This window comes from Apostichopus japonicus, chromosome 23 (genome assembly GCF_037975245.1).
Source record: "Apostichopus japonicus isolate 1M-3 chromosome 23, ASM3797524v1, whole genome shotgun sequence".
NCBI classification, from domain to species: domain Eukaryota; kingdom Metazoa; phylum Echinodermata; class Holothuroidea; order Aspidochirotida; family Stichopodidae; genus Apostichopus; species Apostichopus japonicus.
The window spans coordinates 9967239-10213748 of record NC_092583.1 but is presented as its reverse complement, the minus strand read 5'-3'; the positions used below and the strand labels follow the sequence as shown (position 1 = coordinate 10213748).

Sequence of the window (246510 nt, the reverse complement as noted above, 5' to 3'; positions counted from 1 at the left end):
CCCCCCCCCGCTGGATCCGCGCCTGCATATATTCATTTGACTCGAGGCAATATATGAAAACCTGATACCTCGGCTCAGTACAAACGGAGCCAATCTTTTGATAGATTGTTGCGCTAGGTGGAAGCACTGAACATATTTTCAGCAGATATCGATATCGCGCAGCACAACAAGGTTCGTGGTATATGGTCGCAATCGTCGCATCGACCATTGCCATGCCATGCTGTGTGACCATTCTCATGATTACTAAAGATATTGTATTTTCTTATTCTGCCAGATGCAGACGAGATAATTGTGTAACTCTATTTCCCAAATTATTGAACAAAAAATATAAGTGAATCGCACTTATTTTTATTTTTTTTATTTTTTTACAACATTTTATTTTACCCCATTCCCAGTGGGGGGCCAGTGGGGGCCCCCGTAGGCCCCCCGTAGCTACGCCACTGATCACGCATGGGGTCCTTTCCCTCGAACGCGGTACAAAAAAAAAATTAGGATTTTCAAAAAGGGGGGCCCGGGCCCCCCGGCCCCCCCCCCCTGGATCCGCCCCTGAATAAGGCACACTTTTTTCTGAATATTTTTATTTTCCGGCTATGACACGTTCATTTACACATCTCGCCTTATTGTTCTGTATTTGTACCGGTTTTGTCGAAAGAAACACAAGATAAAACTGATAGATAACTCAGATTGCTAACAGTTCTTGTTTCGCGGAACCGCTACTATAGTGTATCTGTATCGGCAGTTCGTGCGTGTCTTCTCTTCAAGCAATATATTGATCGTATAGTGACTGCATTATACAAAGTATTTCATAGCGTGTGTGCATTGGAATACGATCCAATTTAAATGCTTTTAGGAGCACAATATTGTCTTGGTAAAAGAATCAAATCAATTTTTTAGTTTTGTGCCAAGGTAGGCCTAACTGTTATATTAGGTAAACAGTCAGGGTTGAACATGCCAAAGAAGGCCGTTGTTTGTTCCTTCAATAAATGAAAATAAACTCTGTTAAAAAGATCAAATTTGTTTTAAACTTCATAATAAAGAGACCTTAAAATTCGTCAAGGGTTTTTAAAGTTGTGTGGTAATAGATGTTCATCTTTCGCACAATAAATTAACGTCACCATAAGGCGCTCATGACAGTGGAATGAGCGGAGCGGGTTGAAGGGAAATAGTTTGTTTGGGGGGGGGGGGGGAGGAGGGGTGCAGAAATATTGTAAAAACGAACGTATAACTTCATGTTCACTTATACGAAGTGATCTTTTCATGATGACATGTTGCATATTAACTGCTTTTATTAAGAAACTTAGAACAGTTTCTTCATTAATTTTCCTCGTTGTGGGTTAGGAATATTTCAGAACTTGTTGACACGTGGATTTTCATTGTCCACATAACATGGAATGTTGGCTAAACTTGAAATGGAAATTCTCCCCCCCCCCCATTCCGTCCGACAACCGTCCCGCTCTCACCACCATCACCACTGGTAATACCACTGAGCCTATACTTACAATAGTGATACACAACGCACTTCCGTTGAATAAGGAATGAAGCACCTGAACAGCATATTGCTTTTTCGCCTCTGCTTTATTATCATTATGACTGGTAAATGACTTCTCGTAGGGTATATGGACTGGGGTACACTTGTTCCTACACTTGCTCGCGTATAATTTACGTTCACGGATTTACCAAGTTTTCTGTAACATTGGTTTATTAATATTTTCACTGATCTTTTCTACAACCCACATAAATATGTTAATATCGTAAAATAGATCTTTCAAACATTTTCTCGTCGTTCTGTCCCTAATACATTACACTGAAAAAATAAACTAGTCAATATTGCCACGGACTAACGTTAAATTAGTCTGTAACGTTAGTCAATGCACACGAACTAGCAAAAATCTTCGTTTCATCGCTGCTTCTTAGTCAGTTTACACTGACTAAGGAAAATATAATCACAGCTTAGTCGGTGGCGACGGACTAAGGTATTTTAACCCATGGACTAAGAACGATACAGACACCCGATTTACGCCATAATCGTAGCTTAGTCGGTGTCGACGGACTAATGTATTTTAACCCAATTCGATTCACTTCAATTTGGAAACCGAGAGGCAACGGCAGCTTGCTGGACTTGGCATAGTTTCATACGATCACTCTAAGCAACTTTCAACCGTAAATCACCCAAGAAGGTCTTTAGAAGAATGGAGGTATTAACTGCCATCATCGGCCTACCTGTTATTCCATGGACTAAGAACGATACTGACACCCGATTTACGCCATAATCGTAGCTTAGTCGGTGTCGACGGACTAATGTATTTTAACCCAATTCGATTCACTTCAATTTGGAAACCGAGAGGCAACGGCAGCTTGCTGGACTTGGCATAGTTTCATACGATCACTCTAAGCAACTTTCAACCGTAAATCACCCAAGAAGGTCTTTAGAAGAATGGAGGTATTAACTGCCATCATCGGCCTACCTGTTATTCCTTTAACTTGAAGGTAAAATTAAAGTTAATTGTTAGGGCACTAGTACTGTATTATGGTTAGTGTAACGCTACCGTTGTCACGCTGGCGTTTCGCAATACACAAGTGCAATGACAGTGAGTAGCCTATAGGCTTCTACTGGGTACTGCAGTGCATTCTCAACACTAAAGTGTGCATTCTAAACACCAATTAACAATGTGTTATGTGTGTATTGGGCTAGATTGAACAGTGGCACATAATCTTCTAATTTATTCCCAAACAAATGCTGGAACTATAAGTCTCAATAGTTTATTTGAAGTCTACACTCATTTGGTAAAGATTTCCTGTAATTTCCCATTTGAATCTAAATGGGTAGGCTTTGTGATATTGAATAAGTAAGGCTAGACCTTCAAACGTACAGTCACAGTAGGCTGAACAAATTATAACGGTATTATATGTTGCGAGCAGTCAGGATGCACGCTTCAGTTCTATTTAACCTTTTCATTTATCATTTTTTAGTATTTAATTTCCGGTCACGCCCAGGAAACAATTGCGACATTCCTTCACGGTCGACTTGTTTCCTGTAAGAAGTATTAACCGTTTTTTCTCAGGAAAGCTTGATAGTCTGAAGTTATTATAACATGTGCTTTTAGTATACTGCCAAAAGAGTAAGTTGTTGTATTTGTATTGATATTTTATGTAGAAGTAACGGAAAATTTAGTATGTTTAGTTTGGTCTAATTGCACGTTTTTTTCTGTCCAATGTAGTGCAGGGTTCACTTGCGCGAATTCAAATTATTCTGTTTATGTATATGTATATGCATCGATTCGTAGATTATGTTTTTTGACATTTATTTGTAATTCAATCATATCTGTTTAGTAGCAAAGTTTAAAGGTTAAGATTAATTAGTTTTCTCTTTTTGATCCTAGATTGAATGAAACTCATTGACGTAAATAATAGATCAGATGATACAGTTTAACGCAGTTCCTAAAACTCTGGGTATTCTCTAGTCTTCGCTGGTCCATTATATACTTTAGTACTACTAGTAAGACTAAATCAAAACGACCGAAAGACAAACTTAGTGTAACAAAGTACTGATTCTCCTCTAGCCTAGGTCTAAACAGGCTTGTTATGTGAGCAAGCAAAATAACAACTAAAAACGATTATGCCTATAAATAAGTTGGCTCAGTGCATTTCTGTTTCTAAAATTTTATATTTTTAAAGATCATAAAAACAAACAAAGATCTAGCCCATGTTTTATTATCTCTGTATTCTGGGCATTTGATTCTGGTTGCAATGGTGATGATGACACTCTCGTTCAAATTTTCAGCTTTATACAGTCTGCTTCAAACTTTGGGATTGTTTTTTGAGACTATAGTGGAAGCAAATCTCACATAACTTTGTGGTGACAACTTTTTTTTCTTTTTTTTTCAAATGATGAATACTTTGCTGTTTCTTTTTTCCAGCAGGAATTGAAAAGCCAAATATCTAAGTCAAGGGTGAGGTTTCCTGTGATGTACGACACCAGTGTGGAGGCAACAACAGAAGAGGAGAACTGTGTTATATATGGCTTAAAGACATGTTTTAAGATGATATATTGGTACCCTTCGCAGAACAAAAGAGTTTATCCAAGAGTCCAAAAAGCAAAGGAACAAGTACCATAGAGAAAAAAGATGGAAGAGTGAGTTTAACTATTGTACCCAACTGTTTAATGATATTAAAGATACTTTTCATAACCTGTTTTAAAAAAAAAACAGTCTAGTATATCATTTACGTGCAAGCTTCATAAGTTTGGTCAAATTTTCACTGATCTGTAGAGCGGGAGTCCAGAGGGTTTGGTTAGCTGGGAAGGTAACCAATTGCCTGGTATATCACAATGTTCACAATGCATTCCTGTATATGAAACCTGACGACTGGCAAACCGACTGTGGTGGATGTGGCTGGGAGAGCAATTTTAAAGTCACCTAATAGCTAACCTAGATCAGCTTTCATGGTAACCACATCAAAGTAAGAACAATGTGTCAGGTATGGCCCCAAGAGCAACAAATGGCCATCGCCAGTAATTATTGGTGGTGGGGTACCCCTGCCAGTGATCAACAATTGACCCCTCACGGCTGACCTAGGTCAGCTCATGAGGTAACCACTTGAAACCTACTGGAAAATGTTGGTTAGGACTTCAGATAAAAGGGATGGGCATTGCCAGTAATTTTTATTGGTGGGGTACCCCTGCCAGTAGACCCCCAATATGCCCACCCCCTCATTGACCTAGGTGAGCTCATGATTTGACCAGTTGAAACCTACAGGAAAATGATAGGTATCACTTCATATGTAAGGATGGGCATTTCCAGTATTTTATATTGGTGGGCCACCACTGCCAGAGTCCGCCCATCCCTTACATATAGAATCCTGTCAATCATTTTCCAGTAGTTTTCAACTGGTTAAATCATGAGCTGACCTAGATCAATGAGGGGGGGGGGGGGGAGCATTTTGGGGGTCTACTGGCAGGGGTACCCCACTAATATAAATTACTGGAAATGCCCATCCCTTACATATAGAGTCCTGCCAATCATTTTCCAGTAGTTTTCAACTGGTTACATCATGAGCTCATCTAGGTCAATGGGGGATGGGCATTTTGGGGGTCTACTGGCAGGGGTACCCCACCAATAAAAATTACTGGCAATGCCCATCAGTTGTATCTGAAGTCCTAACCAACATTTTCCAGTAGGTTTCAAGTGGTTACCTCATGAGCTGACCTAGGCCAGCCTTGAGGGGTCAATTATAGATCACTGGCAGGGGTACCCCACCACCAATAATTACTGGCAATGGCCATTTGTTGCTCTTGGGGCCATACCTGACACATTGTACTTACTTTGATGTGTTACCATGAAAACTGATCTAGGTTAGCTATCAGGTGACTTTAAAATTGCTCTCCCAGCCACACTCACCACAGTCGGTTTGCCAGTCGTCTGGTTTCATATACAGGAATGCACTGTGAACATTGTGATGTACAAGGCAATTGGTTACCTTCCCAGCTAACCAAACCCGCTGGGCTCCCGGTCTATTGGGATCATTATTAACATGATTAACATAATTATTAATTTTTGAAAAATAACTTGGTGTTATGCTGTTCAAAGCTAATAATTATTTGGTAAAGCTGCTATTCCTGGCTTATAATTTGAGGGACCTAGATTTAAATGTATACCTCCCAATATGTTATAAAATTTTAATGTAAATGTATGTTTATGATAATGTGAGTTATCATGTGCTATATCTGTGCTTACACGTATATCATATTTTCTGTTCACAGGTCAATAATGGTGCAGATTTTGGCTTCCTGAAGACAAGTGGGAGGCCATTTGTAGTTAAGAGAAACACTCTTTGTTCGTGAAGACTTAACTGGTGTCGATTTGGGGTACCACTTTAAAACGAAAGTCATGAGGAACCCTTGCCCAAGATTCAACTTTGCATTATTGTGCAGTGCTATACTTTTGCGATTCATGTTTGATCCATTAACTTGTCTTAACTTTGTTGGAATAAAATCATATTTTTAGATTTTTGTTTACAGTGATTTCTTCTCTATCTGTCGAAAGTCAGCCTTTGTAGACATCAGAAGTTTTATCAGAAATAAATACTGCCAACGTACACATTATTTGTGTTTCTTCTGCTCTCTTTTCTTTCAGTGATGCTAGTCAGTGAAACTAGTTGGGTTTAATTCTTTCAGTGATTCTAGTCAGTGCAACTAGTCAGTCGATACCGACTAAGAAAGATTAGTCGGGAGAGGCACCATCCTGACTAATGTAAAACCTGCTATAAACTAGTCGGTGGCTCATATAAATTAGTCGGTAAGGACCGACTAATGTCACCAACTAATGTAACTGACTAATATACATTTACCGACTAAGAAATTGTTGATCGACTAAGCTGACGGACTAAGCTGACCGACTAAGAAATCCAACTGACTAAGGAATAAATTAGTCGGTATAGCAACTGACTAAGGCTATGTAAGTCGGGAGAGGCACCAGATGGACTAACGTTATGTTAGTCGGTGAACCAATTTAAGTTTTCAGTGTATCAGTACTTCACCCACGCCATGCAATAAAAAAATAATAGACAAAATGATACTCATGAGATTTGCTAATATTTACATTAATTAAACTGTATGCCGTACTTTAGCTGATGCCCGCATGAATGTCATATATTCTTTTTACGATATCGTTCAAATAATGTCAAATGCCCAGATTTTTTTAACGGTTGCAAATGAGGGGCGGGGCTTAGTATCTCTTTTGGCAAAGGGACAAAAAAAAAGTGAAATTCATGAGAAACCTGTACCATTGGTGATGAAAGAGGGAACCGACCCCCCCCCCCCCCCTCCTCCACTGCAAACCACCACCATCACCATTATACGTCATTACATCTAGTATGTGTAATACTGTTTTTACATAAGTCTCATATTATATATAAATGGCTTTAGTAGTTAAGAGGGTACAAACACATAATTAAGCATGGTTGACTGGAGATTTAAAGTTTCGAAATAGCTTCATTTCGAAGGGCTGGTGTATATCAAGAATTTCCCAGATGAGCTAATGACGTACAGTATATAACAATTTAATGCTAACATTTCACGTGTTACGTTTAATGTGTCAACTATAACATTTTATTTTTAAATGACGCCTTTACTGCACCCCTTATCATGTGCCATTGGAATGTTTACACCGGCGCCAATATAACTTTTTTTGGCCGGACAGTTTCCATATACTCATAGTAGTAAATTCATTCACAGGGTTAACGCTCTCAATTAATTTATGGGGAGATATCTTCAGAAGATGAGACAAATGACATAATCCATTTACTATACAGGATTATACTTCTGATATATAATATACATCGTTATTGCCACTATTAACATTAAACATAAACGTTCACTTTGTTATTGTTATATAGATGACCTCGTAACATCAATTCGTTTTGCCTTTTACAAAGCCGCCTGCATCAGTATATATATCTATATGTACACACACTGACTTCTTCAGCGTTAAATGTTGCACAGTGTTACACGGCCACTCGTACTTTGTAATGAAATTATGAGATCGATACAACATATAACGGACGGTTCAGCTGTATAGAGTAGAAGAATCGACAGAGAGATATTGAAGAGGAGGAAAGTGGAGAGAGCGACAGAGAGGTGGAGTTATCCATAGATATTAAGCAGACTTAATAAGCAGACGTTCCTACACACGTATCCTTCTTCAACCACAGTTTAATTTAGATTGCTGATAAAGTCAGAGCTTGAATTATATACAAACGGTTGCTTATCATGACATTGAGAGGATGGTGAATTAAAGGAAACAAATTATTTTACTTTGAGCTACATATATTACGTGAGGAGAAGCTGTTGTTCTGTATTGTTGACACAAGCAAGTTACGAAATTTTCCAGGTCACGGGTAGAAAAAAAGAGGTAAGTTCTTCTTTTTTTGCATTAGTAAATCGTCGGTTACTATTTAGATTGGCCTTATTATGAGAGATAGGCTTCCGTCGGTGTCGGCTGGTAGAGTGAGGTGCGATATGGCCAACACCAAGATGAGTTAATACTAATTTACGGGTCAAATGAAAGAAAAACAGTCTTATTAGCATTAATTGATACATGAGTGTGGGATCAATTGGGAGGTGATTGTGTTTATCTCAACTTTAGATAATTAGTATATATATACCTTTCCACTTTTTAAGCAGTGCCGATTTTAGGTCGGGCCTCCGGAGCATTCAAGAACCCCCCCCCCTCCCCACCTTCCACCACAAAAAACATCGACATTAAAAACTGCTGTCTTATAACAATATGGCGATATGATATCGTACACGATATGTACTGTATATATAGTCTCATCCTAAAGCATTTTACACTGATTGTAAGTTGATCATTTATTTGAAACCTCTAACGATTATTGGTTTGTAAAATTTATATTATTTCTTTATTAACAGGGTATATAATGAAAGCCTCCCCCAGCCCCAGTAATCGCCTGGCCCCGTTCCCCCACAAGCTCAATCCGGTCATGTTTATAAACAACAAAGCAGTAATATTACTGTATATGACAATTGCACTAACACTGCTGCAGGCTACTGTATACGTTACATGTGGGTGTCCCGTATATGTATTTTGGTTTTGTAAGTGATAAAAATAACATCAACAATTGTTGGTAACGGTTACTGTAAATATAAAACAATTGCCTTTATATATTACAAATTTAAAACTAAAATCGATTAAAAGCCAGCACATTATACGTTGTGTTCATCTTCATTAGATGACCATAAGCCGGAGGTTATCCAAATGGGATATTAACTGCATGGACCATCATCAGTAACTTTTGAGATGCTATATTTTATAGAAGAAGATTTCAAAAAGAGTTTGAACCTTTTTTGCTTTCTTTGACATTTGTTCGTTTGTCTCTCTCTCTCTCTTTTTTTCTGTTTGGGATATGTAGCTTTGCATATCAATTCATAAACAAGACTGTAGTCTTTGATATTGTTTTCATCAAATGAAACACTTTGTTATTTTTCTTTCTTTAATAGAAATAGTGTTCGACAAAACGTTGTTGTTAAAGATGTATGAAAATGTTATCTCTGTTCATTACGGCCTTGAGTTGATCAGTATTTATAACTACTAGTATATAGTAGTAGTAATAATAGTTAATAGTTTATAAACCTATATTATAATAGTTTATAAAAATTGTATATTTAAAGTTTATCAGCCTTATATCAGTTTATAAGCCTACATTTATTAGCCTATACATTTTCGTGACGACAGATGTTATAATATATGTAAAACAGAGTCATAACCTTAAATTTAGCAAATATAGCTTCTTTGTTTGCAAACCACCATTGCATGTAAAATAAAAAAAAAAAAGCACCACGGTATTTGGCTAAGGAATCGTGTGGGGAATTTTATGTCATTATGTTACAGTTGACAACTGCAAGAATGTCGTATATTTCGCTTATTTGGTGCAAGTATTATCATCCCTCAACGGTTTATTTTTTATTTTGTTTTTGTGCGGTTGTTTTGGTCCAGTCGTATCACTGTACAGATACTGTTTCAATATCTGTATAGCGTATTACTATGTACAGAATAACACGAATGTCTGACATAATTATCAAGGGAAATATACGTTTATGCAATCATCTATGCGTGTGATATTAAGGAATTGATAGTTGCCCTGAACTACTGAGTAGCCGAGTGTCTCCACATTGTGTATACTATGCAACCTGTAATGTTCTCAGCATATATAGTATATCAAGAACGTTATCTATTGAAACAAAATAACAATAACATTCAAAAGGAAAATGCCTATCACAACAACAAAACTAATTAATTACACATAATTGAGAATTCATTATTTTAATTATTTTTAGACTGCTATACGTACTAAAATTTCCTTTCATATTTCGATTTACAGTCATATATTCCTTTTATTTCCTAGTTTTTCCTCACAATTCTCTGCTGCATATTTCCAACATGTATTTTACTTACTAGTATATATTCTTGTATTAAAATGCCTTGACATTTCTCGTCATGTAGTTTACTATACCACAGACATACACGCTACATATAGCAATAATCGTAATGCAAATATACCTATGAATCGACCGCCCGAGTAGTTTCATACAGTGATTGGAATATTCAAAAAGCATTGAAATTAATAAAGGACATTCGTTAGTACATAATTGCTTAACGTATTTTTAGCAATGGCTACATACCCGGGTGGTCAGAGTAAAGTATTGCCATAATTAAATACTGAACAATTATCAGCATATATATATATATATATATATATATATATATATATATATATATATATATATATATACAAATATACATATATTTATATATATATGTATTTATATATATATATATATATATATTTATATATATATATATATATATATATATATATATATATAGTATGAATATTAGTCTATATATACATCGGTGTTGCTTCCGGATGGATAAAATATATTCAAACGTTTTCCTTGAGGTTTTGGATCAATGAAGACATTTGAAATGTCGCACTTAGGAAAGACTTACATATTGGCGTGCGAAGAAAGGGCGGGGGTGGGGGTCGTTCAGTCATAGGGTTTTGTTTTAGTTAAGTCAGGGGAGAATTAGACTCCCGGTGTACAGCCTCCCGCCCCCTTCTCCCCCCCCCCCCATCCTTACAACATAAAACAGTAATCAAGAATATGATTAATTATGGGTCATTTATTAATTAAAGTATATATATATATATATATATATATATCCTTCAGAATGCATCATTTGACTGTTGGACGTTTAAATTTCTAAAGCTTTCCTGGAGGAGGACGGCAGATCCTGCTATGTGGGAGTCAGCTTAACCGACCTCAGAGCTACACCTCTCCTTTAACAAAATCCTTGATACACATTTGGACCTTTCTTAAAGCTTCATGCCCCGAACTTAATCGGAAACGGGCGTATTAATAACTCCCACCCCCCCCCAAAAAAAAACCCACTTCGTGCACGTCTTCAAAATCAACATTTTAATAAAGGAACGTACATTTTTCTTTGTCATTCTGTCACCACCGAAACATTTCAGCAGAGTAAAATATTGTACAAAAGAATCGTCAGAAAGAGAAACATCTCTCTCACATACACATACGCACACACCCATTCAGACAGATATATTCAATACTATGGCTATGCAGAGTTAGGTTAACTAACACAAAAACACCCCTTACGACGAAATTAGATTATCTTTCCACCTGAAGGTGAAGAAAGAGTAAGAAGCAGGGATGTTTTTCTTAAATAAGGAAAGATTAAGAGAGGATGAATGAAATACGGCTGTGTGTAAATCCTCCATGTTCTGAATTATGAAGCGGCCTATAAATTTACAAACGTTAGTAAAGAGTGCCTTTTGCAGACCTGTCGCTATATCTTATGTTGCTTTTTATACTTTTTTCACGGTTTTTTGTTGTTATTTAAGAGTTCTTTATAAATAGAACAAAAACATTTTAAAGTAGTTGGTTGCATGACAGTATTATTCTCCCTCTAGCTGCATGTCAGACGTTGTATTTATGTCACAAAAGATGTCTATTAAGTCTTGTGGCAACATCTTAAATTTTCAAAACAATCCATGCATAATATAAGCCTATATGCATCAATCCTATACCCCTACTTTGCATATATGAGTTGGGGCTAAATCTGTTATAGTGTTCTTTCAAACAATTATTGCTAATAGAAAATATTGCTAATATAAACACAATCAGCTGCTTTCAAATATATTTACAAATGTATCTTTCCACCGGTCAACATGTTGACACCGCTCAACTATGATATATTAACATCGCGGAGAACATGCATGGCGTGCACTGACTTCTGGTATAGTCGAATCACTTTGAAATCCAAAATGGCGATCTAGAAGTATCCTTCTACACCTTGGAGCGCCCTTGAACTCGGGTGCTCCTAGTAAAGATTGCCGCGTCTGCCCATTGGCTAATACGGTACTGTCAGAACCAATCACATTCTAGAAATACCTTTTTGTGTTTAATACCGATATAACAGTAGTTTCATGCATCCCAATTCAGTAGCCTAACCATAAGGAATAGCATTAATTTTAAGCCTAACCAAAGTTTTACAAACATTTTTCACGACAGTCTAATAAAAAAAAAAAGATTAAAAACCGTAGAAAAAGATGCATCACCCAAAACTCGTACACAAGCTATATCTTCCGTTGATAAAATATAGTTAAACAGTTAATTGCTTCGGAACCATGTAAAGTTCTGCTATCGGAAACAGTCTCTTCCGGTCGTGTCTGGCTGAGACTTTATCTGTTACTTCATGGTTTGCTCTTGACAATAGTCGCTCTACCAAATGACTTCTGTGGTTGGTTTTCTCCTGCTACAGTTTATTTATTGTTTACTATTATTATGATGATTTAATCAATATGATAATGAATTATATATTTCAAATTTAGTTGCTAAATTTTACTGAAGATTTATCGTACAATAATTTGGGATTGTATAACATGCAATAAAAATTGAACAATTTCAGGTACAATTTTTCTATCGCACCCTAAATATTGCTTATTATTGTGAATGATTGTAGATTTCAGACGAGTTTTGAAATATCGCTCCTAAACACTGTTTGCTACATCAGTACTCAGTGCCCATATTAACCCATCCTTGAGTCTTCAGGCAGCATGTGCCACCCCCTTCTCCTCCCTTCCTCCCCAGCTTATTAAGTTTTGCAGTCACAACACGAAAATATGAAAGTCAGTGGTATGTATTGCCTGAAAGTGTTTATAGAGACCTCCCCGACCCCCTAGACCCTGGAGGGCTCCTTGAACTCGGGAGCTCCTTGAAATGTGTGCCTCGTCTGCCCATTGGATAATACGATACGGTACTGTCAGAACCAAACACATTCAAATAGAAAGTTATGACGTAATTGATCATTTGAATAGGAATTACAGCTTTAAAAGCAGCTTTTTCAGTTTTTAACACAATTTTTCAGATCTAGAGAGTATTACTGAATCTAGAGAGTACTACTGAATCTAGAGAGTATAAATAAAACTAAGGCAATGGTCTTGACTTTTTCATCAAACGAAGGGTCGTGAATAAATAACGAACGTATAGTTTAATCCTCCATATTTTTTCGTCCAGACACTTTCATAGTAACTGCATAGGAAGCACAGTTAAAACAAATACATAAACAAGTCAAACTTTAGACTTGTATTCCATTATCTGAAATTAAACTTCGTTTATTCAAGTTACTGACTTTAATTGGTATGGGATTTAAGTATAAAAAAAATCAAAATATTTAATAAAATTAAATTTAAAAAAATTGCTTTAAAGATCGTCAGTATTGCCCCAAAAATTAAGCAAACAAGTCATGCTAAAAAATTGCTAGAAATTTTCAAACTAGACCATTTCCTGGAGGTTCTAACTCTACAAGTCGTTGCCAGACAATGAGGAGTGTTCAATTAGAAAAATCAATTTCTCAGAAACGGAGGAAAAACTCATGTGACATGCAGAAAATGGTCGTTGAAATTTGAGCATGAGTGACCAATATCTGACCATTCTAGCACATTTGGATCAATACCAATGTAAACCCTACATCAGCTTTTGCATGAGTTGTGTCGCTAACTTCACCAAACATATATACATCGGATTGACTACAAAAAAATATGGTAAGTGATGAAATTAAAACCTTCCCTTAACTTCTTTTTTTTTCACGAATGAACGCGAAGTATTGAGTACTTAATATTACTCGCCTTCGATTCTATACAGACACAACCAGAATAATAATATATTTAATATTTTCTAATTCATTCTTTTCCTTTGCAGAATTTGAAATGAAGAGATATCTTTGACGAAGAAAAGAACGCATTATTAAATTAAGAGCAAAATGGATACTATTGCCATATTTGTTCTAACATTGGTTTTTTACCTTTCGCCAACTGGTAGTGATAACATAGGTGTGAAACAGCTGTCAGGTACGGTATAAATATAATACATGGTTCATTCTACTTGCTATGTATTGATTCATATACGTGTGTATTGGTATCTTTCTGGCGGTTATATATGTACACAAAAACACTTTACCTGTAGTAATACAGCGACGTCGAATGCCACGTCGTGCCAAGGGGACAATTCTGTTATCTTGCCCCCATTTTGCCTTTAGTCCCCTACGTGTAATAATAAGGATGAAAATACTTTATTATCCTATATTTTCCCCCGAGGACGTATAGTCACTAACGTATCCAGATAATGCAGGATTACCGTTTCACTGTATATGTATATGTATGTCTGCGAATGTATGTATGTGTATGACTCTATTAGGTACTCTTGAAGAATAGTCACTCAAGATAAAGTACACATGTGCATGAAAATATCATGGAACTGATGTAGTTATTATTATTGTTTCTTTAGTCTCAGACCTCTTTTGCATCGGGACTGTAACCCACGTGGTTGTGACGATGATGTGATGTTAGCTTAGTATTATATGTACACGACTCCTATAAGATAGTCTCAACAGATATTACCTGACATCTTAGCCAAATATTAGATGTAATCTTAACCAAAAGACCTTCTCAACCCTGTAGTCCCCTTAAGTTGAGACTGTAACCATGCGATCGTGGCGGTGTTACGTCAAGTGAAGTAGTCACGTACGGATGGGGATCCTTCGATATAGGCAATAGATATACTATATACAACATAAGCTATATGGGTACTATTTAAGGGAAGTCAGCCAAGATACACTCTTGGCACGAAAACTATTAAACAACTTGAGCCACTCTAAATTTAGTCCAGTCCCCTAACATTGAGACTGTATGATAAGCATATGGTTATGACGGCGTTACGTCAAGTAAAGTATCACCTATACGGGGTCCCTTCGTTAAGGGAATAGATACCATACATTATCTATAGGTTAACACACGCAAGTACTTACTACACATTTCATTTGCGTCAAATGAGACTCGACTACTGCTGTCTGGTCTTATTTACACGGTAAGGTTATCAAGACGGTAAATTAGATACCAATCAAGTTTAGCTGTGTAACTCCGCATGGGTTCCAATGAGATCTAAAAGGGAAGCCATTCTTAAATACTTGCCGTGTTGAGTGTCGACCTATAAGATAGCTATATCTGTTAACTTGAGAAAACATCAACTAAAGTACGTACAGGGAGCATCCGTTGTATAGAATAAATAATATGTGGCAAGGTGATGGTTAACTATATCACGTCACAATATGTGGTGACGTCATCAAAACAAGCTGTAGCGTGATACGTTTTGAGGAGATTGAAAAGAAGTCGCTGACTGTAATCATACAATGGATGACATGTGACTAGTATACATCGCTGAATGTAATCGTACAATGAGTGATATGTGACTAGTATACATCGCTTGCTGTAATCGTACAATGGGTGACATGTGACTAGTATACATCGCTGACTGTATCATACAATGGATGACATGTGACTAGTATACATCGCTGACTGTAATCATACTGTGAATGACATGTGACTGGTATACATCGCTGACTGTAATCATACAATGGATGACATGTGACTAGTATACATCGCTGACTGTAATCATACTGTGAATGACATGTGACTGGTATACATCGCTGACTGTAATCATACAATGGATGACATGTGACTAGTATACATCGCTGACTGTAATCATACTGTGAATGACATGTGACTGGTATACATCGCTGACTGTTATCGTACAATGGATGACATGTGACTAGTATACACCGCTGACTGTAATCATACAATGGATGACATGTGACTAGTATACATCGCTGACTGTAATCGTACAATGGATGACATGTGACTAGTATACATCGCTGACTGTAATCGTACAATGGATGACATGTGACTAGTATACATCGCTGACTGTAATCGTACAATGGATGACATGTGACTAGTATACATCGCTGACTGTAATCGTACAATGGATGACATGTGACTAGTATACATCGCTGACTGTAATCGTACAATGGATGACATGTGACAAGTATACATCGCTGACTGTAATCATACAATGGATGACATGTGACTAGTATACATCGCTGACTGTAATCATACAATGGATGACATGTGACTAGTATACATCGCTGACTGTAATCATACAATGGATGACATGTAACTAGTATACATCGCTGACTGTAATCATACAATGAATGACAAGTGACTAGTATGCACCGCTGACTGTAATCATACAATGGATGACACGTGACTAGTATACATCGCTGACTGTAATCATACAATGGATGACACGTGACTAGTATACATCGCTGACTGTAATCATACAATGGATGACATGTGACTAGTATATATCGCTGACTGTAATCATACAATGGATGACACGTGACTAGTATACATCGCTGACTGTAAGCATACAATGGATGACACGTGACTAGTATACATCGCTGACTGTAATCGTACAATGGATGACATGTGACTAGTATACATCGCTGACTGTAATCATACAATGGATGACATGTGACTAGTATGCACCGCTGACTGTGTACAATGGATGACATGTGACTAGTATACATCGCTGACTGTAATCATACAATGGATGACATGTGACTAGTATACATCGCTGACTGTAATCATACAATGGATGACACGTGATTAGTATACATCGCTGACTGTAATCGTACAATGGATGACATGTGACTAGTATGCATCGCTGACTGTGTACAATGGATGACATGTGACTAGTATACATCGCTGACTGTAATCGTACAATGGATGACATGTGACTAGTATACATCGCTGACTGTAATCGTACAATGGATGACATGTGACTAGTATGCACCGCTGACTGTGTACAATGGATGACACGTGACTAGTATGCACCGCTGACTGTGTACAATGGATGACATGTGACTAGTATACATCGCTGACTGTAATCATACAATGGATGACATGTGACTAGTATACATCGCTGACTGTAATCGTACAATGGATGACACGTGACTAGTATGCACCGCTGACTGTGTACAATGGATGACATGTGACTAGTATACATCGCTGACTGTAATCATACAATGGATGACATGTGACTAGTATACATCGCTGACTGTAATCATACAATGGATGACACGTGATTAGTATACATCGCTGACTGTAATCGTACAATGGATGACATGTGACTAGTATGCATCGCTGACTGTGTACAATGGATGACATGTGACTAGTATACATCGCTGACTGTAATCATACAATGGATGACATGTGACTAGTATACATCGCTGACTGTAATCGTACAATGGATGACACGTGACTAGTATGCACCGCTGACTGTGTACAATGGATGACATGTGACTAGTATACATCGCTGACTGTAATCATACAATGGATGACATGTGACTAGTATACATCGCTGACTGTAATCGTACAATGGATGACACGTGACTAGTATGCACCGCTGACTGTGTACAATGGATGACACGTGACTAGTATGCACCGCTGACTGTGTACAATGGATGACATGTGACTAGTATACATCGCTGACTGTAATCATACAATGGATGACATGTGACTAGTATACATCGCTGACTGTAATCGTACAATGGATGACACGTGACTAGTATGCACCGCTGACTGTGTACAATGGATGACATGTGACTAGTATACATCGCTGACTGTAATCGTACAATGAATGACATGTGACTAGTATACATCGCTGACTGCAATCGTACAATGGATGACATGTGACTAGAATACATCGCTGACTGTAATCGTAAAATGGATGACATGTGACTAGTAAACATCGCTGACTGTAATCGTGCAATGGATGACATGTGACTAGTATACATTGCTGAATGTAATCGTACAATGGATGACATGTGACTAGTATACATCGTTGATTATAATACCATGGATGACACTTGACTTATATTAAAGAATGACTTTATGTAATCAACTTATTTCGATGTGTTGTAGATTGTTGAAAATATCTTATTAATCCAGGTTGTTCTTCAATATACCACTTTAAATGACTATGACAAACATCTCATCAATTAAAGCGGCTGGACTTAGTCTAGCTTACATACCATCCAGTCAGTTTCTCAGATACAACACAACTAGACTAAATAGTTAAAAGACATCGTTTAATAGTAACGTTCTCCATACGACACAGAATATTATGCACCTGTATTAACTGTTCGCATACGGAGGGGAGGGGGAGGGGGCTCTTCATCTTATATTTTGCACACCCCATTACGCTTTGTCCCCTTTCGTTACCTTATCATCCTGTTGAGTTTTGAATTATGTTTTGAAATACAGATGCTTGTGAGTACAATGGCGACATTATACAACATGGTGAAATGGCTATCTCTGACGACAATCCTTGTGAACGTTGTTTCTGCAGGGTAAATATTTCTTTTATTTAATATAACTTATAATAAATTAAAGCTATTCATAAGTTTTCGGCTTCCTCTAAATTAAACAACATCTATACATACATACACGCCGCTACACAGTTCGAGGCATACCTTAATGGAAGCCCGGCGACATTGACACGCAATCGCTGAGTCAGAAATTGATTCACAGGAACAATGAAAAGCAGGTCTTTCATTCGTTGTAATCTAACACCTATACCTGGTTGGTGTATTACGTATATCCAATGGCCCAGTGCTTTTTCTTTTCCTTGGCCCCTGGCCCAGATGGCCCCATCCGTGTTGTTACTCCATTGGTATCACATAAAAAATGAAATTGAATGAGAATTAAAAACTACAAACAAAAAATTTCCTTCTATTTCTGTTTACATAGAGAGGAATCTTAAGATGCAGAGTTCGGCAATGCCCTCAGCTTGATTGCCGAGATCCTTCGCCCAGACCCAAAAAGTGTTGTCCAATTTGTAGAGGTAAGCGGATTTCTTTTTCCCGTTAAAAATCATGTCATGATTTCACACTGTCGTCAACATTCCTAATTAACGGACAGATCAATTAACATGCCCGAGCATTGCGCAATAAATTCATTCTCCGTTCTTGCTCTTGTTTGTTTTTTTGCCAAAATTAGGCGATCACAGAAACAAGAATTTACTAGAAAGCGAGTTACCGGTTGTTACTCCTACGGAAGCCCCGACGTCCATGAACACTCAGACAGTTATAATACGTCTACTGCCACCTCCTATAACACCTCCTCCTCCCCCATCTGAAAGCAATAACTCGTTAATTACGGTGAAAATGACTAAACCATCCCGCACTTCAGCGATGACAACCCCTATAATACCACCTCCTCCTATGCCCCCGACGCCACCAGTTACAACAAGTAGAAACCGGGATACCGTCGGTTCGGTGTCTGACAATAATACCCACACAGGGGAACCGGATGGTGTCTGCAAGATTAAATGTAAAAAGGTAAGTCTCTCCAATCTTAATTAACACTTACGGTTCTTCTTGTTTCTTAGATTGACAGATTGAAAATGTACTCTATCCGTTTTAGAGTTAATAACATCATATCAAATATAACAGGAGTCATAAAATCCGTTGGGGTTACGTTTCGGTTCGTCCTTAGTATATAACCAGTTTTATTGCATCAGATTTATTGAGTCCATCCATCCATCCTTTGTATAACTAACTTTATTTCTCTAAACTGGTTGTTGTTGCTGCTGCTGTTTAATCATTTTTTTGTATTGTTGTTCGTGCTGTCAATTCCATTGCTTTCTTGTTTGTATTGCTATTGTTGTTTTTGGTTTCCTTTGTTGTCGTCATCATTGTCATTCTTGTTGTTGTTTTTGTTGTTGTTTTTTTGTTATCGTTAATTACATATTTTGTCATCTTCTTTGCCGTCGTCATTATATTTCATTCCCGTCCAGTTGGAGTTTTTTCGCACATTTTAACTTACCTTGCATCAACTGTATTGGTCTAATGACGATTTTCGTTACGATATTCTTCGCCATATACATTCGCCACGTATATGTGAAACTCACTAGATACAAAAGTGCGCCCTCGTTTAATGACAGGTATAATGCATTCTAATAAAGCGTATAGTCACGTGAGTTTTGGTTGTTTCGATTAACCCATTTATATCAACACTGGGGAATAGGTATATGGGTTTTTAATCATAGAATGAACTCAAAACTTCATTCCCGAATCCTTTAAACTGTCTTTGCGTACAGATATACAGGCTAGGATATAACATGTAAATAATTCAACGTATAAACAGGTTGTAGGTAATGATAGTATCACTGTATTCCGCTCTGACATAGCTACACTATGCACGATAACGAATGTGCCAATTAACACCACTTTCTTTATAATTAATGTCTGTTTACCGCCGTTTGCGACCTTTTGCGGGTTATTCTCGAGGCTAAGGCCGCATAAGAATGGACTATTTGCCTATATAGTTCGATATGACGAGATAATTCGATAAAGGTGCCATTTAAATCCATTTATTACCGCACTGAACAAATACGGTGTAATATAAGCCATATCGAACAGCGTATATTGAAATCTTATATAGTTTTATTTGGATATATATGTATTGATGTCATCAAGTTATCCTGTTAAAAAATAATGTAAAGATAAGGCTTTATTTATGCAGTATAATCTTGAGTTTAATCCATATATTCATAAAACACGTCCTCACTATCCATTAATGGCCAATGTTTCAATAACAATAACTCACTCGCATGCAATTGTTGGTTTTATTATTTTTGGTTTAAACTTAACAAATTAACTTTTGTTTTTCTAACGCTTTAGTTATTGTGGAATGGTGTTCATAAGTTGGCATGCTCTTTAACCTATTTTAGGGCCCTCGTGGGGAAAGAGGACCCCCTGGAAGGAGGGGCCACCGAGGTAAGAAAGGCAAGAGAGGTCCAAGAGGGTCCCAGGTCAGTTTAACATCGTTTGTTCCTATTTTAACATTTTAACATTGTTTGTCGTTTACAGTGGCGTAGGAAGGTACTTTTGAGTGGGGGGGGGGCTGAAGACTTATGGCCGGCCTGGGGAGGGGTCTAAGGGGAGGGGTGTCCCCCTCCCCTTTGGATTTTTTTGCATTTCCAGGTAGCCTCAGATGCAATTTGGTGCAATATAGCACACTTCAACACCGACTCCATTTGTAAACTTAATTTTGTATTTTCACCTGGCCTTAGATGCAATTTGGTGCTCCAAATGAGATTTTTTTCTCATTTGGAATTGAAAAAGGGGTTTTCTGACTTGCGAAGCGGGGGGGGGCGGAATGATACTTCCGCCCCTCCACATTTTTCACTGGGGGGGATGGCGCCCCCCAGCCCCCAGCCCCCAGCCCCCCAGCCCCCCGGTTCCTACGCCCTTGGTCGTTTAACACTTCATGCAACCATTTCTATCGAGTTAATCATCGTACACCTGATGATGTCACACTGACCTGCTTCGTAATATGTTAATCATGCTTATGCCTCTTTTTATATCGCACATTACAGTGAATAAACTAACTTTCATATACTAGCTTGTCTAACAGTTTCATTTCACCTGGGTAGTGTAAAATAATTTGATCGTGAGTGGGGGGGGGGGTCTTATTTCTGTAAACAGATAGTTACGACAATGTACCTTAGGGGTCGCCACCAACTATGTTGGAAAGCGCAGTTGGTATATAGCATATAAATTATATTTCTGGCGTCACTGCATAGGTCCGAATTACATTGAAGTCGATCATTATTTTTTTTTTTGGGGGGGGGCTGTAAAATGAAGAAAATAAAATTGAAAGACTACTTTGGGGTGAGTTGTTCATCCGTACTTTCAATCAAACCATGTGGTGATTGGTTGGGCGTGTTCCTTTTAATTGATAATACGATAAGATACAGGGCCCACTCATTATGACGTCATCATATCCGTGCATATATAAGTACAAATACAACTACTTAACGTAAAGACTATTTTCTGTATTCGTCACTATAAACTCAAACGAAACTTGAGTTAAACCCTAAATTTTTAAGATACCAGGCGATAAAAATATCGATGATTTTGTTAGCCTTTCAATCCTGCTTATCGAGTAATCTGTTTGTTGTAATCTGTTTTATTTACCTAAGAATAAATCGTGTGCCTTGCCTTTACTGCACCATTCTATCAGTCTACCTAAAAAGTTCCAGTAGTAATTTATTTTTGATGCTCATTAAAATTAACTATACTTTATTACTTGTATCTTGAAAGCGTCATCTCTTGTTAGGCAGAAGGCCCGTGCCAATGATTTGCTATGGGGTGTGGGGTGTGGGGTGTGGGTGTGGGTGTGGGGTGTGGGGGAGGGTTGTGAGGTGCGTTTACTGAAGTTGTGGAACTTTACATTGAAAATCGTACAGGGGTGGGAGGGGTCTATTTTTGTATAGTTAAAGGTGTTTTAATGGAAACTGGTGCAATACCGAATTTGTAACCATATCAATTATAGTTGACGCAGGTAGTGTAATCTGGATCACGCAGTACTTTTCTTTAGTATATCAGATGTACCTAGCCTAGGCTATACTTTGCACGCCAGAATCTGAGCCTAAGCCTTGATGTTGCCCAACTAATTGCACCTTGTCGGACAGGAAGAAAATGTTAATAAAGTTCACATAGAGCGTATTGCTATGTTAACTGGAGTGAAATTGGTGAGATATTTAAAAGAAAATGTTACAAGCACAAGCAGTTATTTTCAGTTATAATAATTTGAATTTTTTTTAGTGCATTTCAAAACAAAACTTAAGTTTTGACATTGGAGTTTATGCTACTATTTACACAGACCCAACCGTTATTTTGAATGAATATGACAGAGATCGTTGTGAGAAACAAGAATTCCTTCAATGATCTTAAAAAAAATATCACTCTGTTTGGGGAATATCCTAGATCAGAGGTCGGCAAGAGGGGCAGTCATTTTGTAATATCATACTGCCACTCGCATCTAAGTTCTATCCATATTTTCAAGGTAATATATATATGCTAAGAGTGTCGAAAATTAAAACCAATACTATCATTACGTCATGTGTCAGAGATTCCATTTTTTTTTTAGATTCAGCTTTGCAAAACCTACCTCCGTTAAAGAAAATAAGCAATGTAATAAATAAAAATAAAAAATAAAAAAATATTAATAATAAAAAATAAAAGCACATGCGACTCGATGACGTCAGCGTTAGACTTGATCAAGTCCTGACTCTTGCTTGTGAAGGAATATAAAAACCGGTGATTTTTTTCAATATGAAACAAGATTTTCCTTTTGCTGATGTTGTTCATGACAGTCGTTATCTCTATCACAAAGACCAATGAAGATGGTTTACAGGTGCGTATCCAGGGGGGCGTTGGGGGCGCGCGCCCCCCGGGTAAGAAAAAGAGAAGAGAAAAAAAGAGAAGAAAAAAGGAAAAAAGAGGGGAAAAAAAGAGGAAAAAAGAGGAGAAGGAGAGGAAGGAAGGGAAAAGAAAAAGAAGAAAGAGAGAAAAGGAGAAAAAGAGGGAGTAAAAGCAAAACGCGAAGACACCGGGAAGAGAAAGAGGAACAGTGACATCATTACAGCACTGAAGGGTAGCCAGTGACGGATCAATGATTTCGTAAAAGTGTGACTCACCTTACCCCTTACACCGACAACTCCATTTTTTGACGTTTCCATTTTCCTCTCTCACTAATGATCTATATATATACTATATATGGTCTATCATAACGCGTGTGTAGAATTGTGCTATGAAACCAACTGTGGCTGGTCTCGAACTCGACCGGGTCGTCGGGGAACATGACGCATTTTGGGATGGGGGCGACCGCCCGCCCCCCCCCCCCATTCAGCATTTTTTAAATGATATCGCTAAGTAATTTCAAAATAGAAAGTGCTTAGAGGCAACTTACAAGGCCTGGGAAGTGTCATTTCCAGCGACCTGGGAGACATTTTCGGCCAAAATTTGCTTGTACGCTTCGCGCTAACAAATGGTCCTGGGTAGTGCCGTTTCCAGCGATCTGGGAGGCATTTTCGGCCAAAATTTTCTTGTACGCTTCGCGCCAACCTATGGTGGCGCTACGCTTAGATAATTTGCCTACAGGCTTCGCCCCTCCCTTGGCAAATTCCTCGCTATGCGCCTGTTCGAATTTGTAACGCAAACAGCAGATATCACATCATATCAGTAAGCATGAAAATGGCGTTCCAGGATGAAAAGCCTCAAAACTGTCCGACTTGCCTGAAAAAATAACCAAAAATTTTCTCGCGCAAAGCGCGCGTTCAACGTTTCATGTCAATATCATATAAGCAAGCATCGGTTATTACATCGCATGCCATCATGTACCGTACGGTCCGTTCAAATTGCGCAGTATACCGCGGGATGCTAATGTAAACAACGACATGTCTCATGTAAAAAGCATGGAGGTCCAATAATGTCAAAACTCTCTTTTACATTAGTAATGGCGAATTAGGGCCTGCACCCCCGCCGCGCAGTGGCGGAGCGTCCATATGGTCAGGGGGCGGATGCCCCCCCCCCCCTGACGGACTCAAATGGACTGCTGGCGCCTTTTCAGCTCTTTACCACTTTTTAATTATTCTAGATTATTGACTTTTTTATTGCGCTCTCATCTACTTATTGACATTTGTCACATTTTGTTCGTGTAATTTGGCGATGACACCTTATTCTTCGTTTATCTGCAAATTAGCCAGGCCCGGAAAGGGTCATTTCCTGCAATCTAGGGAGTATCTTTACTCAAAAATTTTCTTGTACGTTGCGCGCCAACCGATGGTGGCGCTCCGCTTAGATAGTAATTCGCGCCCCCCGGGTTTGAAAATCCTGGATACGCGCCTGGTTTAGGTTTATGTCTCTTGGCTGTTGAGTGTGGAATGCGCGGATTGAGGTGAGGGGAAGGGAGAGGGAGGGGGTTCATGAAAGTTATTTCTATCATATAAACCATACAAGGGTTTGTGAATCCTTTAAATCCACTGCAATGGATTTTAATTGTAGTCTAATGTAATGAATGTAATGTGATGAGGCTTTAGAACGGGGGTTCCCTAACTGGGGTGCATGAACCCCCAGGGGGTGCGTGAGTCCATCCCAAGGGGGTTCGTGAGAGGTTTCTGAAAGTCAAAACTATAGAGTCCTTTTTGTTGAACTAAAATCTGATATACCATTTAATTTAGTAATGTACAAAAGTCTTGCCTATCGACAAACTGTTTTCGCGTTCCATACGCATATGTTGCCATAGTAGTACCGTACTGTCCATTTTTTCATTACATTATAACACTATGAACTTGATCTTTAACAAAGCATGGTTATGCGTATTGAAGTATAATAATGACTCAGATCGTGTCTCGAAAAGTTGGGGGTTCGTGGATAACTCTGACATCCACAGGGGGTTCGTGGGGGCTACAGTTAGGAATAAAAAATGCTTTAGAATATAATAACGCTTATAGTGATTAGTGAAATGATACTAGCGTAGATTCTATTTAACTTCAGTAACAGATTCTTCTTCTTCTTTTTCATTTCTCTTCGATAGGGTGATCGTGGTGACACGGGTCCATCCGGTGTACCTGGGATGAGAGGTCCTCCAGGACCAGTTGGGCCTCAGGTATGTTCCACGTGTTTACTCTTACCAAACTCGTGGCCTTGTAAAATGCTATGTTGACTCGCGCGCAAAATGCCAGAAGTACAAATTTGTTACGCCAGAAAGGTGTTCAATATGCACACCGTAACTGATAACTTTATGAACTTGTATGTCATCATTAATTGGCCAATTTATTTCTTATATCCCTGATATCAATAATAATACTACTATATGTTTAGTTTGTACGTTTTACACAAACAAGACATATCCCATACACCAGCGGATTGCTTTGCTGACGAATAGATAAAAAAGTCTTTGATCAAAAAAAAAAGAAAAAAAAGAACAATACTTGTTGGAGTACTTCGTTGGAACTAATGACAGCTAACATATTTTATGGCTTGCATAATAGTTTGTACGTTTTACACAAACAAGACATATCCAATACACCAGCGGATTGCTTTGATGACGAATAGATAAAAAAGTCTTTGATCAAAAAAAAGAAAAAAAAAGAACAATACTTGTTGGAGTACTTTGTTGGAACTAATGACAGCTAACATATTTTATGGCTTGCATAAACATAATATTGAGATTTACGATGTCCACATTTAGAGATAATTAATCGAGTCGATCATGTGACAAAGTTTTATGGAATCAGTAAATAAAACAAGATAAAATATTTTAAATATATTAGTAAACTCGGCAAGATAGCTTCAATTGATCTACCCGCTACGATATAACACTGACTTGCGGGTGACGTGCACGCCGATATATGCGCACGCTATAGAGGCTATATTCTAAACAGCGTTGCATAATGGATGTTATATCATTGACTTCTATACGTTATATACTAACAAAACTGTTCACGGATAACGGGCGGTAGGCGCGAATCCAGGGGGTTGGGTATACCTACCTACCCCCCACCCACACTTTGTTTTAACATACTATATACCTGATTTATATATATAGCCTATAACTTCATCTTCAATTTCAGGGTCCTTCCGGAATGAGAGGGGACCAGGGCCCAAGTGGGGAAAAGGGGGAACGAGGAATGGTTGGACCTAGAGGGAAAAAGGTAAGCATCGGTATTAGCTTGTCCAGCTGAGCTTGCAAGCGTGTAACCGATTACAATACAAAAAGGAAAGGAAATTTGGAAAGATAAATTAAATTGTTCAATTTGACAACAACAAAAAACATGCATTAATGCGTTGTGGTTAAGGCATTGGACTGGTGATCTAAGGATTACAGGTTCGAGCCCTGGCCAGATCATTGAGTTGTGTCCTTGGGTAAAGCACTTTATCTCGATTGCCTCTCTTCAACCTGTAGGTGTATAAATGGGGACTTGCGAGGTAACTTGTAAATATAGTTGCGTGCGCCGGTTTGTGGCTGCACCCTATGGGAAGTCCCCGGGGACACGTGGTTGTGGTGCACTGTGGTGCCCCAGGAGAGATTGATTGAATTGCGCACACTTTGGTGTGTAGGTGTGACAAGTTACCAATGACCAAGGCTAAGTTGTACACGCTATGGTACATTTAGCTTTTCTGTTGATTTTGGCGATATATAAATGTCTTCTGATTGATTGACTTGTTCATTATGAAGTTCTGTTCGTTCGATGGCCTTGTTCACCAATAGCAGTATATATCGGTATACTCGCTATATGCTGATACATTGGTGTATATGCAATCGGCCTAACTAACGGACGGCATAGCCCTACTTAACTTGTTACGTGTTTCGACTAACTTGTGACCATAGTAGTATCGTTCTGAGAGTATACTGGGTTCGAAGTCTCATTTTAAGTAACAAGTGTCAACAGTATTTTACAAAGTTACCTTCCCACCAAAATCTGACCCCCGATTTTGTTGTTTAAATATTAATTAGCCTTATCTAATGTTAAGTTATTTCTTTAGCACCAGGCTATAGTTCGTGGGGTACTTTTGAGTGGCTTAGTAATCAATCGCCTATAGCCCGCTTAGGTTATATATGATTTTATCATACATAGTACAAGTGACCTGCATTGTTTTGCATTGATGACCAATAATTAAATATGTTAAATACGTATTTTGTTTGGTATATACGTGTTGGCATGAATTGCAAATATAATGAATGCCATATTAGGTAAATATGACTGGGTATACACATTGCACGAATTGCAAATATTTGAATGCCAAAATTAGGTAATATTATACTGGTATACATTCCATAAATTTAATAGAGCTACTCAACGGATAGCTCTTTATTGGGCGTTATAAGTTTGAGAGAAAATTAGCCATGCACAATTTCTTTCTTTTTTTTTGAAATGGGAGATGGGGTGACTCAAGATATATATTTTTTTATGTAGCTTTTATTAAATAAATTAATGAATCGAATTCAATGTATTAACCCTATCTATATAGATACTCAAAGTTGTTACAGTTTTGATATGGAATATATGTGGTGTGTTTACATATTGTCATAATAGGTTTTATGTACCTTACTTAATGGACTATACCAGAAGCATAAAAACTTTTATACCCATAGCATATATACAATCAGCCCATTAGTTATTTATCAGTAATTATAATTAAACTGTCAGACTTTAAACCTTTTTGTTCATTTCTGCTTCGTTAGTCTTGTGATTTTGAGTCAACTATAAAGTCACTGTGGTTTGTAGAGAGAGAGGGGAGTAGCAGTTTCGTCAACAATTGTTACAGATTTACAAGCTTAAAATCTTAAGTAAACATACTGCAACTCGTGTCTACGACCAAAGTACATTACAAAAGACGTGTAAGATTGCTTAACTAAATCGTCAAGCATTTTGCAATTAACAAATGAGATTGAGCAGATTGGAATTTTCGTCAAATTCTTAGCATGTTGTGCATGTAAAAACATCTGTAGTCTCTTTTGTTATTAATACCCTACTCTACATACCGTTGCTATGGCTGCAGCAGGCTCGCAGCCAGGCCGTACCCACCGCCCCTCCCCACCCCCTCTCCGTACAGGCATCTGTGAACCCTCATGTGTACAGAAAATTCACAAGTTACACGACACAAGCACTTTAATTGTTGGTGCCGCTTTTTACATCTTTGGTGTCCTTCCATACTCAGTAGTATTCCTGGCTATCGGGTATGGGTCGTGTATACACCATATTCTGATCATAAAGGGACGGGGTTCCATGAGTGTCTATATATATATATATATATATAGCCTATATATATATATATATATATCAGCTCGATGAAATACCGATTTCGTTTTTGTGTTCATGCTTAGTCTTTGGTGACTTCATTAAAATTGTAAGTACATGGGTTATACGTTCAGACGCGGACACATAATTAACAATAAACAGACAGATAGACATACACATACATGAACGAACATAATCATGATTTAGGAAAGGCACAAGGATGCCATAACCCCCCCCCCCCTCCAACCCCCTCTCTCTCTCCCATGACACGAATGGTGATTGCGCCTCTGGGGTAGGTTATTACACAAGCAAAATAGCCTCAAAAGGTCAGTGTTTAATCCCTGCTCAAATGTTCCTCACGATTTTCCATTATGTGAGTTGATAGGGTCCTTCTAAGATCCGATTTAAATGGGAAATCTGCTATGATTAATGCAGTGCACTTTGCCAACATAAACATTGGAGGATTTTTTTTTTCTTACATAAATGATTAGGTAACTGGTTCATACCAGTTCTGCGAAAAGGTGTTTGTAGGCTAATAGGGCTATACTCATTACTCATTAAGTAAGTTTTGAAAGTCAGCACACATTGTTTGACTAGCCTTGATGGTGTTATTGCTGTTATGTATGTTGTGATGTCGCTTTTGTCGAAGCGTCCTTACCCTTTAATTATTTATTTTCCTTGCAACACAGGGTACAAATGGTTCCATTGGTCCGAAAGGATTACCCGGAATAAATGGTTTACCAGGACCACCTGGTCCTCAGGGACCGACCGGATATGGTACGAACAGGAAGTTTAAACAATGTAAAAATTCCAGGGAGGGGGAGGGGCGGGCATGAGGCTTGCGAGGGCTTGAGGAATATTTCTTGGCTGTTCTTTTAAATGTTTCAGTTATAAATCTTTGGATTGACCAAGTCAATGATGCCCTCTAGTCAGAAATCCAGAGCTTTATATATATATATATTCTGTGGTCAGGAAAATACGTATAGCCGTCAAACAGGTTCAGTAAGAACACAAAATCAACGTTTATGACGCTATGTACAGTACATGTCATTCTTGAACTTTCAGGACAAAGAGGAGAGACAGGTGCAACTGGACCACAAGGCCAAAGCGGTGTATCAGGCAAGATCGGACCTGCTGGTCCACCGGGACCACAAGGGCCCAAAGGCGAACCGGGTGGAACAGCAATTCAAGGGGTAACAAGTTATATCTATACATTTTATTTTTATCTTGACTACTATTCAGTAAAAACGAAAGAAATTTACGAAGAATATGCTAAATTGTTTGCATGCATAATTTATGTATATGGAAATTCTACCTACTGAGTAATATTATGCAATCATATGCATGCATGATACCATACGAAGGAAGAGGGGGGGGGGGGGGAGATAGCAAGGGTATTCTAACCGCAAATATCCAATCGAATCTTACTTTCGGCGAGAGTGAGTTCAAAGGAATGAAACCACTTTTACTGTAAATTCACTGTGAAATCATTTTAATGGCAGACAAATATGGATCAATTTTGCGGACGTTTTCTATTCGCTTTGAAAATGTGCCTAAAAGTACACGCGAGAGGAAAGAATGATAACGGAGTGGGCCGGTTAGGGTTTCTAACCGAACCTCATATCGTTCATATCCATGCATATATGTGTAACTATAGAATGTCAAATATTCAAATCGTTCAAGATTAGCAGTAATACCTTTCTTTCTATGTCTCCTTATTGCTTGTTTTTGCTGAAGTTTTTAACATTTCACAATTTCATTGATATTTTTCAACAGCAAATTATCATAGTTCCGAATGAGTCTGCAATGAACAATATACAAACGGAAGCAGTGATAGCCTATCGTATGGACGACAAGAAATTATATTACCGTGATGATATATCGTGGAACTGCCTCATAGCAGAGGACACATTAGAAGAAGTTAAACAAAATCTCATAGGTCCACCTGGACCCCAAGGAATCCCCGGCCCAAGAGGGCCAAAAGGGGATAAGGGGGATATTGGGATCATGGGTGATGACGGGACGATTATACAGGTTAGTATTCATATTATTTTGCTAAGGAATATTCAAAGAGAATTTATTTATTATTTTGAGAAAATAAGCCTCAACTGATGTAAAAAAAACAAAATCCCCACCAAACGAATTAAAGTGATATTTAGAGAACAAACCAATGTTTTTATATCTTCGTTTGCTGTTTCTTTAATGTTTCGTGACTATTCTGAAGAAAATTTTGAATATATGTTAGGGAAATGCCTTGTTAATGCAGTGTTAACCTTGTTGGAGAACATGTGAGAATATAACCCACTAAACTACATATTGACACAAACACTGTTATGGCAGTGGAATAGCATTGCGAAAGTCCCTCCCCCCGGCCCCCTCCCCAACAAAAAGGAAAATCTTGGACCTATTTATAGTAATGTGTTTATCATTAGACTTGAATTCCTTTTCGTTACAATTTCAAACTATTTATAATTAATTTTGATGTTCTTTTTGTGATATTTTTAAGGAGGCAGATTGCGGTAACGGAATCATTGAACTTCACGAACAGTGTGACGACGGTAACAATGATGTACACGATGATTGCGTAGGTAAAGAAAACACACCTATATATATATATGTATATATATATATATATATATATATATATATATATATATATATATATATTTATATATATATATATATATATACCTATAGTGCGCATGCGTTCTTAAATTACTCTTATATATGTTGCTTCATGTAATATATATCCCTGCATGTTTTCCAAACTTTCTGACTGGCGGTCCAAATCGCGATTTTCTAGGCTAGAAACAAACCCATGCATAAATTCCGGAGGCCCTAGAATCACCCAGTGTTCACTCCCTGTTGATTGATTACACTGCAAATTGACCGAGTTGATTCCATATTGACTGTTAAGTATAGTATACAACAGTGCGCACTCATTTATCAAAATATCGCGTCACAGGGAGGAGTGACTGTCAGTTTTATTGGAAATATTATTTACAGATTTTGTTATGATACCCCGTTTGTGCTAAACTTGTTAAGAACAGTCACCCACGATATAGACCCTGGACACGATAACCAACCAAATTGTCCCACTCTCTACCTAGTTCGCTACCCGGCTTTTGACCAACCCTAAAAGTCTGGCGACCCATATTTGGATGGCGACCCATAGTTTTGGGTCACTTTTTACGTATGGTATCATTTAAGTTTATTGTTAATGACATCTTGAAGTTCGGGTGTAAGTATTAGAACGGCATAAGCTATAGTTAGATCATTCCATGTCTTTGGGGAGTGAACAGAAAATATCGTTAATTCCTTCTGCGGTAAAATTTCTCTTCGCTTTGTTATTGCTTTCTACTGTTGACATATGTAACTTATAGGGTCCCATGGAAATTTAATTTATAATTGGTCAAAACATTCCCCATTGAAATTGGAACGGTCTGCTTTTTACGCCCTATCTATACAGGATGCCGCAGAGCGTACTGTGGAGATGGGTATCATCGACTTGGTGTGGAGGAGTGCGATGGCTCTGACTTCAACGGCCAAACTTGTGCAACTGCGTTCCCAAAGTAAGTGGTTTACGTTTTAAAGCCTGCAGCTGGTCGTGACGTCACGACGGAAGCCTGACGCGTAGAATTGATCAATACTTTTTAAAAAAAAAAAGTCGCCCAGGAAAGAACCTGGGCACGAAAACCAAAATACCAAACGACTGATCCGGCTCTCAGCCCCAGTCCCCTTGCACCGGGACTGTGACTGTATGTGATCATCGTCGGGTGTGCATCACCATTCCCCTCGAAAGGGAACAGATACTACACATGATCTTAGCCAAAAGCGATCAATGTTTAGTCTATGCGTTCGAACATTAGGCTACAGTAGAAAGTTTCAATTCTAGACTTGTAGTGGATATGAGTTAGTTAAACTATTGATTCGTTGTTTATAGAATGATGCATGCGGGCCCAACCATAGTATGCATATAATAATCAAGGCAAAAGTAAAAAGAAAAGACTATAAACATGAATATGAAAAAAAAGACAAGACAAAAAATAAAAATAAACAAGACTATGCACAATGCGAGGCAACACAAAGACAAAACAATCAAAGACAAAATAAGCACAGAGAGGTAAGGTAGGACCAAGACCGATACAGAGACAAGGACAAATATAAGACAAGACAAGAAAACTCAACATGGAGTTATCCTAATTGGGGACGGATCTAAGTAAAGCTGGGCAAAATGCGGCCCAAGGGGCAGGTTATCTTCACCCGGGCAGAATGCTTTCAAAACCATGTTAATGCGTATTTAAAATATGTTTATACATTTATGTGGACGCTTTTATTCGCGTGTGGGGATGTAGTTTATTTATAAAACATTTAAACAATAAAAAACAGACGGGAAAGTATACTTTAGCAACCCCAATTAAGAACTCCCAACCACAAAAAGTGTGGGGTGGAGAACGATCAACATTAATGTCATTATACGAAAGGAAATGGAGTGTGACATGACCCCACCCCCCCCCCCAACAACGACAACAAACCACCCAAATCGACTCACTTGCTTTAAATTCAGTAATAATTATCTCCATGTGTCTTCATCATTCTTTAATTCCAGACTGCAGACGATCGGCTCTTTAAGGTGTAACAACAGATGCAATGTGGATATGAGCGATTGCGTAGTGGTGACATCTAAGAAGATTCCTTCCTAACCGCCAGAATAGTACAGTCCAATCAACCATTTATTATATTTATCAATCAGAAAATTTATACAAATTTTTATACTAAAATTAAATTATTTATACTATGTATAGTGATAAAAATATGAAGTATATATAGTTCATAGAGAGGCTTAATGTTTTTTTCTTTTTATTAAATTCGTGTTTAAAATTAAATTATTTATACTATGTATAGTGATAAAAACATTAAGTATATACGGTAGTTCATAGAGAGGCTTAATGTTCTTTTCTTTATTTTAAGTTCGTGTTTATATAATATTTTAAGTTAATAATTTTTTTTTTCCCAGAATATTTACATAATTTTGTGGGATGACAAGTTGTATATGGAATGTTGTATAGTAGTTAAAATATATCTACGCTTTCCATATTATGGATAATGATTAATATAGATTTAAATACCCTTGTGTTATACTGATAATTTACTGCACTGTTTTCTGCATTAAAATTTCAAGGTGATTTTGTTTCTAATAAATAATTAGATAAAAATAGGAATTAGCAGAAAATCTTGAATATATATTGATGAATTGCAAGAACGAAATTAGAGAGCAAAATTGACATTCATAAAGTAAAAGGTCATAATTCTTGATATCACAAAAAACAATAGGAAACTGTAAGAAGAGAAATAAAATGACATCAGATCCCGAAAGGTCCTTTGATTGTATTTTTGTGACTGACACAAGTCAAACAAAATGCGACAGTTTTAATCGCAATTTGAAAGTTTATGATTTCTACAGTACCACCAAAAGTATCTGCAATGGAACTCACATCCGAACGGAAAACACCAAGTGTGCTCTTTTATTTCAATCTTCTCACTTTGAAGATAATAAAGTGCACAGTCAGAGGCTCCACTCGGGTCCCGGGGACAACCACGTCACTGGGCCCAGCACCTCTTTTTTTCTATTTCACTCATCAAACTTTCCTTAAGTGTATTATGAAAAAGATAATACACTTTTTCTTACATTTTCCTTCCCTTCCCTTCCCTTCCATATTTCCCGGGGCCCGTCTCATCTTCCATACTTTCCCCCGGGCCTTTATTATCTTCCATATTTTCCCTGGGCCCTTTATTATCTTTTCGAGCGCCTCGTGGCTGTATAGCCTCGCCTGACACCTCCTCGTCAGACACACCTGATATCACACAGAGATTACAGTAACTACTGTAAATGTTACTTACCTAATGTGTAATTATAATAAAAAAAAATAAAAAAAATATATATGTATGAAAAAACAACTGTAATTCCAACAACTGCATCAACCATAGCTAAAATGTAAGTTACGACTGTCTGCTGCTCTCACTTTCCATAGACTCGCTCCAGTCGCACGCAAACCTAACCAAACTTGATACATTTGTTAGGATTACACATGCATATCCTCAGTTGTTACTTTAATCTTATAATAGCACAACATGCTACCGATTTATCAACACGATCCAGTTTTTACAGTGGTACAGAACTTTTAAGGATTTACAGTAGTGTATTCTCTGTGTGTAACGAGTGCGTCAGGTTTCTTATATACTAATATATTGTGCATCAGAACATCCTGTAGGGATAATATTGAAAGTAACACCTGTTTCTACCCTTCCACGTATCATTCTAAACAACGTATATAAATTAAAATACTGCAGATGGGATTTTTTTAACTTTCTCACACCCTTAACTCCTTAATTAACTTTTTGAGTTGATCTTGAAAGACTAATTACGATGCTTTTTTGTTGTTGATTCTAACAATACATTGCTTACAATATAGCTCAATAACTTGACTAAATATTTCATTTTCAAATATGAGAGCAAAAGTAGAAATGTTTTGGAAACTTTCAAATGCGTTTTCAATGTTAACATGTGATTAATACTAACAGAAAAAGTGACTGGGGACGAAAATGTTGAGAAATTGCATGGTTTAATTAATTCATTAAATAATTAATTAATTGCTAATTAAGTTACATTTAGTAAAAAGAAAGATGTAGTAGAGATATCGATCAATTGTGATTTTATTTTCAGAGCCTCCCAGGAAAGTACTTTTTGTAGTGTGCTAAAATTTGGGGCTAATACTGGTGACCTTTGAACTTTCCGGGCGGCGACCTAGAGAAGGCTTTGGTTTCGTCACTGAAGTAAATAGTTATATAATATTAATTAATATCAGTAACTGTATGTATATGTTTAATTCAACAATCTTAGAGAAAAAAGTAGGTGTATGAAATATAAAAGATAATCGACGATGCGTTCTGTGTTTATAAATTTTTGTGAGTGTATGACTTTGGCTTTACGTATTATTTAAGAATCTTTGGTATTTTAACATTTGTTCTATAAAAGACATATCTATTTATTCAACCAATTTGATTGTAACATATATATTTGTCAGAGAATCTGATTAATAGAAAACCCCAAATACTATAACATTTGGTTTAAATTATGATATCCTTTCTTGAAGTGAAGAGTATAAAAGGCTTATATGTATTTGAAGTTTTCAGAAACGAAACATGTAAATAAAAGAGAAATGTATAAAGTAAGGCGAGAGAGAAATAAATTACGTCAACATATAATTACTGGAACCTCCCCTCTCTCCCCCCACCCTCCTCCCCCACCCATGCAAAAAGGACTGAAGTTTACATCCTCGGAACAATATTCGTCGTCTTATATTTTTAAAATGATGGCACAAAATATAAAAGAGACCAATTTGTGCTGCTTAACACATATCATGAACGATTCATGGAACATTTAGTTTTCGCGTCCCCTTAAACATTGCAAGAAGACTACAGAGATGTTTTAATTCCTTATTGTACTACTTTGTCACCTACCCCACCCAACCCCTATACGGCCTGAAATGGTACTAATTCTTCACGACATCATTTCCCCCATCCCAACGCCTCCACCTCACCCCGTTTGCTTCGGTCAACAGTTGCTAATTCATAATGATAAAGGAAGTATAGCCGGTCTAAGATATCCCCTCTAATCAGCGTATATGATTTCACAAAATTGTAATGGTCGTACTATGTATATGGAATACATATAGTCTAATAACACGAAATATAAATTACATGCTTGGCCCTCTATATATTTAAATCACTACTTCTATATAGTACTCTATATGAATTACATACATGTAAATACACTTTGCATGAATTGCGTACTTGTACTATAAGTGCACTCTGTATGAATGGTATACTTTCTCTTATAGCCAACTATATGGATTCATTACTTATAAATCTCTGCATAGAGTATATGCTATTATACAACACCTAATTGTATTCTGGTCATTTGATTGGTCAATTGCTCGTCGATTGCATGCAAAATCCGCTCTATTCCACTCTATGAAATAAAACCATGTGTTATAATTTTTTGATAGCACTTTTTTTCAATGGTATAAGAGAGCAGAGAAACCTGTCTGTTCAAAACAATCTGTTGCATGAGTGCATTTTACATCCAATTATATCCAAATTTGAAGGTGTTGTATAAAACAAATAATGAATGGTTTCCATTCGTGCAATAGTGCAAATGTTTCATTCGTTCAACTCGGCTGCGCCTCGTTGAATGGAACATTCCGTCTTTCAACTCATGAAATATTTTCACTATTGCACTCATAACCATTCATTATTTGTATACTAGTACACTGTGTATGCATTGTGCCTCTAGCATGATGCATGGTTTACATATATTTTTCGCACTCTGTAAGTGCACTCTATAGATTACATATTTCTGCATGGAGTGCATACGTTTACGTGCACTTTGCATGGAATACATATACTTCAAGTATAGCTTACATTCTTCTACAGAACACACTATCTGTATACACTATTTTGTTCCAGCACTCTGTATGGATTACATTCATCTCGTACTCTATAAGGAATACATACTTCAAGTATGTGTATAGATTACATACTTCTAGAATACACTGTGTATACATTATTTTGTTCCAGCACTCTGTGGATTACATTCTTCTCGTACTCTGTAAGGGATACATACTTAAAGTATGTGTATAGATTACATACTTCTATAGAACACACTATTATTTTGTTCCAGCACTCTGTGTGGTTTACATTTTTCTCATACTCTGTAAGGAATACATACTTCAAGTATGTGTATAGCTTACATACTTCCATAGCACACACTATGTATACATTATTTTGTTCCAGCACTCTGTATGGATTACATTCTTCTCATACCCTGTAAGGAATACATTCTTCAAGTATGTGTATAGCTTACATACTTCCATAGCACACACTGTGTATACATCATTTTGTTCCAGCACTCTGTATGGATTACATTCTTCTCGTACTCTGTAAGAATACATACTTCAAGTCTGTGTATAGATTACATACTTCTAGCACACACTGTGTATGCATTATTTTGGTTTCAGCACTCTGTATGGATTACATCCTTTTCGAATTATGAATGGATTACATACCCTAAGAGCACTACGTATAAACTACATACCTCTGGCAATCAATATGGATTGCATACATTCTTGCACTAAGTATGGACTATATACATACTTCTAGCATAAGTATGGATTACATACTTCCATCATCTGCAGTGATTACATATATACTTTTAGCGCTCAGTATGGATTACATACGTAACTTCACTAATTACATAATTCATTAACATCTGTCCGTTTTGTCACTATGAACACACAGTACATAATATTTGTTCTTCTTAGCCTTGAAGTGATCTAAAGTTTTACAGAATAGCTGATCTTACTATAGATAAACTGATGGAAAAAAAGAAGAAGTTAGAAGTGACCATACCATCGCCCCATCATTGCAATTTGAAGAACTGTAAGAAGGACCACACCCATATTATATCTCGCGCAATCGATTAAAAAACTGCCAAGAATTATAAGCATCACAGTCCATGTTTATTGATAATGAGTAATTGTTTGAAACACGATTGTTGTGTAAACGTTTATATAAACCAATCGCAAAGAAGCTTGAAAACAGTTCCGTTAATCATCAGGGTGGCTTAATAATCGGTCAATCAAATTGAGGACTTAGAAACACGCTTGGATTAGAAACCTTTGGTAAATATAGCCTGATAGATTAAAAAGAAAAACTAACTGTACCGTGACGTCGAGGTGTGGTTTCTCGCAAGAGTAGCTCTAAACCAGAAGTTATTGCTTTCGGCCTACTTAAAGTAAAATTTGAATTTCAAAATTTGTAACATATACCATAGAAAGTGGTGGAATTTATTCCCGAATATCTGTCATTATGGACTTTCTTTGGAATTCAGATTATACCAACCAACTCGCTAAATGATCACGAGAGAGGATTTGGCAATGGACTTGGTGTATTGGGGTGGGTGGGGCGGGCGGGGTTCATATTTGTTTCCACACTTCTGAACATTAAGATAATTTACTCACATTAAAGATAAAATGTTTTTAATTATAGCTGCAGTGGATTATGAAACAATGTCAAGGAAAAGAAATTGTTATGTTTAAAATGTGACTGTTCTTTAATCGTTTCCATATTAAGAACACTGCAAAGAGAAAAAAAAAACAAATAAAGGAAAATGTAATTGAATTATTTACTATTGACAACAAGTTAATATGTTCATTAGCCCACGATTTTTCGTCTCGTTCAATGTATAACATTGACACACACCATTGTACTTGGGAACTTGAACAGAGGTATTTTCATAAACACCTACTTTTGTATATTCATACCAGGCAGACGCTGGGTTACTGGGTGCACAACCCCCTCCCCCCCCCCCGCGACCCCCTCCCATACACACTTATGTACCCACCGTTTGCCAAAACTTGCTATAGCTATGTGCTTCCCAATAGTTTATTTATCACTATCATACATCCCCCTACACAGCATTTCTTGAACTACGGGGCCTGACACTAGACCGTGTATACGATATAGGTTGCACACATTGCGCCACTAAAATAAGAATCACAGTTAGTTCACACAATACATACGGATAGAAGATAATGGATGCGATTAAGATATTTGTGAAAGCTTAAGTCTAGGAACAAATAGCCGCAAATCGTCTAAAACAAACACTTCTTATCTGTGTTTATTTTCTATTGTTTTTTCGTTAAATAAAATCTTTGGACTCCTGTATCAGTGCGTCCCTAGTGCGGTACAGTTTGGGGTCTAACTCCTTCTCTCTCGCTATCTCTCTACTGACTGCGGAGTGATTAAAGAGGATCAACCGTTGGCACGGATCACCAGATCGTTTGTAGGACCTCAATATTTGATCCACGTATTGCACGATCCTCCTAAACTGTTAGGGAGAAAGTGAAAACATGGCCAACAAAGGCCGTCTGGTGTGTTGGAGTGCTGCTCTTCTCCTCTTACAAGTAACCGTCTGTAGCGGTAAGTATTCAAAAAGTTATTTCAGAAACTATAGTGTGGGAATCATCGATCTATTGTCAGCCTATTGGGAAAAAATCTATAAATCTATATATGCTGCACCCCCCCCCCCCTCCTCCCATCCCACACAGGCTACCCTCTCTGAATGATAAAATATATTAATAGCAGTAAATGTCGTCGAAAGCCCCTTTTCATCCACTCCCTCCCCGCTCCAAAATATAAATAATAACTATACAGAGATATTATGATCGTATTTAAAAACAAAAAGGTTAAAAATATGTTACATTGGATTGCTATTAACACAGACCTAATATAAAGGTAATGGTCCGTGTAATCTCCACTGCGTTGAGAATCTGATTTCAAATGCAAGTTTCGGCAGATTGAATCATCCGAGAAAGAATTTTGTTTTGTCGCGGTGAATTGTGAATTGTCGTTTAAGTCAATCATCTACTTATTGACATTTGTCACATTTTGTTCGTGTAATTTGGCGATGACACCTATTTATTCTTCGTTGATCTGCAAATTAGCCAGGCCCGGAAAGGGTCATTTCCGGCGATCTAGGGAGTATCTTTACTCAAAAATTGTCTGTACGCTACGCGCCAACCAGTGGTGGCGCTCCTCTTAGATAGTGTCGAAAGCGCCCCTACAGACCATTCTCGCCCCTCCTGACCAATACCCCTAGCTCCGCCACTGAATCTAAAGGCACCCCATCCCCACCCCCGACTGATTTAGACAGAAGCATGGACCTTTGCGTCAGTTCCAAAAGGCTAGTGTAGGAAGTCGTTAAGGACTGGGTGTGGCCTCGGGGTCGTCCAAGCCAACATCTATATGTAAGCGGTGTGGTGGTCCTCCCCAGAAATAGAAAAAAAAACATAAAAGTTTAGACGTCAAATGATGCATTTTAAGCAAATTTAGACTATAAAATAAGGTCAGTTATTAGATATATAAACGCAAAGTTGTGGTTAATAAATACTCTTGATTTTTTTTGTGTGATGTTGGACAGGAGAGTGTACACCCGGAGGAGTGGCTCACCCCCCCCCCATCCCCAGACAGGTAATGTAGGTGGGTGCCCTCTGCCCACGCGACTGCTGACAAAAGGGCTCTCAAAATAAGGATATTCCCAAAGGATTAACGAGAGCGAGGAGAGCTCAATCCGTTTAAAGTATGCTTTGGACATTTCAGACGCTAAAGACGTGTCAAGTTTTAGATTTCAAATGCCGTTTAACATTTATAGTACATAAGTTGAGTACAAATTATTAAAAGGAAAGTTCGTTCAATTGATTGAAATGAGGTAAATTATGTTTAAAACGCCATTAGACTGTTGAAGTATATATTAAACTCGTATTTTAGAAGGAGGGTTCGTAGGATCATAAAGCTTAACTATAGGTCTCAGGGAATGAATTTTTGAAAGTTATACTATCCGAGATGAAAGATATATATAGGCCTATGGATGTACGGGCGAGTACAAGAAAGCCAGCTTTTACGTCATATTACCGACATGCACATGCGCCAAACTGTAGCAGACGTAGATGTCTACAAACATAAAGAAACTGTACAGGCATTAGGTTTCATATGTTATAATGTGTGAGACTTCGTCTAATACAGTGGTTCTCAAACTTTTTTAGACAATCGCCCCCTTCGACCATCTTTGAACCGAATGCCCCCCACTACCCCTCCCCTCAACCTACCGTTCATAGTCGGCCGCTCAAGCGAGCAATCAGACTGTCCGAAGATATGCATATATATGAATTAAAAAAATAGCCTATACATTCCCTACAAGATGATGAATTTTTCCTCAACAATAGTTAATTTTTTTGGCTCCCAGACCCCCTGGATGACTTATTGTGCCCTAAATTGTTGCAGTGTTGTGTCGCATCGTCAGGGACGGCCAAATCAGTGGCAACGCCCCTACTCCCCGTGTGCCATGTAGCACCCCCTGAGACGTCCCAACGCCCCCAGGGGGTGGGGGCGACAGGGACCACTTTGAGAACCACTGATCTTATATATAGGATTTGCAGCATGAACGTGTGTAACCGTATAGTCTAACTACTACGGCCACCCCGAGAACAAGACACGTCTTCGATTCTTTGATACTGAGGCGTCATTACGAAATTCAACAACAGTAATACGTGGGATAATGTTACCAATTACCAATTAGGATTAGATAAAGCTTTCATTGGTAGTTCTTACTTTATCTAGTCTAAAGGGATCCAAGGAAGGGGCGGAGGGGGGGTGGGAGTGGTAGTTGGGGCTGTGGAGGTAGTAAGTTTAATCAAGGGCGTAGGAACCGGGGGGCTGGGGGCGCCAGCCCCCCCCCCCCCCCAGTGAAAAATATGGAGGGGCGGAAGTATCATTCCGTCCCCCCGCTTCGCAAGTCAGAAAACCCCTTTTTCATTTCCAAATGAGAAAAAAATCTCATTTGGAGAACCAAATTGCATCTAAGGCCAGGTGAAAATGCAAAATTATTTACAAAATGGAGTAGGTGTTGAAGTGTGCTATATTGCCCCAAATTGCATCTGAGGCCACCTGGAAATACAAAAAAAATCCAAAGGGGAGGGGGACACCGATATATATAATACTCGATCAAAAAGTGACGAAAGCGTACACAGTGGTGTAAATGCATAAGCATAAGTGTCAACAGATAAAGAACTATATTGTAAATAGGTGATGAGCAAAATAAATAATTAAGATAAAGCAACGGGTAGGCATATCAAGTTAATTAAGTATGACACTGCAATTTCGTAATTAGTCTAAAATGCAAAGGTTTGACCGTTCTTGTATATAAGCAAACAGTCGACCTAGATAACCTGTGATAACACGAGATCTAAACGACTGGTACAGCCAACAGAGGAGCAGATTGGATACTGATATCAAGATATACGGCTGCAAGATGTTACATATGAATTACTTAAAATTAGATAGATTTGTTTAATTCATAGCTACTAAAGATATATTTTAACAAACATACCACAAAACGGTCCGAACTTACTTAACGGTAGTTGGTATATACCTGCTCCACCCGCCCCTCCCCTTCCAATTTCTCGATCCCGTGCTATCGATACTCAGGTTGCATATAACGTAATTCAATTATTTTGATATAGTATATCAAAATATACGGTGCTGTGGCCGAGTCATAGGCCGAGTAGATAAAGGCTGTGGCACTTGAAGCAATGAGTCTTAGCAATCGGGAGGTTCGGGGTTCGAAGGTGGGTTTTTCATCCAAGAGCAATCTAAAATGTACCCATCTGAAATGACTTTCTAACTTGAAAAGATTCCTAATTTGACTTAAAATGTTGAATTGGAAGCCACCCGATGTGTAAGTTGTAATCCGTAAGCCCTTGCGGCTTTCTCCCACATTTGTGGTCGCATAAGGGTCGTAAAAATAACTTTTGATTATTATTATTATATATATGGTCAGATGGTATAGCATATAGGACCATCCCTAATACCATTGTTGTGTGTTTTCCCCATCTCACTCAATGGGAGGGGGTGAGCGAGGAACATCCATCCCCTGATCCTCTTCTTCTCGTCCCCTGCTCTAAAATTGCTGTTTACGCCACTATACCTTGTGCGTGTTCACTTTTGTCAAACAGATGGAAAGACTCTCATCTTTTGATAATGGCACCTTAGAAAAAAATTTGCATAATCCGTATGTTTGAGGTAATGCGCGAAACCTATCAATGAGCTCAAGGATAACAAGAAAGAGTACGATTACGAAGCGTAGCTTACATGATGTGCCCTAACTTGGCTAAATAAAATCAGTTTTGTTAATATGCTTTCGAAGTCCACTTCCATTTGTGAATGTTCCGCAGAGAAGTAGTCAGTATAAAGCTAGGCTTGAAGTAATAAACCTTGTCCGCAAAATGATACCTAAGTTAGACCTAACTTTAGTGAGATGCAGTAGTATATTTTACTGTAGGCTAGGCCTAGGCTAACTAAGGGTAGCATACGCATACAGTAATTCCTGAAATAGCAAGTAATACAGGCACCAAAAATATTCGACCAGTTAGGACGCTCTACTTTTGTACAGTAATGATCAATAATTGACATGTTCACACAAGTTAAAACTAGCCTATACGTTTTTAAAGCTAAACTAGTAATTTGGCCTAGTATATAGGCTAGGCCTACTGAAGTTACAGGAATGTAAATTAGCCTCAGCCATGATATACATTTACCACAGTTTCATTACAGTTAGGATAAGCTGATATGATCTTTTCCAGCTTAAAAGATTAATGTATGTGGTCCAGTTACATAGTTGTTGACGATTGACAATTCATAATCATGGACGTTAATTATGAATGTAAGAGACCGACTTCTGTCAGCTTGCAGCTTTGATAAGCCAATGATGTCTTCTTTGCGAGTTCCTGCTTGCAGGAGGATCTAAAATACAATACAAAAAAAAAATACAATATAACTATTTTAACTTTAAAAAAAAACAATGGGTCAGACATTAAAAAGTGGGCAAAATGCTTTTGGCAGGACCTTTCATTTTTCCTCCGGCCAAGGAATATTGAAAAATGCTTAATTTGTCACCAAACTGGTAAACCCTTGCAACTTGCAAGGGAATCTTTTCCTTGTTTTGTGTACTGACAAATATGCATATTTTTTCATTTTGTTATACTAAGTAAACAAATGTTACTGAAATATGTATATGCCCTTAAAATTGTTCTACATCCTCTAAATTTAGAATGGCAATAAAGTATAATTTGTTGTATGTAACTTAAAACTAGGAGACTGCTTAAATAGATGTAATTTGTGATCGAAAATTCAGTTGCAAATCAGTGAAATGATTAGGAGAGTGATGTATTTTTTTTTTTTACATTTCATCAGTATGCGAAACAGGAGACGAAAAATATCCTTCTCACTACTACATCCCTAATATTACACTCAATGGATTAAATACTAGAGTCAGCTATACTTCATGGGATCATACTGCAGCATCTTATCGTATCGCCAGATGAGAAAAATCTTTGATAATAGAAAGCGGCTTACTACATAGCTGTTTTGAATGGAAATTTTCAATGTTATCATGCTTGGCTGTATTTCTTTCTTTTCTTGCAGCACAAACAACCATCACATGTGACACTGAATATACAACAAAGACCCTGAGTCTTAAGAGTCAAAATCCTTACATGAATGGTGAAAACTGTGCATTTTACATAAATTATGCAGGGGGTCTGCGGACTACGTTAGACTTTACCGCCTTTGATCTGGAATACAAAAGTGATTACCTTTACATTGGACAAGGCGGCCCTGACGATGTAAGCGTAGAGAATGCTGATTTTTTGTTTTCTGGAGTATTGGGTAACGATCCCACAGTGCCAGATGATGATGTCGTTATCGAGTCTGGCAAAGTGTGGTTCTTATTCCAAACGGATCAGGATGTTGTTTCATCAGGGTTCACATTTGATTACAGTGTTGCTGGTAAGTAAATTGTTAAAGATATTTTTGCATCAATTTTCAAAATATTTACAACAGTCTGTCACTTTCAAATCCATATGTGAAATTTTTATTTAAATTTTTTTTTAAAAATATATATACATTCTACCAATTCCTTGGTTAGTTTATTTACCTAAGAATATTAACACTGACATACAGTATGATTAGACCTTTCATCCAACCATGTAATTTCCACACATAATCGGATACCCTCTCTGTTCCACTAAGAGATCTACTGTATGTGATTTAATTCATTTGTCTGCTACTCAGAAAGCAGTTTTAAAACAGTTTTAAAAGCCAGAAGCGGGCATTGTGTGTTCCATGGCCAAACGGAAAGTTTGTACTTAATCCGTGTGTCATTACACTGTATCATTACAATGTATAGTTTTGTTTCATCAGCCAAACTTTGACCTAATTTAGTTATCCCAGGTAGGCCTTTAGTGGACTACAAAAGTATTAAACAGGTTACAGTTTTAGGTTATCCAGTGTTTCCTCGAAAGGTCATCTGCAGTACCACGAGATTTGTAGCAAATTTATCGCAAAGTGCATCTTTGCGTAAAAACAAAATATTATCAAATTATTAAGGTCAGCAAGCAGACCAAGCCGTTTTTTTCATGTGCTTGACTAACAATGAATTTGTCAAAGAATGTTTCCAACTTCTCAATCGACAGAATTTTGCGAAAGTCCCGAGGAATACACGGATGAGATGGGAGAGATTACCAGCCCTATGTATCCATCCATGTATAACTCTGGGTACAACTGCCAAAGTGATATCACTGTCAGCTCCGATGCCCAGATTTTGCTCCAGTTTCACGACGTAGACATCGCTGAAGGGGACATGGTGATGGTCTCTGATGCAATGAACAGTTTAATGGTAAGAGAAGCCGTCTATTTTTGGTGATTCTTTTCCATTCTCGTTTCTATATTCATTCCCCTTATCAGAGATTATTTTATATAATTATGTTTAGTCCATTAGTAATGTAGTATAGTATTGTTTGTTTACACAGCATCATTGAATGTTTTGAATTTGTTTAACACATTGTTTTATATGCAAAATAACCAGTACATTACACATTTATTATTATTAGTTTGTATGGAATTTTTGCATTTTCACTCTGATCAAAGTATCACATCACAAAATACCTCATGCATAAAAAAAAAAATCTATGTGCCCATTCCAGAAGAGCTCAGATTGGCTGGAAGTGGATATAAACAACATTTTCATTTACAGTACATGTCTTTTAACATTAATGAGATGATTGGTCACATTGCCTGACCATTCTGAATGTGAAACAGATGGGCACATGTAGGGTGCAATACCTCAAAACTGGTTAGAACCAGTTTGATAGCTGCTTGGCAGTAAAGTGTCCCGAAGTTCAGAGTATGAACAGAAAATATCAAGACCATAGCAGTTGCCATGGAAATATTTTTGACCTGAAACAAGTTTACACTTCAGGTGTGAGATAATACAATATAGAATGGGAATAAAGAATTATTATAGTTACCAAGGTAACAAGGAATCACCTTGCATTTTCTAAGACACTCATATGGATGAGTATGAAACTGACTGACTGACTGCATAGTGCAGCAAAGTGATGCATAGTGCAGCAAAGTGATGCTTAAAGGGAACATTTTGTTGTCAGTGTATGTCAGGGGTCTTTAGACAAAGGCGTTAGTCCTCTACGTAGAAACTTTCCAAAGTATAGGTAAGGCCCTATTTCACAATTTTCATGACCATTCTGTTCACGCGGCTCGAAGAAAATACAAGTCTGAAGACCTGCTTGCAGGGTCGCACAAAATTTGCATCACGACGACCACGAGGGGTATACATCCCTCGCACCGTCATGTTTTTAATATTTCAACATCTCTTTCGTCTCCATCCTCCCCCAGAATATTTCCGGAAATAATTTGCCGAAGGACTACCTGAGTGAGTCGAACCATCTCACTATCACCTTTATGTCCGACAGCACCAACAGCACTGGCCGCGGATTTCGTTTAACTTACAAACAAGTCAGGATAGGTATGTGTATTAACTATGATCTTTTCCTCATAGATTATGTCCAAGAAATGAAATAATTAGATTCAGATCCAAGTTTTATCAGCCTAGAAATTAAAACTGACCATGCAGGACTTTTATTTACATCGGTATCGTACAATATTCAACCTTGTTGGAATGGTTTTTTTTTATTTATTAACCTACTCCCTCCAGCTGTGCATTATAAAACACCGAAACTGGTTAACAGATTTGTTCAAAATTATCTGGATCGTCCATTTGTGTTCCTAGTACAGCATATGGCACTTCCCCCCTCCCCCTCCCTGTCCCCCTCCCCTGACCTCAAAAAGGAGCTTCAGCAAGCTGAACTGATATCAAACAACAGACAATTTATCTTGTTAGACCAAGATTGCCTATTGTATGAAATTGCAAAGCACATTAAAGGAATACATCTTACACAGGCCTGGCTGCAGGAGGCTATAGCTGCAGGAGGCTGCAGCCCCCTCAGCATGCTACATTGATACAGTGCATGTAAATAATTCTGTCCTATATGTGACAGTGTTACCTTGGTACTGAGTTGAAGACTATTTGTTCATGTAAATATCTCATATTTATATATACATGATCAATAATCTCTTATAATAGACAAATATGAATAAAACTACAAATTCCGCTTTTAAAACTACAAATTTAGCTAAAATTCATTTTTATTAATAAAACTACAAATATTAATAAACTACAAATTCAGCCATATTGTGAGAACAAGTGATGTTTTCTCCTTAACTACAATTCCATACCCATATGCCTGTTCTAACCAGAGTTAGTCAAGTTTCTGAAATGTTCATGATACTTGGAAGTAATTCTTTTGGCCAAGCTGCCCAGTACCTGAAAATGTTTCATATAATAATAAATTCTGTCAGAATTATAGTTTTCTTTCTTACAAATGAGGTTTCTGGGGGAGGGTAGGGGACGGCAGGAGGCACAGCACTGGAGTCCAGTATGAAATAGGAGCCTTGGTAAATATTAGATAAAGAATACTGAACTCTCATTTTAATACTAAACATACAGGAATATGAACACCTAAAAAGAGGCCTGGTTACATAATTAGTTTTTGAATTTTTTGTATGTCTTTCTTCTTCTTCTTCCTTAGTTGTTCCACAGGCTAAAGGGCCCGTTGCCGACTACACTTTTGACAAACCCATCGGCTTCAAGCTCTCGTCAATGAACCACCCCCAGAACTATCACGACAATTCCCTGTACATGTTTACCGTCACCTCGGCAACGGCAATGATGAATATTCATGTCTTCGATTTGAACTTGGAGGAAGTTTACGACATGATGATGATCGGCTCTGGGAGCGACTTCGGAGAAAATGTTCTCTTTACGTTCCAAGAAAACCCGACGAAAGATCCGGGCGTGGTGACTGTGGGCGAAAGCACCGCTTGGGTCTGGTTTAAAACTGATTACAATGAGACAGCAAGAGGGTTCAACCTCTGGTTTGACCCAATAGACGCCGAAGGTAAGTTTCACTAGTCAATAAGTGGTTAATTAATTCGCCCTAACGAAAGCTTGACTGATTCCGGCCTACAATATTCGAGCTAGTACTCAAACTGGCAACATGCCAATGGAATTTGTAGTTTGCCAACAGAAAGCATTTATCACAAGAAATATATGCATTTTATTTACCCGGATGGATTGTTTAGTCGTTTTTTTCAAAATATTAAAGATGCTAGAACAAGATTTAGTACTCATCCTTAGGCTTAGATCAGCCTGTACATGTACTACTGGTACTCATGCTGTTGTTCTTAACTTACTCATCACCCAATGCTCATGCTGTTGTACTCAAACTCAAAGATCTTGATTCAAGGAAGTGATATATTTTATTCTTTTTTCTTTGTAATATATGACTTTATTCATGCTTTTAAAGCAGCTTCTTGGGGTGACTTTTCATATACTGTTTGATGCTATTGATTATTGCTTATTGATCATTAATATCCAATAATAATGTAAGTCATAAGCTTCACCAGTCAAGCACGACTAAAAATGATCGAGTCAGACTCGAAAACTCTTCTTCTTTTGTTTTTAAATTCCTCTGCCGTCACAGAGTCTGTCGTTGGCCTTTTGCATTCAACGACAAAGTTTTAGAACTCAAAAATCCCGAAGAAGTGTTGTCAAGTCAAGACAAGAAGTCATTGTTGAGAAACTTTTATAGTTGAACATTTTTTTATTGTTTTTTTGGTTTCTCTGGCAGATAACAAAGCTGCCCCTCCAGACTTTGGTACAGATCCCATTGAACTTTGTGGAACTAATCTTGTAGTGAAGAGTAAGTATTATAAATGTATTACGCAAATAGAGCTGATTCATATCTGTCATATGTATGTGTGTGTGTGTTTATCAAGAGTGCCATTTGTAACAATAGAAAACTGAGAAGGATGGAGGGTCGAGGGGGGGTGCGGGAAATGGGTTATGAGGATCCCATTGAACTTTGTGGAAGGGGGGGGGGTGTGGGAAATGGGTGATGAGGATCCCATTGAACTTTGTGGAACTAATCTTGTAGTGAAGAGTAAGTGTTATAAATGTATGATGCAAATGGAGCTGATTCATGTCTGTCATATGTATGTCTGTGTGTGTGTGTTTATCAAGAGTGCCATTTGTAACAATAGAAAAATGAGAAGGATGGAGGTTCGAGGGGGGGGGTGGGGAAAGGTGGGAAGGAGAAAGGAAATGGGTGATGAGGACCATGTTGAAAAGGAAGGCTGCAGCAGCTGCAACATCCAGATCTGATTTGTTACCAAACAATAGGGATTATCTCTGCAGTGTGGTGGAGCACAAAATGATTTAGTCCCACACAACCTGGCTGCAGTGAGGCTGCAGCCCCCTAGCATCCAAATTTAAGACACGGTACCTAAATGTACATTAGTCACATGTTTTGTTCCTGTGCCTTTGGTGTAAGTTGCATGTATTTGAAATTGCTGGGTTGCTAGAACTGCTAACATTCTAAACCAATGAACCAAATCATCATCGCAATGATATCGCAAATATGTGTGTTCTTTTTTTATTTATCAACCGATTGTTTGATGTAACTGAAAGGATATAGGATACTCACAACTTTTTTTGTTTTGTTTCATATCGAACAATATTGGAACCAGTAATAAACATCTTCTAAAATTGCAAAGTAGAAAAAAAAGAGAGATTCTGGTTAGGCTCACTTTTAATTTGATTTCAAACATCCACAATCAGAGTGCATATTAAAAGCACCATGTCAAAACGTAAAGCTACGATAGCTATTAAATTTCTTGCAGCAAGACTGAATTCAATAGTCAAAGAATAGAGATCATCTCTGCACACACTTGCAGCCTAGCTGCAGGATGCTGCAGTCATCTCAGTGTCCCTGCAGTGTCCCTGCAGCAAGACTGAATTCAATGGTCGAAGAATAGAGATCATCTCTGAGCAGACTTGCAGCCTAGCTGCAGGATGCTGCAGTCATCTCAGTGTCCCTGCAGTGTCCCTGCTGCAAGACTGAATTCAATAGTCAAAGAATAGAGATCATCTCTGAGCAGACTTGCAGCCTAGCTGCAGGATGCTGCAGTCATCTCAGTGTCCCTGCAGTGTCCCTGCAGCAAGACTGAATTCAATGGTCAAAGAATAGAGATTATCTCTGAGCAGACTTGCAGCCTAGCTGCAGGATGCTGCAGTCATCTCAGTGTCCCTGCAGTGTCCCTGCAGCAAGACTGAATTCAATAGTCAAAGAATAAAGATCATCTCTGCACAGACTTGCAGCCTAGCTGCAGGATGCTGCAGTCATCTCAGTGTCCCTGCAGTGTCCCTGCAGCAAGACTAAATTCAATGGTCGAAGAATAGAGATCATCTCTGAGCAGACTTGCAGCCTAGCTGCAGGATGCTGCAGTCATCTCAGTGTCCTTCTGACGAATGACCCATCTAAATCATTCTGTTTGTTTCTTCAGACCCTGTGAACATTTCCGATCCAGAATACCCTGGATACAACAACAATACAATCTGTAACTGGCAGATAACCAACAAGGACAGAGGAGAAAGACTAAAGCTCAGATTCTGGGATTTTGAAACAGAAGATATGTGAGTACCCAAAGCAGACGCTAACCCAACCGTCATCATTGGCAGATAGGACACAGATTTTTATGTCAACAGCTCCCCCACAAACACTTAATCGCATTAAAGACCGCCCTCTGTAGAAAGTTAACTTTCCATTGCTTGCAAGTGAAGTTTTTTTTCTTGTCGCTACAAAATGCAGACAGTAATGATATGTGATACCTTGTTACCTTTTATCTGGACCCTGATATGTCCACCGCTGCTATGTACACTGTGTTGCGGGTATTGACCATAGCTGCATGTAGTGACTGTACACTAGTGTCTAATTACCGACGGTAGCAAGCTGTGTGTGTATTTTCTGGGATCGATGGTGGTGTCTAACACTTCTGTTACACCTCATTAGAAACTAGGTCAGATTACCAGCATCAGACGTTTCTTTGTGCGCAAGTCTTCACTCCCTTTAAGAAACATTTGTGTTCCATTTGGGAGATATCCTAGTCTAAAAATTGTGTCATTGGGAGCTGCCATTTTGTAAATCTGTGATGTCATAGCGCCGTGAGGATAAGAAGCTACTTATGTTGTCTTTGTGTCTCTTTGCATATTTTCAAGATAGAAGGTTTACAGTATTGAGACTGAAATCAATACCATCATTAGGTCATGTCAGTAGGTTCAACACATTTAGATTCAGCATTTGCAAAACCCATCTCCATTACAGAAAATGAGCATATTAATAAATAAAGAAGAACCTCCCTTCCCTCCTCCTCCTCCTCCTCCTCCTCCTCCTCCTCCTCCTCCTCCTCCTCCTCCTCCTCCTCCTCCTCCTCCTCCTCCTCTTCCTCTTCCCTCCCCCTCCCAAAAAAAGAAGAGATTCAATCAATTAGATTCAGCATGTGCCAATTAAAGAAAATAAACAATTTTTATAAATAAAGGAAAACTTAAAGAAGGAAAACTGAAGTACGTCTGCTTCCATGATGTCATATTTGGAAAAAAATCTGCATCAAATAATTTTTGTTATAAATATATATATATATTTTTTTAACTCTGTGTCAGTCTTAATATAATCATTGGAGATAGTGGATGCTAAGGAGATTTATTCACCCTGTGCTTTAGGCATAAACTTATATAACAAAGCCAACAGAAATCGTTTACCGAAAATTTATAACATATCGAGACTCTCAAAATATTGCTTAGCCGTAGCTGTTCAGCATCTCTTCCCGTCATTTCATCTCACAGACACGACACCCTGGAGGTCGGCATCGGGACAGATTCCACCGTGTGGTATTCCCTCTACCAGCTATACTCCGGCTCGGCCTACCCGTCACAACTCATCGTTCCCTCGGACTCCCTCTGGATCAAGTTCCAAACCGATTACAGTATAACCTCTCGTGGGTTCAGCCTTCAGATAGAGCAAGCAGCAGGTACTGCCAAGACAGATATTTACAGTTTTCTTTTTGAGGGTGGGGGGAGGTGGGTGGGGGAAGGGGGGATTTGGTTTGTTAAACACTGATAGGCATACTCATATAGTGTGTCAGTGTAACTTGGTTTTGTCCGTAGCATCGGTTGTTTAAATGTGGAGCTCATGATGATCCACGAATCGACATGTCTCGTGACAGCGAAACATGATATATCAGAAAGCTGAAAGAAATGGTAAAGAATGGAAGAAAAATTGAGGGAAAAGATGTGACAAGAAAAACAGTAGGTCCCATGCAATGGAAAAAGAGGTTCAGATTCATTACAATTGCAGTCACCAATGTTCCATCTGGAGAAATAATAGAGGGCGCTATTAAACTTCTCCCATGAAAGATTGGGAGATGTGTCAATTTCTGCATGTGTCCTGGGACCACAATGATTTGACTCTGCAAAAATTGAAATTTTTCAAAGAAAGTTCTAAGCTAACATCTCAGCAAAAGTACACATTTGATGGAAGTTAAGAATATTTCTAGTGTAAACATTTAAATGCAAATAACAAAAAGAAAATATCTCTCTGTTTATGAAGTTATATCCTGTAAACAAAGTTACCGCTTCTAAGCACAAAATCAAGAAGAACTTACAAATAAGTTTACAAATATGGAAGGTTGTAATTATATGCAGAGTAATAAAATTTCATTGTCCATCTATTACATTAATATTCTCTGGAATCTTTTTGTCTTATTTATAAAGATCCATCATGCCTGCAGACTATCATGCTGGACAGCGAGACACCCAACATCACAATCAGCAGTCCTGGTTACGGTAGTCAAGGTTACTCTGCTGACACATATTGTCAATGGATCATTATGGCTCCAGCTGGTAGCAGACTCGGTGTCCGATTTGGAGAGACCTTTGACACAGGTAAATGTGAATCAGTTAATATTATGATGTATGTATGTATGTATGTATTTTAGATCCTCCTGCAAGCAGGAACTCGCGAAGAAGCCATCATTGGCTTATTAAAGCCGCAAGCTGACCGAAGTCAGTCTCTTACATTCATATTTAATGTCCATGGTTATGAATTGTCAATCGTCAACAACTCTGTAACTGGACGACATACATTAATAATCTTGGAGTGACTCAAACTGGGGACCATATTATTGAAAGGCACCAACGTTTACCACTGAGCTAACACTCCTGATGTATTATCACAGTCAAAAGTATACAGGCAATGACTTGGCTGTTTTTGTGGGGAAGAAAAAGAAGAAGAAGAAGAAGAAGAAGAAGAAGAAAAACAATGATGTTAAAGTCAGTTTCCAGTTGTCCGGAAGACATGGAGCTTAAATGTGTATCCAGTTTGTATTAAAGGTCAACACCGGAAAGAGATCATGGGGAGTGAAGGGGGATGGGAGGGTGGGACAGGAGCGCAGGCGGAGGGGGAGGGTGGGACGGTAGGGAAAGCCTCAGAAGCTTTTTCATTGCGGTCACAAAATGCAACCAGGAGATGCACAACCTAATTTCTGCTACTGACTGGTGCAGATGCAATTTGCTGCTAGGTTGCTAGAATCTAGTGGCAGGAGGCAGGGGGAGGGAGGGGGTGAGGGGGGTGGGGAGAGAGTAAAACTTTCTTGATGTGTGGTGCTTTCCTCCGTAAGATTGATTCTGAAAGATGCTAATTGGCTTGAGGCTGATGTTCATGTTGGAATTAACACAATTAAGTTACAACTGTGAAGAGCCACATAGAGAAGCTGGAAGTGTTTCTGTCTAATGAATAATCTGAAACTGGATATAAATATTCTTTGATGATTTTGATGATTCAATTTTGTGGAGTTTCTCATGGAACTTGAAAAATGTGCCTGCACCAATGACAAGTTGTTGTACTGCTCTTCATGTGACCACCATACGGCGCTCCTGAAAATGTAATGTCATATTACATTATTATATAATATATATTTATACATATTGTATTCATTTCCTAACATGTGGGAGAGGGTCCGTGGGAACGGAGAACACATATAATTTGCAAACCATTTTTTGGATATCATTGGAAGGACAGGTGGCAACCCCAGTTTCCTTTTTTTTGTGCTTATAGAGGACAACTACGATTTTGTTGAGATCGGGTCTGGTGATAAACCAGGCTATTTCCACACCAGAGAGAAAGTTTACTCTGGTTCTATGGCTGAAGATTTCTTGGCTAACTATGATTCCATGTGGGTGACATTTACATCCGATGATGCTAACCACGGCCAGGGTTTCGAAATGACTGTAAACATAGGTATGTAATTTTTTTTTTTTCATTTGCCATCCTTTTTGTGTATCTCCCTATTAAGATAATGATATCCTGTGATAGGGAAATGGCTAGGCTAAATCTGTAAAGACAGGCCTCTTGGTTACTATAGCAATGATCCTACTGTGTATGATACTACTTCCACATGGTACAATATGCACTGACACCTATCCATAGACTTTTGTTAACACAAGAGATGCTGATCTCCTTAGATTAGGGTGCTTTATAATTTATCTGCTGGAGTGACCAAGCTGCTGTCGATGACTTTGCCTGAAGGAAGAAGGTTCTTTCTAAAGTCAGTATTATGGGGAAGAATAAGAAAAATCATTCAAGTGCATTAACTTTCATACATGTCTACTGTATTTTAATGGTACTTTTATTCTATCTTTCTCTGTGCTCCAAAACTGGTAATATAGAAGTATTGATTATAAAATACTAACATAACCATGATATAGTTTCATCCCACAAGAGTCTTTACTACTGACAAAAACAAAAACCCCCCAAAATTGAAAGACAGTCGAGCTCTGTCGAAAGACGTCCTTTAGGCAAAGTGCACAACTTACATTGGTTTTGATGGATGGACATAACTATTTGAATAATGAAAAAAAGTTGAAACTTGCGTAGGAAATAAACAAAATGGTTTCCGAACTTAACTAATATCTTCCTTGTTCTTTTAGTTTTTTTGCTTACATACACTTTTATTTATATCTTCAAGTGAGTATAAAATATTCATATATAACTTTCTTCAATAATATGGTGCATCTAATTTACGTTACAATTCCATCATTTCTTTTTTTCCTCCTCCCCTTTTTTTTTCGTGGCAAAAGAAACTTCTTGCGGAGTCGTAACCCTTCACGATGAGGCAGGGGTCATTACGTCGCCATGGTACCCAGAGATGTATCCCAATGAAGCAGACTGTTTCTGGATCATCCAAACAGAAGGACGGTTCAACATCAGACTGACCTTTGACCAGTTTGACCTCGAAGCCGGCCACGACAAGCTGTACGTCGGCGGCGTGGAGCCGGACACAGACGGCATCTCTGACTTCCTGGTGAGAGTCCATTCACGTATATTATGCGATATTCTGGAAACAGGCATGAGCTTTTTCGCGGAATATCTGTGATTTCTTTTCTACCTCGGGGACAAAAACTATTATCCTAACACACTGAAGCATATGCAAACTGGAGCCTATACCGCAATTTTTGCAAAGTTCTGTGATTTTTTTTTTACCCCAGTCTCATCCCTGTGGAAAGAAAACCTTTTGCAAATTCTTTCTTCATGCTAGTAGCTCTATGACATGACTGGGTGCATATACTTCCGGTATTATGCATCCTGGCGATGTCCATCGATGTTGTACGTTAGCCTGTTTTGTTTTCAGATCAAAAGCACGCAGTAAACAAGCTATTGATAATAAAATGAGACTTATATAGCACCAAATCAGTAGACAAAAGTCACTGCTCAAGGCGCTTTACATAGAAAGCAAATTTATTTACGAAAGAACAAGTGAAAAAATGGGTCTTAAGTAAACTTTTGAAAGTAGAAAGTTTAGAGCATGTTCGAATGTGATCTGGTAACTTTTTCCATAGATAAGAGCCAGAGTATTCAAAGCTTCTGTAACCATAGGTCTTCAGGTGTGGTTTAGGAACAGTCAGATACAGTTTGTTGGAGGAACGAAGTGTGCGAGTTGGAATACAGATTATAAATACTTCATGACTTCATGATTTAGTTGTTAAATGCAAATCCTGCTTTAGGAATAAGTTGAGAGAACCAAACTGCCCAGGAAGCTCTGCAATGTTTCTAGTCAAAAAGAAATGATAGTGGAGATTGTTAAAACGCAACTCGGAGAGTAAATGTCTGGTAGGTAAAGTATCGTAATGTTTCTCCTCCTCTAGCTGTAATGCCACCGATTCTTTACCTTTTGTTCTTGCATGAGCACATAGTTTTAGTGTATTTATATCGGTTACGGTAAAAGTCACATCTGAAGAATTCAGAAGCGTTTTGAATGTTTTGAAAATATCGATTGAAAGTTATAACGGTCAACTTATTTCAAGACATAAACAAGAATTTTCCTGTCACAACTCTGTTTAGTAATTGGCTGGTTGATCTCTTTGACACTTATGGATAAACTAAAGATGCTTAGAATCTACAAACTTTTTTATAATATATACTTTCTTTTCCTTCCTATTTTTCTTAAAGGTTATGACCGGTAACACCAGCCAGGAACTCACGAGTAACTACAACGGACTGAACCTTCGTTTTACATCCGACGGAAGCAACCGTCGTGGCGGATTCCAAATCACTTACGAACAAGTCTGTGAGTATGATACCGTGACACTCTTCTCCTCTGTAGAGAGACCTGTGCTTCCACTGTATGAGCCTAGCTAATATACTGATTTGCTTGGGCCTTGACTTGAAGTCTCAGATTATCTTTGTTGTTATGACATTCTTACCAAAAAAGAAAAAAAAAAAAGAAGAAAACAAAGTATTAGCATCTTGAGTGGAGAACTTGAGTGAAAAATGCACTTTCGCTTTCTCTCTAAGTTTAAGTAGTCAATTACAACCAGACGCTTTGAAACTTGGTTTATTATTATATATTATTACATATTATTATATTTTATGATATATTTATGATATAATTATACATTATTATATATAAATATATATAATTATATATTATTATACATTGTTATACATTATTGTTTATAATTATTTATTATTATATATTGTTATACATTATTGTACATGATTATACATTATTATACATTATTGTACATGATTATACAGTATTATACATTATTGGGTGGAGAACTTTCACTTTCTCTTTAAGTTTTAGTAGTGAATTACAACCGGACTCTTTGAAACTTGGTTTATTATGATATATTATGATATATTATTATATATTATCATATATTTCATACATTATTATATATTATTATATTGTTATATATTATTTTATATTATTGTACATTAATGTTCATTATTATAAGTTATTACACATTATTATATATCATTATATATTATGATATATTATAGCGTGGATTAGAGTTATTGTCTGTTAATATGGTTCGTTTTCCTTTTCACCTTGTCTACTTCCATCGTCGTGACGTGTCAAGAATTAAAGAAAAAAACGTGACGTAATTTATGATTATTTCTTTCAGATGAATGCCCCGATGGCTGGGAATTTGGACTGGACGGAGAGACATGCTATAAATTTGTGACCGAGCCGAAATCCTGGCTGAGCGCTAGATACGAATGCGACAACTACGACGAAGGTGATTTAGTCATCATCACCAGTCAAGCGGAGCTGGACTATGTGTCGCAAAGAATGAATATGACAGGGTCCAATGATATCTTTTGGGTCGGTAAGTTGGCCTCTCATTTATGGACGGTGTTATGTTCCCCTATCGTGTTGAAAACTTACCGTTCCTCGTGTTGAAGGAGTTTTCCAATTTATTCTTAGAGACTTCAAATGGATGATTTTAGGTTTCCATATCCATAAAACAATCTTTATCTTGATATATGACTGTTTCAGTGGAATGACCTTCAATTCAATGGTCCATAACTATAATTTTTTCTTGTATCTTGAAATACCATTTTTACTGATAATTGTAAACACATTAGTTTAAGTCCCAAAGAAATTGTTGGATATGCTTCGATATTAAATTATGACCATCAAAGACATTTTATGATATTAGAGAGTGTTATTGCACAGTAATGGTATGAATCTCCTGGAAATCTATCCCTCCCCAACTCCCCTTCAAGTCCAATGACCCCCCAGTAAGATATGAGGATAGAATCTTTAAAACAAAGCAAGGTACATCCAACCTTTGACCCCTGTTTCACTTGCTTCAATTTATGTTCAATTCTTTCTCCTTTTTTTTTTCTCCATATTTTGTTGCAATTTTTTTTTTTTTTCATGTTTACCTACAATTTTTTTTTAAATGTAGGGTAGCAGTTATGAATTAAATAATATTCAAATGTGAAATCATTTTTGTTGTTGTCACCCTTCACCCTTCAGGCGCCTATGACGCTGCTGTCGAAGGGTCCTTCGAGTGGGGAGATTGTTCCTCGTCTGTGACATTTTTAAGGAACGAATTCAACAGCCCTTTCGGGTTTCCCGCAGACGAAGAAAAGGACTGCGCATACTATGACCCCGTAAACCAATATTTCGATGACTCAGAGTGTAGTATCATGTTTCCCTTTGTTTGCGAGATTACTCAGCTAGGTGAGTTAACTCAGTATGTTCTGAAAATTCTTTCTCATTTTTCAAAAGAAACAAAAACAAAGTTTGAAAGGAAAATACCCCCTCCCCCCACCTATTAATAGTAGTGGCCATTTTGTAACTGTGACTTTCAAACAGATTAAATGTTATTAATTGCAGTTCAACTGAGTGAAAGTAGAAAAATTCTCTATCAACCAGACTGAGAAACATCTCATGAATACTTGAAAAAAAGAAAGAAAAAAAGAAAAAAAAAAGGTTTTTGTATTGATTTTAATAAATGCTTTTATGTTACTTGGATTGCCTTTAAATTAAAAAGCAAAATGTGAAAAAAAAAGTCAAATTTGGCTTCTTGTCCAAAATGGTCATTTGGTGCATAAATCTATACGATTTCTTTTAAAAAAAAAAATAATATCAATCTGCAAGTCTTGTCTTGAGTAACGGACGATGGGTTTTAAAACCCGGCAACATAAATACCACATAGGCATTTGAAAGACCTTTACAATCCTCATTTTCTTGACGCGTTATTTTTCCTTCAATCTCCAGATGACTTGGATATTTATCCACGTAACTTGGAAGGGACCGCGGAGAGTACCAGGTCCGTTTCGCTGACGTGGGACGTGTCTCCCGTCAACTGTGACCTCGAAGGCTACAGGGTGAGAAATGGTCCTCTTTACTTGTATGCATAAGGCACTGTGTAAAACAGAGAAAAGCTTTAGCCAGGCTGCATCAATATCAAATTATAACATTATCTCTCTGAAGACCTTCAGTACCTATTGTTTGGAACTGTGTGAGCAAAAGAGATTATGTCCTACACAGGACAGGACCCATAGGCGTAGGAGCCCAATTTGTCTTGGGGGGCTGTAACGACTTGCCCGAAAAATATAACCCAAATTTTTTGGTGGAATAAACCTTCATGGATTGGCATCGAGGGTTAACAAATGTCCTTGACTAACTTCACTTTCTAAACAGATTCGATACAACACCTCTGAGACAGACTACGAGTATGTCCTGGTTTCCGGAGCCAACAGTGACTCTCTCGAGATTAGTGGCTTATCACCCGAGACCTACTACAACTTTGAAATGACTCTGGTCACATATACTTATGGCAACTACTCTTTCAGGACCGCAAAATCTGTCATTGTGAGGACAAACCTATTACCGGGTAAGTTTACTCAATGCTAGCAAAATACAGACCCCTTGAATTTGTTAGTTTAGTTTGTTGTTATGACAAGCCCAAAGGAATCCACCATACATAATTGGAATAATTCAGTGATATTTTTTTAATCTTTTTCTTAAATGAAAACTTGGTAAGGTCAAGAGCAGAAGATGAATCGTCGAGTAAAGCCCCCAAAAAACGTCGTTCCTGTAAAAGTAAGAACTCGTCTGTCGATGGTTTCTTTATGTTTTCCGTTCAGTTTGTCCCGATGGTTACTTCATCGGCTACGACGATGGGTGCTACAAGCTCGGAATGACACCCATGAGCTGGAAGAACGCCCGTCTGGACTGTGCGTCCGAAATCGACTCGGATTTGGTCAACATTGAAACAGCAGATGAAAATGAGCTCTTGAGAGGTCTACTCGGAGACTCGGATAGCTATTGGATAAGTACGGACACACCTGTCTGTTTTGTTTTAATTAATTAATAATATAATTAACTAATTAATTAATGAATTAATGAATTTTTAATTAATTAATATAAGATGCATGTGATTTACCCGGTCGGTGTGATATTTATCAACGATAAACTGGCGTCAAATTGTATCAGTAGATCCAATTCGTGATTACGTTCTGATCATATCTAGGGTATTATTCTACATCTTAAAAACCAGTGGGTAAATCTATACAATTAAACCTGAAACAGGTTTTTTTGAAGACCTTTTGGGATCTTATCTGGAAAGCAATTCTCTGTTGTCAACTTTATATGGCCAAATGTACAACATTGTTCATCTATAACAATATCTTTGAAATGGAGTTTTTAAAGACCTTCCGGCGTTCGGATCATATTATAAAAGCCTTCCTCTGTTTTTTTCTTGTATCAATGGGAAAATATCTTATCTGGAAAGCAATTCTCTGTTGTCAACTTTATGTGGCCAAATTTACAACATTGTTCATCTATAACAATATGGAGTTTTTAAAGACCTTCCGGCGTTCGGATCATATAATGAAAGCCTTCCTCTGTTTTTTTCTCGAATCATTGGGAAAACCCTTAACACCAGTAATGCATTCTTAATTTGTATCAATATTTGCCGATCCTTGTCATTATTTACAGATCTCCAAGACGAAATGACTCCCGATGAATTCCAGTGGACGACGTTCTGTATAGGGCCCCCTTTCGAAAACTGGGAGCAAGGCTCGCCTGCGACTGGGGAGGTCGGATTGTCCAAGGGATGCGTAGAGTTGGATGGAGCCTCTGGAGAATGGAGGGACGTTGATTGTTCAATGATGAGGATGTACGTCTGTGAAATCAGACCCAGATGTGAGTTTCAACTTGTTTCCTTATCATGTTAAATGACAAAAGCAATCGTGACATCAGTTCAAAGTTTTGTCGTCGTCGTCGTTTTCGAAATATCTGGCAATTTGTTGGAAGTGCTTTCATGTTGTTACTGCAGGTCATATGAGGATTGATAGTCTCTATTCAGCAGTTTTTACATAAATTTTGTAGAATTTATCCCTCTCTTTCTGAACTGCAGCGTGGCATCTGTCATTAACCCAGCTGACAGAGAGAGAGAGAGAGCAAAAAAAACTTTTAACAAATGACTTAGCTACTTGGGTGTGTCACAAAATGTCTGCAGGGAGTATATGCATAAAAGTTTGAGCTAAATGTTGCTAGAATCTGGTCTGGTTCTCTAACTATAACACAAATGATAAAGTTTCTAAACAGTGCTTTGTATGTGCTGTGACTTACCACTGCTTGTTGAGTCATTACCTTGTGCCTTGTGTGTGTGTGTGTGTGGTGGGGAGGGGGGGGGACGAGGGATCAGGGGGAAAACCTGCCAGAGTTCATTGGGTAAATTTTAACACAGTATTTGAAGACTACATGTTGTCAATTTACACTTCTTGAGTATTAAAAAAATTCTTGTCTGTGCATGTACGGATAACATCATTGGCAATCTGCGGTATTGTATCATGAATATTCATATCTTTTGTTGCTTAAAGCAATACACATGCAGTGCTCAGTGTAGCTCTGTAGGTAGACAGTAGCAAAGGTATTACAAAAAAGCAACACTGTGCATTATTTACTTGCGGTGGGTATGCGCTAAAACCTGGAGCAGTCGTGGCATAACTTGTTCCCAAAACCTACAAGTGTTTCTGATATTTTGCAAACGATAAAAGCATCCCGTTGTGATCACACTGCAGCTCTGAGAACTGTTTACTTACGACTCAATTAATCACATTGAGGTTCCTTTTGCCAGATACGGGACATCTTCATATTTCGAAGATGAAGGTGATGATCTCCATTTTTGTAATCAAATGGGGCGTCAATCGTTATAAATATCGAAATGTTGCTTCATGCACTACGCATCTCCTCGGCAGCCGATGACATCCGGGATCTGTCGCCGACGGACATCGCCGCCCAGCCCCGCTCTTACGACACCGCGTTCGCTGGATGGTCCGTCCAGGATAGACTCTGTGACGTGATAGGATACAACATCATCGGGACCTACAACGTCAGCAACGTCATCACGGACCAGACCAACTTCGTCCCTGGCGCGGAATCGACCAACGGGTTCGTCTACGGGCTTCCCGGACAGACGAGAATTACGATCACAGTCGGTGCCGAATCGTACACGTTTGGAGGTCTGCCTGGCGCCGAGGATGAATTTGTTGAGATAACCACTCTGCCAGGTAAATGGAAGATCAATTTTATTTTTTAATAGTTAATCCATGGATTATATAATTTACGTAACGTTGCTGTTCGGTTTTTTAAAGTGGTGTTTCCTAAGGTATGGTCCTCATTGTTATAAAAATGGTGAGCGTATTATGATGTTCGTTGCTCACAGCTGAGTTTTGACAGACTGTCCCGCAGGATACCGGCATGGATCATCTTTTAGCCTTATCGATTGGAAATGTTAGTTTATTGTCCAACAAAGATTATTGCATAACGTAATTTACAATTTTGCCTTTTTGATGAGCCTTAATATACGGGTTGTTCCTAATTAAACAAAGTCAAGGCAAGCAAGGAGTGGATGCCTAATATAACCAAGTAGAACCAAAATTACTTAAGAATAATCGAATGAGGCCTAACGAGGGGGGGGGGCGTGGGTCAGGGGCCTATATCTCTTGGAGGCCTAGGGATGAATGAGATAAAGGAAATTGTTATGAAATTTTCGAGGCAAAATGAAGACTTCAAAAAGTGTGAGATAATTGTCCCTGGGTCTCAACTGGCTCTGACACCTTGGCTGACTAGCAAGATTGACTTTTAGCATTGGTTGCGCCCTCTATGTAACAAATAAAACTAGCAGAGAGACATTGAACTAAGGGACCTTTGTGTATCCGGACTGTTCATGTTTTGATTATGTAACAAACTCCTTTCCATAAAAGTGTGTATCCAGCTGTGCCTCTTATTTGGAAGTCTGCCAAGGAGGGTATTTGCCAGATATAACTTAAATTTGTGGTATAAGAATTTTAAAATGAACAAGATATCTAAACATTCATGAATTTTAAGATTATGCTAATTTCTTTGGGGTGGGGGGTGTGCTTCTTTTGTAGTTCCTCTCTGTCCACCTTTCTACGAAAGAGGCTTCGAGAACGGTTGCTACCGGTTCGTCCGCAACACCACCTCCTGGTTCGACGCAAGGAAAAACTGTAAAGAAATTGAACATGGTGACCTTGCAGTGATAGATAGTCAAGAGGAGTTGGACTTTGTCCTCGACGAAACAAACGGGGGAGACTGGTGGATCGGTAAGCTAACTTAAACCTGGTTGAATATTTAATGTACGCTTTCCCCATCCCATTTAACACTCTTGAAGAGACGCCATCTTGTACATAGCTCCGCTGCAATAATGTCATTACGAACATTTTGAAATCTTAAGCATTTTTCAAACAACACTCTCAACCAATATCCCCGAGCTTTGACACTCTTAGGGTAGGTATATACCTTGCCCCATCGAAGCCTGTTAAGAATTAAGGATGATGTGAGTTATTTATATGACCTTTCACCTATCATGGCAGGTCAGGTGCTAAAATAATGTGACTTTAAACGTCACAGTATTTTCATTATCCCCTTTAATTTTAAATTTTTTTTTTTTTTTTTTTTTTGTGAGAAGTGAGAACTTATCCCTGGATGGCCTTTATTGCTATAATTGTGCACTTGTTCATTGCTTTTTTTCTCTAAAGGTATGAGTGATCTGGCCATCGAGGACTATTTCCGTTGGGTCACCTGCGACGATGTTGACGGTTGGGCTGCCACCAATTGGGGAGATGGGGAACCCAACAACCTGGATGATGTTCAGCACTGCGTCCACATGGTGGCCGGGAAGTGGAACGACTGGAAATGTGAACGTCCAGTCAACTACATCTGCGAGATAAACGAAAAAGGTGACTAATTAATTGAGAACAAAAAATGTAAAAAAAAACACATTGAAAATATGGTCAGGTAGAAGTTTGCTATTATTATTATTATTATTAGTTCCCCATTTTGGTTGCACTATTAGTTAATTATGCATTAGTGATAAATGAAAGAAGAACTCAATTTGGAAATTAGGAGGTCCTGAGAGGGAAATAAAAATTTTATTTTCTCCAATAACATTAAAGAGTTCAACAAAAACAGAAGCAGAACATTTGGTTCATGGAAAGGGAGATTGATGAACAGAGGCAACAAACTTATGGAATTTTTTTTTTTGAGGGGGGGGGTTTCTTTATGGGGATCTCTAGAGGACACCAGAGGTTTTCTGTCATTCTCAAAGTGGTCTATGATTACAAGAATGGTTAAGGACCATGGGTCTAGAAGGAATGCTTCTAATATCTCAGAATTTTTAGAGACCATTATCTCCTGCTTTTTGCTTGCACATGTAATCTGTTGAAATAATGATTTAGTCCGAACTTATTTTGGGGTATTTCGTTTTTGCTTTATTTTGCCTTCTTTCTAGAATGACCTTGTTTGTGTTTGTTGTGTATGCCTGCTTGTCAGTTATAGTACAAGCTACAAGAAGATATTCCTCCACTCTTGATTTTTTATTTTATTTTTAATCTATGCGACAGAGTTTGATTCTAGCGATGCAAATCCGTCCAACATCCAATCGGTCCCTGTGTCACTCACGTCTCTGAATGTCTCCTGGGACATCTCTGAGAACAACTGCGACCTCACGGGATACAGGCTGTGGGTGAACGGTACTACGCTAGCTTCCCCAAGAGTGGAAAGGATCGATGGCGCTCAGACTACGAGCTACGAACTTAAGGACCTGTTACCAGACACAGAATACCAGCTGAGAATGGCCGCTGCGTCCGGCAACATCGTCCAACCTTTCACTCTTCCTGAAGTACACGTCAGGACAGCAAACGAATCCTGTAATTATCTCGTTCAGCTTGATTTTAATAATTTTTGAATATCAAAAACTGGACAAACAATTTCAATTTCCTGAAGATTGTCTACTTACAGAAATGTTTTCCATAGACTAAGGAACAGGGAAAATGCTTCTTCATTATAAGGAATGTAATGGTTCCACATTTTTAGGAATAGGAAGAGTGTTCCCAGATAATTAGGCATGTACAAAATTTTTCCAGGTGATTATGACACATACAAACTGTTTCCAAGTAGATAGGCACATAAGAAATATTTCAAGGTAATTAGGCACAAACAAAATGGCTCTTGTTAATTAGGCTCATACCCTAATGTTTAGGCACATAACAAATTTTTCCAGGTACATAGGTACGCTCTAATTCATCACTGATGTTACTCATCCCTAGAGTAAAAACACAGACTTACGATTTGAGAACGTTCGCATCCAGTGCACCGTGCCTGTGGAACTCACTTCCCAGAACATGTAAAAATTTGCAGTACTGTAAACGGTTTCAAATCAGCTCTCAAAACGTATCTCTTCACCAAAGCATATATGTTATAATCGTTATTAAATGTGTTGAGCTCTACGAGAACTATTTCATAGTTTGTTTGGCGCTATATAAAAATTATGTATTATTATTATTGTTATGATTATTATTATTACAAGCAAAAGTGTGTCTGGGGTGATCAGGCACGTACAAAATGTTTCCAGGTATAGATTTAAAAATGTAGAAAACATTTCCTCATAAGAAGGAACAATCCACATTTTAAAAGGAATTCATTCATGTGAACAAGCTTTAAATATAATTGTATGTTTGTCTGACTCTCTCCTAACAGCTGGTCTCTGTCCTCAAGATTATGCGAGACTTTACATGAACACCTGTTACAAGTTAGGTTTCGATGCAATGTCCTGGGACAATGCACGCGCTGATTGTCAGTCATCTCCCGGAGGAGAATTGATGGTGATCAATGACGACGACGAGTACGACTTCATCGTCGGAGCTGCTGGTGACATCGAATGGTGGATGGGTTAGTCCAAATCTCACTCTTTCCTGGCTCAGAAGAGTTGAAAATGGCCTTTTTGTGTTGAAAATGGCCTTTACCAGTTGAACATGGCCTTTACACCTCCCCCCTCCCTCCTCCCCCACTTCAAAGTTATTTTATATTACGAATGGTCAACGGGTTAATTGAAAAGCGTCTTCATATTTCTCAAGGCATGTTTAAAGTGAGTTACATGGTTCTGTCTGGGACTTGTCCCGGACAAGGAAACTCAAACCCTCGCTGAATTTCATAATGCATTTTAATGGAACTGGGTTCATCCGTTCTGTAAATTTTCATGGTTTTTTTTCCCTATCTCTTTATATAATGTATATTTAGGACTCTATGACAAGGGGCAAGAAGGTGCCTAGAGATGGGTGGATTGCTCGGGACTTGTCCCGAACAAGGAAACTCAAACCCTTGCTGATGTTCATAATGCATTTTAATGGAACTGGGTTCATCCGTTCTGTAAGTTTTCATGGGTTTTTTTCCCTATCTCTTTATATAATGTATATTTAGGACTCTATGACAAGGGGCAAGAAGGTGCCTGGAGATGGGTGGATTGCTCAGATAAAGATAACAGTGACTGGTTCCCCGGGGAACCGGATGACTATGGCAAGCAGGATTGCGGTTACCTGCAAGAGGGATTCTTCTACGATTGGCAATGCGAAGCAGCCTTCCCTTATGTTTGTGAAGTCATGGATAAAGGTAACATGGAATTTGTTATTATTTTATTTTTTTTTTTTACAGAAGTCGCTTTGTGGCTACGGGTTAAAAAAGTAAATGCCGCTCTTTGGTCGCGAACGGTCTGCTTTCATTTCTCTCCATTATGGGCATATTTCTATGAAGATTTCAAGTTTTTGAGCAGTCCAAAAAAAAAAAAAAGGGCATATTATTTGACATTTCAAAACGAATCTTTGATCTGCGATCTTAAAAGCATTTTTCCTTAATAATAATAACTAAGATTTATAATGCACTAATTATGAACAAAATTGTTGTCAAATGCGCCGTACATATATAGTTTGAATAGAAAGAAAAGCAAAAACAATAATGCAACAATGAAAAATAATTACAAATCAAATTGAAAAATTGTTTAGCATAGAGGTAGGCTTTTAGTTTAGATTTGAAAAGTGATTTCATAGGTAAACATTTTAAATGGTTCGGGAGGGAATTCCACAATTTGGGACCAGAAACTGGAAAAGCAGGGTTGGCATAGGTAACCCCATTGGTTCTAGGTACTAGGAGGGTAATGAATTTTGACTGACGGGTGGCACGCTTGTATTGTTTTACTAATAGAAGTTCGGAAAGGTAATTTGGAGATAACTTGTTAGAAATACAATTGTGGATTGAAAATAAGGACTTTGAAATGTATACGCGTTTCAATTGGAAGCTAGTGTAATGCTTTAAGTCAACGAATCTAGCTCTCTGTGATATTTGGCAATTAGTTTTAGAAAATAGGAAATTTCACGAGTGCTTGTCACAACTTAGAGGGCTGAATACTTTCAACTATTAGGATGAAGTTGTAGGGCTTCCCTGTAAGTGAGACTACTACCTAAGGTCAAAAAGGTAAAGCTGCAGCAGCTTCAAAAATCCCCGCAGCAAAGCTGAATCAACATAACAGAATAGAGGAGAGAGAAATGATAGAGAATAGAGATTATCTCAACGCACTGGCAGTGCTTATTGTGTGAAACTTAGCTGTTAATGCCAATTTTTCAATTTTCAAAAAAAAGATTTCGTACCATGCAGCCTCCTCATCCTACTCTTGACACAAAAATAAAAAAATCATAAAAATATAAAATAATAAATAAATAAATAATAAAAAAATTAAATTAAAAATTTAAAAGTAAAATTTAAAAAAATAAATAAAAAAAAATTAAAAAAATATAAAATTAAAAATTAAAAAATATAAAAAATCCTACCCTTGACATAGTGAACTAATCCATGTACAAGATTAAAATACTCACCTTTATAATTTAGCTTAACCAATCCGTCCGGCATATTTCTTCCCTCTCGAAAGGATTTGAACTTGAAGACGTCAGTCCAAGCGACGTGGCATTCGACGCCGTCTCCGGCACGAATATCCGAGCTTCGTGGACGGTGTCGCCGTACGACTGCGAAGTGACAGGGTACAAGATCCGTTACCGTCCAACTGCATCGGTCGGTGAATACCAAGTCGAAGAGGTGGTAGGTGGCGCCACCAGCGAATTCGTGATCGGCGGTCTCAGATCGTCCACGAGATACAACTTGGCCGTGGCAGCGGTGACGACGTCCGGAGATTTGGAATACGCCGGCGGTGACAATGTACAGACCCTAGACTTCGACGGTAAGACTTCCCGACGGAATGTACCTCAAACGTTTTACCTCTCGACAAAATGCCCGGTCCTTTAAGTAAGGCAGTTTGGTATCACCGGCTGGCTATAACTTTTGCATCGCTCTTAATACCCAAACTGTAAAATATTTGGATGACCTGTTGTCTATCTAACTCTTTTAATCCTGTATTATATTCTTGATAAAAGTGGACCTTTAAAAGCCGAGTTTTGAATTTTCTTTAATTGTTACATTGCATCATCATGACTCAAAGCATGGAATATTTTCAAACATGATTGGATAAAGGGACTCGGTTCAAAATCGACATGCAAAAGCACTTTGGTTGCTGCTACTAAATTAGCGAGCTATTAAATCCAATACCGAAAAATGATTAAGTCTGTCCTACAAGTTTCACGTATTAATGTACTATCCTTCCAGTCATAAACCTTTCAGCTTAACGATGTAATTTGACCTCAATTACCCTATTGTACATATTGATGGTCCTCTGTGTATGAAGCTACAGTATGGCATGTGTTTCTAGCTCACAAATAACAGCAAACCAATTTATATCCCTATTTCTTTTCTCCCCCCCCCCCACCCTCTTTCAGGCCTTGGTTGTGTAGAGCCTGCCAATGTCACAGAGATGTATGGTGTGGTTGAGTCACCATTCTTTCCCGACAATTATCCATCCGGTCTGGACTGCACCTGGGTATTCCGGTATCCAGAAGGTTACCGTCTTCAACTGGAATTTTTGTCTTGGTTGCTGACCGACTCCGCTGATTATCTAGAAATTTTGGAACTGAGCCCAGAACAATCCAATCGTCCAGCCAAGGTAAAAGGGTTCAATAGCAATGACTTACCTCACATATTAAGTCACTGTGATATTGCAGTAGTCAAAGGCTAGGGTTAAGTGGTTAGAGCAAGTGTGGGCAACCTTTTTGAATGAATGGGCCAGAAATAAGGAGTGAAAAATTGACTGGGCCGCACCTTACCAACAACCTGCTGTTGATTCCAAGGACTTTCAAGCAAGGTGTGTGTCCTTAATCTGTATTCACAAAAACATAATGTCAATACAGTACAGTTGATAATTAATGGGGATAATAGGCCTACCTGACAGCATCATTAGTGCCGATAAATTCTAAGCAGCTAGCTCGTTTTTCTATGTAAAATAGATTGATTATTTTTCTTTTTCTTGAGACATCTCGTGGGCCGCCAAAAAAATCACTTTACGTGGTAACTTGTGTCTAACATGCTTTTCCTCAATCGTTGTTGCAGACTATTCCTGGCTCGATCACTACACCAGGGCTTTACCAGAGTTATGGAAATATCGTTTCAGTGTCGTTTGTAACAGATGGCACTGTCCAAAGTCAAGGATTCCAGATTGCTTACGAAGCTATTGACGAAGGTAACATCCCTTGGTCTGTCTTTTCTAAGTGCAATGATTAAGCCTAGGCCTCAAGGGCGTAGGAACCGGGGGGGCTGGGGGGGCGCCAGCCCCCCCACTGAAAAATGTGGAGGGGCGGAAGTATCATTCCGCCCCCCGGTTCGCAAGTCAGAAAACCCCTTTTTCATTTCCAAATGAGAAAAAAAAATCTCATTTGGAGCACCAAATTGCATCTAAGGCCAGGTGAAAATACAAAATTAAGTTTACAAAATGGAGTAGGTGTTGAAGTGTGCTATATTGCACCAAATTGCATCTGAGGCCACCTGGAAATGCAAAAAAATCCAAAGGGGAGGGGGACACCCCCTCCCCTTAGACCCCTCCCCCAGGCTGGCCATCAGTCTTCAGCCCCCCCACTCAAAAGTACCTTCCTACGCCACTGCTAGGCCTAATTACAACATTAGGTCAATTTCTCCTACACAGGCTCTAGAGCTATGCCTTACTGTCAGTCACACAGTAAGGTTGTATCCTTGTAATAAAACGAATCTGTAAAAGAGAAAAAGCTGTAGTAGCTGTAAGGCTGAATCAAAATCAGACAATAGAGATTAGATTATCTCAGAAGACCAGCAGTGCCAAAAACGATTTTGTCCTACGCAGTCCACTGCAGCCCCCCCCCCCCCCCCCAATTGTCCTACATTTGACATGGTACCTTGAACCTCTTTACATGGAAACTGACCTTTTCAAAATAAGAAGACTTTATTGCCAAGAGCAGCATTCAAAATCAGTTTTACTGTCTGCAGGGGCACCATGGCAATTTTTCAGTACTAATAGGGTTAATCAAGGCAAATTTCAAATTTGAATGGGCACCGAGGCTTTTTCTTTTCTATTTTTTTTTTATCCTAAGAAAGAGAACACCAATATACAGAAAATGACAAAAAACTACGATTTTTTCTTCCGCACTTTTGATTGAGCATATTCTCAGGTATCTACTCAATTATCAAAAATTTAATGATCGAGATCATGAGGGCACCCTAGGGTAACCTGTCTAGGGGACATGGCAGTCGTCGCCGTCAGTGATGGGTGATTTCCTGAGGGCATACGGCGGGAAACTGGTAGATACACAGACAGCGATGGTCCATGCAGGATAGTGGATCTCCCTCGATCTTGGGAGTTTATTCTCCTTGCCTCTCCTGATGAGAATAAAGCTACTATAACTAGTATACAGTGTTTGTTTTGGATGTAACTTGTAATACACAGAGAGGCAGGTTTGTTTCTCACATTGTTTTTGTTTTTCTTCTTTACAGGGCTACCAGAAGACAAGAACTGTTATGCCGATGTAACCATCAAGGCTAACTCGATCGTGACCATTCAGTCCGAGGGGTATTCCAAAGGGTACTCCGATTTCCTCGATTGCGTCTGGGTGGTACGTTCGAGTGGCACTGGAGGGGTGACTCTCAACTTTGTCGATGTGGACTTTGACCTCGGGGGCGGAGATTTCTTAGAGGTCGGGACAGGAGCTACGGTCAACAGGGATTCCTTGGTCAAGCAATACACAGAAATGACCGACGAAAGTATTGACCTGGCATCGGAAACAATTTGGATCTCCTTCCGGACAGATGGCGGTCTAAGTGGAAGAGGATTCTCCCTCTTTGCTCAGGACTACACAGGTAAGACGATTAGAATGGGTTGTGTATGTTCAGGTAGTTCTGTACGATGATCTTCAGCAGCTTGTTTCAAAATTTGGTAACAAAAGACAAGCTGGTCATTTACGTGCTTCTTTTTGTCGTAATTCAAAGAGCATGCAAATGCCTCCGATATCGTTCTGTTTCTTTGTGGAACAATCTTCCGATCAACTTGAAATGTTATACTTCCGTGGCTTCGTTCAGGCGACAACTGAAAAATTACTATGAAAGCCTTTATTGATTATCCGTTGTAAGAGGTGGGAGTAGGTGGTGGTGGTGGAGGCTGGCGGGGGAGGGTAGTGTTATAGGTCTTATATGTTAAGGTTATCTATTATATTTTTTTGGGGGGTAGTTCTTTTATAGGTGTTAAGGTTATCTATTTTTGGGGGGGGGCCCGGGGGGTAGTTCTTTCATAGGTGTAAAGGTTATCTATTTTCTTTGATGGGAGTACTCAATTCCGTTAAGCCCAAAAGGGTTTCTTAGTTTACTTCCTTTCACATTTTTTACTTATTTGCAGTTATAATTGTCTTGTTCACCTTGTTATACTATCTGATGAAACAAATAAATAATAATAATAAAAAGAAAAAGGTGTGAAACGTCTTAAAGAGATGTTTCATCATTTTACGTCACATAACCATCTATCAGATCACACAGCCTAATGTGATACTGTTGTAATACGGGAAGGGGATGTAGCCTAAATTTTATACTATTGTATTACAGGATGGGACATAGGCTAGTGGTACCTTGTTGTATTACAAGATGGGATGTAGTCTAATGTTATACTGTTGTACTACGAGATGTGGGTTATAGCCCAATTTTATATTATAAATATCACTGGATGGGATGTAGCCTATAATGTTGATATCCTGTTGTATTGTTGGAATGGAATAAAGCCTAACTTTATACTGCATGTTGTATTTTAGGATGGAACTCCTGCTAGTGTCGGCGAGAGGGCACATAATATTTGGCCTTGCCCTGTGGGTCTCTTAAAATGTTTGGCCACAAAGCCCAGAAATTACTCCTTTTATCTCTAGTTTAACAAAAGAGGAGTAATTGGGCTGATTTATGGGATGATTCATGCTCTTCTGATTTCAAGTTGATTTAAAATTATCGAAATAAAATTGATTTGAGTACAAACTCAGATCTTCCCAAAGTCTGAGATGGCTGCAACAAAACAAAACAAAACCTTGAGGGGTACTACTATGATGGCTCTACCTTTTACAATATTAATGACTAAATTTCTCCAAAGAACCAATCACAAGTGAAGATAAGAACTTTCCAACTATTAAAGCTCCGCTTACATGGGTGTCATCGAGAAGAGACCACCTGGAATAATGAAAAAATCTTGTCGTTCTGGAAGGGTTGACTTTAGAATCCTGTTTGAAACAAATAATGGAGTGTGAGAAATGGGATTAAACACTGGCCAGGGGAGCCTTAAAATCTAGTGTAAACTTGATTTAAAGTTTCATACTATTATGTACGTGACAGTAACTACAAGACTGTCAACATGTTTGCAAAGAGAGTGTGGTGGACAATTGGCTGAGGCTTCGAATTTGTGATCCAAGGACTGCTGGTTCGATCCATTACGTTGTGTCCTTGGGCAAGATGCTTTATCTCAATTGACTCTCTCCGTCCAGGGGATTAATGGGTTCATGTTTGCAAAGAGAGTGTGGTGGACAATTAGCTGAGGCTTCGGAATCATGATCCAAGGACTGCTGGTTCGATTCCTGCCTACTTCATTACGTTATGTCCTTGGGCAAGATGCTTTACATCAATTACCTCTCTCCGTCCAGGGGTTAAATGGGTACCCGTGAGGTAACTTGTCATTTGGGGCAGTATATAACTGCAGCCGAATGGAGGGATTGTCTCTGGGACAGGTTATCATTGACCAGAGGTAATATGACGTCCGTGAAGCGCTTTGAGACCTTATAGCTGTATTTTTCAAGTAAAATGAAATGACAAAGAAAAAGAAATAAACACGAGACAGATAAATTTCCAACTCGTTTTTCCCACAAAAATACCGCTTACAATATATATTTAAAATGTGATCTATTCACAAAAGATATTTGTACACCTACGATCTTATATTGAGAAAGACTAACTCCTTAGCTGATATATTTGCCATCAATTATTATTTTTTTCTTCTTTTTTTCTTCATTTATCTCAAGCTGTTTCTCCAAAATCCATCAAAGACTCTGCAATTGGTGGGGATGAATTTGAAGCACTTGCCGACTGTGGTGAGACCGTCGTGGTTCCCATGACAGAAAGGGAAGAGGTCACCAGTCCTGGATACAATACTGGAGGTTACAATAACTCTGAAGATTGCACATGGATCTTGGATTCGTCTCCCGGGCAACGATTTAGAGTCACCTTCTTCGACTTTGACACTGAATTAGGGTAAGGTTAACAGTTTTCCAATTTACAAAATATTATAAATCAATACTACCTAGTCGTTATTTTCACCAAATATGAATGCTGCAACTTTGCTTTGATGTCGTCGGAAACTGTGTTACCGTAGTGCGGCTTCGCGAAGTGTTCAAATAACTTTGGGGGAGTTTAGTCAACAACTTTGACCAAACCTATGGAGTAAACGATACTATGACACCCCTTCTAGAGAAATTTACAATTGTCGGTAGTACTTTAGGTCAATTACAAACAGTTCGACTGTAATGTTGAAAAATTAAAGACTCCATACTTCATCATGTATCTTTGCAATCAGCATTTAATATTGTTTGTCAGGTTCATATAGCTGATTTAAAATCAGTTTATTTTAAAGGTTTTCTTGTTTTCTCCAAAGTTCTCTGCACATTCTTTTGTCTAAATATTACAAATCCAACCGTAACCCTTGACGATTCCTTACAAACCATCTCTGCAGATACGACTTTGTCGAAGTCGGATACGGCGAAGATCCGAGTGATAGAACGACTCTTCTGTTACGAGCAAGCGGCAGTTCTTTACCCGACCCATTCATGGTACCGGATGACGGGGGCTGGGTGCGATTCACGTCAGATTCATCGGAAACAGAGAATGGGTTTGGATTCTATGTCGGTGTAGACACAGGTACGTACAGCGGATAGCTCTTAACGGGATATCACAGTGGAGCAGAAAATGTATCATGATTTTGTTTGAAATGTTGGGACGCGGCCTGGAAAAGGGAAACTTGTCATAATTAACTGTGTAGAAGGTCTAAGTTCGAAGTATTAAGATGAAGAAGTAGTCATTCTTTAAATGTTACTGTAGGCTACTAAAGACTGCTTACTTTATCCAATTACAGCTTGCCATGGTACAATGTTGACTTTGTTGGCACCGCGGCCACTCTGCGAATGCAAAGTCTATGTACATCCCTAGTTTTATTTTTTAATGTCATTGATATGTGGAACTGCAAGGCCCAAATTGGTTACCCGACTGTTTGAATAAAAAACATCGTCAATTCAGTATTATTTAAAGTAGCTGTAGGATATTCTGTATTGCAAATACTTTATCTCTCGACGTCGTGTCCTATCTATGTATTTCCAGGTTGTCAGATCACCCACAAATTGCCTCTCGGAGGGAGCTACACATTTCAAACTCCAAATTATCCAAACAATTACGATTTCGATGAATTCTGCTGGTGGGAGATCAATGGTGAACACACGCAAAACCTTCGAATTGAGGTCGAAGACTTTTCTACGGGTGAGTTGAAAAGTTGAACGACTCGAACCACCGCTGCCTATGTCTAGACAGTCTTCTAGCCTTAAATAATTTTCCGGTTTCTATTCAACCACATCCGTTCATATTTGTCATTTTATACAGTGGAAGGATTTTTTTTTTGCCAAGAAATGTTGAATGATAGTTTTATCCGAATTTTCTAAACCATCATCAATATTGCCTCCCGTGTTATATGCTAAACCAGTCGAAAGTGGTCTCTAGCAATCAGACCTTAAACGTGTGTCATTTGTAAGCAAAACCAAACATTTTTCTTAAGACAGCATTCAGCTTTTGGTAAAAAACTTCTAAGAACGGTATCTTTTTCGGAAAGTACCTTCGGGACTCCACAGACCCGGGGGATCCTAAAATGTAGAGCTGGGTAGTCAAAACATTTTAGAAGATCATGGCACAGGCAACAAAATAATAGCTCTTAGCCATCCTCATATTCAATATCTCTAGCATGTTATTTTATTTTACTGAAATAAACCTCAGCTTCCCTTTTCTGAAAACGAAATTTGTCAAACTTGATTTCCTCAGAGGAAGGCTTTGATGTCGCTGAAATTGGGTACGGTGGGGTACCCCTGTTGACTTCCCGTCTCCTGGCGACCTCTGGAACTATGAGTGGCTCGATGTCCATCAACTATTTCCGCGCCTGGGTCACCTTCACGAGTGACTCGAGCGTGCAGAGCAAGGGATTCCGCATGACTGTCTACGATGGTGAGGATGATGAATCAATAATCAGGGATTATGCTCACACTGGGCGGCACCGGGCGGCTGCGCCCAGCAGTTCTGAATGCCGCCCAGCACAAACAGTATTTTAAAAAATTTCCGCCCTGCACTTTTTTGATGATAATTTAACAAATTTTACCATAACTAAAATCTGGGAGAATACATGGCACAGAATAGGAAAAATAGCACCACCTAAGCATACTTCATGTGCAAAATTTTTCCAGTGGGGAGGGGGTACCCCACCCTTGAGATCCCGCTCCCAGGGTGTGGATCACACTACCGCACAATCTGCCCGGCACTCAAATATTCCTGAGCACATCCCTGAATAATGTAAAAAAAAATGTTGTTGCAGTGACAGTATGTCACTTCAAAATGACGGTTAGTGATAAACTTAGAAGGATAGCAACAGAATGACGGTAATTTGTTGCTTGGTTACCATATAAGTTTTGGATTAATTTCCATTAACGAAAGAGCATACTATACTCATGCATAAATCCATAACCCCCCAAAAAAGAACATTTCCTATGGATGTTTCTTACCAATGGTGTGGATAATTGGGAATTTTGAAAAGAAAAATTGTTTGTCAATAATTTTTTTTTTTTCTCTCACCAGACAATTGTTTAGACCAAACATATAATGATGCATATGGCGTGATTACCTCGCCCGGATTTGGTAATATGTACTACAACAATATGGATTGCCAATGGAGAATCACGGTCTCAGTCGGTTTAAACATCCGTCTGAAATTTTCGGCATTCGATTTGGAGAACGGTCGCGACATTCTCTACGTCCTTGGAACGATGCAAGCACCATTAGAACAGTGGGTAAGAACTACGTTCGATGCTCTTCACCGAATGTTGAAGTCGAACTATACACGTTTTTTGGTATTTTGTGAATTGAGAGCTTATACAGAACGGTAAAAGTAGAGAAAGCAGGATATGAAAAATGACAAAAGATCTTGGAAAGGAAAAGAAAAACTGATGAAAGATTGCAATGAAACATGGAGATTAACACTGAGATACAGAGCAAGTCGACAGTTTAAAGTACAAACTGAATTTAAATATGCTGTGTTTATAATACAAGCAGTTATGGTAACAAATTTACAGTTAAACAGCACCCTAGTCAGTCAAACATGCAGAAACGTGTTGGAAAAAAATGCCTGAAAAAAAATAGAATGAAACAAGCGGACCGATATAATGTTAAAGGTGTACTAATGATGAGGAATACAATTATTTTATTCTGTTAAGGCTATATACTTTAAGACCTTATAAGTGCAACCCTGAAGATATTCCCCATGCATCAAGTCATATCCCTTGCGGCCATTTTTGTCACAATCTGTTATTAACGACATGATCCACAATCAAAGCATTTCTAGACGACCAAATTTTTTGAAAACCGGATGTTCTTTTACCTGATCCAATGTGGAGCTCACAATGAACAGTGAATTTTCTCTTCCACTTGCGATTGACTTGAGTTTTTGAAGCAATTTGCTCATTAATAGCAATTAGTAACAGATTGCCCAGACTTTATTCAGATTTCATTTTGTTGCTAAAATATCAGTCCCAATCTTAATACCTTAATCGGTTTTTGCATGCTGTGATTGATATTATTGTTGCTATTTCTACATCACTAAATATGCTCGAATTGGCAGAAGGAGATAAGTAGAAAACATTGACAAGTCAATTTTAAAAAATTGGTGTTCAATCGCTTTTTTTATAGTGAGCAAGCTCAAAACATGTCATGTATAGGCTTTGCAGCCTACCACATATTAATCAACCCCAAAGCAATGTCTGTATCGCATACCTATGTAACATAATACCTGTAGACCATACTTGTAATCCTGCAATATAAGATATACAAACTGTTTTATCTCACACTTGTGATGTTTCCACGCTCCTTTTTCGTGCATCTGGAATAAATAATAATTCATGTTTTACCCATTTTTATCGTCATTCTTGTAGCCACTCACAGGTAGTGAAATTCCTGCCGATTTATTCAGTGCTGCCAACACACTTACGCTGAACTTCCGGTCGGATTTCACCGTCACCGGAGCTGGATTTAATCTCACCTATGAGGAAATTTGTAAGATGTTTATTTATCAACAATTATAATTTTGTACAATTTTCGAATTTCTTTGTGATTAAATTGCCTTATCAGTGTACCAAAAAATGAAGATTACTGAACATATCTTGGATAAGTTAAATAGTGTATTTGTTTGGTAGTCTGTATTTATGAATGTGAGTTTGAATTCATAATGTGGACAGTGCAATGATCCGTTTTCATAGTTCTTGGAGGTTGAGGAAGACCAAAGAGACAATCTTTTACCAGCAGTCACAATTTCTTCCTTTCTTCCATTTAAAATTTTTTTTAATGATTTTATGAGAGGCTCTTTAACAGTTGAAGGAGACACAAACTCATAAATCGTCGGGTATATGTGATAGAAATATTCAACTGTAATGTACAGTTTCCCCAAACAGCTTTTAAAGAAATGTCTCCAAAAACTTTAATACTTTGACAGATATCACAAGGCAATGTTCCTTCAAAGTTCACACACAATACTGAAGACTTGAACAAATCTAAACATGACATATCGTGGAGCCACGAGTGCTTCATTGTTTTAATGTTTATTACTTTGTTTATTATTTCAGTTTGCTTCTCCTTTAACGTGTTTCTCTCTATATACACTCCTTTTTTTCGAATTTGTAGCAAATTTTTCCCACTTTTTCTCTCTTAATTTTCATACCGTTAGATTACTGTGAAGATGGTTTCGTGGCTGGAACTGGTCATGACGGTATCAGCTGTTACTACTTAGGAACAACTCCAAAGTCCTGGACGGACGCTCGGGCCCATTGTCGATCATTCCCCAATTCTGACCTGATCATCATTGAAAATGCCATCGAGAATCGCTTCATCACAGGTGTGTCTGGCGGAGAAGACTGGTGGATTGGTGAGTAGATATCTCCACGTTGAGGAATGGAATGTTAAAGATGGTGGTGCATTGGAAGACATGTCCTGGTTCTGAAATGACTTGTCCCTGAAATGACTCCCCTCCCCTCCCCTCCCCTCCCCTCCCCTCCCCTCCCCTCCCCTCCCCTCCCCTCCCCTCCCCTCCCCTCCCCTCCCCTCCCCTCCCCTCCCCTCCCCTCCCCTCCCCTCCCCTCCCCTCCCCTCCCCTCCCCTCCCCTCCCCTCCCCTCCCCTCCCCTCCCCTCCCCTCCCCTTCCCTTCCACTTCCCTCCCCTTCCACTTCCCTCCCCTTCCCTTCCCTTCCCTTCCCTTCCCTTCCCTTCCCTTCCCTTCCCTTCCCTTCCCTTCCCTTCCCTTCCCTTCCCTTCCCTTCCCTTCCCTTCCCTTCCCTTCCCTTCCCTTCCCTTCCCTTCCCCTCCCCTCCCCTCCCCTCCCCTCCCCTCCCCTCCCCTCCCCTCCCCTCCCCGAGCTCCCCTCCCCTCCCCTTCCCTTCCCCTCCCTTCCCCTCTCCTCCCCTCCCCTCCCCTCCCCTCCACTTCCCTTCCCTTCCTATATATTGTTATCTGCCATCACTTGTTCATCCACCGCATCCCTTTGTTTCATTTCCTTTCAAGGATTTTACGATGCTCAAACCGAGGGCAGCTTCTACTGGTCGGACTGCGTCACCCCTTCAGGAGGATTTGCAGCCTATAACTGGAATCTCACTCAGCCAGATAATGCCAACGGCAATGAAGACTGTGCTGTTCTCCTCGGTGTGAAAGAACCTGGCTACTATGCAGATTTCCCATGCACAAGAGAAGTTAAATATATCTGTGAGAAGCTAAAAGAGGGCAAAAGTAAGCTTCCTGACCCAATTTCCATCATGTTCCCTCGATTTGGATTTTTAAGGATACAAACTCTCCATTATGTTTGCTTCATAGTTTTTGAAATCTTGTGATGTCTTTTAGATGTTGATCGACCGCAGACATGACCGTTCTCTGTAAACACCTAACCCTGTATGGCATGTTTCCTCCAGGACAGAAAAAATGATTTGGCAATGACCAAGATATATGGTCTTAGATTGTTCCTAATTGTTTACTTTGTTCCTAAGTTCATTACTAATTACCATATACGTGGAAGTTCAAGAAATGGATATTTTAACATTAAACTACACGTCATGTCGTGTGTAGACAGATTTCAACCTTTCTCTACCAGAGGAGAATATTAAAACCCCATCGACTTCATTTTTAATTTACTAATCAATTCCTGTGCATCTACTTTTACTCCTCCTGCAATACCTCCGTTTCTCATGATATCTGTATTCAGACAGTATGGTAAAGTATATAACAGACAATTGCCATGGAAACTTAGTCATATTTAACCATCTACATAGCATACATCTTACATCATTTGTCATCATTTTTCGGTAATCTTTTCTCTTCTCTCTGCAGGTTTTTATGAACCCTCTATCGGAAATCCAACGGAAGTAAAGGGTAAAGGTACCACAGAGACGAGTATCAGAGTTGAATGGACTCCGGCCTCCTCGGCAGATAACTGCGATCAGATCGGTTATGCCATACATTACACCGATGAAGATGGGAACATGATGGTGAGTTAGACTTAAACGACCAGCAGTTTTCTTTAAATAAGCGTGTCATTGCATAAGCTCCAAAACCTTTGACATTACAAACTATTCCTTTTTTTGTTGTCATCATCCTGGTGCCAACTTCAACATAGGTTCTTTGTGTATTGCATATTGCATTGTATTGTATTGCATAGTATTGCATATTGTATTGTATTGCATAGTATTGCATATTGTATTGTATTGCATAGTATTGCATATTGTATTGTATTGCATGATATTACATATTGTATTGTATTGCATAGTATTGCATATTGTATTGTATTGCATAGTATTGCATATTGCATTGTATTGTATTGCATAGTTGTATTGCATAGTTGTATTGCATAGTATTGCATAGAAAAAGTTCTTTCAAAGTCAGTCACATCCTTTAAGAAGTGGTTATGTAAGGAAATAACAGCTAGTTACTGACTACTACCAAATTATACCTGTATGTAATTACTATATATATATTGAACATTTAATTTTTATTTATATTTATGTATAAGTGTTTATATATATATATTTTTTTTTCTTCTATCCTTTTCTTTCTTCAGGGAGTCTTCCACATTGTTAAGCTTTTACGCTTTATGGAAGACTTCCCTCCACTTTGTACTTTTGTGGCAAAAACAAATAAATAAATAAAGGCATAAGGTATAGATGGAATATTTTCAAACATTGCAGATATTTTAGAAGATACTATTACCTTCTTCTGCACCACATCTGCTATTGGTATGAGTAATGATGAGTGGAAACGTCTCTTAGAACTTTTGCGACAAGTGTTTCAACGTGTCTCAATGATTTTTCCTTTACAGACCGCTACTGTGGATGGAATCACTACCAGTGTAGCGGATATCTCAGGGCTCGCCGTTAACGCTTTCTACACCGTATCTGTTGTTGCTAACACATTTAGCACCGGTATGGGCACCACAGAGGACACCATTTCAGTGAAAACTCTTTCCCCGGCAGGTATGTAGAAAGAGATTGATTCTGTCAGGAAAATTTGCCAAAAATGATCATTTGTGGTCATATGTTCACACCTCAACAACCCCACTTAATGCAGATTGTGCAGTACATGATACATTTGAATAATCATCTGATTCGAGCTATACGATAGGCTGATATGGTGTCATGTGACCATTGCTGATAATCTGGTATTTCTTGCTTTAACCGATCATAAGACTTCATCATAGCATTCATAAATGCCACAGTATAACATTGTTGAAGGGTAGCAAGAAAAGAAATGTCTTTGTAAAGTGTCCCTCCCCCTGGTCCCCCTTGATACCCCTCTCCCAATTTACTTCATTTCTGTCTTACCCCATCTGCTAAACCATGTTACTCACTCCTATCTACCTAGCCTTCAACAATTGGTAACATTCTTACAGTGTGCCCCTTTTGTGCCTACTGTGCCTCTTCAGGGTCCCCACTTCCCTCCTTCATTCCAAATATACCATTCTATAATCTATACCATCTTTTTCTACCTTGGATCTCTGTCTACTCGATCCCACATTCTTTTTTTTTTTGAAAAGGGGGGAGGTGGAGGAGGGGGGTGGAGGCCTGCTTTGCTTTCTTTGAGACAGTATCGAGTTGATATTTAGGTATTATAAAATTAATTTGAATTAAATTGAATTTCAGAACAATACTGTCCTACTGGATACATCGAAGGACCAGACTTCACCTGTTTCTACCTGGCGCTGGCTTCGGAGGCCGCCAATTGGCAGGAGGCCCGTCGGTCCTGCGAGCGCACACCGATGGGAGATCTTGCCGTTGTGGAAACTCAGGAGGAACTATCTTTCATCCAAAGTCAACCAGGTTTCAACGGAGTTCCGTTCTGGATTGGTGAGAGCTGTTTCTGCTGGAATTCAATCTTGCTGTTCTTAGAGTAGGAAATGTACCCTTTCTCTTGTTTCGATGGCCCCGTGTCTCTCCCAGGCCCTTTCCTCTACCAGTTTTCAAATTTCATTTACACCTTATAACCACCCAATTGACCCAAATATAATGACACAACCAAAACATACCGCAATCGTAACAGAATTTGGCCCCGATGAGATTACCGTTCTACAGGGTTGGTGGATGTTTCTCATTTAAGCTAAAATACTTTTCTTGTCATTCCCTTGACAACCAGGCATACCATAAAATGTCCACCTTGCATCTACCTTAGAATAAGAACCTTGTACTTTGATCAAACTGAGGATGATATCCTACGACATGCATTAATAGTGATACATATGCATTAATAGTGATACATATGCATTAATAGTGATACATATGCATTAATAGGCATACATATGCATTAATAGGATACATGTGCATTAATAGTGATACAAGTTTATAAACTCACGTGAAAAGGTCTATGCAGTTAATTGCTAGCATGACTGTTTGAACATGTAAAAACTATCTAAACTTTTAAAAGTATCCGAATGAAGACAGTTTCAAAATGAATTTCAAAGGGATAATTTCTCATTTTTTGTCAAAAGTTATCAAGTTTGTTTGAGGAGTGCAGAAGATAAATGTATAAAGATCAGGACCTCAAAAAAAAATACAAAGTCCTGTGTTTTTTATCTCAATGTAGCCTAGCTATAGTCAGGGCTCCCTTGTTGGTGATCCTAATAATTTATTGGTTTTCTGGCCATGCCAGTCAGAAACCAGAGTGGGCCTTTAATAGACACAGTGGGTTACACCCCAGTGTCTTTTGAACTAGGCACTAGAGTCCCAAAAGTATGATTTTGAAATGTTCAAATATGTAAAAAACTAAATATTTTGTCTGTCATGTCTTTTCGATCTGTAGGTCTGAACGATTTGGCTGTCGAAAACGACTTCCAGTGGTCAGACTGTCAGGACATCTTGCCGTGGCAACGACTGAACTTCGCCCCCGGGGAACCGGACGATACAGACGAATCTCAGAACTGTGTTGCCATCAACGGAAATGGCAGATTCATAGACACTCAATGTTCCGGTGTTTGGCAGTATGTGTGCAAAGTTGTTGAAAAAGGTTTGATCTTTTATAGCTTTTTTTCAGTTCTAAAGTACAGTAGACGCTGGTATTAAAAGCCTCCAGTAATGGAAACAGGATATTTGTTAATATAAACAATAGGTATTTCAAGGAATTGGTTGGCTTTTAGCAGTATTTTTTTATGTTATTCCCATATTTTTTTCTCATGATTGCAGCAACAAGAAATGCCATTCTCGTCAAGTTTTTTCCATGTACACAGGTCCATGCTTATATGGTTAAGTTTGTATGTGTGTTGTTACATCACTATGTAGTTTGTGCGTCACTGCTACGGTAGTTCGATGCCAACCGTTGTGTGTCTCAATGTTCTGATGGCCTCTACAAGACTATATTAATAAAATCTTAAGGAGACATAACCAAAATTCTCATGAATTCAGCTACAGAGCTGCTGGTCCTAGTCAGTGATTCACAAAACTCCCAGTATGTCTCCAATAGACCCGAGAATTTCATCCATCATTTGCAAATCCGGTCGGAGCCTCGTAATATCTTGTAGAAGGTATTTTCCAGTCTGGGTCTCCCTGACATTGATTTTTTTTTGTTGTTGTTACTTCTTTGGACCCTGCATTCTCTTTATCCTCCCTCCCTCTTTCTTTCTCTCTCGAATCAAAATGACTCCTACAATTTGTCTGAAGGACACATTCAAACATTTCTATATGTCTTGTTTTTAATATTTAATATTTCAACACCATCACAATATTCAATCATTCCTTCCATTTCTAGACTACCTCTTTGAAGACCAATTCCCAACTAGCTTCCGTGTAGAAGCTGTGTCAGCTCTAGCCCTCCGTGCTACCTGGGTGGCATCCGAGTATAATTGCGACCTCCTCGGTTACAAGGTCCGGTACAACGACGGCATAGGGGGAAGCGGAGAGGTCGTGGTCGACGACCCGAATAGCGGCACCGTGTTGATCGAAGGTCTCTCAGCCGGCACGAACTACGCCGTCGGCATCGTACCGTACAACACCATCCAAGACTTTCCGATGTACGGAGAAACGAATATCTACACCCTGCCACTCTCTTGTAAGTCAGATTTATCAAAAGTCTTCTCCCAAATTCAACGTCACCCTTCGTCAACCCAGTTTCAAACAAATTTTTTTGTATTTAGCATTTTCTCCAAAAACTTGTGACACAAATGTCTTTTGTTTTCTTTCTTTTTATGTAATAATTAATTCTCTGGCAGCCCTCTGTCCCGACGACTACATCGTGGGCTACGACTACGGTTGCTATCAGTTTAACAGCGAACACATGACTTGGGAGGCCGCACGCGCTCACTGCCGACAGGCCGTAGATGGCGACCTCGCCATCATCGATGAGGAAGCCGAAATGAACTTCCTTCTGGAGAACCAACTTTTGGAGCAATACGATTGGTGGATCGGTGAGTTTCAAAATTAGACGGATGGAGGTGTTTTTTTGTGTTTTTTTTAACAATTACAATGAATCTTGTAAAGGCATTTCTTCATTGGCCCTGTTAGCTACTAGATATCCTTTACAGACATTCACCAACTGTGCATGTTTGATTTGTGGAATGTCTGTTTTATTTGCTGAAGCATGTAGAACATCTCAAAATGTATTTCATGATTCCCTATTTTGCTATGCTCAATACTACAGTAGTTATAACTATGCAGTAACTCCAAAAAAGACATTCGGCCTAACCTCAGATGGGACATAGGAAAATACCGAACATTAGTTGTTGTTTTTTTTGGACAACTGTTACCATTGATTCTAATTTCACCACCTAAACTATCTTTGCCGGGTATAGCTTTTTACGGTGTCAACATTTTCAGATGTTCATGCATGCAGGTACTGTAGACCAGTGCAATATTTTCTCCCTCAATGACTTACTATCAAACACATATATTGTTAAAAAATGAATCCTCCTGGTATATAAAAGACAGTGTCCCAATCTAATAATGCAGGCACCCACAGTGTATTATAGTTCTTAACATACCCGTACCAGGTACATAGACATTTCTTTAAAACTGTCAGATCAAGGGGCTTTGTTTGGTTAATCCTTTTCCCAGATAATTAGAATTTTCACAATTTCTGCAGTTGTGAAAATTGTGCTTGTTTCAGAAGTGATGCTAACCGTCAATTGTTTGTGCGTGTACATTCGAATCCAAGTTCCAATGAAGTTGACTTTGCAACATTTTGATCGCAAGACATTGCTAGGTTTGGTTTCTGTTGCTCGAAAGATAAATTTAGGGTAAAAGCGTGGTAAAAGTATGGTAACATTGTGGTAAATTGCAGTAAAATTGGGGTAAAAAAACGGTAAAACTGTGGTAAATTAAGGGTAAAAGCGTGGTAAAAGCGCGGTAAAAGTATGGTAACACCGTGGTAAATTGCGGTAAAATTGGGGTAAAAGCGAGGTAAAACCATGGTAAATTTGTGATAGTTTACTGCGGTAAACCGCGGTTAACTGCGTCCATAGGGCCAAAACACCACGGTAATGTAAAACAGATTTACCGCAGTTTTACCGTGTTAAAAGTGTGGTATGTTACCGCGGTAAATTTGAGGTAAATTTTTTCCTGGGGAGATGTAAACATTTTTGTGAAACATCGATCCTTTGATGCAGAGAGAAGAAAAAAGTATGCATGTTGCACTCAAAAACAGAATCGGGACCTGTTGGTCAATATGTATGCCATTTTACAAGCATGCCTCCTTGAGTCATAACATTGATGAATCAAATTTGAATATTAAAAAAAAAACATTTTGTTTTAAAAATTGTCTCTTTCAGGTATGACCGACAGAGCTTCTGAGGGTAACTTCTACTGGACGGATTGCAGCATGCTCTCCAACTATGCAGAGAGCAGGTGGGCCGCTGGACAGCCCAGCGACGTCGATGGAAGCGATAATTGCGTCCAACTGTCCGACAACGGCAACTACAACGACAGGGATTGCGAGAGCAGCTTCCCGTACATCTGTGAAATAAATACAAGCAGTGAGCAGATTAATATAATGAAATTAAATATAATTACATTAAAATATTCAGGCATGAGCTTTGTCCGCGAATTCGCCGAATACCTGTGATTTCTTTTCTACCTTGTGGACAAAAACTATTATCCTAACACACTGTAGCATACGCAAACTGGAGCCTATACAGCAATTTTTACAAAGTTCTGTGGTTTTTTTTTTTACCCCAGGCTCATCCCTGAATATTAACGTAGATAAAATTAGAAGTGTACGGCTGGGATTTGTGAATAGTACAATATGAATATTTAAACTTAAACAAGCATTTTTAAAGAAGTAAGTTTATACAAACTTTACTTACTTTTAGTGTAGATATCAAGACAGGTGAGATATTAACCTACAAAAAAAGGGGGGTATTTTAACCCTTCAGAATTTACCTCTAAACATAAACAAAAGTGTTAAAGTGAAGTTATTGTCATAAACGAATCAGCCATCGCCGCATTTTTGCATCTTTCATCAGACTATGAACCAGAAGAAGTCGTCCCGCGACTTTTCCTAGGATCTGCCGTAAGCCATGTGGCTATCCGGTTGAGCTGGATTCCATCCCAATATACTTGTGAAGTCACTGGTTACAGGTCAGTCTGGTTTTTCCATCCATTTCTTTTTTTGCTTTCAACTTTAGTTTTTGCAAAATTCCTCAAAACTGTCGTTTATCGAAAGTTTATCAAGTTGCTGGAGGTACGGATGTGCGTAGTCCTATGAGTCGTTTGACTGGTGGTAATTTTTAGTAAAATCCTTCTAGCATTGTATAAATTATGACAAATTCTATGCATCAGGGGATATTTATACCACCAAACACTTCAAAAAGTCTAAAGAAACATAAATCTGCTGCAGATCATTTTGTTTATGTAGAGAAAAGAAAATATGGTCTAGCTTTGAGGTGGTTTTGCGGTAGTGTACTCTTCTTGGGCTCGTCGCTGAATCGCAATTACCCCCTCGTGATTCTGCTCGTCGAATAAATGATCTTTGTCCTATCTCAGAGTTTATTACGGTGAGATTGGAGCTGAAGTCTGGGAAGCGGTGGAAGTACCCGGTGGCGATTCGGACGGTGTCACCATATTTGGTCTGGAAGTATCAACGACCTACGGCTTCCAGCTGAGAACCGTCACTCTTGTCGAAGGGGAGCGACCTGAATTTGATGAGGTCACCGTGACAACTCTGGAAGGTACATTCCAGTCCCATTAAATAAGATTAATTCACACTTATTTTGCAAATTCATGATTTGATTTTAACCTTCCTTATGACTGTTTGTGATATGTTGTTTTAAACCTTGATGATGTTTGACATTTTGGTGAAGGTGTGTGAACCTGATATGAAAGTTTTAAAGGACTAAAGACACCAGTTTTGTATACTGTAATGTAGAGTGGTTGCTATGGTTTCTAAGATTAATTCAGTCTTATTTTGCAATTCATTTGAGTTTAATCTTTCTCATGACTATTTGTGTTATGTTGCTTTAAACCTTAATGATGTTTGACATTTTGGTGAAGGTGTGTGAACCAGATATGGAAGTTTAAAGGACTAAAGACACCAGTTTTGTATACTGTAACGTAGAGTGGTTGCTATGGTATTAAGATTAATTCACCTCTGCAATGCATACTATCTTATGACTATTTGTGATATGTTATTATAAACCTAGTGCTGTTTGACATTTTGGTGAATGTGTGTGAACCTGATATGAAAGTTTTAAAGGACTAAAGACACCAGTTTTGTATACTGCAATGTAGAGTGGTTGCTATGGTATAAAGATTAATTCACACTAATTTTGCAATTCATTTGAGTTTAATCTTTCTCATGACTATTTGTGATATGTTGCATTAAACCTTAGTGATGTTTGACATTTTGGTGAATGTGTGTGAACCAGATATGGAAGTTTTAAAGGACTAAAGACACCAGTTTTGATACACTGTAATGTAGTTTGGTTGCTATGGTAGTAATAGACTGTATGTGGTAGAGAATTTGTCATAACAACAAATAATGCATGACTGTAAAGTGGTTCAGTATTTACTTTTTTTTTTTTTTTTGGCCAACTTATATGATAAAGTGTGTGTGCAAATGTAAATTAAATTTAAATGAAAATAATTGTAGTTGAGTGATGCTACATTGCCTTAAAAGAAGAGAATGGCTTGGATATTTTATCTGGATGATCCAATAATGATAGAAGTCTGATAATTACAATCAAGGTTTCTGTTTCTGCTGAAACATTGAAATATTTGTCAGCATGAGCACAGATTGGTTCTATCTACATGAAATTAAATTATTCGTCGGAAAAAATCAAACGAGGGAAATGTAAAGATTTATGAAGAAACAAAGTAGGTAGATTATACAGAATCACTCATGATCAAACTTTTTTAACCTTTAATAATCGTTTTTTTTTTTCATTTTTGTCTTTCATAAATGTTTCATGATTCCAATCCCTTCCTGCACTTCACTGAGACCACAGACAATTTATATAAAAAACAATGTGTGTAATTTTATTTTTTCATATTCGTAAACAGCGCCAGAATGTCCACCAATGTACGAACGTGGCACGGATGACAACTGTTATTACTTTGCCCGTAACACAACAAGCTGGGAGCAAGCAAGAGGTTTCTGTCAAGGAGTAGAAGATGGAGACCTAGCCATCATTGACAACCAAGTAACACTTGACTACATTCTATCAAAAACCATGGGTGGTGATTGGTGGATTGGTGAGTTTCTATAGCAACCTACCAATTTTGTTATTGTAATATGTAGATATGTGTCAGATCAATGATTTATAGAGTTGTTTTTCTCAACCCAATTGTCTTCTTTGGTTTTCTTGCTCATTATAAAAAGATTTTGGGAAGAATATGAAAGCTCATTAGTACTGGCCCAAAATATGCTAGGAAGTCAATTAATGGTCACCCATATTCCAGATTCAACAAACATTTGATTACCCACCCTCAAAAAGATTTTTCGCTCTGAAACATTTATTTGCCTTATAACTACCACTCCTCAATGTCTGGAGATACCAGAAAAGTAGTTTTGAAAACTTAGAGCCATTATAATCATGCATGCATGCAAGCTTAGGAGCCAATTCTGATGAACTTTGAAGGCTATCATATCAACAAAAATTAAAATTAAAGCCCTGTATTATTTTCTCTATAATTTTCATTCAATTTGATTCAATTTTTATACAATATGCAATTTTATATACTTGTACTGTTTACTAATTGGCACATAATTTTGGTGTGCACAAATTGTTCCTCTTTTGCAAAATCGGCAGTTACACTTCATAAGAATCTCTGTATCTCTTTTCTCTTCAGGTGCTTATGACCAAGCGACCGAAGGCAGATGGCGTTGGGTGGACTGCATGGACTTCAATGATTTCTCCACCTCCAACTGGGCCTCCGGCCAGCCGAGCGGCAATGCAGGAGAAGACTGCGGGCAGCTGCTGCCCAACGGTCAGTTTAACGACTGGCCCTGTGAGAGACCCGTGCAGTACATCTGTCAAATTGTTTTCAAAGGTATGGCCAAAAAAAAGATCAAATTAAAAGAGAATGTGACTTTTTAAAAATTACTATCGGCTTTTTGTTCTTTTAAAACTATTTGACGCTTTTAATATAAGATGTTTGCCAAGTACCTGATTGTATTGAACACTTCAAGCGCATAATTATTAGTAGAGACGAGAAATTATGATTTATGATGTTTATGATTTTAGATTATGATGTACGTATCTGTTATTCCTGTTTTATCTGTAGCCTTTATTGGGTTGTTCATATTTACTATTGCTTGAAAGATCATATAACCTTACTGCAGTACAATCAGTTGATGTCAATCAGTATGATTCTGACTAAAATGCTGAAATTAAAAATGGGTTGAGCTGTAGACTCCATCATGAAAGAAATTTAACATTTATTGGGGGCTGGGGTGTGGTGGGTAGGTGGCGGGCTCTCTGTGGATGAAAAATGTCATCCTGTGGTATTTAATTTATTCATCTCTTTGTATTTTTTTAAAAATTTCTCCTTCTTTTTTCAGAGTTTGAGAGAGAAGAAGCGAGTCCGACGAACCTCGCCGCTGCTGTGGCTTCATACACCTCAGTCGAGGTCACGTGGGATCCATCACCTTACAACTGTGACGTCACCGGTTACCAGGTATGGGTATCAGACAACAGCACCGCACCCTTGGAGTACATGGTGGAGGGTGGAGGTAGCAGTATGTACGAAGTGATGGACCTTCTTCCAGAAATGACTTACTCTTTCAGCGTGGCAGCCGTCACAGCTGGAGGTGTCCTACCGTATTTGATGCCACCGGTCATGGCTACGTTGCCTGATGAGACAGGTAACAAATCTGAATGTCTCATTTACCTGTCTCATTTACCTGTGTTACTATAGACCTGCAACCCTCTTAATGCGCAAGCTTTCATTGACACTGTAAGCACCAGTGGCGGAGCTAGGGGTATTGGTTAGGGGGCGAGAATGGTCTGTAGGGGCAGAGCGCCACCACAGGTTGGCGCGGAGCATACATAATATTTTTGAGTATAGATACTCCCTAGATCCCCGGAAATGACCCTTTCGGGGCCTTGCTAATTTGCAGATAAAAGAAGAATAAATAGGTGTCATCGCCATTTTGTCAGAAAATGACACCAACAAAATGTGACAAATGTCAATGGGTATTTTAGAGCGCAATAAAAAAGTCAATAATCACGAATAAGTAAAAAGTGGTAAAAGGCTGAAAAGGGCGCCAGCAGTCCATTTGAGTCCGTCAGGGGGCATCGGCCCCCTCTGACTGTATGGACACTCCACCACTGGTAAGCACTTTTCCCAGCCAAATGGAGGTACAGGCTTTACTGTGCTAGATGAGTTCCAAAAAGTGGAATGTTCATTTTATGTCGATCTTAAATAATTTCACATATCTGCCATACCACATCCAATACATGCAATATATATGTGTTTGTATGTGTGTGTAGATATATAAGCATACATATGTATATATATAAATATGCATACATTCATACATATGTATGTATAAACAGATATGATATGATCAATATTCATTATTTTTGTCCTTTAATGGCCTTGCCATGCATCAAATAAAATCAAACCCAAATGATTTATCATGAGTATTAACCACTCCTTTACAGTACTATAAATTTGACTTTTGCATTTGATCTTTTAGCTGACCTTTGCCCTCAAGGCTACCGTAAGCAGTACAACAACGGATGTTACAAGATCGGCACCACCATGCTGTCGTGGTACGACGCCAGAACCGACTGCCAGTCGACACCAAACTCAGATCTCATCGTCATCAACGATGCGGATGAAGATGCTTATTGGAGGAGTGTCGGATTCGGAGCTGATTGGTGGATTGGTGAGCGATGAGAAAAAAAAAATTAACCTTCCTTTCCATTTTATTGACCAAAATTCAGCTTGCAATCTTTCATTTGCCCGTTTTGGCCTTTTGAAACATTGTTGAATACAGAGAAATGTTCTCACCCATGTACGAGTTACCCTTGTTACCCTGACACGACTACATTGATTCCGTGTTTATATGTTTATGTTCCAAGTGTCAACTTTGTTCAACAGGGTTCATATAAAAAAAAAAGGGGATATCATCAGTTTGTAAATACCATCTACATCTCACACAACTGGGCAAGTCTGCTGGTCTAGAAAGTTAATATCTTAGATCTGACATTGATTCAGCCTTGCTGCAGGGGATTTTGCAGCTGCTGCAGCCAGGCTGCGTAGGATGAAATCTTTTACGCTGTGCAGTTTCATACAATTGGAACTGCTGGTCTCCGAGATAATCTCTTTTGTTTGACATTAATTCAGCCTTGCTGCAGGGGATTTGCAGCTGCTGCAGCCAGGCTGCGTAGGATGAAATCTTTTAAGCTGTGCAGTTTGATACAATTGGAACTGCTGGTTTCCGAGATAATCTCTTTTGTTTGATATTGATTCAGCCTTGCTGCAGCCTGAGTTTGCAGCTGCTGCAGCCTCTCTCTATATTCATGCTCGCACTTTAAACCCGCACAGGTCTCTATGATATCGGAACGGAGGGAGACTTCCAATGGATCGATTGCACAAGGCCGACATCTTTCGACAACTGGGGTCCCGAACAGCCGGACGACTACAACGGTGACGAAGATTGCGTTCTGATTGCCTCTGATTGGTCCTGGAACGACTGGGTCTGCTCCGACCGGGTCATGTACCTCTGCGAAATCAACGAGAACGGTGAGTTTTAAGGGAGGCCGATATGATTCTACCTCGTATCGCTTTGGAAGAAATCATTGAGAAATGGTTTGTTTAAGGCAATGAGGTGATCCTGATAGGAAATAATCTTCATGAAATTTAATGGAATTATGAATTTATAATCACAAATATTCAGATCAATCTATTCTCCCTAGTGAAGGAACAAGAAAGACTCTTTTTTATTTATTTTTTATATATTTTTTTTATATATATATTTTTTAGAATTTTTTTTCAATTGAACGTTCTGTAAAGTTGGTTAGATTAAATTCTTAAGGTTTATGTGCGATATTGATCATTGATCTCTGTGTGTTGATCAGTATACCTAAAGTATCAGTCGATTTTTTATTTACAAGTTCATTACCATATATATAAAGCCTAGAACAGTGTTCCTGAACTTGCAAGAGATTCTAAGTGCCTGTCCATAAAACGCCTGCATAATTTAATCCATCTTATATGATTTTATTTTACTTTTATATTCATCTCCAAATATTTCACCATTGTTTCACCCCCACCCCCCTCTTCCTCTCACCTCTCCACAGCTGCGGTTGATCCTTCGGACGCCAACCCTACCTTCTTCTCTGTCTCGGCGCAGTCTTATTCCTCTGCTAGAATATCATGGCAGCTAGGATCAAAGATCTGTGATGTCCTTGGATACAACATCAGATACAGGGTCGTCGGTTCGCTACTCTGGACCGAGACGTTCGTAGCGGGAGGGGATACATCGGAGTATATTTTGGAGAATCTGCGTCCTGCGACGAGTTATGACATCGCAGTCAGTGCTCGATCCTGGACCTCTGGTGACCTCGACTACCTCACCTCCAAACAGGTTGTTCTTCCCTCGTACAATGGTAAGTTCTAATGTAAATATCTTTAATCTATAGTCTCACCATTTATGTCCTTACCCTTGATCTCCTTGATTCAATATCTTACCCTTGATCCCCTCCCTTTAATATCTTACCCTTGATCCCCTCCCTTTAATATCTTATGATTGATATCCTCCCGTCAATATCAATGACACACATGAATATGCATATTAGATATCAGCATATTTCAATATTGATTATCTCTGTCTGTCTCTATCTTATAGAACCAGGATGTGATGGTAACCCAGAGACCATTGATCATGGCATTGGTAACGTCAGCTCACCATTGTCACCCGGTCAGTACCCACCAAACGTGGACTGCGTCTACATCTTTGACTTCGACGAAGGTTCCAGAATCGAATTCCAGTTCTTCTTGTGGGTCCTCACAGACTCCAACGACTTTGTTGAAATTACAGAGCTGAACCCAGAATTTGCGGATGTTCCACCAAAGGTAAAATCTGAATGTCTCCGGTAAAAACTGTTTGGTGTTGATTAAAACCATTCTTAATATCCTTCTTCCATGTCACACTCATGTTTCCCATGATCTTGTAAACATTCCGACGTCTTCATTATTTACATAAACTGCTAATTAATTGGTTGATTTGCCACCAATATCTGACTTTTCCATTTTTAATTTGTTTTTGTTTTTTTGTCTTCTTTACGATAACAGATCTTAACGGGATTTGCTACCCCTAAGGTTTATCTGAGTTACGGCAACAGAATCCAGGTCAGGTTCACATCCGACGATGCGTCCGAGACTATCGGATTTATCATTTTGTACCGACCAGTGGAATTAGGTAAGGAATATATGTCAAAGGTCGCTCATGTTAGACAAGATTGTCCAGAAGAAAAATTACCTGACAGACGAAACAGGAACACAATTATTCTAAGCATCTCAATTTCAAATTCATATCATTACGTGCAATTTTTTTTTGGGGGGGGGGTTGGCTTTGTTTTTTGAGGTAGCAATTTCCCCCCGTGAGCAAACTGTTCAAAAGCTAAACAACCCTTCCAAATTAGGATGGATAATGTATGGATTAACGAATCTCACCCACATTAAAATACCCCCTGGGGGTATTTTAATAGCATATAAAGGGCAATAGGTGAAGTGTCATGATAGCTTATAGCACAGCAAAACTAGGCTTTTACGCTTTGCATCGAGTGATTTCTTTATTGACTTAAGTTCACCCTCATCATGGGACATAATTTAACTACTTTTGATTGATTTGGGTTAACCTCCCAGAAACCACCATTTTTGCTTCACAAACAAACGTTTGTGGATGATGGGTGCCAATTGAATAGAGGAAAAATACTCTGTAACGCTTTTTAAACTCTGAACTTTTTAACAAATGATTTATAAAATTAAAGTAAATTAACAAAATTAATTCTTTATGATCTCCGTTAAAGGCTTCCCCGAGTCTAAGTGCCAGGCGGACTACACCACCAAAGCCAATGCTCCGGCCCTGCAGATCCAATCGGAGGGTTACCCGAGCGTTTACCCACCCTACGAGGACTGCACGTGGATCCTGAGAGCCGGCAACCAAGGCAACAAGCTCGCCTTGAACATCTACGACATCAGCTTAGAGGAACATTCCGACTGGGTGGACATCGGCATCGGCACGGATCCTACGGACATGGACAGTCGGTTGTATCGTTACGACGGCTCTGAACCCAAGGAGGACGTGATCTACTCTGGCAGTGCGACCATGTGGATTCGATTCAGGTCAGACAGCAGTCAGAGTGGACGTGGTGTCTCCTTCGGTGTACTGGAGTGGTCAGGTGACGACACCAAACTTTATTTTTGTGGTTGGGGTTGGGGGGGGGGGCTGAGTACATACTTTCTCGATCTGTTCATAGCTTTGCTTGATTACCCGGCGTGGATAAAGTAAGTAATTGAATATTATTATGGAAAGGCGATTTAAGCTAATTTATAGATTTGAATTGTTGATCATTCATAATCACATTTGAGCAAAACAAGACAATTGTCACTCGCAATCAGTCGTATTCTAGTCCAGCTTATATTGGAAATTAAAAAGAAACGATACCAGGTTAAGATATTAAAATCGGTAAACTCATTTTCTTGAGTAGGTTGGCCAAGAATACACCAAGGTTTGTATCAACTTTAGTCACCAAGTGCAGTGGGTTGTTTATCGGTAAAAAAAAATTCTCGAAAAGGAATCCCCGAAAATATTTCGATACAGACCGCTCGTCTCTCTAAATAACTTTTCGATGAATGTAAATCAGACATTGACCTGAATTAATTCGTCATGCTTTTAAACTGTGTTTGTTGTTTGTATTAATGTGATATTTATAATTTTTAATTTCGGCCTCCAGATAATATTTGTGGACACCAATTTTGGGAGTGATCCTTTGTAATGTTTTAAAATATTCATCTATATTTTTATCTATATCTATTTTTTCTCACTCCCTTCCCTTCAGGTGAACCGATGCCAACCAAACAACCAGCTGTTGTTTCAAAGGATGTAGTAATTCAGGCCGTGTGCAATGGATCTACCATCAATGTTCCTTCGGGAGGTGGCAGTGTTGTCATCACTAGCTCTGATTATCCTGGTAACTATGGCAACAACGAGATTTGTACCTGGCAACTCGTGGGCAACCCCGGTAGAAGATATAAAGTGGTTTTTGACAATTTTGATACTGAGGAAGGGTAAGCCCAATTTGAAATTGGTTAATAATTCTTCCCCCCCCCCAAAAAAAAAATTTGTAAGTTAAACACTTTCATGTTAGTAATGTCAAATTGATGTTGTTGAAACTGTTGTTTTTTTTTTTTTTTCACTCAAACATGATTTATATTTTTGCAGTGTTTTCTGTAAGGTATTTTACTTTGCTTTCTCAAACAAACAAAACAAAGGAAAGAGAAAAAAAACCACACTATGCATTCTTTTAGAATGAAGAAGGGACAGAGACAGTAATATTAATATTATGCTGTCTAAGATATTGCATCTGCATCAAATAGTGTTCTCACTTGGAATATCTTACATATCCGCTCTGTTTGTAGCCTGACGTCAAGAGACGAAAAGAGAGAGAGAAAAAAAAAAGAGTTTGATAATTACTTCTGGCTAGTCAATCTTGTCACCATTGGCTTTAACTTCCCAAAGTATTTTACAAAGTGACCACAGGAGTGACCTGATTCGACAATGGGTGGCATGATAAGTTATTGGTCACAGGGATACGAATAGGGGTTGATACTAAATAGCCTAGCCTAGTCAATCTGTCCAAAGTGAGTTCCCCTTATCACAGTATTTGACAGAGTGGCCACAGGAGTGACCTGATTGGACAATGGGTGGCATGATAGGTTAAGGTCCCAGGGATACGAATAGGGGTTGATACTAAATAGCGTAGCCTAGTCAATCTGTCGAAAGTGAGTTCCCCTTTTCACAGTATTTGACAAAGAGGCCACAGGAGTGGCATCGTTCATGAAGAGTTGTCACACAGTGAGTAGGGAAAGGAAAGGTGGTTGAAAATTAACACCCCTAGCTAGTCAATTTTATCAAAATGATCCCTTTCATAGTATTAGATAAAATTGGCCATAAGGGTATACTCATTCATGTTTAAGGCCTTAGTATTATTTATAGTAAAGGTTCAACAAAATCGGCCTAGGAATTTATATTTGAAAATTAAGCCCCATTTATGGTAATCTCTCACCAAATTGTCAAGAAAGTAAAGTCAACGTACGAGCCATATCATCTTACGTACATGAGACGTCCAAACGAGCTTTATAGTTTGACTTTGTATAAACCGTCATACGTAAACTTCACCTAACTCATCTTGCAGCTACGACTTTGTAGAGGTCAGAACCTCGACCGCTTTGACCGCACTTGGCGTGGAATGGCCCCTGTTGATGGCATCGGGTAGCGCCGTTCCCGGAGATGTCGTCATTAATAACCGATACGGTTCCATCACTTTCACCTCTGACCAGAGCGGCACGGCGTCGGGTTTCCAAATTCGAATACAGGAGGATGTGGGTGAGTAATCCATTTTTTCCCCTAAGAATCACTTTCTGACAGAAGCGTGACAGAAGAGGAAACAGTCGTTGGTCTACTCTGGAAAGCTGCTGCCCTCTGTGGTATCTGGAATTTTTTTGAATGTCTTGACAAATGTGCTGTTTAGAAACTATCAATTTTTGTTTACCGTTTCACCTTTTCAAATTTAAGTCTTTGTTGGAGTCATGAGTGAAAATGAAAAAAATGACCCTAAAATATTGTTGGGAACTTTTTTAGCCACTTTTTCTCACATATCTCGTTAACCAATCACAGAAGGGAGTCATAAGTGTCATTAAGTGCGACATAACTTACAAAGGGGTTGTCACATAAACCATGACAACAGTTTTGAATCGAAACAATGTCTTCATTTTTAGTATTTCATGCAGTTCCACCTATTTTACCTGGTTCCTGAAGATTAGTTAGATGTTACTTTGTTTCAAAAAGAAATAGGTAACATTTCCAAGTCACATCCGACATTTTCCATTTTCTATAAGTCAGCATTTTTTTCTCGGAAGTAGACTGCTCGTATCTGACAGCCGTAAAGGAAACATATCTTTTGTCTTGTTTCAATATCAGGTTGTGAAGCTGTGTTGAATGTCCCCGCGGGTGGTTCTACTAGCTTCAGCACGGCTGGTTATCCAAACACTAACTATTTGAATAATGAATTCTGCTTCTGGACCATCCAGGGTGAAGAAGGTGTCAACCTTAGAGGAATGGTTAATGGCAACCAATTAGGTAAGTACGAATGATAATTGATCTTTTGTTTTGGGCAATAATTTGGATAAATATTTCCCATTTTTTGAAAAACAATTTTGTTTTCTCTGTTTCATTTAATTTAATTGACTTCTTATAGCCAGCAGTTAAGTAGTTAAATAGAACAATTACAAGCATGATTGAATGTGTAAATGTTATTTAAAGGCATTGAAGACTCGCCCCAAACCGTGTGCGGCCATCTGAAAAAGTTAACTTTCTGTTGCTTGTAAGTGACGTTTTGTTTTGTGTCCCTACAAAATGCAGACAGTAATGAAACGTGATTCCTTAAATGTTATCTTTAGCTGGACCTGAGATGTCCATCGCTGTATCGTTTGTATACTGTGCTGTGGGTATTGACCACAGCTGTATGTACTGACTGTACACTAGTGTCTAATTACTGACAGTAGCAAGCTGTGTGTGTATTTTCTGGGATCGATGGTGGTGTTTAACACTTCTGTTACACCTCATTCGAAACTAGGTCAAATTACCGGCATTAGACGTTTCTTTTTGCGTGAGTCTTCACACCCTTTAAAGGACTTCATGAATGTAAAAATGTTTTGGAATACCAGATAATAAGTAGTTATTAGATCCCTGGTGTTATGTAGCAACCCAGTTGGGACAACTTTTTGTAACTGTACAATCGTGTCATGCTTCCAAGCACTGGTTTTGACAGTACGAGCAGTATGGGTATCCTGAAGGTTAGGAACTGTTCATACTGTCAGTATGAGTGTTTTGAAGCATGGTACGAGGGACAGTATGGAGTGGTATTAGCATTGTAAGACAATCCCAACTAGCTTATGTTGCATGAATATTCATGAATATATTCATGAAACTGTTTACATCTATATATTAAAACAAGTAGAAGTAAGTTAATGTAAAATGCCTGGCTCATTCAGTTTCAGTTACCATAGTCCACTGAAGTTACCTGCCTGGTTGTCTCTGTTTTATCATTGTGTCATTTTTCTCTCTGAACTCAGATTATCCCCTCCCCCTCCCACCCCTCCCAACCCCTCACCATCCCCTGCCACAACAGCCCAAATGCAAGTCTCTCTTTAATACATAATGAGCCTTCTTACCTCCATGATCCAGATCACGTCAGCCTCTAATATGATTTCCTATTCTTTACAGAACAAGGCTACGATTACGTGGATATGGGTACCGGAGACGGACCCTCCGACCTCACGACACGCTTACTCAAATCATTTGACCTACCACAGGAATCCTACTCATTTGGCACGGACACAGCTTGGGTTGTGTTTACCAGTGACGGGACAGTCAGAGATGATGGCTTGGAAATGACATTCTACGACGGTAAGACGGCAAAAACCACTTGCCGGCTGAAACCGCTTTCCGGCAGAAACCGCTTGCCGAAAAAACCTTTGATTTCCTTCTTTCTTTTTTCATTATGGCTAGAAAGACATAAAAAGTAGTAATGTTCTCCTAATTTTGAGATATTTCAGGACTCACTTTTTTTCAGCATCTAAAAGCTTCCAAATTTTAACGTACAAAATGATTTTCTTTAGCAAGTATACAATCATTTCTAAAATATTGAAGAACTGTAGGGTCAAAGTGGGTTCAGATATTCACTTTTGTACTTTTGGTGATTATTAATATTTATGTCGACATAGAAAAAAGAAATTATCATTGCTTTATAGTATTAGTATAGTATTAGTTTAAGAGTAGACTGCAGTTCTCATAACTGATATCATTTTCCTGGTGTGATCATTTGTGAAAGGATGATTTCATATTTTCTAAACAATAGCAAAAACTGTCAGCAAAAAAAGTTTAAAAAAAAAACAAGATTCTTGTAACTCGTGGCACGTAGAAGAAAGACCATGTTGAGGGTGGGATTTATAATAAAAAGAAGTAAAAAGAGGATATAGGTGACCATTTCTGAGTCTTGGAAAGTAGCTTTAAAAGTACAGGCTTTTTTGTTTTTCTTTAACAGATTCTTGCCAGGATCAGTCCATGTCTGGTGAAATGGGCTCAATCTTCTCACCTGGATTCGGTGGAGACTATTTTAATTTCTTGTCCTGCAGGTGGACGATCAACGTTGCAGATCCTTACGTTGTTAGACTAGCATTCCAGTCGTTTGATCTGGAAACCGACCGGGACTTCCTGATCGTTACAGGAGTCATCGACTCACCTTTGACCTCCTTGGTAAGTCTCTGTTACTACATGTACTACCGCCAAGCCCCATAACTGAAATGGGGAAGGTGAAGGGTTCAAAAATGTAAAACAAGAAGAAAAAGAAGGTGATGAATTTTGCTTCTGTAGGTCCCAGAAACAGAAAGCCATGTTACCCAAATTATATTGAGATGAAGTTGAAAAGAGGATGCCATTCACCTCTCCCACCCCGACCCCCACAACCCACTTCACCCCCACCCCTACCCCACATGAAACTGTTGAGTTATCTTTAATAACAGAATTATGGCATGCAACTTCATGTGGAAACCAAATGACAGTGACGATAATGCATGTTCTTACATGATAGGCTTGACCTACAGATTCATATATACTGAAATATGTCAGCACCTTTTTGACACTTTAGAGAAATGACTGCCACCTTTAATAAATACCAAAAAAAAGAATCACAAAGAAACAAAAATTGTATCACTTTACAAAGTATCTGTCCAAGATTAAATCAAAGAGTACTTTAACGGTACGTTGTCTAATCTCATTTTCCGTATAGCCTCTTACGGGTAGTGCCGTGCCAGACGACATTCTCAGTCAGGGTAACACGATCACCATGCTCTTTGAAACCGACGGCTCCACGGTGGGATCTGGATTTGAAATCACCTGGATGCAAGACTGTAAGTGTTCAGAGGAACAGAGACCCCTGACACAGGATTGAGGTTGCTGGGAAGTGGGGGGGGGGTGGAGGTAGGGGCATGAGTCAGGCACAGTGTTTAAAGTATGATGCTGAGGGGGCTGCAACATAGTGCAGCCAGTTGGATGCTGAGAGGGCTTCAGCATAAATGCAGCCAGGAGGCGTAAGATGAAATCTCTTGTGATTTACGAACAGTTTCACAGAATAGGCATTTACAGTTTCCCACAATTGGCAATGCTGGTCTGTTGAGATAATCTCTTTTCTTTGATACTGAGATCAACCTTGCTGCAGGGGAGTTTGCAGTTGCTGCAGAGCTATTCTTTTTGCACAAGGTGCCTTATATAGATGTTCATTGGTATAGAAAATTACTGCCTGCGGTGGCTCCATGCCTTGAGATCATTGCTGTGCAAATCGGTGGAGATGGGTGGGGGGAGAGGGGGAGTGGTTGACATTATTAAAATCATTCAAATATTATTTGCTCATTCTACAAAAAATTTGAATCATTCTTAAGTTGAAGAATTATTTTAGTGTTGATTTGTTTATTTTTAATATTTTTGCATATTTTCTAAGTTTTGTTTTATCAACTTGCTTTTTAAACAGATAATTGTCCAGAAGGGTACTCAGAAGGAGTGGGGAGTTACGGTCCGTCCTGCTACAAGTTTGGCATGACCCCGATGACCTGGCAATCGGCCAGACAAGACTGTCGTTCCACACCGAACGCAGATCTCGTCATCATTGAGAATGCGATCGAGAACAGGTTCATTAGAGACTTGTCTGGTGGAGTTGATTGGTGGATCGGTGAGTCGAATTTATATACGTGAAAAGTAAAACATGAATTTATAGCCAAAGTTATTGTTAAATGGTGACAAATTACTGGTGTGATGCATTCAAGCTATTCTTGGTGGGTGGCCTTTTTTATTCATAATTTGTAGCAATAAAATATTCAGCTGAGCATCTGACATAAATAAGAGAAAACATGCAAAAGACTAGAAGTGTGGAGAGATTTTGGGAAGGAGGGAACTGGAAGAGGGGAGAGGGGGAGAGGTCACCAGATATTTATTATTTTGCAATTACTTCTCTAAAAAAGCGACTGCTTGTCAGATAAATTCTGTTGTTTATCTCACGTCTTGATTTTTGCAACTCCACCTTGACTGGTATCACTGCTGATCAATTGAGTCGCCTCCAAAGGGTTCAAAATTGTTGCAAGGAAGAGGAAGCATGAGAATATTACACCCATCCTCTTTGATCTTCACCGGCTGCCTATCAAATTACGAATCCACTATAAACTGGCTGTTTTGGTTTACCGTTATTTTTAGGGCACTCTTCCACCATATCTGTCCTCTGTTTTGTGTTCTTACCAACCACCACGCGTTCTTTGTTGCTCTTCCGAAAAACTGCTCAAAATTCACCGGGCTAACCTTAAGTCTGCCGGTGAACTTTCTTTTAAATTTGCTGTCCCGGCTTTTTGGAATTCACTTCAAGCTTTTCCCGATTCATATATTTCTTTCGTGTGTGTCCTTTTGTCCTTGTGCGCTCTGAGTTCTTCGGAAGAATTTCCGCCTTATAAGTACATTTATTATTATTATTTATCCTTTCCAGTTATTTCATCAGCAATTTTGTTTTTGCTTTACATTCTAATTCCTTCTTGATTTTTGTTTTTGTTTTTCTCTCAAGGCATTTACGATGGTGCTCTGGAGGGTCTGTTTTACCACACTGATTGTCAAAGTAATTTGAGGAAATACGGCACGAGTTTAAACTGGAACCTGACTCAACCCGACGACGCCAACGACAACGAAGATTGCGTCGCATTACTCGGTGACAACGAGCCTGGTTATTACGCTGATTTCAACTGTGCCATACCCAAGAACTATGTCTGCGAAGTCCAACCAGGTGAGATGAAAAAGATCGCAATGTTTTTGTCACTTACGTGAAGTGTAAGATAAAAGCCATTGGATTGATCTGCAATTGTAATTTGATGTTACTGCCAGACCCAGTCATGAGTAACTTCCATGTTGATTCCATTCTATGCTAAATAATGTGTTTGACATGAACAATAGTCTCAGCAATATGCTCAACAACAAGGTCAACAACATATTCAACAACATAGTCAACAACATGCTCAACAATATGCTGAAACACATAGTCAACAACATGCTCAAAAACCGTTGTACAACTGTTTGTGCTGGTGCAGCCTCCATATTTTCTGTTGAACGTTCCAGTGCGCATAATATGTTGGATGTCCACCAGCAGCTGGCAATGAAGTTACCATGACGATCTTACAGCATCCATGCTAGATGATCTGCAGTTGTACAGATCAAATGTTGCATATTTGCGTGGGCAAGCACAGGACGCCCAGATACATCGTGTACTTGAAACTTATCGAAAATAAACAATTTTTTGGTATCCACAGCTGGCGTTTATGATGCGTCTGCCTCCTTGCCGAAGAACGTAGAGGGTGAAGGTACTTCCACTAGCAGCATTCGAATCCGATGGAAACAAGCAGACCTTAACGACTGTGACATTGTCGGCTACACTGCCTTCTACACCGGCAGTGGACCAACTATGGTAGGTTTCATCTTCGTATGAGAAGTTTTAAGATTGAAAATTAGCCAAAGAGTAGGGGAAATAAATGCACAGGGAAAAATTAAGAAATAGAGAATAAACGAAAATGGAAAGATGAGACTTTATTAGAAATATCCAAGAGATATATATGCCTAGAATTTGTTTAAGGTCTCTTACATTTTAGGACGGTGTCATTTAACATGAAAAACTGCGATAGATAATTCCAAAAAGGTAAAATGCAAAAAGAATGTAATGAAATCATTTAATTAAGCAATTTGACAGTTTTTGAGAGTTTCTCCATGTTATCTTAAATTTGGGGATTATAACTTTTTAGATGAATTTCACCCTGTTTGTCTCATATATTTAATATATATGATATAAATGGCACTAATGTTTAATTTAAATAATTCTCCCCGTTTTTTACATGATACTTGTAGAGCCAAACCGTCGAGGGAGCGGACGCAACGCATGTAGACATCGAGGGTCTGATGCCAAGTACGACATACACAGTATCCATCTGGCCTAAAACTTTCAGTTTTGGAGTCATTCCCAATGAAGAAGATCTTATGGTATCAACCCTCTCTGTGACAGGTATGAGATGAAATTCCTCTTTATATATTTATTTATTTATATTTTGGCCATTATTTTAGTAGCTCCTATTTTATCCCTATTAACTTGTCTTGTGGTATCTAGCTGTCTATATTTGTAAAGCGACTTCCTACAAAAAAAATGTTTTGTCTTAGTTCACTTCTCTACAATATCCATTCTGACCCTAAATTGTAGTTAAAAATTGTAGTTCCTCATACTTATTTATATTTAAATATTCATTTAATCTATTTTACTATTTACTTACTTCTGGGCCCCGTTCCACAAAGACTAACTTACGCTTGATCTTAAGATCAAACTTAAGTTCGATTCTCATGCGATTGATCGTAGCGTAAGTTCGATCGTTAAGTAGCGTTCCACAAAATCAAACTTACGCTACGCATGATTTTAATTAATATTTGGTTAGTGGACGAGGCTACTGTGACCTTTCGTGACCTCAAATCACTTGTGTCTCCGAACTTTTGACACGGCGAACAACCTGTCGGCGCATTATATGTCATCAAAATGGTGAGTAAATATCAGATAAATGTGTCAGAATAAACATTTAACCACAATCTTTACAAGAATAACCTTTGCCATATTTTATTGCATTGGTTCGTTGTGTGTTACGACTCAAAAACATTGAAAGATCGTCCGTTGACCGCATTTTATCTGCCAACTCAGTAGTCTTTGCGTACGTTAAATTAGTTTAATACAGGCAGTCAGTGTTATATGTAGGCTATGTACTAGAGCCCAGAGGAATACCCGGGACAACGTTAGGCCTGCCTACGTCTTTTCTAAAGTTTAGGCCTAGCAGTAACACAAATTTATATAAGCAAATGACTACTGTATAAAGGATAAACTACATAAGTAAACGCCTGTATTATTACACGGACGACTTAGGCTTAGTACTACAAGACTATACAGTATACTTAGGCCTATAACGGTACCCGGCTAATGATTACCAGTGGGATCATTGACTGATATTGATAAATTGTCACAATTTCGTACAAAGGAACTCTGTATGAAGTCCATACTAAAAAGAGAGGTATAGTTATTGCACTTGCACCCCTTATAGGCTTAATTCTGAACAAAAGTGAAAGTCACCTAGCTAGCCTAACCTTTTTTTAATGTCCACAAAACAAAAATAAAAGCAGTAATAGCCTAGGTCTTCAGGGCCTAACCTACCCTAAAGTCTGAGTAGTATACCCTATGTTTCTTTTGGCTGAACTTGAGCTGACCGGGAGTTTACATCCTTAGTGATGTAAGTGATTTATTTTGGATTGTTTCAGTCTAGGCCTAAAGCATTGTTAAATCGGAAGTCGACATTTTGAAAGGCAACACTGCAGGTAAACAGGGCTTTTGTTATTATAGACCTTCCTTGCTAGGTGCACACAATGCAAGCAACTTTATCTGCCCACTTAGCCAAGGCCACAGTAGCTAAGTCGAGCTGGGACTCTACTACAAAATACAAACACGTTTTAAGTGATCATATTTCAAGGGACATGGCTTGAGAAGTAATTACAATTAAAGCTGTTCAATGGGATGAGCAGCTGTGTGTGCTTGCCTATAGCCATTGACTGTTGGAACTCAAAATAGAGGTCATGGGGTTTATCCTGGTATTACCAAGGCTGGCTCATTAAGTTTTGAGCACAGTGTTCTTGAGTCGTTAATGATAACTTGACAATTTTCACAGTAACCATTTTTCCGAGTCTAACTCAAAAGAAAGAAATCCAGGAAGAAAATTTTTCCCAGCAAGAAATGTTTATTCTTTGCCAGTTTGTCAAAGAAAATCGTGATAAATTGTTTGGTCGAGCTGGACATTGCTTCTGAACTAAAAATGAAGTGGTCAGATTTGAAGATTTTGGCCAAAAAATATCAGAGCTAAACATGCAACAGGTAAATAGCATTTATGGGCACCTCACATCCATCACATTTTTCTTGACACATAGTAAAATCCAAATTGATAAACAATGTTCATATCATTTTATTTTAGGTGGAGGGCCAGCAGCTGTATACTGTACAGCCCTGTTTACGAGGCCCTGCTCTGGGGACATCAAAGACCGACCCTTTGGCTGCTTTTTAAGCGAGTCGTCACAGGTATAATTTATTTTTGATATACATGTTAAAAGACCCAATTTGAATTTGAATACAAGAAGCCTATGGTTTTTGGTGGAGGTTAAAGGTCATTTGTGATCACCAGAAGTCAAATTGTGAAAGCCTAGAAAAACTTACAGCACTCCAACTTAATATCATGCACAATATGTTTTTGGTACCCTTGATGAATAATTTTGAAAAAGATAAAGGGAATAAAAAGGAAAAATAGTTACCTTTTTCCAAAGTGAAAAAAGCGTTTCACAGAATTTTAAATTATATGCAATTATTCTATTGTTACATCTTATAAAGAGGACGGCATCCATAATGGAAGGGTTAAAGGAGTATCTTGTAATTGATCAATTGTTTTCATTTGCTCTATTCACAGGATTCACATGCACCAACAGAAATGTCACCAAACAGGCAGTCAACCCATGCCCCAACAGTTCATTCCAGGCCAAAGAAGCCAGTTATAGTGTCTCACTGTTATAATTACACAGCCTACACTATAGTGTAGGCCTACTCTTCTACGTGGAATATAGGCCTATTGGTTTTTTTTTACTTATGTAGCTTTATTGCATATACAAGTGAACTACTTCTTGAATAGGAAAACCATCTGAGAGGGAGTTGTAGATAATATTAATGATCAAGTATTGTACACTGCCTTTCCAACCATCTTTGAGTTGAATGTAATTTCTGAACCATTCATTATGTAACAGCATTGTAGGTCAACGTTAGATACTTATTTTTAGCTTGTAAACTATCTGCCTTAGATATTAAATTTCTATCGGGTGTATACTACTGGAACTAAATTGATGGTCAACATAACTTAAATTTCTGCCCTTTTGCTAAGATCATGTGTACAGTAGTATCTGTTCTCTTTCGAGGGGAATGGTTATGCACACCCGACGATGGTCACACAGTCACAGTTCCGATGCAAGGAGACTAGGGTTGAGAGCGGATCAGTCGTTCGGTAGTTTGGTGTTCGTGCCCAGGTTCTTTCCTGGGCGACTTTTTCTTAAAAAGTATATAACTTAAATAAAATTCAAAATGCGATTTAAAGTTATGTTAGAATGTCAGAACTGTTTTTTTTTGCTCGAATGCATATGGTATTTGAAAATGCAAAATGTTTGGTTGACATGACATTCAAATTCTTTGCTGACACTATATACAGCCAAAACTAATTTGCCTCGTTTTAAGTAAACAAGGATAGGGGAAGAGTTTTGGTTCTATTTGCATGCCATCGCCAAGCAGACATCAAAATTTGTTCTTGAGCTGGCTGTTGACATGCTCAATTTTGGCTTGTGTCCTTGTCTGAGCACTGCAATTAAAGACAGTGGCATAGGAAGGTACTTTTGATTGGGGGGGCTGAAGACTGATGGCCGGCCTGGGGGAGGGGTCTAGGGGGCGGGGGTGTCCCACTCCCCTTTGGAATTTTTTTGCATTTCCAGGTGGCCTCAGATGAAATTTGGTGCAATATAGCACACTTCAACACCTACTCCATTCTGTAAATAATTTTGCTTTTTCACCTGGCCTTTTGGTGCTTCAAATGGAATTTTTCTGCCAAAATGTTCTGAGTAAAATGACGAATGTTACATATCATTTATTGAGAAATGAAAAAGAGGTTTTCTGACTTGCGAAGCGGGGGGGGGGGGGGGCGGAATGATACTTCTGCCCCACCATATATTTCACTGGGGGCTCGCGCCCCCAGCCCCCCCCCCCCCCACCCCGGTTCCTACGCCCTTGATTAAAGAATAACTATAACTTTGAAGACAGCTGTTTATTTCATTGTTCACTATTAAGTAATTTATGTCTATTTTTGTCCGTATGGTGAACTACAATATACAGTAATAACTGATACTATTGAGTTTGTGATTTTGTGTGTGTGCTTTTTGGACAAATCGAAAGCGGTATATAAATAGATACCATATAGATATGATACCATACCTCGATATGTTTTGGTTTTTATAAGCTTACTTATTGAATGAGGTCTCTTCGAGTTCTGAATAGGCGTCATCAACCACGGCTGTAGAGGATAACCATAGTCCCCAAGAAGTATCCCTTGAAGTTGGTGGTCCTCAAACTGATTGCATGTCTACCTGTACAGCTAACAAGTACATACTCATCCGGCCCATAGTTACAACCGCGGATTCCAGTCAATGTCCCATATACTGTACCCACAACCTGCGGAAATCCTGCTACCAAAAAATAAATCCCTCGAGCCTTGGTCACAGAGGCTGGAGTGGTTAGGAACTGAATTTCAACATTTCGGATTTGAACCAATGCTCTTGTAACCCTCCTCAATGCCCGTGAGGCAGATGACTTGCTGCATCCGTGTATAGAGGCACACTCTGCTAAGGCACTTTTTGATCGTAATTCATGAAATCTTAGTGCATTGATAACCTGCAAACTGGCCGACAGAGCCCAACTTCTGTTGGTGGGATGTTCTAACTTGGCCAAATTCATACAGCCTAGCCTAGTAAACCTTTATCTTTGGTATCATTATAAAGTTCAAAAGGCTGCCGTCTGTCTCTAAAAATTCTCTCTCTTGGTAGAATTCGACGATAAATTCGATAATTACGTTGTTGACCAGCTTGCTGATACAAATATAACGCCATTTGTGCACAAGTATATAAAATTTACATTTTATTACATCTACATGTAAACAGTAAGAAACTAAACAAATTGTATATCAATTGCTTACCATAGCAAAGTATCATACTTACGAATGATCTGGATCACTACTTAAAGTTACGCATGATCGGATCGAACTTACGCTTGATATCAAGCGTAAGTTTCTTTGTGGAACGGAGATAAGTTTGATATCAAACTTACGCTCGATCAGCTGACTTACGCACGATCGATCAAACTTAAGATCAAGCGTAACTCTTTGTGGAACGGGGCCCTGAATTTGTTTTGGACTAATGCATTTTTGGCCTTTTTTTAGTATCATTTAGTACGGGTGTTTTTTATATTGTTGCTTTTGGCTTTTACATTTTTGGCCTTATTGGTTCTATATATTTAATATTTTTTTTTTTTTTACTATTTGTTTTTAGATTTTAAATTTGTGAAGCGCTTTGAGCAGCTTTGCTGATTATGCGCTGTATAAATATTACTTATTATTATTAGAAAGATGATTTTTGTTTTTTGTGGCCTTTTTATATATTTTCCTGTTTCTAAGCAGTTTTATATAACTACATTTTCTTCGATATGCAGACCAATACTGCCCGGATGGTTACGTCGAGGGACCAGCCTACTCCTGTTACCGGCTCTCAAGCGCAAGTTTGTCTTGGCAGGATGCCAGGGATGCATGTCGTGTGGAAGCCCCAGATGGCGAGCTCGCCGTGGTGGAGAACCAAGAACAGGTGGATTTCTTGCTTGCTCTGACAGGTGGCACAGAAGACTACTGGATTGGTATGTATTTGTATGTATTTGTTTGTATGTATTTTAGATCCTCCTGCAAGCAGGAACTCGCGAAGAAGCCTCATTGGCTTATCAAAGCCGCAAGCTGACCGAAGTCAGTCTCTTACATTCATATTTATATTTAACGTCCATGATTATGAATTGTCAATTTTCAACAAGTCTGTAACTGGACGACATACATTTATCTTGGAGTGACTCGAACTCGGGTCCTTATGATAGAAAGGAACCGGCGTTAACCACTGAGCTATATCAACCTTGAATTTCAGACAAAGTGAATCGACATTGTTTGTTAGTTTGCTAGGTGCAAAAATTGAAAAGTTGTCTCTCTCGGGGGTCAGAATTTTGACATCTTTCTTGTCACTTCTCTGAGAATCTCTCGGTACTTACGTTACCAAATCCGATTAATGAATCCATGTAAGCGAATGCTGGACTGAATTTAGGAAAACCTTACTTTAGTCTCAGATTTTGGGTTACATCCATGTAATTGGAGGTTTAGCGTATCCTCATTGTTAACAATGGACAATATCAGAGCTTACAGAAATGTGTACATTAAAGGTATGAACAGAGAAGTGGTGGGGCTAGACCAGAACACCTTGACAATATATCTGTGTTTTGTTTTGTTGCATTCAGGACTCAATGATCACGCCACAGAGGGAACTTTCAGGTGGACGGACTGTACCACGGTCAGTCTCTTAGTTGACGTCTGGCAGGCCAGAAACTGGGCCGCCGGCGAACCCAGCGGTCCACTAAGCCTGACGGAGCAAGATTGTGGAACATTCACCACGGAAGGCCAATGGGCCGATGAAGTCTGCAATCTAAGGAAGAAGTACATATGTGAGATTGTACCCAAAGGTAAGTCACAGTTTTTTTTGCCGCATGTTTTTATCTCATCCTGTCTTTCCATGTCTATGTTGTAAAATGTTGTTCCGAGCACGCCCGGACGACAAAGTCTCCCGAAAGTTACTCCAACACATAGGTAGATAAACAGCTTTGTTAAGTTTATCGATAACTACTTTCATTTCAGAGGGATCGAGCACTGATATTACATTGGAGCCATTTATAGTAACAATATGATTCTGATTGTGTAATAGAACTTTGATCAGAACATGATAAAACTGTGGCCTGGAATTGAGTGAGTATGTTGAGATTCAGTAGAGGAGGGGAGGGGGTGAAGGGAGGGGAGGGGTTGTAAAATTCCCAATCAGTATCTTCATTTTTAACAGTGCATTTCTCTCAGTAGTGGCATATAGTTACATAAATTTGAAATGAGCTGTTGAAAAACTGTGGAATAGCATAAACTCATTTGCATAATTGGAAGAGTACCACGTTAAGTAGCTCTGTGAGGAGTTAATAAACTGGAGTCTAATGAAATGGGGGAAAAAAACATTCCTGTTAACGATATCCTTGTTTTTGTTTGTTTTTTTGTTTACCAGTTTATTCCTTGGAAGATCAGTACCCATCCAATTTCAACTTCATGATAACGTCTGCAATATCGGCCCAGGCTATGTGGGTACCATCTCTCCGCTATATATGCGACATCCTCGGTTACAAGATATTCCTCTCGGACGGACTGAACGAAGATCTGGTCACAGACAGAGTGGGAGGGAGCACGGTATTGGCTCAGGTCAACGACCTTCGACCTGACACAAACTACGCAGTCTCTTGGGCACCTTACAATGTATATGGAGATTTACCCCGCATCTGGGAACCCGTCAACTACGACACTCCCTCTGCTGAGAGTAAGTACGAAATTTCCGTGAAAAAACCTGATTCGTTTCTGGAGTGGAGATCTCATATCGTAATGACGAAGATGAGATTTTATGGAGAAAAAATGGAATCGGAAACTTGTAAATAAGTTTCTGTTTTGAGTTGTTATTGTGTAATATTGAAGAAAAACCAAATTCTCCCCAAAAATAATGCAATTTTTGTAGTCCAAGTAGTTGTATTATTTAGTAAAAATAAAACCAGATATCTGAGTCAGGTTTAGCAAAAATTCCAATGCCATGATTCAGACCATATTGTGGCACTATTGTCTGACCTTTGACCTAACTCATTAATTTGCAGCTCTTTGTGATGATGGTTACATAGTTGGATACAACTACGGCTGCTACAAGTTTGTCTCTGACGTCAGCCTCTCTTGGAACGACGCTAGAGCCGAGTGTCAGATGAAACAGGATAGTGACCTGGCCGTCATCGACGACGCAGATGAACTTCAGTTTATAGTCGATGCTGGTCTTGCAACAGGTTTCGATTGGTGGGTCGGTAAGTGTTACCATGGCAGTGAAAAAAATTCCACTGTTTCTAACGGTCAATGATAATTGTTTCAAAGCAGTATCTCAATTTTTATGGCATAGAAACATATTTTTGGTTTTAAGCAAAAGAGAAAAAGCACGTCTAGAATATCGTTTGGCACAGCTTAATAGCGAATGATTGAGTTCAGCCGTCTTACTGGAACTTGATTCCTTAAATATGAAACTCTGATCCTGCAGGTAAACTATTGAAAAGTTAGTATAAACTTTCCTAAAAAAATTGCATCTTCTTTTTTTTTTTTTACCATGAAATTTATTGTTTTCGTCGCTACTCAGGTTTGTCCGACCGTGTGACTGAAGGCGAGTATTACTGGACGGACTGTTCGATGGCCTCTAACTTTACCTTGGCCAACTGGGATGCACAGCAGCCCAGCGACACCACCGGTAGCGAGAACTGCATCGTTCTCCAGGACAACGGGAAGATCAACGACAGGGACTGCTCCCGTTCTTTCCCATACGTCTGCGAAACCATCGCAACCAGTGAGTATATCGACTGATAATAAAGGCATTGAAGACTCGCCCCAAACCGTGTGCGGCCATCTGTAAAAGTTAACTTTCCATTGCTTGCAAGTGACGTTTTGTTCGTGTCGCTACAAAATGCAGATAGTAATGAAACGTGATACCTTGTTATCTTTTATCTAGACCTGAGATGTCCATCGCTGTATTGTTTGTACACTGTGCTGTGGGTATTGACCGCAGCTGTATGTACTGACTGTACACTAGTGTCTAATTACCGATGGTAGCAATTGGTGTGTGTGTGTTTTTTGGGGATCGATGGTGGTGTCTAACACTTCTGTTACACCTCATTCAAAACTAGGTCAGATTACCGGCATTAGACATTCCTTTTGGCGCGAGTCTTCACACACTTTAATGAAAACCTGCAACGTCAGAGTAGGTGTTCTCCTGCTACTTGTTTCATGCCGAGATCTGACAGTAATTAGTTTAGTGAAATGACCCGACTATAAATCGATCTTAAAAAAATGCTAAAAGGGATAGAAGACACCGTCATGCTTGAAAATCGTGGGATTTATACCTCTTTGCATATGATCAATAGGAGAAAGGGTGTCTTGGCGGCAAAGTTTTCTAGGGATTTGAAAGCATTCATCGATCCACTCGGTAGCTTTTAAAGTTGGTGAAGAAATCTTTTGTCTTATTTCAATTAATTTGCAATCTTCTTTTGAGTAATACTTGTTATAGATTGGGTGAAATTGTTTTGAAAGTTTGTTTTGAGATAACAAGGGGGGTGGGGGGAGCAGTTTTAAGGTACTCGTTATAGTCTGTTATACTTGTTTAAACACAAACATAAGTCTAGAAAACTGTGGCATACCAGTATTAAGTGGACATAGCCTATTTTGCTTGATATAATTAACAAAGTGCCAAAGATGTCGATTTTCTTGAGGAACAAACCCAAACCATCTTGATCAACTTATGTGTTTTTAGAGATGTAAAGTTTACGGTAAAACTCATTCCATTTGGAAGATATCATGGTTGCTAATGACAAGACTTGAGCAAGTCTAAATATGACATCATAGACACACTTGTACTTGAATACCTGGTTTATTTGTTTTCTTTATTTCAAGCATTGTTCATTTTTCCTTGTTTTGTTTTGCCAGTGCCGAATTTAACATACTGATTTTTTCTTTTTGGTATTACAACTTGATGTGGCCTTTTTTTTTTTTTTTTGCATTGTTTTCTTTAAACAATGGTGTTTCCCTTTGTTTACCTCAAAAGTAAAAAAAGGGAACAAAAAGAGAATTAAATCACACAATCTTTATTGTTTCCCATTCCTACTGTGTGTTTGTTTTGTTGTTTAGTTATTTTCCCGATTTCCTCTTTGAGGGCTTATTTTATTCCTGTTTCGTTTGTTTCTAGGGTTAGATGACCTGACAAGCACACCTAGGCTCTTCAGGGCACTTACTGTGTGTTTGTTTTGTTATTTACATAGTGTATCAATGTTTTAAAGGGCTTATTTAATTCCTGTTTTTTTTTGCTTCTAGGGTTAGATGACTTCACAACCATACCCAGGCTATTCAGGGCATCTGCTGTCGATGAGAGCACAGTCGAACTGTCTTGGATTCCTCCACCGAAACGATGCGAGATTTCTGGTTACAGGTATTAAAATGCTTGACATCTTCTACAGATTTTTTTGAAAACAGCAAAAAAAATGTGAAGGCTAGATTATTCATGTAACCACAGAAGCTGTATACCTTAGGTGGCCTGTTCATATTCCATTCTTGCAGAAACAATGTGCTTGTTTTTTCAGAATCTATTTACAATGTTTTTGTACATTTTACTGCTAAGCATTTGTTGCAAATGATGTAATCTTAATGTTGTTCATGTTTGGGACTGTGATGTTTACAGTCAGAAAGGAACAGTTGCAATGTTTGGTCAAAGTTCATGTAACTTATATATTTGTTTATGGCACAAACAAATTTGCTGTTAACTTTATTATAATTGCTACACTGACACAATTTGTGCACAAAATGTATGTTGCAATTGAAATTTTGGTCAAAGGTCACATAAGAATTTGGTATAAATCATGTTTGCTTTTGTCCGTATATAAGAGTTGCTACACTGGCCTCAGTTTATGAACAAAATGAAGGTAACAAATGAAATCTGTGGTCAAAGGTCACGAAAGCATTTGGTTTAGACCATGTTTGCTTTTATCTCTCACTTTCTATGCTGATTCAATGAACAAATTGTACACAACAAGTGGAATTTTGGGGTCAAAGGTCATGAAATAATTTGGTATAAACCATGTTGGCTTTTCTCTGTCAGTTTCTATGCTGATTCAATGAACAAATTGTACACAACAAGTGGTATTTTTGGGGTCAAAGGTCATGAAATAATTTGGTATAAACTATGTTGGCTTTTCTGTCAGTTTCTAGGCTGATTCAATGAACAAACTGTACACAACAAGTGGTACTTTGGGGTCAAAGGCCATGAAATAATTTGGTATAAACCATGTTGGTTTTTGATCTGTTTATTATTAGAGTCTCTTACTACACTGATCCAATGAACGTGATGTACATGACTGTCCCGTCTGGCGATTCCAACGGTGCAGTCGTGACAGGACTAATGGCAGAAACAACCTACACGTTCAGGTTGGCTGTCATGACCCCTGAAGGGACAGGAAATGATATTGCCATGACAACAGAAACAACTCTGCCACCCATCAGTAAGTATCATGAGTTATGTTATTCGGTCCCAGCAGATGTCGGAATCGATTTAGGACTTAACCGTTCTTTCTTATTGGTACCCTTGCTTTATATTTTAAATGCTAGACAATGGTGAAAGGTGATGATTTTATATATAAAAATGCTAAGATGTGTTCTGGCAGTGGTCCCGTAAGTTGAAACAGTATAACTTTAATAAGGATTTTTCAGGGAAGGATAAGATGTTGGTTGGTTACATTTTTTTTTTAGACTGGGCAGTTGTATTGAAAGATTACCAAGTGCATGATCAGTAACAGTTTAAAAGTCAAGCGTAGTCATGCGTAAGAGTCATGCATACTGCCCGGCTATCTACAATTATCCAAGTCGTGACATCTAGTTGAATCAGGTCACATTCAGCCAGGCGATGTGCCACCTACTGCCAAATCTAGTAAGGCTGGAACTCAATATCCAACAATAACAGACCAGCGTGTACCTATTGCATGAAACTGCATTGCCTATTGTGTTGAACTGCACAACGCACAATTAAAAAAAAAAGTAATGTCCTATGCAGCCCATAGACTCTATGAACAAACTTGTTGCCTAGTACACAAATAAATCTGAAGAAGTAGTGAAATATCGTTAGGAAAGACCACCAAACAAGTACCATGGAACAGTTTCGTACATTCTAGATAGAAGTCTCCAAAAAATGCAGATGAGATCTTAGTTTTTATATTTTGCACTAAATGGAATTATTCATATTTTCGTAGACCCTTGCCCAGAGGGTTGGGTCGTCGGATACCTTGGACGATGCTATCGATTTGGAACGTCACCGATGAGTTACAACGACGCACGGCAGGATTGTAGGTCTATCGAAGATGGCGATTTGGTCGTCATAGAAACAGGAATGGAGAATGAATTTCTCTACAACCTTACTCAGGGAGGCATGTGGTGGATCGGTGAGTCTTAATCCCTCATTCCTGTTCTTTTCCTTTCGACTAAATTTCTTTCATGCTGATATATTGCAAAGTAAAATTTAGTTGCTCTTTTCGCATGGAACAAAAGACTGGGCATACTAAACTATTTGATGATCGTCAATGGAATTGAGGAACTCTGAAACTGACGATCACTTTGATAGGTTGGTATCCACTATTACGAACAGTGGTGTGCACAAAGTGGTGGGGGTGGCCATGCCCTCCCCCCAACCTCCATTTATCAGTCGGGGGATATTTTTAAAATTCAAAAGTTGGCACGACCTTGGGTTTTGACGGTGTTATAGACCTAACTTATAGTCTAAATATCACCATCTTACCTCCTCCACCCCCATTCACAACCTAACACTCTATGGATCTGTCCCTCAGTGTAAAGTAAAAAAATCTAGCTAGCTAGCTTTAGAAGCTTGATAAATATTTTTACCCCGTGAGAGAACTTTCTGTATTTCATTCTCAGGTTACAACGACATCGCTATCGAGGGAGATTTCAACTGGGTAGACTGTGATGCAACGACAGCATTCGCAGAGACCAACTGGGAGATGGGTCAGCCGGACAACGTAGGTGGCATCCAGGACTGTACCATCATGACCAACAGTGGCCGGTACAGTGACTGGGACTGCCTGGAACCAATCACGTACCTGTGTGAACAGTCTCCTAAAGGTCAGCTATGAATATTCAACAGCAAATAGACAAAAAATGGGAATAATCAATTTTGTTGAAGAACTCTTGGGGTGGAGGAAATTAGTAAAGTTGAATTACCTGGTATCGGCTAAATATTAACAATCTGCAAATTTGTTGTCAATTATATCATAGACAAGAAAACATAAGAAACCCAGGGGTTGAGGGGGGGGCTCGGGAGGGTGGGTGGGTAATTGCTTTTGTTAGGTTGAGTGTAATGTGTAAGAGTAATTTCAAAAGTATCCGTCCAGTTGGAAATTCTTTTTATAGTCAGTTCTCTTCATGAGATTCTTCAAAAGCACTAGTAGGGACAGTTTGTGCAGTATTAATATCCTGTTTCTATTAGATAAATATTTGGAACTGTTCATAGCATCAGTATAACATGTGAGTACCAGAACTGCCAACTCCCATCTCCCCACCCCCCAATCCCCTACCCCCCTTCATTCCTTCAATGGCATAAACCTGGTGTATTTCAAAGAAAGACCTGAAGATTGGTTCCCAAACCTGGAAATTTGACGAAATGCTGCGTCAAATAAAACTCATTCCAAAAACCAGTTATTTTGTGGTTAGCATTGTATTCCGTGGCAGATCTCTTTGACTCACCGTAAGTCAAAAATATCCACAACTACATGCAAAGCTGCTTTAATTGGTTTCACCAGCCGAAATATTATTGCATGCGAAAATCTGGAGATCCTACAGTGACACGATAAATAAAAATCATGAGTCTCACATTAGAATCATCAGAGTTGGCAATTACAGAGTACATTATACAGTGATACTAACGTAACAATATTGTTCCACATGAGTGCAAAAAAAAATGTTATGCCGAATTTTGGCCACTACTTCAGTTACTGTAGTGTGTTACTGCTATTGTTTTTCATTAATATTTTCTCTCCTACTTTGCCGTACAGGTTACGCTCCAGAGGATGCTAATCCTAGGTCTGTCTCAGCAACCGCGACCAATCCTTCGACAGTGGTGGTCACGTGGGTGCCAGAGAGCCGATACAACTGCGACGTCCTCGGTTACCGTGTCATCTACCCCAATCCCACGCCCGTCGTTGTGGACGTTCCTGGCGCCGATAGCAGCAGTCTGACGATCACCGATCTCCAGGGCGACACGACCTACTGGATTTCTGTGGGCGCATACACATACTTTGAAGATCTTCCGTACATCAATGATACGACCGTCACAACACCGAACCCTGACGGTACGTGTAGATCTGTCTCCTACTACTACTACTCCAGGGTTAAGAAACAAAATAGCCAGAGTTGAGTTAAAGGCATTGAAGCCCCAAATAGCGTGCGGCCATCTTTAAAAAGTTAACCTTCCGTTGCTTGCAAGTGACGTTTTGTTTGTGTCGCTACAAAATGCAGACAGTAATGAAACTTGATACCTTGTTATCTTTAGCTGGACCTGAGATATCCATCGCTGTATCGTTTGTACACTGTGCCGTGGGTTTTGACCGCAGCTGTATGTACTGACTGTACACTAGTGTCTAATTACCGAAGGTAGCAAGCTGTGTGTGTATTTTCTGGGATCGATGGTGGTGTCTAACACTTCTGTTACACCTCATACGAAACTAGGTCAGATTACCGGCATTAGACGTTTCTTTTTGCGCGAGTCTTCACACCTTTTAAAGTAATGAAGAATACTGCCATCATTTAGCTTAACAGATGAATGGACACTAAATTGTGTAATTGTTTGGTCAGAGACAATGATTAAATCTTGTATGCAGTGAACAGCTCTGAGTGCAGCTAGGCAGCATCCATCTATACTGTAATAACTGTATCTCTTTATGTAGTGATGTTATGTAAGGTTTGGAGTAAAGTGAAAAGTGCTATGAGCCAGTTTTGAACTGGTTCCAACCTGTTCATGTAATTATAAATAAATATTTCAGACGTCGAGTACATAACCAGAGTCTACTTCCCAAAAGTTTCACCTCGTCTGATAGATCAAACAATTAAAACTGATTTAATAATTCCTGAGATTAATGCTCCCCTGGTACCCAATGGAATTTTTATATGGGTACAGAGGAAACCACCTCTTCTGCAAAACATTGAATTTATTTGTAAAAGCTTATAGAAGGAAGTTAAATTTAGTTTGTATAATTGATCGATGGTTTTCTACCCAGCCTCCCTCTATATTAGTCTGTACATCCTTATAACCATCTTCTGTAGTAGGTAACACTCTTAGTAAGTTTTTTGTTTCTCGCTTCCTTTACAACTTCCTTTACAACTTCAAGAAATTTGATGAATTTATCTTATTATATTATGATTAACTATATAGTATCATTTTATATATATCTATATTTAGGAGGGGGGGGGGCTATGTAAGTTTTGCAGGTGTAATAATCTGTATGATTTACTCTGTTCTTGCTCACAGATCACTGTGAAGAAGGTTGGGTGACAACTTATTTTCAAGAAATTTGATGAATTTATCATATTATAATTACTATATAGTATACTTTTATATGTATATCTATATTTGGGAGGTGGGGGAGGGGGAGGGCGCTATGTAAGTTTTGCAGGTGTAATAATCTGTACGATTTACTCTGTTCTTGCTCACAGATCTCTGTGAAGAAGGTTGGGTGCCAGGATATGACTTCAGGTGTTACAAGTTTGGCTCAGAGATGCTCAGTTGGGAAGATGCTCGTCTTGACTGCCAGTCCATCCCGGACGGTGACTTGGTCGTCTTTGAGACAGAGGCAGAATGGGAGTTTGTCAGTACCCTGGGTGCTGGAGCTTCATGGTGGCTTGGTAAGTATATAGGCGTAAGAGGCGGGGGGGCTAGGGGGGCTGCAGCCCCCACCCCCCAACCAAAACATTTTGTGAAATTTCGGGCAATATACTGAGAATTTTTCAGGCACCTACTGAAAGAAAAATAATTTGCAATGTGTTTTTCAATGGTTAAACTGATATTATTATGATCATGATTATTGTAACGAATTGCCCAATAATTATAACCAATATGGAAGGGTAATAACACGGCAAATGATTGTATGTTATTGGCATGCGATGTAATGACCGAAAAATTTTGGTTATATTTTTCGGGCAAGTCGTTACAGCCCCCCCAAATCAAATTGGGCTCCTACGCCTATGGGTAAATACATATACACATGTATGTATTTGTATGTATTTTAGATCCTCCTGCAAGCAGGAACTCGCGAAGAAGCCATCATTGGCTTATCAAAGCCGCAAGCTGACCAAAGTCAGTCTCTTAGATTCCTATTTAATGTCCATGATTATGAATTGTCAATTGTCAAAAACTCTGTAACTAGACGACATACATTAGTTGCTTGACTATTTGACGAAAATTCTCACTGGTCTTGTTAACCCTCTCCCGGTTGGTGACGCACTTGTGCCTCTATTTCATTTACTTCCTTTGTAAATGTATATAAAGTCAAAGACATTTACCCCAAAAGTTTAGGCAAGATAAAAAATAATATTAAAAAATGGAAATTTTCCTATTTATAACATTAAATTTCATTTCTCATATAAACAGGTCTGTTTGACAGAGCTTCTGAGGGAGAGTACAGATGGGTTACCTGCGATGCTTTAGACACCTGGGCCACTGACAACTGGGCCCCTGGACAGCCCAATGACCTTCAAGGGAACCAGGACTGTGTGCAGATGTTGGGCAGTGGAATGTGGAATGACCTGGAGTGTACATCAGAGAGTTTATATGTCTGTGAAGTCACAGTGAAAGGTGAGAATAGAGCAAATAGAACTTTAATCATCTTTCAGATTTTGTGGAGCGGAGATTGAGGAGGTGAGGGGATTGAGGAGGTGAGGTGATGTTAGGTGAGGAGGGATCAGAGGTAGGGCTGATGTTTAACTGACTGTGTACAAAACTTAATAAATTGTGAGTCACATGCAGAAATATTTAGATATCCTTACATCTGGGATAAAATTAAGAAATCCTCACTGCATGTGGGGCAGGGGAAGGCAAGGGGGAGGGAGTGGAAAGGGAGGGGGAAGGTGGTTGGGGAGATTATACCAACCAACTGTAAAGACATATCTTTAATTTTAAGATATTTTCAGTTTTGTGAGAAACTTATTAATTTTTCTAAGTCCAATCGTAATGCATACAACTTTCGGATATTGTTTCTTGTGTGCAAAGTTTGTATCAATTCTTAGTAGCAAGTCTGAATATGAGGATAATGCTATTGATAACCTGAGCATTTTTTTCAAAATTATGTAAATAGTTATGAATAAACATATTTAATGAATAAACATATATCATGAATGCCAGGTTTTGTTGCAATAGTTAGCTGATAGAGTAGATGATAAGAGTGCTGACACACTGAATTTGGGGAAAATGCTCTTTTTTTTTAAATTTTTGAAACATTTGTAAATCAGGAAAGGCTCTCATAGTGGTCATGAATAAACATATATTTATGAATAAACCTATAATTTGTTTCAATATTCAAAGTATACAGTAGATGATCAGTTCCCCAACATGTAAAATTTGGGGACAATAAATAATATTGACTATTTATACCTTAAAAAAGTGTTTTTTCCCTTCTTTTTTTCTCACAAAAATCTGTAAAACAGTAAATGCTCACCTAGTTTGGGGCAATTTTTTGATGTACTGTACATTTATGTCATGCTTCAAAGCACTCGTACTGACAGTATGAGTATTCCATTTCTATACGATAACGGTTAGGAACTGTTGATACTCCCAGAACAACCCAGAACAACTGTTACAAAGCATAATATGGAGAGGAGAGTATAGAGTGGTATGAACTTTGGAAAAATTTGTCCCAACTGGCTTGAAATGCTTATGAATAAATGGTTATGAATAAACATAAATTTAATGAATAAAATGCATAATATTTCAATATTCAGATTATACAGTGGACGACCAGAGCCCTGACACACTCAGAGGTGAAGCTACAGACCCGTCTACAGTAGAATTAACTTGGGAGCCATCTGCTTATAACTGTGAAGTCCTTGGTTACACTATCTATATTCAAGAGGGAATAAACAGCATGGTATGTCACTTCAAATTTGCTGGTACTATTATGGAATGTTAACAGAAAATGAAGGCACCTGAAAACATAGTCGCTTACTTCAGTCCACTAAAGTTGTACCAGGAACGGCTATATCAGGCATTTTGTGGTACTATTCTGGAATGTTAACAGAAGTCTAGGCACCTGAAAACATAGTCATAGTTAACAGAAGAGAAAGGCAACTGAATACGTGATCTGTTAATGTGTACTCATGTCCAGAACAAATATGCTAATTACATACTGGGGAACATTACATTAAATTTAATGGAAGAAAAGTTTTCTGTTTTTGAATTAGAATCAACTGGGCATATGTGACAGCTGATATATATATGTATATAGTTTTGTGTATATTTAGTGTTGTACTTTCACTAGTTAAGCAACAGTGAAGTATACATTTTGAGGGCTCCTCTGGAAAGCAGTGCTTCTGCACTGAGCAGGACTACCCTCATTAAAGATGACAATAATAAAATAAAAAATATAGAAATATTTTCAATGTTTTATAGTTTATGCAAAACAATTTTTTTTTAGATTGGTCTTTAACATCTCTGCCAAGTATACAGTAAGCTTGTCTTATATTTCATGATGACAATCATGAGTATGGGTTATACTCACAATACTCCCACATATCTTCATACTATTCATTCTATTCATACTTCTGTAGACTCAGACGGTGGAAGGTGGAGATACAACTTCCACACTCGTGAAGAATTTGGAACCGAGCACTGTGTACGTGTTTGACATCGCTGCTTTCACAACCTACGACACTCTACCAGCGGTAGGAAGAACAGTCAGAATCACCATGCCGTCAGGTGAGTTAATTACATTCCATTACTCTGGTTTGAAGACGGGAGAACGTCATCGGTGCTTCTTAATGCCATCCAGGTGAATGTTGGAGGTGAAAGGTCACTATGTACAGAGTCCTGGAATGCACTTTGTTTATGGCAATTGTTATATTTTGGTAATGGTGTTTCAAATGTTGTACTATCGTCCACATGGTAACACTTGAAACATCCTATTCGCATATATTGAATATTCATGTTAAGTACCCCTTTTAAAACCTTCATCTGGGAATGTGGTCCAAGTTCTTATGCTTCAGCCAGCAGTATAGTTATATCACCTAGCAAAGCTAGTAGCCCAATAATCTACAGTGTAACATTATAATATTTGCATGTATTGAATATTCATGCAGTGAATATTCATCTTAAATCACTCTTTTCAACACCTTCATCTGGAGAATCTGGTCCAAGTTGTTATGCCTCAGCCAGCAGTGTAGTTATATCACCTAGCAAAGCTAGTAGCCCAATAATCTACAGTGAAACAGTATAATATTTGCATGTATTGAATATTCATACATTTAATATTCATGTTACATCACTCTTTTCAACACCTTCATCTGGTGAATCTGGTCCAAGTTGTTATGCTTTAGCCAGTAGTGTAGTTATAGTTATATCACCTATCAAAGCTAGTTGCCCAATAATCTACAGTGTAACATAATATTTGCATGCGTTAAATATTCATGCATTGCATATTCATATTAAATAACTCTTTCGACAGCTTCATCTGGTGAATGTGGTCCAAGTTCTTATTCTTCAGCCAGCAGTGCAGTCGTAGTTATATCACCTATCAAAGCTAGTAGCCCAATAATCTACAGTGTAACATTATAATATTTGCATGCATTGAATATTCACGTTAAATCACTTTTTTCAACAGCTTCATCTGGTGAATGTGGTCCCAGTTCTTACACTTCGGCCAGTGGTGTGATTATATCACCCAACTATCCAAAGCCTTACTCCAACAATCTAGGATGCAGCTACCTGATCTCGCTGCCAGATTCATCAAAGGTCGTACAGCTCATCATGAATGACTTCCATCTGGAAGATGGGTATGTGTTTCAAAAAGTTCCTGTGACAAAAAGTCTTAATGTGAAATACTTATGATCTCAAAATTTGCTACAAAAAAAAAAAAAAAAAAGGGAAAAAGTGAAACTAGATTTTCATGGTGTCATTGGGACTTGCCTGGGTTTCTAGGAGCAACATTTTTATATGGTTTTAAATATCCCTTTTCTGTGTTTGGAAGATATAATGGAAAATAATACCAGGAGTCAAGTATATCTTTGTTAATATGCAAAGCATTGAACGTTCATATAGCTTGAAATTGGGATTCAATTTCCCAGGTATTCTTCACCGTATAGGCAATTTGAGCATAGCTGGCCCTTCCACTCCTCAAAAATTGAAGACTATTTGTAATATGTTGACAGAGTTGTCCTGTCCTGAAATCTAGACTATGAGTTACTGTCAGTCGGCGGCCAATCACAGAGTCCCCCCCCCTTCCCCCCCCTTTCCCCCCTGCATCCATCATCTGAACTACTGGTAATGCGACTTGCATTTGCGTTAGAACTTTTAGTGACATCTTTTTCTCTAAAATAACAATGACCATTTTCAGTTCCATGCAAGCTTGATCGCCTGGACTATTTAAGGCTTCTAATATAACATAACTATTTCCCCTTTCCTTTACCAGACATGACTTTTTGACAGTTGGAATTGGAAGCGATATTTTTGAAAATACAGCATACACGCTTACGGGTTCAGAAGTTCCCAGCGAGATTACCACAGGTTCCAGCATGGTCTGGCTCTACTTCTCTTCAGATGAATCCGTGACCGATGTTGGTTTCTCCATTAGCTTTGAGTCCCTGACAGGTTAGCACCCCTTACTATTTTTATGCCTTCAATGTATACCTCATTATACCAGGCGCGCGAGGAATTTGCCAAGAGAGGGGCGAAACTGTAGGCAAACTATCAGAGCCGTAGATCCGGCATTACAAACTATCTAAGCGTAGCGCCACCATGGTTGGCGTCAAGCATACAAGAAAATTTTGGCTGAAAATGCCTCCCAGATGGCTGTCGATATCATAAAAACATACCCAAAAAATATGTCCAAAGGGGGAGGGTGGCTGTCCCCTTCACCCCCCCCCCCCTTGGCTACGCGCCTGCATTATACGTCCTTACTTCATTAACACTGCAAGAAAAATATTGAAGACAAAACAAGTATGACTAGAAGAAAGTCACTTTTATTTTGTCATAACAATGAAGTCTGATGTATAACATTCTAAGAATAGCTGAAGATAAGAAGTATATAGATCTATGACTTGCTGCTCCTTCTCTCAAAGTTCAAAATTTTTAAATGTTTGCTTCTAGCTACAAAGTGTGCCTTTTACATATGTATAGGATTATTAATATATATAGGACGATTTATAATATGTATAAGATGATTATGTATGAACAGTATTGTAACATCTCATCTTTTCTGGGGTGTTTTTTTGATCTGTAGTTGAAACTACCGGTGCAGCAGTAGGAAGTGTGATGGTCCTCATTGTTGACGAGACTGAATCAAGTGTGAGTATAGTTTGCATTTCTCTTTCTTCATATCTTTATACACATTCATTACTCAAACTGTACATGTGCATAATCATTATCCCAGGTCAGGTCAAAAATTCCCAGGTCAGGTCAAAAAAGTCCCAGGCCAGGTTAAGTGTCCCACGTCTGGTCAATTATTCCAGGTCAGGGCAAGTTTCCAGTGTCAGATTGTGTGTCAATTATTCCAAGTCAGCTGGTCAAGTGTCCCTGGTCATATGTGTTTCAGGTCAGGTAAAGTGTCCCTTTGCAGGTCAGGTCAGGTTGGGTCAAGTGTTCCAGGTGAGGTCAAGTGATCCAGACACAATCACATATACATCACAATTTCATTATAGTGGACATTGCTTTAATAACCATAAGATAATATAAAACATGACAATGAGTTTCACTGATAGGTGTTAGGGCCATCTCCCATTTTTCCCAAATTGTCTAAATGCATGCCGTTTGTAAATAGGACAACAGTTAAAGCGTATTGTTGATATTTTTATTAATTTTATTTTAATCATCCATTGCATATGAGGTGGATCACCAGTCGAAAAGGTAGTGGTATATGCCAAAATGGGCATTGCTATCTGCAATTGAGCCTTATAATTCTGACCGTGGCTCGATATTAACTGTTTATCATGGAAGTCACTTATGAACTACTTTAGTGTGTAGTTTACCATTTGCAGATGCTGATTTAAATTAGCTGGGTCATTTTTGGACTTTTATTAAATTGAAGTTTTGACTTGACGAAAATCTGAGAATCTCACCTTTTTAAGGATTAAGGACGATAAAGAAAAATAAAACTTGTCTACATGCTGTACCTACAGGTTATAAAAATGATTTGTTTACTAAAAACAGCTTGTGGATTTTGAAATATCATGAGTCTTTCTCTTTTACATTTTACACAATGTCCTCATATTTCATAGGAGCACTTCTTACCCCTCCCCCACCCCCAAAGTGCTACTGCACATTGCTTGGACTATTTGGGGACAATGTAAATTCCTTATTGATTGATTGATTAATTGATTAATTAATTAATTGATTTCTGGTTATAGTTCTATGAGATGCAAGACATGTTCCAGACCAGCATTGCTAACGAGATGAACGTCTACTGTGGAGAGAATGAGGGCAGCTGTCTAGTGTCTGGTGTTACATTTACGTAAGTTTGAACACAGTATAAAATAAAATACATGTTATGAGCTACAGAACTGATGTAAACTTGAAGGCTACTTATAGACAATTTCACTTCAGAACTCTATGTACATTGAACTGTTAGACTCGTTCTCAGTCGTTTCCAGTACTGTGACTGCTCAAAATGTACCTCATTATTTCCCTCCACTGTTTATCTCCTACCTCTCCTCTTCCCCTGTTGGTATCTTTCTTTCTTCTCTCCATCCCTTGTCTACTAATCCCCTTACATCTATCTCTTTGTGTTCACCATGCTCATTAACCTGTCTGTATTTTGTGCATGTTTTTGTCCCTTCTGTTACTGTTACTTGTCATTTAGCCTTTGAAGAAGATCCTGCTAGGATCGAAACGTCAGGCCAACATACTTTTACACACTCATTATTTCCCATCAGATCTGAAAATGTTGTCATCGTTGATGTCGTTGAAGTGTCCGAGGGTGTGGAGGTGACCTTCTGGATGAGTGACCCAACAGATCCTACGGGAGCCACTGCAGCTCTGACCTCTGGTCAGTTGGAGGAAGCTCTCAATGCGCAAGAAGAAGCCATTGAGGAAGGAGAATTTGATTTTGTCATCCGAAATCCAGAAGTTAAGGCCTTTGACCAACCTTGGGTCATAGCAACCACAACAGTGGTTGGCTTCTGTGTCCTGCTCATAGTCTTGGTACTCATAAGAAACTGCTTCTGTCCAAGGTAGGTGTTTTATCAACATATTACTAGATACTAGTGTTGCACCTGCCCAGTGTTAGTGTTACAACTCTGACATGTATTAATAGTGACTGTTTCCAAGGTTAGTATTACAAGCCTAACAAACATTCATGTTGACCCAACTAAGGTTAGTGTTACAAGCAAACACACATACATGTTGTCACAATCTAAGTTTAGTGTTACAAGCCTAACACACATTCATGTTGACCCAACTAAGGTTGGTGTTACAAGCCTAACACACTTACATGTTGTCACAATCTAAGGTTAGTGTTACAAGCCTTACACACATTACTGTTGCCCTGTCTAAGGTTAGGGTGTGTGTATTAAGTGTAGAGAATTTTAATTAGTTTAATGTAGTCTAGCTTAGTTTAGATTAGTTTAATAAATGTTCCTCTGGACTACCCTCTTTAATTGGACCAAACATACCAAGTTCTAATTCCTCCAAGTGAGAATGCAAAACACCAAGCCAATTCATCCGTAATTTTTTCCTTTAACTTAGTCCAATATTTGATTTGGCCAGAAACTTTTGTGACATGTGACTAGAGCCTCTTAATTTCAAATGTCAAGTCACTCCACAAGTTTTTCAACTTTTTCCTCCATGGAGATAATGCAGCACTTTGAGTCCATGACTCAAATCATGAAAATGGCCGGGAAAGACTTGACTCGACCTTAAAATGAAATGACTTGTTACGACTCTGCATGGCGGAAGGCCAAACAGACACCAGTTTTCATGAAACTTGATAAACTAACAAATGAATGAATTTTAGAATTTTTTTTCTACTAAAGATTAGCAGTCATGTGTGCATAGATGAAGCTAGTTAATTGATATTTTTCTGTTTCTTCTCCTCTTTTCAATGCTGTAGGACGAAGGGCTCTTCCAGAACCAGCAGCAATAGTGACGACGTAGAAATGGTCAGAAATGATCAAGATATGTAAGTACACCACCATTACAATCTGACAACGACTCCAAGGGGCCTGTGGTATACAATTTTTATTGATATTGTATAGCTTTATATCGTATAGCTTGTACTCAGTAGAAAAACCTGTCTGTTGCTTTAGCATTGATATTTTGTCTCCCCCCCCCCCCATTTTTTCCCCCTTTAGTTGCTCACATGATGGTCAGGCCTGCCTATAGAAAAACAATCCTCCTCAAATTCACTTGAGCATTAATAAGTTGTTACTTGCTAGCATAAACTACCACAAGTACTGCCATTAGGATTCATCCATGAGTGCAATTAATGAATTGACCAGTCACCTGTATGATTGTAAACACAAGTGCTCTAATGGCAAACACTACTTTCCTGTGTGTGAAGACAAGTTTGGCTTGACCACTGAAATAATACACTGTGTGTTTAATCATGAATTTGTGCAGAGGAGCGTTCAGTATGGCTAGCATTACCAATATTCAGTCTCCCCTGTTTATAGCTCAAAACAGGGGAATGTGGTGGTATTTGCTATAGGCAAGGGGGTGGGGGTGGATCATCAGAATTTCAAAATCAAAACCAAAAAATATATTTTCTCAGCCAACAAGTATGCGGCATGTGTATTAATACACCGTTTCCATTTCTTGTTTATGATCAATCGTCATTCTTAATCTTTGTATCTTCTAGGGAATCTTTAGGCGCCTACAATAATAATGCATTAGAGATAGAAGACGACATTAAGAGGGTCCCAGTCGATGATGATCCTTCGACTCTCTACACGATCCCAACCAAAAACTCTGAAAAAACAACCAAAGCTCAGATTGAGAGCAGCCACGAGGGCAGCACATCGTCAGTTCTGGAAGACTCAAATGAACCAGGTTCATCTTCCAGCTCCTTTAAGGCAGAGGAAAAATAAGATGATTAGTCTGGTTAGGCTAATTTAAAACATAGAGAATATTGTGTTAGTCTATGTGGGTAGGACTTATTTGTCCATTATCTGGACTGTTCCATTTTTTGGGGGGTTATTTTCCTTTTCTTCATCTTTTCAGATAAGGTTTTGTGATTTCTGTGTTTTATGCATTCTTAAAAGTGAGAAAAATAATGTATGCAAATATATGAATATTTATACACTATGCAAAATAATGTCTTTCCCTCATTTTGCATTCCTACAGCAAATTAAAGACTTCCCTTAGTTTTAAACCAAGTTTGGAAGTTTAATACTATATTATCATTGTTGCCTAGCATTTTTTGCTGACATTGTTACTCTAAGATTTCTGAAAATTATCGTAGGGCAGCGGCTAGAGTTAACAGAGATCATATAGCAAATTTAACATCATTTCCACTTTCCTGTTTATTATCACTTCTCTGTACTCCTCACATCTTTGTAAACTTTGAGGAGGAAAGTATAAACGGCATTACAAGTTTATGTAATAGTATCAATTCTGTGAGGCCGTCCCCCTACTCTCCTCCTGAAAATGTCCTAATGTCAGCAATTATAAAATCTACCTCAGGAATATAACATATAGGTATGATAAAAGTAGTAAAATTAGTTTTCAATTAATCTGTTGTATTTTGATATTGAGCCATACCATATTTTGATGAATTCTTTATTAAAATATCAAATAATATTATTATGTTGTCCTTGATCATTTTTCTTTCTCATGTCTGTTTGAATGCTGGAATAGTATACAAAGTTTGCTACTGAAGTCATTTTGATGACTAAATCTTGATTATATTCACAACCAACTAGTAGAGATGTATTTCATTCTTTTCATTTTTGGGGCAAAAATGCAAAAGCAGGGTAAAGCTAAATTGCACAATAGAAGGCAAAGATGTACCTCAATCTAGCAAAGCTGAGAAGGAATAGAAAAATATGCAGGTTTTTCATTTTTATCCTCCTTCTTCTTTTTTATCCATTGCCCCCACCCCCCCCCCACCCCTCCTTTCTATTTTGTCATTTCTTTCTATTTTAATCAAGTAATACAGAAATAAAATAAAAAGCAAAACAGTTTTCTTATCCGATTTAAAGTTTTAGAGAAATAACTTTTGGGCATAAACTCAACCGACTGAAAATGTGTATGTTTTCTAAAATTTGAGAGGGCATAATTCACTCTCCCCCCCCTCTCCCTATCACTCCCCCTTCCCAGAAAAACTTAAAACAAATAAGAAAGTATTCTACACAAATTCTATAACATTTCAATATATGTACATTCATCGACCAGGCATAGATTTACAAGGGCCTATCTATAGTATTAGGTATTACCATCTTCTAATACTATTTACCCATATTATTAAACAATATTACCCAGATAGAAATAAATATAAAAGGAACTTCAATTGCTCTTCCTGTTATGTTTTCCCGTTCCATCTATAAAGGCATCACCGAGTGATGCTACAGATAAACACATGATAAACTACATTTCATTCTACCCACGGTAAATTCAGTGACGCATTCCGTCTCGTTAAAGTTGAAATTTTTGTTTGCATTATAGTTTCTTCCCTTTGTTCTCTCTCTCTTCGTGATTCTATTATCATTCTCTTAAATAGATAATTGGTTGAAAATTGGTCACTACTTGATAAAAAATCTATCAAAATTTATAGATGTTATTATATCTACATGTTCAAAGTTTACAACATATTATTAATAAATAAAAATATACTGATGTAACTTGTTTGACTAACTTCTTCTATCTCGTGTTTTTGTTTTGTTTTGTGGAAGTTTTCAAATAAAAATTGTTCTTATCTTTACCCTCTTTTTGGGTGGATAAATTTAAATGTTTCTTTAATTATTTCATAATCAAACTATTTTAGTGGCAGATGATGTGACTCTACCAGCCCCAAAATATTGATTTTATTTGATCCTTTGTTAAACATTACACTGTACTAGCTAAAAGCCCCTCTTAATACCTTGTTCCTGATTATTTGTATTATACTTATGCCTTTTTTGCCTTATCAACAATGTTCAAACTTCATCATAAAACGGGGAACAAAATGCTCAGTATTGAGGGTGCCTTCGACGAGAATAAAATACAACCAGTATAAACAAGTTTTTCCATCCCAAATATCTGAGGGGGTGCTTGAAACTTTGACATCCCCTGGGCCTTCCTATATATTAAGTTATATAATATTACCATATGAATAAAGGTCTGTATTTAAAAATACCTCCTTTCCCATTCCTTTCCCTCACGTAGTAGCCTACTTGTGAATTCTTAAAATGTGTCCTGTGCCCAATGGGTTTATCCCTAGCTGTAACGTTCAGCAGTGAAGATAATTTTTCTTTTCTCTCAGCATCGCCCGAATTCATATATAACCAAGCTCCCTAACCCCCCCCCCCCCAAGGAACCCTAAACCAGACCTGAGCACAGGGGAACTAACCCCCTCGTTGATCAACTAAACACTAAACTATAAACTCTTATATTAGGACAGTCCTTCAACTTCAACTATTCTTCAGTCTTAACTCCTAAAATTGTAGAGGGCGTTCGTTGTTTGATCGCATCATGATAGCGTATTGCGTAATCTGAGACACGATATGTTTCCAAATTCGTAAGGCCTAGTACTATGCATACTGCATAACAATATCATAATATTGCGTTTTCCGATTGCCATCCTACGAAATAGAAAACAGCGGCAGGAAACTTTTGACAGCTGTCTGCAAACTTTTAAAGTAAAAAAGCGGCGATGGCGTTCTTTACTAATGCGATTGCAAGTCACTTACGAAAGCCTGGAGGTGGCTTTACCGGACGTTTTGTGGTAGGCTTCTGTGATACGAAACGAATGTTGGTTGTTTCTTACATAGGCCTAGAGTATATTCGGCTCTCTGGTTTGTTATCGCATTCTGCAACGTACGATAGACTAGGCCTAAGTTAGGCTAGTCTAGGCCTATTGCTATCGTTAGGAATAGCCTAGGCCTACAACCTGATGATGCAAAGACAAACAGGCATAGGCCTACAACATTTCTAGGCCCTATATTGCAGTAGCTGCAATCCACAGGGTCATATCGCAAAGGAGGCATAGAACTAGAAGTCTAGATGATCAGTGTGGAGTGTGGGGTAATGTCTTTCAGTTGTCATTAGTTCCCAAGCACACTTTGTAAGGGCAGTGTCTATGAATGATGGTATTACATTTACAGTAAGTTTGCCATGATAAGAACTTCTTTTTAATGTTATGAGCAATCGGTATTTATGTATGTATTTTAGATCCTCCTGCAAGCAAGAATTTGCAAAGAAGCCATCATCGGCTTATCAAAGCCGCAAGCTGACCGAAGTCAGTCTCTTATATTCATATTTTAACGTCCATGATTATGAATTGTCAACAACTCTGTAACTGGACGACATACATTAATCTTGGAGTGACTCGAAATTGGGACCTTATGATTGAAAGGCACTGGCGTTAACTACAGGTACTAGTGTTGCGCTGATATCACCAATATCGGTTTTGGCGGATATCCGATATTATCATCCCAATATCGGTCCGATACCGATACTTCTTCTTCTTCTTCATACTTTGCAGAAACCCATAGGGCATAAGCGCAAGGGGGATATAGACAGCACTAGCGGCACGCCAGACGACACCTAAATGTGTCGATGCTCTGCGCGAACAATGCTCATCATTTAACTTATTCCAACCAGCAATGGCAGAGGGAAAAAACAATGCTTATACTGGGGGGTCTTACAATGAATGTACTTAAGGGCTTTACTATTATTGTTGACTTGATTCCTAATTATGTTATCCGCAGCACAATCTTTAAACTGCGTAGGCATGATCCGTCTCCTAGTGGGAAGGGCAGTGAGGTAATGATCATGTTGAATAGCTGGGAATTGGTCATTCATAATCTTGTAGAGAGTACATAGTTTATCACTTTTTCTACGGTTTTCAAGTGTTGGGAGTTCTAGTTCTTCGATACGATACCGATATTTTTTAACAGACAAAATAAAGGCAAAATCATACTTTTAGTCATGCATACATTCACAAATAAATCTTCAATAAGCAACAAAATATGGTGTTTTGTTTTCCTTTTGTCCTAAGTTGAAAAGAATCACTTTTTTCCTAGTATTGAAAAAGAGAATGGTAATTGAAATCCAACCGGAATCTTTTTCACTGCAGCGCTGCACACGATAATAATAATAATAAAATGGACACAGTAAATGTGAGCCTTAACATCGTAAAGACTTACAAGTAGCTACAGTGTTAATGTATGCTTGCAAAATTGCATCTTAATTAAGTTACGAACTGTCGATCACAATGTAAAAGCTATAATAAATTTAAAATGACAGTAGACGTGTTTTTAGAGGTTACGGAGGGTCATGTTTCCATGGATATTAATAGAAAATGAATCTGAGTTTAACTTACTCTAAAGAAATGGATCGTCTTGGGCAGATTAACAAATCATTGCAAGGATTTGCAAGGAGAAGTAGCTCTGCTGTGAAAAAAAAAGTTCAATATCGTTCTGCTGTTGTCGGCAATTAGGCAAAATTTTACTGATACTGATATGCTGCCGATATTGCAATTATCGCCGATACCGATATTGAAAACGATTATCGTAGCAACAGTAACAGGTACCTTGATGGTTATGTCATTTTGACGGTGATTTGACGGTAATGTCAACCCCCTTTGCAGTCAGTAAACTTAGCCCTGTAAATATGTAGTGATACTACATATGACCTCACATGAAACAGATATACAGTAACTTTCCTCTCTTCTCTTTGTACCCAACAGAAATTTATGTTGAAGATCAAGAACCAGGGCATGGAAATAGCAGCTGTTGCAAACAGTAATATTGAACCTAATGATGTTGTTTTGGAGCTAGGATTTGGTCCAGGATTAGGATTGAAAGATGCTGCTGAGAAAGTCAAAAACGGTAATATTCCTAAAGTGCCCTTTACAGTATTGCGCATTCCCTAAAACCACAGACGGCCAATGTGTAGTCTGCAGGATTCATGCGAACAACAAGCACATTTTCTGCCATGCATGGGAAAGTTTTCAGTACTGTACCCTATCAATGTGCCCTGAGGAATCTTGTAACAAGGGAAACGAAGATGTATGTTTGTATGTATGTATGTAATTCTGCTTGTGCCAGGATGTTGACTTGACATGTGGACAATCGACATGGAGAGTTTTCTTAACCTTTTTCCCCCCCATGTAATATAATATGTCCAGTTTTGTCACAGGAGTAATCACATCCTTAACTGTTGGGGCACATACTGTAGATTGAGTACAAGGTTCACGGTGGACTGTTAGATCGCCTTTATTGCCCTCCTCTGCCTTATAGACTTTCCAGAGTCATGTACAAAAACTTTACTGGTTATATCATGCTTTGCAATATAGGCTTACTGCTGTATGTTCCTTTTCACATGCTACTTCCACCAGTCAGAATCAATAAGAGTCCTCATTGTGCAGCAGCTACCAAATGCAATTTTGACATAGCCTGGCCATGTCCTTTCAAATAATCCTTTGATCATATTTTAAAAAACAGAAAAAAAAACGATTTTATTATCACATTAAGCAACAGGAAGGCCATTTTTGACTAATGGTAAATATCTTTTTTTATCTCTATGTATCAGATATTCACACATTTAATGAACAATTATGAGTGATTATCATAAGTAATAGGTACTACGAGAATCATGTTAGTAGCTATTCAGGTTTCACCATTCTAATCGTCACACCCCACAGGTGAGGGAAAGGTCTATGGTATTGACTTTTCTCCAGCTATGATGGCCGAAGCTATGAATCTGTTAGAAGCAGAAGTAGCTTCCGGCAAAGTCCAACTCACTCTAGGAGATGTAGCTGACCTCCCATACAGAGACAACAGCATCGATAAAGTCTACCACAGCAACTGTTATTACTTTTGGGAGGATAGGGAGACGGTACTCAAAGGTATCCTGAGGGTTCTCAAACCAAACGGTAAGATGATAACAGCTCTCAACAAAGTCTCGCTTAACTTAGCCGAACAGAGGGGCTTCCTGCGAGAGGAGCAGTACAACCCTGATCAGTATATGGAGCAACTGAAGGCAAACAATTTCACCGATGTCATTATCAAAGATTACAGAGTTGAGGAATTGGATTATACATGTCAGGTAATCACAGCAACAAAGCAGAATTGAAGGGGAAAAATGAGAAAACCAGAAACAGTGTAAAAATGCTTGGAACACCGCTGGCAGAAAGGACCAGAAATTCAAATGCACTCCATTGGAATTGTTTAATTACAGATGTATGTACTCTTGGTGAAACCATGGAAATATGTCATTGTTTGAGGTAATATATCAATTGTAAAACTGAGTGTTTAATACAAGTTAACCTGACTTGAAGTATTGAAAAGAGATGACATACCAGAGGTAACAAGTAATTTGTCATTGGAGCGAGAGATCTGTGTCAGATACCCAAAGGGATCCCTCTGTGACATGGTATTAGCAGCTCTATGTTCTTGATATTTGACTCTTTTGTTCTTATTTTCAAAAAAGAGACATTTAATTTCAAAGTGATACAGCCAAAAACTAGTTACTTTGAAGAAATTAAAGAGAGAGAAAAAAAAGAAACATGCAGCCATGGGATATTGTGACTTGAAAATGAACAGGAGGGACACCCAGCTAAGGGGAAGGTGTGCCTAGTGGGAGCAGCAGCGGGGGAGGGGGATACCTGGAGATTTTGTTTAAGCACAGTTAATTAGTTTTGTAGTCTGAGGAATTGATATTTGTTTTTAGTGTTTACAATATAGTACTATCAACCTGTTCAATGATCAAAGAGTATTCTATTTGACAATTTGGCAAAATATGTCACCAAAAACAGAACTAGTATTGTTCGATACAGGTGACAAACGGTTCCGGTGGAATTACGACCTACCTTACCGGTTTGGAACCTCTGGACATACAATCAGCGTCCATAGCCTAGTGGTTAGGGTGTCCGCGTACAAAGCGGGAGGCCCGGGTTCGAATCCCGGTCGAGGCTGGAAGTTTTTTCACTGTTCTTGATTTTCCAACTCATTACGGTTTTCAATTATATATATACAGCTGTACTTACCAAGGCATATACTTATATATTTAGGCTCTGCTATTATAGCATAGAGCACTCTCCTTGCAGTCCTGATTCTTTATCATGATATATATATATATATATATATATATATATATATATATATAAATATATATATATATATATATATATATATATATATATATATATATATCAATGTTATAAAGATTGCTCTATTGATTGCACCCATTTGCCAAGCTTCAACATGGAAAATTTCATTGTCAATTTTTCAATTTTATGTTCATGCCAACCAAGTGCCAAATGAAACAGAACTCTTCTTACATAAATCAATGCTGTATTATATAAGTACTTATCAGAGAATAATTTTAATCTTCAAAATTTGTGCAGCAGTTTTGCACGCTCTGAAAAAAAAAAAAAAAAAATTGCCATACATCTGTCGATATTGTATAGCAATTTGCCTATTTTGCTAACTTTTCGGGATGCGATAATGGATAAAATATTTCCTGTTTAGCTCATTCAAATGATTTTTAAAGCTAATGAAGATTAACCCATTGAAATAGGTGCCTTTGTATTGATTTATTATAAAATATTTTTTTGTGTATTTTGCTAATTTAATTGTGGTAAACTGCATATTAACCATTACTATGGTGTAAGATTAAGTACTAGCAATCTTGTTTGTTTATACAGAATTCTATTTTACTATATTATTTATGTCATTCCTTTTAAAATTGTCTGTTGTGTTATAATCATAGCTTTTAAAAGCATCTGTCATTATCAATAAGCTTTTGTTAATTTCAATCTCATTTATTTTATGCCAGTTTTTGTCTTATAACGCAAAACATATTTCTATACTTGTTGTTTGCATACAATTCGTATAACACCACCAGATGTTTATTTATATTTTTGTAAAGTGTAGCCAAAGAGGAGTGGAGGGGGGGGCTCCATAGCCATGGGGTTTTGCGATTAGATCAAAAAGGTCAAGTTAACGCAAACTTTGAGCAGCAAAGTTTGGAAGAAATCCAATTCTGCCATTTAAGAATTATGTTTTAATTCTCTGTTTTGAAAGTCTGTTTGTTTCTTCTTCATGTTTTGTTTTTATGTTTGTTTTTGTTTTGTTTTTGTCAAGGCAAGGTGGGGTTGTTTGATTGACTTTCTGGACAATCTATAAATTGTTTTCTAACCACACATGAAAACGATTTCATCTACTGAGAATAACGTTGTACTTCATCTATTCTCGTCGAAGATCCGACCCCAAATCCTTTCTTTGGAAATATGTGTCCTAATGACAGATCGATTGGATTATTTTGTGTCAACTTACATCAGCAACAGAGTTAAGGCCCGGTCACACTATACCGATTTTTTATCGGAATACTATCCGATTTTCCCGGAGGAATCGAAACAGCCTGTTTTTCGTTCGGGTCTTCTAGCCACAGTGATAAAGGACCTGATTTGCTATCTGTTGAGCCATTCCGATGTGGAATAGCCCTCTCCTAACTTTTGATATTGACTCCGTTTCCTTTATCGGATAGCTATCCGATTTCTCTTCCGATTTTTATCGTTTTTCGATGTGACGTCACTTCAGAATGTAGTCCGTTCCAGAACCCCTCAGATTTGGAATAGGTATTCGAATATTCCACTGCATTAATTACATTCACTACCACAAACCTCACTCTACGGCCTAAAATCGGAAATATCGGACCGTATTCCGATAAAATATCGCTGTAGTGTGACCGGGCCTTAAAGCTGAAGCAAAAACAGCTAGCAAGAACGAGGTTAAAATGCTTGGAACAGAAACTTGCAACAAATAAAAAAGTATAAAATGAACTTAAGTTCAATATTTAATAATTATATGCTATGGTGAAACCATATATATATTTTGCATGATTAGTTATGAAAATCTGGTAAACACAATATTTAATGAATGGAATCTTGGATGTATGTCAAATCTAGTATGTGGATACTCCATATTGTATGTATGTATGTGTGTATGTATGTATTTTAGATCCTCCTGCAAGCAGGAACTCGCGAAGAAGCCTCATTGGCATATCAAAGCCGCAAACTGACCGAAGTCAGTCTCTTACATTCATATTTAACGTCCATGATTATGAATTGTCAATTGTCAACAACTCTGTAACTGGAAGACATACATTAATCTTGGAGTGACTCGAACCGACTAGATGAACCGAATATTGACTAGATGAACTCTGTAAGTCAAAGGTCAACTTGTAAACTTGGACAATATTCTCCACTAAAGCATGTGGATAATCCACTTTGACTTGATGAACCCCTTTATTTTCTTTAGTGTATGCCAGAGGTCATCAGAGGTCAAACTCCGGAAAAGCATGGTAGCTAAAGGACAAAAATTTTGGGACATCTCATAGTACCAGATTTGACGATATCTCATATTGAGTATTAAATCTTGTCGTTTCTAGTGGATGTCAAAGGTCAATGTCAGGTCAATCACAAATAATGGAAAACAATCTGTGGAATCATTGCAATTAGGATATATAGAGAAGGGAACCATCAAGAGCACCAGATTCCTAACTTTATTTATCTAATTCAGTCATCGAAAGGTCAATGCCCTTTAACATCTTTCTGCATGGTTAGATCTTGCTAGCTGTTGGACAATTTATATAGGAGGCAAGGTTAATTTGTTAAACAAGATGCAAATATGAGGAGTTCAAATATCTCATTGCAACCCCACTCCCTGCCCCCCCCCTCCTTCACATGAACCACTGATTATGGACTGATTATGAAAAAGATAACTTTCCGTTGCTTGCAAGTGACGTTTTGTTCGTGTCGCTACAAAATGCAGACAGTAATGAAACGTGATACCTTGTTATCTCTAGCTGGACCTGAGATGTCCATCGCTGTATCGTTTGTATACTGTGATGTGGGTATTGACTGCAGCTGTATGTACTGACTGTACACTAGTGTCTAATTACCGACGGTAGTAAGCTGTGTGTGTAATTTCTGGGATCGATGGTGGTGTTTAACACTTCTGTTACACCTCATTCGAAACTAGGTCAAATTACCGGCATGAGACGTTTCTATTTACTCGAGTCATCACACCCTTTAAAATCTGCCGTTCAACTAATGTATTTTGCGACGATACTCTCTCCCAAGGTATATGTCATGATACGTGTGGATATAAGCTTTCATTTAAAACAGTCGTAGGTTATCAGGTATTGACACAAAACGTTTAGCACGATGAAAATTGCCAGAAGTTTTCAGAAGAAATCACAAGATTCCATTTGCCAATCGATTCTCGTGAGTTCCCGCATCACTGAGGTTCTGATTAATATACATAATGCAAACTTCGGTAAGAAGTATAAGGAATGTCCTCGCGCGAAGCATGTTCAACTCATTGTACCGGCATATTTTACCTTGTTTTGAACAAAATCAAGTTTGCCGCTACTAGTGCTAAAAACATTCCGGAAGAGAGGGCCCTGAGCCTCCCCAAACTCGTTTCACACCTGTATAAATATAATACAGCCTGTATATTATATAGGTACCGCACCACAATTAGATTAGTGTACATCTGCTCGAAAGGTTAACCATTGTCAGAGAAAAGAGGTAAAAGTACATCAGGTAGTCAGGTAAAGCTTGTTTAAGTATGTTATCAGCTACTGTCATCGTTTTTTCTGCCTTTATATGAAAGAGCATAATTTAAAGTACAGATGGTGTGAAAGTAGGGAAGGATCGAAGGTGATATAAACCATTTTAGAAAATCTTTGGTTAAATGTGATGATATTACTCCGGGCGAGCAGATGGATCATGGAAGGGTGGGGGTTCAGTATGCTAAACTTGCTCCTCTTCTATCTCAAAATCTAAACGGTCATGATATGAAAGTTTGTGAGTGCCATGATAGGCCATGATCTCAGCTATCGTGTGGTGGGTAGGATACACCAGTTGAAACCTTCTATCTATGCCTTGGCAGGACTTGAAAGTGACAAGTTTAGTGTGTAAGTCAACGGAACAATTAATTGTGGTGAGAGACCTATAGCTTTCAGTGTATTGTTAAATCACATGTTACTTCTAAACCAATCAGCGCCCTTTATGCATATACCCTCCATGCATCAATACTTCCAACTACGCTTTCGGTGATAATTCCTATGAATGTACGATTCAGTAGCCTACTACAACCTCTGACCGAAGGTATCTGTGCTTGAGAAAGAAATGTCCAGCCCCCTCCCTTTCCTCATGCCCCTCGGCCTTGCAGTTCTGCCCATGATACCACTCCCCCTAAAAAGTAAACGAAAAATAGATATGTTGTAATTGATTAATCTAGCCGCTGATTCGTTTTTATGAATTACTCGTCTAATCGCTGTAGTTGTTCGTGCTCGTGGCTGGATTCTTGAAGTATACGGTACCATTGTTTTCTTGTATTTTCATCATATGTAAGAAAGAAATTTAACTGTCTCCACTGTACCGCGTAACTTGTACGCGAACGGGCTAGTGATCTGTAAATGACAAGCGCCATCATCCCCATTCTTCATCGGTAGTAGCCTACTAGGCTATACTGAGAAGTATAGGCTATCACCAAGGATTGTGTATGCATTGTTGTTTCGTCATGCGTTACACCACCTTGCTGGTACATAATAGGTTCGTTTTGTGATTTCTGTCAGCGTTTCCGTATTGAATACGTAAAACTATGACTAGATTTGCCGATGTCACGTACAAATATAACGTCCTGCGTCACTGTGATTTCAAGAGAAAATTGTGTCCTGTGTTTAGTAGCGTAACTAGCGGGGGTGTGGGCAGGGGGAGGTATCCGCAGAAAATACCCACCCCCCCACTTGCCACCAAATGACAGTGGTGAGCCAAAAAAAATGTTGGACGAAAATTGCCAAATACATGGCTCAGTTAATACAGTTCGCGGTTGACGTTAATCCGTAATTGACGGGAATTCTCAAATTAATACCAGCCAATTGCGTCTCAAGTTAAACGTATCCCATAATTTTGCTTTCTGTCATCGCTACGAGACACCCCCCCATTCTCATCCCCTCACCACACACACTACCCAACGAGATAATCGCTACAATGCTTGTTATTGTGTATGTTTATAACTTTATACATCTTATCGACCGTCCGAAGTTAATCCGATATTGCTAATTGGAAGCTGCAGCATGATATATTACGTTATTTCAACATCGCACGTGTGAACTCACACAGACGTATCAGCTGTTAGACTATATGCCTAACCGAAATGTTGAAATATATCGAAATATTGAAATATCGAAATATTTAACTTCTATTTTGAGTTAATTATATACCTACTTGAATAATTTCTACCTAACGAATCAATATAAGGCTATTCAGTATTTTGAAAAATTTAATACAATTTTACAGGACTAATATCTCCGCCGATTGAATAAAATTTGAAAGCAGCTGAAGCCTCAAGTCCACTATATCGTTTAGTTTCCAGGGCCTTCGCTCTTGGACCAATCAGAGGTCCTATGGCTGGGCCCCGTACCCCACGCAGAAAGCGCAAAGCGGTGCTTGGTGATGTAAAAATCTGGTTACGCCGCTGCCTGTGCTCAAAAGGTTAGATGGATTTGGGTTCACTCTTCTCATTAACGGAATCCGTTAACTATTGCACATTCGCTTCCATTCCCATCTTATAAATAGACTGCAATTATTTTCTCTGGAAATATCCTGTTAGAATATTCGGTCACACAAATGTTTTGCCGAGAAAACATGTACAGAGCCGTATATTTAGAATATACGGCTCTGTACATGTTTTCTCGGCAAAACGGTATATTTAGAATATACGGCTATGAGAGAAAAGTTTTGATACCGCCCCCACATTCCGTGAAATGACTTTGCTTGAACTGACTGACCTGCGCTAACTCGCACAAGTTATATACAGGTGCTACAGTGTTACACTAACTGTGTATTATTCCAACTTGTATAGAAAATTACACACTAATCCATGCGGCTATATTTTATCATTATGTGTGACTGTCTGTCAGTGTTATGTTACTTGGAATACAGATGATTTGATGACCCAATCACCGTGGTTTTCCATAATTTATTAACATCTGGTGTTGTGAATACTTTCGTCGAGCTAATTTCTTTTGATATATCTCTTTTCTGCCATCAAATGGTAAGGGGAAATGTGTGGAAAATCATATTGTTTTAGTTGGGCAGCACCAATTTATTTCCTTATTGGATTTTCATAAGGATGTAACGTTTACGTTACAGCAACTTGTTTGCCGCAATCTAGGTCTATGGTGTGGTTAGGGCAAGGCATTACACACGTTAGTAATTGTAGTGCTAGTACTAATAGTAGTAGAGTTAGGCCTAACCAGTCTTTAGTACAGTATCATGTTATTGCTATTGCTCAGAAACATTACATAACTTAATCCTAAACTAGCCCAGGTCTATGGTACTAATTTTTAATTCCAGGCTAGAGGTGGAGTAAATTAGTAACTCTTTAATTGCTCCACATAGGCATGTAGGCCTAGCCTAGGTCTAGGCCTACATACCGAAGACTGGAAGAGTACAGTCAGCTGAATTTAAGCCTAGCTCTATGCCAAACTGTACTGTTAGTTTTATTGTTAGGTGTAGGCCACCTTTAAAGGTATGCTGTATTGGCCCCAAATATGTCAGATATTCAAATATGGTCACCGTTGGTCAAATTTTTAAAACTATTTATTACTAATCTGCATGAAATTTACCTCACTGGGACACTCAGTCATCTTGTGTGTTCATTTAGAATGTCTGAGAACAATTTGGAGAGTAAAGACCTCCAGGAAAGTACTTTTTAAAATTTCTAACAATTAAAGCATGCTATAATTTGGGGCCTATACAGACTACCTTTAAGGCTTAAGACTTTAAGTAAGGCCTATTGTGATTCTGACAACAATGGCTAGGATAAGGTTTATTTCCAATTTATTTAGTTACTTATGAGTAGAGAATTCCTAATTGAAGTGTTATTAATGGAGCTGGTACGAAATAAGTAGGCTTATGTTTGGTATTTGCATAGCAAACTGAAATTACTGTACAGACTGATCGGATTGGTCACAAATATGAGGTGCATAGCCTAGCCGTCTAAGTCGCAAGGAATCCTACTCAATCAAGGTTGACACTCCTGACTCATGTAGTCACACTGCAAGCTATTAACAGCTGTTCAAAGATCAAGCTAATCCTTTGCATATTAAAAACCTTAAGTTTGAAAAGATACTATCGCCCGTACGCAACCTGCACTTCCAGTGGGAATCTGAAATTTTGTTTGCAAAAATTCATTACATCAATTCAGTAACAACAAGGCAGACCTTTTTTTCAACATTCCTCAGGTTTGGCACATTGTGCAAAGTATTACCCATGTAGAACATACATGTTGTGTAGAACATACTCTCACAGATGTATTAAATTACATTAAATTTTCATGTCATTATATTGAACAACACAGGATTGTTATTCTACACAGAGTCGTCAACTCCTAGTGTCGCATGTTCAAATTTTTGGAGTTGCTTAAGCCTTCGTTGTATCATGGGATCTAGGCCTAATATTGAGTGAATGCTTTGAGCCTCATATTCAAGAGAGGTATTGCTTCATGCAGATTTACTATTCTTTGAAAATCTTGCTCTATATGCAAGTTAGGGGAAGTTCTTGAATTTTCAAGCAAACAGCAAAAGACTTGGAGCGTGGAGTATACAACTAGTATTGAAAAGAAGAAAATCAACCACAGAGTCAATTTAATATTTGATATTTCAATAATTTATACAGTTTGACTGATTTTGTATTTGTGTGCACTTATTGTCCTGTAATTTCTTTTAATATGGTTGTCGTAGCTTATTTTTCATACATGTGTTTGAATATGCATAGGCTAGAGCGAATGATCGAGTTGAATGATCGAGCGAATGATCGGCTAGAGCGAGTTACATCTCCATCTGAACTTGCAATTTGAAATGTAGCTTTGCTTTGAGCTGTGTCTCCAGTGATTATTGTTACATTTTTAACAGAAGGTTGCTAAATTAATATGATTGTTTGTGTTGCTATCAATGATATATTGAACCGGTTTTGTATTTACTGATGGTGATAGTGACTTTATTTTGCTCCTGTCTTACCTGTCTTCAATAATATATATAAATTTTCACGTTTCCATCGACCTAGGCTAAATGACTGGAAACATTTCAACACTGCACGCCCTACTCCCGGGACACCCCCGCTTCTCCTCCAGATCTACCATTCAGAATAGAAGCTACTCCATTTTTGACCGAAGTTTTATCCAACCATTTCAATCACTTTCTTACACACTGGGGTTATCATGTTTTGGTTTTGCCATCATCCTGAACTGACTCTGATTTCACCTATTCCGAAGCACTTTATAATTATATTCGATGTCTTTCATATGTAATTACTTTGCCCTTGTGTCACTTACGTTATTTAGTTACTTGTTTGTGCAGGTATCGGTTTTGCGATGTTGGCATTGTTGCTCAGTATTGAGATTCTTGTCTAGTAGTGATTTTGTCTTCTAAGGTATAAGGCCAGATTAAAGACTCGTCCAGATGAATATAATGTCTCTTGTGTTCCCCTCTCATATCAGTTCTTAATGGCAGAACCCCAGCAAGCTTAACCTATCATGACTGGTTTCCGTTTTCTAGCTGCCAGTCAGCTTATTAGTAGTATAGAGAAGACGTTTTGTTTAGCAGTCCCCCTGACTCTTAGATTTTCATTAGCTTGCATGTATTTCAAAAAATCAATAAGATACCACTTGGTTCAGTATACCAACGCTGCTATGTATCAATTTGCATTTGTGTTACAACAGTAATTTTAATAGTAATTTTGTGATGCACTTCAGTATACTAGATAAATTACACCCTTTGTGTTCCCTGTAATATTTAGTTGTAATATCAGGAGTGAGCCTAGTCCACATAACTTATCAGCCTGGTAAAAAGATTCAGATTGTCTTCAATTTAGGTACAAAAGATACATGTAGACAATTAAGATCAGAAAGAGTCAATTAATAGCTTTTGTACTCACAGTGCAATGTGTATCGAAGGTACTGAACTGTACATTGATCATTATTAACTGGGTAATCTAAGAATTGTCTGCAGAGATTAATAAGATCAATTATTACTTAAAAGGTTACCAAACCAACAAACCTAATTAACACCTGTCCCAGTTAATACAGTGACATTCAGTATTGAATTACAACTCCAATTTAAGCAGCTCTTTGAGCTTGGTTTGTTATTTGACCATATGATTCTAAGCTATATTGCATTTGATTAGACTTAAGACAGCCTCATCTTGGTTTCCACCAAATGCAGCGAGCAATGGATCATTTTGGTTCAATCTTTCAATCGTCATCATTTCATCACCCAAGCACTTTTCCATAAGTACTTAGTAAGTCTTGGTTTAATGCTGCACACCGAGTGGTGCCGGGTCTGATCCACAATTATGTTAACGTCGCGAATATCTTCTTCGTATCTGGAGATATGGTTGATCAAAAAGTGACCTATTTTGATTGGCTAAAGTAGTCTGTGATGTCATCATCGTAGATGTTATATAAATGATCTACTTTTCCTATAATAATCTTCTTTTCATATCCATGAATTACACGATACATTGACAATTATGTGTTGCAAGCTTTCTAAGATTTATTTGGTGTATATTTCCTTCAACTGGTAATTTATCCTATTATCTGCTTGCTGGTTTGATGGCGAGAGTACTGTATATAGGCTATGGGTTCGTAGATGTTGTCGTCATTAGAATGATGTTATTCTGTCAAACTGATTAAATTTAAATCGCTGTCGTGATGTCTTTGAAATGTTATGGATCTGTGAAAGCAAGGAGTTTGCATGAGGGGGTTGAGTGGAAAAATTGGGGTCCCAAAAGGTCCAGAAATATTTAGTAACTTGCTGTACATATAGCTTACATAACAAACCAAGTCAGAAAGGTTGTCATCTCATGTGCAAAAAAACCCCCAAAATTTTCCTGAGGTCAGCCCCTAACTGAATACGATGGAGTTGAGGTCATTGGTAAATACTCCCTTTTGTTTGGGTTCTATGAACAATTCCTTTATTGTACCTAAAGTAGGAGTTCGTAGACTGCTCAGATTCAAGAAGTTGAGGATGTGTAATGTGTACTGAGGATTATAGCTTATAGTTAATATTCAGTTCTCAAACTGACTGACAGTATGGTATCCAGTGTCCAAACTGACTATGTATACATTCATCTTGCTATGTGTGATATTCTCTCCATCTGTTCTTTACTTTCCTAGGTGGAATGAATATTCATCGGATTGTCTTCAGTGGTAAACAGTCGTCTGCGGAATAACATACCACCCTCTAGAACTGAGTGGGAAGGTCATTGCCATCAGAGTTACAGATTTGTAACATTATTTTTTTTTTCTGGGATCTACTACCTTGATTAAGGGTAAGACTTTCTGACAAGTATGCATGATGCAGAACAGAATATTCTTTTGCTTTATGTCTCAATAAGATTTTAAGCTTTTATAATTAAGTAACACTTTTTCTGTCCTTCCCTTCCCTTTTGCTTCTTTTTTTTTCCATAGGGAATTGAGACGGGGGTGGGGGGTGGGTGAGGCTTCTTTGTCATGACAAAGTGGGTGGAATTGTGTTTAAAACTCAGAGCTGATACATGTCTTTCCCAGGCAAGTGGTTTGTAAAATCTAGATTTTATTTGAAACACCTTGTCAGTTTTGCTCACGTCTGTGTTCGATGTTTATCTTTCAATGGCATTTCCCCTTTCTCGGAATGTACGGTCCCAGACTAATGTCTGTAACATAATACCATAAGACATCAAGGAATTGTTATTTCGATTCAAAATTTGTCACCTGAAATAACCTAGCCTCTGTTTTATAGTAAATGTTCCTATGGATAGTAAGTCTAAGTCTACAGTGCTCTTGGCCTCTTGGTTTGGCTGGTTTTAGTTAAGCTTTGAATTTACAAGTTTTATGATATTGGTAAGGTCATTTCTTGTATCATCAGGGGTTTTAGGGGGGAGGGGGGATAATTTGTTGTCATGACCAATTGGGTTTAATTGTGTTAAGCACTCAGGGCTGATACATGTCTTTCCCAGGTAAGTCATTTGTATAATCTAGATTTTATCTGAAACACCTTGTCAGATTTGTTCACATCTGTGTCTGTTTAAGCTTTCAACCATTAACCCCTTTCTTGGAATGTGGGGTCCCAGACTTATGTCTATAAACATGATCCTGTTAGACTTCAAGGAATTGTTATTTTGATTAAAATTTGTCACCTGAAATAACCTAGCTTCTGTTGAATAATAAATTTACTTGCCTGGTAGTACAGTTAGTCTGCAGTGCTCATGACCTCTTGGTTTGGCTGGTTTCAGTTAACCTTTGAATTACAAGTCTCATATACCATTTGTAAGGTTGTGCCCTGTATCATCAGGAAACTTTATTATTTACCATGGACCTTTAACCATGGACCTTGGAGAGAGCTTGAGGTTTTATTCATATTTATACAATTTATTTGAATTTATTTGCTTATCAGAGCTAGTCCATAGCAAATTTGCTGTATATCTAGATAGCCTCAACTGCATGAATGAACAAAAAAAAACATTAAAAAAATCCATTTGACATTTTCCATTCACCAACTACTGTACACATTTTATAGGAACCATAGATATCGAAAAATAAGTTGAATTAACAGTTTGAATATATGATAGTTTCCACTTTTTTTTTGTAGAGTATTTATAATAACCTGTTTGCAATTGATGAAACTACCAAGATACCCTAGGCAATGTTTCCATTTAAAGAAATGTAGATTAGCTAATAGCTAACTAGTTATTATTACATTTAGCACTGGTATTTGTTGTTAATGCAATCTTCCTAAACTACTTATAAATTTCAGGGAAGCCCAAACTACACTGAATCAATTCCATTTGAAACAAAAATAAAGTGAAGGATCATTCGAAATAATATGAAGCATCAATCCATCCAACCACTTCCTGGTATTTGTAAAATGGTAAATTGGGTAAAATCTTTACATTTAAACCAAAATACTGTGTATAGAATTCCTGTATAAGTTTAGCTAAATTAGAAAAATTGATCTAACTATTATACCTTTAAAGGAAAAACTGCAAGGATGAGTGCTTTTCCAACAACAATAATAATGATAATAATAATTGTTATTTATATTGATATAGCACTTTAGATAAAAGAATATCCCAAAGCATTTTAATATCTTGAAAAGTAAAAAAAATGACTACCTTCAGAAGCAAACAAGGGCGGCGGAACCAGGGGGGCACAGGGGGCACGTGCCCCCCCACTTTTCCTCAGGTTAAAAATGTGCCCTTTTTCTACATAAAAAATTGTACTCTTGATCACCTTATTAGGTCAGCGATATTTCAGTAAGAGATCTAATCCTAATTTAAAAGTATTAATGAATTTATGTGGGTCAAACTTGGTGAGTGCCATTATGCATATTCAATTTGTCAAAAAAAATCCTAATACATTTCCAAAAATTCATTGCTATATTACATTGTGACTTTGTAATAAGCAGAAGCCATTTATAGCCTACTATGAAAAATGAGTATAGTTTTAATATCCCATTACCTACCCCATCCTTTCGTATTTTGACATATTTCATTTGCTTTCATGCATGTATCGATCGCGTGTGCAGGGACTTGGACTTTATAATGATTTCACCTCATTTTGTCTCGAAAGAAAACTTGTTCCTTGTTTCCCAATTTGCACATTGGATATTGCAGTGCTGCATTATTTCCTTGGGGGGGGGGGCAGTGGCGAAGCGTCCATACAGTCAGAGGGGCGGATTTCCCCCCCCCCCCGACGGACTCAAATGGACTGCTGGGGCCCTTTCCAGCTTTTTACCACTTTTTACTTATTCGCGATTATTGACTTTTCTATTGCGCTCTCAAATGCCTATTGACATTTTTCACATTTTGTTGGTGTAATTTTCTGACAGAATGGCGATGACACCTATTTATTCTTCGTTTATCTGCAAATTAGAAAGGCCCGGAAAGGGTCATTTCCGGCGATCTAGGGAGTATCTTTACTCAAAAATTTTCTGTACGCTCCGCGCCAACCTATGGTGCCGCTCTGCTTAGATAGTGTTGGAAGCGCCCCTACAGACCATTATCGCCCCCCGACTAATACCCCTAGCTCCGCCACTGGAGGGGGGCGTTAATGGAGTGATGTGTATACGCAACTAAGATAATACAATAAGGGTTATGAAAGGTACTAAATATCAGGCTGCATCAGTCAAATCGAATTTCTGCAAAGTGCCCTTCGACGTCGGTGCCCCCCCAGATTAAAAGTGCTTCCGCCACCCTTGGAAGCAAAGGAGGTAAAACACATGGGAATGACCACCTGTCACATTAGGATAAGTTTCTTGGATTATAAGTACTACGTATAGAAAAACCCAGACAGTGCTGTGAAAAGTTAGCATTGCAGACCTGCGTAGATTTAAAAAAAATTAAAATTACAAACTTCTTAAAAGTAAAGGTAAAGGTGAAAATTTAATTTTTGGTTGATGAAAAAGGAACATACTCCGAGCATCCTGGTGAAATTCGCATTCAATCCTCTTTGTACCCTTTTAGAGGTAATAGCATTTTTAGTTTAAACACAGTTTGAACCAAAAAGTGAACTTGAAGCAAACAGGTGTGATGTCATAGATTCCCACTAACAAAGTTTGTCTCTGCTTTTCTTCGAAAATCTTCATCCAATTTTCATTTTCAAAATTTGTTATGCATTTACATACGAATGTATCCATAATAAACATTAGGTTATATATAGTATCTACATGTTAGTTTCTTTTTCCGTTAATCAGAAATATTTTTTTCCCCCGTCATTACTATCCTTTTCAAGCTACTGTAACGAGTCAAGTCCTTTTGTCCCACTGGAAATGTTCGTGTTGCTGTTCTTACACATTGCTAGCTGTATGCAAAACAGTAAACCCCGAATAAATTATTAACAGAACTTGATTGCATGGTATTGTCATTCATTGGGCGTTTTCATACGCTGAGGGAGGGGCAAGTTAAAAATGCAGTGACGCCCTAAATGCCCACTGTACGACCATGTGAATTCTTTTGCACGAATTGCCGATGATAAGACTTGATTCCTAGCTGGGGTTATGGTTGCACAGTATGCGTGTCATTCAGGCATGTTAGTGCATCCAAAGTTATCTTCTGTCCTGTGTGGGTGGTTTAGAATGTAGATAAAGTTAAAAATGCAGTGACGCCCTAAATGCCCACTGTACGACTATGTGAATCCTTTTGCACGAATTGCCGATGATAAGACTTGATTCCTAGCTGGGGTTATGGTTGCACAGTATGCACAGTATGCGTGTCATTCAGGCATGTTAGTGCATCCAAAGTTATCTTCTGTCCTGTGTGGGTGGTTTAGAATGTAGATAAAATGTACCGTATTAAGCTGTTGCTGTAGTTACACAGTACTGAACAGTATGTAAATATTGGCTCAGCTTTTTTGTCCTAGTTTTTGAGAGCACAGGACATTCCTGTTGCTTGGGTCATCCCCTTGACTTTGACTAAGTATGTATCTTTAAGTGCAGAGTAAAAATCATAATTTTTTAGAAATAATTGATAAACCATATGCACGCTACTCGATCCAAGAAGTGCCTTTTGTAAAAATTTGATCGTGACCACAGTAACTCTTGACTTGTTCCACATCACTGTTGTACAGTATTTGGGATTTTTTTTCCAACAAAGACATTCACTTCCTGTTTTCTGAATCATTCTTATTCTTTTCCAAAACAACAAAGTCTGGGCATCGTGATCCTTCACATCGTATAGATCACGTCTTCACGCTTCCTACGCTTTTGATATTCCAGCCGTACTATAAAGTATTAAAAGATAGATCCTCTATTAGTTTCCTGTTTTATTAATAACCGTCCTGGTTCTAAATCCTTCGACTCATTCCATTCGCCATGTGGTGTACAATGTGTCAGGCCGTCCATACAGTATATACAGTAAGACCGCACACAGCGTGTCGGATTTTCAGAAACATTCGGTTCAACTTCAAGGCAGACTTTCAGAAAGGAAACTAATGGTGCAATAAAGTTTCCTCTTTCCACGTTTGTCAAGTGCTCTAAACTTGAAGATATGGACAGTAGTACTAGCGTTAGCGCAGGGGGGTATTTTTTATTTCTGTGTTCACACTGTAGGATGGTATACTGTACTGTATATTTGCAATGCTACTGTAAGAGCATGAATTTTCTATCAGAAGGGAAGGCCTGTATCGTTCTAGTTGGTCCGTGAAATAATTCATCAAAGTGTCTCACATTACAATTTTTTTTTCGTACTTTCGTTTCACTGTAGACGTTTAAATTGTTTTTGTCAAGGCTCTGTGGACTAAAAATAGATGTTACAATTTGACTTATGAACATGGTACAGTAGCTACATATTTTATTTAACACGGTAGTGAGAAGTACACAATGTTTGGGAACATGGTAGCTTCATATTTATTTAACACAGTACAGTACTAATGACAATTATATGTAAAGTAGAGTTACTGTACACCACTATACTGGGTAGCAAGGTTGAGGTTTATGAAATTTGATTCTCATAACTTGCTGAGATACTTCAAGGAATTTACTCTCCTTCCTTGCTTTACCTGTTTTGTCACAACCAGTAGCACTCTCACTGGACCATGCAGACTTTTAGTAAGAGTACAACCACATGAGTACGAGTATACGAAGAACACCCCTTGCTATGAGTACCAGTTTGAGTACAAGGCTCTAAGGGCAAATATGAGTACTTAAATTTCGCACTACGATATTATAATATACTGGACTCCAAAAATGCCAGGAGTTTGAGTAAAAGTCCCCAAAATTTGTGAAAAATTTGCTAAATTGCTTCACGAATGATAATGTTTACGCCAGTAAATACATACATGTACAAATAGCCCAAAAATCTAATTCTCATGGGAACTTTCTCAATCATCGTGGATCTCATCGGTTCAGTCGGGCTATCGTTTAGCTATCGTAAAAAAAGAAAAGTGAAGTGAGAGACGAAGCAAACTGTAGCCGTGACCAGGTTCATTCCTAAAACATTTAGAAGCAGTACGGTTGGTGAATGAGAAAGTGCTTTTATCTATATACCTTTATACTTAAGTATCATAGCTCATTAGTTATAGCAGTCAATTTGTCTCTTTCCTATGTTGCTCAATCCCTTTTAGTGATAATATGTGGTTTGTTTTGCCTGTCTCATGGCAACAAAAGAGCTTTAATGCAACCCTTTTGCTTTCATATTTCTAACATATTACTGTAGCTATTTTCTGTGTCCACTGTCCTTTCTTTTAATAGGGTCCTGGAGGAGGTTAAAAGTCATGAAATCTGAAAGTTGTCCCACAGAAAAACTGGTTTCTTTTCACAGCATGATATACAAAGTTGTATCCAGTAGTTTGTGCCAAGTATTTCTGTTTTTCAGGGACCCTAGTCTGATATCATAGATAATGAAGAAATATATTAAATAAGCTGAAACAGGATCTTTGTATTGAAGATCAGATCTTTTGTAACTTTAAACTATATTTAGAACAGGAACCTTTGAAATAGAAATTTGTGATTTTGTTACCTGGCCTTGGTTGTATGTGTTAACACAGCTAAAAGGTTTTATTAAGTATTGTATGTATCCTATTTCAAAAGGAAACCCTTACAAGTTTGTACAATTTGTACTGCATGGATGTATGTATGTATGTATGTATGTATGTATGTATGTATGTATGTATGTATGTATTTATACATACATGTATTTATGTATGTATGTATGCATACATGTACAAATGAAAGGTGGTTCAACTAATCACCTACCATTTATTTAATTATGTAACTTCTGTATACATGTGTTGCAAAATGGCATGTGCCAGTTGTGCAACACATGTGCAATACTTTGTACTTATCGAATGTGCCGCCGCCGTGATATGATTAGATTAAACATTTCGTACATGTACAACTTTTAGTGGAAGCATGTATTACAGCAAGTTCATTAGTATACTTGTATAGTGCATCTAATACAGTAGGTTAAAGTCACAAACTTTCAAGTGTGATATGGGAAAGATAATTGTAAAGCTGTATGTACATCACTCAGTATCAAATATAGATAAAAAAAAAAAACACTATACTATAGTGTCTGTCCATATTCAAATGTAATGTCTGAATTTAATTCGCTCCTCACTTACCTGTCTCCCCACAACTTTAGCACCTTTGTTCTACCATGCCTAGAATAGGCTGTGGGGAGACAGGTAAGCTCGTCACTTGTAAATATCCAAACCAGTAAGATTTGGGATTTTTTGGGTTGCTTAGAATTATCAAACTCACAAACTGTAGTGTTATATGGCATATATACTTCATAATACTTTGTAAATTCTTTCTTATGTATGGATCAATCATACTATATGACTCATTGAACACAAAATGTAGGACAGATACTATCGTGTGCAGACTTGTGCTAGTAGTTCAACAGAATGAGTATATATATTATCTTGTACTAGACTAGTTAGTGCCTATACCGTACAAAATACCCAAGGTATGAGCACCTTTACAAAATCCTTGATGGCAAGCATTAGTAGTAGTACAGGACCTTGCTATCTATGTTAGAATGCTTGTAACAGGTAAGGATTCATTACAAGTCTATAGTCAAGGGACGAAATAGTTTTAGAGAATTGATTAGCAATAATTGCTCGACAATTCTTGGAAATAGCAATTAGCATTAGCAGGTACTGCATCTTTTGCTAATCAAAAGTAATATTGATTAGCAACTGGCAATTCTTGGGTAGCAAATTGCTATGCGAACCCAGTTATTTCGTCCCTTGATAGTCCACCATTCACTTTTACCTGAGGAAAGATTTTCACCTCATATATACAGTAGCACTGTATTCATGGCCTGGGCATCCATAAGGTGAACTTAGGCAGCTGCCTTGGGCGGCAACCTGCAGGTGGTAGCAATTGCTAGTTAGGAAAAGTTGTTCAGAAATTGAATGAACTTTCTACTCCCTGTAGGAAATTAATTGTCCCTCAATCCATTACTTGTAGGAAGCTGTACACTTACTTCCTTTTCTTGTAGTACTAGTCTACTAACACTGAACATCCGACGTCCACAAATCGTAACTACTTTGCCGAGCTGGAAGAGCACCAGGTAAATATTTGTCACCAAACTCTGTGCAACAGCAGCTGGCCCTGCCTGTATTTACTGTGTAATGTATGGACGCTGGTACCGGTATCTTGACCTGTAGGTCTCCCACTACGAATTAATAAACCTCCATATAGCTGAGGTACTGTACAAAAAGTGTGGAGATATAATTAGACCTGTGGTTAGCCAAGCTGGAAGATAGCAAATAAATGTCACAGGTGCTTTATTTCTGCTGTGATTTTTTTCAGACCCTGGTTAACATACATGAAGAACCGAGTCATTTATAAGAACTGCACTCAACTTTATAACCTCTTTAGCTGTACCAACACATACACTAATATATTCCTTCATGACACCGAACACATTTTGTGTTACAACACTGGTACTGTAGATGGAGGGTTTACTGTATGTAACTTGGTTCGCATTTAGAGTGAAAATATTATAGTTCAGTGTGTACGATGCTGCTATATAATAGATGTATACATGCAGTTTTGTAGCAATTTGCGAATTTTACAGATCGTATCTTGCTATACATAGTGGATAAATTATGTATGTATGTATATTAGATCCTCCTGCAAGCAGGAACTCGCGAAGAAGCCTCATTGGCTTATCAAAGCCGCAAGATGACCGAAGTCAGTCTCTTACATTCATATTTATATTTAACGTCCATGATTATGAATTGTTAATTGTCAACAACTCTGTAACTGGACGACATACATTAATCTGGGAGTGACTCGAACCGGGGACCTTATGATTGAAAGGCACCGGCGTTAACCACTGAGCTAACACTCCACAATGTGCTGCTCATTTAGCTTTTTATGTGTTCAAAAAAGTACAGCAGTGCGTGATTTACACATGTGAAGGAAAATTTAAGACTTGGATACATACTGTAGCTCTGCAGGCATCTATTGCTTTAAGCTGTTTATAGTAGTTGGTGTTGAATCTGTTGTTACCTATGTATCAGACTATCAAAATCAATGATTAATGGAAAGTGATGTTAGCCTTGAATTCTGAGAAAGGAAAAACGAAAATAAAGAAGCCTAACCCAACAAACTTACACAATGAACAATGAATACAGCCTATACAGGCTGTATAAGCCTCAAGTCATTGCAAAGGAAAAAGAAAAGATTTTGTATTAAAACTATAAAATGGTTTGTCAATTGTCTGTGACCAATAAGGAGTAGTAGCCAACGTTATGTTTGTAGACTTTATAAACCACAAAGATCTGTTATATGTCAGTGTATAGATGTTAGTTAGAAGGAAGCTGGGGTGGTGAATAATTAAGTCATGGATCCAAATCTTGAATTATAATGCAAGACAAAATTCAGCTCTAAGGAGGGGCAGCTTTAACGTGTAAAAAACTGCTGTGCTTTGTGCAGTATAATCATGGTTAGTATTAAAAGTGATAAAATTATTTGCTGATAAAGTTCCAAATCAAAACCCTATAGAACTTTAGAAAGTGTTCATGCAGTTACAGTGACTTGCCCCCCTATTGTTGCAGGCACAGGTTGACGTCATCGGGCTATTCATCTGTAGTGTAAATATGTGGGTGTACGTAGAAATGCCTGGGTGCTTCGCTGTTTGTAAGGAAAAAAGAAAGTGAGAGAGAGAGAGTGTATTAACTACGTAAATCTGTTCTTTGTGACACTATTATATTAAAGCCCTGATTTGCAAAAACTTTCTAGAAAATCAGAAAAAAATTGCAAGAAAAGAAATCAAGTGCCCATGAAAAACTTCTTAGGCTAGGATTGATATAGGATATGTATATATATATATATACATATATATATATATATATATATATATATACTAGTGTTTGCACGGGTTATCCGGGTACCCGGGTACCCGCCCGACGTGTTACTACCCGGTTCCTAATTTATTACCCGAATCCTAAGCAAAGTGTGAAAAAAAAAAAATTGGCAAACCGACGGTTAGGCAGATTTCCCATTGACTTAGTGTGGTGTTAGGCCACAATGTGGTAGAAGATAACAGCAATAACGAAGGGGCCCGCTCGACTCGATATACTACCCGGTTCCTAATTTATTACCCGAATCATACGCAAAGTGTGATTGTTTAAAAAAAAAAATTGCAAACCGATGGTTAGGCTGATTTCCCATTGACTTAGTGTGTTGTTAGGCTACCATGTGTTCGAAGATAACAGCAATAACGAAAGCTTTCCATAGATATCTAATAACTGCGTCACAATTTCAGCAAAATAAACAGATGGCTAGGCTAGACTACCCTATTGACTTAGTGTGGTGTTAGGCAACCATGTGGTCGAACGTAACAGCAATAACGAAAGTATTCCATGGATGTCTTATAACTACGTCACAACTTCAGCAGATAAACAGATGGTTAGGCTTAGCTAGATATCTCATTGACTTAGTGTGGTGTTAGGCTACCATGTGGAAGAAATTATTTATTCATTCGTTTATTTCAAAGAAGGAAAGGCTGACAAGGAATTTTACGCGATGTTTATGGACTATAGACGGGATAACTAAAAAATAGTATTCGCAAGTGGCTTTTTACTAATCGTTTATTCCAAATGCGATCAAATTGCGCGAGTCGCGCAATCTCGCGGCTAATGCGAATCCTGGGCCTGCATAATAAAACTGTTTAAGAGCTTAATTGTACATTTATATGGTTTGATCCAATAGACGTGCACGAGCTAGCATAAGCAGCGGCGGCAGTGCGATGTTAGTAGTAATGCTAATTACAATTAAATAATTAATTTATTAACAAGTTAATGAAAGAAACAGAAGCAAATAAAAATTATTGAGGGAGGTTTTATACCTTATATCTTACACCTACGTATTTGAACATGAAAACATTGTCAGTAGAGAATATAATGCATTTATTACAGCATCCAATATGTAATTTCTTGAAAATCGTGATACACGATGGTAAACAAATTTTTCCGGGTACCCGGATACCCGACGGGTAACGGCCCTCGGGTACCCGGTTCCCGTTTTTTGGACCCGTGTAAACACTAATATATACATATATATATATATATATATATATATATATATATATATATATATATATATACATATATATATATATAATTGTCCGTTTCGCAATTAACAAATTTAATATTGGGGAATACTTTTATCTTTTAAAGACTATTTCTTCCATTTCAAGGAGTAACGTAAAAATTAAATGATGTTCAGCTTCACTTGGAAATCTTACAGTATAGCATAGGCTGTTCAATTTCCTATTAAAGCCTTAAAAGGCGATGCAATTGTGCAGGCCAATATTGGAGTCATTAAAACTTCAACGGGAATCATAAATATTCTCTATTTTTACGCTTCTACAGCACCTAGCTAATGTCGTAACTTCTGCTTGTAGTGTCGGCTGTGTCTTTTCCACAACACACTGTAATATTGTTAATTTGTGGCAAAGCATTGCTGATAATAATTTTGCCAGTAAGTCTATATCACATACTGTTGTGAAATGCTATTGATTTTGCTACATAGATGATACATGTATACAGGCAGGTTTTGTGTACAGAACCGTATATCCTTTTCAGTACTGTTGTCTGAGACAGCTTCATAATGGTCTTTTCATATTTTTTCCTCTCCTCTGGTTTCCCCATACAATTGGAAGCTGTGTTCTGCAGCTATTAAACCCAGATTCACATGATTAATATATATTATAATAATGCCGATAAGGCAATAACCACAGTAATGTGAGAAATTTATGGTATGTTTGTCAGAACTTTGAGACTTGTTAACCTTAGCAACCTGTTTGACATATTTTTTATTTTTTTTTACTACTTTAGATGTTTACTTCCATTCCATTCTTATGCACTTCAGAGAATGATAAAACCTTACAGACTACATATCAGCAGGGATCATCTTTCAGGTTGGCAAACTTTGGTTACCATGGCAACAAAGGTGCCACAGTAAGGTGGCCACAGTTTTACCTAGTCTCTGCTTTCAAAATGTGTAAACTTGCGAGTCTTTAGCCTTGCTCACAATTTTGAGAAAGGGTTAAAACAAGGATCCGAAACAGCAAGGGCGATCAACTTCGTCCTTTGAACTTCGCATCACTCATCATTATAAGATACTACAATGGGGGTGGGGGTGGGGGGTACAAGTATCTCCCTTTCATGAAGTAATCTGACCTACACATAGCAAGGTTGATCAAGATTGGAGTGGAATGAAAGGGAAGATTCTCCAGTAACTTGTCGGGCGCACTGTACACAGCCATTGTGACCGTTTTGTGCTCGCTTTTTTTAATGCACTCTTTCATTGATCTTTCAACTACCACCAGTTCTCTCATGCTCCACTTTATCAAATCCACAAGGCAGAAATGAGATCCTCATCCGCCTTGCGTTCTCAAACGTGAACAAGGCCTTCCGTTTTCTTTTCTCTTTGATCCATCCTTCAACTACTTTTGGCTGCAGTTGAATGATGCAGCGTTTGAAGTGTGTTTTAGTTATATACAGTACTAGCTCTACTGTGGGAATCCAAACTATGGCCTCTACCCGTGCTGCACATGACAATCTCCACACCGTACTCACGGACACAGCTCGGATTGTGACACGTTTTTTCTCTCTTTCTTTTGGCTGCAGCTTTCAGTTTTTGTTTTTCTCCACTTTTTTTTTTGTGCTGAATTCTCAGTATTCTTCAGCAGTGTTATTAGTCTGCATTCAAGTATGGCAGAATCCTGTAGATATATATCTACTCTATGATTGGCAGACGGAAAAGTAGAGATTCCTCTACACCTGTTTACGATCCCTAGTGTTTGGTCTACATATAAAAATGCAGGGTTAGAAATCCTTGGGAACCATCAGAACCAGGTTTTTAGGAATTCACCGTCCTTTTGGGGGGGGGGGGGGGAATGGGAGTTGGGCCATGCAAAATAATAAATAAAATAAAACTAAAACTAAAAAATATTAAAATTAAAAAATAGAAAATAGCCTAGAGGTATTAACCAACAAGGGAAAAATGAAAGACGTTTGCCACATTTAGCAGATTAGGAACTTGTGTAATAGACGTTTTCTTTTCATTGTTAAGTACACTTGTGTACATCAGAGTTACTCAGTTAACCTGTCCATTTTGCGAACAATAGCAGCGAGAAATCTGCATTATTAAGCAAACATGCCTGTGGGAAATTCAGCAAGATTTTCTAACCCTGATATAGGTCGGTAAATAATGTTTACTGTACATGTCGTTATGGAACAGGATATGGCAGAGACAACCAAAGGTGTGATTCATTTTCTGGTGAGTTTGACAAAGTTTGATACAATTGACTACTACATGCTTTATTTCAATGTAATTCTTTAGTTAGGCTTATATATGACAAATTTTATGAAACTTCATGAAAAATTCAGCCAAAATTACAAATATCAGTGTTTTTCGTTACTTGCCATAGGAAGGCAAGTAACCTATGCAGTCAAGTTTGTGTGCGTGTATGTGTGTGTGTATGTGACGCCCTAGCTTGTAAACACGATATCTCAAACTGGGTAACCTCTGCAGTTTTCATATGTGGCATATGGATTGTAACTGCCCCATAATTAGTACAAGAACTCTATTATTTGGTGTGGAGGTCAATGGTCATGTGGGGTCACACAAGGGCAAAATGTGAAAATCTCCAGAAGCTGAACATCAAAGGAACTGACATATGCATGGTAGGAAAGCCTTATGTAGTGCAAAGTTTTTACATAATCTTGGTGAAAGTTCAGAGTTAATTTAAAATGGCTGCAGTGGTCAATATTTGAAATCCTCATAAACATGATATCTCCAGATAGGAACTTCTGCAGTTCCCATATTTGGCATGTGGCTTCTCCATGTCTTTCTTATAATGAGTACAAGAACCCTATTATTTTTGGGTGTAGGTCAAAGGTCATTTGGAGTCACTTATGCTGTGAAACTGATGCTGATTTGACTTTCCCATATGTACTGTAGTAGAACCCTTGCTGTTTGAGATGTAGGTCAAAGGTCGGCTTATGTACATGCAGTATGTATTTCAGCCAGGGTTAACTTGCAACTTACTCTTGTGCTGCATCTGGTAATGTAATTAAGGGCAAGTAACTGCTAGGAGGGGTTTCCCTATAGTGCTTCTTGCTTGTGAAAAGGAAAGTAATATGACAAACACATTAATGTACAGTATATATATATATTCCCAGGGTGTAAATATAAATATATAAATATTAATGCTCTACTGAGAAAACATTTCCTGATGAAATCTGTCCGGGGTTTGCTCCTTCAGTTACTTTGTTTTCAATACAATCTTGATTGATAGGGTATAAACTTAGCAAGCAGAGGACGCAAAGAACTGGTTTAGAAATTTTAGAATTTTGGCTTAAAAGTTAAAAAATAGCAATAACATGATTCTAATCTATGATTCAGGATTTTAACAAATCATATGTTCTAAATAAAATGACTGGAATGAAGAGAATAATTTATCTGGTATATAGCATAGTTAGTTCCATGCTATGCAAAATGGTCACATTACTGCACAAGTGCAAAGATAGTAGTTTTTATACATTAAAGCAATCCTAATGTTCGCACTCCATCATGAAAAATCACATTCATAGACCTGACAACTGCTACACAAAATATGAACTCTAAATTATTCATTGGAATGAATGGATGGTGCAGCCAATGGTACCAAATTTTAATTTGAATGATTTGATACAACTTGGGAAGCAGCACTGTGAATGAATTTCAGAACAAATTCAGTCAAATTTGTCCTGATGTCTCTTTAAATTTGCACACCTTTTGTTTTTAAAGAGTATTGAAAATTTAAAAACTAAAATCCTAAATTTGCAGCTGGGATTATTATATAAATCACCCTTTTGCTGGAATCAATTTCACATTAAATATATTGTTTTCAAGTATTGTCAGAATCAGATATTAAGCATTGTTTGATCCAAGTCCCTTGAAACTTAAGGACTGTATATAAAAACGTACATACATACATACATACATACTGTACACACACACATCACACATGAATGAAAGTTTGTTTTGCAAAATACTATATATACAGTAGTGGTAATATGTAACTGGTTCCATCCTTATCAAAACTGATAGTCATTAATAGCAAGAGCTGCTGGCATTATTTGTACAACTTGAGGAATAAATCATACACTGTGATGGAGATTGCATTATGTGCTTCCTTCAGGAAACCGTTCTGTACTTACCAGGGGGAAACTAAGCATTACAACATCCTGAGTCTGTAAGGTACTGTGAAGATCATCCCATCAGGATAAAACCTTTGACCAAGTAACATTCTGATCAACTGTTATGCATATAGATATATATATATACAGTATGTTGTATCTATAGCTCCTCTAGGGCTCTGTATGGTTATAAATAGTTAAAGGTTGTGCTGTATGCTCAAAATAGACAAATTAGGCAATGTTGTTAGGGGTTGTCAGTATTCAATGCAGTGCAGTACATCTATCTACTGTACAGTACATCCGAATATTTGTAAAAAAAAAAATTTCAATCATACCTGATCATGGTTCTAACCAGTAAAATGTGTGCTGTAATTTCCTGGCATTGAGGGGTTTTATGTTAGTATTAAATGTTTAAATTTTAATATTTACTTCGTTCCTCGCTTACCTGTCTCCTCACAACCTTAGTACCTCATTCTACCGTGTCTAGTATGCCCTGGTAATCTTTTAACACTGTGCACCCTGCACTTTGGATGGTAGAATGAGAAGGAAGGGCAACGACCGGGGGAGCCGGTCGCTGAGGGTGCATAGTGTTAAAAGATTACCAGGGCATACTAGACACGGTAGAATGATGTGCTAAGGTTGTGACGAGACAGGTAAGCGGGTCACTCGTAAATATATAAACCAGTAAGTTTTATCATATTACAGACATAACGTAATGAGAATTGATTTTTGGATGCCGGTGGTAACATGCTGCTTGAAATTTGATCATGAGTGACCATTATTATGACTTTCTAGCAAATTGGGGAAATACTGTTTAAGGATCTTTAATAATTTCTTAAGTTTTAACTTTGAAGGAAAGACTTTAGTTTGGTTGGGATTCTAAAGTGAAGAGATTGACAAGTTCACATTGTTAAATATCAAATTTTTCACCTTTAACTATCTATGTATTGCAACATACTGAGCTGTTATAATGTAAATAGTGTCACTTAAGTATCAATTACTTGTTGCCGCTCGTATCTTGCCCTTTCCCAACTCTTCAATCCTCAAAAGAGTGTCAGTGGAGGGGGGGTATGGGAGGGGGGCAGTGAGGTGGATAGTGGCAAAACCAAACATGGTACCAAGTTGGGTCTCAGGGAAAATGCAGCAAGAAGAAAATAGATCAAAAGTTGCATAAAAAGATACTTATTGAAAACTCAGGGGTGCTGTAAGTTTGATAATTTTTCCCACGGATTGAAAGATCTTTGATCTTGTTGTCATAGTGCTGTTTATACACATGTGCTGTTACTATGGTGTTTTATGAGAAGCTAAAATACATGTTGAGTAAAAGGTCATTATTGACACAAATGTCTATATGTTTGTACACTTGAATTTATATGGGTAATGAAACTTTGCCACAAGATAAACAACATATCTTAGCACAGCGATCATCCCTTTCAAGTGTAAAAGTTGTTGCTTATACAAAGAACACAAAATTTGTTGTCCCAGTTTTTTGGAAATATCATGGGTTTGATTTGTACTGTTATGCATGTGTACAGTCACAGCCTCTCATTATAAATTAATTTTTACCCTGATGAAGTCTTCCAAGACGTTTCCAAGAATTTTTCACCAAATGTTCCTCAGTTACAATAATGAATAGCTGCGAGTAGCAAACGTCTGTGCTTCATTATTACTTCTCACAGTAAAGCTCATAAAGAATCAATTGGATATTTGTAGTAGTTATCATGCAGATTTAATTACCTCAATTTAAACTTTAGACAAGAGGTTTCAGATAAAGCACTAAGTCAATTATCCCCAGATATTCCCCCGGGAATGGTCCAAAAATTTGCTCTTGGGTAACCGCTTGCTAATTTTAGTTGGTCTCCCCATCCTCCCACCCCCCTCCTCCTCTTCCCCAGGTTCAAGTGCAGTATCCCTTGAATATTAAAATAAACTATACTACAGGCATGTATACTATCCACCTATATCTATTAAAGCCCAATGTTACACACTGTGCTTACAGTTCTGTATGTGTATGGTAAGATTCAGAGCACTAATTCATTTGTTTGTAATAGTGTCATGCTTCAAGGCACATGCATAGTACAGTACTAACACCCGACAAAATTAGCATTTTTAAGTTCTGTAGACCTGTTAGTGTGTATTTTCTACAGTCTGGCAGGCCTGGGTACCAGGCCGTACCCCATGGATGTTCTTTGATGTACATGAACTAATATCATTATCGGTACCATTTACAAACTCCTCACCAAATGAATTGAATCGAAAGGAAATTGCAGCACAACTTGGTAGAATGAGAAGTGATACCAATGACCAGAGGAGTTCAGTCATAAGATGGCGCACAGTGTGAAAAGGTTACCAGTTTACTCTAGACCTGGGGTGGGCAACCTACGGGCCACATGGGGCCCGCCAGTGATTTTTTTTGCAGCCTGTGAGGTGCCTCAAGAAAAAGAAAAAAATCAATCTATTTAACATCATCACAAAAAACGAGCTAGCTGCTTAGAATTTATCGGCACTAATGATGCTGTCAGGTAGGCCTATTATCCCCATTAGTTATTAACTGTATTGACATAATGTCTTTGTGAATACAGATTAGTACACACACCTATTGCTTGGAAGTCCTCGGAATCAAAGGTTTGAAATCAACAGCAGGTTTTTGGTTAGGTGCTGCCCAGTCAATTTTTCACTCCTTATATCTGGCCCATTCATTCAAAAAGGTTGCCCACCCCTGCTCTAGACACAGCAGGACGAGAGTGTTGATGTTTTGAGGAGACAGGTTAGCTCATCACTCGTAAATATCCTAACCCGATAAGTTTTGGAATTGTGTTTGGTCCAAATGTTTACCAAAGTTACCGAGTATTAATCATAAAAGAATTTAGGGATTCACCGGATATCCGGTCCCACCAGACTATCCGGCCGGTTCATGAAAGGTTATCCGAATATCCGGTCCCCTGGTATCTACCAAAAAAATCTGGCCGGATTATATTTTGATACTGGATAGAATGATCTCTTACGTAGATGTTGGTAGTAACATCAATTGGTGGCAATTGAGTATCTTTTTCCGACAAGTATGTACTTGTTAAAAAGGAATTGTAAACAATGAATATTGATATAAAATTATAAATTGACCTTCTTTTATTACATTCTGAGCATATTTTTGCAAATTGTGATGAAAGAAGAAAAGATTTGTTTCCAGTTATGTATTCTCTGATTTCATTGTCTCTTGGAAATGTCAGGGCTGGCCGGACCTTGTGAAGGATCCGGTCAAATCCGGTTACAGCAGGATCAAAAATTTCAAACCTGTGCATCCCTGGTAAAGATTGTGATTGATTTCGTGATGACAATTTCCTTGATTTCTTCATCAAAATGCGTTTGACCATCATTTTCTGAAATGAGACATGATTGGTCTATTTACCAAACTATATCGCGATAGAATTTTAGTGTCGGATAGTGTAGAAAAAAGAAAAAAAATGGCCAACTTCAATCCAAAAGATATTTTAAAATGAGTACAATACCCAGAATCTGATTCATTATGTTTGTTTTTTAATGAGCTTCTCTCACTATTAATTTGCTTCCTAGTTCAATTGTTACAGCTGCCCTGCAGCTGAAAAATGCCCCATCGCCATGGCAACAACTATTTCCACTCGCCTTACACACAGCGCTTCAACTTGACTGCCCTTTATAGTGATTTTACTGCCTATGATGTTTGTGTGTATAGTGTGAACAGCTTTGAGAGAATGTCCCTGGATGCACAGTGTCCAGTGGTGCTTTATACTGTAGAAACAAGCTTCCATTACATCATGCAAGTTATAATATATGGGATAATATGATATCTACTCACTGATTTCAAAACATGGTTACTATATCATGTTACCTGACTTGTAAGCCAATAGAAAACCTTTAATATCCCTTTTTACAAGTAAAGGAAGTATCTCTCTTTGCTTCCTGTAGTATTAAGACATGAAAACTTGTCAGTAATACTAACCTTGCACATTGTTATGTGCAGTATCATGCCTACAGCGCACATTTGATTCATGTGTTAGTTTACTACAGGTATGAGTTTTGTGCTCGGGTACGTTCGACCAGAAAATAGGTATCTGAGATAAGGAGGTTCAACATATATGTTTTATCATCATTTCTTCTCTGGGTTAGCGATTCCAGATGTGTCAAACTGGACAATTTAGAAAAATGATCTAATTCACAGTCTAAATTGCTAATGATGTTCCATATTTTAGATAGTGAGGAGTGAGGTCGTACCCTAGTATTCTAACTATACTAACAGTTATCGCTTCTTTATTCTTGGTGGCAAAATGTTTCACAAATAGCTACATGTCGTACAGATACTTCACGGACATGGCTTTTTGAGTTTTTGACAAAAAATGAAAAGTTCTGTAATGTGGCTACAGATTATAGTAACGTTTGTTTTTACCTACATTAAATTCACAACATATTGATGAAACTATCAAATGCAAATTTAAACCTATTAAATTTCCCATCTGCAGGGTAGAGTCCATGAAAAGGTTGTATCTCAATTGAAATTTTAAAAATGATTGATTAAACAATCAAGTCCCTCATGCAGTAGAAAACATGTGTTCATCCCTCACTGACTCTTTATATGACCTCCCCTTAATGATCTAAGTGTGATTCAGTTCTTGTTTATGGTTGATAATTAAGATGTACTCTTCCTGTTACATAATTGTTCAAATATATTAGGAAATATAACTTGTGTACTTTGTGAAACAATTTCAACTTTTCATTTGATGTATGTTCCTTATGAGCCAAACTTTCTCATATTATGTTTGATGCAATATTGGGATAAAATGGAATTTCATATATTTTGGTATTGCAGAGGAAAAACAAAACATGATAGAATGTGTAATACAGGACATACTGTAGCAATTGATAGAAGTTTACTTGACAACTCTCATTTAATGAGCAGAGTACAAATTCCATGACATTTTAGTATGGGTATCTTGAATCCTGCAAATTGCTTTCTGGGATTTTCTTTCAAATATACTGACATTTATGTGCTGTATGTTTCCACTTTTTATCCTACCTCTGTAGATATAAAAATTTATAAAGAAATAGCCAAAACTGGACGGTCTCAGCAAAAGTAGGCATTTGATCAGGATATTTGAATTTTTCCAATCAAGAATTATTTAACTAATTTACTACCAGAATCTACTTTTTTAGAAATTAAAATGTGGAGATCCTTGTCCGCGATCTACACAGAACCAGAATCTTCCCTTTGGTGTCTGTGGCTTGTGGTGTAGAGTTTGGAAGTTCTTTCAAAGACTTGTAAATTAGTAATTACCTCATGTGGTGAACCACAAATTTGTATAGTCTGTGGCTTCTTGTACAGAAGAGACATATATCTTATCTAGTTCCATGCAACTATCTCATTTTGCCATCAATCTTCTCTACAATATTGCAAACAGTTGGAGCATTTACATCTTGTGACCTCTATATGGTGCTCTTTGGCCCTCCATAATTACCAGGATTTCCAAATGCATTGTAACCCTGGAAGGGATTGGTTTAGAGAGGTAAGGGAAAAAGTCCCAAGACCTACATAGGTGTGGTAAGTAATATTATGTCCACCTTCATGTATGGCCATCGCGAGAGGCTGTGATGAGAATGTTCCCTTCCACTCTTGTTACCTCACCAAGGAGTTGTTAAATATTGCTTACCCGGCCACTTTTGGCTGTCTAAATCTAGCTTCCATCAACATCCATCCAAATTGTGTTTGGTTTTTCGACATTAAGTATCTGCACTGGTGTGATTCTAACGCATTGGAAACGAGATGAATCATTCATATTTGTACGAAATATTGCCAAGGTAATAAACTGTCCATATGTATTGGAGGTTCATCTCCAGATTGTTTGTCTTGTACTGTACTGTACTGTACTGACTGACTGTACTGTACTATTCTGTACTTTACTGTACAGTATTGACTTTACTGTACTGATTGTACTGTTCTGTACTGACTGTACTGTACTGTACTATTCTGTACTGTACTTTACTGTACAGTACTGACTTTACTGTACTGATTGTACTGTTCTGTACTGACTGTACTGTACTGTACTATTCTGCACTGTACTTTACTGTACAGTACTGACTTTACTGTACTGATTGTACTGTTCTGTACTGATTGTACTGTACTGTACTATTCTGTACTGTACTTTACTGTACAGTACTGACTTTACTGTACTGATTGTACTGTTCTGTACTGACTGTACTGTACTATTCTGCACTGTACTTTACTGTACAGTACTGACTTTACTGTACTGATTGTACTGTTCTGTACTGATTGTACTGTACTGTACTATTCTGTACTGTACTTTACTGTACAGTACTGACTTTACTGTACTGATTGTACTGTTCTGTACTGACTGTACTTTACTGTACTGTACTGTACTGTACTATTCTGTACTTTACTGTACAGTACTGACTTTACTGTACTGTACTGTTCTGTACTTTACTTTACTGTACAGTACTGTACTATTCTGTACTTTACTGTACGGTACTGACTTTACTGTACTGATTGTACTGTTCTGTACTGACTGTACTGTACTGTACACTTTACTATACTGTACTGTACTGACTTTACTGTACTGACTGTAATGTACTTTACTGTACAGTACTGACTTTACTGTACTGTACTGACTGTACTATTCTGTACTTTACTGACTGTACTATTCTGTACTTTACTGTACAGTACTGTACTATTCTGTACTTTACTGTACAGTACTGTACTATTCTGTACTTTACTGTACAGTACTGTACTATTCTGTACTTTACTGTACAGTACTGACTGTACTGTACTTTACAAAACTGTACTGTACTGACTGTACTATTCTGTACTTAACTGTACCATACTGTTCTTTACTGTACAGTACTGACTTAACTGTACAGTACTGACTGTACTAATGTGTACTTTACTGTACAGTATTGACTGTACTGTACTATACTGTACTATTCTATACTGTACTGTACTTTACTGTACTGTGCTATATTATTGTGGTAACATGGTTATATGCTCATTAACACTAACTAATTAACTCACAGATCATTGTACAAATTCAATTCAACAAGAATCAGTTGCTTTTAATTGCATTTTATAATGTAATTCCACTTAACAAATTATTATTATGATAAGTACAGTAACCTTCTCTCCAGTCGTGATCGGTTCGATGTGCTTCATGATTTAATTTTTTTTGTTCCATGTGAAAGCATATAAAGAATTGTCTAGTTAGTATTGTCGTTACCAACACCATCGTCATGTGACCTGTTGTGAGCACGTCAGCTTGAAGCAGTTACCTGGGGCTGTACGTACACAGTGGACGATATTTGACTGTGTGAACAGGTACAGCTGCTATACATGGAAGAGATCAGCTCCCACGTTTTCTGTCAAATTTCTTGTTTAGTTTTGCCAATTTTTTTTTTTTTTACACTTGTGAGGTCACATTTTGTCTTTTATCAAAAAGGTGCAAACCGTGACGCTGGTTTTTGTGCAGTTTGGTGCCACTTTCTGAGTAAAAGACATCCAAAGTTTCTATTTTAAACTATTTCAAGTGACAGGTTGTAAACGAGACATTGACTTCATATTGTTGGGCAGAATGTGGAGACGTGCTAAACTTGCGTGTTTCTGTTAAAAATAAAGATGCCTTTCGTGAAGAGTGATAGTGTGCAAAGTTGTCATCTTTTGTCCCTTTTGTGGTGTTCCCATGTTTTGCCTTGTCGTCAAATATTCCAGTTTTACTTTCCAGAAAGATTTGAAATTCAGAAACTTTACAAAACCAATTTGGACTTTTTGTTGTTAATATTTTTACAGGTTAGTCATTCTTTAGGCACTTTGGTTAAAACTAGACCCCAACCAAAGCCATGATGCATTCTGTGATCGTCGCGCTCATGTACTTTTTATAGAACCTTGCTGATCAATTTAATTAACAATGACGAAAGCTTGGGATTATAATCTCAATTTGCAAGGAATGACAATAAGCCTATTGGCTTTCTGGTTAAATGTTTTATATATTTGACTGTTTATATGGCCATGTGTGTATTGCAGGATCGGTCATGCACAGATCTTCTTACATGTATGTATATAACTTACCAGATGTATCTCTTGACTTTGGACAAAACCAAGCGTATCTCATTCCGTTGTCATAGTTACCAAAACTGTTGGTCCCCTAACCTTTGTCAACAGTCATGCAGTAAGGTAGGATAATGTTGCTGGTACTACTACTACTACTACATTATTAATGTAAATTTCTATTCCCACATACTGTATGTAACAAAAATACTGAGATAGGATTAAGTAAATGATTTACATGTACTGCAACTACACACTTATCTGTCTCCTCACCACAATTGCACTAACACTACCATGTAGAGAATGGTAGCTTCAGAAGGAGGAACAAGTACAGTATGGTGATATGACCCAAGAGGTGGGTCAGCTTGGGGAGATCTACAATTTTAGGTAGATGGGAAAGTGCATGATTTGAGAAGAGACAGGTAAGGATGGTCTGTTTTTGTAATTTATACTCAAAGCAATAAAATGTACTTAACTCTTCTCTGTAATACCTGTCTCCAGTCTAGATATACTGTATATATGCACTTTCCCATAGATTTAACTTAACTGCACGACTTGAAACCGTTTAGCACTGTGCCCCCCCCCATCCCATATGTTACGTCTGGGACACCACCCATGGAAATACACGAAGTAAACTTATGAATGGTATTGTACATCTGGAAGGAGGAAAAAGAGGGGGAAGTGGGGGGAGGGAGATGTTTCCCAGAATTGGTTTAAGGGGAGGGGCTGCAGTGCTACAATGTTAACATAGCTTCGGTAGATGGGAGAGTGCATACTGTGTGTTGATTGGAGGTAGATAAACTTGAATTGGCACTTGTAAATCTACAAAAATCAGTATATTTTGTGAATTTTGAGGGTATTGACCTGGTAATTAAGGAGTAAATTGCATGAAAATGCATGCAGGATAGTGCATTGCACAGAATAATATGATAAATTAAATTATTCAAAATTAATGAACCTCTATTGGGAAGAACTAAATTTAGATTATAAATTAGCAGAGAAAGATCAAATTAGCTTGAAAATCCATCTCTTTTTTTCCCTTTTTTTGGGGGGTATGATTTGCTTACACTCACTCTACACCAGGACTACTGTGAGAAGTAACTGTGTGAGCTAGCTGTTTGAAGATAAACATTGCCAAAACTTAACTTTGTAGCCTCCAACTTCCTGTAGAAAGCCTGCCTCATAACATGCAGTGTTGGGTAAAGGGATTGTCTAGGTAAAGGAGTAAACAATATATTTGTTTAACTGCACTCTGGTATCTATCACTGTAATAAGGACACATATAGAAGCTTTTTTTTTTTTTTTTTTCCAGTCTCTCTTTTTTGATTTTGAATATCAAATAAATGACCGCAAGTCCGAAATGTAAAGAGAGTGTAGTCTTAAGAGACAAACACTCCCGGCGCTCTTTTTTAACTCGTAGTCATTGCACTTGTCTTGGCGTTTAAACTCGACTGCAAATAAGGTTCCCCAACTGAAAAAACACTTAAAGGGTTTATTCTATCCGCCAGTTGAAGTGCAACTGTTGAGCTCTTGGGGTTTGATCTCGGCCTGAGAGATGGGTAAATGGTCTTATAATGACCAAATCAAGTACTGCGGAATAAAGAAACTGCATATGGAAAGGCTCGATGCGATTTTATTACAAAACGACGCAATGAATTACCGCCGGGTTCGGGTGTGCAAATATGATTTTGTAATATAAAAGTTCATTGGTCGTACAAAAATCACAGTAACAATAAACTTCAAGATTGCCTCAAAAATTTCAATAAAACTTGCCACAAGAGTTTGTCTTGGCAACAAGTGGGTTGAATGGAATTTTGTTTTTTATCAGTCGATCAGTGTTTCTTCAATGGACAGTTATATTCTTTTTGAACGATAGAAAAGAAGAAGCAACATGTAAACTACTATACATGAGCATATAAACTACATAAATTTACTTGTGGATTCATGAATTATGTAAATTCCGGTACATATTTATGAAATTCTCATACAGTACCGTGCGGAAGTTAGCTTCCTTTTTCTCTGCGTGGAATGCAATAATTACAGTTATCTTGCTCATTTCCTCTTAGAAACATCAGCAACTCTGCAGAGTGTCTTTTTGAATACATGAATTTATCAATATTAGTTTCCATTTTTTGCTCTTCCCCTATATTCTTCTTTCTTTTTATACATGTTTATACAAGTTTGCTTTCACATTAAGACCCTGTATTCCCAAATTAGAAGTAAAGCATAAATACATGTAGCAAATTGACTACATAATTACATAGTTTGTTTAAGTTTCGCTGCTTGTTTTTTGGTTTAAGTTTGATGATGCAAAAAATTATAATAAGCTAACTAATGATGACAAAGGCAATCTTTGTTATACACTGAAATACCGTACCTTGCAGTTACCGTCCTGTGTTAATTTTATGCAATCGGTACAATTCATGCATATTCATGAATTTTAACTCCTTGCGACCTTAAAGCAGCAGTTTACAGTTTGTTTGCCAATTTTTACCATTTGAACCTACAAAAGGATTTTATACTGAAAACAAAAACTCCCCATGGGTCAAAACTATTTAGTGCCATACTTGCTTGTATCACCACATGTACTAATACGCTAATGAGCTACCGCGTCTTTTGGCAACAGTATTTATATGTTAGAGATTTTGTCCTCCGTACGTATTTTTGTTATAAACACTTCCAACATTTAAATACTCAATCTGTCACAACCAAATAAAATCTGACATGTGCAAACATTGCCGTGGACATTTGTTTTTGGCGTTCCTTTAAATTTGCGAAAGAGGATTGATCCACATAGTGTGTAGGCTGAAAGTACTTTTTATGGGACGTACAGACAACGGAAACAACAAAGCCATTATAGGTAAACTTTTCAAATGAGATGACTGAACCTTTCCGCAATGTTCAACTTTACCCTTGAAGCTAAACATGGTGGCAAAGGTAAAGGAAAAGACAACTGCAAGAAAAGGACTAGGGTGGGTGATTATCCTATTATTTTAAATCCTAGCTAGAAAATAAAGTTTAAGGAGATCTGAAAGGTGCGTTTCACGAGGAAGAGGACAGTGACCGTAAAGAGGATCAGTGGTGGAGCAGTGCAAGAATGTTACCAGTTTATAGGCTAGGGTATCGGAGTATTTACGAGCGACGATGCTTACCTGTCTCCACAATTGAATTTTCTTATCTACCTAATTACTACACATTTGGAAACGTTTTAGCACTGCGCCCTCGCTCCCAGAGCCACGCCCACTAATTCCTCCTTCCGGATCTACCACCCGGAAGTAGACTACACATGATTTTTTCGCAAAACTTTCGTCTGTGATTTTACGACCATTTTTCATGTTTTTGGAATCATCCTTGGATAATTCAGTTCCTGAGACCTTCTTTCGTCGCTGTACCAAGAAGCACCAGTAAGTTTTGGGGGATGTGTGGAGAGCGGGGAATAAAATTTTGTCATCCGTAAATACCCAAACCCGTGAGACTTTACTTCATTCCTCTCTGTCTCCAAATACATACGCACTCCCATCTAATAGCCCTAAGACCCTCTTTCTAATAACTGGACTGCCCTCTTCCTTGCAACTTAACCATTTAGAAACCTCATACACATGTTTTTTGGGGGAGGGGGTTTTGTTTAGCAGGATTTTCAACCCATCAATTGGTGCCAGGTGCTACATTCTTTGTTTTTTGTTTTTTCGAAACCAAAATGAAGTAATAATAGTTTGTCTCGTGTCATCTCCTACGATTTATATCTTTTAAATGTCTTAATTTTTTTGTCCCCCCCCCCAAAAAAAAACCCTGTGAGCTTTGGGGTATGGGTTGAATAAGCAAGGTTTAACTCAAAATGTAATGCAAGTAAACTGCTTTAATGGTTTACTTTTTATATTTACTTTATTTGATCAGTGAAATGTACACGCATGTTTGATGATTTGAACACTCTTCCCAGAATGAACATGATTACACCGGAGTTTGTTTGTTTATAATCGAGTCATTGTTAATTTCTAATCCTTCGAGTAATTTGCATTACTGTACACTATGAGATTACCGTGTAAAGATGTTATTATGAGAGGCGGTAGCCTGTGTTATCCATCTATGGATATGAATTATTGAATATCTAGTTCTTTATTTAGCGGTTAAATTTTGTTTGATTTTTGATCAAATTTCCCAAATTGCTCTAGATATCAATGTCAATGCCAAGCTTTTAAATAACCGTTAGCTATGTTAGTATCTCACCGGTCCGGTCTCTGAATGAGAGATTTGTTTTAATATGAAACGGCATATCGGAGTATAAAGTGCTGTAACGGTGTCTAGTGCACTTGATGCACCTTTTCATTATCCGCAGTGCGAAAGTGTGAAGAAAGTTGCTGCTGTGTGTTCATTCAAGCAAAAGAAAGATGGTGTCGATAAATCGCTAGAAACAGTTTATTTACTGCATTCCTCGCTTACCTGTCTCCCCACAACCTTAGCACCCTCATTCTACCGTGCCTAGAATGTCCTGGTAACCTTTTAACACTGTGCACCCTCTACGACCAGCTCCCGTCCTTCCTTCTCATTTTACCATCCAAAGTGTCTAGATCGTTATTTTCGAGCGGATTTTGCCATCACATTTCCTCCACTTTTGGTTTCCTAGAATTGGAATTTTTCCCATCCACTCTTTTCGGAAGTCAACCAGTAAGTTTTGGAATATCTGTGGAGTCAGTCAGTAGATATTAATCATACCTTTGATGATACCATTCATGTAAGGGTATTTTATCACTCCATGACCAGACGAATTACATGCATGTTCAGTGTATAAATTTAAGAAATTTGAAGTGGTTGTCCCCAGGACAACCAGCTCACCAATTTTTGGTTGTCCTGCTGAAATTTTGGTCGTCCTGTAAAGCTACTATATAGTAATTTATCTTCAGAAAAAAATACTTGTTTTGGGACTAAGAAACCATGAATGTTGAGCGATTTCATGGATTCTAGATCAAATTCTGTGTTTCTTTCAGCGGCATTGCTGGATTTTATTTTCTAATGCTGACTGTAGCAAAGATTGTGTACATTAGTTAGGTATGTGATGTTTTGCTGCAGGGCGTAACGATACAATAACCACGTGGTAAGCTGTAGGTGCGTCATAGTACTGGTCTAGTTTTTCAGTTTCAGTAATGTTATTAGCCAAAAAAAGTTTGAGTCCCAGGGACGCGAGCCCCCGAAAAAGTTTGCGTCCTGTAAAAAAAGCTTGCACCCCGATCGAACACCAATTGCGTTGATTGTGTGACCTACTGTACTAATACTAGTGTAGTATCACTGCCTATACTTTGTGAATGTTATACACAATAATATAGGGCAGATGGCTCAGTGTCTTAGCTTCGGTGTTTGACAGGGGCGGCCCGGCCGACTCCTCCTTTCGCCCACCCTGCCGTTTAAAAAAAAATACCCCCAGCCCCCTCCTCCATCCGCCCTTGTACTTCCCTACTCGCCAACTCTGTAGTAGCTCCATGCTTTGACCTTGCAGCGCTTCCAACAGCCAAACTCTTCAAAATCACTGTACCTACAGTGTGCATATCTCTCGCTAAATTCCACACTGTACTACTGCATTTACATAGGCCTGTTCGAACTTCATTTTCAACTACACTTTCGCAAATCTTTAAAATCTGATGCAACATTTATCCTGGGTTCTTTGCAAACAATCATCTGTGCGAAAATTACAGTAGGCCTATGTGAATAGATTTTTACGCAATGTCGATAAAAAAATCAAACTTCAATGTTTTAAAATACAGAAGTAAGTTTATACACGAATGTTGCTCCAAAATAAACTTTTCTGAAGCACGTGGTCAATTGAGCCGCGAAAAAGTTTGCAACAGAAACTACTGTGGTATGAATGCACATTTCACATTAGCAACTCTTATTGCAGAGAAAAGAAACATACTGTGAGATAAAATATCCTTTCCGGATCAGATATGTAAGCTTCCCACAAAACTCATAACATTTTCTGATCAAAACAATGATTAAAATATTACGAGATAGTCTCAGAAACAGTTCAAGTGCATATTCGTACCAGCAGTGATTGTTGTCAAAATGTACGTAACAAATATGAGACAAGGCCTAACGTTATGATATTTGAGTGCTCACATATGATAGCCTTTACCACAAACTTTGATATCTCTACACAAGGGAAAGTAAACGTTGCAAGTAATTGTTGTTAAACAACTTACTTCTTGTTCATTGAGCACTGAAAATGCAAGAATGTTTGCAAACAATCGGTTGGGACTATTAGCCAATCAATCACGGGAATCTTGGTAAAGCATCATTGTCTATTTTTAGCATGAAAATATCTGTAATGAAGTTTTGGTAACCCTGTACCTTGCAGTTGATTGTTATGATATATTTATTTTCAAACAAATATAATGATCTGTAGGAGTAGGAGAATTTTGGTTCTTGTCAGAAGACAGAAGTTGTGGTTTTTTGTAAAGAAATAATGAAAGATGTTCGTTCAAAATGTGTTTTGTTGTTTTCCGTTGACCTAGTTGTGAGTGTGTACTTGGTGTATGTTTCTCAAAAAAATGTGGTGGATGGGCGGGGTCTTTGACTGTGGGGGTAAACATGAACTCCTATTGGCCTTTGTTGACAAACGGACGGAACAGAAAATACCATGAAGCTTGGTTTGAGTCGTTCATGTCAATGTGAGGGCTTGGCCTTCCTACGTATATTATTTATTAGATGAAGGCGGAGTTTGGAATGAGTTTCTTCTTATTTGAAATGCCATTTTAAGTTTTTGGTTTCACGCTTGTTTCGTGTCTTTATTCCGTTTGTTTCACGGAACATTAACCAGCCTTTTTGAAAGTTTTTGGTTGTCCGCCGGGCAACCAGTACTTCACGATTTGACAAGTTTTGGTTGTCCGGCAGGTAATTTGGTCGTCTCGGACGACCGGACGACCGCTAAATTTACACACTGATGTTCCTGTGTACATGCATGTCGTCAGCCAGTGAACTAGGACATCACAACCTTGTCATTGAATCATGTGTGTGTGTAGACAACTGGAACTAACTGTACACTTCCTAATTGATTTTTTTTTTTAGGAGTATTGCACAGATTTGTTGGTTTCTCTGTGAATTAATTTTTAATAAGGAATCAAAGAAAGTTTAATAGACCTGTGGCATCTAGCCATCTTTGTTCCTTCTATATTTGCTATGATTGAAGGGAATTGCTAGTATAATAGTTCTTCTTGGCCTCCCCCTCCCCCCCCCCCCCCACTGCCTGTCTAATTATGCCTTCAGTTGTTAGAGTAGCCATTTGAGTTATCGAATAGTTTTAACGTCACATTACTGTAGCCTGTAGGTGTTCAATTGATCAAAATTAAGACCGTGACATAGTTGACTTCATCCCAGCATGTGGTCTGACTCAAGGATACTCTTTTCATGTATAATATATCAAGCACATTTCAAAGAAAATCTGAATTTTCCAAAATCGTCGCCATTTGAGTTTGCCATTTGAGTTTGAGATTATGTCACAGAGTTTGATCCTGATTATCTGAGCAATCACACTATGGGAGAGGATTGCCCTTGCACTAAGCAGAACTTCTCATAGGATCAGGCTTCTCTTGCATTCTCAATAGTGATCAAGGCTTTATCGTGGAACAGCATGGAAACACTCATCATCGCGATTATAATTGTGGGGTTCGATCCCAAGTACCCGAACGTTCACACTACAGAGTGTGGATTACCCTTGCAGTAACAGACCTCCCTTGCATTCGCATATCTCGAGTTAGAAACAAATCACTGAGACGGTGTTTTCAAGTAACAGTGTGGAATATTTTGCTCTTTAAGATAAGTTTTACATTTTGTCTGGCACAGGGTACAGTATATCCCTTTCAAGCAGCTAGCCCTGAAAACTGCCATAAATCAAGTCTCCACCCCCCCATCACCCCCTCCCCTGTATAATAATAGGTTAAGGCGGTAAATCATTGGTAGTAATATGAACCATATTTAGTATATATATATATATATATATATATATATATATATATATATATATATATATATATATATACATATATCTATATATATATATATATCTATATATATAGAGAGAGAGGGGAGAGAGAGAGAGAGCAGAGATAACAAACAAAGACAATTTTTGTGTGCAAAATTTGTAGATGCCATGGCATTGTTTTGATATTTGACATGTGTTATATCAATTGTTTTATTTTGTTGTCTTTCTACCTCTTTTCTCCTGCAGCTATGTCAAGATGTGAACTGTTTCCAAAAGATGTGATCTTACTAACGAGCCTCCTGCTTCGCAGTTGACTCAACCTGCCAACACTTTTTTTTTTTCCTCCATTTTTTTTTTTTTTTTTTAAGTCCCCGCTGTCTGTTATTATCGGTCTACCGAACTTTGGATTTCTAATCTGAAAGAGCAAACATGGAGAGATAATGGGTAAGTTAACTTAAGTCCTAATGAGTCATTAACAAATAATTTAAATAGCTTCATGTTTCGGAACCTAGAAAATTTCAGTCTTGTTTCACAGTAAACTCAGGTTCTCATTAAAGTACAAGTTAACTATCTAACAGAATGTGAAACATGCACATTTGGCACATCTTCTAACCCACTGCACTGCCCTTCTACATTGATACATGCTTATATACAACACTTTTCATTCAACCATATCTTGCGATATCGTCGCCCATGCGAAGGGGATTGGTTGGGGAGGGGGTTTAGGGGATATAGGGGAAGACAGGTCACATAAAAGAGAAAAAAGTCAGGAATTTTGCTACCTTGTGATATGTAAGTATGTATGTATGTATTTTAGATCCTCCTGCAAGCAGGAACTCGCGAAGAAGCCATCATTGGCTTATCAAAGCCGCAAGTTGACCGAAGTCAGTCTCTTAGATTCATTTTTTTTTAACGTCCATGAGTATGAATTGTCAATTGTCGAACCTCAAACAGAGGACCTTATGATTGAAAGGCACTGGCGTTAACCACTGAGCTAACACTCCCTTAAGATACGAATATCTTGAAAGAAATGTAAACAGTTCAGCAAGTAAACAATGTCTTATTGTTTATCTCCTCGTTCCTGAAAATGTCGACCTCCTTAGAGATAGGAAGAAATATTATCAGCATTTTCTTCTTTCTATGACGACAACCGAGAGTCGTTGTGCTGTTGTCAATGGGATATGAGAACTACGTTCCCAGCTATTGAGAAGGAGTTTTTGTAGGATACAGTGTTTGACAGTTGCACTGATTCAAAATTTGGATTCCATTTTTTTGTGACCAATTATGCATATTTAGTTTAAGCTTAAGGTGTAGTCCTCTCCTTTACATGTCAAATCACGCATGTAATTCCTTTCCCCCAACCCTCCCCCATATTAACTTTAATACACAAATTATCAAAACTAATCTGTTCCGTGTAAGGCCTGGAATATGTTTTCACTATTTTACATGCTGCCCCCTCACTGGATAGCTGCAACAACTGAATTATTGGCTCCTTAAATTTCCTGGTTCATGGCCTGCAGGGTTTAATGTTGGAGTGGGGGAGGTGGGGAAAGTCACTGAATCGAAGCTTGAAGGACAAGGATTTTTTTATGCTGCTTTCCAGAGGCTCCCCCATCCCCTCCTTCCCCATCCCCTGCTCCCCTCCCCCTACAAATGTTCTAAACTGCAAGTACTTCCATAAATGCACCATCGCAGCAATCTTGAGCTATGTACAGATGGTTGGACCACTTTTACAGTGACCTATTCTTACAATAGTGATAATAACTGTCAGTCTATTCAAATCGGCTGCAACAATGAGGAAGAAAAAAGAAAGGAAAAAAAAAAAAACAAGTGTGAAAAAAATGCGGGTGTCCTTCCGGAAGAGCCGAATACCAAATTTCTGAAATGCTGCAACAATACAGACCAGCGAAGCCTATTAGCTGTAGGACAAGCACAGTCCAGGCTTTTTCTAAAGTTCAAGAATTTAGGGGGACTTTTAATCAGTATGCTCTTGAAAGTGTGACGGTTTGTCTAACACTGCAAACTGATGAATCATTGTCAATGACTGTCCTGGTATATATGGTTGAACAAACATGTATGGCAGGCAGGCAGGAAGTTCCAAAACCACTGCCATTGAAAAGCATCCAAGACTTTGTATTGATTCAGTCTAGAAGAGAACAACAACGTTGGAAAAAACCTTAAAATGCTACTACTCTGTCCTTGTTTGAAGGGAACCTCTTATGGCTGAAGTCAATTGCTTGACAATTAAGATTGCTGGAATTTTTTATTTTTTTATCATTATATCAAAACTTTGTTCTTATAGCATTTTCATATGGCAAAGATATTACTCTGGCAAAAGCAGAGTGAGCTGTCTGCCCCGATGGAACTCGGTGTCATTTGCTACGATACTTCAAAATCAGTCAGAGACTTACTGTAGCATCTGTCCTTGGAACATGTGTATGAAAAATTTGTTAATAGATTATATATATATATATATATATGTATATAAAACACACATATATATATATATATATATTTATATGTATATAAACACACATATAAATATATACAGGGCTTGATATAACTGACAGCAAACGGTCATCGTGCCCTCGATGCTTGTCAAGGTGCCCCTGAAAAATTCACATAACCCACGTCATGCCCTGTTTGGTTTCGCCGTTGGTTCCGGGGGGGGGGGGGGGACCATATTTCAGTGCTATACATTCTGTGTAGTACACTAAATTACACAATGTACAGAAAAAAAGGGAGATTTTGTTTCATTTGTCCTTCCCAAGCACCTTGCTCTTCGACGATCTTTTTACTTTCTCACACATTAAGTCAATGGGACTTCCTCCGTTGAGTTAACTATGTGAGGGAAATCACACAGGAAAATCCCATGAAATTTGTACGGAGGGTGTTCACGAACTTCAAGGAGCATTCACTCCATTTGTAAAGATACAGTGAAGACATCTTTAAAATCTAATAATTTTATTTTAGCACAATTATCAAAGAAAATGGCTTGAGCTGACAAAGTATGTGATGTGTTTAAAAAGCATTCACAAACATGTTGTGTTAAATATTCATTTCTAAACCAATTATAGAAATTTGTTGAGCATCAATATCATGACAGCTTGGATGCACAGGCAACCCCTAAACAGTCGAATATAGTACAGTACTAGCGGTCAAAGTAGAATACTAGGCCTAATAATAAGCCGCACAAATCCGCCCGACACTCGAATATTCCTGGAACATCCCAGATGTACCTACTGTACGTGACTTTCATTTGTGGAGAGCTATAATCATAAGCAAGGAAAAAGCTGTTTCAGATGAAATAGTTGTTGTTTTCATGATTTATGTTTGGATCATTACTCATAACCACCACTATTGCATTATCATAAGTCATGCACGAAGAAAGAAGTAAAGTTCATCAAGGCTGAGTCTTAAAACGTTCTCCTCTTTTTCTTTCTTTCTCCCTCAAACAATGACCTAATTTCCCATTTAATGTTAATTTAAATGACCAAGTTGGTTGTCCAAGGAGATTAAAGGGTTTTTACAGAACTTTTAGTTCATTCATCCTATATGATCTAGTTAAATCTTAAGATAGATCAATCTATGGGTCGTGGAATAAGGTTGGATTCGATATGCCAGTTCTCCCAAAATCAGGTTATTTATTGGCTAAATTGGACATGGATTTTGTCATTTCTTCCAGTCGAAAGGAGAAGGGGCATTTGCATTATTATGGGAGTAGAACGTGAAGGATACAAGTTGAACAGTATAAGCATCAAAATCAACTCACTGATGTGTGAAAGTGAGTGGCTAAGTTTGTGAAAGTGTGGGTCTGAATGCTCCAAGAGACAGTCATTTGAGATTGTAAAAGTATTTACTTGGCTCCTCGCTTACCTGTCTCCTCACAACCTTAGCACCTCATTCTAGAATGAGAAGGAAGGGCAACGACCGGAGGAGCCAGTCGTTGAGGGTGCACAGTGTTATTTATGTGTGTAAATATCTAAACCATAAGTTTTATGATAAGTATTCAACAGTACTTAAAAAAGTCACATGGTATTCATCATGGGCATTGTCATTGATGATGTACATCAGAAAAATATGTAAAGGAAGCCTTTCTGCCGAAGTTTAGTCTCGATATGTCATCGTTCAAGAAAAACAGAAAACAAATTGAGTGCTGGTAATGTTTCTGTTGCTATTTTGGTTTTCAAAATATTCATCTTTATAATATAATAAATCTCAGGAATGCTCCTTTCTTAAAGAGTTAATCGATGATGATGATGTCATCGTTCGTTGGCTCCTCTGTGCAGGCCAAAATGTAGGCTTTAGTTTATAAATCGTATTAACTTAGACAACATATTCTGAAGACATTCAACACCGTTTGCCCTTGACAAATTTGTAATTTGCTTTGTCAAAGTGTTATTCGAGGGGATATAGAACTTATTGTTTTCCTACAGTATTGAGGTTTGTGTTGTGTAAGATCCCAGGAGCTGACCTAATTGTTCTCTGTGTGGTGACCTCGTTAGCCAGTTGAATCCTGTTCCAGCTCTGGTATGAGCTCCTTCAGGACAGGGATTATTGTTTAGAAATCTACGGTATATATATAAATATATATATATATATTATTTTTTTATTTTTTTATTCCTTTAAAAGGCCAGAAAAACACTGCAACGTGGAGTTGAAACATGAACATTTTAACCCAAACCTGAAGTCAAATAAATTAGCAAAAGAAATGGATGGAAAGGAGGGCTTGAGAAATGACAGTGGAGGGGAGGAGGGGGCGGGGAGTAGCTTGTGGACCCAGTTGGGAGGAGATAAAAAAGTAGCATGTTAGCTAAAGATGTGTTGTGACAAAGCAGTCCGGCCCTTTAACTGCTGGGTTTCTTTAAACAGGTCATTCCTCAAAAATAAAAAATGGTAAAAGTTGGACTGTTAACAGTGTTGTTTGACAGTGCTCAGTCCACAACATGTCAAAATCAATTTTTGTGCCATACTCATTCTTTAAAAACCTAGGTCAGACCAGAGTAATTGATGAAATGTGTTAGGCTATTATCATTCTCATTGTAGCACATTCTGTGGTTACCTCTTACCTCTAGAGAAAGACTATGACACTTTTTTTGTGTATGTGAGTGTATGTGTGTGTGTATGTATGTATGTGTTTATAGCCCGGTTCAAGCTGTTGGCAGGTTGGGAAAAATTAATTGAAAGAACTAATTAATTAAACTATGAAGAGATTAGTAATAGTACCGAGAGTAGGCAACAAGAGGGAAAGAAGTTATGTTGTGTTGGAAGCGGTAGGGCCAAAAGACATTTGAAAGGAGACTAAATAAAAATTAAGAAAACAGAGAGCTGGACTTCTGCCGGAGGACTGAGCTAGAGACCTGACAATTGTTCTCTCCCTTTCTCGTTGAATAAAATTTGGGCGATAAACTTCTGACTGCAGATCAGACGTGCTTCTTTCCTGCTGCCTGTACCCATACAGTAGATACCCAATGCACTGGCAAGGTAGCAAGCATTCTCTCTTCGAATAGGCAAGTGTTTTTTTGTCAAAGACAAGGATCAATGCCAGGGCAAAGATTTCATATTTGCACACTGCCAAACAAACAGATGTTATCATGACATATTCCTGACTCCATTATTGTATGTACATAGCACTTTATAACAGAATGACAATAGGAATATTTTAGGAAATCCCATCCAGCCAAAGATAGACAGTTATCAACCTTATTTCATGACGATCGTAAAGCCTACATGAACTTCCGACTGTACTGTGTAACGAGAAGAGTAAACTTTCCAGGAAAACTCCACCGACTGGAATGGTCAGGAATTTGGATGCCACTGATACGAAGGACAAGGACTTCCACGGACTATTTGTTCTTTAAATTGTTCAAGTACTTGGCAACATTCCGTTGGTCTTTAATTCTTAAGTATATACTTATAGAAAGAAGCAAGGCAGTATGGGCTTCCATTACAGTTTGATTTTATACAATTCACTACAGGCTTGGGTAATGTATTGATACAAATCTGTGCAAGAGAAAATCAAGAGGCTTGGTTTTTAAATGAATTTCCTGAAAATATCAATCTTTCCCGGGTAAATTTTCCATCATTCAATATTTCATATTAATTATTTTTCTTTTACTGTATTGTGGGGGGGGGGGATGGAGAAAGTCATAAGGCTATTTTTTTTTCTGGAGCTTTGTTAATTACCTTCAATCTTTTAAAGAAAATTTTAAAGAAATCATTTGATTTTGTTCGTCTCATGTGTTAGAAGGTTCTTGCATTATAATACACATCAGCAGGAAATTAGTATTAACTGTTTTGTTGACATAACTGTATTGTAAATTTAATCAAAATATTGTATGTAAAGATTCAGACATCTGCTGGACAGCTTCTAAACCTTAATGGATTCACCATGCCATGTTACAAGTTACATTCTCAACATAGAGATGTTAAAAACATATTAAAAGAAAAAAGGATCTGATTACATATATATATATATTTGTCTGTTTAAAGGGTGTGAAGACACGTTCAAAAAGAAACTTCTAATGCCGGTAATTTGACCTAGTTTCGAATGAGGTGTAACAGAAGTGTTAAACACCACCATCGATTCCAGAAAATACACACACAGCTTGCTAACGTCCGTAATTAGACACTAGTGTACAGTCAGTACACGCGGACAATACCCACAGCACATTATACAAATGATACAGCGATGGACATCCAGTTAAAGATAACAATAAAGGTATCACGTTTTATTACTGTCTGCATTTTGTAGCGACACGAACAAAAGGTCACTTGCAAGCAACAGAAAGCTAACTTTTTCAGTTGGCCGCACACGGTTTGGGGCGAGTCTTCAATGCCTTTAACATTGTAACCAAGCTGTTATATGTTGTGCTGTGCTGCGAGATAGGTACCATCTAGTCACTCTATCAGAACAGAAAAAAAAAATACTAAATATCACTGGGAATTTGTCCAATTTCATTGAGCCAAGAAAAAAATTCATAAAAGAAACTTAAATTAAAAAAAAAAAACTGAAAACAATTTGATTTTAGGGTCTCTGTAAGATGACAGATAATTGCCCATTGTTCTCTTCATAACAAAACAAAAAAACCAAAAATAAATAAATAAAAACTGATTGAAATAAGTGTTTATCTTTGCAAAGGAGGAAGCAATCAAGATGGGATTGTAGGACAATATGTTTTCATTCAACCAACGTCTGTAAAAATGAATATATATTGTTAAGTGGGAAATTGTTTTTTCTTTGGCCTTTTAAACTGACATTCTAATACTATAATAATAGTATAATAATATTATAATACATCTAATGTGGCTGTGTATCGTTACTTATTGTGTGATGATATTAAGGAGTTCTATTCAATGCAATTCATTACCATGTTTAATATTAGCAAAAATATGGACAAAGAGGAAGTGATTTGAAAAAAAATCAAATTAAAAGACAACTCATTAATTTTTGTATGCGAATGACGGTGATGTGGTCAAAAAAATCCCTTAAAGTTACACAAGCTTCTAATTGGAAAAATTTTTTTTTGTAAATGCATCTCCAACACATAATATATCTTAGCTGACATGGAATACATCCAAACCCAGCTCATTACATGGGCTCCCAGGTTCTGTAACGCAAAAGGGATCACCGTTTGGGATGTTAAACTGCCGGAATCATTTTTAGTATTCAAATTTTGTGTTTACAGCAGTGTTGAAAGCTCTGAGTTTTGTGTGGTATTAATTGACAAAAAGGTACAGTTCCATTGTGGCCAAAACTGCTGTCCAAGTTGACCAGTTTTGAAGCTTGTATTTTTGCTATATGATATCGGATAGATTATATGCCTGTTCTGAGAGATTGAATTCGGGTCATACAACGTGTACCATTGTTCAGCACTTATATAATAGTACATTTGGCTCTGTGGTTATACTGTGTCGCACACACCAGGGCCCCTAACATTGAAGCCGGGATTGAATTGTAAACTTTGATCAAGATGTCTTAAAATGAGTAAACAAAGGAGAGATTTTGATATCTAGTTTTACTGTGTGAATGACAGTATGATTGATTGAATGTCAATAGCACAGTGTGTGACAATAGTCTGTCATAGATTAATGGAGCATATTGGTATGTGGAATTTGATTGCACTAAAAGCAGAGAGAACAAGTGGTTAAAATCACAGTGATATACTGTACAAACTATCAAGATGTTCTTTGGTACATACTTACCAAGAATTCCATTGACAACTCTGTAGTGCATACTTTAATACAAGGTATTCCGTATTTAAACAGAGCTTCAGCGCATAACTACCAAGTATCACTTGCACGTTTCTTTAGTTTGGTGCATTCTTTACCAAGTGTTTCTGTTTAATAGTCTGTTAACAATTCCTTAGTTGATTGCATACTTTTCCATTATTTGGTTTGACAGTTCTTTCTTGAATACTGACCAAGTATTCAGTTGAAAGTTTGCAAGCACATAGTTACCAAGACTTACTCAGTTAATGAAATAATTGGGTTACTGTTTCCTAACTTTTATACATTTTATGAATGCACATAACATTTTATTTATTTTATTTATTATACTCACCATTTTCCTATTTATAAACTAGGGATGCACCGGATATCCGGTCCGGCCGGATAGTGAGAAATTATCCGGTTCCGGCCGGATATTTTTCAAAATCGGGCCGGATCTTTTTCAAAATCTGGCCTGAATTATTCCTTAAAAAGGTGTTGGTATTAACTTAAATCAATGTAAAACTATTATAAAAAATTAATAAAAACATTCAAAGTAAGGAAAAATTAAGTTTAACATGTTTAATTTAATTTTCTCAATGGTCTGACCCACTGTTTCTAAAGATCAACCAAAATAAAATAATACAACTACTGTAATAATATGAAGCTACAGAATATACAACAAATACAGTTTGCAGTGAAATCATTTTCCCGTTTTAAAACAAACTTCATAGGTAGTATGCAGTATTTTTCCAGCAAACAAATTTACATACTGTATCAAGCTTGTCAACAATTATATTGTAGTTATTTTATTAAAGAATGTAGATTACACCACCACTTCAAGTCATATTTAATCATAAATGGGGTCTTAAATTCACCTTCTTTATAATATGCGTATACCTCACCTAAGATTTGCTCCTTGTTTCATACTTCTACTTCTTATTAATGATTTTCTTTTGTGTAATGAAAAAATCCGGTTCCGGCCGGATTTTATCCGGCCGGATTTCATGTACTATCCGGCAAAATCCGATTCCTGCCGGATCCAAAAATTTGGATCCGGTGCATCCCTATTATAAACTGTATTTTATGCAATTTATACTGGAATAAACGAAACGAAACGAAAATCAGTGTTACCTTTGTGTTGGTCTTTAAATTGGGAGTGTGCCCCGTTATTGGGTCTACCTCATGATTCTAACCATGAGTACTGACATACAGGGGCAAAGATGAAGTAAGCCCTCACAGTCCTCACTGCAAATAGCCAATACTACAATTCTATGTTAATAAGTTGAATATTTAATTTTTTGTTAATCGTTACACTGATATTAACAATGCATTGCATTCACAAAGCATTGAGTAATTTCACTGTTTTCACACACTTGTTTGGAACTAAACCTCAGTATTTTAAAAGTCTTAAGATTCTCTCCCCCCCCTCCACCCCCTTTGGTGGACCATTAATAATGTAAACCCCATGCAGCAGCCCCCAAGTAAAACTCCTGTCCCAACCGTTAAATCATTAAGCTCTCCCAATAACACAGCATTATTAAACAAATCACCTTCTGATGAAAATATGTGCACAGCTGATTTTGAAAACAGACAGCAGCTTGTGCGTTGATCGTCTCGGCAGAATATATTACGGGACCTTTTAACACGTTAATTTGAGTGTCTTCCGATGTTGTAACTCTGTAGTGTATAATTGCTGTACGAAATTACCTGTAAACAAGCTGCTGTGTGAATGATTGAAGCCTGATTAGCTAAGCAGAGAAGTAGTGTTGACAACACAGGAAGCCATTGGTCAAACGAGATATATCTAAAACTGTTACATTAGGATGGATGTTGACTTTATCTTCAACTCCCTTGTGGACAAGTTATTCACAATGTTATTAACCCGGTTAATTTGTTGCCGCGTTTAAAAATTGCCGGTTATCAGATCCCAAGAAGGTTATTAATTAAATCCAAAGTGGGAAATGATTAATGTACGAAAACCTCCTTTGTTAAGTACTGTAGCTAAGAGAAATTTCTTTCCAGGTGCATAGTGTATCAGATCAGTAGGATCGGGTACTGTAAATAAACATGAGCTGTTACCAGTGAGGTGGGAAGGGGACAGGGAGGGGGAAGGGAGGGGTGATGTGCATGTTTTAATGTAACACGAAGTGGCAAGGATAGTGACATTATTGTACAGTAATCGGGATTAGATAGTTAATATTTGTGGGATTCCAGGATTAAGCACATGTCACGATATATTGTGCCGTAATCCTATGGCTGGTTTTGAGGTGCGAGCCATCTCGACTGCAGAACATGGACTGACACTCAAATCAGAGGGGTACACCTTCCCATACCCCACCACCTGGATCGGTGCCCCATACAGTAGTATGATGTAGAAATTTAATGAATCAGTTAAAAGTTACTCTACAAGAGTCAGACACAGTACATATATGTATATATACAGTTTGTATCTGCTAAGGATATTTATTTCAGATTTTTCATTTCCTTCACTCAAAGTTGTGGGAAGCTTTGTGACTAGTTTCCTCTTTTCAAGCCTTGTTCACATTTGATGAATAACTCAAAATCCAGGGAGGGATTAGGATCTTGTGTTCTCTCGGGGAGGTAGAGAAAAGCTGACCCTGGACAGTGTTATCATGATCGAGCAAATGAGTGAGAGTGGAGGGGGGATGGGGAGGGGGGTGGGGGGCGGGGTTGGTCGTTGAAAGGTAGAAGAGAACAAAAATGTCACGATGATCATATACAAATAAGTTTGCCTTTTCTGGGCTGTGGGCGTGAAGAGGTGAGAAGGGCAAGTAACCAGATTTCTCGGGTCGGGTCAGAGCTTTTATACTACACCACCCTTGTGGAGTCAGTGGGATCCTCCTCCTGATCCTGAGTATGTGGGCATTCACACTATGAAATTGATCCCCCCCCCCCCTTGTGATATCAGCATCAGGTCCCTCTTGCCTCCTCTAAAATTTGAAGAACAAGGCTTTAAATTTAAAGGCTTCTCTTTCATTATTTGTTATTACCCTCTGGTTTAGTCAGTAGACGAGCTAAAGTTAACCCTGCAGTTTAATTGTTCGTTTCTATCAAATGGTTTAACTGCTAGCTCTGTGTAGGATATATTGCCATGGTAACAAGCACAAGCATTTCCTCAAAGTAGCATTTTGCGTCGGAGTGAAATCGAGTGAATTTGCTTCAATCCTCGACATTTCGTCAGCCGGACAATTTTCACAGTAGTACCGAATAAAACACGTTTGAAGCAAATTTTCAAAGAATTTTGATGTTTGCTTCACTACTTGTAAATGACATGACATAACAACCTTTCATTTGTTATATAGGATTTAACTTTGTAGTGGTAGCATTGGGATATTTATGCATTTCAACAACACAAAAACGTTGCTTTACATTCTGACGGTGCAAGTCACTAGTGTAAAAACTGTCGAAGGTTTCGTATTTGCATCCTGCCAAACAAACAGACGTTCTTGGGACATATTTCAGACTCCATTTATCATGCATGAGCTTTTTCGCGAATTCGCGGAATATCCGTGATTTCTTTTCTTCCTCTGGGACAAAAATTATTATCCTAACACACTGTAGCATACGCAAACTGGAGCCTATTCCGCAATTTTTGCAAAGTTCTGTAATTTTTTATTAACACAGGCTCATCCCTGATTTATGAATTTATATAAATATAACACAATAACAATAGGATTTTTTAGGAAATCCCATACAGCCAAAGACAGACAGTTAACAATCTTCTTTGATGAAAGATCATGAAGCTACGTGCACTCCCGATACTGTAAGGTTTAGAACAGTTTCATGTATTAAATATAAAATTATGTAAACCTAAAATTTGGTTGTATTTTTTTTATCCACCCTCTCTCCAGCTGACAAGAAAAAGATAGAAGACCAAAAGGAGGCCGCCCTTCAAGATATCGCGGATCAAATGATAGGACTCCTGGGAGATGATGATAAAGAGGTTGGAAATGTAATCCTTTTTAAATTTCTAAGATGAAATGTAACATTTTAAAAGTATTATAATATTGTTAATTCACAGCACGTACTCCCTCACCTCATATAACCTATGCATTACCGTATTAACCTCGCTCTAGCATCTGGCAATTGTCTGTATGTGAGTTAACGAGGCAACCAAAAAACGTACGAAAATCACGAAAAATGAAACGTTTAATTGACAAAAAGCAGTTCAAACGTGCAGGACGGCAATTACGGAAGGGAGATGGCCACACTCACATACAGACAATTGCCAGATGCTAGAGCGAGGTGAATACGGTAATGCATAGGTTATATGAGGTGAGTATGTCGCTCGTTAATTCACAAACCAGGTAAGGTTTGGGGAAAGCATTATAACAATGATGAGAGTAAATTTCTTATATCTTTTTTGCTGCTGTTGTAGTTGTTGTTGCAGGTTCCTCCATCTTTTTACTTTCTTTAGTTGTGTTGACCTTGTTCTTCGTCTTTTCTTTGCCCTACAGTACAGAAGAACAGTCAGAGTCAAGTTTGAATTTCAAGATGAAAAAAGGTGGGTTCATCTGGATTAGTGAAATATTTTGGGGGGGGGGGGGTCAAGTACCAGGTGCATGCATATAGACATATGTTTCTTCATGTGTGTGCGTGTGTATGTAAATTGACAAAAGATAGATTTACTTCGCTCCTCGCTTACCTGTCTCGCCACAACCTTAGCACCCTCATTCTACCGCGCCTAGAATGTCCTGTTAACCTTTTAACACTGTGCACCCTCTGTGACCCGGCTTCACAGGTCACTGCCCATCCTTCTCATTCTACCAACCAAAGTGTCTACTTTGTATTTTTCGAGCGGATATTTTCCATCGATTTCTGTCCACTTTTGGTTTCTAGGATCGGAAATTTGCGAAATCCAAGTTTTAAGTAGAGCGTCATACTTGGTTACACTTAGTGCAGTTTTGATCCGGTGCCAAAATTTTATTCCACCTTTGGTCAGTGGCTGAGGGGTGGGTGTTTTACTGCCTCTTTTGACCCTCAGTGATTGACCCCTTGACCGTTATTGTTACCAAGTAGAGCATGTCCTGTCTGAATGGATCCTGGAATTTGGGGTCATCTCTCTCTCTCTATATATATATATCTATTATTATCTTCTCTTTTGTCTTCATGTCTGTTGTCCTTATCTTGTTTGTCTTTGCCCCCCCCCCCCCGCAAGAATCTTTCATGAATTGTTACCAGCAGATTACATTTCTAGACTAACAAAATTTTAAAAATTCTAGCACTATTGCCCACCCACCATTGACCCTAATGATGTTGTTCACACTTGACTGGTAGAAGGGGAAAAAAAGGGTTTACATCTGTACTGTAGACACTATCTGTTTTTATTTATTTAACTCCATTAAAATTGTATCGAAGAAACAGGTTTGCAAATTTGTTTAAAAAAAAAGAAGAATAGAGCATTGAAAATTTTGGGATGCAAGGTTGTCTAGATAGGACTGAATGGTTTAGTGATTTGCTATAAACCAAGACCCAGCAATTGGGGTGGGAGGGGGGGGGTTGGGTGGGTAATCACATGGACCTACTAGTTTAGGTTGAGGGGTATCCAATTACGTGCGTGAAAGTTATACGGCATCAGTCACGACCGCATGTAGTCAATGGACTTGCGATCTAAGGAGTTGTGAGTTCAAATTCTGGCCAGGTCATGACGTTGTTTCCTTGGGTAAGGAGTCTTTAGTATTAATCTCCCTTGCCTGTCTTCACCCAGGTGTGTAAATGGGGGGGTACCCTGTGAGGCAACTTATAAATGGCTTTGGTAAAGGTTTGTAACTGCACTCTGAGGGTAGTCTGTTAAGTGACATGTGGATGTGGGTACACTGTAGTGCCTTGGGAGGGACTGTTTAAATTGTGCACACTTTGGGTGTGAAATAGTTGCCAATGATCAGGGCTTCACACCAGTTGTAAAGATGTGTGAGAAGGTCTTGCACTTGATACAAGACTGTAAGCTTTTCCACTTGAAATTTATAGCTATTACCCTAATGCAAATTTTTCATTGTATGCATAAATATATAAATCGCATCTTTATCTCTTGGAGTGACTCGTCTATCTCTTGTTCATTGATGCTTTTGTTTTCTTAGGGTGGTTCTTGTCCCAACGCCTGTTGAAATCAAGGAACTGAGAAAAGCTGTCCATACTGCCTTTACCAAAAAGAATGTGGAAATGTACTTCACTGACCAAGATGGCTCCGTAAGTTTACAGATGAGAAAACTGATCTCAAACCTCTTGCCGTTCTTTGCTTAATTAAAATGGGACACTCGATCGTTATTATTTTAACTTCTGCACTGTTGCTCTACGGGTGTCTAGAGTGACGCAGTGACCTTTTGATGTTCACCTCCCAAGATGACCGGGCACCTCTTGTAAACCTTTTCCCCCCCCCCGCCCCCTCCTCATACCACCACCCAGAGTGTCTAGAGGTTGGTATTAAAGAGCTTCCAAGATCTCTGCGTATCTCGGCCGGTGTTAACCGTCCATTCTTATCTTGTAGCTTCAGATGAAGAATCTGCTTGTAATAATCTTGATCTTATTAAGTATTGGCATTCGTAAATACCCAAATCCAGTTTTTCAGACTCCCCTTTCAAACTCCCTTTCAAGAAAAGAAACAAATTCATGAGAAAAAACAGATTATCGGCCCCTATACCGTATGTGTGGTTTCTAGTTTTGTTACGTAGAGCTGTAACACATGTTATGCAAATTAGCCAGGCATGTGACCCTGCGGCATCCCTTTCTACTGCACACAGACATTGGCATCATCTATCATTAAATAAATAAATAAAAAACTTTGAGTTGTTTTCTAATATCACAACATTCATGGAAACCTCCCATCGTTCGAATATTCGCATATTACACCAACACTTTATTAACGCTGATGGAAATTCAGTTGACATCAATGTTGATTTTAAGTGTCCAATATTCACGCAGACGTATAAGCTTCCTAGAAATCTGTGGATAATATGACGACTACTTACAAATAGTATTGGCCCAATGCAGCAGTGCTTGCATAAAACTACAAATTAACAAAATCCAACCATAACAATAGTAATAAATATTGTGATAAAAGACCCCAAAAAACTGACTTTGATCCTTAACCTATTGGAATTTTACAACCTTTTTGTCTGTTTTTAGTAACCAGATTTTATCTTGGTCTTGTAGATTTTGGTTATAGATTACATTCATTTTTTTTCTCCCATTCTTCATTAGAAATGAAAATCCATTTGTTTTGTTGAAAATCCAAAATAGATCAAATTTTGTTTGGCTATAGTGCTCTTTATGGTTTTCATTGTTGTCTAACGTTCTGTATTTGCTGTATTTTTTGGTACTTTTTTGGGGTATTGCCCTTTAAAGTTGGAAAAAAAAAATAATAATAATAATAAAAAATAAAAATAATTATAATAAAAAAAATTATAGTAATAAAAAAATAATAATAATAACAATAATAATAATAAAAAATAAATAAATAAAAAAAGGATAAAACTAGTTAGTCTGGAGGACACATAGATTATCCAAAATACCAGGTAGTGTTAACCTCATCCCTCTGTTGACCAGTATCGTAGGCTCAGATGGTCTTAGATATGTAATGTTGGTAGTAGTATCTTAGATCCTCAGCTCTGGCTGCAATACCACACAGCAGACTGCCCTGTAAAGCTGTTAAAATTTGCCCTTACGAAAGCATCTGCTCTTCCTTGGACAACATAATAACGATGTGATGAAAAATTTGGTCTTTATATTCCGTGACTTTTTGTCAGAAAGTGACTGCCTTCTTAGAAAAACGGAATAACTTAGCGATGAGAGAGTGACTATCGGCTCCATCGATCCAGGTAATTTATCAGCCTTGGGAAGGACACCAAGGCAATCTTCAAAATTTTGAATGGGTTCTAAAGGCTTATGAGAGAAAAACAAGTTCAGAAATTACAGAGAACATGGACGGCGTATCATTTTCTTTCAATTGTTATGATCGCAAATCGTTCATTATCAGGGCATATACTGAAAACGTGGCTAATGTGGCACGGCAGTTGTCGCCATAGGTAACAGGTGATTTTTAAAAGGCATTATGGCAAATTGTAGAGCACCAATGGCAACTTGCCATCGGTGCCATCTGTTAATACAAGCCCCGGTTGTGAAATCCTATGTCTTTGCCAGAATCCAAAATCTTTGGGGTTTTGGATGAATGCCATAAATATTTATGTCATACAACTTTGGGTAGGAATCTTAGTTTCTTATAGCCACAGACTATCAGCATCAAAACTCCCTAGTGTACTGCAAAATGTATTTTTGGCGTGGGAGGGGGGGGGGGTGGATGAACATAAAAAATTTCCTTGCTGAGTTTTATGCCTCCTTACTTATAGCCTATATTAAAACAGCTGTGAATGAAATCTGTCGTTTAAAGCTATTCATTGAATTTTGAATATGACTTAAAACTTAAGAACATGCCCCATCTAACAGTAGGTGCAAGGGTATTGCCAAGCCTTTGATATTTTTAGTGCAAGTACAAGTGCCATCCATCCACCAGTGGGCCGTGCCCTCCTACTCCTCCTCAAGTACGCAGAAATGGCGTACATTTTTTTTTTCTAAAGCAACTTTTCTAAACTGATTATTTGGTGAGGTTTCTTTGAGCCTTTCTTTTATATACTGAATTAACACTTTTTTGATATTCATATTTTTTTTAATTATAAAATAAGATTAATATCATCCATGGCTATAATTTATAGAAATTTCAAGAAGCTACTGGAGCCCCCAAAAAAGTTTCAAAAGGCATCTTCTTTGATTTCCCATGTCTCCTCTCACCGGGTCTCACCCTATTTTTGTTCTCTCGAAATTGTCACGTTTGAGGTTTGAGGTCACAAAATTGTTGCAGTTGAAACTCAGGTGAAGATACACTTTCAATCTCTACAGTTGGCTGGCCGTGCCTATAAATTATGACTTCACTCCTCTGGTAATGTCATCATATTATTACCATAGTGATGAAAGGTTCACAGTCTGGAGACGGATGATAACCTCCCATCAAACTTTTCCCCTTTTTTATTTTTTCTTATTTTTTTATAAAATAAATTTTTGAACATGTTTTGAAACATTTGGGGGTCAGAATTGATCACTCATCTGCAACTGAACCTCAATAAATTTGATTATAGAACCGGGTGTGTGCCTTCTTCAAGTTTATCCACCGTGCATGGGGACTGTTAAAACATGAGCTGCATTGACTGTAGATGAACCTAATATTTAGGAACCTTGATTTATGATGTGAACGGTTTATCAACCGTGTTTGAATAATATTTGTCAAGCTTTTAAATGTCAGGGTACATTGACAAAACCACAACACAAAGGCATTCCAAAATGATTATCTAACCTTTCACACAGTTTAATTGAACAAGGAAGTAAATCTTAAACAACTTAACCACTTAATGGAATAAAGCAGACAACTTATCAGGCATGAGACTCTTCCGCGGAAACGCGGATTTCCAATTTTTTTTTTTTTTTTCATTTTTGCGTTTTTTCTCGTAATTCGCGTTTTTTATTATTTTTTATTATTTTTTTTATTTTATTTTATTTTATTTATTTTTTTTTTGGCCAAACATGCTGGACTGTGAAGGGAAGGAACACCGAATTTGACCAGTGGTGGAATCAAGTAGCACAAAGCAAGCAAAAAAGCCTTTTTTTGGTTCAAAAAAGCTAATGGATAAATTATACAAGCAGAAATTCCACACTTTTTTGGCGAGTTACGTGGTGTGATAGATTCCATCTAGAGTCCACCATTTTGCATTTAAGCCCTCCTTACCTGACAAAAAAATTCTAAAGGGGAGGGGGACCCACCTCCCCTTAAACCCCTCCCCCAGGACGGCGATCGATAAATTTCAGATTTTTTTTCCCCGGCTCAGTCTCATCCCTGACTTATGGTGATCCATTTTCAGGGTTATATTTTGAATGACTTTTCATCGCTGTAAAAGTTTGTTTATATTTTTTAATTGGCCAAGTGTAATATTTTAAATATGAAATAGTCAGACAACCGGACATCCCTTCGAAAATAACTCTCAATTTATATCTGGAAAATATGATCCAAAAATGATCAAACATAGAAATAAGTTATCAAGAATATCAAGAAATAAGTTACAAGAGTAGAAATATTTGTTGTACCCCAGCAAGGCCCCCAACGCCCCCCCCAAACAACAAGTGTCATTATTTTGTCTTTATTACACACCCTCTTAAATCGCCCACAACCATACAGTGTATGACCTTAGTTCTGAGTGCCACATGTTAATACCAACCAGTGGCTGGTAATTTCTTGTCATGGAATGCTTGGAATGTGGATGTGTTCTCCTCCTTTTTGAGTACGTGGGCAGAAGTAATAAGAGTGGATCCCTCATCAAACATGAAATAAAAGGATCATTAATAATGTTATTTTTGAAACAATCTAAAAAACAATCTTACTCCACCATCCCAATTTCTCTTATAAGTAGTTGTGCCTTGCAACCTCTTTTCATCCAAATCCTTCCATTTTCCATCTACCCAACCATCGAAAAATCAGTAAAGTTTGGTTTTTGACTCGGTGCTTCAGATCTACTATTCTGAAGTATAAAAAGAAATACCAGTTTTGCAGGTTGGGTAGATGAGAGAGTGCAGGAGTCGAGTGGAAACAGGTAAATATCGTTGCGTGTGTAAGTTCTGTTTTGGGCTCGTCTTTCGGGTTGCCAGTTTCTGGTAAGCTTACTGTAATACCAAACACGGGACGTTGCAGAGTAGTATTACCTTGGTTTAAAAACTCTTTCAATTTTTTTTCAAAATGTGTCAGATTTGTTCAAATGGGAAATAAGAAATATATGATACAGAGCTTGTGAAACGAAGTATACTGCTTCTTAGGTTGTTCTGTTGTTGAGATGAAAAAAAAAGCAAAAATATTACATATTTATTAATAAATTATATTAGGTTGAGTGCACTGTGCAGATATTTGTAATACGTCATGAATGGACTACATGAACGACTGCTTTCGTCTCTCCTTTAAAATTTGAAATTATTATAACATGAAAACCCCGGGAAAACATTCATTATAACATAAACCCGGGAAAATAATTCCACTGTATGATGTTTTTGAGATTGAATGTATTTAAATGAAAGTGATAAGATACATAGTTTAATAATTGGTTTCAATAGTGGAAGGTGTGCAGTCTGCATTGGTGGAAAGCAACGAAATGCTATAAGATAGTTTGATGTGTTACATGTCCATGTATGTCATCACAAATTAAAACACATTGTGCTTATATCCAAATAATATGAAGGACAAAAAACATATATGAAGTGTTGTCTCAGGAACTAAACAATGTATCAAAAATATGGGAACTTGACCAAATGTTTTCCTTTGTAGGTGATCTGCATCTTGACTTTAATGTTTCTTTCCCCCCCCCCCGAACCCTCTCCTTTCCCCGTAAAGGATGACCCAAATTAATTTTCATATGTTGGAGAACACTAAAAAAAAAAAAAAAAAAAACACTTGCTGTCAGTCCAGGTTGCACTTCTTTACCACTTTTAATATCTGAGAAAAGACCCTTTTAAACATCCCAGCAAAGTTAGGCAATTAAAGTGGCTGCCATTAGGGTCAGTCAGTACCTGCAACACAAGAACCCATCAATAGGAAAACATACCACTTTAAAACAGCCTGGAATATGAGCATGTGTCCAATTTATTATATCAAATTGTCAAGGACAACATTTTGTTGAATGTCAGGAAAAGGGGTGCTCTGTTGTTTTAGAAGAACTAAAAGGAACATGCTTGGGTTAAGTCAAAGAATTTGTCAATTTTAAAAGCCCTCCAAGGAGATTTCCCGAGATTTGTCATATCTTAAATGGTGAATTCCTTTCAACACGAGAAAAGAATATAGTTCAGTTCAGTTAATATATTTTGCATATACATAGACATACAAAAACAGTGCAGTAATAGTATATACAGGATACTAGAAAAGCATAAAATGTTTATCAAAGCTAGTAACCCTAAAGAAAAAGAAAGAAAATAACAGAACAAAGTAAGAAAGAAAAACAAAATGTACAAAACAAAATTGACAATAATATCAATCACGGTACTTGGAGGTTAGATAACTCTTTAGTTGATACTTGAATGAAGCACATGATTTCCAATGTCTAATACCAGTTGGGAGATTATTCCATATTTTATAACAGTATTTGTTTAGCAGAAACTTTCCATGTTTAGAGCGGTGTCTAGAGCGGTATAGAGTCACAATGGCACTGAAGTGTTTGTGTTTACGTATGATCGAGAGAAAAAAAACTATAAAATTTTGGCCGGTGTCATCCTTTGAAGATGTAATGAAATCACATACACCTTCATTGAACCCACATGACACTAGAGGTTAAATCAAGTGTTAACATTTCTCACTCTTCAAGAAATCAGATGTTCTGTTATTTTGGAACTTGGACTCCATTTCAAGGCCCACCCAAAAAAAAAAAAAAGCCTCTTACGTTCAGATTTGCTCCATAGAAATAATGACTTTCCCACCCACATGAAACAAAACAAATTAAGAACCCTTTAGAAAGATGTATCCTATGATACAATATTGACATTATATTAAATTGTGTTGGGTGTCCCAGAAAGGCGGTATCACTTTGTTTACCAAACACTCTCTGTTTACTTTACTATAACATGGTTTACATAAAAAATATCATGTATTTGTTAATAATAGACCTCAAGTACGTTAAACCTTTTTTAAACCAACAAGCAGTGGTGGAGTGCTGTGAAAAGAACTGCTGAAGCAGCGGTCTTGGTGCACTTGGTTGCCAAAGAAACGAGAAGAAAAGCTGTTAACAAAACCTGGAGTATTTACTGCCAAAAAAAGGAATCTGAAATAAGCAAACTTTTTTTTGCAATATTTGGATGCGAGATGCAAGAAACTTGCTTTATGATGGCTCTTTTCTTCATAATACAAGGATCTCTCCTGAGGTTGATCTAGGAAGGGTGGGGGGGTTGGGGGGGTGAGCACCCTTTTCTGAAAGTTGAGATTGAATGATTAATGAGGCTGTAAGGTCCTCCTCTTCCCAGAAATCCTGGAGTTGCCAATGCTCTGTCTATCTCTTCTGCTCATTGACTGACAATATTTGTCAGCTGTGTAGGCAGGAAGTCAATCAAGAACAATATCAGCAGAAATGAAATTATTTATGATAAATCTTTTCCCCCATTTTCCTTTTTTTTCCCCCAACATTTTGCCACCCATTTGGGGGGGGGGGCCATTAAACACCTGTTTCACATGACAGCTTTGTTTGTAGAAACTATGTCAAATTTTTAATGGTGTTTAAATATCATTTTAATGCAGTACCATTGTTGAGTGCACATCAGATATATATATATAGTAGGTTTGTACCAAGAGTAACCTTATGGCAAACAGGTGTAATGTTACAAGTGCACATCACAAGAACTTTCTTGCCTCTGAATGTTTTGTGTATCATTTGTACTAAAACGAAACCTGAAACAGATTTTGTTGTCAATGTAACAACTATAAACATTGCTAACTGTTACTTTCATTTTCACTTATTTGAATTTGGCAAACACTGTGACATCAATAATCAATATATATATATATATAAAAGAAAGAAGGAAAAAAGGATATTGGAATTGAATGCGAAAGTTTACAGATGCTTAGATGATATGTCACAATTTGAAATTTACAAGAAATGTTTATTGTGGATGTTATTAGAACAATTGTAAAGTCCTGAACTTTTCCCCAGTCCTAAATTTCAACGTTCAGAAAAATGACAGAAATATTTGAAAAGTTGGGGTGCGAATGTCCTGTCCATCTTGAATCTTGACCTTACGATCCCCGAATATTGACCTCTGATCCTCTCGAAAAGTAACAACTACATATATAAATTATAGTTGTAACATTTTGCTGTTGCTCTTTTTCAAGTCCTCTTTGGAAGTTGTGTCCAATTTTGTGGTAAAAGTTTTTTATGTGACCGTGTCAAAAGTTAAAAGTAATCATTTCTAATTTTTCCATAGGTTTTATTCATACCAACAAAATTCCTGTGGGCACATATATCATCTATCACTTAATCTGTCTAGCTATCCGTCTGTTTGAAGCCATTCTTAAAATTTAGTTGAAAAATAAAAAATATTTTTCACAATGTTCAGGAATTTCTAGGTCAAGGATTTTCGATTATGCCCCATGTTCATTCTACTTCTGACACATTCATTCCAAACATGATTTTAGAATTGTTAAAATCATTATAACCTTTTTTTTCTTCTTTTTTTTCCTTCTATTTTTTCCTTCTTTCTACTCTATTATTTTCATATTATTTGATTTTATTTTTGGCTTCTCACAGTACTTTGTCCCCATCAACAACCAAAAGAATTTGGATCATGCGGTGGGTTTAATGGATGTCATGAAACACACATCGACGTTGAGGATTTACCTGAAAGAACCAGAAACTCAACTTCAGCACAAAGGAAAGGAGAAAGGTGGTCGCCAGGAGCTGTATGACACAGCCGTAAGTTACCAATTACAATGAGAAATGAACATGCTCTTACTCACACTCATTTCATCCCCCCCCCCCTCCAGCTCCTCTCTTCTTCTCCTCCATGCCCCCATTCTCCGATTCCTACTATTCAACATAGAACAAGAGGTTCTTAAGTCTTGTTATTTGTGATAGATTTGATTCAGTGTGATTAAGCGTTCCCATCTGAATCCACCTGGAGGCATGAAAATGACTTTCAGATCTGCCTCTGTTTGCCAGAACCCGATGACACCCAAGAACAACAGGATTCGGTATGGTGCAGACACTGACCCAGAATCACACATGAAGCTCCCTCATTTGGGGTGTTGTTTGGGTGACAATATCAAGTTAAACCAAAATAATGTGATTTTTTTTGGGTGTTTTTTTTTGTGTGTCTCTCACATCCTATGTAGGATGATCACAAAGTTTAAATGTCTAACATAGCTTCAACAAACCATTTCTCAATCATGTGAATATGCCATATGTCAATGAAGGATGTCTAACGTAGCTTCAACAGACCATATTTACTTCGCTCCCCAATTTCGCGAAAATTTTTCCAACTCCGAAAAACACAGTGAGACACTTTGTGGGTAGAAAAATGAAGGGCGGCAATAGGGTCAGTGAGGGTGTACAGTGTTAAAAGATTACCAGGGCATACTAGACACGGTAGAATGCGGTGCTAAGGTTGTGAGGAGACAGGTAAGCGGGTCAAGCTCGTAAATATATAAACCAGTAAGTTTTATCATTTCTCAATCATGTGAGAATGCCATATGTCAATGAAGAAAAATCTTACAGTTATTTTTTTCCCGCTCTGACTGTGTTACAATTGTTTATAACTTGTTATTTATTTCAAACGTAAATGGCACAAGAAGACTTGCAATTATGGTATCAACCGGTTATAAGAATGAAACAAAGTTTATTATATTACCTTTTTGGGGACACAAAAACATCTCGTGCAGGGAAAAATCTTATAGACGAAGCTGTATTTAAGTTTTAGACAGTTTTGAATGTCATGGTACTATATATCATCTGTAAACTACATTTTGTGAATGTTTATTATACAAAAGATAAACTTTATTAGCTCTTGTTACCATATTTTATTGTAAAAATGAATGATGGTTTTGTGGGGTGGGTGGGGGGGGGTCTCTTGTTAAAATACTGGAAAATCAAAGCTTAAGTCTGTAAAAATTTGAGCAGTGAGTAGTGTATCAACCAGAGTATTTTTGTTTTGTCGACAGATCCGATCGGAAAATCAACGCAAGGCTCATTCAGATTCATCCGCCGGTTCTGAATTGTATTCCAATATTCCCAGGGTGCCTTCAAGAGACTCCGATTCGCCCCCTCCAGGCCACATCCCCCCTGGGGGCGGCATGGGATCCACGGTCGACATCATCGGGGAAGGTTCTTTCATCCCGGAGCCTCCGGACGAGGTAAGCAAAATTGTCAAGAGATGAATCAAATCTGCCAGGATTGTGAAAAAAACATCCTGTGAGAAAAATTGGCATCAGCTGCTGCAGGAGTGATAGCAAGCCTAAGATCAAAAGATAATTTAATTTAAAAAAAAAGGGAATTCCACTCTGCTTTTTCATCTGTAAGCGACTTTGTTTCGATTTCGGTGAACATTTTTTGCGATGTTTTGTGTGATACTGCATCAACAACTCATGAGAAATGCAGTTCGTTAGTTAGCTTGAGCGGTTAAGTCGTCATTTCCAAAAAATGTTTTCACAATTTCTGAATTTGTCTAATATTTTGAATTCTCATCTGACAATGGTGTTCTTACTATCATCAATTCTACTAATCTTTAAGTTTTGAATAATTATTTTTGGCACGGTGTGGTTTAAATGTGCTGGAATAAAAGAAGTGACCAAACTCCAATAGCTGCTTTAAGCTAGATAGCGAGTGGTCACAGTGCTGTGAGTAGCAGGTTCTGCTATGTAATGCCAGCCTGATACAATCCGGAGAATGTAATGCAGCACGCTGGTCTGCAAAGTGTTAGGCCTACGTCCCAGAATCGTCCAGTGAGGACTGAGCCAGGATCGACCAAACCCCCACCTCTCAGAAATCTACGCTCAGGATTGCATGGAAGCAAGTTTGGAATATGAACTCCATGTTAGAAAAATAACTTGCCCCGACAAGCCCTGCAAACCCTCACCCCTCAGAATTCGACGCTCAGGAGTGCATGGAAGCTAGCTTGGACTATGAACTTAACCATGTTAAAAAAAAAATAACTTGCCCGACATGCCCTGCAAACCCTCACCCCTCAGAAATCGACCCTCAGGAATGCATGGAGGCAAGTTAGGACTATGAACTCTATGTTAGAAAAATAACTTGCCCAGACATGCCCTGCAAACCCTCATCCCTCAGAAAGCGATGCTCAGGAATGCATGGAAGCTAGCTTGGACTATGAACTCTATGCTAGAAAGATAACTTGCCCCGACAAGCCCTGCAAGCCCTCATCCCTCAGAAATCGACGCTCAGGAATGCATGGAAGCTAGCTTGGACTATGAACTCCATGTTAGAAAAATAACTTACCCCGACAAGCCCTGCAAACCCTCATCCCTCAGAAAGCGATGCTCAGGAATGCATGGAAGCTAGCTTGGACTATGAACTCTATGTTAGAAAAATAACTTGCCCCAACATGCCCTGCAAACCCTCATTCCTCATAAAGCGATGCTCAGGAATGCATGGAAGCTAGCTTGGACTATGAACTCCATGTTAGAAATATTACTTGCCCCAACATTCCCTACTGCAAGCCCTCATCCCTCAGAAATCGACGCTCAGGAATGCATGGAAGCAAGTTTGGACTATGAACTCTGTGTTAAAAAATTATTTGCCCCGACATGCACTGCAAACCTTCATCCCTCAGAAAGCGATGCTCAGGAATGCATGGAAACTAGCTTGGACTATGAACTCTGTGTTCACAAAATAAACTTGCCCCAACATGGCCTGCAAACTGTAGATAAGTTTTCTGATGTCTGAAAAATCCTGCAACCCCCTGGAAATTTCTTCTTTGCGGGCCTACTTGTTTGGGTCAAGCTTCACAGTTTGTGAATAGTTGATGAAGCATCATGCACAGCCAGGAAGGAAAGTTGTTTCTTAAAGATAGTGAATCTCGGTGAAAGTTGTAATCCACAAGCCCCCTTCTCCCACATTCGTAGTCTCTTAAGAGTGGTAAATATTACTGCCTGATTATTATTATTAAAAATACAACTATTTGAACTTGGACAATAAAACCTAGTTACCTTAAAAAAACGATGTGAATACTTTAAGCAATTTCAGATCATATTATACAATAAGAATCTTCCAAATTGAGGTGAAAGAACTTAAATTTCAAATTGCGCTTTACAATATTTGACTATTTTGTGTTAGTTCTTGTGGGAATATCAAATGTGGGTCTTTTTTTTTCCCTTTCTTTCTTTCCCCCACAAAATATTGTCTTTGAGATGACAAAGAAATGTGACACAAAGCTAGTTGTTGTAAAAACTTGTATACACCAACTGGGAATAATTTATCTGATATTGCATAGCAAAATAGTGTTATTGCATAGCAAAATAGTGGTATTGCGTAGTAAAATAGTGTTATTGCATAGCAAAATAGTGGTATTGCATAGCAAAATAGTGGTATTGCATAGCAAAATAGTGGTATTGTATAGCAAAATAGTGGTATTGCATAGCAAAACAGTGGTATTGCATAGCAAAATAGTGGTATTGCGTAGCAAAACTGCGGTATTGCGTGGCTAAACAGCGGAATTGCATGGCAAAACAGAGGTATTGCATAGCAAAACAGTTCGGTTTCAAAGTGCAGAGATTTGTAGTACACATGAAACAAACTATTTTTTTGAAGTGACAAAGTTGACAGCCTTCAAACCTGCTACACAGAATTTGAACACTCAACCATTCCCAGAACCTGACATATCACAAAAGATCTTATATTTACTGTGATCCATTGTTTGAGCAATGAAAACAATAAATTCCTTGACGAGTCTATCGATAATTGGGGTACGGTACCTGGATGTTATTACACCAGTATATGTACCAGAGAGATACGTTGTCAGTTTTCCCCGGTGAAGTCTTATTTTTTCGTAGTTCATCTCCAAGCAAAGAAAAGTGCACTCACTGTTGAGGCACTAAATAAATGTTCTTTTAACAGTTAACTTGATTTTGTTTGGTTATTAAAATTACAGTAAATATTTATGATACATATATAAGCATGACACTTTATGAGACATATGAGCCGACTGGATTAAAAAGTGCCACGTATTACATAGGTCTATCGGCGTTTTACAAGTCGCTATTAAACGCACTCTCGCAGAGAACCGAGAGGTTTCCGTCTAACAGGATATTTCAAGGATATTTACTATCAACTTTGTCCATATCAGTAATATCCGAAACAAATTACGTTGCCTTCTTGCCATGGTTCAAGGATAATTAAAAATGGAAGCCATGTCTGAAAGTAGCTGTAATGTCTTAGGGGTCTCTGGAACCCAAGAAATATAGAGGAAGTTACTCCAGATATAAACGGATATGTCTGTGTTTGTCAAAAAAAGTGGAGTGCCGTCTCGTAGAAATTGGGGACACGAGCTGTGAACTTTCACATGTCCATTGTACTTCTTAATATATATGCAGATTGTGTCTATGTGTGAGTGAGAGGTGGGTTGTTATTCCTTTTTTCTACTTATTTCCTGTTTGCTTTTTTTGCTTTATGCTTCTTGAACGTATTGCTATGTTTAGAATAATAAGGAGGTAAGTGGACCTGGGAAATAGGTTTTTGGTACATGCTTTGCCATTTTTGTGGTTATATTTAACTGGTGTTTACAGTTGTCACCTTTGCTAGGAAAATAATGGCAGTTTGCCAAACCGAACAGAAGAAGAAAGGAAGAGTTGTTTACGACTCTGCGGTCCAATTGAAATAGTATGTAGGTACCTTGATGGTAGGTTTGTACACTCAGTGATTCCTACAGCCAGCAACTTCCTTTATGCAGTTTGTAACATGCAAGGTACCAAGTGCCGAGAGAAGGTGTTTCGCAATATTGTCTCTCCCTGGAAAAACAGACAGCATCCCGAGCATGGGAACATTTAGTTAAAATAAACAAGATGTTTAGGTGTCTGATGTGGGTGTGTAGAGAACTTTCCTGTATTAACTTCCACTGTATAACATGAAAAGATTTGGTTACTATTACTAGGTGGTTAGGTGCCTATTGTTGGTGTGCATAGAACTTTCTTGTATGAACATCCACTGTACAACATGAAAGATTTAGTTACTATAAACTAGTGTTTGTATGACATCCACTATACAACATGGAAAGATTTAGTTACTATAAGCTAAGTGGTTAGGTGCCTGATGTTGGTGTGCAGAGTTTTTGTACTAACATCCACTGTACAACATGAAAGATTTAGTTACTATAAACTAGTTTTTGTATGACATCCACTATACAACATGGAAAGATTTAGTTACTATAAGCTAAGTGGTTAGGTGCCTAATGTTGGTGTGCAGAGTTCTTGTACTAACATCCACTGTACAACATGAAAAGGTTAAGTAACTATAAGCTAAGTGTTTAGGTGCCTATTGTTGGTGTGCATACAACTTTCTTGTATTAACATCCATTGTACAACATGGAAAGATTAAGTGACTATTAGCAAGATGCTTTAGGTGCCTATACAACATGGAAAACATTTACTGTATCGGGGAATCATTTAGTGCCTGACTTTAGTATAGTACTTTTGAAGGCTCTGCACGTTCCCTTACAGAGTACTTCAGTACCTAACCTGTGTACAAACACTGCCATGGACATCTGTGCAGTTGTTTATGGCAATTTGCCAAGTTTGCATAGTTTTTGCATAGCATTTTGCATAGCACTTTGCATAGCATTTTGCCATGCGATACCGCATAAACTATTCCCTGAGTATAGGTGATATTGCACTGTCCGTGAGAGTGTATTTGGAGATTAAGTGTTCATCCCTTGGATCAATGGGTATCACACCGTATTCCAAGCTTCTCTGATTTATGTGCGATTTGGGTTAAAGTTGATGGGATCAGTCAATCAATGAGAACATAGCATGTTTTTCATTTTTTGGTCTTTTTTTCCTATTTTTTTTTTTTTCAGGAACACAATGGAAGCCAACAGTCACTAGATAGCCTAGGAACTAGAAGTAGGTCTCTAGGGAGGTAAGTTCATCAGAGATAACATATGGCCAAGTTATTAGTCAGGAAATACACACCTGGTTTACAAAAACCAAACCAAAATCATGTTTTAGCTAAAGGGCCTTATTAACAGTTTTGCTGACTTTGGCCCAAATAGACTATTCTTTCGTATCTGTCGTTAGGCAACCAGTCGTCACTAGGGCAACTACTCGTCGTTAGGCAAATATCGTCGTTAGGCAACTACTTGAGTAAAATACAAATTGGTTTTCTTCTTCGGTTTTGTTTCGATCTGCATTTGTAAACGAGATGCTGCTTTATGAGCTAAGAATCAACTCCAATGTCAAAGTACCAATTTTGCTGAAATATGTTGTCTCAATTCCGTTATTATTAACATAAATTTGCATATTTTTTTCTTTACCCCCTTTCCTTTCTTGCCATCAGTGCATCTGGGAGACGTTTTACAAACAGGGCACACTCAAGTTACGATGAATTCCCAGGTAAAAATAATTTCTGCTTTTAGTAAGAGATGTGTAATTGCAAGGGTGGTTCCTCTTGCAAGCAAAAGATTTACAAACATGTGAGAATGCCTAGGAATGCATCATACCATCATGCACTTCTACCTTTGCAGCCCCCCCCCCCCGGCTTATTAATAAACATTTTACAGGATTCAAAAGCATCCGAGGTGGCAAAAAAGTTCTCGTCAAGTTGAAGTAAATGTGTCTATCAATACATGGATGGGGTAAAAAAACTAGTAAACTAGTAAAAAACAATTGAGGCGACCCATTTTGGTTAAGTATTTGCTATTTGTTTTACCTTTCATGTTTGGTAAATATTTAAATTCAAATATATGCGACTTCAAATATATACATATATATATATATATAGTAATTATCCGTTCAAAGCGTACAACGATCAGCAAGAGGACAGAGCTCATTTTCAGCATGTCGCCATGGCAACAAACCCAAGCCATCCAACGTTTTTAAAAATAAATAATTGGACATAGCGTTTGTAGTTCAGTTGCCTGATAATCGCCCTAATACACGTACATAGGTGAAACTCACAAGTAGCAGCTTTAGTTAGGCTGTGTATTAGTATGTAAATATATATATAGATATGTACATATAAATATATAGTGTAAGAGATGGTCCAGCAATCACCCAACAGGATTCGCTTAGCTAACTATCGTTGGCGGTAATTTGTCAGTGAACTCATCTGTGTAATTTTTAAGATATCATGATTGACACTAAGTACCGAAGACTAGCTATATGATTGACTGCCGTCCTTTGTGGAAAGTATCCAACCGTCCGTCGTCATTGTAAGCAAGTTATTCATTTCTGCAACCTGTAAACTACAGGGGGGCCCCAAGCAGATCACAGGGTCACAGCTAACTATCTAAACTAGACTAGTGGTGCAGAAAATATCACGAGGCGAAATGTCTGGTCGTCAGATAACAGAAGGGTACTCTGTTTTTCGCCCATTGTTCGAGGTGTTTGAGACTCATCCATGCGTAGCGGAAAGGAAAAAAAAATTCTGTGGCGTTTTTGTCTCTTTTCTTTTTTCCTATTCGTTGTTTGCAGTATGAGAGTTGATTTCTGAATTAGCTTTATACAGCTTAGTTTGGTTGTTTTCTAGTTACCCAGAAGCTGGTTCTTTCTTTCTCGCTATTGTTAGTTTGATAAATATGCATAGCCATTTCAGCATTGGATCATATGATTAAAATGTGTGTACAGAAATTGTTGTGAGTCTCTTAAAGTAGTGGAAATACTTTGTAAAAATTTGTGAATACACACAGACACACACTAAAAAAAAAGTATTCCTTGCTTAAGTTGCTTTGAAGTATAACTTCCAAGTCATAGGAAGTTTGTGAAGTGTTTGTTGATTGCATCAAACACCAATCGAATTACCAACAGTGGGACACATATTTGGGGTGTATAACAAGTAACAGGAGGGGAGACTTTTTAAGCTCGGTCCCTCTCCCCCCCACCCCTCCCCAATCCCCTTCTTCCTATCGTTGTTTTCTTTTAGAGGAAATGTTATCGCATTTTCCCCACTCTTGATAGGTACCACATACGATGAGTAGAAAAAATGACCGATATTTTTTGGATAACATTTCAAAGCATTTTTCTTTGGAATTGCCTTTTTTTCTCCAAAGGAATGGAATGGAAATACCATTATTAGAAGGAGGGCAGTGTTTAATAATAAGATAAAAAAAAGATCTCAGTATGGGTTTTATAATATCTGTTTAATATCGGTACACATATAACAATAACATATAACGGTTTTCCATTTACGGTGTAGGGAGAGACCATATATTTATATTGGTAAAGTCACCAAGTTTATGCCTTTCCCGTTTTCTTTTTTGGCAGATACCTCCGATGACTTTAGTTCTCATAAAGGGGGTACTTACCCATCAAGGTATAATATCCCTGATGTCGGTGGTAATGAAGGTGAGTTCCAAGTCATGTCGGTCATTCTGGTTCAATCGTAAAGACATAACTAAACATGAAAGAACAACACAGTGGCGGAGCTAGGGGTATTGGTCAGGGGGGGCAAGAATGTTCTGTAGGGGCGCTTTCGACACTATCTAAGTGGAGCGCCACCACAGGTTGGCGCGGAGCGTACAGAAAATTTTTGAGTAAAGATGACCCTTTCCGGGCCTTGCTAATTTGCAGATAAACGAAGAATAAATAGATGTTAGAGCATTTTGTCAGAAAATTACACTAACAAAATGTGACAAATGTCAATAGGTAGATGAGAGCGCAATAAAAAAGTCAATAATCACGAATAAGTAAAAAGCTGAAAAGGGCGCCAGCAGTCCATTTGAGTCCGTCAGGGGGGGGCATCCGCCCCCCTGACAGTATGGACGCTCCGCCACTGGAACTACAGTGCTTTACCGTACCCCGGAAAGCTATACGTTAAACTCCAGTCTCCATTTTGTGAACGAATAATGCCCTCCCCCTTTTTTTCCCCCTTTTATTTTTTTGTAAAATATAACTCAGACTGTGTTACAGTGTGGTTTTGTTACTCAACTAGATTTCCTCTTTACAAACGTTTCCTTTAAAAATAATAACCGCAGTGAATACAAAGCCCACCCTCCTGTACACAATAATTGAACTATACAGACTTTACACAAACAAAGCACTCCTTATAGGAAACCCTGGATGCCAAATGCTTACAGAAACTCAATATCCCCCCCCCCCCCAAAGTTGCTTTTGCAAAGAAAATGTAGCCTTCCAAAAGTTAAGTACAAACAATAAGATTCATGCAGTGTAGGGAATGGGGGAGGGGGGACTGCCTGGTGAGGGGCAATGAGGGAGTGGGGGGGGGGGAATAAGGCAGTTGTGGCACTTGGCTTAGAATATCATATAGTATTAGCAATGTTCTCTACTTGACGTAGTCCATAGTCTGGTGGCAAATCAAAGCTTAAGATTCTATTTCAATCCATGAAAGGTCACAGAATTGACATACCTCTTATTCTGTTAGAGCAGTGGTTCCCAACCATGTGTGGGTCAAAATTATCCCCAGGGGTAAATGAGTGGATCTTTTTTGGAATCACTAAGGCAGTTGACTTTCAGGTTTATGCTGTTTGAAATCAAAATCCAATTCGCTTGTCTAGTCAAAAATGTCATTGAAATACTTTTGCAGTGATTTTTTTGTTTTTTGTTGTTGAAACATTGGACAAATACTATTAAATGTAAAGTGTCTGTGTGGTACACTGTGTATGTTGATGATAGGAATTTTAAGTCAAGTTTAATTTATGATTGATTAAATTTTTGGTGAACCAATCAAAGTCTGGTCGATAGCAATTGTATTTGGAGTAATACTGGGTAGATTTTGGTGAGACTGCCTACCAAACGGGAAACGCTGATTTCAGATATAAAATCATCTTGCAACTGTTTATAAATGCCTTTTCCCTGCGTGCATTCAATTTGAATAAACAATTACAAAACAATTACTTTACTTGCATAAAATTGTAATAACTTAGCTATAATAACTTAAGGAAAATCAGTTTCCTTTGGTTTGAAATGGTTCACATTTTCAAAAACCAACCCCATGCAGGTTTGCAGTACAACAGATTTTTCTCCTTCCATTTGTCTGTATGTTCGCGCGTCATTTTCGACCCGAAGTTTGTTGCAATCTGCATGTGAATATATAGCTAAACTGTTATGTTATTTGGATATTTTGTGGTTTAAGAAGTTCTACATAGAAATTGCAAAGGGCTTATACACTAATCACTGTAAATTGTGGCAAGGAAAATGGTTGACATGTTAAGAAGAAAAACTTGTATAAAAAAAAAGCACAATTGATGTCTAACATTAAAAACATTATATGGAATGCGAAGATAAGTACCACACAGCACATTTGGCTAAACTGTAACCCTGATGGCTTGTTTTGTTGCTGAGATATAAATTGATGTGTAACATTAAAACAATATATGGAATGCAAAAACAAGTAACACACAGCACATTGTTGCAACTATCATATCCCGATAGCTTATCTCATTGCTGAGATATAATAAAGTGATTGTGCAGAAGTCTGTCAAGTTATGTATGGACAACACATCAAACTGTCTTGGTGTTTCATGAATACGATAACGACCCCTCCAACATTTAACCCACTGTTAATATTAATATATTTGCTTTTTTTATATAGCGCTTTATACCAGCCATAGGTCTCAAAGCGCTTTACAGACGTTATATTACCCCTGGTCAATGATAACCTGATATACTGGGCCCAATGACAAGTTACCTCACAGGTACCCATTTAACCCCTGGTTGGAGAGAGACAAGTGAGATAAAGCATCTTGCCCAAGGACACAACATAATGAACTAGGCAGGAATCGAACCAGCAATCCTTGTATCACGAGTCCGAGGCCTTAGCCAATTGGCCACCACGCTCTCTAAGCTGTTTAAGCTCTCACTTCACTGTTTAACATGGATGAGGTCATCTAAGCATACCAACATAATACAAAACCTCACTAAGTGAAATCTTTTTCAAGGTTGTGTAAAATACCATTGCAAAATTATATTAAATTAAAGAAAAAAATATATCAAAGTTACAATCCCAAATATGACATGACATCACAGGCTATATTGCATTATGCACTCATCCAAATGAATTTAATAAATTTCACTATTTAACACCTCAACAATATGAAACAAGTGGTTGGGTCAATATGCTTTGTTCCACAAGCTCTGTAATATATTATATTATTTGTTTTTAACCCCCTCCCCCTCCCCTCCCCAGGTTTTAAAAATGTAGAAGCTGACTTGCCCTCTCATCATTTAGAGAAGATTACGACCAAAATGTGTAGTTCCGTTCGTAACCCTTTTCTGTCATTTATCTCTTGGTTCTCGTTTTGGTTTCATTTTTTAGGTCGAAAAACATTCCCTATACGCTCGAAGTTGGAGAGGCGTTCGCTGTGGGATATGACGCCTCAGGAAGACAAATTTCGCAGCGATGTGTCTCTGAGTAGAAGTAGCAGTAGCAGTGGCATCACCACAGACATCGACGTGGACACCCGTAGGATCAGCAGAGATTTAGATTACAAATGTACGCATTTCATCTAACGAGCTTTCCTTTCATATATATATTTGTTTTTACATGCCGAAGGCAAAATGAGTCTGTGTGTGTGTGTGTGTGTATGTCTGTAAGAGTAGAAGAATGCTACCGTTCACCGGGGAGGTCAAAGGTCATTTGATGTCAACACAGGTGGCTTCCTTTAAACTATGTAAACGAGATAATTGGTAAAGTTCGTCTCGGTTCAAGTTTTATGCTTCCTATGTAGATCCACTTTAGCAAGTCTAAGAAGCCCAGTTGATTGATATTGGTGAAGGTGGAAGGTCATTTGAGGTCAGAAGGGGTCAAAAGTCTGATGACCTTGTAAAGAACATACTTGCAATGTAGATCCCCTTGTAGAGCAGGAGGTCAGGTTGTAGGTGTAGGTCAGGGGCTACAGTCCTGGTCCTGTGATCAACTGGTTGTTTTTTTGGGAGGGGGGCAGGGGGAGAACAAAGGCCATACTTGGCCATGGGTTCCAATCTGGCTTTCGGCACCCCTGTGGTACCTCTACCTTTTGTTTGCTTGATTAATGTTGCTTGCTTTATATTCACAGCTCCAAGACCACCTAGTAAATGGGAGTACGATAGGAAGCTAGGTGTCGGTGCTTTCGGTGTTGTGCATCAGTGCCATGACGTTGAATCCGGTAGAATATTAGCTGTTAAAGAAGTCAACATTGATGATAACAATCCAAAGGCCAATAAGGTAAATTATCCTTTTTTTTTCAGATTTGTATATAAGTTCAGACTTGTAGTGAATTTGTACTTGCACTTGTCAGCCTAGTACCTTCCCACCTGGATTTGTATTCATACTTGTACTCAGGGAATATTGGAAACCTAGTATAGATACCGTTGCAAGATCACCTAGTTGTACTCATGCCTAGGGACCCTGTACCCGTTTTCATAATCATACCTTAGAGGAATTCTAATTGTACCCACCCCCAAACCATACTCATGTTGTACTTTGTATGCAACCTCATGGATTTGTACTAGTACTCAAAGCTCTTTGGAAGTGTAGTATGTATACCATTGCAAGATTACATACTCACATAACCATAGGCGTAGGAGCCTAATTTGATTTGGGGGGGCTGTAACGACTTGCCTGAAAAATATAACCAAATTTTTCGCGTGCTGCGCGCCCGTTCAACATGTTAATATGCATATCATGTAGGCATTCATCAGCTATTACATCACGTGCCACTAACCAATGAATACTATATGATATGCACAATAAGATGTTGAACGCGCGCGGAGCGCGCGAAAAATTTTGGTTATATTTTCCGTGTTATTACCCTTCCATATTGGTTTTAATTATTGGGGAAGTCATTACAATAATAACGATAATAACAATATCAGTTTAACTATTGAAAAACACATTGCAAATTACTCTTCTTTCAGTAGGTGCCCGAAAAATTCTCAGCATATTGCCCGAATTTTCACACAAAAAATTGAAAACACACTGCAAATTTTTCTTCTTTCAGTAGGTGCCCGAAAAATTCTCAGCATATTGCCCGAATTTTCACCAAAAATCTTGGTTGGGGGGCTGCAGCCCCCCCAGCCCCCCCCGCCTCCTACGCCTATGCACATAACTGTAGTTCTTGTACTATATACCAGTCTGAGAAAGTTGAACCAGTTGTTGAATATTATCATGTTAGTGGTAGTCTTGTCTCTCGGTAGAATGCTTAACCATCAAACCAACAAATAACATTCAATGTTAGTGATAATATTGTTCACTGTTTCCATGAAAGTTACAAACAGAAATACTGATGAAAACTAAGAGATTTCACCCTCTTAGTGTTTGAATGTAATGTCATTGACCAAATGGCAGCTCCCCTGACATGACATCAGGGTATTTACATAAAAAAGGGACAAGTCTTTACTTTATCCGTCATCCTAGGGAGTTGTTTCCGTCACAGGCATAATATGACTGTGATGATTGGGTCCGCTTCTCTTTTGAACCTTTCGTCGTTCCAGAGTCGTCATTATTTGCAAGTCCCTCACCATCTTGTTTTTATGTTGTTTTTTATTTTTGGTTCCTGCAGGAGATCCAAGCCTTGCAATCTGAGATAAATATCTACAGAAATATACAACATGAGCGAATTGTGCAATATTACGGCTGGCACAAAGACGACAAGAAACTCTGTATCTTCATGGAGTATATGCCAGGGGTGAGTCAAAACAGGATAAAGCCGTGTGTTAAGGAGGGGTTGCTCTAGGAGCCTTGTTCCTCCCCTCCCCTCCCCCTCCAAATGTGGTATTCCACTCCTGAAACTCTGTATCTTCATGGAGTATATGCCAGGGGTGAGTCAAAACAGGATAAAGCCGTGTGTCAATGAGGGGTTGCCCTAGAAGCCTTGTTCCTCCAATAGCCCCACTTCTTCCCCCAACCCCCCACCTCCATGCATTTTGCTCACCTTTGTTCAATTTCACACCGTTTTGCAATTTGGCGGTGTCAGAAATCGAATATTCCATTGTGGTATCTCGCTCCTGACGACATTGCCCATCTGCATGGCAATGCTGCCCTATGCATGCGTCTCATATTTAATCCTTTCCCATGGACCTGGTACCTATCAATCATCAGGTGGCATGAGGAGAATACCAAGTGTAAGAAAAAAGAGCATGCATAGAATTCACCAAGAAAAAAGAAGCTTCACACTGTGTCGATGTTATGCATTCCACCTTTTACTTTTGAATTTTTTGAGTTATAAATCAAATTACCTGTTTAGAAAGGTAATGTTTGTTGCTTCTCTAGCCTAAACCCCACCCCCTCCCCTCCCTTCCTCCTCATCCAAATAAACATATGCTAGAATATCAGAAACAGTCACTTAAAACTCCGCTTTGAGCATCTCACTTGTTGGCAGTCCCAGAGCATTTCCCCTCACTTATTAGTCCTGGGATCAAAACTTGTCGACCTTTTTCGATTCAGACGGCACGAACTGCCAGGAAAGTTCCTTTCTTCCTTTCTGTCCAAACAAAAATAAATAAATCTGGTCAATCCTGTCAACAATTTGAGTTTGTCGTATTTCATGGCAGGGTTCTATTCGAGACGAAGTCGTCAAATTTGGTAGAATACCAGACAGCAGAGTTCGGAAGTACACCAGGCAGATCTTGGAAGGAATCAGTTACCTTCACAACCATAACATTATGCATCGAGATATTAAAGGTAAGAGACAACTGGTTAAAATAAATAATTTAAAAAATGTTAAAAAATAAAATTAAAAGGAGAGATTGTCATTGTAGCAGTGGATGTAACAGTGTAGTGCCAGGCTTAAATCTCTGTATATGTCTATATTTTAGAAAGTCTGGATAAGTCCTTCATTTTGCTAGCTTAAAAGACCTGGCACGCTAGTGCAGGTGGAGCTAAGGTGGGGGAGGGGGGGTGGGGAGGTAGGTGTTCCTTTCGCAAAGGGGTGAGGCAGCAGTTTTCCGGCCCGCAAAACATCTCTCTCGTTGAATGGGCTTTTATGCAAATTACAGGCAATGTGTAGTTTGGATTTGTGTGTAAGTGTACTTGCTATCCTTCTATCATGTTGAGCACTGCAAACAAAGTAACTTCAAAAACAGTAAAAGTGAAGAAAACCAAAATATATACTTTAACAATGAACTATTTGTCTTAAAGCAGAGATTGACATTTTATCTGTGTGCAGTAATAAAAGTACATTCACAATAAACAAGCAAAAGGAAGACGAAAAAAAGAAAGAGAATTTTCATTATAGTTTGTTTCTTCTTTTAGAGTTACTTTTGTGAAGGTCCATTGTGTAATTAAATGTTTAATGGGTTATTGGATGACTCACCTGCTGCCAACCATTTTGATCAACAATAGGCTTGCCCCTGTGGTACAAAGTTTTGAAAGGTTTACTCTATCAGGTTACTGCTACTACATCTAACAGCAACTGCAAGCTTACCACCTAGGCTAGGTTTCCAAATTGCAAGATTGTACACTTGTTTGGCAATCAAGACTCTGTGATACAGTAGGTTACTGCCACCACTCATGCAACAATTACTGTTAGCTTACAGCTTAGGCTTGGCTTACAAATGCAAGGTTTGGTACAATGACAACACGAGATTGCATTTGTTTTGCAATTAGTACTCTGTGATAGGTTCCTGCTGCTATTGATACAAGAATTCACTGTTAGCTTACAGCTTAGGCTTGGCTTACTAATGCAAGGTTCGTGTTATTGTGGCTGATGTCAATGCTAGGTTTTGCTGTTTTGGCATTTAGTTTTCTGTGATAGCTTACTGCTTCTACTCATACAGTAATTCACTGTTAGCCTAGGTTTGGCTTACTAATGCAAGGTTCATGGAAATGCAGTTAATATCAAAGCTAGGTTGCACTGTTTGGCAATAAGTACACTGTGATAGGTTACTGCTACGACTTCTATTCATGCAACATTTGCTAGCTCACTGCTTAGGTTTGGCACACTTATGCAAGTTTTAGATACCTGTTATATCCAACTCTCAATACAAGATCATTTTCTAGGTTCTGCTTTGCATTTATTACTATGGGAGAAAGCTATGCCAATTTTGGACCTATTTGTGCAATGTTGGGATGGGCATTGCAGGTAGTTACATCTCTACCTGAACACTTGATTAAACTTTAGTAGGCATTTTATACTACCATTGCTTGTAGTATTGCTAAACAAATGGGAAAAAGCCTGGCTCAAATGCTGCCTGTTAATAGGCCAAGGCGTTTATCGTGGGTAAAGTTAAATCTTCATGGCTGGAACTACTGTAGTTCCCTTTTGGCTGGTTACGGTGTTGCTTGGGTCCGTAACACACAAACAAACACTTTAAAAAGCGACCATGTGGAATGATCATTTGTCCCTCAAATTAATAAACAATAATTAACAAACATTCTTATCTATCGATCTCTCCTTTCATAATTCTTCAGAGAATCAGTGATGTTTAGTATATTATGATCAAAGTAAATTAACCCCTTGTCGACCTTTCCCAGATCAGTCCGGCCTCTGTGCATTTGAAATAAAAAAATAATAATAACAATAATCAGTTATGTTTACGAACACTAAAAGCCACCACAAATGTGAGAGAAGCCCACACAGGCTTATAGATTACAATTTACATGTAGGGTGGCTTCTAATTCAATATTTTAACCCAAATTTGGAATCTTTTTCAATTTAGAAAGTCATTTCAGATGGGGAAAACGTAAATTGATCTTGGATGAAAAACCCACCTTACTATGACCAGGCCGGGTATCAAACCCAGAACCTCTCGATTGCTAAGCCTCATTGCTTCAAAATGCCACTGCCTTTATCCACTCGGCCACAGCATTGGTGTTATTCAGTTTGATCAAGTTGGGAATGTTGCATGACTTCATCTTTTTTTGCTGGTTATATTAATTTAGAGTTTTAACACCGACCAGACCGATTAGATTAGGGGATTTGCTTGTTTCAGTGATTAAAAGATTGATTCTTTGGTTTTTCTTGTCTTTGTTCTTTGATATGCAAATAGGCATGAATTTAAAAGTAATTGTTGTTACCATTTTCCAATACCTGATGATATCTGACTTACAGTATAGGAACCTTGCTACAGTTGTGAAATTTCTAAAAACGTTATAGAAGAAAATTAATATCAAATGTTGGTGTGATGCTGTCCCTCCTGCCCACTACCCCCCCCCCCCCTCCCCCACCCTTGCATGCACTCTTGTCATGCCCTTTCACCTTAAAGTTACAATATAGACAGTGAATTTTAATGTGCATGGATCAAGCACTTCACAACACCATAGGGATGGACACCAGGGATGGACACGAAATTGGTTTGGTGGGCCACAGTAAAATTTTGTATCTAACAAACCCATGTGTCGAAACACTCAAGGATAATGTATCTATCCACTCCCAATGGGCAGGTATGAGAATATAAGATGAACAGGTGTAGCAGGTTGTCCATCAATTTAAATTGAAAGTAATAACCTATCACAAGTAGGAGCTTATATGCCAATGCCCTCAAACTATTTCATATGTCGTCCCTTGCTATAGGCTAATGTGTTGCAGCAAGCCTCCTTTATGAGGGTTTTGAAAGCTAGAGGGCAGCACAAATTTGCTTGAGGGCCGGTGGGCGGCACTTTGCCAACCTGTGCCATTAGGGGTATATTCCCATGTCACAAGAAGCATGTTACACACAGAAGTTGTACAACATGCACAATACAGAATTCACCCAACAATAGAACCAGTTAACCTTAGAATTGCGTCAGAATATGAACGGTTAAACTGAGTGTTCAAATATGACAACACCATAGACTATACATTCCCATGTCACAAACAACATGCACTCTAAAGAATTCACCCAACAATAGAACCAGTTAACCTTAGAATGGAGTCGGAATGTGGATGGTTAAACTTAGTGTTGAAATATGACAACACCATAGACTATACATTTCCATGTCGTAAGCAGACATGCACAGAACAGAATTCACCCAACAATAGAACCAGTTAACCTTAGAATTGAGTCGGAATATGAACGGTTAAACTGAGTGTTCATGGATGAAACACACTGCCATTCCACAGCACCATAACATGTATTGTCCCATGTCACTAGCAGCAACCGCAATACAGAAGTCGTACAACAGGGACGACCTTTCACCTTACCTTCATATAGAGTACGGACAGGGATCATAAAACCAAATAGATTACGTACTTCTATGTCACAGCCGGTGTGAACCAGACAAAAGTTGTTACAGCAAGATCATTTTTAGAAACATGAATCAAGAGCGGAAAAAAAAAAAATGTTATCTTAATTTCTTCGTTTTCTCTTAATTGTTCGTTTTAGGCGCCAACATTCTTAGAGATGCGCATGGAAATGTCAAACTCTCTGATTTTGGAGCTTGTAAGCGTATGGAGTTGATAACGACCTTTGTGTCGGGCGGCAAGACAGTGACAGGGACTCCATATTGGATGAGCCCCGAGATTATCCAGGGCAGTGGGTATGGAAGGAGATCGGATATATGGTAAGCTGACAATTACATTCAGATATTGATATTTGTGATCCGACCCCCACATATTAATATTTTTAACCCTCCACTGAAATTAATAATTTTTTAACCCTTCCTCCCCCCCCCACCCCATGCCCACCCCTTTTCCCCTTTGGCTGATTCACAACATGTCAAATCTGCTTCCCCAAGAATTGTGAATAGTCTTGTAAATGATTTGTTGATTTTGAGATTGATTATTATAAAACACTTCTTAATTTGATTGATTTATTTTTTCGTTCTTTTTTCGGTCATTCTCAGGAGTATTGGTGCTACAGTATTTGAAATGTTAACGGCTAGTCCTCCGTGGTCGGAATACGAGGCCATGGCCGCCATGTTCAAAATTGCTACGGAGGACTCCATGCCGCGGTTACCAGACTACGTTTCGACTCTAGCTGCAGATTTTTTAAGACACGTTTTTATTAAAGACCAGGACAAAAGGCCGTACGCATGGGTACTTTTAGACCATCCCTTTGTTAAAGACATAAACTATGATGGTTAAGGAGATGAATAAAAAACCCAACCGTGCTACCCTTTTGTTGGCGGGAGTCACTCTCTCGACCGCTTCCTAGTATTCAACGGGTTCTTCGTTGTTCAAGAACCACGTGAATCAGGTCTTTCAATACGGGATCAAAGTGTGCTGCTGCAGTCGGAAACGGCTTCCCAAGAGGAAGATAGCCGCCGATGTCATCAACGCCGAGTCGTTAACGTCGCTGACGGCCGGCCGAGACGACGGACGTGCCACAGAGAATCAGTCACGAGGCAATCGACCGGAAGACCAACTCAAACCATCAGCAGATGTCGCCGGCGATACGAAATTTGCAGGACAACCGGCTAAACGTTCCAATGTTGCCGGTGGATTCTCGTCGAGGAATGGATCTCTCAAAGTCGAGATTAAATAAAGAAGGCTTGATTGTGTAGCAGCAGACGGAGAGGGGCTGTTGCGAGAAATCCGCCGAACGGTGGCGGATCAAACCCTACAGGCATAAGTCTGCCCATGGTTGATATTTACAGTGACATCTCGGCCCAGTTGCGAAACCCCACACGTCCTGTGATGTCATTAGTTTCATACAGTGAGAACACTGTTGTATCGGTATATGAAAGTTGCATGTAATTCCAGAAGTGTTTTATGCGCAATACCTCGGGATTGATTTCTTCCTGACAGAACACTAAACATAATTAGAATGTGGATGTTCCAGTCAAAATCAGATGTGTTCTTCTTTGTGTGGACATGTCTGATTGGTTACATCCAGTTTGAAACACCCGACGTATAATGAATGTTCCAGATGGAATTGAATGTTTCCTTATGCGAAGTGTTACAGTGTGTGACGTATGGTTATTTGAAAGTTACAGGAAAGGTGGGATGTGGTCTTGTGAGATATATGTCACATTTCAAGTTTAAAAAGGTTAGGAGGAATGCAGGGGTGGGGTCCTGGGAGAGAGGGGAGTGGGGCTGCATTCTTAAGAAGTGTTGGTAGTGTATATTTAGACCAATCATTTCCAGTTGTAGCTACTGCTAGCTTTATTTATATACTTCTATATATATATATTACTTTATAAAATAGGATAAAATAGAGGACTGTGATATGTCTGATGGAAGTGAAATCATTTATTTTGTTGAAAGTATCGAGAGAACTTTTCAAGTTCAGTTAACTTGTTCTGCACTTTATTGGCACCCTTTGTAGATTAAATACCTCCACAGCTCAATTTCTTTATTCTTTTTTTCCATCATGATGATAATAAGGATCGAGTTTTGCCCCTTGCAAGGTACAGGAACATTTAAGCACCTACTCGTTAGTGTCCCTCTCCCCCCCCCCCCATACCCCTGCCACATCTCATACCTGTTGAGATTCAAGTAGCTCTTCACTTTGATAAGAAAATCAGTTAACTTGATTGTTGTTTTTATAATAAATGTAAATTTGATTTTGTAGCCAAATGATTATGCTAACTTTTGTCTCCTATTCCACTAGTCTTGACCTAATTTGCATATTAGACTTCCGGACAAAGATGACAGTGGCCTGATAATGCCAGTTACCTTCCGATTGCAAATTTCGGCCATGGCAAAATATCTCTGGCAAAATGCCGTGAGCATTGGTACAGAAACGATGCATGTATTAAATGACATGCTCAATGTGTCCTGTGGTTGTTGACTATTAAGGGAATACCTAGCAAACTTAAGCTGTCAGTATATCTAGCAGGACCTGACCCCCCCCCCACTTCCCCCTCCACACTCACCTTCCCTGCCTTTGGAAAATTCCTACTTGGATACACCGCATTTTCATTAATATTTTTTTTTTCCTCCACAATTTAAAAATATGTTGAGGGTTGTAAAAACTTGGTGAGGCTTCTCAACAAAAACTGAAGGGCCAGTTGAAAGATATGTTTATATAATTTATTCCCTCTAGTATTTCAGCAAACAATTCATCCTGTCAACAATACCCTTTTTTTTTAAAATAATAGTTATGTATCATGAAAAATAAATTGTACAGTAGTCATGTATGGATAACGGATAATTACTCGTCGTGCAGTCCAGGTGCCTTGTGCGTAACACGTTCATCATTTCTAGCAATTTTTAGCAAGTTTCTGTCAAAGTACTGTTATCATGTGGCCTTTTTACCTGTGAAGAAAAATCACTGATATCGACGTGATTACAAACAAAAAGTGTCTTTCAAAAGTATTATTGATTTTGCTTTTAAATGGTCTCCAGTTTTCTTATCTATCCCTAGCAAGGGTGGCATTTCCTTCCAAACAAATGTATATTAATTTGTTGTGAGATGTACCTGGGAAGCACAGACCATTTTTTTTTTTTTTTGGGTGTATATCAGGTCTCTTTGAAAAAATCAGTACAGTTGCAGTTGAAAAATCTTACGAGTAACATTGTTACGTAGTAACCAGTGATCTTCAAATACCGTTACAAGGTTTCATATTAAAGTACCAGTGATTTGTGTGGTGAGGTATTCTTGTGAACCACTCTCTTGCGATCAGACAATCATGGAGTTTCAAAATGGAGGGTTTCCGTTATTTACCAGTGTAGTGTGGTGAGGTGAGCTATCCTCAAGATGAATTATTTTGTGATGAGGTATCGTGAAGCCTCAATAGTTAGTGATTTGGGTTTTCTGTAAGTACCATTATTTTGTGATAAGGTATCATGGAGTACCAATAATAAAATGCTGAGTACACATTTTGTAATACAGGCAACCAATATTGCGTGGTAGAGGTTTGCTTAAGGGGGAGGGGTGTCAAACAGTGTCTTTTAAGATATCCTCATGTAACTCTTTAAAGGAGCTAAGTCAATTGTCTTAATGCAAGAAGGTACTCATGATTAACTTTAACCATTCCCCCTTTTAATGGTCCGCTGTATAGACCCCAACCACTATGGCACGCTATCATGGAAAAGTTTCTTGAGATTATGTAATCGACCTGCCTTGGTCGTTAAATGACCTCTTTTTCATCAATTAGTCTGCAACGCCTGCCACATATTTGATTTTTCTTGTATGAGGGTCTTTGTGTGAACGCTGTATGATTAACTACACTGTAGACAATGAATATATTTCCACACAGTGTTTACACAAAGAGCCCAATGGTGTTAAGAAGCTATGCAGGCTTTTCGATTTACGAACGGTGGCAGGTCGATGATGTAATCACAAAACTTTCCTAGCTATAACGTGCTATAATTGGCGCCAATAAAGCAGATCGTTAAGGGGCCTTGCCTCTACACACACACCCCTTAGTCTTTCTCTATGTTAATGCAAATAAGTTTACCAATTGAAAACTCAAAGTTTGTTTGGACACAATGTAACATTGGTTCATGATACCCCCCCCCCCCCCCCCGCCTTCCAAACCCTCCCTGTGAAAATTTCCTCCCTCCTGTTGTAAAGTTAAAGTGAGCAGTTCCATCTTGGAAAAGTTTTGCACAAAATAATATCGATTCATTCACTTGATTATTGGAAAGTCAGTAGTCATTACCTTGAATTTGATACCACATCGTCTAGACCAGGGGTTCCCAATAGGTGGCCCACGGGCCAAATTTAGCAGGAGTGAGATTGCTATATGGCCCCCGGGGAAAAAAAAAACACAATTGTGATACTGTCTTGGACTTATTGGGCTGTGAAGGCTCATAATGTCTTGGGCCTTTGGCTTTTTGTTGCTTACTCTTTCTGCAACCAATGTTTATCTCTGGCCCTCGTAGAAGTTTGATTGAGAACCCCTGATCTAGCTGGCAATATCGTATAATTGCTTTCCCAGGTCATTTCATGAGGACACCCTTTTATTTATATGCCAATGTATGTACTACAAAGGAATTGTAAAATCATGATTTAAGTAGATTAATAATTACAATCATAATGAATAAATTTGACACTGTGTATGTTCATTTCGGTTTCACATGGCATTTAATCTGCTTTCTGTTAATACTATGTAGCATGTTGGAAATGCTAGCCAATTGTACTGAGTAAGGCCTAGCTCATTATGCCATGCAAGTTTGGTCACCATCAATTGGACTCAACACGAGACACTCGTTAGCTTTTGATCAGGCAAAGTACTTTTGAATTTATAATAGATTTATTAGAGATGAGATAAATGAATAAAAGATTGATATTTTAGGAAATTGTTTTAAAAAAAAAGTACCTGAAATATAAAGAAAATGGCGTGAGAAATCATATTTTGTAAATTGATTTGGAAATTTCATATATGACAGTTTATATGAATACATAGTAGCTATGCTAAAGTTGACTTCCCACAGATTGTAATTATTACAGCTTTGTTTTAAGTAGCTTATTGTCAATTCTGAGCCTGATACATCGCATGATTATTATGTATTGGACAAGATGCTAACAAGATGTTAAAGCATTTCAATTTATTTTTGACACATTACAAATTATTACAAATGACATTCCGACCCAGACCAAAACCCAATCAATTCGAGAAAAAAAATAAGTGTCAAGTTTTTCTTTGGCATATTTGAAAGGTATGAATCATAATAAGTTTATGTAATTTCATGTGCGTTAAGATGAGGGGGGGGGGTGCATGGACAAGAATTTAGGAATCTAAAATACACCAAACTAGTACGACGCTGAAAAGATGAACAAACCCAGTTGTTGTCATTAACGTAAGTTTATATTAAAAATTACATAAATACGGGAGATCTCTTTCGTACTGCTATCTTTCACCCAATGGGGCAGACACCTTGGCTTTGAAGTTCTTCACTACCAAGACTGGAGGAGACTTGAAAAAGTCTAAAAATGACATCACAGAGACCACTTGTTTCTATTTTTAATTGTGTTAGTAATAGCTGTGATTAAATCCCAATGACGTAACCTTCACTCTTTCTATACCGATATACTGGATATGTGAAATTGTTATTCTTGCTGATTTTATACCATAAAGTGCTTCTTACTACTGATTGGGTACTAAGGTGAAAGGTCACACTTTTAAACACATTTGTCTCATTGGCATGTGAAATATCAAGTCCTGCAGATTGCCTCAAAACGACTAGTCGGCTGTGTTTGCAGTTTGACATCTGGAAATACGAAAATTAAAGTTGATCATAAAAGTTCTTAGATTATGAATTTATGTCACAGCAGATGTTTTAAGCCCCAACTTTTACATTTACTCATACACTGCTGACATACCCCTTTCGCAAGCTAATTTGCATATGCAAATTGTCTATACCTGTCATGGTTTATCCTTTTACTTCGTTATGGTCAGTTTTCAACATTATTCAGCCTACCTTCGTCAACAAGAAGAAACACTTAAGTTGTACCTATTTAACTTGGCTAAAAAAACTACAAGGTTAAAAATAGTTTGATATTTTACTTTTAAGGAATGACTGAATTTATTCATTCATGTCATGATATAGAACACGCATGAAATGAATAATTCATAGAATAATAATTTAATGCCTATTGTTTTATACAGTTAATAATTATTCTAAAAGTACTGTATTTGTAAAATGATCACAGGAAAAGCATAAATAAAGTAGTATGTATGCTGATTTGTCAATGTGTCAGAGAATTGTTCCAGAAATGCACTAGAATATAAATTTCAGCAATGAGACAAAACCCCTTCCTTTCATGGTGCAGATATGCTGTAAAATTGTAGTAATACTTGTAAAATTTGAAGTTACAATCTACAATGAACCAGTTGCCATTCCCAAATATCCCATCACATCCATGTATCAAATAGGGTGAGGTATTAGATGACTTAAAGGCATTGAAGACTCGCCCCAAACAGCGTGCCGCCATCTTTAAAAAGTTAACTTTCCGTTGCTTGCAAGTGAAGTGTTTCTCTTGTCGCTACAAAATGCAGACAGTAATGAAACGTGATACCTTGTTATCTTTTATCTAGACCTGAGATGTCCATCGCTATATTGTTTGTACACTGCTGTGGGTATTGACCGCAGCTGTATGAACTGACTGTACACTAGTGTCTAATTACCGACGGTAGCAAGCTGTGGTGTGTATTTTCTGGGATCGATGGTGGTGTCTAACACTTCTGTTTCACCTCATTCGAAACTAGGTCAGATTACCGGCATTAGACGTTTCTTTTTGCGCGAGTCTTCACACCCTTTAATAGCAGTTGCTCAAGTGTCATGCTCTCGTTGTTGCGCAGACCCTGGTGAGTGACCCCCCCCCCAAAAAAAAGACTTTTATACGTTAACATTTAAGACTGGAACTTTGTGTTGCATCCGACACTCTCTGGTCGTACGATGCTCAACCCAGGAAGGATTGTTTAGTCCCGAGAAAGTCATCAGCACTCGTTCCAAAATGTTTTAGAAAGTCAAATGATGTTCACTGGTGTACAGGCTTTTAACATACATCTTACTGTCCACTGCGAGGCATTTTCACTCAGAGAAATTTGACTACGAAAAGTTGACATTCCACGCAATGTCTGGGAATAATTTGGCAGGCAAAACAAAGGTACTAAGTGAAAAAACATGGGCAAACACAAAGAATAACTATATTCAATCATTTCAATCAATGTCAGATTAAAAACCTCCTTCTAGGCCCCAAGGCCCCTCATGCCTCCCCCCCCCCTTCCCACACACACACACCCTGTTTTTGCAGGCACAACCCAAAATTTGATATGTCTTGCTTGGAGGTTCCACAGGGGCTTAAACTGAAAGGTCTTATCTGTAAGAAAGTTCCTTCTTCCTGATACTAACACAAATTAAAAACCATGAAGGAAATACTACCAATGCCCATTCAGGTGTTTCATAGACATTGAAAATGACCTTGTTGTGAATGCTATCAATGTATTGAATGAATCTTGCAGCTGAAATGAATCCCTTAATATTCACTCTTAAAACAACCCCAAATTGTTTACGCATTGGTATGTTTTTGAAAGGCTTACTGCTACCATGAACGAAAACCAGTACTGGCTACCTCTTGTTTTTTTTTTTAATTTTTATTATTTTTTTTAATTATCATCACAATCACTTTTCTGCAAATTATTTGAATATTCATGAAGGATGATGTTTTCATCTTGGTCTTATAAGCATATCAATTATGATCCTGATATTTCCCCCTCTGTAGAAATTGATTTACATTTGTGTTCTTTATAATACGCAGTTAGTGAACGAATCTCATTCACGGATACGAATTTGTAAGTTTCAGTCCATTTTCATTTCCATAAAAAAAGTTTGGGGGAAAAATCATATATAAATGTTAGAAAATATAGAAATAGTTGGCTAGAATGGGCTATTGGCATACCTGACCTGGTTTAAAACTAGGGATATGGTCACCATGTAATAGGGTAGAAATTTCGGATAGAGCAGAGGATGTTCCATTTCCGGCTCGCTGGCACTGACTCCTCTAGCCAAAAATATAATACGTTTGTTTGATTTTTGGCGTTAAAATCATCTGTATCTTATCAACCCAGTCTTTTCAATGTGACGTGAGTACTGCACGAAACGAGCCATTATCGAAGTCACATGACCAATAAAACCCAGAGCAGGGCTGAGAATCGGGGGTGGTGAGAGCCAGGTTGGGGTTCCAGGTGACAATTGTGCCACTGAGCTTCCTTTCGAGGTCTCCAGGTTTCTTTAGAATATCATTCTGTTTTTCATATTTTTCAGCCCCCCTCCCCATTGACCCCAGGGCTGTATCACTGTGACCCCCTCCATGCCTCTCCCCCCATCAGGCCTGAAGAGAGTTTTAATCAGTCCTGTGGAATAACCTTTGACCTTTTATGCCCGTGTTTCTCTGGAGCAAGTTTCCTTTAAGAAAATAACCGTAACTGGTTAATTCGTGCTCTTTTAACAATTCTTTGAAGTTATGGCAGGTAACTTTACAATCCTCTAAATTGTGTGAATTTTCCTAGAAATACATAATGCTGCTGTATTATTTTTTTTCTTTCTTGTATATGAAATATTTGTCACATGACTGTCAAATTAAAGACCGTAAAATGTCACTTTTCTTGGCATTGCTTACCGTTGTGTACCCCCCTCCCCTCCCCTCCCTCTTCATATCCTGCATAAGTTATTTCATCAATGATAAACTTGTTTGTTTTTGTTTTTTTGTGTCAAATTTATCAATGTTTGAAATAAATGCAGCATTTATCCCCAGTTGATCTGGAATACGATTTATATGTAAATAAAATTGATACAAATATTTTTGCTTCCTAATTTATTGTATATTTTTGAATGTCTTGACTCATACTAATCATGTTGGCAGTGGCGGAGCGTCCATACAGTCAGGGGGGGGGGGGCGGATGCCCCACCTGACGGACTCAAATGGACTGCTGGCGCCCTTTTCAGCTTTTTACCACTTTTTACTTATTTGTAATTATTGACTTTTTTTACAAAGATACTACAGGGATTGTGATGAAGCGCATGTACTTTCAACACCCATATAAACTTCTGAGTTGTTACCGGAAAGGGGTCATTTCCAGCGATCTAGGGAGTATCTTTTCTCAGAAAATGTCTGTACGCTCCGCGCCAACCTGTGGTGGCGCTCCGCTTAGTTAGTGTCGAAAGCACCCCTACAGACCAATCGCGCCCCCTGACCAATACCCCTAGCTCCGCAACTGATAGAGAGTTGATAACAGTATTGCAAACCAAGCGCACACAAAAAGAGACTGCATTACAAGACTTGTGATGGAAACATTTTCCTTTTTATTGTAACGCAAGAAGAAAACTACACAAAAAACCCACAAAATTAAAATGAAGGATATGGAAAAGAAGGTATGATATTTTCACATTAAAGGACTCTTTGATAGCAGCAAGAAATTTGGGACCAAAAAAGTGAGTGAAACAGAAATATTCAAGGAAATATAAGGATGAAGGAAATTTTAAAGAAATGGAATGGTTACTTTTATGCTAAGTAGATTAAAATTAGAATGTCAAAAGAAAAAACCAACAAAAAAATATAAGAGAAAGAAAACAATGATGATGAAAAAGAGCAAGACAAACAATGGGGCTAAAATAGATGATATTTTGAAATATTATGGTTTTGTTTCATTAATGTTTTCAATTTTCATTTGGTTTACATCGCTTTTTAAGACAGGAATGTTTTACTTTAAAGCTTTTTCTAGCAAACACACACGGGAAAGATATATGTAAACATAGACATAATATATATATATGTAGATATATATATGTTCATATATATATATATATATATATATGTACATATATATATATATATATATATGTACATATATATATATAAATGTATACATTTATATATACATATATTAGAAATGAAAGTATAGCAAGTGGTATGACAGATATATAATTAATATATATTAAATTAATAACAATCAACACACAAGAAAAATTCCATTTCGGGGTTCGATTCCTACCTTCGTCTGATGAGTCCCAAAAGGACAAAACCGGTCCTGAAATGGAACTTTTCTGGTGTGTTGACCTTTATACATATATATACATATAATATAGTATACGTATATGGTTAACTTACAGCAAGTTCTCGAGTTTCAAACCCGTGGGGGTGATACATCAAGGTGATAGGGTCACACCAAATGCATGTCCCTGGCCACAAAGTCCCTCACACCCCTTGGTGAGGGGGAGGGGGTACCTCATGAACTGAAGAATGAACCGTGGCTACGTAAAGGGCCCGCTACCCCCGACATCCTGCTCCACATGTATTTCTGAATATTCACAGCCATGAAGAAAGGAATCACTCATGTCATATCAGGAATTTAAATCCATTTACTGCAGACTCTCTTCTTGTGTGTTTACACTTTGCTTAAATAAATGTCTCTTTAAGGTATGGTTACCATCAGCCTACCATCAGACCTACTCAATATTAGTTAAAATAAGAATGCTAAAACGAATTTAAAAAAAACCACACACACGAATGTCACATAAAAATAATCATGATTACAATCAAGCCTAAAACAACTATGCACAGACACCTGCATATTATATCTAATCATCGCATTCACACACAACACGCAATATGAAAACATTTGTAACAAATTTTCATGATCATTTGAATTGAAACATGGTATTGAGGCAACCTAGTTCGCTGCACTGTTATGGTCTATCTATTATAGAAAGGAATCGACAAATATCACCTAGATCAAAGCAAACACGCTGCAACTTAAATCACTTTCAATAAAGCTAGACCCTGCTGCCACCTGGCCCAGTGCATCCAGGCTCTCTCACACATACACACACATGAGGCGTGATTCACTTAGCTTTGATATTTACTTTGAATTACTTATGATCCATTTATTCATTCTGCCAACCTTCATTTCCAACTTGTCCATATCATAATAATAATCATAGTCTAGCAAGATCATAGCCAGGCGCGTAGCCAGGAATTTGCCAAGGGAGGGGCGAAACTTTAGATTCGGCATTGCAAACTGTCTAAGCGTAGCGCCACCATGGTTGGCGCGAAGCGCACAAGAAAATTTTGGCTGTAAATGCCTCCCAGATCGCCGGAAATGGCACTTCCCATGCCTTGTTAGTTGTATCTTAGCATTTTCTCTTTTGAAAATACTAGCGATATCATAAAAACCTTAAAAAATTTTGTAAAAAATTATGCTCAAGGGGGGGGGGCAGCTGCCCCCTTCGCCTCCCCTTGACTACGCGCCTGATCATAGCGACACAGGTGCAACTACTAAATTACTTCAATAAAAGACCCTGATGCCACCTGGAGTAGCATATCTAGGCTGGCTCTCTCTCTCTCTCTCTCACACACAAGGTAGGATAGAGAGAAGAACCCTTTTGATACATCGGTAAAACATAAGAAACAACTGTGCAAAATGCTTGCTCAAGTTTTTCACTCATGTTTTCTGTTTGTTTAAAATTGAATATAGATAACAATCAGCGGTTATTTTTACGACGCAGCAAGCAACCACAAAAGTGGGAGAAACCAGCAAGGGCTTATGGATTACAACTTACTCGTTGGATGGCTTCCAATTTAACATTTTCAATGAAATTTTTTTGGAATCTTCTCAATTTAGAAAGTCATTTCAGGTATATATGAAACGTGCATGCTCCACTTGGCTTTGATTATGTAATTTGAATTACTTCCGATCCATTTATTCGTTCCGCCAAGCTTCAATTCCGACTTGTCCATATAATAATCATAATTAATAATCTACCATTTCTATGTCAATTTCTCTAGTATCAATTGCAGTAATCAGAGATCACCAGACCTACTCAGTGGCGGAGCGTCCATACAGTCAGGGGGGGGGGGGGCGGATTCCCCCCCTGACGGACTCAAATGGACTGCTGGCGCCCTTTTCAGCTTTTTACTTATTCGCGATTATTGACTTTTTTATTGCGCTCTCATCTACCTATTGACATTTGTCACATTTTGTTGGTGTAATTTTCTGACAAAATGCTCTAACATCTATTTATTCTTCGTTTATCTGCAAATTAGCAAGGCCCAGAAAGGGTCATTTCCGGCGATCTAGGGAGTATCTTTACTCAAAAATTTTCTGTACGCTCCGCGCCAACCTGTGGTGGCGCTCCGCTTAGATAGTGTCCAGTGCGCCCCTACAGAACATTCTCGCCCCCCTGACCAATACCCCTAGCTCCACCACTGGACCTACTGACAGGAGTGTAGGCCATACAGGCAAGCCAAATATGAAAACAGATCATCTTTGTCTGTTTGATTTTTCACAAACTCCTGAAAATATGAAGAATAGTTTGATATGACCATATTCACACTGCTGAAACAACCCAAACATCTGAGTATGAAAATTGCTATTAAAGTCAGACATCTCTGCATGAATATATATTATATTTTTTTGTTGGGGGGGGGGGGATAAATTTACAGTTGCTCTTTATAATCTTAAGCACTAACACTATAAGCAGGATTAGACTAACTAGCTTCATCGTTTACAGGTTAAGTTTAGGAAGAAAACAACATTTCAGTTTTAAAAGAGATCTATATAAATCAGCTGACTCTTATCATAACAGGCAAGTACTTTAATGCTGGCACACACTTAAATATATAGGCATGCATCATTGATGTAAAACTGCAGGCATGTACGTAGCCTACTTAATGCAGGCATACACTTATTGCAGACACAGACTCAGGGTATACAAAGAAGAAACATTCTAGCTTAAGGAGACATTAAACTGCTGACTATTAGAAATGCATTCAATACAGGCAATTGCTTAATGAAGGTATGCCCTTTAACATGCAGGCATACACTTTGTAATAAGCACACATGTACTTAATGCAGAAAAGCAATTCTGTGAAAAGCACACGCAAATTGCCTGTTAAAAAATAGAACGAAGGCATAAATAATGCAACATACATTTTTATAATGTTATATATCTTCATAAAATATTTGTTTAACATAGCACTATACTTTAGTACTTACCTTAAAAATCTCTACAATATGTGCTAAAAATCTACTTAGTAATCAAATCACCATGGTTACAAGATTTTTTTTTGCCCTCTCCCAAAATGAATCAATTTTTCATATACTGTAGATGCAGCAGGAACTTTCCCTTAATGACAAATGAGCAGACTGCATCACTACACATAAATATCACCCCAAAAGCAACAAATAACAAAAACCCACAATCTCATTTTGCCTTTCATGTTCCCATTAGTGATATTAGCTGATTATTAGTCTTGGAAGCTTAGGCCAATTGTTACATATGCATTGTACGTTAGGCTAGGTATGCCTGCTTTGAGAGTGCGTTATGACTAAACAAGGCTTGTTCCCTCAAAATGTTATGGACCTTTCCAATAATAACACAACCAAAAATAGAGAGATGAAAATTCTTCAAGCATAACTGATGGCAAGATATGTCACACTGCATATATAACCAGCTATTTTAAATTAGCCCCGTATAAAATATAAAGAAAAAGAAAAAAAGGAGTGAGTGTTTTCCATTGGTTATAGATTTTCACTTATTATATTAATATCATTTAGGGGAGGTTTTAATAAGAATTCTTTTTACTGTAAAACATTGGAACTATACTATTAACAAACATTTCCAAAAGATAAATTTATGTTAGTTAAATATGAAATTTATGTAGAAAACTAAAAAATATCCTTTAAAATCATAAACATTAACCAAAATCTATAATCCCAAATCAATATAAAACAAAATCATTTAGTAAGTTGTAATTCAAACTGCTTTGAAAATTAAAATTCAGCTGCAAAATTCTGGGTTATAATCGTTTTTTTTTTTGGCATTAGTTTTTTACATTTTATTTAAAAACAAAGCATTCAAAGGATGTTTTTCAGCACATTTATGTATATATCACACATTATAATTGTTATATTTTTCAAATAAGTAAATAATAGTAAAACGTCAAAAAGCTACAATATGTTCTTTCATTTTCTGAAAATATTTAACAAACGAAACTGCCACCTCTTTTGGTAAACCACAAACCTGGAAATCACGTACCGGGTTTTTGATCAGAAACCACAAAATCTGTAATCACATCTTTAGCCAGACAACCCACTAATTATTTCACCGGCATTCATTTCATACTTAACCATCATTTTTATTCTTCCTCGATCTCTGTCTTTTTTGCAAGAAAAAAAAATTGGAAATAAACCTGATTTTTTTGTACAGGCATCCAAGTCCTGTTTTAAGCCACCATACACAATATTTTAATTCCTGCATTTAATCCACAATATTTCGGGGGCTATTCATGGTGTCTGTAAATGTAAAAATTATCTTTATATATATAGAGAACGAATATTCCACGCTGTTAAGTTTGAAACTTGCAAATTCCAACTTTTTTGTTCGAAGCAGCTAACTTCAGCCATCTGAATGTAATGACCAATGACCATTGATCATAAAAGTGCCAATATATTTACTGAACATCCTCCTCCCTACCCCCCCCCCTCCACCTCCTACCTTGTTCCTGGTTTACTACGTCGAAGAGAATGAATTATTTGTCGATATATATATATATAGATACATTTTCTGTTATAAATTACACCGCCTTGTTCTTGGTTGCCAACTTATAGTGAATGAATAATTTGTTGACGTATGTGCGTGTAATATCTTATACTTTACAGACTGCTACAATAAACTTGTAACATTTTTGGAGGTACTCACAAAAAAATCATAGCATGATTAATATACATTGCACATATAATCATTAACCTTGTGACCACAATAACATTACTCAGTTCAGTTAGACATTCCTGCCAAATTTCAACAAAATCAGACCAGTCTAAACTATCTAAGCAACTTAAAGCAACCAAATATGAAAAAAAAAAAAATTTACTACATAAATGGAGTTCCTCTCAAACTACTTCACTTGATTGATAGCTCACATAAGCGTCTCAACTTGGCGCTAGTTGCTAAAATTTCTCTAACACTAAATTCACTAACACAAAATTATTAATCGTGAACAGTAAAGTCGACCGAAAATTTGTAAACATATCTTGAAAGGCTCATATATAAGAGTGGAATTGGTGGTTAAAATTACAGCAGATTTCTGTTCACAGTAATGTAAATTATGATAATGTTTATAGCACATGACACACATAGCACCTATGAAAGAAGGTTGGGTCGACTGTCCCCCCCCCCTCCCACCCTCTTCCCCTCCCCATCCATCACCATCACTCCCACAAACAGAAGTTATTTGCAAGGCATAAAAAGGGTTTGTGCACAGAATTTTACACTTCTAAGGGACTCAAATATTCCTTATTACTACTGTATGATGAGTTTCTCGCAGAGGTCCCTGTAACTATGATTTCATCCATAGCGTAGAATTATCATGGACAAGAAAAGGTTTTCATTTTTCAGTGGATATTTCACAGGTATATATAATTAAGGATTTACATTATGATATCTTTGAAAATGCTCTGATTATGCCCAAACATGCAGTATGCTTCAATACAACACAAAGGTAAAAACTATTTCATGCCACATCATAATATGCCCCCTAAAACACATTAGAAGCAAGGCTTAAAAATGGATGTTTGAATAATGCAAAAATGGTTATCTATAAAATTAAGGCTATATGATAGTTGCCACGGTGAGAGAGTAACAGAGCAATATGGTAAAATGTCATGTGTTGTTTTTTTTTTTATCAGAAAAAAGTCTGCAGAAGCTTCAACACTTATATTCACTGCGAATCAGAAGAGACCAGTGAACAATGACCCATGCCAAGGAAGGAAAATGAGAACAAGTTTGGTACCTGAGTACAATACAATTGTCTTAGTACAATAGTAACAATTAGTTACAATAGGTCATAGTTCACAAGTACAAATTATATTAATTTAGATACAAAAAAAACAAATCATCATATTTTCCCTTTTGCCATGAAGCCAACCACTTGGAACAACTTTCAAAACCTACAAAATATTTGTACGCAGTTTAGACATATATAAATACACAGAGTGTACTGATTCATGTTTTTGGATTAACTTATTTTGACATCCTTTTCTGTCCTTGGTTTATATCACCTTTCCATCTTTTTCATCTCAAATTATAATAATTCCATTTCAAAATACCAAAGATTTCGTTACCTTCGTTCGTTTCTTTCGACCTGTATATCGACATTTCGAGACAAATTAGATCCACCACCCACAGAGAAGAGTTTCTTCTTCTCCTTCACCGGCATACCACAACCAAAAAGCCACTGCTGCCTCCATTATGAGGACCCATCACCAATCCACCACACATGCCCGTGGTGAGGGGTATCGGACGTACCTCCATTCATTCAGTCGTTGTAGATGCCGGCATCCGAGGCCTGGGTCATGAACGTACTGGCGGTGGAACCGGCACATTCGTGCGGGTCGCTGAAGACTAGGACTGATCTCGCAGGGCACGGCCTTATCCTACCGTTATCGCAAGCTGCGCAGGCATGTGTGTAGCGATGGTGTCCGTGGTCGTTGAACTGAGGTCTCGGTCCGATACGTTCTGGTAACACCTGGAGTAATGGGGGAGAAAAAACATTAGAACGCTATATTACTACCACAAACATCGGTATTAATTTTTACGAGCACAGACTTTGTTTAATCGTACCCAAAAGAACCTAATCTGTAACATAAATAGCATTAAGCAGATGCTCCACATTCAATACAGAACTGAAAACTAAAAAAAAACGCCCAAATTTGCTTCACGCCGTCTTCGGCATTCGATTGTTCCGCCAATTTCCACGAAAGGATGCAATCAGTCGACCAGTTTCCCTTACTCATTAATTGATGTATTTTTTTTTCAAGTTACTGCTGCTATTCTTTCAAGAGCAGCGCATGGTCTCTGGCACCCTAATACAAAACCTGTCATCGGTTTGAGCCAGACCTTTCAAGTTGCATCTAAGTATTTTCTATTTGAATTTACTAGCGATATCATAAAAACGTACAAAAAAATATGCTCAAGGGGGGGCGGTGCCCCCCTTCACCCCCCCCTTGGCTACGCGCCTGCCTTCGATGCGGTTCTGCAGCAACTTTCAAGGTACTTTAACATCTTTGGTAGAATTACTGCCACACTGTAGACAATAGATGTTGACTTTGGTGTTCTATGCAAATCGGGGTGAGTGCATAATGTATCGTCACTCTTCAGTTGCATCGGACAGATGTGATTATACTCAGCATTCGGCACCCGGTTTAGGCAGTGCTTACCTACACTGTACTGTCATGTCCCACTTCAGAGCACTGGTTGTGTCAGTATGAGCAGTATGAATATCATGTCTCTACCAGATAAAGACTAGGAACTGTTTGTATTCTGTCAATACGAGTGCTTTTGAAGTATGATATGAGAGTACAGTATAGAGTGTGTGGTATTAGCATTAGAATCAGAAACTGTTCATACTGTCAGTAGGAGTGCTTTCAAGCATGATATAGGAGAACAGTGTATAGTGCTATTAGCATTCAAATCAGATAAAAGGTTAGGAACTGTTCATACTGTCAGTACGAGTGCTTTGAAGCATGATATGGGGGAGGACGATTTAGAGCTGTATTAGCAATACTGGCTGGCATTCGTTGACAACTACTTCAATATTCATACACTGATTTTACACTCCTGCTGCTAGCTGTTCAGCAAAACCCACCCACTTTACCTCATTTCCACATCTGAAGCAAGGAGCCGGCGTCCCGGCAACAGCAAATCCAGAAAACGTGTTGCCGCAGTGTTGGCAAACGTACCGGCCCCATCCTCTTTCTTGGCCTCTTGGAACACAATTGTAACATACCGAGCATTTGGGACAACTGAATTCAAAGAAAGGAAGTTGTAGAAGAAAGAAAAAAAACTTTAACATGTAAATCCGTAATTTTGAAGTTTAAAAATTGAAACAATATAAATCAAATAACTGATGTACCTTACGTGATGTGTGATAGGTCACTCACATACATATATTGGCTTACTATGCAGATCGCCGACGTATCGCCAAAACTGATGTTTAAAAAATTTAAGTTTTATCTTCTGCTATATATTCAAAATGACATTTTGATGGTAAAAGCCAACTGTGTTTCGATAATTTGCTGTACATTTTCCTTCATTAGTTGGTGAGAACCCAACATCTAACAGAATGTTCTTTACACTTCCAAAAACTGTTGTTTATATTTTTTGGGCGAACTTCTATGAAGGCATCTGGCAACACTACAATGCTTGGCATTTATCGCAGCAATTGAGCTGATCTCAGTTCTCTCTATGACATAGAGATAATTTTTCCACAGAAAACTTAATAACCTTCCAAATATTTGCTTTTAGATGAAGCCCTTGAATAGATAGTACGTTAAATGTTCAGACAAGGCAACATTGTAATTGTATCATTGTGATATATATATTGAGGATATTGCTGTTAAATATGTATTTTTTGTTCTATGATGATACAATTATCATCACATGCAGTATAAACACCATCACGTCCTCTGCTTGAATCTCTCATTTGACGGTATTAGGAGAGCAATAGCTATTGATTACTCTGTGTAGGCTGTTCTAGGACTTGAGTTTGTTATAAATAGTTCAATTTTCTGCACAACCAGCACATAATTGTCTGAACCGCAACCAAAAACAAAATGGGGGTGTGAGGAGAGGGGAGGGAGGGTTGGTGAAAGTATAAAATGTTGTTGTCTCTCAATGTCCGATGAGTTTAATATGAAGTTTTCTCTTGGTTATTTATGATAAATATGAAAACTGATACCTCTGTAAGGATTTCTTAAAAATATCAGTACTATTAAGATTCTACCTCTCTTATTAAATGACTACATTTACATCACTTTTCCAGCTTCCATATTAAGTCCCATGTGGTGTTCTGCATGAAGAAGACCTCTCCAATGATTTCAGCTTCCGACATACAGCTCCCTGCTTGTGGAACTCACTCCCTGTTCATTTTAGCGATCACTGGACCTCACTCGAATTAAGCTTGGCGTTAAAAAGTGTTCCATAGTGTTATTAATTTGTAACCTGCTGAAGCACATGGCTCAACCTGTTTAGGTTGGATTATGCCATGTATGAGACTATTATTATTATGATTGTTACAATCGTATACCTTCTTTGTAACGACTGATTTGGTACTTACTGGCTGACTGGCTTGTAGGTAAACACTTTCTTCCACCAGCTTCTGTTGCAGCCATGGCAACCAAATTGTCTGAGCTCAGACAGTTCGCGATCCAGTTGTTGCAAATTCGCCACATTCAGGGGAACCAGTCCCTCGATTGGATCCATATCATGTTGCCGTCCCTGTTTTAAAGAAGAGAGATTCCTGGATATCTTTGGTTTTCATTTTAAGGAGACCATCAAATTTTAGTTTTAACCAAACGACAGAGATATTAAATTTCTCTTTTTTTTCTACTAGATATGACTTGTGCGATGCAACGAGGAAGAAGGTTTCAGGCAAATTTACTTTGCAAAATGAAAACTACAAATTTACCATAAGATTCTGCAGAGCTACTCAACCAGCAACTCCATTATGGAGTATTATGTTTCAATTAGCCACAGAGTGAGAATGGACAAAAACAAACAAAAATCATCTGTTACATTGTGTATGGAAGAATTACTGTCCATTAAAGACGAGACAGAAACACATACTGTTTCAAAAGCATTCTGACAATATCTGGAAGTTTAAACATTTATACAATTTGGTACAAAAGTGAAAATTTTATTTATTAATTTTATATCATATCTAGCTCCATTGTGGAGTATGATGTTGGGAGACTTAACACATTTAGCATATATGCTATGCATTGTTATGGGTTAGACTGTGGCTACATTATGTTAAAGAAAGGGTGGCCAGAAGTTTGTTAACAGACAAAAATGCGCCTCTGTGTTTGTTGCATTTCCTCTCGTAGACAAACCCAAACATAATCACGACTTGCCTCAAGAGCCCCCCCCCCCTTCCCCTGAAAGCATATTAATAATTCAAGTTATTTTTATTCTGGTTAGGACTGCTCAGTACACTTCACTACACAATACTACACAACACTACACAGTAACATAGCCTAACTGAATAATTCATAGTTTCAAACAACCATCTCTTTTCAAGAGCAGACTCACCCTTTAAATTGATAATCTAACAGTCATTTAAGCACTTACTACATTGTACTATATAGCAAACATACATTTCACTACCTTTCACTACAATTCTTTAACAGTCAGTATGTAGGTACTTACTACACTGCATTATATAGCCACACTATATTTCCCTTCCTTTTAGTAAACTTTCTTAACAGTCAGTATGTAGGCACTAACCAATTGCATTATATAGCCACACTATATTTCACTACCTTTTACTACAGTATCTTAACAGTAAGCACTTAGGCACTTACTACATTGCAACCATATAACCACACTATATTTCACTACCTCTTACTACACTATCTTAACAGTCCCCACTTAGGTATTTACTACATTGCATTATATAACCACACTATATTTCACTACCTTTTAATACACTATCCTAAACAGTAAGCACTTAGGCATTTAGTACATTGCAACTATATAGCCACACTACATACACTACAAATTAGCCAAAAACAAACAATTGTTTGAAACCCCTCTCTCCTCTTATTTTGAAGCAAACTAACCCCGGTCAACTTGTACTCTAGTAAGGACCTTGCTCTGTTTATTCTCTCCAAAGTCCCTCTGAAGCTGCATCTGACCGTTCCATTCTCGTGGATTTCAAATGTGATGTCCACAGCATCGTTTTCCTCGTTCTCTACCGCCCGGCATATCGCATGAATCTGACAAACGAGAGAGGGAAAAAATCGGTGTCAGCAAAATTTTGTACAACTAGGGTCAGAGACATTTTTGAAAAAAATTTAAATCAAAATTAACAAAGAAAATAAAGCGAGGGGGAAATAGAGAAATCCTTCACCAATTCTACACACCGTAACATTTGGTAAAAATGGCTGCTTATTAAAAGAAACATTTGCAAAATATTTTCACATTTTTTCCGATCATCCATATTTTTGTTTACGGTGGTGTTCGGTGCAGGTAATTATGTCTCAGAGAGGTAAATGCTTTCTGATGTTTCAACATGAGTGACTATTATCTGACCTTTCTAGCATATTTATGGACAAAAGATGGCAATCTTGCTCATTTTAATGGTAACTCACCCTCCTGTTATTCGCTGCGATGTCATCGGTATGAAACCGTTGAAGCAAGTTCTCTTCCGCTATTAGAAGTGTCTAGTGAAGGAGCAAACAAAAAAGTTTTTAAGTTTTTAGCTATATAGTCACATAGCTCATCAGAAGGAAATGATATTTGGTAGGTTTTACAAAATTCTGATCCATACACCATGCTGTAAACTTCAACTGTGAACTACAAATTGTGTTCCAAATTCCAATGTCTGAAAATGGTTAATGACACTCCCAGATCATTTTTGGGTTATTTAACAGTCTCCAGCTACCCATCCTACTAAATTAGCCTTGCTTACCTATCCCTAATTCCACACCCTCCTACTTCCTACTACACGGAAAACACATAGATTTACTGCCTTCATAATAGAGATTTGAAGGAAGAGGAAGTGGGCATAGTCCTGGATTTGGGATACAGTGCTAAAACGTTACCTAGTCAATAGCATAGGTAGATGAGGAAAGTGTATAAGTAGACTTAGCAAAAGAAAAGCAGAGTAAATTATATGCAATCTTCAGTTCAGTGGTTTCATGAGGATCTAGCTGAGGCCGGCTCCGACTCATCTCTCTTCTTCCCCCCCCCCCCGGACCTTGGTATTAGAAAAAGAATTTGAGGTGCACTTTGTTGGATGGGGGATGCTAGGTGGTGGCCCCAGAAGCAGGAATGACTGAATTCAGTATGTGCACATCTGCCTTAACTGTTGTTCTCTGAAAGCAAAGGCTTGATATGGTAGGGAACCAGCCTAGCTTACACTGCTCTACAGGGGTCGAAATTTACGCTATTCCGCTATCCCGAGATAGTGAAATCATGAACGGAATACCAAGTTGCTTGGGTTCACTATTCCGTATGGATAGTGCTAAAAGTGAAAGCTAACAACAAACTTTGACAAATCCATCTAAATTTACTTGCCTGTCACTAGTCAGGCAACAATTTTAATTTTATTTGTTTCCCGGGCGTTAAAACTTGCCCAGAAATACAAAAGAAACTTTCTTTACACGTGAGTTGCAGTTACGTACAGTACATACATGTTCCGTAGCCAACTGCACTTGCACAGTATAGCAAGCCTTACATTTTCCTCCGATTTATTGCACCTTACACGTTCTGTATACCATCGCGTATGTAGGGAAAATTATCACCTCGTGGGTAGCAGGTAGTACAGTGTTGAAAATCCTTGTTCAATTTTCCGCGAACACACTAAAAACAACTGCCGATTTCCCGATTTTGGTTATATTTTTCGGGCAAGTCGTTTCAGCCCCCAAATCAAATAAGGCTCCTACGCCTATGCTTGTGGTTGTCCAGGGGCGAAGGCCCCCGAAAAATATTGGTAATTTTGCGTGTCTGGCGATAAAAAATTAGCAGTTGAAGATGCAAAATAATAACAAATTTGGGAATTTAAATTGTCACGAAACTAATGAAAATTTTAAAATGACAAGTTGGAGACTGTAGCAATATTATGTTATGAAAAGAGATTTAAATTGTCTTACAATCTTTAAAAAGTTTAACTTACAAAACTTCTGATATTATGAAACAAACAACGTTCGGCAAAGCCCCGTTTCTAGACTGCCATATTATAACAATGAATATACGTTAATCAGTTTACAACTGCAGTGTTTACCCCTACTTAAATACTACGTTAGGCTACCCATGTGCTGCGAATTTTCTCAGGTACCTTGCCAAACAACTGTGAGCTCATCCCCTGTCTAACACCTGTTTGTTAACTTTTTTTGGCACGTTTCCAAGAAACGTTACATGGGGTTCAACTGTTTTTGTTCCATTCTAGAATTAATTAGGTCAGTCAGTAAAGGATCGGTAAAGTTATGCGAAATATTATCTTAGGCGTTCAAGAAAAGTAGGTAAAATATCCCCGTAACATTTAGATAAGTAAAACACACCTCAAGCCAACTGACTCCTCTGCGTGAACAAAACAATATATTCCTCATGATACATGAGGCACAGTCCATACTATACAAGCATAGCACGATATCAAGGCCCCTATAGTTACCATCTTTATGAAAGTAACCCTTGTAATGACATGTTTTAGGCCACTTGGCATGATTCACTAAATGTTTAATATTGTTTCCATGTTCTTGTAGAAAACGTCAACTTCGCAAAATACAATAAGTTGTTATGTAGTTAGGCCTACGTGTGATCCGTAACCGACGAGGTGGTTAGGCTATTTGCTATACACTTAACTATGGTAGGATATTATTTTTGCGTATTTTTGGAAATTCTAGAAAATACTTTTTCTCCCGCTTAACACCAGATGTGGTCTTACGGTTTATTCATAAATGGGTGTACTAGAGCCTTGTTTACATGACATTAGTTGCATTTAGCACGATATGCCAGATTCGCGTGAATTTTTCGAAAGTGTTTTGCTCGATCTTTTCGTAAAATTTGAAAGGTGTACCAACTTACTTTTTGTACACAATTGGTATTTTCTCTACTGATTTTCGTTTTTTCCCCTCTTTACAGTGAAGTGAATACGTTGTGCATTGAGTATAAACTTAACGCGAATGCAAGATAACGATGCAGGGACTTCCAGCAAACAAATGTTTTCTTTGCGGGATTACTGAGTCAGTTGAAGGGAATCCCGCACATTAGAGGGAACGCTGAACTGAAGTTAAATTCATACAAAAGAAAACGTTTACTAACGAACATACAATATAAATTTAAAAAAATGTGGAATGGCAATATTGTTCAAAACATTTCCCGCGAGGCTGATTTATTACAGCAACCTTCCCGTGCTGGGCCGTGTGTGTCCGTGTGACCTGTATACCCTGAAGTGTGCGAAACTAGCCATTGACATTACCCTTGTGAGTGGGTTTTACAACCTGCATCCTGGGTTACATGCTCTCTTGCCTCAGTACACAAAACACTAATGATTATCAATAACCCAACAAAAGACTCAACAAATAATTTTGTTATGTTTTTTTTCTTTTTATTGTTTCAAAGGAATAGTGGAAAATGAGACGGAATAGTGTATTTTCAAATCCACTATTCCGCTGGAATAGTGGTAAATATTCTAAATTTCGACCCCTGCTCTACAATATCTGCTCTACTATGCCACTCACATTGTTTATAGACTACATGGATTGTTACCCATTTATTATGTGTGCTTGGCATATACCTAGTAGTCTTGCTTATATTGTGCAATAGTGTTATGTACCATTCTCATTGTGCTATGTAGTATTGTAGGTACACAGTGCTGTTTAGGGCTATAGCATATATGTTCCTGTACTGTACTGACTCACTGGGTGTGGCGACTGTTGACTTTCTCATCCCGCCCCATGCCTACTTTGTATTATATTACTGTGTGACCTGCCTAGGTCAGGTCATGTCACAAGTTTCCCCACTTGGTCTCCACAATATAAGCCTGAGTTAATCTACCATATGTAGTCAGATGAATAAGTTTCAAAAGAGCTTCAGGTTCTTCCTAACCCCTTGGGAATTATTGACCAAAACTAATTTCACTATTCTGGGCATTAAAAGTGGCAATTATCTCGTGCAAACATGCTGATTGTAAGTGATTTAGGCCTACTCAAAGATAATGTTTTTGTAGCTTAGTCACCTATGAATTGATCATTGGAAATTAATTGTAATATTGAGTTACATATGGCATTGCAAATTTAGCTAATTGTTAGCCCTATATCCTAGGATGTGATCATCTGCAACTTTTATCAATTTAAGTTTTTCATATTCTAAATATATGCAAATTGCTTTCCTCTCTTTAGTTTTGTGTTTACAGCTACGTACATTTTCAGTATTGCCAGGTCTAGCCTACCATTTGCTGCGATTTTCACCAAGAAAGCCATCAGCATTTCATAGACCTAGGCTAAGCCTGTGGAATTTAAGCCTGTTGACTTTCTTACAAGCCACAACTATGTACATACCGTTTCATCTCCCATCTTGATGCCCCTGTTGTTGATGTCCTCAAACGGAATCCCACCAAACTGAAATTACACACCTGTCAAGTACTGCTTTATGGGATTGCCTGGCCTATCAGCTATACCTGCCCAATTGAGCTACGATTACGAATATCCAGTATGTAAGGCACGTTATTTTACACTATGAAGTAGGATCGTCTACCACTGTACCACTCACTAGGCGGCTACCACTATAGTCTTATAGTAGTAGTAGTACTACTACTACTTGTTGTACAGATCAGTGAGTAGTACTAAATGGTAACAGTACCGACATCGATGGATGCAATAACTTAGGCATGGTCTAAAGTTTCTCACGCCGCTGCCTAACTTTAACTTTATGAAGATATAGTTCTTTACAAATGCTCAATTTATCATTTATGTTCGGTGAACTCGCGAATAGAAAGTAAAACGTTCATTACGTCGATCCTAATGATATCAGTTAATAATAAGAGACAGCTGTCACGGCGTACTAAGCGTCAGCCTACCACTTTACTTATGTTGCCTATCCTGCCTGTAGTACATTTATGAGTTTGCTGTACATTATGTATAGAAATTGAACTAATACAATAGGTTTGTATGATATATACACGTCAACGTGAAGGGCGAGGTCATAGGTAACTCATTGGACCTGGGAATCCCCTACGGTAGCTTGCACACAACATCCAACAAGTGTAAAAGTTTACCTACGGAGGCATTTAATGGACTTGTACATTGTATTTATTGCAAAAAGAATATTGGCAGATAAAAGTCAAAGAGATCACCAAGACGCCAACCACAACTTTGAGAAAAAAGGAACTTACGCATCGAAGTTAATGCAGCTCCTAGTATTTTCTGTCGAACATTTTTCCCGAATTCGAAAAATTCATGAACAGTTTTCGGTGCTTGCCGACGTTCACAGTCAATGCTACAACTTTCATGCATTTTAAAATCGATGATGTGGGTGGGATGGGTGAGGGGGTTGAGTCGTCTAATGGATCGTTGCTCAGTCCCCATGGTAACTCCTAGGTCGTGGGCATAAAAGTCTGCGAACCTCTGATTTACACAATATTTCACCGTAATAACATGCATATTTTGATACCCAAACAAGTTTCGTTTCGTTCATTCCTGCCAAGTTAAAACAAGTACTTGAAAAGAATTTGAAGACAATTCATTTAGATTTCCTCAAACCTTTATGTAGCTATAGGAGGGAAAGTGTGTAGTGAAAATTGACTTTCGATCCATACAGGCCCCTCCCGAGTGCGTAGGCCCATATTTGTAAGGAAGAACAAGAACAGAATTATCGAAATATTTTAATACTTAGCCTACAGTTCATTTCTGGTGAATTCAGATTCAGATTTCTGGTGAATTTCAGATGAATTTGTATGTGCCATCTGTGACGTAATCCTCTTTAAAACAACTACAAACATAAAAAATAAAAGTGATATAAAAAATAAATAAAGAATGCACGAGCAAGCAACTATACACATTTTACACGCATTGTGTGTTAACGCATACAGAATGTAAAATGTCTACAAGGTACGGTCCCCTACATCCTTGAAATGTTGACAACTCCCAACCCTTCCCCCTTCAAGAACTCGCTTTACAAAAGAACTTCTGCATCAATCATATTTGTTGTACTTCCCATCGCTGCCCCTGATGTTTCACATTTCTGTACTGAAACCCTGAAGGCGTCTTTAAGACGCCATTCTTTGAGTGACCCCTGACCAAGATGGCGGAGGGGGTGGTTAGCAACAATTCGTCAGCAAGAGCGTAGTAACCAGTTTGAAGAGTTTCAGGCAGCCAAACGGATATTTCATTCATGTTCTACTCCGCCTTTCATAATCTGCCGACTGGGATAGGCCTGTATACGCCATTCTCTCTTCTAGAGGTGATTGGTTAAACTGTCTCTGTATGATGTAAATACCGACATTGCCGAATGAAGTGAGGGCGTAATATAAAAACAGTTAAACGTTAATTGTACCTGTGTGCTAGGTTATATCAGGGAGTTGTTCCATAACAACTCCCTGGTTATATTATACGGTTATATACCGATACATCCACACCTGCCCCTCCTACAGGCAGTAAGCGCACCACGTGGTCTGGAAAATTGAACAATCAAGTTAAGATCCGTTACATGTGCAATCCTTAACGGTCTACTTAAAACAAAAATAACATAAACAGGACTAGTTTAGCTCGAATTCCACCAAGGAACCAATTACTTTTACTAGTTAAACTTCTGCATGTTCTCATCAATGTCGTGTTCATTTTGTGTGGCCACCACAAGGCTTAAATATTAACAACTCTGGTGTAAAATGGAAAGAAACGTAACAGTACATAATGACTGGTGGCACGGTGCACAACTTTTTCGGAAGCTTTCGGGGTT

The 246510-nt window shown here is 38.0% G+C and overlaps 5 protein-coding genes across 11 annotated transcripts; 4 read left to right on the top strand and 1 right to left on the bottom strand.

Moving 5' to 3' along the window:
- Nucleotides 1-7455: 7455 nt before the first annotated feature.
- Nucleotides 7456-35529, top strand: LOC139964934 (uncharacterized). 3 transcript variants are annotated; one of them, XR_011792130.1, is made up of 15 exons: nucleotides 7456-7907; nucleotides 13796-13944; nucleotides 18256-18341; nucleotides 18742-18835; nucleotides 18991-19331; nucleotides 20726-20806; nucleotides 25378-25449; nucleotides 26417-26497; nucleotides 29275-29362; nucleotides 29651-29778; nucleotides 30362-30619; nucleotides 31092-31173; nucleotides 32055-32157; nucleotides 33195-33426; nucleotides 33530-35529. XR_011792130.1 is itself a non-coding variant. In XM_071967020.1 (14 exons), the coding sequence occupies exons 2-14, from the start codon at nucleotides 13857-13859 to the stop codon at nucleotides 33286-33288; spliced, it is 1596 nt and encodes a 531-aa protein (XP_071823121.1). In that variant the 5' UTR covers nucleotides 7456-7907; nucleotides 13796-13856; the 3' UTR covers nucleotides 33289-35529. The 3 variants fall into 3 exon arrangements, 2 of the variants coding, with proteins under 2 accessions (XP_071823121.1, XP_071823122.1); XM_071967020.1 differs by having other exon boundaries at nucleotides 33195-35529; XM_071967021.1 differs by lacking the exon at nucleotides 20726-20806 and having other exon boundaries at nucleotides 33195-35529.
- A 3868-nt stretch (nucleotides 35530-39397) lies between these two features.
- On the top strand, nucleotides 39398-131264 carry LOC139964572 (uncharacterized). 3 transcript variants are annotated; one of them, XM_071966259.1, is made up of 85 exons: nucleotides 39402-39628; nucleotides 44687-45049; nucleotides 45736-45938; nucleotides 46955-47084; nucleotides 48208-48576; nucleotides 49309-49380; nucleotides 51023-51152; nucleotides 52359-52543; nucleotides 53286-53456; nucleotides 54628-54810; nucleotides 55650-55873; nucleotides 57019-57136; nucleotides 57981-58184; nucleotides 58841-59047; nucleotides 59588-59697; nucleotides 60014-60206; nucleotides 60460-60648; nucleotides 61313-61519; nucleotides 62578-62889; nucleotides 63754-63945; nucleotides 64381-64581; nucleotides 65245-65550; nucleotides 66380-66571; nucleotides 67100-67288; nucleotides 68598-68903; nucleotides 69496-69719; nucleotides 70163-70292; nucleotides 71573-71935; nucleotides 74119-74347; nucleotides 74826-75010; nucleotides 75467-75622; nucleotides 76175-76354; nucleotides 76979-77190; nucleotides 78328-78448; nucleotides 79116-79313; nucleotides 79947-80168; nucleotides 80763-80920; nucleotides 81748-81901; nucleotides 82568-82771; nucleotides 83721-83924; nucleotides 84663-84962; nucleotides 85123-85317; nucleotides 86677-86880; nucleotides 87370-87484; nucleotides 87890-88074; nucleotides 89405-89596; nucleotides 90194-90394; nucleotides 90906-91208; nucleotides 92046-92237; nucleotides 92900-93097; nucleotides 93655-93963; nucleotides 94203-94429; nucleotides 94649-94775; nucleotides 95386-95757; nucleotides 96418-96646; nucleotides 97774-97964; nucleotides 98559-98717; nucleotides 99864-100046; nucleotides 100684-100895; nucleotides 101428-101548; nucleotides 102166-102363; nucleotides 103240-103455; nucleotides 103976-104130; nucleotides 104565-104718; nucleotides 110023-110220; nucleotides 110860-111081; nucleotides 111663-111968; nucleotides 112294-112491; nucleotides 112815-113018; nucleotides 114536-114650; nucleotides 115532-115716; nucleotides 116461-116649; nucleotides 117140-117343; nucleotides 118273-118569; nucleotides 119930-120118; nucleotides 120864-121067; nucleotides 122210-122355; nucleotides 123035-123182; nucleotides 124084-124255; nucleotides 124891-125069; nucleotides 125701-125765; nucleotides 126824-126927; nucleotides 127349-127645; nucleotides 128524-128592; nucleotides 129271-131264. In XM_071966259.1, exons 1-85 carry the CDS (start codon nucleotides 39559-39561, stop codon nucleotides 129497-129499), a joined length of 16824 nt encoding a protein of 5607 aa, XP_071822360.1. In that variant the 5' UTR covers nucleotides 39402-39558; the 3' UTR covers nucleotides 129500-131264. The 3 variants fall into 3 exon arrangements, with proteins under 3 accessions (XP_071822362.1, XP_071822360.1, XP_071822361.1); XM_071966260.1 differs by lacking the exon at nucleotides 39402-39628 and adding an exon at nucleotides 43326-43444; XM_071966261.1 differs by lacking the exons at nucleotides 124084-124255; nucleotides 124891-125069; nucleotides 125701-125765; ... (2 more) ...; nucleotides 128524-128592; nucleotides 129271-131264 and adding an exon at nucleotides 123928-124075 and having other exon boundaries at nucleotides 39398-39628.
- An 867-nt stretch (nucleotides 131265-132131) lies between these two features.
- LOC139964845 (uncharacterized methyltransferase YdaC-like) lies at nucleotides 132132-139101 on the top strand. Its single transcript, XM_071966869.1, has 4 exons — nucleotides 132132-132333; nucleotides 134299-134440; nucleotides 135256-137908; nucleotides 138316-139101. The coding sequence occupies exons 1-3, from the start codon at nucleotides 132262-132264 to the stop codon at nucleotides 135684-135686; spliced, it is 645 nt and encodes a 214-aa protein (XP_071822970.1). The 5' UTR covers nucleotides 132132-132261; the 3' UTR covers nucleotides 135687-137908; nucleotides 138316-139101.
- Nucleotides 139102-142447: 3346 nt separating this feature from the next.
- Nucleotides 142448-232251, top strand: LOC139965036 (mitogen-activated protein kinase kinase kinase 2-like). Of its 3 annotated transcripts, none has more exons than XM_071967200.1 (17): nucleotides 142448-142681; nucleotides 146804-146958; nucleotides 178102-178299; nucleotides 189939-190039; nucleotides 190545-190591; nucleotides 192165-192273; nucleotides 200397-200561; nucleotides 201806-201997; nucleotides 206671-206732; nucleotides 207150-207205; nucleotides 209075-209155; nucleotides 212085-212261; nucleotides 212824-212972; nucleotides 214309-214434; nucleotides 215300-215429; nucleotides 219050-219227; nucleotides 219510-232251. In XM_071967200.1, exons 3-17 carry the CDS (start codon nucleotides 178296-178298, stop codon nucleotides 219748-219750), a joined length of 1818 nt encoding a protein of 605 aa, XP_071823301.1. In that variant the 5' UTR covers nucleotides 142448-142681; nucleotides 146804-146958; nucleotides 178102-178295; the 3' UTR covers nucleotides 219751-232251. The 3 variants fall into 3 exon arrangements, with proteins under 3 accessions (XP_071823301.1, XP_071823303.1, XP_071823302.1); XM_071967202.1 differs by having other exon boundaries at nucleotides 142450-142681; nucleotides 189939-190030; XM_071967201.1 differs by lacking the exon at nucleotides 142448-142681 and adding an exon at nucleotides 142698-142835.
- Nucleotides 232252-234724: 2473 nt separating this feature from the next.
- LOC139965037 (shiftless antiviral inhibitor of ribosomal frameshifting protein-like) lies at nucleotides 234725-244637 on the bottom strand. The gene is made up of 6 exons (XM_071967203.1): nucleotides 244116-244637; nucleotides 240207-240278; nucleotides 239676-239831; nucleotides 238172-238332; nucleotides 236711-236858; nucleotides 234725-235582 (listed from the first exon to the last, which is right to left on the bottom strand). The coding sequence occupies exons 1-6, from the start codon at nucleotides 244128-244130 to the stop codon at nucleotides 235373-235375; spliced, it is 762 nt and encodes a 253-aa protein (XP_071823304.1). The 5' UTR covers nucleotides 244131-244637; the 3' UTR covers nucleotides 234725-235372.
- Nucleotides 244638-246510: the final 1873 nt, after the last annotated feature.

Bases quoted from the DNA above. Each gene is read 5' to 3' on its own strand.
- LOC139964845 (XM_071966869.1), top strand. From the start codon at position 132,262: ATGGCGTTCTTTACTAATGCGATTGCAAGTCACTTACGAAAGCCTGGA. The intron at 132,334-134,298 runs GTAGGCTTCTGT...TGTACCCAACAG, and splicing joins GCTTTACCGGACGTTTTGTG to AAATTTATGTTGAAGATCAA. The intron at 134,441-135,255 runs GTAATATTCCTA...CACACCCCACAG, and splicing joins TGCTGAGAAAGTCAAAAACG to GTGAGGGAAAGGTCTATGGT.
- LOC139964572 (XM_071966259.1), top strand. From the start codon at position 39,559: ATGGCCAACAAAGGCCGTCTGGTGTGTTGGAGTGCTGCTCTTCTCCTC. The intron at 58,185-58,840 runs GTAAGTTGGCCT...TTCACCCTTCAG, and splicing joins CAATGATATCTTTTGGGTCG to GCGCCTATGACGCTGCTGTC. The intron at 81,902-82,567 runs GTATGTAGAAAG...ATTGAATTTCAG, and splicing joins GAAAACTCTTTCCCCGGCAG to AACAATACTGTCCTACTGGA.
- LOC139965037 (XM_071967203.1), bottom strand. The intron at 239,832-240,206 runs GTGAGTTACCAT...CTCGTTTGTCAG, and splicing joins TCGCAGCGAATAACAGGAGG to ATTCATGCGATATGCCGGGC. The intron at 238,333-239,675 runs GTTAGTTTGCTT...TCTTTAAAACAG, and splicing joins TAGAGTACAAGTTGACCGGG to GGACGGCAACATGATATGGA.
- LOC139965036 (XM_071967200.1), top strand. The intron at 207,206-209,074 runs GTAAAAATAATT...CTTTTTTGGCAG, and splicing joins AAGTTACGATGAATTCCCAG to ATACCTCCGATGACTTTAGT. The intron at 215,430-219,049 runs GTAAGAGACAAC...TGTTCGTTTTAG, and splicing joins TATGCATCGAGATATTAAAG to GCGCCAACATTCTTAGAGAT.
- LOC139964934 (XM_071967020.1), top strand. From the start codon at position 13,857: ATGGATACTATTGCCATATTTGTTCTAACATTGGTTTTTTACCTTTCG. The intron at 20,807-25,377 runs GTCAGTTTAACA...TCTCTTCGATAG, and splicing joins GAGGTCCAAGAGGGTCCCAG to GGTGATCGTGGTGACACGGG. The intron at 30,620-31,091 runs GTTAGTATTCAT...GATATTTTTAAG, and splicing joins ATGACGGGACGATTATACAG to GAGGCAGATTGCGGTAACGG.